Source organism: Rhopalosiphum maidis, chromosome 1 (genome assembly GCF_003676215.2).
Source record: "Rhopalosiphum maidis isolate BTI-1 chromosome 1, ASM367621v3, whole genome shotgun sequence".
NCBI classification, from domain to species: domain Eukaryota; kingdom Metazoa; phylum Arthropoda; class Insecta; order Hemiptera; family Aphididae; genus Rhopalosiphum; species Rhopalosiphum maidis.
The window spans coordinates 38,914,413-39,175,622 of record NC_040877.1 but is presented as its reverse complement, the minus strand read 5'-3'; the positions used below and the strand labels follow the sequence as shown (position 1 = coordinate 39,175,622).

The window sequence follows — 261,210 nt, the reverse complement described above, 5'->3', positions numbered from 1 at the left end:
AATTAATAATAAGTAAGTTATTACTATTTAATTTGTAATGTGTAAAGTACATTTTACATGTCTTAATTATACAAATTAGTCACATACATTATTACTTATAATTATAAAAATATTCAATGATACAGTATAACAATACTAAATATCATAAAAATTTAAATATTATAAAAATTGAAAATAATGAATTCACTGAACAATTTGTGATCTTATTTTAACAATTAAATCTAATCCAAAAATTTGGAAACCTTTGGATATACAGAAAAAATTCTAATTAAGACTTTTAATTTATTACAATATGATTAATACAAATCTAAATTACTTTCATTATTTTTACTTATTGTAGAATAATATTGATGATTCAGAGCAGCAATTCTCAATCTTTTTAAATCTGCGATCCCCTTAAATGTCACCAAAATGTCTAACGACCCTTTTGTAATATAAACATTAAAAAGTTGTTACAAACTATTATTATTGTATTAATTTGTTATGCATTTTACAAAAAAAAGGTTAGATTATATACCTTTGAATATTTTTAAATTTAATGATTTGCTGTTGTTGATGAGAAATTTTGAAGTAAAAAAATTTTGTTTTATTATTACATGAATTATGGCAACACTAAAAAAATTGATGGTGACCCTCGCCCATTGGTAGAAAATCGCTGGTTTAAAGTTTATAAACGTTTAGAGACTTGGGTTATAATACAAACAAAATTGTTTCATAAATAATTTATCATAGGCTTAATTTATTAATTACATACTACATTAACAGCTGTGTTCTATACTGTAAATATTAAAAAAAAATAAATACAATTCTTATAAAAATTAATATTTACATTATGTAATAATATTTAGGTTTTTGTCAATATTTAATTAATTTCACTATTCAATAACAATAATAACTAATTCATTAATTGTTAAATATTTAAATGTTTTTCAAAACATCATAGATAAGTTAGTATTACCTAGTAAGTACAGTGGTATATTTTAAACTAATTTATTTTTTTCTGTAGGGGGGCTGGACCTTTCCGTAAATCGACCACTGAGTAGGTATCATAGGTATTGTTATATTATTTGATATTATTTTATGCTAAATAAAAATCTGATTAATAATGTTGTATTGTTGTTAATACCTACCTAGTATGAGTGTATGACACATTTCATTAGGTTAAAATTACAGAAACTAAATATACAGATGAAATTGGTAAATTAAAAAAGAACACCACAAGTACACAATTGCCTAGGTACCTACTGTTTTGAAATAATTTTTACTGAGTCTTTAGTATACTAAAAATAAATTGTTAAACATAGGCATGACCTTCATGATAGAGGAATTCAATGAAAAATGTTTAAGCACATTAGGGAAACTTATAGATGTATGATCTCAAAATTAGTTTTTTACAAATTAATAAAAATACTAAATAGTAAATAGTATTAGTTTCTATAATAAGTACTTATAGAGATGTGAAGGTGTTATACATAGTTAAGTATAAATTAATAATTTAGGTACAAGTCAAGTTAGTGTCAATAAAGGTAAGTAATGACTTTTACAATTTACATTTATTAGGTAGGTAGTATGTAGGTACCTATCTCATAACTGTAGCTATTAGATTTATAATTGTGGTTCACGGATATGGATATATTTTTTTTCTAGTTGATCTATTTCTAGTTAGTAAGAAATACAATTTAGTATTTTCAACATTGTTGATGAAATAAACAAAATTTGAAATTCCTATTTTGAAATTTTGAGTTTTTTATGGAATATTTTTGATTTTAAAGACATACCAAACTTAGCCTATTACGACTTTGTAGTTAATATTTTTGTAATGTATTTAGTTGGAAGATGCCATAAGCATTATTTGTGGGAGGGAGCGCGGAGGGACTTAGTCTTTTCTAAGACGAATTTACAATTTGAAATTGTCCGTTATAATTATAATGGGTAGGTACCTAATATCTATATACTTACTAGTAGGTACCCTAAATGTTGTTATTTGTTTTAATAGAAATAGTTTTAATTTTTTAGCAGATCTACTATGTACGAATTAAATGTAGGAAAAGGGCTTAGATGAAAAATTAAAATAATATGTTGACGTGTCGTAGACATTTTGTACACAAAGACATAAATTAATATATTTAGGTAGATACCATAGACATATTAAGAAATATAATATGTCTATGGTAAATACCCTACCGAACAGGGGTTGTAGGAGGAGGTCTTGGTTTGTTTGATTTAAATATTTATAGCTTATCCCTAACTAAAAACTTAAAATACAGTTACAGAAATTTTGAACTTGATAAATATTTTTTATAAGTTTTGAACCAATTATGAGTTTGTCATAAGGTGAGATCTGCAAGAACCAAAATGTCTTTACGATCAATTATTCAATAAGTAGTCCGTTCTTTAGATTACGATAATATATGATGTAGTGCAACACAGATTTGCTACATGTAGCAGTGTTGATACTATTTAACACTGCAGTGTTGTCTTCGATGAGAAAAGGCATACCTAAATACATTATATAGCTTTCTAAACATTTTGTTAGTTTCTATTTTACTCATTTTTATGTAACTTTTGCGTAATAATATATTTTTTGTTAATATGCAATTAAAAATTATTTGTAAAGATTGATTTCAAACTTTAAGTTTTTTGTCCCTTCTACCTAATAATTGGTCTAACTGGTCTAAGGACAGTCACGATTTCTCCCGGGGTCACGCCTATGTGTAAAAATGTATTATGTTAACGTAATTTCAAAAAGCTTTGCCGAACTAACACATAACATATATTGTGCCTGTTATTTACTTATAAATTATAATACTACTTATAGCGTCCGCTTATAGACTTACAGTATATATTATGATATCGTTCGTACGACCACCCTGTATACAATCCGTGCCGATGCGAACTGAATCATATTACAATAATATGTTATTACTATATTATAATGTTATTTACATGTGACACCCGTGCACGTATGACACGTTCCGCACGATGGCCGCAGCCGTAGTCAGAAAGTTCCATCGTGCGCCGTTGGCCACCCCGGGGTACGGCGCGCCGATGAACGCAGCCGCGGCCGCTGCTGCCGTCGACGTCAGCGGTGCGGTGGCCGACGCTTCCGCGGCCGCCTGGATGTCTGAGTCCGCGGTCGCTGACACCGCTGACGATGGTACGTACACTCTGTGCTCTTGTCGATTATGGTGCAGTTCCGCCGAGTGCAGCCTGTGCTGTTGTTTGTGGTGCTGACCGTACTCGGCGGCGGCAGCGGCCGACGTGTCCGACTGCGGTTCAACTGACTGTTGGCGCAGTTGATCAAGGCGCAACTGGTTCTGACGCTTCCACTTCGTTCTATACCAAACACACATACGTCGTGTCATCAATTAATTTTATATCTTATTTTTGTTGATTTTTATGTGTGCAAACTTCAAGATTTTACATAATATAATAACATATAACTGGCAATTTTTTGGGGGTTATGCTATTAAGGCCTACACATTAGGCATAAAGTTAATTTAAAAGAACGCGGGAAGTAACTAACACCAACTATGGTTATAAACATATAATTTATATAAATAATTATTTATATCATAACTTAAATTTAATATCTATCCCTTTATTTTATCTGTTCAAACCAGTAAATTTACTTATTTTTTTAGATTCTGAACGGAGTGATTAATGTATTGATTTTACAATGATGTGTTTTTTTTTAAATTTATTTTTTATTTTTGTGTCTGTCATCACGTTTTGGAGTAGTAATAACGCTTCGAATTTCTAGTAGTTTTCAAAAGCGTCGGGAAAAACCTTGAAAAAATAACGGAAAAACGGGAATTTTTACGCATAACCACTTTTTGACAAAATCGATTTTTTTATTTTACTGTAACTCAAAAACGTATCATTTTAAACATTTAACATTTTCACCAAATGTTTATATTAGCGTTATCTATTTACGATTAAATTTTCGACTTTTCTAAGTTTTTTCTTGAAATGCCGATAAAAAATTTTTTTTAATAAGAATCTTTAAAATTCAATACATGTTTTATTATAAGTTGTACTTATTGTAGTAAAAAAAAATCATAAATCGTAAGTCATAATTTTTGTTTACAAGCATTTGAAGTTCAAATATTTACAAAATATATCAAAACCACGAAAATCTGCAAGGAATTTTGAAGTTGAAAATTAAAAAATATTTGTGATTTATACCTAAGGTTTTTAAACCCAATACAAGATTATCCATAAGTTTCCCTTCAAGTAACTGTAAAAAAAAAAAATTCAGCGTCAATATAGAAAAAATTTTATGAGCGTATGAAATTTAATTTTTTACGAAATCGCGTAAAATAATGATATATTTCAATTTAAATATAGGTAATAATATAATATATCCTATTAATTATCATTGACTGACAAATCATCTCCGTTCAGAATCGTTTTTCGTATACAATGATAGCAGTCGTTCCTTTCAAATTTAATACATCCATTATAGTGACCTACTCTCCATCTCTACTATACAACAGAGCGATACCCACTTGCCCACTTTTTAGTTTTCCAGTTATGAACGGTAAGAGTGCGGTTATGATGACCGCCGATTATTACATGGTTGAGTAGGTACTCGGGTTATGCATTTCGGCAGTCGCCATAACCGTACAATTTCAAAAAAAGGTCGTCGTTTAAATCTGCATATTTTTTTTAAAAATCAAACCGTTCAATACTGCACACATTTACATGTATCAATAACGCACACTAAGAATATATTTTCAAGATTATACTCCCCTGAACTATGGGTAATAATATTGCGATATTAGCGTATTATTCGTTTTTCCTTTCGATCCATGATCAATATAGCAAATTTATATTCAGCTGAACAATTTTGAGTTGTTAGCTTTAGTATTAGAGTGAATTGGCCTATTACCATTTATCAAACTTATTGTTATGCAAAATGATATCTATAAAAAATTACAAATTTACAATTTTGTAATAATTTGTATCAAAATTATATATAGATTAAATCTTCTTATATTATTTTAAGAGTCATTCAATTCAATTTCAATGTTATATATTGGTTGGGAAATAGTGTACAGCAAAATATATCAGACAGGGAAGTGTTCTTATACCAAAATGTACATACACAAGTATACAATCCATTTTTGAATCTTATTCGTAACACCGATACAGATTATCAAATACCCAGTGAAATATATACATATTTAACATACATATTTCTATATAGTAAATACAATACCACTATAGATATGTACGCGATGAGGTATATAGGGGAAAACCTAAAAATTATTTTACCCATATTATAATTGACGTTATTATATATTATAATAATTTATAAGTTACTATAATAGTACAATACCCATTATCATTTAATTTTAACTACAAATATATATTTTTAAATTTTGAGTATAAGATGATGTACTCATTTTTGGGGAAAACATGTATATTTACATTATATAGACACCAGTTACCTTTGTTAACTGTTTGATTAAGCACGTGTGTGTAAAAATAATATGCAAATTGTGTCAATATAAAATAGACATTGTGTACAAACAAAAAATAATATTTTAATGGTTATTTATACAGACCTTCGATTTTGGTACCACGTTTTGACCTGAGTTTCTGACAAATTCAACGCTTCAGCCACGTCGCTGCGATCGGCTACGGACAAATACTTCTGGGAACGGAACTTGCGTTCGAGATAAGCTAGTTGAGCGTGAGTGAACGCTGTTCTCCTGCGTCTGACCTTCCGGCCGCACGATTTCCCGGCCAACATGTCTTGGTGTTGTTGGTAGTGGTGGTGGTGGTGGTGGTGTTTTTGCACCAACAATGGTAATGCGGAAAAATTATTAACTGTCAGCGTACGGTCATCCATGTCGGCTGTGCCTTCGTCGCTGGACATATCTTATAATAGGTAACAAAATACTTTTTTATACTTGGGTGTTTTTGACAATGTATGTATATTATAGGTGAAGGTACATTTTGATACCCGATAGCCTAATAAAAAAAACGGTAAAAGATTGTAGGCTACTATATAAATAAATATTATAAATGGCATCTTATTACATCTATTCTAAGAGATTCAATATTTTTGATTTTTAATGAATTTACACAACTTTTATCATTATGTTATACTTTTAAAAGTTAGTTATTATGCGTGTAGATTAAGTAGACTTTAGAATCAATGTTATTTTAGATATTATTTACATATTTTTATCAATGTTTAACAGCATCTAGGTAAATGGCACCTTCGCTATGCAAGAGAGTATTATGTTGACCAAATTTTAATGGAATGCAAAATAATTCAATCATACAGTTTTCCTGAAAATGTATTTTCCACGTTTAACACAATCAGGTCAAAAAAAGAAAAATTAAAGCTTTGCGTTTTGTTAAATCATTAAAAATTACATAACATATACCTGCTATTTAAAAATTATTCAATGACAAACAATAACAATAATTATTTAATAAATATAATGCAATAATAAGTGTAGTGCACCAAAGATGAAAATTTAAAAAGAGATAATTAAAAATGTACATACAAATTTTTAAATATTGTCATATATTTATATATTTTTTAAACAAATCTTATTTTCCCAATACTCTGACTATAGCCTGAAAAAAACGATTGTATTCATTGGCTCAGGAAATTTTATTTTTGAAAATAAACACTGCACTTTGGCTCCAGGCTCAAAAAAGGTTTGCAACCCATGTTGTATAATATACCTTACAAAAATTTCATATGTAAATTAAATTAATCAATGGTCGATTGATTTTAAAATTGATTACTTTGGTATGTGATACATACTTGCAGGTATTAAAATTGTGTTTAAATAAATTGAAACGACAAAACAATTCAAAAATAAAAAAATTGATACATTTTATTACATTCAATATTGTATTAATATATTTTTTATTTTAATTGGTTTTAGGTTAAAATATAATGTTAAATAATCTTTATTTTAATAATATTAATTATAATGCAAAATAAATTATATATATCATATTAAATTATATATGCAATATATATTATTTAAAGTTTACTCATATATGTAGCAATTTAATTTATACCATATTATTTGCATATATGTTTATAATATGCATTATAAATTATAATGATTATAGATAATAGTCTATATAATAATTAATAAAGTAGACAACAACGTAGTATCATAATATATGTTATTTAACTGTACATTTTACAAATATAATAATAATAGTAACTGTTAAATTATGTAAAATTACTTATATAAATATATAAAATAATTCAATTTGTACAAAACTATACATCGTATATTATATAATAAAGCTCAACGAGCTATAGTCTACATATTAGTAACTATGTGTATACTTTTATAGGATTAGAAAAACATTGGCAATTACATATTTATCAACAATATACCTACCCTATCCCTATATCTACGTGGTACTAGTAGTTTAAGTCTATTATCGCATTTGTCATGATTTTTGGGGTAAACTTTTATTTTTGTATAATTGCGAATATTTATGCGTAGTACCCTTGTCCTATTTAATGAAACGTATTTCAAACCATTATCAATCAGAAAAAAAAACACGGCCAAATCAAACGTGGAGGGGAGTTGTTTTAAGTCTTTTCATACTGCCCAGCATGAGGTATTCGTAGATAAAAGGACGCAATTACTGTCGTGATAATTCAATGGTCCGTCGCATGTGGCGACCCCTCTTGAGCACGTCCGATTCTCCAAAACCACTCGTATACTTACATGGGGGTGTACGGGTGTATATCAGACTTTCTCTAACACGACCGCCAGACAATTTTAATCTGACAACCGTATAGTATGCTGTATAGTACCCTAAGCGTTTTATTTAGAGCCCAATTAAAAAAAAGTGTATAAAGTTATAAACTCGGTTCGTAACTTATATTATTTTTATAATTGAAAATTGTCGACCTTTTGTTTACATTCTAAGTTAACGTATTTTATAAAACGATGAACTTTTTATTAATATAACATCTTCATACTGTAAACTTCTATATACTGCAGCAGATTATTTATACTTATTTGAATAAAGCATTAAGTCAATTACGAAAGTAATACAAATATAATTATATTTGTCTGTGAAAATTAATTAATTAATTAAATTGCTTAAACCAAAATTGAATAAATAAAATATTTATAATTGATTTAAATGATATAAATTAATGTAGATACTATACATTTAAGTAAAAAATCTACTATAAATATATTCAATTATAAATCAATTAATTTTGAAAGAAATTCCTAAAAAACTTTTAAAATTATGTTTGACGAATTTTTGTAATTTATACAATTATATTAGACATACAACGTTGTTTTAATTATTATTAAAATGTATTCAAGTTCAATAGTTCAAATGAAGTAGTATGCATGTAAATTGTAAGTATTTTTAGTATATTAGTATTTAATAACAATGGATGAACCATTATTAATGGTCCATTATATATTTTAATGGTTGAGAATGGTAAAATATTAGTATTTTAGATCATAAGAATACTAGAAAAAGTAGAAATTTATTATTAGTGACTTTTTAAAAATAAAATCTTATAATATTTATTTAAATTTCTTTTATCTTGAGTAAATGTATATATAGATTATAAGTATGAACTTCTACAGTTCTACTTTACTTTAATGTCAAGAAATCAATAAAATATTCAGATTATGGTTCTATCGTTAAGTCTCAAGTACACTTACCTTATATATTAAATTATTAAAAGCTTATTTTACCTTTTAAAAGTAAAGTATACAGTATTTTAAGTACCGAGAACACGATTTGATATATATATATATTGAAGTTGTTTATTGAAAACAAACTAATTTACACCATTAATACAAACTACATCACCATAAATAAATAATAATATACAAACTAACATCACAATTAGTATAAATTTAAAAATGGACCGTGAAATAAATTGAAAAACTATCCTTGTAATCTACTAAAATATACGATATGTCAAGAAATACAGTGAAATTAAAGATATCTATGTATAGTATATAGTAATATAAATATATAGATAGTTTAAGTTTTTATACGGATGACATGTGATTAGTATGAAATATTATGAAAGTAAAAAGAGAGAAAAGCAATTAAAATAAGACAACTTTTCAAATTGAAATAGAAAAATAAGATTTAAAAAATGAAAAGCTATTTTTTTAAATTAAAGATTAAGTATGAACACTATCAGAAAACTACTATACTGTCTATACTCGCATTAATATAATAATGAATGTTTAGTTTATATTAGTATTTAGTATTAACATAAGTTATTAAATCCTGTTAAGCAACACCATAGAAATATAAAATTCATGAATAGGTTTTAAATAAAATTCGAATATTATTTATTTAATATAAACTATACTTTTAATTTTAATGTATACAATATACATTAATTAATAAAATTATAGTGAAATATATAACAATTTATAAAATGATAAGTTATAAATATTTTATGTTAAAACATATTAATGACAAAATAACAATTTTTTAGTAAATAAAGTTTGATACCATAACTTCACTGTAATTACTCAGACATAAAAATTAACCCATATTAAAAGTCCTTATAAATAACCAACCATAGAAATAAAATCTACGATTTTATTACCTATAATGAAATAATATAAGTATAGTTTATTGATTTATATTTCTGAGTTTCTGTTAGGATTAAATTGAGTACTAAAATGGTGACTAGTCTATTTTTATTTTTTATACGTTATAGCATATTATTCTTCGAATACCAAATATTAGATATCTACATAATATATTTATTATTTGTTATAATCGGATAATCCATTAAATGATTTATATTAGTTATTTTATTTATATATGTATTGATATTTTCTATATTTTATTTTAAAATAGTTTTAATTTTTAAGGGTACTTTTTTGACCATATTTTAACTATGGTTTCCTGAAAATATATTATACATACGAAATATAATATATTTATAAGTGAAAAATAATATTTTTTTCCCCATTAAGGTAGTAAAAAATATTACATATCAAGATAAACATGTTTGATGAATGGAGCGATCCATGGATGACACATCATATTTATTTTAACTTAATTTTGTTATTTAAATTGTATAGAAGATCAATATCAAATAGGTTGGGTATTAGCTCACTGAATCTTAGAAATTTTACTAGTCCAAAACATATTAAAATTTCTTAGAACAATCAAGCTTAATACTTAATCTTTCGAAATAAAGTCTTACCCACCTAGTTAAATTCGGTAACTTGGTGATTCTATCCGAGCCTATAGATAATTAACACATCACTCGGTAATGGTGCTTCAAGTACCATAAGGGATGATCAGGTATATTATAATGCCAGAGCTTAGATTCTAGATTAGAGAATTTGTATTAGAACATAAGTGTTAGTTATGAATTTTTTTACATAAGATCTTGGCTTCATAGTTTATTGATTTTGTTTTTAAATTTGTATGTAGTGCATAGTTGAACACGTGTCATGAGGGGAAGAGCATTTATTAATTTTCTGAAGGCAATATTTTGGAAGGTTTGAATCTTATGAGTTATTAATATTTGATTTTTTACATTACTCCACAACTAAAGTCCGTATGTCATAGTGTTTTTAGTAGTTTTATATTTAAGAAGTTTGATTCCCATGGAGGTGTATTACAGTAGTAAAAATATGTAAAAGTGTGCCTACGTCAAGGCGCAAAATTTTGCTTTGAAAGTAATATTTTTATTTTACCTTCAAAACCACATTTTTTCATTATACATTTTGAAATGTGTATGATTTTATTTATTTATATACACACTACGTGTGAATTTAATGACAAAATTATGAAATTAGCATAAGGAAAATTCCATCAGTGTTCCATTAATTGTTGTTACATTTATCATTTTTTAATTGACAAAAAGGCGCTTTTTCTAAGACTGCCAGGGGCGCCAATTATCTCAAATAATAGTTTTAAGAATGTGTATCAGATCATTTAAAGCTATTTTAGTACTGATATATATATAGAGGGCCCAAGTTAATCTCTGATTAAGTGTTAGACCACGATATTTAACCGTGAAAGATCCCACTCTTGGGAATACTATATAATAAAGAAATATTAGGATTAAGAAAAGGTTATTGTGAGGGTAAAAGGATAGTATATGAATAGATTTATTTTGTTAAACTTTAAAACGCCTAAACCAATTTTTCATACGGACAGAAAAATAATGTAAATATTAAAATATATACAATATATATCAAATGGAATATTAATATATTTTAATATAGTAAATATATTTTTAAAGATTAAATGTTAATATGGAAAATTTTGGTCTATGAATATGGATCCAGATTTGTCATGACCTATGTAGAAAGTTAAAATGTATTTCAATTGGCTGAAAAACTATTTGAAACTTTGCAATCGTATTTTAAGCATGTAGATATACGTATGTAATTATTTGCATGTAAATATTTTTTACGCAATTATGCTCTTGTTACATACGAATTATATGTATTAGGCATTAGCGTATTGCGTATATTTAATTAAATAATGCAGTATGTAAAATTCTATACTTAATATATTGATTCAATGGGAATTATTCCACCTCTTATATTAAGCAATATACTAACATCTTAACAATATTCAAACTATAATTTTACTATAGTAACCTTACAGTTATTATTATGAAGTATCCATTTTATTTAACTGATATTCTGAAATGGTCAACATGGGATATAATATCCAATCAAATAAATATCTACTGCATTAATTTTATTAATTCGTTAGTCCACTAAATATAGAGCATCTTTATCTTGGGCGTAATTTTAAACTAATAAAGAGGGGCTAAGGCCAAAATTTCTAATTCGAAAAATAATTATAATTATATATAATTGTAGCAGCTACAATGTAGCTATATAGGTATATTTTCTGCTATGTAAAACAGATACATTTTCCCGTTATTTTTTTATGCTCAGTTTTAAAAGTAAAAAAATTAAGATTTTATGACGTAATTTAGGCGCTATATGAAAATAAAATATTAATAAATAATACTTCTTTTTAAATGTGTTATATTCAAAAATAATTATATTGTATCCTATACTGATGATAGGTACGCAATTCTAATGATTAAACTATAGATACATATTATGATTACATTTTTCTATGAATACTCGTAGATGGCAGTTTCTGAGTTATTAAATAAGGCGTTTTTTCAATAAGACTTAAATTAATGTTAAAAATAAAAAAATCGCATCGAGTAGGTATATGAATATATATGAATAAGAATTTAATTGATTTCATACTTTATTATATATACACAATTATGTTATATGCATCACGCGTGAGAATAATAATAAAAATTATAGCTTACCAGATGATTTTGAAGTTTGTAAGACGTCTCCGATCAAATCTCTGATGAGAAACGAAGGTTTTGGGCACTCCATAATGACGTGTTTTTATTTCTTTCGCTACAGCTGCAGTATATATATAAAGCCAAGGTGTACTTTTGATATTATAGTTTCGTATATCATAAATATATCTATATATTATACCATAGTATCTATTTTAAGCACACACGCGCGTATAATTGATACCGCGTAGCAAATACGCAGCAAAGTTCAAGAGTAATATATACTTCCGGGACGTATTATACGATGCGATATTGCCGACTGTACCGCGACGGAAGATAGTTTTCTGCACTAGATATACAATATATGTATAGGACGTGGGTGCGTGGTTTATACCGCGATGTTTTGTAAGATTTTATGTGATGTTTAAGGGCTTAGGTAGTGCCCATAAGGTTGTACTTCTGAGTGTAATAATACAATTTATACCGGTAAGTACTGCGCGTCGTCGTCGACTGCATCAGCGTCCTTGGAAACGTTCGACGAAAAGCTGTTTTGCGGTGTGGCGGAGAGCGCCCGCGCGCGGTTGATTAAACGCGTTCGCGGCGAGGAGTCGTCAGGAGGAGCCTATCGGGGTGACACATCACGCGGTTAACACAAGCAGCACACCCCGCACCGACGACGTGATAAATGTATATACTTATATATGCATAGTATAACCGACGTTTTTCGCCGTCGCCGGACGAGTATTTTCCCGCTCGTGTTTATAATACAACATAATATTATGTTAGACACTTGTACGTATATATATATACCTATTAGACGCTCACGTCAATATGTTGTGCGCGTGTGCGTGCGTATATTATTACGCCATGAAGCATAATTTGTGCAACGGCCGGCGGTCCACCCTCTCGTCTCGCCGTCAAGTGGTATACGGTGCACAGTCGTGGGGCGGGAGGGTAGCCGTTTACGCGCGCCTGCGGTTGGCCGGTCCGCGTTTTCCGGAGCCCGGCCCTCCGTTGGACCGCCGTCCCCGTTAAAAACGAAAATATGCGCACCGCGCGCCGTGCACCTATATATTATAATAATATCGTCGCTTACGAGTAACGATATAATAAGTATCACGGTCAACCTCAGTTTTACTAAAAAGCCATGTTGTCGCTACGAATATTGAAATTTGTGTATAGCATCCCCGTGGACAATTAACAATTGTTAACTGGATATAACACATAAACCTACCTACTGCATTCTCTGAAAAGTTTTTTTTTATCATACATTAACGATATTGGCTTCAATAACTGTAATATTTTAATTTAATAAGTAGGTCATGATGACATTTTTATTTCCAAAACGAATATGTGATTATAACCTAGAAATTAAATTTTAACAATTGGTATAGTACGATTGCAAAAAAATAAATAGATCATAATTTAACGAGTACAGTAGGTAGCTCATGTCAACTTAACATACTTATTATACAGTAATAGTTTTTTTGCAAGTATACAGATTAATTAACAAAGCATGTTCTCTTAAGGACTATATTTTCAATTATTTAAATAAGTGTTTATATAATTTAACAAACGTATTAGGACTTTTTTCAAATGAGGATCTTAAATTTCTTTACTGTAAATTGTTAGGCCAATGATTTGTTTGAAAATGTTGATGCATTTAAATCGAAAATTGGAAATTCAGTAATTGAACAATTATTAATGAAATATAAATAAGAAGAAGAAGATATAAAAAACAATTATTAATTAAAAAAACATTTTGTTGCGTTTAAGTATATTTATAATATAATTTATATTTTATAATAATCACATTCACTATTCACAAATGAACGAGACATCGGCAATAGGGGACAGGGGGTCTCGACATTTATGAATGAAAATATAAATAAAATAGACAAATAGTATAAACATTTTCAAAAAAAAAAATATATATAAATATATGACGACTGATGAATAATTCGTTAATCAAAAGTATTTGTATAAAATTATATTTGATTTTCAAATACAAATACGTCCAAGACAATATTTAAATACATGTCCTTAAATACTTTACAAGACTGAATAACGAAATTTTATCAGAGAAACCATCGAAAATCCCAGCGAATAGCGATAATGAAGTCGAACCATAAAATTAGGAGGAGTCACTGTATGTAACCATTAAATAAGTAATATTGTTGAGACTACTACGGGTATGGAAGATGGCGCTTTTTCTGCATTATCCAATTTGGAAGACATCGTTTCTACTTCGTAGAAGTCGGAAATAATAATAAACAATCGTTCATTGTGTGATTTATACAAAACTCCCCTTATAATAGCATACATAATTATCCACTACCCCAAATACTCAACTTCACTTCTTCTGCCCCCAATCAAAACAACACCGTCAATATTGTTAGTTTATTCAAACATTTGATATTATATTTTATAAATCATTTAAAATGTTAAAAATATTATAAAATATGTAATAAAAACCAACAACTCTTGTCTCTTTATAAAATATGCATTTATAGAAAAAAAAACTAAAATATATATAATGATTATTTGTAAATATCAAATCCAGATATCAACACCAAACTATAATTTGAATTGAACGAAATAATACGATTTCTCTTTTTTAATTTCTGAACAAATATTCGAATGCCTGATTCATGAGTATAAATAATTACAATATAAATTATAAAATATTTAACTCGGTTAATATCTTTATATATTAGGTACATCAAAACATTTAGTTATGTATTTTGTATCTATATAATATATTTATTAAATAAATCGTATATATTGTCCAGGTATTTAAATTCGAAATATTTAAAATCATCCCATATGACTGCGAGAGCTTAGAATTTAAAATAATTTAGACTAAATAACTACTGTAATTATGTAATTAATAGTTTTAATTTAAATTGTTATTATATATTCGAAAAATTGAAAGATTTATTCCAAAGAATAAAATATTTTTAACTTAGTTTTTTTAAATTATAAACTATGGTATGTATGATTTGATTCATTTTTATTTATTAATAATATTTAAAAAATAAATTAATGATTAAAAATATGATATTTTTATTATGATTAAATATAATGTACTATAGAAATTTTCTGAATTTTCTAAATGTAATTATCCACACACGCATTAACACAATAATTACTACTAATAAATAAAAAAAAAAAGGACAATACATTATTGTTAATGTATTATACTATTTATGATTATACTTAGTCTATTATAATCTACAGATGCTAAATGATTGTTATTTCGAATTCCAATACAAATTATATGTATTTATAATACAATTTTAATACACTGTAGGTATCAAAGGTATAATTATTTTCTCATTATTAATATTTTTTATTTACAGTTATATAGTTTAAATATATTGATTAGGTTAATATATTGATCAGTAATCGACAATCGCTACCAACAATTAACAGAATAAGTTTCGGTATAATAAATATAATCTTTAATTTTATAATATTATTCATATGTTACTGCTAACAATTATAATTATATTTTAACTTTGTAAAATTAACAGTCTGTAGTTTTAAGGTGGAAGAGTAATAAATTACAATTTTTATAATTTCCGAGTTTTTAAAGTCACAAAAAATAATCGTTTCAATATTTTAGTATTTGCTTATATACAATTGATTTTTAATTTAAAATAAACTTATTTATTCATGTAAGAACATACAAATATTTTCAGCAAAAAACATATTTAAATATTTTAGCTATAATAATAAATAATTAATCCAATAATATAACTACAATTATTGAATAATAGATAGTTACATGGATACATAGTTACATTAATGGGAGCATAGGATTGAACTTCAGCAACAAATATTATATTTTCAACAATTTCGTTTTAGTTAGTATTCAGATATAAATTTACTTGCTCTTACAGTTTTAAATTAGATTCAACATGATTTTAATTTTAAAAATATATGTTTAGATGCACTTATTTTTTTTTCACATATCCTTATGTATATTATACAAATATACAACCTATTTGATTCATGTATGAACGTATTTAATTTTCAATTTACATTTAAAATACATTTTTATAATTGTTGATAATAAATCACAGAGAAAAGCTGACATTAATTGAAATTTAATTAACGAAATTGAACACAAAAGTAGACAGCTCGTTATATTTGATCATCTGGCAAAATGCTATAACTTGTATGGAAAAATAAATTATAGGTCAGAGTACACAAAAAAAAAATGAAAAGAAAAAGAGGTACAAATAAATGAGAAGGGGATGCAAATAATATAAAGTATCCGAAGAGTCAAGATTCACCACAGAGTTTTTATTTTACATTTTTTCGTATTTTCATGAAATCGGTGCTATTATATAATGCGATTCATCCGGTGAAATATTATTTTGATGCTCGTTATTTTTTACGGCGTCATTCACTCAATCCAAAGATCATTCAACAAACGCGCAATTCTTTTGCCAAGTACTTTATACGCATGGGAAATCTCGGTGCTTTTATCATTCACTATAAAATATCAGTTTATTAAATTTTAAATAATTTTTGTTAATGTTAAGGTATATAAATGAAACAGTATTCATACTTTCTCTATATTTATGGTTGTAAGAAAAATATATATTTAAAAGAAAAATTAATTGGAAGTTAGAATTAAAGTACTTAGTATTTTAAAAATTTGTCAATACAATCTGGCATCTACTAACGTAATGTTGGAAATTATATAATATTTTTATCGATAACGGTATAATATATTCCATATATATTTTCTAAAGAAATGCTAAGAAGTAACAATATTTATTTTATTTCAACCATTTTACAATAAAAAAAAAAACAGATTGGTGAAATGTAAAGCATACATTTTTCAATTATAAGACCAATGGAAAGGATAAAAATGATAAAATGTTTAACTCGGTTGATATTGTCAATGAGAATAGCATAGTGTAAAAGAAGTTATAACCAATTTTATTAATTCGATCTAGCAGTATAATCGATTAACAAATTGAAAAAAAAATAATATAACAATATTAAAAAAAAAAAAAATTTTAAGATTCTAAGATTCTAAGAGAAGCAATGAATGTACACACAATGTGTTTTTATAATTTTTTTTATGTCTAGAAACACTTTTTCAGTAGAAAAAAATCCTCTGATCATTCATCAGTTTGATGGAGGTTTCTGGTAGAAGATTGGCTCTAGTTGGTACTTTTAGGAGGTCAAAATTGATAATGCTCAATATTTTTTAAAATAATTAAGAAAAACAAAAAAAAACTCGTTAATATTTTAATATAATTATTGAATTAGTTTATAATAATTTATATATAATTATAATATCTTTTATTTTTTAATATTTTCGATAAAAAAATTTTCACTCAGTCAAAAAGTTTAAATATAATATAAGATTCCTAAAAAAATTTTAATAATGAAATTAAAAAAAGAAATGGAGCATAAATTTAAAATGTTTTATGAGCGTTTGAAGATTGTATTTTGAAAAATTATTTTAAAATAATGAAAATTTGCAAATTATTTTGTTGTAAAAAATTCTCAATATTAATATTCATACCTAAAATATGAAAATGTACCTAATATAAGATTTTTCATAGGTTATTAAAACTGGAATTATAAAAATAAAAGTTAACCGTACTTGAGTTGTTATACTATTATACTATTAATTCTAACTATAATGACTACAGTATACTATGTAGTAGAAACCTAACTTATTTTATGTAATTAAATTATTCAAATTTCCTCATTGACTATTTTATATTAATAAAACTCTCTATTAATAAAAAAAAAGTTATTTATATTTTTTATCTTGCCGGTTATATAATATATATAATTTCCATGGCAATCAAAAGGTGAATACAAATTAATTATAATTAAAAATTAAATAAAATTAAACCTCTTTGTTATTTAAAATACTTATACATATTCTATCTATAGATTGCACATATTAAATTTTTTAATATTTTAGATTATAAATATTAAATTTCAAGATTCAAATGGAGGTGATCCTTGAATGGGGAATAGTAAACTCCTACAAAAAAATTAATACAGTTCGTATTGCTGTAAAAAATATCAGTCTTGCAATATATTACACATAAAATAAAAATTATTTGAAAAATATAATAAAAAAATAGTCAAAATTATTTAAGCTTAAAATAAATATTTTTTTGAAAAAAAATTCAATAAAACAATACTTAGTCATAATCATTTACGTATATTTTTATGGCATACTTTGTAGATAAACTCTTAACGTGAAATTTCTCCTCGTATATAATTGTTTTTTTGATTAAGTATGAATTGATACTTGGAAATTGTTTTTGTCTGTCTTTGTTGTGTTGTATGGCTGCTTCTAATTTTAATGTATGTTTCGGTCTGTACATCTTTTAAAACTTTCACGAATAAATGGAGATTTGGATGATGATGATAAAAACTACTATTAAATCTTGAATGAAATGATTCACATGCATTAGTAGTATCATTAGAAGACCACAATTTTGGAAGCAATAATGAAAACAAAAAAATATAACTTTCAGATAAATAGTCGCAATATTGTTGAACTTTATCGTCAGATGGCATATTTTCTAACAAATCAAATACAAAGCATTCTTCAATATAGTTAGCATCTTGCAATAATGGTAAACCGAATGTGAGAACTAAAAATTTTCCAATTTTAGATTCATCATAATTGTAATCATTCGTTAGGCCTAATTGCTGGATTTTTCTGTACCAATTTTGGTACAAATGAAAATTACAACCATGAATTTGCACTGTTGGCCAAATATTTTTAATATATGAATAGCAATTTTTAAGTCCACCACAACTGTAACTGGTTGAAACCGTAAATTATTTTGTAAGCAAATTTCGATAGTTTTTAAAATTAATATGCTGTATGTATGACTATTTTTGTCAAGAAGCAAAGCAAAGACTCATAGTATATAATTTTAATTCTTAAAACCATGAATAGTGAATAACTGCAAAAAATATTTTGTACAATAATTGAAAGTACCGTTTAAAAATATTTTTTCGTTAGAACAAAGAAATTTTAAATTTTCTATACAAGAAAATATAATAATTTAATAAAACAAATTGTTCAGAACAGTTTGTTTTTATATCCATTAAACTTAAAGTATCGTGAACTTTTTCAATACTTTTAGGCAAAGGTGGCAAAATAGATTTACGTGCATTACGCACATTTCGTCTAATATAATTGAGATCAGTTGTATTTGAATTATTTTCGTCATTAAAATGTTTGATTTCAGTTAAAATAAACTTGGAAGGTTTTTCTACAATATTGTCTTCACTTACTTTTCTTTTCAATGAATTATTGACTTCTTGGCGATTTAATGTAGTACCTTCATCATGACTGTGAATTAGAACTACATTTTTTTCAATAATTTCATCCTCTGTATTATTTGTGTAAATTTTACTTTAACACTTATTATTAATATAACGCCAAATTTTTGGCCACTTTTTGCAGTATAGTGTAAAAATAAATTTATATTTATCAACTATTAATAACTTTTTATCATTCTGACTGTACATGAATTCCATTGCAATTAGTAATAATGTACGACTATATAAGAGTGACTAACTTTACTGCACAAAACAGTGAAAGATGCAAAAGATTCACTAGACTAAACTCAAACAATACACAGTTATACAGTTAAGAAAAGACTACGGTATCGGTAATAAACGCCAATTTGTTCAAAAATTTCCGATACAGACGAAATTATCATGTTTTATCGTTATTCGACAATATTTGATACCATATCGCTGATCTATTTAAAACATTTTGTACTGCAAGTGCCGATATGAACGTATAAGTATAGTATAGTATATAATATGGATATAACCTAACCTTCGAGAATCATCATACAGATCTATTCAAGCGTTTGTTTGTTAAATATATATTTATTATTTTCAAGTTATGATAATTTTGAGCTTTTTGAGCTTTTCAACTTCAAAATCGTGAATTTAAGTAATATTACTCTATTTTTTAAAAGGGAAAAATGTCTATGTAGAAGATTACAATATCTTTGATTTTTAGCTAAAAATTTTAAAAGGTTATTCGTGTAGGAGTTTACATTTGGCTGCTTGAATCGTTAAGGCAAGGACCGAAAAGCGTGAAGAAGGCTTAGTCCACAGTTTTTTGTAATTTAAAAATAAAGGATTTCTTCTATTGATTTTAGATTATAAGCAGAGCGATAAATGCATTAATTTTACAATTATTTACTGTTTTGTAGATGAGTACATGGTTAGTGGTCGATAATACTTGATTATAAAAAATGGGGTTGGTTTTGAATATTAAATTGTATTTTAGTTTGTACTTTAAAATAATAACAATAAATACTTGAAATTTTCACAAAATGTTCATATTATCGTTTTCATTATCAATAACATTTACAAAATTTTCAACTGTTTTTGAATTATTTATAGGTATGAGAAATTTTCATTTTTTTTTTTATAAATATCGATAAAAAATTATTTGCTGGGTAGTGAGTTATGACTCAGAAAAATTAATATAAGATTCAGTTACATACCTGTATAGAAATATTAAAAATACATAAACACAATTTTTTTTACAAACATTTTAAGTTCTGATTTAAACGGAATTACTTATATAAACGATAAATAACGTTATATTCATTAATTTGATATTATTTAAAAACATTATTCGTGGTATGGTAACTTAAACTTTCATATGTTTGTTGTTATTATTAATTGTACTATGAACAATAACATTTTTAATTTATTTTAATATATTATTTATTTATTGATACTTTAAATATATTTTTACAGTTTAACAGTATTTAATAAACGCTATAAATAGAAAGATGTTATTACTCGTACAGTATAGTTACTCGTACATCAAATTAACATTATCATTTGAATTACTAATTGATGGTAGACCGTTTCAGCTCAAAATTGTTTTTCGCATACGATAATATATAATATTGAATTTAAATTTAACAGATACAGTCGATAAAAATCTATAAATAGTGACCCAATCAGTACCTAATGTACAGCAGAGCCATTTCCACTTACATACCCTTCTTTTTAATTTAAAAAGATTACTGTAGGAATTAAACACATAATATAAAGACAAATATATAATAATAAAAAATTATTGATCTGTTTTGTCTTACCTAGTTTAAAGTATACTTTTACTTTTTTCTCCAAATACCTGAAATATCAATACAGCTATTTCCAATTCCTTATCAGTAAATATATATAAGTAATTCAAAACTTATAAGTATTTATTCTAAACAGGTATACTATGTCTTGTCTTCTCCCTTATATTCAGGGTTTTGCACCCAAATTATTTATTAGGGTTTGAGGTTTCGGGTGTTCAAATACAGGAATAATAAATTTAAACAAACGTTTGGGTGTTATTAACCGCTATTATTTGGGTTAATATTGGTTAATTTTAGTAATTTTATTGAACGATGACCACTCCCCCTTTTCCCCGTAAAAATTCTAGTTCAAAATTAAAAAAATTAAAATTGTTTATGTTATTTATAATAAAATATAACACAAATGCATAAAGTTTGTTATAGACCAAATTTGACTTATTTTTTGAATTTTAGTTTCAAGAAAAAATGTATTAAATTTTTCTATAACTGATTATAAAATGTTTTCTGTAAATAGTACTATTAATGTTAAACCGTCTTCAAAATAGAACTAACCACAAGAAATACATATGAATTGATATAAAGATTGTAAAAAACAAACAAAATTATTCGGGTTTTTGAAAGAAAAAATTATTCAGGTTATATTGGTTTAGAGTGTTTGATTTTTTAAGGGTTTTAGGGGTGTTACAGGTTCAGGTTGATTTGGATGCAAAACCCTACTTACAGCAGTGTATAAATAACTCTTTATGTGAACAATTATTTCCAATTATAATTAAATTGATAAGATACATTGTGGAATTAATAATTCGTATTAGTTATTAGTGTTATTACGATTTACCAACCTATTCTACAAATCTTGAATAAAATATTTTAAAAATAAATTGTAAAATATTGTACTTGAAAAATAATAATTTTAATCGTAAATACAATATTAAAATCGAATAACTATGTAAACATTTGAAAATAATTTGATTGGATTTTCGGGGATGCTAATTTTGAATTTAGCACCTCCTAGCACCCTATAGTTAAACCTATGAACCTAATTCTTAACAAATATAATTTTCAGAATTAAAGATTATTTTAAAATATAGAGCTTTAATAATTTATTTATAGAGAATGTAAAATTAAAATAATAATTTTATTATTTAGTGTCTTAGTGATTATTTATGTATTATGGTAATAATAGTACATATTATACTATTATTTATTTATAAAAATTAATACCATACTGTTAAAAGTTTTCTATTAAAATTAGTTAAAAAATGGTTACTATGAAATTATGAATACATTTTAAATTATTACAATAAAGATTATTATTGGCTTAGCTATCATCATTATAAAAGGAACATTTACTTTATATTTTTTTTTTTATTCTTATTAGTTATTGTGAGTTATGACTATTATTTTTAATATAAATATTTATTTATATCTTATTATTATATAAACATAAATTATAATTGAAAAAACATTACTATTTATTCACCATTTTTTTTTTTATAAAATACTTTATTCGTTAATTTGAAATTGTACACACTACAAGCTATTTTATTGCTAGTCTACGCACGTAGATACCTATATTTACATTCATTATTATTAAATATTATATTTTGTGTACTTTTTAACGGTGACACTGTAAGAATATATTACCGGACGTCATATTATATACGAGTGCAATGTGTACATTTATAATGTATACGAGTCACTTGACTTTTTTATTTCCGAAACCGGCATCAGTGAAAAGTTAAGCAACACAACGGGGGTAGTAAAAAGGGAAAAATAAAAAAAGCACGCGGGTACATGTATATATATTATATCATTGAGGGTGAGTTTTCATCGACAAGTGGATGCTGACCACGGTGGGGAGGATAGGGACGAGAATGACGTCTCCGCTGGGGGTTTGTCTTTATATTATTGTTGTATCACGTAATTATTAAAATACATGTATTCATAAAAATAATGTGTGTATTATGTACAAAACGCGCGATGCCGAGGGGCAACGGTACGCCACTCGCCGCCACAGGGATCCCGTTTTGGAATCGGCAAATAAAATAATGACCACTCCAGGCCGCTTTGTGCAGCGGTGTGTTGTGCGAATCGCTGCCGCTTATATTATTATATTCTTAGTTTTCAACGTGGAGCGTGAGTGTGAGTGTGCGTGTATTATATGGTTATTATCACCACCACTGCAATCGCCGTTTGCAACAAAACCACTTTATGTTTATATACATAATTTACTTATTCGAATTTATATATTATGATGTAGTATATCACGTTGCAGGCCTTTATATTGTTAGCTGTGTGGGTCTGTGAAACGCGCATTTGTAAACATTAACAATAATGATTATAAAAAACACTGAAGAGTTATGTTGGCCAACACATTCGCCAAATATGCTCACTCTCATTGTTTCATTTAATTATTAATTTATTCAAATTCTGATTTTTGAAGTTTTTAAATATATTTAAAGATTATATTTTTATATTTTCGAGACTTTACGGTAACACAAACTTCTGATTTTTAAACGAAAAATCAATATTTTTCTGTTAACCATTTAATGAATAATTTTTTTTTTATATTAATTTATTTAATTTAAAATTTGAAAAAGTAATTTTTTCAGTTATTAAAATACAAATACATAGTATTATAAATAATTATAGTTCTCTAAAATGGGTTTACAAAAATATAAAATAAATGTATGGTAATTTATTACCTATATTTGGACCATTTTTATTAATCAATAATGATGATGGATTACAGTGCCGTAACCAGGGGGGCTTCCGGGGTCAAGCCCTCCCCCCACCAATGTCAGACGACAATAATTTTATTAATTGAATTAGTAATTACCGCTTGTGGCGATAAAGCACCGCCGCTCTTATCACACTTACTTAATAGAAATATTTTCAAAGTATAACAACCCCATATATTGCAAGCTTATTATCATAAATCTATATTATCCTAAATAAAATCCTAAATACACAACGTTAAATAACAGAAAAACAGAAAAATCACAATTTTTTATTCTGATAGGTAGGTATATACAATGTTCAGAAAAATTATTTACTAAACAATTTGCAACAGTTCTCATCTGAAAAACAGACTTTGTATCACAACCATATACTCCTGAGTAGTACAAAAAACTCAAAACTATCAAAATATAATTTTTAAGTGTATTTAAAAATTTAAAAAATTAGATTTTGAATAACTACATTATTGAAGAAGCAAAAGAGTTTAGGCGAATTACTCATATATTCACTACACAAATTGCTGAAAAAGTCTCATTATTTTAATGTAAATTAATTCTTATGCGTGACTTTTCTTTTTCAGATATTAGATTGAAGGATAATATTACTATGACATTATCCCGTTAATTTTTTACAATAATCAAGAGCATATAGGTAATAGCATAAAGTTTAGTTAAGCGAATAATTTCTACAAAACTGAAATTACTACAAAGTCAAAGGAATATTAAATTATAAAAATCTATTTATAATACCAATATATGTACCTACTATTTAAATATATTTGTTTAATTTCTCTGTTTTCATAAATATTATTCTAATGAAACTATACTTACATTTTAATATCATATTCTAACTTTAAGTTTTAACTAATAATTATTATTTGTATCATTTTTAATTATGTATTTAGTTTTTTTTTGTTACTATTTATTTCTTTAAGCATTTATTGAAGAATAAAAATGTTAATACATTTTTATATAATAAAGATAATATATTATTATAATAAATAAGTATAATATGGTTTATGATTGAAATATTAACTATTAAGTATATTATAATTTGTAAAAACATAAAAGGCACTAAACGTAAAAAGAATATTGTTTCAATTCAGAAAATATTAAAGAAATCACTCTGCTGTATAGTTATATGTGAATTTCTCGACACTTTAATAAATGTGTCAAATTTAAATTAATTGATTAATTATTGTATCTACATGATGAAAAACAATTCTTAGCGGATACGGTGTGTCAGCGTCTATATATTTATACAGATCATTTATAATAATTATGTATGTAGTCGTAGGTTGAACTAAATTGATTAAAAACAAAATGTTTATTTTATGTAGTAATTATTATATTATTATTTCATATAGGTAATATTACTAGCTATTATTAATTTAAGTTTCAATGTACTGTATAATGGCAATATTGTTAATATGATTAACAAGTGTTAATATAGTTTAGCTGTAATATGACTTGGATAAGCTAACACATAGCCATAAATATAAAAACGATATTGTAAACTAATAAGTTATTAGTTATAACTAATATTCCACTCTATTGTTCTTACTTTAAAGTTTCAAGTTCTCTACTTTAGATCCAATAATTGATTAATAATAAAAAATTAAAATGGTTTATTTTAATATAGTAGATAACTAGGTACATAATTCTAGTAAGATTATAAGAATTATAATAAGTTAATTTTTAATGAGTTGAATAATTAGTAGATACAGAATAAAACAACATCTTAGTCTTTAGGGGTAGGTATTTCAATAAATTTTTTAGATATTATTTTTCTTTTGATATAAATAATAATTTAAATTAAACTTATTAAAAATGTTTTAAAAAGAAATCGGCTACTATAAGTTATATAAATATCATGATATTTAAACGAACTAATAACACACAATTATTTTGCCGTTGGCTATTACTCGTATAATAAAAATAATAATTGTACAAAACTTTAAAAATATTAATATAGCATATTATATATATATATATTAGTATTTAAAATTTAATCATCTCAATACTGGAAAATTAACTGTTAATAATGTTTTTTTTTATACTCAATTCTTAATAATTTACCTTGAATATTCTAAAGTTTATTTATGTGTTTATTCTTATTTCTACTCAGTCATCAATTATATTATGTTAATTAGTTATACGGAACTGTCATTAAGTGAGATATAGTGATTTTGAAAAACTGTATTACTATCAAGTTACATTATTTACACAACAAATACGCCATGTATAACATTTAATACTAATTTAAATTATATTATATTTGAATTGTGAATTGTGAATATTAGCAGCAAAAATAAATTATGATGGTCGTAGAAGTAGTCTATGTGTTCTCGTGTTGAATATTGATAGAGATTCAGTTAATGATACTGGGAGTTTTGGACTTATTTGGCTTGTGCAGTTGTGCGTATAGGTGTGTTTAACATTTTGTTTAACAGCTAATGAGCACATGCTTAATTTCCTGTCACTATAAATTTTTACTTGTATCTTAATTAATATGTTGTTTATACGGATTCCAATTACAAATTAATTAAATGCAAAGTCATATTATAATATAAATTAATGATGTTGTTCACTTTAATATAGTCTATAAATAATAAATACATATCGCAAATCTAAATTTTACTTTAACTAAATTAATAAGCCGTTAAAAATTAAAATATCCTTATTTTGAAAGTAGAAATGTCCTCACATTCTAACTACTGTAGATTCACTGCATCTTAATTATACTATGTATTATAAAGTAATAACTATTGTATACTTATAGCCTTTACCTATAGGTTTAAATGGTTTAATAATTGTCGTGATTATAATTTAACGTCTGTCGTCTGTGGATGTGACGTACAATTTTACGGGATTCACATTACTGCACATTTGATTTAATAATTATTCTTCGTAGTTCGTATATGTTACATATTAAATTCGATAACATTACGTTTTTCCTTTGTATTCTTAAAAATAAAATAAAAGGATTTATATTTTATAAAGTAATAATAGGCACTTAAAGTAGTGTCGGACAATATTTACGTATATTTAATGTCAAGTATATTATATTACATATATTTAGGTACTTGGGTTGGTTATAATTCTCAACGAAATTAATGACAAGGAAATATCATATATTTGTTATACATTTATAGATATATATATATAACACTATATGCATGTGCACATTTTTTTCATACACAAACACATTAATGACACGCACATATATTATAATGTTCATATAATCCTGATGCCAGGATCAGTTTGTTCATACCGGGGGCGGAACTACCAAGTACCTATATTGGTTCTATACAGTATACATAATAACATTATATATATATACCTACGCGGTCAGTGGGCGAGCGGCTATTAAGAGTGTTATTGTGCAAAGCACACAAATAAGCCCCTTCAACGGAGACATCAACTATATACACACACATAAACACACACACACACGCAGAGGATATTACAGCGTGTTCTTCCACCCGGGACACTTTATGCACATGATTAATTTCGGTGTATATACAATAATAAACACACGCGCGCGTATACGTTGCAGGAAAATCAACCGAGCCACGCGCACCCCGCCAAATATAATAGTAGCCAAATTGTACGTATTTGTGTATAAAACTGTTGCCAATGAATGAACACGCAGGCCGCCGTCCGTCGCCACTTGTAAGCCTATTATGACCAAATCACTTAACTTTATGTGTATATTATATATTATATACGTGTGTATATCATACAATAGCTATTTATTATTACGAATGACGTGGTTTTATTTCACTCACAGTACATATTTTATATAATGGTACACCCGTCGATGTTGTCTCTCTACAACATGGTATAATATATTAACAAAGGTGCCTATATCAGTGTCGTGTCAATCACTCCTCTTCGACCTCCGCAATCCCACGGGAGTTTGGCATTTTGTGTGTAATATATATTATAAATAATAAAATTATCATAATAGCTTTAAATAAAATAAAATGTAAATATTGCTATTTAAAAAAATATTCAAGAAGTTGATTGATGTAGTACAGGGGCGGGGATGACTATCAAGAGTAGTATTCAAAAAAATTAGTGTTCTCCAATAGTTGAGTTTCAGGTATAATAGTGTGGAACTCTATACTTAATAAGTATTTGATAGGGATATTGGGGTAGATATTCCTTGTTCGACATCGACAGTAATATCATCATGTAGAGATCACTGAGAATTGTTGTACCAATTGTAATTATGAGTATAATAAACTTATTTAATGTTGCTATTAATTAATCACTATAAATTATAGTCTATAGAAAAGTTGTATGCCCTATTAACTTGTATAAAAAAGCTATACCTTATATAAAATCGTGTATATATAGAGATTAATCAACACTAATTTTAAATCAGTATATAAAAAGTCTCGTTAAGCATATTTATACGTCATTTTGATCAATCCACTAAAACCTTTAATATCTATATTTAATATAATAATATAGAAATATAAATCAATATGGGAATTTAATTACACTTTTGAACTTTCTCATTCACTGTGGTAATATTTCTCGGTCCAATGTGTTTTTATTATTTAATAATTTTCGATTCCATCCTGGGCACACCATTTTCCACCCTTTCGTCCAGTTTTCTGATTTGACATTGTAAACCTAATTAAAATTCATATACTATTGTTAATACATTTTTTCAATTTATATTTTATAAACAATGTTATCTAATGGCTGATTTAAGCTTATCTAGATAATACATAATAAGAATTAAAAAAAATATTAAATTGCATATACCTAAGCTAAACTATTATGGGTAAAAGTAGTAATGTAGTACCTACAACATTTTATAATTTTTAATTTTAATTGACACAAATATGAAATGAACCAAATTTATTCGAGTGTATATTATATACAGTTCAAATTTAAATCACTATTGATGCATTGTTTATAGGAAATAAAGTAAATTAATTATGAAAAATGAATTACCTACCTACAATTAGCCTTTATCTACAAACGTTTCAATAATATTATGCTAATACACTTATAAATATCAAACCCAATTAATTAAAGCAAATGGATGTCTGATGATATATTATATATATGAGTGTAAAAAATACAAATATAATTATTATTAATCATCACTTAATAAAAACTAAAAAGTAAGTAGGTATCTCATACTGATATACATATACTAATTAATTACAATATTTAATGATTTTATTATTTATATGGCTATATACAAATTATTATAGAATTTCTTACTTTTTATAAACAACAACTATAACTATTATTATATAATATATACTTGATATATTATTCAATACAATTATTAATTAAAATTAATTAAACAATAGTTAAATGGTATAATATACCAATCCAACGGCTAGGTAATAATAATATTTAACATTAATTATTATACCATAAATATACATATAATATAGCATTAATATCAACTATACATAACGATATTCAACAAAAACACAAAGTTGGCACCTATACCTATAAATAATGTACACATTACACACTACACAAATAATAAAAACATTATCATAACTTTAGAAGGATTTATTTACATGATTGTTTGACTATTAAGTTTTCTTTTGCAGTATAATTAATTCTCAAACACCTTATAATATTCGGTCTGGCTGTAGTGGTTTATAAAAATGTAAATTGTTCATTAAATTGAACAGCGGGCATTTCGCATACACTTAGATACATAGTGTTGAAATCTGAATAATTTATACAGCCTTTATTGTTGATGCCAAAATGCTTCATTTTCATAAGTCGTGGCAATCACAAATATCATGCAGAGTATTCAATTTACATAGTAATTGAGCGCATAAACTATAAAGTCCTTTATTTACTCGAACTTAAAAATCAGTCTATTGAAGGGTTTATTTAAATTTATGCTGAAAATGAATCCAACAAAATTAAATTATTGATACAATATTCATTTTAAAATTAAATCGACCGCTTGAAAGTATACTCGCGGTATATTTGTATTTTGTATTTTAGGTAATACACGAGTGTACAAATTAAGATTGACCAAAAATAAAACCATATTATCAATAATTTACATTAAAATAAAATGGTGTTGACTTTTTTCAATTATCTTATACAAAATAATTAACAGATTTCTTTATTAACGTTAAGAACGAATACCTTTCATTTAATTGAGTTTATAATTTATATAATCTAAATATTTACAATAATTCTAGTTATATATAGGTATATATTACAGGTAGAAAAAAAATGAGATATTGACTATTGAGTTTAATTCGTCTGTCGCCATTGTATGTTCCATCGACAATTTAAAAGTATAAGTATGATTTATTTATACAGAAATCTCGCCTAAAAAACTATTATCTATATAAATAGAACTATATCTAGTAAAATGTTTGTATCATTTAATATTTTACATAAATTATTTTAACTTTGTAAAACAAGAATCCAGTATACTAGTAATAATTTAAATACTTTATTATTTACATCCATATATTATAATTGGAAAACCAATCTATTTATCAAATTAACTATGACTTAATAACTATTACATATATAATACCTAATAAATACATTTTAGTATTTTACTAAAATAATTTACATAATATCTTTAATTATTTATTCTGGTATATAGCAAAGAGATAATTTGCAATTTTCTGTTAAAATTAAAACTTCAGAAAGCCGAAAACTCTTGGTAATCACGCTAAAACTGTAATCCATTATAAAATATAATTATTGCAAACATATTATTATATTATAATAGTATTTTATTTTTACTTTTATATACTAATATAGATAATTATACAGAAAAATATTGTCATTGATGGAGTTCGATTATGTTCATTTAATGCGTATACGGTATACCAATAAATTATTATGTAAAAACTTTTACAGCAGCAAAGGCAGCTATAAAGTAAAATTAAAAAATTAATTTCTGTAGTTTATCGGTGTATAGATGGGCAACAGAGAATAGATGATGATAGAGGATCATAACAGCAGCAACCGAGCGGCAAAGAGAGACGGGCGTCGGGAAATACATATATTATTAAATAACAAACAAACGAGGCTTCCCATCATGTATTATCCATATTATCCAGTTGAGAGTATTGTATACGTATATCAGAGAGGAAAAGAGAACGAAATTGGTGGGACAGCTCATTGCAATCCGCCACCGCAAGCACGTTTTATTTATACATAAATAATATATTATACAGGATGATTCATCAAACATCAAACTCCTTCATCAACTCCCGTTTATTTGATTTACTTAAATAAATTTATTAAAATTCAGATTTTTAGAATTATAAGTATTATATATTATGGACTAAATTTTTAATTATTTAGATTTTTATATCATATAAGGAATGTTATATCACGATATGAATTAAATTTTTTTTCAAATGAATATTGACAGTTTTTATTTTAAATTGTTAAACAGATGAATTTTTTGAAAATATTCATGTATTTACCTAATCAAAATTCGAATTATTTTAGTATTAAAATGTACATTGTACATACTTATGAGTACTAATAATAACAGTTTATAAAAATAGTTTTACAAAAATATAAATTAGATGTACCTATTTAATATTTAATCTACTATTTTTTTTTTTTTTTTTGTTAAACTTTGACAATTTTAAAAAATTATTAAATGTCGATAGATTAATATTAATAACTAAAATTTTAAATTTCTATTCTCTTCATATCTTCTAAGACTACTATTCTTAAAATACAAAGTTAAAGTTTTAAGTCTTAAACTGCCTATTTAAATTTCAAATTAGAAACATAAACATAAAAAAAATCATATGTTAACAATTTATAGAAAAAGGTAATTTTAATTTGAAAAATAAAATTGATATTACAGTAGAAACTCCTTAAATATTGTATGGCATAAAAAATTAAACAAATTATAATTTCAATAAATTGATTATTATTAAAATGGAGACGAGCAAGTGAATCAGCCTGTATATATTTTATAATATAGTTGACGGTGGTCGGTTGAGAGGGCTTGTTTGAAACTCAATTCGTGCAGATACATATATACTATGTATATACATTATACATAAATACATAATCTGTATATACATAGTATAATAATACGTATACTGTAGAATCCTAGGAGTACCGTCCCACCAATCAAAGATCGTTTGTCTGGCTAATTTCGCTTTTCATTTACACCCTGCCGCCGGCATTCAACCGCAAATTGTAGCATATATATACAAACATATTTCCTGTACGCGCCTTCCCTGCTGCAAATATTATATACGTATAGTGCCCGATTATAATATATCCATCTCTTTTACCACCGCCTCTTTTTCTGTTTCAATTTAGCGTTAACGAGCCGCGACTTTAACGTATATAATATACCACATTGTATTACATCGCATATATTGCTGCCATGCTCCCTAGCCCCATAGTTCACATTTGAGTGTTGAAAAAACAAAAATTAAAAACTCATATACAATATTGACAATATCATATACTAAATAATACGGTCGCATAAATCATATTATTAAGTCCTTGCATTTCTTAACCATAATACTTCCAATTTTTCTTTCAGTTCAGTTCTCCAACAGTTTTCGTATCTTTTTCTTAACTTTGATTGGTCATATTTTCGAATATTATAGTGTTGTAAGCTTGTAACCTGTGTCCAAAATCGGTGTTTGTACTAAACGCAGTCTTCATTTCAAAAATAGTTCATTCTCTGCATTACTATTATTTTATTCACTCAACTCTTCAAATTTATATCTAAGCCTTCTATCGAACCAAAGCCGACCTTTTTTTTTATTATTATGAGAGAGCTATTTGTTGGTGCCTAGTAATCATTTTAATTAAAATGGAACTTCGATAAGTCGAAATTTAAGGGAAATACAGTTTTTTTGTACTTTTCGAGGTTTTTTAGTTACCAAGGTTTTAGGAAAAAAATTATTATATAGTTATAGTATATATATATAATTACAGTGTGTACTGTGTATTGCTACTGTTATTATTTTAAAATTATTGCTAAAATATTATGATAAAAGATATGATTAAATAATTAATAATTTTTACATTCGATGCCACCGTACACGTGTAACCGATCGATCGCATTTAACAATTCTGAATGAAAATTACATTAATAAACATAATAAACACGAGGTCGTGTTAAATTATTGGAATGCACAAGCAGATGAGAAAAATTATTATAACAATTATTCGTCATTAGGTGTCTATATTCAGAACTCAGAATGTTCGAGTTATCTATAGTTTTTTTTTCGATTAATCGAGATTTTCGTAAAGGAATGGCATTTATTTTAACTTATCAAAGGTCCACTGTATAAACTGATTCCAGATTGTTTTTATTTTATGAATCATTTTAACTAAAATATTATTTTGCAGATGACATCGGAGATGTTGAGATGATTACCGCCACCTTATGAGCTAGTCACATCATACACGACACGGTCCATGGGTTTAGCTGGTCAAACGATGCATAGATGAAAATAATTGTGTTTTTCGTTTTAAATCAATTTATTTATATGTAAATTAAGATTAACCTAATATTGAAGTACCGATCGTGCCATATTAACAAAAAACAAAAAGTCTTGACGTCTTATGAACGAAAAAATTAAGTACAAATGTACAATTACGAATGTTTTTAATTATTGTTATATATACTTTATAGATGGATGCTTTCTGAGTAATTCAAAAGCTTGTGGTTAATATTTTTTAATTTTAATGCGTTAATTTATACTTGGCAGATTTTATATTGTTAAAGTGTGATTTCCTGTAATTATCGCAAATTATATTAACTTATATAGTATCGTATTTAATAATGTATACTTATAATTTTACTATGGGCAATTTGAACATTTATTACCTTCTATTGGCAGGCAGAGTTTGTATTTGCATATTCCAATATTTATTAAATTCTTACAAGATTTTTTAATTGTAAAAAGAATATATTACAAATCAATATAAGTGTTCTTTGACTTTCTCTATTTTCATCGTACATCATGGGAATTACCTATGCCTATAAGAATAACAAACAAGTTAACTAGTCTACTAACCAATGATATAATATTAATATATACTTGTTAATATTATGTATAATTTTTATAAAATAAATACATCATATTATTATTTAATAATACGATTTTAAATTGTTCTATTTTTTTTTACAAAATTATAACTATAGATATTCATCGTAGAATTACCATATTTTAATAATTTTTATCTTAAAACGTAAAGACGATAATATGCAGTTTAGCTAAAATTAAGTAAGGATATAGTTATAGTACCTCAAAACAGTAAATGCAAGTTGCATTGGACCTTTTATGTTGTTGTTAATGTATACCACCATCTTAGTTCAATTAAGGAAAGATAATATAAGCATTGTTAAAAATATAATATATTTTATACTTTATTAGAATCATTGTCATCATTATATGTTTTATTATCATTGTTTTGATGATCTATTTATTTTTCAAAATATATCACATGGCAGTATAATAACATGTTTCTTTAATTATTTTTAATTTACTTTATTTTTATTTAATACATTCAATTTATTTTTATTACCGTCCACTGTTAAATGTTAAGATGTAAAACTGCTGTGAGATATTGTTTGTGATAGTGATTCTCAAAATACCTAAAATAATAGATTCTTAGTGATGGTTGGTAACGTAAATTGTCTATAAAATCACAATCGTGACTACATTGTTTGAAGACAGTATGGGCATAAGCGCAATTTGGGGGAGGACTAAGTATTTATAGCCCCCCTTATAGTTTTTATTTTCGGTATTAGGTATAAATCATAATTTTTATGGTGATAAGTAATAAGGTAAAACATGTATTTTGTTATCAATTTTTGTATTCCTTAGTCAATTTGTTTTGTTGTGACTGTATGGTATTTTAGTAAAAAAAAAAAAAAAAATGTAATTGAATTATGAAGTAATATTACAATTTAAGATTATATGAATGGTGAGGAGTATGGGGGGCAATTCTGCTTGCCTTGAATATATTAAGCCCCCTCAAGTCAAAAGTTGAAATTGCGCCTATGAACATGGATACAATAAATTATTATAATACATATTACTATCCACGGTATGTATGATTTCAAAGTCACGCAGCGTAATAAATAGGCAATATAGGTACATTACAAAATGTTTAGTATTCAGCTCGGTGGGACCGGTCTGTTAAAGGCAGATTGACACACCGACTCCTCCCTAACGTTGGGCGCTGGTTAACAAAGCCACCGCTAACCCTGACTTTCCGACTGACGCAGGTGCTTACGGGACATGGATGCTTCCGGAGTTACCTGAAGAGGTTCAACCGAGCAGACAACAGCTATTGCGTATACTGCACCGACCCCAACGATATTGTTGAGCATACGGTTTTTATCTGTCCGAGATGGCTTGACAACCGCGCCCGAATGACCGAGATTATGAAGCGATCTCTAAACGCGGGTGACGTGGAAAAAATCCTGTGCGGTCCCCTGCCACGCGACTTGCCAGAAGACGCCCAAGCCCGCAGCAGAATTATCAAACAGTTCGAAAATAATCGCTCTGAGTTCATACGTATGGTCGAGACGATTCTGTCGACCAAAGAAAAGGATGAACGCGAAGATGAGGCCTTGCAAAGGGCACAAGGGAACGTGTGCGTTGCACGGCTGTGACTGCCCTGATGGAGAATGACAACCAGAGCGGCGGGCTCCGATCGGCTGGTCAACCGGAGGACAGCCACGCGAACTCAAGGTCAGCCCGAGATCAGGAATAGGTCCAGGAAGTACTGTTAATATAAAATGTATAATTTTGAAAAGGCGCGAACGGGGGGGGGGTAAGTCGGGGAGCTGTCCCGTCTACCCCTCACATATGTATAAATATTTGATATTGTAAATAAATCAATAAACGATGGCGGCGCCGCGGAAGCAATGCGAAAGCAGATCCCGCGGGGTCGTCAGTTATAATGGAAAAAAAAAAAAAAAGTACATTACAAAATGTTTAGTATTTATCTTAATCTCAATTTACTTCATACCCAGTCACAGTTACTACAGGGTGAATGCTAGCAAGCCCGCCTACATAAATAAAAATACTCGATATACAGATGATTGTGTTAATTATTATTATATTATCATACTCTATGTATGCAGATACAATAACCAGAACTCACAACTCCAGCATAATATTAAATTATCTACTCATATTATATTATATAACATTTATATGAAAACTAATTGAATGAAAATAACCGCAGCAGAAGTACGTCGAAGGATACTAAAAATTAAAATCAGTAATAATAATTTTCAATCTGTATAGAATTTAATTTATCTTGAATCTTTAAATAATAATAATAGAAATACAATTTCGGAAGTAAAAGAAGAATGATAAGTATAGAAACGGTGCATATTTTGTCAATATTTTACTCTTGAAATCAAAGCTGTTGTAGAAAACCACTAAGATGAAGGGTATACAAAACCCTTATTAGCCCGATAGTGTGCTATACATGCAATATGCCTGAAACGCCTGAAGCATATTTAGTGGTAGACCGGAAGGAGGGGTGCTATAATTATATTAAAAAAGTATGGAACTTCAGAGAAGAAACTCTCAGGTTTTGTAAAATTGTGGATTTTAATATCTTATTGTTTTTTATCTGAAGCAGAAGACTTTCTACAGCCCACAATGAACTTCAATTTTTTATTTTGCTTTAAATAATGATAAAAATATTTTTTTAACACATATTATTAAGTTTGAGGTTAAAATTTTGAAAAACAGGCTTCAATTCAATATTTTCTTTTACTAATTTAAAAAAAAAAATCAAATTTTGTTAATTCAACTAAATAAAATCATTATTCCATTAAAAAATATTTTTTTTTCAGAATGACAATAATTCTGGGCGTTGTAGCACAAAGTTTGGACTATATGTCAATGAATTTAATATTCAAAATTTTATTTTGCGTTATTTAAAATATATAGGTTATTTTATTAATTTTTTGGTGTTTTTAGATCGTTTTTTCCTTTTTATTACATTTTTCTTTGTTTATTGAATAATTTATTTTATTATAATACTTACGGGATGCGCCAATTTCGATATAATATTGTAAATTTGTAAACACATATAATAGGATAGTTGGTTACTAATTTTAATTTCTGTCAATTAAAACTATTGATACACATTTTACACATTTATTTTCTAGCTTTCGTTTTATAAATTATTGTTAATTAATTAAAATAATTAAAAATACCTTTAGTATTTTCTTTTCAATACAATCGATAAATTTGTGTTCTTTTTAAATTTTGATTTAATTTTGTAGCATTAAATTTACAAGGGAAATTATAACTATTCAGCTATATGCACTAAATATAATATTTGTATAGATGTTGTCATAATCCATAACCCAATAATAGTTATAACACCTAACGTACTACTAATTAGTGATTGCTATATTTAAATCAGTGGCGTACCTGTGGGGAAAATAATGGGGGCATTCGCTCCTCTTCCCCGTGGGCTGTATAATATGGTGCATTGTATTATAAACATGTATTTTACTATATTTAAATAATGAAAATGACTTATTTTATGTATTACAATAATATACGAATATATATTTCACAAATATAAAATAGCCTAATTCCTAAGTCTATTAATAAAATTATTGTAGTTATGACGTTACTTTTTTAAGTAATTTTCTATTTTAAGAGTAGGTGAAATGGTGAAAATATATTTCGCTCCTCTTCTCCTAGTTAGAAAGACTTAGGTACGCTACTGATATAAATAAAAAATTGTATTAATTGGGTAAGTATTTAGTATATTTACCGATTATCTGCATCGTTTAACAAAATATATCATTTATTTATTTTTTGTATGATTCTTATAACAATTATAATTATAAACTTAATATAATTATAGGGTAAATGTTACTCGTGGAGCCTATATTAAACGACTTATGTAAATGAAAGGAACAAGTATAATAAGTAAGAACCGAAACGTTACTTTTGGACTTAAAGTTTTGATAACTAACAATGAAGTTAAATTAATTTTTTATACCCTACAAGGCTACAACTTTCACTGTAAGTTTAGTTTGTTCAATCATTGTAAATTATTACAAAACTCATCATCACTGCTCTTCAATTATAATAATTTCTTATTATGCTATAAGTATCTACGCGTGAGTCGTAGTTTATTATTATATTTACTATACTTATGCTTTTAAAGGCACCTACTTGAATGAATAAATAAACATGTTTTGTTAATCTTAATTGTATATTTAGTAGTACATAAGCTTTCTATTTACTATTATAGTCACATATATAGGTGTAAATTGACGCTCCTAGTCCTAGATACAATAACAATAGAACATCTATTTTTTAAACCTTAATTCGTACTTCTATTTCTTTTATATTCCTCTGCAAACTAGCCAAATTTGTAGTAATATCTTAAATGGTAAAGAAGTAGTTTTCTTTTTATAAACGAATGTTTATATATTGTATAATTAATCTTATTTATTTAAACTTTTTCTTCTAGAATTATTTACGTGACCACAATAGGTGAAAGTTTGCGAAAAAACAAGTTGTTAAACGATTGAAATTTAAAAATTAAAATAAGACTTTTGGCGTAAAGCATTTCAGTCGATATTTAATAATAGTGTGGGCACAGCTAAATGTGATTACTGATCACTATACTACAATAACATTGTAACAATATAATTATATAATTATATCATAAAATATATTTTATAGGTAATATAGGTTGACTATCTCTCATTAGAATCCTTTTCTTAAACAATGATTTATCATTAAATTCAAATGTAAATATGTAATACATATATAATATATAGTAATCACAATGACTTACTCAATGTACATTTTACTGTAAAGCAGAGTGGTTACCTACTTTCCACCCTTTTTCTTTGTAATTCAGAAAGGATTAATCAATTCCCATCAAATATTTTTATTTTAATTTTCTTCAGAATACTTTGACTATTTTTAATTTTTCGATTTTTTAGTTTATTTTCAAATTATATACTCATACAGTTTGTATTTTTGTTAATTAAAAAAAAAAAACCAAAATGTAATACCATTTAATAACTGAAATATTTAAATAGGTACTTGTAATGTGTAAATACAAATTACAATGTATTATAATTTATCTTTAGAAATATATGTTTATTCCCCTTTTTCCTTTTATTAGAATAGGTTATTTTCATATTCATAAAATTATTTTAATACAAAATTAACACATTAGTTTAGTAGTCGAAACTCAATAATATAGGAATATACAAATATAGCCATATAAGATATACACTCAAAACCTACTATACAGCAAACTGTAGCAAGTAGGTATATCGTTTTTTTTTTTTTTTTTTCGTTACAACTTTGTGTTTAATTCAGGGGTCCTTAAACATTTTTGTTCAAGGGTTATAAAAAAATAAAAATATTAAATATCTTTGTCTCTTAAGGTTTAAAACAAAATTATAGGTATAGTGTACACAAAATCTGTAACAGTAAAATTAAAATTAAATTATGATACAGATGATAATATCTAACATATGCAACACACGGGACACGGCACATGCTGACGATTTCATACATTAACACCAAATATCTAACATTTGTACTGTATACATATTTTTTGATTTTTAATCATCCTTCGGAGAAACTTCATATTTAATTATTGTCCACACTACAGTACAATTGTATAAAATGTGCGAAGTTTAAACATTTAGAATGCTTAGATTAATTAAAAGGATTTTCTGCAGTAGGATCCTCAGATTCAATTTATTTAAATAATACTTATAATTTACATAGACAGCAATAATGAGAATAAGAAGTAAAGACATTTAAAATGAATCATTATTATTCAATTACATTTAACAACTTATTTTTAAGTTTTAAATGGACTTTTGTGCCTAAAAATGTTTTGAAGTGAATAATCATAGCCCATAGGTAATAGGTTTGTTAATATAATTAGAAAATTAATAAAAATAACATCTCTTATTAAGTCTCTGGTTTAATGGTACCTCAAGACTTAAGGCTATTATTCTTTTTTACTTATAAAGTATATTTGAATTAATTCAAAATTATGCTTATTATGCTTAATACTTGAAATGAATATAATAAAAGTATTTGACATTAGATAAATCTTTTTATGTCAATTAATAATATAATTATTATAAATTATAATACTAAAATACAGAAAACTTAAAATATATAACACTATTTTTAAACAATTAAGGTGAGAATGATTTTCTTCAAATTCTTAACATATACTTACTTAGATACTTTGGCTAAATCCATGTTATGCACAACATAACTTGCATAAGTATAAATACATTTAAGGATGTTACTTTACAACAAAAAGAGTCAAGAGGCAAAAATCTATGCACTTGAGTTTGTTTATTAAGACTCAATAAGAAGTTCTAGTTGTTCTAAAGACAGACTGAATTCAATGAGGTTCTGATAATTATCATTGTAATGACCAGTGTTGGCCAGTGTTGAGAACCTAGGTAAGTAGTAACCACCAAAAGGGTTATCTCAGCATATTCTATATTATTCGGTGCCACTAGGCAGTTAATTCTTATATAACTAAATATAATAGAGGTTAATTTATTATTATGCTTAAATATATGTAGTACTAACTAATATAAAAGTGGTCCATAACACATATTTTGTATTACAAACTTGAGTCTACTAAGATAATTATAGTTAATGTATAAGTAAGATATGTAAGGAAGTTACTCAAAAGTCGTTACCATATAGGGTAGGATCTTTATAATTTCATTTACTTTAAGACATTATATTCTTCAGTTTCATCTTCACACATTGGAAATGGATTGTATATTACTCATAACTACTTAAAGTGCTAAATTAATCATTATGATAAAATAACTTCAATATCAATAAAAATAACTACTTATATTAAATTCAAAATGTACAAAATATTATCAGTATAATAGTATATAATACTATAATATTACAATATCTATGCTAACAGCATTGTGTTAAAACATTTGAAAAATAATTTTAACTAAACTTGATTAATAACATCCAGGAAATGGCTCTGGTCGGTTTTTGCGTAGTACAAAATTAATCTTCCGCTTCATGTCTTCATCGTAAATTGCTTTACATTTCTCATAGTTAATTCTTCTTCTCATTTGTGTTGGTTTTTCATAAAACATTGTTCTTCTGTACTGATCCAAGAAACCTTCAGAGCCCATTATTCGGTTCAATACACGGCAGGCTTCATCCACATTTTCATTCCGTACCAACACAGTCCTCGAAATGAATTTTAAATGTTTCATAGCTAATGTTAATATCTAAAACTTGATACTATGATACTATTATTTATGACAATTTATAATTTATTTAACGATTCGCATTCACTCAAAACTCAATGGTAATCACTAATCCAGTACTTGACCAGATCAGCCATATCTTTAAAAATCAAAATATTATCAGTTTTAGGCAGTGTAACCGCAGAGCAAGATACCTACTCGTATATAGTTTACATATACCACAGAACATACAAACACTGATTTCTTCCCGGGTATTTTCAAATTTTAAGCAAAGCAATCAATCGTGAATATTAAATTGATTTTACAATTTTTTTTTTGTGAATGTACGCATGCTATGATTTATAGTAGTAAAATACTTAATCTTAAATTTTGAAGGTAGTTTCTAAAAGATAATTGGTACTTTGAGTGATCAAAATTTAAAAATCACTAGGTAGTGCTTTTCAAAAATTAACCAAGAAAAACATAAAAAAGATAAAATAATTTTCACGAAAAACCAATTTTTCAATTGGGTAATTTAAAAACAACTATCTGTTAATTTACTTTAAATTTGGAACAATTACATTTTAGCTACCGAGTGACTTTACTAATTTTTTGAAACATGTATTTTAAGAAGTTAAGAACAATAATGCAAAACGAATTTGCGCTTATCATTATTTTGGAAGTTTTATCTTTCAAAAGTTTTTGATTTTATGTTAGTATGCATGCACAAAATACTGTACTTTACTGTCAGGCCTAAACAATTTTTTTTTTAAATGGAGACATATTTCACAAAGTAGTATTTCCACGTCATACTGCACAGTGCACACTATTGCGTATACTCTAAATAGTACAATATCCAGGATAAATCTGATACATAACATATTAATATTGAATTATAAAACTCATAAAATGGTACAATAATTAAAATATGTAATTGACATTTTTTGTTAGTGCTTTACAATTTTTAATTTTTTTTTTATTGAGAATAATCAAAAAAAATATTTAAATAACTAAATACTCAACTGAAAAATAAAAATAAAAAGTAAACAGTATAATGAATAAAAAGTTATCAATTAATTTTCATCATCTTCATCATTGTCGTCATCATCATCTTCTTCAACTTCCTCATCATCGTTGTCGTCATCATCATCAACATCATCTTCACTCTTTTCATCCTCTGAAGACCTAGATCCAGACATTAACAGTATTTTTTTTCAATATAAAATTTTTAACTTACCATAATAAAATAACTAAAAATAAGGTTGGTATATCTTATAAAAAATTACTTAGTTACTATATTACTATATTATTTTTAATAATAAATATATAAAATTAAGCCCCATACCCAAAATTTTAAGCTTTAAATGTGCCTAGTATTAAGATTAAAACAGCATTTATCTGCTAAAAATATCTTACCCAAAATTAGGCTCATATTCTTCATCATCAGAAGGAAATAGTTCAGCTGGCCCTCCACCATTTTCTTTTGGTTTATGTTTCTTTAAGGTAGGAATATTGAATTCTCCAAGCTAATAAATTAAAAATTATCATAAATCACACACTAATACATTTTTATCGTTAGCCAATTAACTTACTGCAATGTTATTTGTTAATTTTCTAGCAACTTGTTGCTGATTTATTTTGAACCAACTATCATAATATTGAGACATAGGGGTACCAGCTAACTTAACATCAGATTCCCATGCTTCAATACCTTTTAAATCATGAAGTAAAAGTCCACTTTTTCCTCGTTTTTCACTTAAAATAGTTGATGTTTCTTTCACTTTGTCCAACAAAGTACGTAACTTTCGAGTATAATTAATATTTTTACAATTTTTAAGAAACTCTTTCATCTAAATAAATAATAGTGTTAATATTAAAATAATTTTAGTTTTAAGTAAATTATACACTTAATAAATGTAAATAAACATACTTTGATAATAAATGGTACAACTATATCAGGAAAACTAATTGTATGTGCTTCAATTACAATATATTCCATAAAAGCACTATGTACATTTTCTATAACTGCATCTTTAAATACGTTTTCTTGTAATTGTGATTTCGATAGACGTAATATGCAAGTAAAATCCATTGGTCTCATTGATGTTTTTGAATGTTTCTTTTGAAAATCTACTATAGTAAGCACCTTAAAAAAAATAATTTTTAGTATATTGTATTAACCCCCACCTCATAGATTATTCCTAATCTAAATACCTCTAAAATATGCGGTAGAATTGGTATAAATTTACCAGTTTCTTTACTAAGCTTAGTTAACATTGAAATACAATGAAACCTTAATGGCAAATATTGTACTGTTGGTATAAGTTTAGCACACCCAACAATAATCTGAAAAACATAAATTTTGTGTAATACTTTATTTAAAAAAAATACATTATTAAAATGTTTTTAATTTATGTATGAGTGTACTTGAATAAGAGGATACACCAAAGTTTGCAATTGTTTCTTATTTAATGTAGCACACAAAACATCTGTCCACAATTTAAGTGAATATATATACTGCCAATTATACACTGATTGTATATTTTCCTAAAAAATATAAATAAAATTAATTTTAAAGCAATAAAATTTTTATAAATAAAAAAATTAATTTAGTTAATATACCTTTTTTTTTAAAGTAACAGCTGATCGAAGATGAATTGCTAATTGTCTAATATATAAAAATGCATGATTATAAGATATTGATTCACTTATAGTAAACATTTCTGACAATGATTGTCTCATGAAGTTAATCCCAGGTAAGGCATTTGGAGTAACAAATTTGCTATTTGAAATATACCCTACATACATAGCCTAAAAATATCATTTTCAATAAGGTTCATAAATATTTTAAGTTAAGAAGTTTAATCTAATTACCTTCAAAATCATTTCTAGATAAGATGATAGGTCACTATTAGCCAACTTCAAAATACACAAGAAGGATACTACTTTAACTGTTTCACTTGCATTAGCACTCCACAGTGCAACAAATCTTTTCAAAACAGGTTTTACAATTGTTGGAAGACATGATAAAAATGGTATCATTTGGTGGTAATGCTTTAATAATACGCAGGTAATGTCTTCACTAGAAACTGTTGTCAATAGCTGAAATCATTTTAAATTATTTCTAAGTAATTTTAGAGGTTTTAGGAATTAATTAACCTTTTTTATTGTAAAATTAAGTTCAGTAATATATTAAGTACATGTATATATATATATATATATATCAATGAAGATACTATACCAAATTTACCAATTAATTACTTAAATATTTAAAAGCAAAATTGTTATTACTCTAGTTAGATCTGTTAAATATGAACGTAGAGTCATTTTCACTTTCTTCCAATGCTTTGACTTAGAAATCATGATTTTTGATGATGTACCAGGAGGAAGTTTCAAAAACTTCAAAAGAGCCGGTTGCAAATCAAACATACACATTTGAAGTACTGCATTAAATACTAAAAAAATACATAAAATTAAAAAAACATCCAATTTCAACGAAAAAAAAAATATATATATATATACCAGAGCTTCCTTCAACTTTATAACATGTTGGTTTATTAATTTCATTTGCTGTTATGCGTTGAAGTGCTGCTGTCATTGCCTTAGATGCAGTAGTAATGTACTTGAGTTTTTGTTTTCTAAAATTATAATTTATTTTCAGTTTTTTTATATACCTACCTATAACTATATTACTAAATCTATTTTTTATTTTAACAATAATTGATCTTACGAATTTTGAAGTTTTTGTCTCCAAGTCTCTATCATTGACAATGTAATAACAGTTAAATCTCCTCCATTATTACTTGGTCCTTCATCAAAATCACTTTCATCACTTCCAATCTAAAATATTCAATATAATTGAAATTAACAACATGATTAAAATTAGGTATTAGATCAATAATGATTTTTCTTTACATATTCATTACTCACTTCTAAATTAGTTGGCGGTTTATGTATTTTTTCTGATTTTATTCCTTCTACATCATATTCATCATAATCATCATCATCATCATTAAAACTTTCATCGTTATCTTGTTCGGGCATATTTGTCAGTTTTTTATCACATTCCTTCAAATATTTATAGAATTCTGGATCAGAAGTTTTCAATTTTTCTAAATCTTCGTCCAAATCATCACTGTCATATGCATTACCATCATCATCCTCACTTAAACTTGCATCGTGATCAGATTCACCTGAAACAAGTAGGGTTGAAATAACTATAGAATACAATGGTATCTACTAAATAATTTACTCACTGTTAAATTCAATTGCATCTAACGATTCATCATCGGAATCATTGTTACTATCGCTCATTGCTTCAATTTTTTTAGAAACCACTTTTGAAGTTTTTGCTGTAGATTTCTTGCTTTTTATTTGTTTTTTCTTCATGACACTTTTTGGAGCCATATTAAAATATAATTCAATGCCTACGGGGCTCTCTTGAATGAAAAGCTTACCCAATTTCGTCGATGAATTCAAATCTATTAAATTGAAATACTATGAAAACCAAAAACACACGTGTTATACTGTTTCATACTACATGAATGAGTATTCAATTTAATAACGTGCGGCTTGTTTTCATTATTATTATCATTTATTGATAACCGTGGCACAGTCAAATCATAGAACAATGGTATACAAGATAACGTTTAGTAGGTATATAACAGTAATTTTATATCCCTTGGTAGAATTACATAATAATAAATTTATGTATTTAAATATAATAAATGAATATTAAATCAATATACAAATTGGTGAACAAATTAGAAATTATTCAATTTACATTGGTTAATAAATATTATCTAAAAACTAAATATACATAATGTGATTTTCATGGACTATATGACACATATATTTTTTTTTTAAGTATTTTATTATTTTATAATATTCTTATATTATAAATTATATATTAATAATATGCTCTAGTTCTTCATTACCACAATAATCGGTTGTATTTGTATTCTTACTTCATGGTTATACATTTAAATTACAGGCTAAGATTTATAACAATAATAATGTAGTTTACTACGTGATGGGTACAGTTTGGCCCCCAACATAAGAGTTCGGCCCCTTGATTGATGATGGTAGCACTGCTACAGAATGGTGACTATTGGCGGACAAGGACGGGAAACGTTAGTACGGTAGTTATTGACTTACTCATGTTACGACTGTTACGAGTTAATAGTAATAATTATGCCGTTGGTCCGTTGCTGTTTATTGTGATTACTTTTTCTCTTTTATTGTCTAGCTTCCATTTTCGCGGTTTAAACGTGTAGTGAAGAAGTACTTTGCGTATTGTTTTGCTTTAACGATTATTACCAATAGAGTTGTTGTTATTTGTTAACAAGTTAATCTATTGTCAATAATAATTATTAATATTTTTTAATAAACATTAATTGCATTTGCATATATTTAACCGAAAAGGGTAAGTATTGATTACCGTACATGAATTTTTTGAGATATTTTCACGCGATATTTGTACAATTAATGATCGTAATTCTAATGGTAAAATTGTGTGAAGTGTGATCGTAGCATTGTTCTGGTAACCGTGTAACAATTGAAATGGATAGTCCTGACATGGAAATTGAAGATGACGATTACGAGCCGGCTAAAAATACAAAATCACTTGGAAAAAAAGACAATTTGAACAACTCGAAAATGGAAACTAGTGTTAGTATTAAAACATATTTTAATTTAAATGTATAGACCCTATAATTGATCTTATAATGTACAATAATTTTCATAATGAATTGTTATACCACAGGAGACTACTTTGTGTTTTTTTTAGAGCTTTTAAGTACCTAATTATGTTTTTGTCCCTTTTTTAAGTGTTTTAATAATTTATTTTCCTGATTACTTAGTTGATAACAATCTAATTATAAACTATAAAAAGTATTGCTTGCACTAATATTTCAAAATATTTTGCTTTTATAACCTAACCTTAAGTTGCAAGTTAATAAAATATATCTTATCTAAACGATAAACCAAACGTCCTATATGCCTTTATTATTTTATTATTATTGGTGGAAAATGACTTATCATTAAACTTCAATACAATAATATGAACTATTCATAGTTAAATAATTTTTATATTTAAATTTTAAATCAAGTTGTAGCTATATTCCAAGAGCCAATAAATTTTTTTTGTCTACAAGGCCATAACTAAAATAATTTAGAGGGATACTGAAATTTTATAGTTAAACTATATGTCTATATTCACAATTAAAATGTTTCTACTTTTAAAAACTTCGGGGGGGAGGATCTGGTCTCCTAGACCATCCTTAGTTATTCTTTTAGTTATGGCCTTGTATACAGTTTGATTCAATGCTTGTATTGAATGAAAAATGAAGAAATATCACCAAAACAAAACCTTTTTCCGTCTGATGCTAAACTAGATAATTAGCAGTGCAACATGATTGGGGAGGTTTTTATCCTATATCAACATAACTTTATAAACTTTAAATTTCCATAACTCGTAGAAACATGCTTTTAAAAAGGTACCTCGTATACTGTACATGTACAGTGTATATATATGTATAAACCTCTATATATACCTAGTACATTCATATTTACATAATAAAAGATGATAATATAATAAAGTTGTAGACTTGTGTATGTTAAACGTAACATAGCTGATATTTCATTTTAACCATTTTCATTGTAATTATGTAATTAATGTGCCGTCATATAGACATAAACCAGGATGTTTTATATGTTTTAAGCAGTATTACATTTTAACAGATGCTTATTTTAATGATTTTTATCATATACATTTGAAATATTATACTTTTGTAAATTAGTGGAAATTAATTTTTTTGATTTTATTCTTATGGAAATAGATAATAAAAATAATAATAGCCATAACAATTACATCATTGTAAACTTAACTTTATTCATTTTTTAGAACAATTCTGGATCCGAAGATGAAATATCCCCATCCAAAGAAAAAGATGGAAAAGTTTTTGGAGTTAAAGTGGTAATAACAATTAATTAGTAACAATTTTTATAATCAATATTTTTTTTACTTTGTAGGAAACTGACCGTGGAAAAAGGTTTGACTATCTTCTTAAACAAACAGAAATCTTTGCTCATTTTATGACAGCTAATCAAAAAAAAGATGGATCAAGCACTGCTAGTGCTACTGGAAACACACCAAAAAAAGCTAAGGGTAGACCCCGTAAACCTAAAGCTGAAACTGGAGATTCTGCTGAGTAAGTACTATTTTTCTTGCATGTATAATGGTTGATTTTACTTAAGTAAGTTAAAAAAAAAACAACAGTATTTTTCAATCATTTCAACTGCTGTTAAAGAAAAAACTACCTAGTTGTTAAGAATGTAGCAACTCACCTGATAGATATAAACTATAAAATAGAAATAATAGATTAGCTGTAACCAGTCGTATATTCAAAATGTTTTCCATCGGGTCTCATCTACATTTGCTACTATGTTAATACTATAAATCATTTTGTAGTTCATAATTCATAATCATATTAATTTAATAAAATAATAAACTAAGCATATTATTTTATTTCAATTTAGTTCTGGTATTTCTTTTCTTATTGTTTTAAACTATTGAAATAATCAAATATATTATGTTAAATATTTAATTATGTTTTTAAATTTAATCTCATTAATATTATATATTAAATGGTCCTATATAGCCTTCGTCATCGCCAAACAGAACAAGAAGAAGATGAAGAGCTATTAAAAGAGTCATTGGCAGCAGACAAGTACATCACTCAGTTTGATGAATCTCCGTATTATATACAAAATGGGGAATTACGTGATTATCAAGTACGTGGTTTGAATTGGATGATATCGTTGTATGAAAATGGAATTAATGGTATTCTGGCTGATGAAATGGGCCTCGGTAAAACTTTACAAACAATATCACTTTTAGGGTAAGTGATAGTTTTTGATTTTGTATTTGGCTACTAATTTTTAACAACTTTTATTATTATTATCTGTTTACAGATACATGAAGCATTATAGAAATATACCTGGACCTCACATGGTTATTGTTCCTAAATCAACATTACAAAATTGGGTAAATGAATTTAAGAAATGGTGTCCCACAATTCGAACTGTTTGTATGATTGGAGATAGAGACGCGCGGGCAAGTTTATATTAATTAACTATAATGAATATTATTAAATAGTATTTGATTGGTAGCATAAACTAAGATGACATCATACCTACATGCATTGTCTTCATCTTACTAATGCATACCACACCGAAATAAACTTTCAGCAATTTAAATTGCGTGTATTTACCTTAAATATTAGAGTAAATTTATCTATTATCAAACTTAAAGGTAAGAACAAGCAAGTTATAAGTATGTAAAATATTACAATTTAAAAATGATGTAACTTTCTTAAAAATTAAAATACTGTAAAAACCGACCAAAGAACACTGAGCATGTACTTACATTTAACTTTGTTATAAGGTAATTTCTAGTTGCGGTTTTGGGGGCAGGCAAGGGAGGCACTGCCTCCCTTGAAAATTGAGGGAAAAAACGTTGACTTATTGTTCCTAATTATTTTTAAATTGATGATAGGAATCATTTATTAGACTCAATCTAGATTGAGATTAATTTTAAAAAAAAAATGCGTGTATTACAACATGTCGCCTCCTCCAAAATTTAATACCAGAACTGCCACTGGTAATTTCACTAATAAATGTTTAATCTAAACACACAAAATTGAAATTGCTGAATGTATATTTTGGTACTATATCCGCCAGTAAGATGGAGACAACACTTGCAGGTATGACATCTTTTTTAATATTATTGTATTTGCTAAATAGTATAAAAAAATGCAATTATTATTGTAATAAACCTTATATTTTCCATCTGAAAAGTAGAATATTTAAAATGTTGAAAACTGTATTGAATAGTTGACTATGTCAGTTTCCTAAATAATTTGTTAATACTATTAATATGTTTTATTCTATGATACAATTATAAGTAGTATTAAAAACTTAGTACCTAAATTTATATCTGTAATATACTTATATACATTTTTAAATATACTTTAGGTTAAATTTATTCGTGAGACATTTATACCTGGAGACTGGGATGTTTGTATTACATCTTATGAAATGATTATTCGTGAGAGAGCTGTATTACGTAAAATTCAATGGAGATATTTAGTAATTGATGAAGCTCATAGAATAAAAAATGAAAAAAGTAAACTTTCCGAAATAATTAGGGAGTTTGAAACTACAAATCGATTATTGTTAACTGGTACACCATTGCAAAATAATTTGCATGAATTGTGGGCACTGTTGAACTTTTTACTGCCAGATGTGTTTAATTCATCAGATGTAAGTTATAATTAGATAAAAATATTTTTTTATCACTATTAATTTCATTTTTTTTAACAGGATTTTGATTCTTGGTTTAATACAAACAATTGCCTTGGAGATAATGCCTTAATTGAACGACTGCATGCTGTAAGTTTATTTTTAATAATTTAAAAACTATTCAAAATAAAATGTATTTTAATATTTGCTTAGGTATTAAGACCATTTCTTTTAAGAAGATTAAAATCTGAAGTGGAAAAACGTCTAAAACCTAAAAAAGAAGTCAAAGTTTATGTTGGCTTAAGTAAATTACAAAGAGAATGGTAGATATATAAAATATATATAAATATAATACAATTGTGTTAGTTGAGCAATTTAAGTTAATGGTTTGTCTATTAAAGGTATACAAAAGTCTTAATGAAAGATATAGATGTAGTTAATGGTGCTGGCAAAGTAGAGAAAATGAGACTACAAAATATTCTTATGCAACTACGAAAGTGCAGTAATCACCCTTATCTTTTTGATGGTGCTGAACCAGGTCCTCCTTATACTACTGATGAACATATTGTACGGCTTATCTTATAATTTATAAAATAAAATAAACTTGATGATTTAATAATATGGTGTTTTAGGTTTTTAACTGTGGAAAAATGGTTGTATTTGATAAGTTATTGAAAGCTTTAAAAGAACAAGATTCCCGTGTACTTGTCTTTAGTCAGATGACTCGTATGATGGATATTTTGGAAGATTATATGCACTGGAAAGGGTATAATGTATGTATTAATTTTAATTGATTCTATTAAGTAAATTATTTGATATTAACCTTCATTTAAAAATTGTTATTGGATATATCACAAAATGTTAAATATTTATCATATTAGAATTTATATTTTGTTTTTTAATGATACATTTGTTCATATTTCTGGAAATTTTTCATGAATTAACTAGTTTGTTTAATAATTAATAGATTAATCATTATATTTAAGAATTAAATTTTTTAGTTTTTATTTTATTAAATTAGTTGTGTACATGTATTTCTAGTATTGTCGTTTGGATGGTCAAACCCCTCATGAAGATCGCCAACGTCAAATTAATGAGTACAATGAACCGAACAGCAAAAAGTTTGTTTTCATACTTTCTACTCGAGCTGGTGGTTTAGGTATTAATTTAGCTACCGCAGATGTTGTTATTATATATGATTCTGATTGGAATCCTCAAATGGACTTACAAGCAATGGTTGGTATATTTTATTCTTTTAAAATTAATCAAACAATTAATAAAACATTTTAACAGGATCGAGCTCATAGAATTGGACAAAAAAAACAAGTTAGAGTATTCCGTCTTATCACTGAAAATACTGTTGAAGAAAAAATTGTTGAAAGAGCTGAAGTTAAACTTAGGTTGGATAAATTAGTTATTCAACAAGGTCGATTGATAGATAATCAGAAAAATACTCTGAACAAGGATGAAATGTTGAATATGATCAGACATGGTGCAAATCATGTTTTCCAGTCTAAAGATTCTGAAATTACTGATGAAGATATTGATACTATTTTACGGAAAGGCGAAGAAAAGGTATAAATTTAATTTACAATTTAATTAAATTAAATTAAAATTACAAAATTGTTAGGCATGTGAAAAAAATTTTATTTTATAAAAAACTGACCTTGTTATACTGTTGTTAATCTGAATTAAACTTAATACCAAACAATGAAGTATTGAAAATCAAAATTTATAAAATTCTATCATTAAGTTAAAATAAAATTATTGTTTGGATACATTTTTTAGAATCTTAAAGTATTGTTTGGGATTTATTTTAACATTTGTAAGACATGGATTTAGTAATTACTGTGTAAAATATGAATTTATGTTTTATTTAGACAGAAGAAATGAAACAAAAATTGGAATCTTTAGGAGAATCGTCTTTGAGAAATTTTACATTAGATGCTCAAACAGAATCATCCTTGTATACATTTGAAGGAGAAGACTATAGGTATGCCATAATGTTACAATAGTAAAATATAAATATATATTTATGAATTAATTAATTCAAATATTTATAGAGAAAAACAAAAATTAACTGGTATTGGAAATTGGATAGAACCACCTAAACGAGAACGCAAAGCTAATTATGCTGTTGATGCCTATTTTCGTGAAGCACTTAGAACATCTGAACCTAAACAACCTAAAGTAAAAAATAATATACATTATACATTATATAATCTATGTTCATACATGTATATAAATGAATTGTTGGCTATAAGATATTTTTTAAATTTTCTTAGGCACCTCGACCACCTAAACAACCATTGGTTCAAGATTTCCAATTCTTTCCTACTCGTTTATTTGATTTACTCGATCAAGAAATTTATTACTACAGACAAACGGTTGGATATAAAGTAAGTTAAGATTTTAATTTATAAATTATAAAAAGAAGTAGGTTGAACCAAATTACTTTAAGGTTATATATTATATATTATTAACATATAATATAATAGTCATTGTGTCTACATTAATTTCATTACCAATTACGACTTATCAACCATGTTATAAACTCAAATTAAATAAAGGATTTGGATTAATTTTTTATTTTAAATTAAATTTGAATTTTTTATTAAAAAAATGTTTGATTAATAGGTACCAAAAAATTCAGAATTAGGTGCTGATGCAGCTAAAATACAGAAAGAAGAACAAAAAAAAATAGATGAATCTCAACCACTTACTGAAGAAGAACAAGCAGAAAAAGAAGTTTTATTAACAAAAGTAAATTACGTTCTCTTTTTAATATTTATATTATTTTAATGTTAATTATTTGACTTTAGGGGTTTACAAATTGGAATAAACGTGATTTTAACCAATTTATTAAAGCTAATGAAAAATATGGCAGAGATGACATTGATAATATATCTAAAGAAGTAGAAGGTATTTTTAATTTAACTGTTGTATTAAATTATTGATACTAATTTCTTGATCTTGTATTTCTATGCCACAATATATTTTTATTTTAGGTAAAACAGCTGAAGAAGTAAGAGAATACAGTGCTGTGTTTTGGGAAAGATGTAACGAGTTCCAAGATATTGATAGAATTATGGGACAAATAGAACGAGGAGAATCTAAAATACAACGCCGAGCTAGCATTAAAAGAGCTTTGGATGCAAAGGTAATGTAGCTTTATTTATTCATTCAAAAGATTTATACCTTTTTTTAATGTTATGATGTTCCAATAGATGACGAGGTATAGGGCTCCATTTCATCAATTGCGCATTTCATATGGAGCAAACAAAGGCAAAAATTATACTGAAGAAGAAGATAGATTTTTAGTTTGTATGCTTCATAAACTTGGATTTGATAAAGAAAATGTGTATGAAGAATTAAGAGCAGCTATAAGGTAAGATTGGTGAAGTTGTTGGTTTATTAATAACAGGAAATTCTAATTCTACTAGTATTCGAATATTATAAGTGTCATACCATAAATTTATATTTAAAAAAAATATTATTATTCTTGATAATTCTTAAAATTTAATATTTAATAATATTAGATTAAAATTTCTTAAAAAAAATTAGTTTTTATTTTTCAACAATTTAAAGTAGAGGTTGTGGTTATATACGATTATTAAATTATACATGTACACATTACTTGGGTATATGTACTAAAAATATATTTGGATCCATATTTTTTTTTTACTCATACACATGTATTTATTATCTTTGAAGTAAATTTTTATTTATTTGTTTATTTATTGTTAGTTATTTAAATTATTATTTTTTATATTTTATAAAATTGTCTAGATTCATTTTTTCATTCGTAATTAAATGACCCGTCATAAAAATAAAATATTATGCAAATAACGCAACATAAAATGAATTAATGTAATGGTACATTGGTAGTATTTTAATAACACTTGCCTTAATCCCGTTTCAGATAGGAACACTTGTACCCATGTAATGGCGATCACTTATTTAAAATAGTAAAAATTGTTTTTTAGTATTTTTTAAATTTCTAGTGGCAGAGTAATTAAATATTCAAAATTATTATTATAATTATCTGTAATAAATTATTTTTAAATCTTCTCAGCAAAGAAACATTTTTTTTATATTAAAAAAATAATTACAATCTAGTAATTGTATACATTTTATTTTATTTAAAGAAAATAATGGTGATTATAACTAAAGTGGAAGGATACCCAGTAGTACCACCCAACAAAGAAACATTAAATTAACTATATTTTGGGTTATTAATATTTAATATATGTTTTAGGTGTGCTCCTCAATTTAGATTTGATTGGTTTATTAAAAGTCGTACTGCAAATGAACTACAAAGGCGATGTAATACTTTAATTACACTAATAGAGCGAGAAAATCAAGAATTAGAAGAAAAAGAAAGAGAACAAAAAAAATTGATAAAAAAAAATTTGAAGCCAGCTCCATCTCCTGCCCCAGTTAAAAAGAAAACAGATAAAGTTGATAAGGCTGATGCAGGTGATCCTAAGTCACCAGTTCCAAAAAAAAAGAAAAAGTAACTTAAAAGGCATGAATTTTTTTTTAATTAAGACTTTATACTTGTATTTTTTATTTTAATCATAAGTTTGTGAATACGTTTCTTCTGCATTAAAATTTAATATAATTTTGTGTATATTTATTAAAGGAACATTGAAATTTATTTTTGTTGTAACATTTGTATTCTTATTCCATATTTATTTTTATTTCTCTTACAGAAATATTTAATGTAACTTTTTATATATTGTGCTGGTTTTCCTTTAAACAAGTAATCTTTATAAAAATAATTTTATTTTTATTTTTCTTTAATGATTAATAACACATTTTTTATTCTATTATTTAATTCAAATTATAAAATAAAAATTTCTAATAAGTTCTATTAGTTTTTTGAAATGAACTATTATTGTATTTTAGAATTAGAAATAATATTTAAGTGTATTTCTATTGCAGTTATTTTTTTTTTCTTTTTTTGTGCCAATCATCAGCATTTTGTTATCCTTACATATTAAAAAAAAACCCTGATGATTAATACTTTGAATAATTAGAATTATATTAAAATAGACCAAGTAAAAACTTACTAAAATTAGCATTTGCTGATAGGAAAATTTTAATTTGAAACGCGTCACATACAATATAGAAGTAAAATAGAAAGATCTAAGTAGATTGGATAGAATAAAAAAAAAGAATATTTTACTTGTAATATCAGTTTATTTTTGAATTTTAATTATATAACATAAATAATAAATTGAATGAAGAATAAAAGGATGTTGAGAACTTTAATTAAATATTTAGATCAATTGAACAGTACCATTTTTTACAAATTCTGCTACAGAGCTATAAGGCATCAAATGCTGAGAACCATCTTCTAATACAATTTCTTCTTCTTGGCCTTCCAATGTATTTTTAATGATAACACTGTCTATATGCTTGTTACATTTTAAGAAAACAAAACTATTTAGATTGGGCTCGATAATTTTTTTATTTCTATCCAATTTGTTGTATAGTTGAGGCATATGCCGGAGTATAGCATCAAAATGATTATCAGCATTCAAAGCAAATTCTTTTGCAAATTGCAATTCTGCTGGTGATAAATACTTATCTTCTTCAGAACGAGTGGCTTCTTCTTCAAGCACACTCACGCAAAAACTTTCTATCTTCTTCAACCTAGTTCGCAAATAGCTAGTTATTACAAATTTAATACGTTCTAATTCAAGTTTGTGCAAGTCCACTTTTGGATCAGTTTTTGATAATTTGGCAAGGTTTCCTTCCATTCCCTTGATTTGTTCTAGCAAACATTCAACATAGTCGGTCTGATGTGGCAGTATTTCTGGACTAAATTTTTCATTTAACCATGCTCGTTCAACATTTTGTAAAACCTTCTGAGCAGTCATTTCTTCTTGATTTTCATCATCTTCATCATCTATCAACTCACGGATATCAATGTCCATTATAGTTCTAAAATAAAAACGATAAATAGATAATTGAGAGAAAAACAGTTAAGTGTATATAAACAAATTATAACTAATAATAATATGCTGTTTAATATTTTGTATATTTATTATAGTTTATTGAAACAAAGAAAACATCTTTTTATTATTAAGTACATTGATAAATGATAATAATATTGAATATAAAATATAAATATAAAATGTGTTTTATAGTAATTAATGATTATGAAGCTTTAATTAATACTATCAATAAGTGGACCATGTTAAAATTTTTTTCATTTTGTGTGCACCACTTGGATCTAATTTAAATATACTATCAACGACATACATTTTTGTTGATGTAGTATATGAACTACAAATAGCACTCCAATCATTCAAGACCATTCTAACTCTTACAAGGTGTGAACCATAATTTACTGTTTCAACTATGAGAGGAACTTGAATCAAACCGTACTCTTCCACACATTGTAGCTTGAAATTATCAGACAATAAAATACATATGTATTGCAATTCAGCATCAGTAGTAGAATTAGGTAATATAATAATATCCCATTTTGGTTGCCAACCATCATATGACCAATAATGCGATATCCAGCATCAGATGCATGAATAATAGGTACCTATATCAAATTACTCAAATTCAAATACATTATAAAATGTATCCAAGGCATCAATTTCAACCAAACAATAGGAATTTGTCAACTTGCTGAATACCCCTATTTCGTTGTTGTTTTCAAACTGTGGTTGGACTGCCATTATTGTATTATAATATATTCCCAATTAATCCTGTATACAAAAATTGGCATATATCACAAATAGGATAAAACATTATAATATTTTTCTAAACAAGTAAATGTAGATATTGACCATGAAAAATAAAATGAAACATTTTTAGCTCTATTACAAAGTTAGCAGGATTTTTTAATGTCAATTAGACAAAATTGCAAGTGTATCTAGAATAGTGGTTAATAATTTATGTAAGTATCGCGTCCAATTCTTAATTATATTAACAATTTAAATTTAATCTAAAATCACATATTCATGTTCATAGTTAGTCACACTTTTTTTCAAATAGAACATAAACCATTTTTAGGACACTCAATTTATTTACCATTTAATAAATGTATGTATAATATATATTTATTATTTTATTTTATACAATAATATTTACCTAAATTGGTATACCTAATTGGCTAATCATAATAAAAATAAATATAAGTGTAAACGTATGGGCTATAATTGGATTATACTTTATAAAATGCATATGCTGTAAAATCAAAATTGTATTTTTATTTTTGGGTTAATTCGTATTTCGTATATGTTGTATGGGTTTTTTTGTTGAATGCAGATAAACGATTCATAAAAAATATTAAATGAACGTCTAAAGAGGACGCATTCATTTTTTCAAAGAACGTGAACATGTTCCTTTTTTAAAGACTAACGTGAACGAATTCATTTTCTTAATGAACGTTCCTAACACTGGTCATTGACTGGTCTGACTCTCTGACTGTAACAAGTAATTGTAATCACACTAATCACAAACAACTATTAATCAATTTATCGCAACTCTGGTGTAAACAATACAAAGGCATACGCAATAAGCATTTGGGCGTACCATATCAATTACTACAAAATATATACTTAAATAAACTTACGTTTTTACTTATATTTTTTCCAAAAACGAATGGATAGAGCTGTTAGCCTGGCTGAACTTTAACTAAGTGACGTTTAAGTTTTAACTGTTTGAAGTTAATAAGTATATTTATATATACCTATCGTTTTTAGTACAATATACTTTTTGTATAACATAGTTTGTTCGCTATCGGCGCTATCGCTCGTCGTAACAATGATAACTAAAAAACACGGTTATAGAGATAAATAATTATATACCGTCATAGAACATATTTTTTATCGGTAATCGGTCTATCAGAGATAACCGTTTTCGAAATTAATAATCTTAACACTCCACTTGATACTAGTGCACAACCATACCAATTTCGTACCAGTTTACGTTTCTATATTCTAGTTTGTTTACTAAACGATATCGTATCGTTAGGAATGATAAGACTCAATAGGATGAGCTAAAACATTTTTTTGAAAAAGGTATCGTTTATTCGTGACGTGTCTCATATTCGATGAAAAAACCTCTTGAATACATTTTACACATATACTTTACCAACTATTTACAATGTAGTGTTAATAGTTTTAGTTAATTTTATTTTTGTTCTAGTATTTATCAAATATAAAACTTTCATTTATGACTCAGTTGCCTAAATCTGTTAGCGTTACTGAGAAACGAATGGAAGATGGTTTACACTCATTCAGGGCCATCGCATTCTTGGTCTTATGGTATTTTTTCAGTGGGTGTACATTATTTTTGAACAAGTACATCCTTTCTTATTTAAATGGAGATCCTACAATACTTGGTAAATTTTACTGTTATACACAATATTAAGTATGATAAATGTTTAGCTTTTGATTATTTATGTATTTTAAGGAGCATTTCAAATGATCATGACAACTATTTGTGGTTTTGTCCAACTGTATTTACCATGTGGAATGTACAAACAACCAATACATCGATCAAAAAGACCTCCAAACTTTTATATACATATGTGCTTAGTTGGTTGTACGCGGTAATTTATTATATTTTCATATTTAAATTTATATCCAGAAACCGTAACATTTATTTTTTTTTCTTACAGATTTATTACAGTACTTTTAGGACTCATTTCACTAAATTATGTAGCAGTAAGTTTTACAGAAACAATTAAAAGTTCAGCTCCAATATTTACTGTATTTATTTCAAAATTGTTATTGGGTATGATAAATATGATATTAATATACATATTATTTTTAAGAAAGACATGTAAGACAGGATCAATTAACTTTATCTTACATAGATATATAGTATTTATTTATTATTTAAAAATATAATGTAACAAGTGCTTTATCAGGCAATCAAAAATAAGTTGCATAAAAAAAATTGAAATAAAATAATGTTTACAGTTAATAAAATATATTTATATATACATTCATTATTAATATATGGCTTATAAAATAATATTTTTATTTTAGGAGAACAAACAAGCATTTTGGTAAGCCTATCTTTAGTTCCTATAATGGTTGGCCTGGCATTATGTTCTTCAAATGAAATTTCATTTAACCTACCAGGATTTATTGCTGCCCTTGCAACGAATTTTACTGAGTGGTAATAATATTTTTTAGTTTATTTTTTTCTTGATTTTATACTTATTAAATTTTTGTTTAGTTTACAAAATGTTTACTCAAAAATGCTAATTAGTGGCGATAAATTCAAATATACGTAAGTATAAAATAATTTAAATTTCTAATACATTTTAATTGAATGTTTTTATTTTAAAGACCTGCTGAATTACAATATTATACAAGTTTAGCATCAATTATTATTCAAATTCCTGTGTCACTAGTATTAGTTGACATCAAATATGCGGTTTCTAATACTAGTTTATATCTTTTACTGATGTTTATATTAAATGGAGTGTTTTTCCATTTTCAAAGTATTACAGCCTACGTTCTTATGGATTATATAAGTCCAGTTACCTATAGGTAATAATCAATTTAATTTTTAGTCTTATATTTTAGATTCAAAATTTAAATTTCATATTTCATACAATTTAGCGTGGCCAATACTGTTAAACGTGCATTTCTCATATGGATGTCAATTATTTTATTTGGAAATTCTATTACTCTTTTGAGTGGGCTTGGTACTGTTATAGTTATTGCAGGAGTTGTAATATATAATAAAGTAAAACAGTATGATAATAATCGTCAGTCAAATAATGTAAGTAATGGTTATTAGTTATTAATATTATAGTAAATTGGATAATTGTTATTATTTTTAACACGTTATAAGAAAACAACTATATATTAATAATATGCATCACTATTCTCATGTTATTTACATTCTGTTAGATAAAATTAATTTAAATAAATATATTGACTAAAATTTTTAATTTCATAAATTTTTGTATGTAATAAATATTATTTTGGATATTATACTTGAATTTATTTTAATACCATTTTCTTTTTCAGGAATTCGATAAAATACTATTAACCTCTCCATTCAAAATCCGAACAATTTAGTATAAAAAAATATTATATTTTAACAAGTATATATTTTATAATGTTATTAAATTAAATATAGCAACATTTTTTATATTATCAAGTATATTTATTCATTTGTTAAAGTATACTTAAAATTATTTTATGTAAAGGTCTATCCTAATCATGTCAAAAATAGAAAACAGCCAATGAGGAATATATGGAATATTACAACTACCAAGGAAAATGGAAATCATACCTTAATTATTATATTTTGAAATAAATAATTATTATTTGTTGTATTTTTAATATTTAGAATTTACTTAATAAACAATCTCATTTTAAATGTAAAAATAAATTGTTTTTTTTTTGACAATTATAAATATGAACTTTAAAACGTTGACTTTTTAGTTAACTAATAGACCTTGGCTTGTTGCTTCAAGTTAATTAATGATAACAGAAAAAAATAATGCATTTAAATGAATATAAATAATTATTTACTAATGTTTTTAAGTATATATTATAGGTTTAAAAAATACTTGTAATCAAATTATTCATCTATTTTTACAATATATACTCACTCCACACTCCACAAAATAGGGTTAATCAAAAATAATATACATAGCATGAAATAAAAAGGTGAGCAAATGGGTACTTGTCATTGAGTATTGAGTAATAGATTTGAGCTTTGAATACAAAGATACAATTCTAAGCGGAAATTATCTGTGGTCCTATATCAGTAATTGTATTATTACCTATGGTAAGTTTTTAAAATTGTTATTAAAATAACATAGCATTTATTGTATTAATATTGAATTGTTATAATTAATATTGCCCGGATTTAAATTCCATAAAAACCATCATAAAATGCTCCAAAAAATAATCTATTTCAACTTAATAATTCCTTTCAAAAATGACTATAATTGTTTTTGTGGACACTGGACACGCAACTACGCTAGTCGTGGAAAAACAATTAATTTTCGACATTAATTATCAATTATTTATCTTAACTAACAATAACACAAAAAAAAATTATGAAAATTATGCGATCTCTATTCTCCAAGTGGCCAATTAGTTGTAATTTGTTTATTTTTTGAATTCCTGTAAAATACCACCACCGATTAGAAATTTATTAAGGTAATAACTGCATACTCAATCTAGGCCTATCATTTTGTAAAATATAAGTTGATAGGTACCTACTCGTAGATCAACATAAAATTAAACCTATCACAGAAAAAAACATTTTAATTATAAATGTTTTAATTCTCACTTCTCATAAGTTACCTTTAACTAAGATTGCCAGATTTTGAAATTACCAAACCAGGACATCATATTGAATGACCTATTTTTTTTTTTTAGATATTAATAAAAATGGTCCAAATCATTAATCATTTTGTTGTTGAAAATTTATAAGTACCATTTTAAGTATTAATACAATATATTACGTAGTACTTAAAAATTGAATAGGTACATAATTTATAGCGTAAAGCCACATTTTTAGATTCTGATCGGAGTGATGAATTGTATTGATTCTACAATGATGTGTTTTTTTTTTAAATTTTTTTATATTTTTAAATTTTTTTTTTTGTGTCTGTCATCACGTTTTGGAGTAGTAATAATGGTTTGATTTTTGACTTCAGTCCCTTCTCATTATTATTCCATCTCTACTTCTACTATACACCGAGCGTTACCCACTTGCCCGCCTTTTTGTTATTTATAGTTTTATACTTATTATTTTAGATTCTGAGTGTATTGATTTTACAATAATGTATTTTTATATTTTTTTTATTAACAATATTAGTATTTAAAAGTTTAGAATTTTTCTTTTGGGTTATGATAAAAAAAAAATTGTTTCTCGCCACCCCCTCCTCCTAAATACGCCACTGCTTATAATAAAACTATTTTCAATATTTAATTCTCTATTTCCAAAATTATTTGCTTTTGTTTCTTTTATAAAGAATTCATGTTTATACTTCATTTTTTATTGTTTGATGCCATCGTGAAAATTTAATTTTAATTTCAAATATTTGTTTTATTAAATTTTACATAATTATTTTACCATATAAATTATATGGTAACATGGTTATTATCAAACAGGATATAATCATATATCCACGTATTTATTTTGTTTTGTTGCATTTCAGAATTTTAGCGTTTTGGGTATACGTCGTCAGGGATAGATTGGCAGAATTTTTCGGCCCAGGAAAATTATTTAGACCGGCCCTCTATATTATATAATATCTAATATTACACATAAAAACAAATATTAAGTACTAATGTTTTTTTTTTAGACAATAGGAGGCAACTCCCCCCCACATGGCACATATACAATTTTGAATTTTGTTTACTGACTTTTATATTTATTAAAATAAAATGCGCACATAAATAATATAACAAAACAATTTAATATGAGTCCTTTATTAAGTAACACACTTTTTTTTAATTCAAAAGAGCTATCCAAAACAAGGGCGTCAGGTTTTTTTAAAGATTGTTAAATAAAATTCCTTTTCATTTAATTTTCCCTATAATTCTAACATAAATATTTTTATTTCAATAAATAAAATGTTGAGATCAAATAATATAAGCAATTTTAATATACAATGTGTCATAACATATTTAGGCATATTAAACACGTGTCATAACCGTAGCCTTGATAAGAAGTAAAAATCACTAACTAAGATATACTATAAAAAAAGGGAGCTAGATGGAGATTTTTTTGCTAGAACTTTTCAGGCCGGACTTAAAATATTTAAACCAAGGTTGGATCGGGCTTTTAAAGAATTTTTTACATATCGCCTAGGAATGTTTTGGTTCTTTTTTGTATGACAAAAACTCATTATTTAAAATTTAAATGATAAGTTTACAGTTCGATGTTGGAATAATCAAGAATAATGAATATTTTAATATTTTAAATAAAAATATTTTTGACTGGACCTAGGATCGGGCTTTTTTTATCAAAAAATGTTTTGAACCGGATCGAACCGGGCTTAAAAAAATATCCTTGGACTGGAATTGGCTTTTTAAGAGCTTAGGGCGATTTTCGGGCCAGGCTTTGGCTTTATTTCACTAAATTTCTTGAACCGGCTAGGCCGGCCTTTAGAAAAATCTGTAAGACCGGGCTGCGCCGTAAATTCATGGCCCTTGCAGGTCTATACTAGATATAGTATATCCTAGTCCGTGTCAGAAATTAAAATAATTATAATGTGATAAATTGGTAAATAATAAATATTAAGATATCTAAAAAAAAATTCATGACAATTTATGGCAAAATTAAAAATCGTTTGCGACCATACCAGCCCTCAAACATACCCACCGGCCCTGTACGTCGTATACTTCCATAGATTAGGTATAACTTCCATTATAAGTATGTCTATACCTCCTTCTGTCGTACGAATAGTAAAACAATTTCCGAATAATCATAAAACCGAACACCAAACACTTTATTTAACAGATAGTTAAAAAAAATAAATAGAATATGCTCGATTTAGTGATTTTTAAATAAATACATATCCTTTTCACCCATAAACCTAATATGAAATCCTAAATATACAAAGTACTACACTAAACTATTTCGTAAAGATGAATTAGTTGACATCAACTATACAACAGAGCAAGTTTACCGTTTTTTAAACATAATTTGAAGTAATTAAAAACTATACAATTTAGAAAAAAATTTGTATTTTTACAATTTATAAATTATTTTTTTTTTAAATTTGAATTTTTTTTTTTTAATGAGAATAGTATTCAATTTTAATTTCCTATTCCGATAAAGAATATTCGAGGAATCAAATTTTAATGAATAACAATTGAATTTGGAACATTTGGGTAGAGTTAAATTATAAGTAGGTTGTAACTTGTAGTTGTAAATACCGAAATATTTGTTTTGATAAATGGAGTTGTGGTATGTTTATGTGGTATTATAACTAGATATTTTTCCTATTCCACTCAGATTATGAAACTTTAAATATTCTAATTTTAGTAACTACATATTCGAAGTTGTACTTATAATTTTTGTCTATAAAATTAAAAAATGATAATGATAAAAATATTAATTTTGTTTTTGTTTATGACTTACAAATTATGTAAAATATTTTTTTCAAAAATCTTAATAGTTATAAAAAAAATGAGTTACATTATATCGACTATTTGTGTAATTGTATTATATTATTTATGAAAAATATTTGTAAATTACAATTTTAATCATTACCAACCTATTGGCTAGTATAGCAAGAACTTGGATTTAGAAAACATATGTTTTATTTGTTAAAAATTTAAAATAAACAATATTCTCGTTGATAGAACAACACAACATTTATATTATTATACGTTACATTATATTGTTACATTGAATCATTTATGTACCTATGTTATTTTTGTACTTTGCAAATATTTCAATACTCGTGAGTCATACCTTTTTTGTATTTCTGACAAATTAAACTAGTATCTGTGCAGCACTCGTCAATAATCGATTTAAGATAAAGTAAATTAGAGATGTTATAAATTTCTTAAATCTTAATACAGTTTATTTTAAGATTCATCGATCAAGCATTCAGGCAGTCAGTGACGGCTACGGCCGATCTGGCCGATTAAGGTCCACAGACCATAAATCGAACACTAACTCCACTGTGTTCAGTGACGGTATCACTTATCAAGTTATCAGTCGTTTTTAAAGTTCCACAAATATAGCAGTTTTCAGTGGTTCTCAGCTACATTATTACTTGTTCGGTGTGGGCATCGGGAAATAATCGGGTAAGGAATAAATGCACTTAATAAGTTTTTATTCATTTTTCATCAATCGTCATCAATACATTTGAGACACAATATTTTTAATTTTCTATTCGACGAAAATTGCGGTAAAAACGAACATTATTATACTATTTTCGAATTCGAAAACATCAAATTTAATCGAGTTTGTCGATAGTTACCATTTACCCCCGCGATCCACCATAGTCCACATAGGTTGGCCGGTCTGGTGGCAGCGATTTTCCCCCCGTTCACATGACAAACAAGCTTGCAGTGGCCAGTGACTGCATCGTGCGTATTGTTAAAAATTTTGTATGCAATATGGCTGTGTAAAACGTCAAATCTTATAACCCATTTTATATCAATTTTTTTTATTAAAAACAGTAATTGTTTCTTTTTTAATATTACCAACATTTTGTGTTATCGTCTGTATAGTGTTAGTGTTAGTTGTCGTATTTTTCAAAGTTGTTAATTTTTACCGCAATTTTGTATATTTTATATACATAATTTGTGCCCAACCCAATTTGGCACTAGCTGCCAACCGTATATATACATTTTTTGATTTTTTATCCATCCTGATCGCGTCCCGTGCGCTTCGTGTATATTTGTGATGACTATTTTCCGATCGGTTCGTCCATCGACGAATCACGATTAATACGATATGTTGGCCAGATTAATATCGTCATCTACCGGAATACCGAGGTTCGGCGTTAACGTAGCACCGCACAAACGATCACAGTGAGCATGAACGGTCGAGGCCAAAACCAGAGCCATCAAAGAAAATTCGAAGGGATGTATCCAAGTTAGTAATGTTAAACTTCAGCAATTAATTTCCAATGTCCTCGACCTATAATATAACGCATAGTTATTTATTGAGTTCGAATTAAATTCTTGATATTATGTATGAAGAGAAGGTATTAAAGTAGTATTTTAATGTTATCACGGTACTAATTTTCCCCATTAACAAATATGTTCATCTGGATTCACTTCTGAAATCTTTCAAGTGTTTATTTGATTGTGAAAACATTGATTTATTGATGAATAGATAAAACTTACTTACCACGTAATATTAGTAGCTACAGACTAAAGTACGGAGTAGTACAGATTAAATTCCAGTAAATTGATTACATTTAATTTAAATCATTTGCAACGGTTGAATGCCAGATCAAGTTGTTGGCATTTTTTTACATTGTTATGTAGATGCCAAAGGTTATCTCAGAACTCCACGGATAGTGTTAATGATAGTGAATACCTATCAAAAATTTAAATGTACCTATTTATTAATTTTTTTTTTTTTTACCTCATTTCTCATTAAATAGTTAACTTAATTTTGCCTTATTATAGACATATGTATTTACTTAGCTTTTATTCATGATCAATTATTCGATCTTTATATGAAATACATCAATGATAATTAATATTTTCTAGAATAGTTTTTAATGCAATTGATTCACCAAATTATTTTTCTGTACATTTTCCATAGAATTTACATAATTTCTTGGAAATTAAAATTGAGTTATTATCAGATTATGCGTTTGTTAGTATTATATTCTAAGTCTATAATGCTATGTTTATGTAGGTAATTAATTTGAAAGCAATGTATTTGTTGTAATTAAACATTGCATTTCTAATAGTACAGATGTAAAATGTTAAGGATAGATAATTACCAATAGCTTGATCTTTATATTTAAGTAGGTAGTTCTATTAGGATATTAAACACTGTCTATACAATATTTAACTTTTATATTATAGTACCTTAATTGGTATGTTAACCTAATAATGTTATAAACGATTATGATAAATAATATTTAATACATTTCATTCATTTACAATTATTTAAATAAGTGTTATAAGTAGAAAGTATTGAGTCTAGAATTAAATTATTTGCACAATTAATAATTCCAAATTTAATTAATTAATAGATTCATTTTGTCTTCATGATTTTATTTTGTGTGTAGAATAGTTTTTAATAAAAAAGTTAATTTATGGTAGGTATAAGTTCATAAGTATTATGTAATTTTTATTGTAATCTAGTTAAATTTAGTTAGTTTACACCTTATAAAAAAGAAATTTATACATACTACCAATGTATTAAAAATTAAAATAAATAAATAGGTTCTTTTCTATATTTTAGAAAAGTGATTAATCTAAGTGTTGTACATAATTTATTTACCATTATTTTTAATTCTTATAATGTCGTAGCTCTAATAATCAGTAATCACTTATAATATTTGGTAACATTGTTTGTGTTGAAGCAGTTTTATTGCATAGGAATGGATACTAAATTGGTATATTTTTTTTTTTATTATTTCCAATAAATCAGAAAAATTATTAGGTGTAGTATTATATAATAATATATTGTAATGTATTCATATACAAATATAATGTAAGTACATTTTTTATTTTTGATATAGTTTTTTTTCTAATTCATTTTTGTATTGTTAGTTAAAATACGAATGTGGTATCATTTCATGATCTTTAATTTTTGTAGTATTTACTCTTTCCTTACAAGCAGTATTTTTGTTTAATATAGAATAAAATATTTATTATCCCTGAATGTTACAGTAGGGGGATTTCTAACTAGCGCTGTTAGTACATTTTTCCATTGTTTCAAGTTAAGTGATGAGTCTTGTCTAAATCTGAATAAATAACTGTGGTTTTTTGAGGGGGTAAACCACTTTATAGTCAATTTTTTAAACACCAGACTTCCAATTATGTGTACTTCTATGGACTTACGTGTATTTCCATCTACTTCCAAAGTATTTCCTAATATTTGTATACCTACTTCCACTAGTGGTTACCCCCCCCCCCCCCCCCCTGTTTATTGTAATGCATTGACTATTGAATATCACTATTAATGAATACAACTATCTAGGTACTAAATATTTCTATACTATTTTGGTAGTAATTATATTTTTTTTTCATATGTTTAATATTGGTTAATAGAAAGATTAATAGTGTTTAGTATTTAAGAAATAATTATTTATCTAGGGTAATATAACTAAATAAATTAACTACATTATGGTAATTGGTTATAAAGTTTCAAAACTCACTAATAATATGTAGTCAATCTATTCCTCCATTAAACTTTGTTTCCTGACATTTATCATAAATGTGTCTTGACAGTTAGGACTTGATCAGAGCTACAGGGAAAAGAGCCCAACATTCCTAAATTATTTTCTACATATCAAATGATTACACTTTTAATGTTTGATTCTTATTTGGTTGAAAGCAGATATATCATAAGATGTTATTTTCTACTATTCCATTCCTCTTATTTGTATTTCATAATTCCTCTTTTAAGCTTATACTACTTTGTATCAACTGTTTAGGATATCTGGATTTTGTTCGGTACATTATAATATACATCATCATAGTTAGATACATGAACTGGGTGAATTATTGATTATCTGAATCATTTTGAACGTTAATGCATACTTATTTTTAGTGGGACTATGTATGAAAATAGAGGAAACCACTGAAGTGATAATACAATAATTTCGATTAAGATTGAATTATTATTTGTATATTTAACAGATAAAATTTTCATACCAAATGCATATCTGTAATACTGTACATCCCATGATAAAAGATAAATAATTGCATATTTTTATCATAAAATTATAATATCTTGGGCCAATTTAGACTGCTTAATACCAGTCAAGGAACACTGAACTTATGACCTACAAGCCATGCCTAATGATGCATAAGGACAAATTAAAGTACCTTATAGTCTTGTTAACATAATAATAATAGTAAATAAAATATGTAAATAAGTTATGTTACAATATTATTAAAATGTAATTAATATCCATTTAATACAAGTTAAGTAAGCTACAGATGCCTCAACTACACTGTTGCCTATAAAATTGAGTCATGTGTGTATCTACATAGGCGCCCTTGTTCCTGGATGTTTTCTTACAGATTTTGCATAAGAGAATTCTTGTTCTAATCCCCACTTTGTAATTTAACAATAACTAAAATAAAAATTTGAAAACCTTAAAGATTAACAACATTTACATTACCACAGATAAGGTGGAAGTTTTAATACTATAATAAGTATGTATTTTTGGAGGGACTGAGCTCTTACAAGTCTTTTATCTTTCAAATTAAGCTTGAGTTCATTATAAATTATAATTATTAATTTATAAATCTTAATATTTATTTTTGAATTAGAAATATAAAATGCCCTAGAAATATTTTTATAATTACCTATATTTTTTTTTCTATGTATTTAATTTAATATTATAAAGATAAGAAACATAACATTTAAGTGGTAAAAATATTGATTATTTAGATTAATAACAAAAAAAAAATAATCACGCCATATAGTATTTTTTTTATCTGTAGCCTATCATTTTATAATACATACTGGTGTCATATTATTTTGTAAACTGTTCATTAATGCTAAGTCATTATAGTTTCTTGATTCCTACATATTGTGAATAATTTCCAACACTGGCCTAGAATTAAGTGAGTAAAATAAAATTGTCTTTTAATTATCTAGAATCTATTAAAAAATATTTAATTAACTAGTAACAATCTTAGATATATTAAAAAAATTGACAAAATATAATGTAACATACATAAAATCTAAACAAATCAATTACCTACTATCTGAGAGTATATTTTATTTTTACCCCATCAACAACAAATTTTTGTAACTATTATAATTTTTTATGTAAGTTCTTAGTCTGTAATTAAAAATATTACAAAAATATTTTATTATTATAAAATTGGTTATTTTCCATTTTTGTGCACATGTTAGTTGTTAATAGTCATTATGGTCATTACTTATTGGCAAAATGATAATGAGTAATTCATAATTTTGTGATTTTTATTTTTGTTTCAAATCATTATTAGTTTTATAGGTATACTTGAATAAATAGTAGAAAAGTTATGGCAATCGCGGATTTTATGTTTATAGTGATTTAAGATTTGTTGGTTTTTTTTTTCTTGAAACATGCTTTAATATGCTTTAATTTATAATAGGTTATGAATATTTAGTCATTGGTACACTCGTTTGTAGGTCACTGTCATGAATATGTTAAATGTGAATTCTAAGATAAATCACTACATATCAATGACAAACGATTCAGAACTCAGTATGTCATCCTCTATATCTCTAAGGATGTATAATTATGTATATAATTTATATCATTATTATTTTAGTAATACCAAAAATATTTTAAATGTGATATATAATTGTTACTAATGCGTAAGTTAATACAGATATACTGTAAGATGTATGAATAGCTTAAAATTATTAAATATTTTTCATAGTGTAAACAAATTATGGTATATTGAAAATAATAATTTATGTAATTTGTGGTACCTAAGTTAAACTTTTTTTTTGAATTATGGAAAAAAAAATCAAATCTAAAATATTTAATATTTATTTCTTTAAAATTTAAGCTTAAAATGTTTATTAAGTTAGATCGAATACTCGAGCTTAAGTGATTTCCAATTAAAATTATTACTTAATTAAAAAAGATGTTTGTGTTTTCAATAATATTATACACTTTAATAATTGTGAAAAATGTTACATTGCATTTCAAGTTTTGACTGTGAAACAAAATAACTAAAAATAAATAAGTCAAATATTTCAATTATTTATGAAGATACTATAAGTGCTAAAACATTTTGTAAATTGTATTAAAAAATTTTTTATAAAAAAATTTAGTTATTTGTTTTTTTTATTAACTACGACAAAAAAATACTAAAGAGGAATTTGTCTTAAATAATTGTTATTTTGCGAATATTTTGAACAGTATTACAAAGGCATATACAGGTTGATTTTTTTTATCATAAATCACTCATTATTTCAAAAAGTATTCATATTAGCGCTGGGTAAGATGTATATAAAGGCTTTGAAAAACCAAATAAAAAACGTTATTCGACAATACTCAATTAAAATAAATAGTAGGACATAGGACGGGTATGATAGTAGAGAAAAGTATCATTAATGATCATGTGAAATACATGTGATTAATAAAATTCCATTGTATTGTATTGACAAATATGTTTTTCAATCCGTGAAAAAATAGATTAATTAACTGATAATTAATATAGAAAATTCTAATTTAACAAAATTTGATACAGTACATGTAAATTTTAATTAAATTAACCTCATAGTTGATAACAATTTAAAACGAATTTCTGTAACTAACTTTATCCACATATATATATATATATATATAAGAGTGATTCTTTTATCAAACAACACTCATTATTTCAAAAAGTATTAATGTTTTTGAAAATATTTTTTTGCTTAGTTTCAAATTGTTAAAAAACAACATTTTTACTAAAAAATTATATTTTTAAATATTTTTATCCTTATAATTGTTTAAGTTTTTTTTCTTTTCTGAATGACAACATCGATTTTTAATTTCATATTCCAAAGCAGAATAATTTTTTGAGTATTTTGATACATAAAAATCGAATTTATGGCGAGTAGTTTATGAGTTATAAGTATTTAAAGTTTTGGTTTGCGGAGTGGTGTGATACCGAATAACCCCGCAAAATGTTTGTCCACTACTCCGCTTGTTTAAACTTTTAATACGTATAATTCATAAACTACTCTACCTAATTTTTATGTATCAAAATACTCAAAAAATTATTCTGCTTTGGAACATGAAATTAAAGCTATGTTGTCATTCGAAAAAGTAAAAACTTAAAAAAATGTTTTCCAAAACATGAATACTTTTTGAAATAATTAGTGTTTTATGATAAAAGAAGCACCCTGTATATAGATTATACATAATAAATACATATTATGTGAGATCCAATTTACAAATTATAGAAACCTCCCTCAATATTTCATATTCAAGTATTTTTACTAATCATCACTAAAGGTGGCGTCAGATTCCAAAACATTCATCGCTCTGCTTAGATTTTAAAATGCAACCTTGACCCTCGGAAAAATACTTAAAACATTTTATCATCAACTATAATAAAACTATGATTTATATATAAAATGTTTTTGAATTATTTAATATAAAGCATAATAATAATATTATAATTATAAATAATTATTTACCTACGATCTAAAAATACTAATTATTTCCCCCTAAATTACTTGATACATATGGTATATCATATGTATTTTTTTTTTTTTTTTTGATAAAATTTAATAAATTTATAATATAATTATATTGATGAGGGTTCTTATACTTTATTTCAAGTACATTGTATTTTTATTCGTTAGTTTTCATTCTGTTCTTCTGGAAAAACCTAATCTGAAAATAGAAAATTTATATTTTAGGTATTTTATATTTTTGTGTAGTGATATAGTAAAAAAAATTCTAAAAATAATAATTATTAGTCATTGAGTATTTTATTTTTAATTGTACATATCCTGGATTCTCAACTTACACATTTAACAACTACCTATCTAAAATATTTTATCTATTAAAAAAATTTACCAGTTATAAACTTGTGAATAAAAATTAATATTACCTAATATCGACAATTGCAAAACTATTTATTACGAAATCGTAAAAAGCATAATTTATAAGAATCAAGTGATCTAGATATTGATATTTAATTTTTATAACAAAAAGGTGGTTACACTGCTATATTAGTATAATATTAAGCAAATCAATTAAAAAAGTTGTATCATGTTTACAGATTAATAGATAAAATTATTTACTAATATTTCAGTACGTGGTTTTTCTTATATTTTAATACCATTATGATTCTTCTATTTGTCTAAATATATAATAATGTTCTTTTAAGTATAATAATATTAAAAAATTATAATTTGACGTTTAATATCATGGCTTAAGAAACCCTGTTAGTTATCAGTTGGAGGGGGAGAAACAGCTGTTGATTCATGTGCTGTGGTAGTGTATATCTGAAGGTAGTAGTGGTTTTGCCAGCCTGGCATCCACGTTTGTTTAGCTATTTTAAACATAAAATAGTTGTTTAATATACCATAATATTATTAGTTAAAGTAAATTTATTAAACTATTTGTATATCCAATCCCGATTTTTTTAGTGTGTACCATAATATATGTATAAGTTTTTATTAGTTTTATTTTATATATATTATGAATGGTAGGATTACCTATATTTATTTGAGAAATGTGTTTTAATGAAATTTTCAATATTCTATACAATTATCTTTTTAATTAGATAAATCATTAATTCTGTATATTTTATAATTATAAAATATAAACATATTATTTATAAATTCTTGGTTAATTGTATTAATATTTTTATTGTTTATTAGTTATATTTAAATTTACATTTAGTTTAATTTAAATAACCTGTTAAATATTTTTCTAAGTTAATTTAAGGAATACATATTTTTCAAATTTCATATTTCTATGAACAAATTTTAAATATAAAATATTAATTGCTCATATCATCAATAAATCTTTAATTTTTAATTTATATATATTTTTTTCAGACCCTAATCATCAGTTTCCCCAAGCTGTCCAAGTCCAAAATCCGGGGTATATAATTAGTGGTCCACGTAATAGACATTATGTAAATCCAAGTACACATAACGTTAGTGATATGAAAAATAATCATATGACCAATATGACCCATGGTAAGTAAAATATAAAAAAGAATAAGTAATAATATTATTGCATGTAAAATTAATATATTTCTAGGTCAAATCCAAATGGTACCTACACATATTTCTCAAAGACAGCCAACTGTAAGTATATTATTATGATTAAAAGTATAGTACTTACCTATATAACATTTATATGCGTTATTATAAATGAATAGTTTCTATAGATTAACATTTTTAATTTTAATCGTGAACAAAGTCTATTTATTTATTTATAGAATTTAAGTTTTGTATAGGTAGTTAATGAAATATGTTAAATTGCAGAAAGTAAAAATCATATAAAGTAATAAAATAAAAAAGTTATACATGTATATTTTTATATCAAATATGTTACTTAAGTGTAAGTTACACTCGCATGTGTTGTCTTATAAATATACAATATAGACAATTTATCTTCAGCAGAACCATTATGTGTTATTTGCTTAAATGTTATAATGAACTTTATTATCAAACTGAAAGGTAAGAACATAATCTGGGTTTATATCATGTTTTAGATTCTGAGCGAAATAATAGAGAATTTATTGATTTTGGAATGATGACGTTTTCTTTTTTGTAAATATTAAAAACAAATATTTTTATTATCAGTACCTAGTGAGATTTCTGGTAACAAATTGGCTTTAAGTTGTGTTAATAGGAGGGGGATTTATAAATAATCAGAAATTTCCTTTAGATATGTGATTTATTTTTAATGGCAATTGAGTTGTGTATAATAAAATCACTTATTGTTAACTTATTAGAAAATACTGATTTTTTAATATTCATAAATTTAGTGATATGCACAAGATACACATTGTAAAATCATTCATTGATTCGTTCAGAATCTAAAACTGTTTTTTTCTGAATTAAATATAATTATGTTGTTAGATTTGTATACAAAGACAAAACATGGATGTGCCTCTTAATTATAAATAAAAATAGTTTTAAATCTTGATGTATAACTTTTTGTTAAGTAAATGCATGTCATAATAATACAAATTTTCAAATTAAAATATATTTACATTTTGTTGAGTGTAAGTAGCAGAAGAGTATTATTTCCATATTGTTCAATTAACATGATTGGGAATATAATATATTTGAATATGGAATATCCCCTATTTAACATTGGTGTTATGCGAAATAGCTTTTTTGTGGTTTTTTTTATGGTGTTAGCAAATTCACTGACCTAATAGCCTGTTTCCCTTAAAAAATTCACCATTCAAACAATAATTAAGCCCTTTGCATTGTTTTTTAATATTTGAATTTTTTGTTTTTATAAAAAAAATTTATCCACCAAAAACTAAGTTATATGTGTAAGAAGAATATATATTATACATATCTATCAATTATAATTTTAAATATATTGGGCTAGTAATTGTCTGAATATGGTAATTAAGTAGTATTGAGAATTTACAAATGTTTTTTCCATTTTAGTATTAACAATTTATTACTTAAATAATTCCTTTAAGAAAATGTATTTAATCTCAATACCATTTAATACAAACAATTATTTTTGTGTTAGTGATATGATGTCTAACTTTTTCCAAACTAATTTTTGTTATGTATATTAATGCTTGCTTTTTGTGCTCAGCTATCCCACCATATAAGACCAAATGCACCACGTAATTTACCAAGAGGACCCTTCCAGTATCAGGTAATTTTCGATGCAAATTACTGATTTGGTAAAAAAAAATGTATATATAATTTTAATATTTTCCTTCTATTTTTAATAAGTTATTATTTCACTTAATTTTTATTATCCCTTGAAAAACCCATTTATTAATTCCCCATCATTGGTATCCCTATGCAACGTTCTGCTACTGGTATCAAGTGAGCGCTCACCTCGTTGTTTTTTCATTATTATTTATTATATAATAATAAATATAGAATATTGAAACTAACATAAAATTATTTATATTTTAATTGTTTATAAAAAAATGTTCTTAAATGTTTCCGATTTATAAATATATGACCTTAAAACATTTAAAAACTACAATATTTTAACTTTTTTCATAAACATATGTACTTAAAAAAATATTTTATTTGATCATTTTTTATACATAATAATATTATCATTATTATTTAAAAAATATTATGTCAATACTACTGAGTGAGTGCAACGCGCATATTATGGATAATACTAACTTGCATGCCGATATCTATTCAAGAAATATTAAAAATAATTATTATATTCACAAAAGTATATTTAGACACATGTCGATAAAGGTCTTAAATAGTATCAGATGAATCAAGTAAACAATAAACAAGTAGTTCTCAAAATACTAACGAGGTGAACACCACCATGATACCAATGACAGGTTAATGATGTGTTAAAAAATGTATAATAATGTCTAGTACAATTACTAAATATTTTATTTTTTATTTAACAAAATAATAAATCCTCTTTTATTAAATTATCAACTTTTGTGTTTAATTTAATTTAAAGCCACATCTCAATTTAATGTGGATTTATGGACATAAGTATTTGCTGCTATCAAAAGTAAACTTTTTATGTTTGAACACAAATTAAATTAATTATTTCTTAAATAAATATGGTTATAAATTAATGATATTATCAAGATTTTGTATTTATTTATTTTATTGTAATCAATGTTATTCCCTAGCTTTAAAGCTATTAACATTTAAAATGATTTTACTTATTATGTGCTTTATTAATTACATAGATATATTATGTTTAATAATGATTATTGTTGTTTATACTAACATAATTATTTTAATTATTGAAAATGGTATAATTTCTATTGTTGTGTTTTGAACTGAATTTGTATTTATCTGGGTGTTGGACTTGAATAATATACATTTATTAACCCCTATTAGATATTGATTAACATAAATTATAATTTTAATTACTTAGTTGAACCTATACAATTTGTATTTATTATTGAGCAGATTTATGTTCAATCAAAACATATTTTGAAATTGTTAACTTGATTAGAAAGTTTCATTAATGTTATTCATATTGAAAATTATTTTTATAGGTATATTTACCTGGCAATGTGGCTTACCAAGGATCCGGTAACCACCCAGCATATTATCCATTTACTCCACAACAGGTACTTATTTGCTAGTATAAATATTATATAATATAATTTCTTTGATACATATTATTTTTTCCATATAATTCATTCAAGTTTGCCAATATTATAAATGCAAACTGCTGATCATTTTTATTAAAAATATATGGATGTAAAAAGCACATGATTTCATATTTTTTTTTAAATTATTGATTTAACTGTGTTCTATCTAATATATATTACATTATTTTTTTTAGACTTCACAAACAGCTGTACTAATGCCATATGTAAACTATAATACCAATCAACAAGGTAGTTACAATTTTATTTTATTTTTAACTACAAAATTACTACTTTGATATTAATATTTTTTTTATACTAAAATGTATTTTTAATTTATTAAATATTATTTTAGGTTTAGCTAAAATTAATTACTTTTATATTATGCAGAGCTGTGGGAAATTTTATTATATTATTCATATAGCATAAAAACTGTATTGTTTTATCTAATTATGAATATATTAATTTTTTTTAATTGCAAGTACCTAATATAAATTATACTGTTGTTACCTTTATAGACAGTTTTTAATGTACCCTAACATTAAGGCAGTAACTGTAAAGTATGTCAAGATTATAGGGTTTTTAAGAAAGATATGATTGCTTTTAGTGGATATTAAAATTATTTAGTGTTCAGGGTTAGAAAAATATTTAATTAACACATTTTATCTCAGTAAATTGATAAAATTTGTAAATTAAAATGGATGTTCTCAATTTATTGTAAATTTAAGGAAACTATCATTTGACAAAAGTGATGTATTAAAAATAGAAAACAAATAAAAAAAACTTAGTAACACATTTTTAGTAAACAATAGATTTAGGTCTTAAAATAAAATAATTTAAAGTTTGAGTTCCACTAAGTGTCTTTTGTCTTGTGCCTAATTATGGATTTTAGAATTTAAAATTATAATTTATCATTTTAATAAGTCCCTATCAACACCTAATGTACTATAGACTGACTTACCTTTTTTAAATGTTATAATTTTGTATACAAATTGTTATTCTATTTAAGCTTAAACTATCAAAAGTGTAATAATGTTGAATTTTCAGTTCTGTGATTTTAATTTATGTTTCAGGTATGTTTTTTACCCCGCCTTCTAGACCAATACAGATGACTAATCTACCACAAGGACCACAGAATCCTCCTGTAGCTAATATGAGTAATGCTCAAAATTCCCATGGACAATCTTTGATCGTACAGTCTCAACCAATGGATATGGCTCCTAGTACACAACCTATGCAACAAGTACCACAGCAACCTTCAACTACTCCAATGCAAATCCCTGAAGCTTCTAGACCTGTTCGAAAAAAAACTATTATTAAAATAGTTGATCCTAATACAGGCCGTGAGATTGACTTAAATAATTCATTACAAGGGCCACCAGTAAGATAATATTTATAATCTTATTAAACTTTTAAATTTATAAATTATTTATATTTTATTAAATTATGCATAAAACAATTAAATTTTTTGTTATTAGACTGCTGACGAATTGGAAAAAATGAAAGTTCAAAGCCAATTCCAAAGTCAAGTACAAAGTGCTGTTAAAAAAGATGATATTAAATCACCTGATAATAATCTGGTAATATATTTTTTATAAATATTATTAATAAATATAAGTTGCTCAAAACTCAATTATTATTTTTTATCTTAAAATTTATATATTTATGTTATAAAATTTGATTTTTATAAATTTTAAACTAGCCTTGTCACTTGATATAATTTTTCTGTTTTATTTTTTTAATCTATCTTCAAAATGAAAGTAAGTACTAACAAAAGTTTTAAATATGTGTTTCAGAATAATGAAGGAGAAGATAAAGTTCGAAATGAATTCCAGTCACAAGTCAAAAAATTAGCAAGTGAAAGCACTTTAGGATCCTCAAATGCCATAGAAATTGATGCTCAGATTTCTGAAGAAGTTACTAGTGAAGTTGAAGAAATAAGTGTTGTTTCCACTAATATAGAGGAAGTGCCTGTTGTAATAAGTGATTCAACTTCTATTGATGTTGGTTTGGCTATTAACACTGAAGACACTGCTTTAGAAACTTTAGATGTTAAAGAGAATAAATTAGAAACACCAATAAATACTGTACCAATTTCTACTACATCTCCTGATGTACAGATACAAAATACTGATGTAATCAATACTTCAGAGGATCCTATTATTTCCAAAAAGAATATAGATGAAGAATCTATTAAATCAGGTAATAAATTATTATTAATGTATTAAATAATCTAATAGCTCCTTCAAAATTAAATTTTAAGAAATAGTACTTATAAATGAAAGGAAATTAATGATAGTAATAAACATAATAGTTAATTCATCAAGTTTATTTGTTATTTTAAATTATGTTATTTTCTATAATTAATGTCCAATAGAAACCCTATTAACCATCTACACAGGGTCAGGACCCATGCGGTTTTATAATAATGTACAGATATTTCATTCATACTTTGAAGCTTTGTATGCAAAAATAACTATGGCATATAACATATGACAGAGTTATGGTGAATTGAGTTTCTATTGTACTTAACCAGTAGCTGACAATCTGCTCTCTTTGAGTAGCCTTGAGGCTTTGTGGACATATCCTTAATGTTAATTTCATTTCGTTGTAATATTTTTTTTTATATATATATATTTGAATCTTTCTGTCTAGATGATTTATAATCTTAGATATTTTAAATTTATAGAGTATTACTATTATTAAGTTTGACTGTTTTTGTCTTATATTTGATAACTACATAAAATACTAGTTAGTTTTTTGGGGCTTCATAATTTTATATTTATTGATCGAAACACTGATAATTCTAAAAAAACCTTAACCACAATTCAATTATATTAGATTAGTATAATTTCTATAAATGTTTATAACTATAATATAGTGTCCAATCTAAATTAATATATCCAAGTTCAGAGTTTAAAGCATAAATGTTTGCAATATTATTAATTGCTGCACTCCTAACTTAAAATTTGTTTGACAGCTTTAGAGCACGTAATTTCTCTAGAAAGAACATTATGGGCGATACAAATTTTGGCCTATATTAATACTTGAATATTTTACTTGTAGAATTATGTATAGAATCTATTTTTTATAATGAATTTTTTTTTAAAAATAACTTTATTTCAACTTTCAAGGAATTAAAATTGAACATAAATCGTCAAATTTTTAAACTTAGAGCAAAATTGCATGAGACACTAAAAGCTATTCTTTTTTTACGCTTGTTACAATTTAAATAATAATTATAAAAAAACATACATAATATTATTAAATAAGTATAACTATGGAAAAGGTCAGATGTTTTTGTACATTTAATTTTCAAGGTTATTTGTACTTCATATCAAAAATGTATTATTATGTTTATGGCAACTCCATAACCTGTCCTAAATGACTCTTTATAAATCATAATATTGAATATTAATAGAAATAATAATTGATAAGAGATTTAGAATTCAGGGTTCGTTTTTGTTAATATTACTGTATATTAGCTACACTGATTTTTATCATATTCTTAGTATTTTTTACGAATGATACAAATTAAATCAGTTGGCAATACTGAATGATATCAACTGTTTGCTAATGCAGAGGTCGTTTGTTGCCTTTCAAATTGCTTTATTATTTTTCATACCATTGAATGCGCACGTGTTTTTATTTTCTTAAAACTTTATATTTTATAATAAGGCCTAATATACTTCAAAATATAAATATCAGAAGAATGTCATTTTAAGTACTTGGAATTAATATGAAGGGACCTATTAGTGAGTACTTATCGATTTTTATTTCGAGAAGCTAAATTATTGTTTCCCACAATTCAAGTCAATTATAATGTTCTTGAATTAATTGAATTGTGTGATTTTATTTTAAATTCGTATTTCATACTGCATTATTGACGTTAATATAAGTGCCAATCATTTAATTATTATTCAATAAGATTTCAATTCAATTTTAATATTAGAGTATAATGTACTATATTGCATTGTTTTTGATTCTTATTAAATTTTAGTCATTTTTTTTAAATTATCTTATTTTCAAAACAAAACATAAACTCATCATTTATTACAAAAACATTTTTGAGCCTGTAGATAAAAACATTCATAATGATTAAAACACTTGTGTGAATGAAGTATATGACTATTAAATCAAATTAGTTAAGTTTCCACTACTAATTTAGTTTTTAGTATTATGATATTTTATAGTATATTATATTTTCCTTTAAAATGTTATGATTATAACATAGATTGGTATCCGTTATTCAATCTATTCTTTTAAACGTCAAAAAAAAATTCTATTTGTTTCAAGTACTATTTATGTATTGAGTAAAAAACAATTGTTTGCATAGTTGAATTAATTGTAATTTTTGTCTTAAATTAATGAAATTTATACTCAAATAAAAAAAATAATTTTTATTGATAAATGTATTAATAATAAAAATATGTTAAATTATTGCTATTTAAAAATCAGTTCTAAATTATCTTTTGAAATAACATATTTATTTTTAAACTAGTCTATATTAGTTTTTTATTCATTTAAATTATTAAATAACTAGGAAAGTTAAATTTGGCTTATATTTTTAATCTTTAACTATATTTAATTTCTTATTTTTGATAGTAAAATAGTTATAGAGGCTGACACATGATCTAGTAATATATAAATGGTGTACCTCTTACCTATTTTTAGTATTTTCATCATTGGGCTATTTCAGAATATTCTGGCAGCCTGCATAGCTTGTTAGCAGAACATCTGCTATGATGTTATTTAAAATGTTATCATCATATTGCCTTGACAAAATCTATCAACTTTAATTATTATCATTATATATTTAATTTTTATAGTTAAACCTAAAAAATCTAAAATCAAGAAGAAGAATAATCAGCAAAAGAATTTGGTTAAATCAGATGTCAATGATGGAATAAATGTAGACAATTCGATTGAACCTTCAACTATTGAGCCTGTTATTGAATCAAAAACTGTAAGTGAAATATAAATTTTACATAAATTCTTGTAGTATTATCTATTATCAGCCCCACTCTGGGCTATTTAAAATGTATCGTTTAACAATGTGAAAACTGTATAGTTTATGGTAAAAATAGTTAATTTCAATTTAGTAATTATTATACATTTTTATTTATTAATTGGAATTCTATGCTCTGATAATATCTATTAGACTCAATTATATGATATATACAATATATTTTTTTATATGCAAAACATTTTAACAGATTTAACAAACAATAGGCTTTCAGTTCTAATTCATTGTATTATTAAATATGATAAGAACTTGTTAATTGTTTTATTTATCACACCTCTTATTCATGTGCTTTTTGCTTAATGCGCAATAAATATTTCATATTTTTCAGAATCTATAAATTTAATGTAACAAACTTTCAGGTTCATAATTTAACTCTATTATAAAATACTAAATTATTTTAAAGGATATTGTTAAACAACAAGAAAACAAGGAAAATGAAAATAATAATCATAACTCTAAAAATGAAGAAGAAGAAGAGAGTATTAATTCAAAACCAGAAGAGTTATTACAGCAGCCAGAAGAAATTCAAAATAATGGACTTAAACATGAACCTGTTGAAAATGCAGCTCCAAAGTTACCTAGTTATTTAGAAAAATTACCCTATGCTGAAGGTTGGACTACTTTTTAAAATTTTGTTGTTTTTACATAAGTATTAAGGTTTATACTCTATATTTATATAGGACAATGGAGTATTACAAACCCATCTGGAAAGAAAGTGTATTCAAAAGCATTTTTATTACAACTTGGTAGTGAATCTGTTTGTCAAAAAAAACCTGATGTATTAAACAACTGGAGTAATCTAATTAAACTATCCGGTGCACCACAATTTAATTCATTAGGTGTAAGTTAAAAAAAATTCAATATTTGATAATAGATTAAGATAATTTACAATACTATTTATTATTATATAGGAATGTGATTCTTTTATTAATGAGATTTTTAAATCTTTATAAGTAATGCAGCTATGAATATTGATTTTATAATGATATATGTTTTCTGTCTGTCTTCTCCTTTTAAAAATACTTACATATTCTATAATAACAGTATATATAAAAGTTGTGAAAATTGTATAAAACATTTCTTAATAATAGTTAAATTTAAAACCTTAAAATCTAGTAACTATATCAAAGCCATTTATTGTTGGAAGAACTTAGAACAAAATAATTTATTTAAACAATAAATAACATTGATAATTATTTTGTTATATTTCAAAAGTATTTTTCATGGGAAATTAAGATATACCTATATTATTAAACAATTTACTTTAAGCAGTGAGATTTTTGATTTATTTTAGTACACTCTAATAATAGTATAATACCAATACTTATTTTTACTGTTTTATGATATTTAAAGAAATATGATACTAAATTGTGATCTATATGTAAGTTTATGTAATATAGTTAGAATGTATATTATTTAATAATCAAAATGTAATGATTAGAAACAATATATTACTTTAATATTTATGTCATGAAATACACTCAGTGATTGCTCAGACTGTCTCGGACATAATCAAATTGTATGCACCCATTACAAATGAATCTATAGTTAACTAATGTTATTGCAGAATGGCACTCACTTTATTCAGTTTACTTTATTGATTAATAGACTAAAATTTTGTAGGATATATAACCATTCAATATTAAATTTTTAAATATATCAAAATCTATTAAGAAAATGTTTAGATGAGTGATGTGATGTGCACATTACATTACAAATTTTGATTTTACTTTCTCCATTGTAAAAGAATCGCTCTTTATACATGTAATCCTGTGTATATATTTGTAGGGATATTGCTTTATATTTTTTATATTTGTATGGTGACTGGATTATTTTTGTGTAATTCACTATGAATTAACTTTTATTAGGGGATGGTACCTAATTTACCAAGGTCTCAGAGTGCTAGTGCAACTGGATTCATGCCTTCCTATTTTAAACTTGGTAATAGTCAACGTGGTAGTGGTATGCCTATTATGGTAAGTAAATAATTCGATATAATTAATTATTTCTATATAATACGATTTATAATCTTTGTGTTTATTTTTATAGCAGCCAGGTGCCAAACGGAATAGTAGTCAAGGAAAAACAGCTAGTAAAACAGCAAAACCTAACACTATTCATATGTCTCTTTCTTTACGAGAAGAAGTTAAATTAAATCAGACTGAAAATGCTTGGGTTCCAACAGCTGCTAAAAAAGCCACCAAGTCTGAAGTATCTAAAAACAAGAATGAAGAGGAACTTAAAAATGAAGTAGGATTTAAAATAAAAATATATAAATATATATTCTGAATTCATGACAATATATTTATTCATTAATTAATATTTATATAAACTAAATTAAATACAATCTTAAATGTTATCATTCAGTAAACTAGTGGTGCGCAACCTGGGGGTTGCAAATGATTTTTAACTCCAAATAATAAAGTTTTTACTATGTTTAGTATTTTTTTAGTTAAATTGAAAAATATTAAAATTGCTTAAATTTAACAATTTAATTTATATGAATAAAATACATTAATTAGGTGGGAAGGGTTGCTTCATAGAAATAAATTACTTTAAGAGTTGTAGATTATAAAAGGCTTGGCACCACAGCAGTTACAACATTTATCCACATAATTTTAATGAAAATATTTGAGACTTTTTTAAATAATATAATGTATGTATAATATCAACTCTTTATATATTAAACATTTATTTTAGGAAGTAAACAAAAACGTTCGATCAATTTTGAATAAAATAACTCCTGATAATATGCCTTCATTAACTGAGCGTTTCAAGGCATTACCAATTGACACTATTCAACGACTGGAAAAAACTATTGATTTAGTTTTTGAAAAGGTAATATATTTAGTACAGAATTATAACAATAAAAAATTTATTTTATCTTATTTATGTGTAATATAATTATCTTGCAACTTAAATATCAAACTGGTAAATTATTTATTAAATTTGATAAAATTGTCTTATTTTTAACTACAAAAACTATTTGTATGTTTCCACAATTGAAATCATTTTTTCAAAATATTTTACTTTTATTGGCTTAAAATTTATTAAATTTGAGTAAAAGTTGTTTCATTAGTAATAACTTAAACCACCAATACAGGTTTTGAATTATAATTATATTCTTCTTAATAGGTACGCTACATACTGCAGATTTAATGATTTGTTTTTTTTATCTATTAATAAATATTTATTTTTCTATTTCAGGCAATAGAAGAACAAAGTTTTGCTCCTCTTTATGCATCTTTATGTTCAGCTATGCAATCTGTACAAGTTAATTCTAAGGATGGTAAGACCGCATCTTTTAAGAAGTTGATAATAAGTAAATGCCAAAGTCTATTCGAATTAGACAAGGCCCAAGAAATGGATTCTGCTAAGAAACTCACTGAAATCAATTCATGCAAAGATCCAGTAAATTCAATAACATACAAATATGCGAAAAACGGTCATTGTTAATTTGTTATTATTATAATTTTCAGGAAAAGAAAAAAGAACTTCAATTAGAATATGAAGAAAATGAAAGAAGACTACGCAAACGTTCTGTAGGAAATTGCCGGTAAAAATATATAAATAAATTATAAATAATTAATATCAGGATCCTATATGTCTTTATTCTATGTTATTAGATTTATTGGTGAATTATTTAAGCAAAAGATTCTTACTCCAAATATTATGTTGTATTGCATTGTGAATTTAGTCACTAAACACGTTGAAGAACCACTCGAATGTTTATGCAATTTATTAAAGACCGTTGGAAAAGAATTGGAAGAAGTAAATTTACTCTTTATTTTATTATGTAGATTACAAATTATATTTTTTATATTAAATATTTATATTTTAACAAATTTAATCTATCATTAGATAACAATAGATTAAGTAATCAAAATATAATTCATTTAATTCATTAATCAAGGTTAAATTATCCATTTAAGATCATGAGATATTGCTGAATTTGTTTTAGCCTTACAACCAAAACATTTTTTAATACTGTAAATTAGCACATATAGTAAGTTATTTTTCATTAATAACTTGTATGGAAAAGTTATAGATAGGATATATACCTCCTGATACATTCCTGCATGTCACTACTGTCTTTCAAACATACAAGCGAAACTTGTTCCGTTGTACAATTCTTTATAAGCTTTATTAATAGACTGAATTGACTTTATGCATATCTTACTTGATAGGTAAAATCATCAGTGTTTTCTTATATTATTATTTTTTTTTTTTACAATAATTTCATTTCAAAGTCATTTATTGTAAATTACCTTTTATAAATGGAAATTGTTTTTACCTATACTAGCTTATAACACATTTTTTTCTACAGTATACAAGATTGTTATGTTTGTAAGACTAAGATATTTGTTGGTTACTATGTATGTACGTACATTCTTACTAATTTACTGTTCCATTTTTTTGATTACATAAATAATTTCTTAAGTTAATATTTTATTTCCTGAATCTAGTGAATCTTAATCTCCTAGTGTTTCATATTAAAATTATACTTGCTTGTTTGTTACATTATATTATATAGGTAATAATTATTTTATTGTTTCAGTCGTACAATTTAAATGATACCTTTGATAAACTAAAAGCTTTAACATCCAAAGAAATGAAATCAAAGATTCCATCTAGAATAAAATTCATGATACAAGATGTCATTGATTTACGTAGGGATAAATGGATACCAAGGCGAACTGATAGTAAACCAAAATTGATAAATGAAATAGAGAATGATGTCAAAAATGAAGCAATAGAACAACAATCTATATCACTCGGTTATAATAGACCTGAAAAACGAGATCATCATCGTGGGGATGACAAATTCAGGGGTGGGGATAATAAAAGTCGACGTACGTATCTTCAATTTCTATACATATAAAGTTGATAATATGTTTAAAGAGTAATGTAATTTTTAGTTTTATGTATGACGTGTTTTTAAATGATTTATTTTGTCTAATCTTCTCACTGAAAATTTTATTAAATGTTGATAAATTATTTGCTATGATAAAAACATTATAGTCATATTAATTATATTATTATTTATTAATGTTAATTACATAATGCATGTTAATTGTATTAATTAATAATATAGTAGCTGACAGTAAAATATTATTTTTAGGTGGAAATGAGAATGAATGGAATGTTGTTCAAACTAATACTAAATATAAGCAACAAAATTATACTATTGACCAAACTAAATTATTAGGAATTAAGGTAATACAATATATTAGATTATTAGTGTACAACTTAACTTAAATATTAAATACAATTAATTTTTTAGGATAACACATCTATGCCAATCTTATGCCCACCTAAATGGTCATTTTCCTCTGGTAAAAATACGACATTTACAAGCAGTAACCCATACGCTGTTCTAAATGATGACAAGAAATCATCAAATTCTTCACAAATTATGTAAACATACTAGTTTTAATTGTATAAAATGTATTGTTAATGCTTTTTATGCTATTTTTTTTTAGATCTAATAAAAACACATCACGAAAGCCAGTTATATCTGAGTCTGAAGAAAGACAAAGAATGATGTCTGGTATGGCTTATCTTTAATAATACACATGCACATTTAATAATTAATAATTCAATTTATATTTTGTCAGGTGTAGCGAGTATGATGCCTCAATTTGCTCAACCCACTCCTTCAATAAATTCTTCTAGTTCACAACCCAAAGAGCCTGTTGAAAAAGCAATTCCAATTCCTGATCAAATTAATATGAGATGTAAAAATATCCTTCTTGAATATGAGCAACTGCAAAATTTTGATGTGTGTATTTTAAGACTAAAATATTTAGAGTATAAAACTTTTGATAATGTATTGTTTTAATTTTAATATGAATTTTCTTATATAGGATATAATTTATTCATTAACTGAAGATGAATTTTCGGTAATTCGTACAAGACATGAAGAATTTGTGAAATCAATGTTGCTTGTAACTTTAGATAATAGTCCAAACATTCGAACTGTGGCAGGAAAAATTTTTGCAGAACTTTTATCTAAAAAAATTATTTCTATGGAGGCCATAACTCAAGGGTAAATTAATTTTTTTACAAACTATGTGACATACTAATTTTTGTTGTGTTTTTTTTTTTAAAGTATTGATGCTGTTCTTAAAGATTGGAATGATTATTTGATGGATTACCCTCAATTCTTCTCCTATATTGCTGCCATTATTGGTAATTTTTTATTTATACACTTAATTATTTTAATTTCACAAGCATTTTATAAACAAAATATTTATTTTTTTTTATAGCTCCATTATTATTATCACAAAATGCTTCCTTTGATTTTAATAATTTAAAAGATTCGTGTACTTCAATACGACCAGATAATTCTAGTAAATTTTTCATAGAAGTATTAAATAAAATTCTTAGTTCCAAGGAAACACAAAACATAAAAGAAGTAAGTAATAGTATTAAGTTCTAATCAGAATTAAGAGGACGCTATACCTGCATGTGTTGTCTCTGTCTTATACACACGTAACATTGTTAAAAACTGTTTTGCGTGAGACAACTTTACTCCCTCGATATTTATATCAAAATTATAAATCCCATTGGCAAGAACTTTACCTGTGACGTAGCGTTTTAATTTTTTTGATAACATGAATGCAATTAAAGTTATCGATTTGAGATTTTTAGATTTGTTTCATTTAATTTTAATTTTAATTTTTTAATGGGATTTATAATTTTGGTTGTTTTGTATAAAATATTGAGGGAGTAAAGTTGTCCTGCGCAAAACAGGTTTTAGCTATGTTATGTGTGTATAAGACAGAGACAATACATATGGGCATAGCGTCCTCTTAATATTAGCTTACAGTTACATGTTTTTAACAGAATAAATGAATCTAATTTTATTTCTAGTTTCTAGTAACAAATTAGTCTCAATTTTTGAGCATAAATTTTGCACCAAACACTTCTTGTGTTTTTTTTATCTAAATTTAAAATTATTCTAAGTTATTTTTCAAGATTCTAAAACAAACAAAAATGTTTATATACTGCTTTATGTTTAGACCAGAGGTTTCCAAACTGGGTTGATTCATAGTTTCAAATAATACATTTTTTAATCATCTATTTTTTGTTGGTGTTCAAATTTGTTTATTCACTATAACAACAAAACAAATAATTAAAGGTCATTCATTGATATTGTAGGGTACCAAATTTAAAAAAAATTCTCAATAAATGTTATACAATAAAAAGTTGGGGGAAACTCTAGTTCAGACATTTAAAGTTGTACCTAATAGTTAAAATATTTAAATAACACATTATGCTTTTAGTTGGTCAAAGATATCAATTTTTAAGTACAAAAATTTTTTTGTTATTCTTTACCTAACTAAAATCAAGCTTTATTTAATTTAGAGAACATATTATTCATTCTGATGCGTAATGTTTCTAATGAGTATAAGCTTAGCATTTAGAAATTTTCTTAAAGTTATTTGTTATATTTTGTTATTAAATTACATCATTTATTTCACTATATTATCTAATACATTTTTGATCTGTATGAATGAATTTTATTTGTATTTTTAGCAACTAGGTGGTATATTGTGGATTTACAATAAGTGGAGGACGTCAGAATATGTTCCTCTTGATGTATTTATGCCTAATAACCAAATAAATAAATTTTTTAAAAATGATGTAAGTTTTTAAACCTTTTTATATTATTTTTGTTTTATTTATAAAATGTGTTTAATTTCAGCGTATTGGAGTATTCCTTTTATCTATTGCTATGTATGATAAAATGAAGCTAACTGATAGTAAACTACTATATGATATATTACATAGTTGGATAAGTGTGAGTAAATTAATTAATGATTAAATTTTGCACTTTATAATTTTATGCTTTTTATGTTTGATAATGTGTTATAACTTAATTTTTTCTATTTAATTAAGGTTAATATCAGTGCAGAAATAATAAAATGCCCTCAATTTGTGCGAGCATTAACTATAGCTATTGTCATAGTATGTTCAAGTAAGTCACTATTTTTGATACTATTGTATACTAGTTATTCTAATGTTAAATTTCAACTTCTAGAACCGAATCATTCTTATGAAGATTTCTTTGACCATGTTCATGTGAAATTATTGACTTGTTATATTCGGTCTGAACCACTTCCAGAACCTGAAATCCAGGCTCGAGAAGTTCAATGTCTCTATGGCATTCAAATAATGTCTGCAGCACTTGAACATCCTGGAGGTAAATTTCTATTGATGTCATTTTTAGATATATTATTAATTCAATTATTTTTCTACTAGGAATGGTATTAAGACTATTCCATAAACTCTATCAGGATAGTGTTATAAGTAAAGAATCTTTTGAACTGTGGAAAAAAGAAGATGAATTCAAAGCAGGATTCGATGAAGACTTGGAAACGAAAACCATGGCTGTTGTAGTTTTAAATTCATTCTTCCTTTCACTAGCAGCAAATGATTCTGATGAGGATGAAACAGTTGAGTAGTGTATCAACACTTTCTTATAGCTGCGTATATCCATCAATCGACACAAATTCTTCTATTTTTTTTATTTTATTGTAGATACCATGTTATAAAAAATTTATATAAATAAGAAAAAAATTCTAAATACTTAGCCATTTTTCATTTATTTCCTTTGGAATTCAATTATTTATAAATTTGCAAATATTTGTATACAGTGTTTTTTTGTTAAGGGTTTTATTTTAATTTATTTATCTTTTGTACATCTGGTTTTACTTTATATTAAAGCTAGTCTCCTTAACAATATAAATAATAAATGACCTAAATCGTTACCTCTCCACCCTTCTCTTTTTGACAATGGGATTATGACAAATTAATTTTGTTGGTATATTTATATGAATTATAATATATAATTGATAATTGTGTGTTTATTAACTATATTAGTTTTTAATACATGCTTCAGTAAATACGGAGACTATGCTATTTCAAAATTAAATTTCATTTAATGTAATGTGTCTTGATACAAATTCTTATAAAAGTTTCGAATTTACAAAATAATAATTGTTATGAAGATAATTCATTGGAGAAAATAACTATATTTTTCTATATACGTTGATACCATTGTCGGACTATTGTGTACAGTTATATATAAATTAATAATGTGTAAAGTTGCGGTTAATGTTATTTCTAAAATATAAAAAAAAAAATTGTAAAAAAATAATTGACTAAATATTTTAGTTTTAAACATGCTCTTCTCAATATCTGTATATATTTTGATCGTAAATGTATACTATTCCCTGCCTTATTATAAAAATTTAATAGTTACATTTTTTGTTATTACTAAGAGTGACCATTTTCATGTTAGTTATGGTTAATATGTGTAATCAGTTATGGTGTATTATGCTTAAACGATGAAGAAAATTATGTTCAGTGGGCAACAGTTGTGATAAAAATAAGTGCGACTTAATATTGAAATTTTAACTAAACTTATTTATAGTACTGAAATACTATATTAGTATATTATCCAAATTGATGCGTGGTTATAAACTATTAACTTATTCAATTTTTATTCGTTTCTATCCTGTTTAATTAACTTCACCATACAATAATAATATTTTTTCTCTAAGAATATTAAATTTTTATAAAAATTCTATAATACATCTCTGGCTTAGGTTATTTTATGCACACCCTCTAATTAATCTGTCGGTAATCAACATGCAAGTGATTTTCTTCACTATATTATAATAGAATATAGGTCAGAAATCAAATTGTATTACTTTTGACACCAACATAAGTATATCGTTGACTGTCTTGTGCTGCTTACACAGTAGTTTTTATCTGTAGTGGCTAGAAACCATGTCTGCCGTTTTGATTACACATATAGGTATAAGTATAACATACGGGTTTTAGTGAGCGGTAGCAGCTGGACCGCCCGAAACTGAACATGATCAATTTTTCTCATACAAATATGCAAAATGAATAACCCATGTTGAGTTGTAGGTGGATATAAACCGTACGTGTGTAACCAGCTTTACAATTACAACTACGTATCCTACTTGTATAGTTAATAGTTATATACTGGTATTATACATAGTAGTTAGTTTAATTAAGATACCTACTCGATGAGTGACTTTTGCGCAAACAGCAAGCACACTATACACGATGGGCTGACAAATAGTTGACTTGTTTCTGTGATGGAATTATTACTCTGTGGATTGAACTGACGAACGGGTGCTCTATGACCACCACCCGACAAACGCTTACAAAGCCGCCGATTACGTAAAATTTTAAGTATTTAAACAGAGACATGGATGTCTTGAAATTTATTTCGCTTGCAACTTGCACGGGCAGTCGGGCAATATAACCAATTGATAAAAACAGGTTCGGTTTCGGGCTTTGCCCAAAATGCACACAATGCAAAGTATTCACTCTGACAATACTGATGGTTTTATTAAGGACTCGCTGTTTTATACTCTAATTCTAATTAGATACTATAATATGTAGTTGTAATAGTAGTTAACAGTACACACTATACAACTGTATGGCTCTTGACCATATTGTATTGTTATTCGTGTCGATGTAATTGATGTAGTGAAATGTCTATGTATACCGTATCAAAATATAATGTACTCTGTCTCAACGAGAGAACATCTCGCGGCTTGCCGAACATTGGTTTTTTTGCAGTTAAGCGACACTCCGCAGTGGTGGAACTGTTTTCTACAGCAGAGTGTAATGTAATCGCGTAGGGATGCGCAGAATCGATGTGCTCTTTTTTTAGACGAGTATGAGCCATAACGGCTCTGCCTCTAGTGCCTCTAGAACCTTATTAAAGTGAGGGTATGTATGTAATATTAACCGTGTCATAGTTTATAGACTAGTAAAATAGAAAACAATACAATACATATTAACAATATTTTTAATTTGGTTTAATTTCATTATTTTTACGTGGTATATTCACTACAGATGCTCTAGATTCACAGCAAGGCAAATAACTACTGGAAACTGGAGACACTATTATGACACACATCGTCGCCAACAAGGCAATACATTTTATTTAAAATGTCTGTAAAAATTATCGATAAATATAATAATATTTAAAATATTTATCGGCAAATGGCATGTTCACAAATGTAAACAATAATATTATTATTTGATTTCTAATTACATGTGTTATTGATCTTATACAGACGTATCTGACTTGATTTTTCTAGTTAATACCTATATATTATCTATGATGCTTTAGAGGCAACTGCCAATCACCCCGAGTATTATACATTTTAACATTCTAAATAATTTTATTTTATTGACAATATAGCCCCCCCCCCACTCAACCAAAACAAAAAAAACAAGTGTAATCAGAATTGAAACAAAATAGGTACCTATAATATAAATTATAAACTATTAATAAATTTATATTAATAATATAAATTATTTATTCATACATTTGATATTTACAATACATTATAATATCAACCTGAATTTTTATTTTTTATAAATTAAAAAATCTAAGTTTCTTTTTTTTTGTCATTGCAAATTTATTAATTATTTGCTCAACAGGTATACAAATATGTCTATTTAAATAAGGTAAAGCCTAACCATTTAAACGTTCTTTTCCCATTTTCGATCTAAGCCATGTTCAGGGCCGGCGTTATGGGAAGGCAAAGCGCGGCATTTGTCCAGGGCCTCGCGTATACAACAACCTTGCGCTTTTAATTACACCTATATTCTATAGGCTATAGGTGACTATGGTTATTGGTTAAATAAGTTTTGCCAAGAGCTTCGCAAAATGTAGCGCCGGCCCTGGCCCTGGTCCGAGTACAAAACGAATTAAATTGAAACTTTAATAATAAAATAAAAATAAATTTTATAGTATATAATAATTATTATCATGCTTTCTCGACTCTAGTCTCTAGGGTATTAATTGAATAATTTGAATTGGATTTCTGTGAGTGGATATTATAATATATTGAACGAGGGGCAACCACGGGTATACAAAATAATATAAAATTTAATTTATACTTCTGTGTAGGCAACTTATCATCCACGGCCGATATGAGGATTATCTTATCAATGACCGGGCCCTTCCATTTTTTTATCAATGAAAAATTGTAATCATTGAATTTGTAGTTACAGACGGTGGTAAATGATAATCTCTATTTTTTTTTCACTATTCAGCATTTGCACATTATAAAAATCTGTAACTGTTCTGTCTACTTTTGCGTAGTTCGTAGGTTTACGTCAAACGTGTTAATAGCTACTTTAAATTATGGTAAGTCTTGTTCACCATTTTGTCGGTAGTTAATTTTAATTCAAAATAAGATTACTTATGGTTAAGTCTTCATAAAATTTAAATAAGAGTTTATTATTTTTAAATTATTTTTTAGTCTACGATTATTGCTGCTCGAAAATTTTCCACTTCAGCCGTTTGCAATCACATAATGAAATTGACCCGTCTGCGTGTTGTCGACAATAGCACAATTGGCAAGCAAGCGATGGCTGAAGGTAAACCCCCGCGGTGCATACACATTTATAATAAAAAAGGTATTGGCACAATTGGTGACAAAATACTGGTTGCCATCAAGGGTGAAAAAGTAAAAGCTATAATTGTTGGCTGCGTCAAAGAACAAAAACCCAATATTCCCAGGTTTGATAGCAACAATATAGTATTAATTGATGATAATGGCACACCACTTGGAACTCGAATTAATGTTCCCATTCCAATCGTTCTTAGAACTATATTAAAAGAAAAAACTTTCTCAAAAGGAGCTGATTACACCAAATTACTGGCTATTGCTTCAAATTATGTATAAATATTAGTGATAAGTATATATATATATATATATACATTTAGTTTTATATTTTTTCAATGTTATTTATGTACTGTGAGAATAAAAAAGTACTAGAAATTATATATTTTTTTCAAATATTTTTGGGTGGTTACAGTGTGCGGGTCATATAACATGTGTCTAAGAAATTAAAAGTTGAATACGCATATGCATTATGCATTATTTTAGAGAAAAATTCCTTTTCAATGAGTGTCTGAGGTATGGTGCATCAATATCCTTGATGCCTATGGATTATAGCTAAGATATGCAGTGACTGATGGCAGCCCACATACCATTTTTAACTGGCCGGAGCTACATTTCAAATTACTTTATAAAATCAATATAATCATAATCATTTATATTAATTAATAGGCATAGTTAACATAGTTAATTGTTAATCAGTTTAGTCACATCCGTCGTGTCGTGCTATTAATTTGCTGAATAAATATTAATTGTAAATTTTATTCAATTTTTTGGTTTCTGTTGTCTGGCCCGCTAAATTTTTACTTCAAATAATTGGTACTCTAGTAGCATTGAGTTGCTTATTCCTAGATTACAATATAACAATAAAAATTATAGATGTATTTATTTAATTAGATTTTGACAAGGATAGCCATTTAATCAGGCATCAGTATAGATGTCATATGCTATATCAATAGCTATCAATTATCATGTTTATCATTCAATGTTTTTCTGAATAATATAATAATAATTTAAATTTAAATGTAGAATTTACTATTGAATGCAAACTGTACAGTTATGTATAATATAGCCTAAATTTCTATCATTTTTAAAACATTGACTTGAGAATTGAATAAATGCTATCAGTTTTTATATTTTTATAATAAATAAAACAATGTTAAAGTTATATTATATTAATTATTATAAGACTTAAAAATATTTGATTTTTAGTATTTCTATTATTTCTTTTTTATAATAATAACCTTTAAAGTCACATTTTATAATTTACAAGTTTTATCAATTTTGTTTTATGAAGTTTTCATAGAAGTTAAATAAAGAAATATAATATATTTTATATTTATACGAAAATGAAAATTTTGACTAGTTATAGAAAATAAAAATAAAAGAAATAATATAACAAAACACAATTTATTAAAAAAAATATAAAAATGCTTTTTATATATTATATTATATACAATACATATTAAACATAAAATAATGATTTGGTTTATCTTATTATTTTTAATATATTTTTTATATCACATTGAATTCAATTTCATATTGTTGGTCCAAACCAAGGTAACAATCTGACATCATATAGAAAGTCCAATTTAAATAACCTATGAAAAACAGAAAGTAATACAAAATTCAAAATTATTATACAATGTTGAAGAATATTAGGTTAAAGGTTTTAAAAATAATTTTAATGACTTGCTCAGTGAAAATTCTTAATGATTATTATAACTATTTAACAAAAAAAATTATAAATTATTTACTTGGTTTTGCGGGTGTATTAAATGCTAATCTGCTAGAAGTTGTTCTGTAGCGGTTATTAGTATTACGTTTCAGTGCTATCAGCTCCCATTGCTCAATAGAACCAAGAATCATAAACCAACCAACATCTTTTGGTTTAGAAAATTTTGGTGCATATGCTTTTGATGGTATTACACGGTTGAGGATTTTTATCTCAGCAATTAATGTATATTCTGATCCGGCCAAAATGTCCATTCTTTTACCATTCTCTACCGGTTTCTATAAAAATTAAAAATGTTATTGTTTCAATCAATTTTATTCAATTTAAAAATGTTATGAATTATAAAAAAATTTTCTATTACCTTTTGAACTTCATCACTATCAGACCAATAGCCTTGAATAAACAGATGGACTTCTACTACTGGCATATCTATGATAGTTTTATATGCCTAAAAATTAAAGTTAAGCTTAAAAAGTATTACAAATGGAATATTTTTACTGAATTTTACTTTTTCAATTTCTTCGTGTTCAAGTTGAGTTTTTAGCATAATTTCTTCAAACATTTTATAACTTTTAAGTGCTTTATTGCATAAATGGGGTAAACAAAGCAACGGCAACACTTGTGATGGTATTAAATGTTTTTCTACATTAGGTAAAGTGAGTACAGGTGGGTCAGTGATCCATCGGGCTTGAATAATCATTTGCATCAATTGCACTAATCTTAAACACAACACTAAGTAACCAGCTTCTGCACTGATATCTATCATTGCTTGTAGGATACGTATTGATTGATCTAATACCGACTTGAGATCGGTAATATAATCTGAACACGGCATTTTTAAATGGGAGAAATGTGCTTGAAGCAAAATCAACGTTTTTGTATGAGAACTTTCATACAAACGGCCATCAATATCAAGAGGACATTGTTTGTCTAATTCGCTGAATACAAATTAAGTGTTATAAAAAAATAATTTTTATTTTTTAAATTACTTACGTGTTCATAAGGTCTTCGTTATGTCTAACAGGTAGTAAACTAAACTCCTCGGCATCAACTAAGACTTTTATTAAATCACTCATATCAAGTTCACCCTTAAGCCTCTCTTGAAAAGTTTTAACTGTTTTATGTTGTAAATAGTAATATGAAGCAATATGGCCCAGTGGAGTAGGTCTTACAGTACGTTGATCCTAAATTTAAATGTGATTAAATTTTAAGCTCTACAATAAAAAATAAAAATATATACTTCATCAATTTCCACACAATAACTAGAATATAAAGTTCCAATACATCGTTCTACTAAATCTGAAAGAAATTTGTTAATAGAACTTTCCTCCAAACTATGTAATCCATAATATTCTGGGTTTTTCATAAGTCTTTGTATAAGATATGTCCAAGTCAAATATTCAATGGCATCTTGTTTAGTCTTAATAGTTCCAGCTACAATTTCAGCATTGAAATGGTCAGGTAATACATCTACTAAAGATGATTCAACAGGAAAAGGTTCATACAGAAATTTTTTATAAAAAGTTTTTTTTATGTCATGAACCTGAAAAAAATAAATAGATTTATAATATATAAAACTAACAAGTTAGTTTAATTTTTCATTCTTTATTTCTACCATGATTAGAGCTATTCCCATATTATCATATTGGGGCCTTCCTGCTCTTCCCATCATTTGTAACACATCTGTAATTGGCATGTCAACATATCTTTTGAGTTTGCCATCATAAAATTCAGTACCTTTCACTATAACAAAGTGTGCAGGAAAATTAACGCCCCATGCTAAAGTTGAAGTAGCAATTAAAACCTTAAAATAAACAAAATAATTTTTTTGATATTTTTTTAAATACAGCATGTTGGTATCTTACTTGAATATGTTGGTTAACAAATAGTTCTTCAACAATTTTACGGTCTTTATCTTGTAATCCAGCATGATGTAAGCCTAAACCAAAAGCTAGACAAAGCTTCAAATTTGGATCTCTTATATTTTCAATTATTAGATCCATTTCCTATAAGATAATAATTTGAATTAAATTTTTAATCATAAAAAATTATTGAATGTGCAATATTTTTCTTACGTAATCACTTTTGCGAACCCACTGCTTAGGGTTATCTTCAACACCTAAATATGCAATCAGATCCAATGCAGTTAGTCGAGTTTGTCTCCTTGATGATACAAAAATCATAACTGGTTGTGTTGGAGAGTGTTGCCTTATAGCTTGATAAATTGGTTTGTTCATGGTGGCCATTCTTGGACAATAATTTCTTCCAGCATAGCCACTGATGTGTACTTCTAGAGGAACTGGCCTTACAGATGGACGGAAATTATAAAGACCCATTTCCCCAATATGTAACCAAGCTGCAAGATCAGCTGCCGTTGACAGAGCAGTTGTCAAAGCTACAAGGCGAGTATGTTGTCCAGTATGCTTTGATATAAAATTTATCCTAGAGATTATTATCTCTAACACTGGACCACGATCTTCACCCAAAAGATGGACTTCATCAAGTACTACCAAAGCCACTTGGCGGACATAGTTACGGGTTTGCCAACTACGAGAAACACCATCCCATTTTTCTGGAGTAGTGACAATTACTGATGAATTTGAAATAGCTTTTATGTCGGGTGTGACGTCACCTTAAAAAAATAATTAACTGAAATTAATTCAAAGAATGAAGTAAAATCTTAGAATTTTTCATTAAAAAAAAAAAAAAAACAATAACTGGGATAATGAGTGTTTAGTATTAAAATAATTGTTCTTATATTATATAACAAATAATACCTGTTAATTCTACAACTGATTTTTTTAATTTCTCTTCTAATCTTATTTTCCAATCATTCATACGTTCTCTCACAAGTGCCTTTAATGGAGCTATATATACTACCTAAAAACATATATGATATTATTCAACATAAGCAAATTATAATTTAAATTATTTAATAATTTATTACTTTAGCCTCTGGCTGTTCATTGAATACTCTGAACATAGCAATTTCAGCAGCTATTGTTTTACCAGATCCAGTAGGCGCACCCAAGAGTACATTATTATCAGTATGATATAAACAGTGAAATATTTGTGTTTGTATTGGATTAAAGTGTGTAAAATTATATAAAGATTGATAACTCTGATTTTTAAGCGCAGATAGTGGTAATGGCTGAAGCTCCAATAAATCTACAACACAATTTTTTTTTGGTAAAAAAAATTATTAAAACATTGTTAATTTATATACCTGTCACTGAGGCATGGCTATGTGGAATTATAAGATGCTGAAATGTTAATGGTGTAGTGAAAGTTGTACCTAACCATCGGTCTGAAGTACAATGTAGTATATATTGTGATGGTAATGGTTCAACTAAAGGTATGGTAAATATCAACTTTTGTGTTTCTTTTCTAACAACCTTAAAAATATTAACATTATCTTAAGAAAATTCACAAAAAATTAATGTAAATATGTTTTTCTATTACCTGATTTTTTGTAATAAGAAACTGTTCCCAATGGTATATCATATCTGTTTCCGGATCTTCAATCCATATCCAAAACGCAACTGATGTCTTACCATGAAACCTATCATTCCATCTAAATTACAAAATAATACAATTTATAAACAAAGGTAATAAAAATACAAATTGTATGAAGCTATGTCTTGTTACATACTCAAATTCAGGGAATAGTTCTAAATTTATTCTTAAAATAGTTCTAGTAATAGGTTGAATACTTTCAACAGCCTCAATATATGGAAGTTGCATGGCACACTTTTTAACAGCAGCACCTACATTTTGATTTCTAAGTAGAATCCCTAATTCTTTAGCATCCATTTCTCGAATACGACTAAATGATAATTTTCTTTGTTCAATTTTATCTATAATTTCCCAAGGAAGAACATCAGAAAATTGCCGTAATTCAGATTCAAAATCCCATTGTGTCATTTCAAACATTTGACAAATTTCCAATAATTTAGCGGACATCATAGCATTATTACGTCGTAAAACCATGTCAAATAATGCCCGTGCAATTCTTGTCGCATTCTATTAAAACAAATTATTTATATATCTTAATTAAAAAATATAGTGTTAATATACTCTTTAAATTTACCTGTGAGATATAAACCAGGTCAGATATTAAAGAAAAAGATTTAGCTCTACCACGTGCAAGATATGTTTGTAAAAGTATATTAACTTTACCATTCACGTTTACAGCTGAACTTTGGCACTCAACGTGACAAAATTTACGAGATAATGTTTCTAACTCAATAACTTCATCATCACGAACCTTCGAAATATAATTTAAAATAATATTAACATTAATTATATTTATTAAGATTTACTATACTCTGTCTAGCAAGAGAATGCACTAAATTCTGCATATCCCCTGCCTTAATAAAACTGGTCTTGAGCGGGGATGTGCAGAAAAATCAATTTGTATTAGAGCTGCGGTGTGTTCTCATGTTGGACAGAGTACATATATTTATTATAATAAACCTTTAACTGATCAAATTCTTTTGCACTAGAAATCATTGATAATATTTCTGACATATTCATAAAAGGCTTTATACTTTGATTAAATATTTCAACGCTGTCATAGCTAATATAAAAATGACTTGCTGTACGACCCATGTCTGTAAAATAAAATAATTATAATTTAGATATAAAAATAGTTATTAAATAATTGAAGTTAATAATGAACCTGTTGATGAAAGATCGCCTGTTCTTTCGTTGTAACGTAACATTTGAGCTCTATCTAAAGCCATTGCTGCATTTATAATAAATTCTTTTCTTTTATTGACTAACATTGGATCCATCTGTTAAAATAATAAAATACATAAGTAAAAATTACTTATAAAATATAAATAACAATTGGACTGTTAATTTACTTCAACTTCCTCAAGCGATATGCCATAGACGTGAGGATTTATACGCATTCTGACAAATAAATAAGTATAACTAAGCCACGTAACAGCTTCCTCAACATTTGATATTGTACCTAATACAACCTAAAAATTAAAAAAATACTATTAGGACCAGTACTATGACAAGATTTTAAATTATTTGAAAATAGCTTAAACTTGTTGTATAGTAATGCCTACCTCAGCATTCAAATTATTGACAAGATGTTGTACAAAACAACTTTCAATTGGTATTTGATTGGTAAGCAACGATAAATATTTGTAAAGTTTGGTATGTGGTGTAATAATCATTCCATGTCCAGAAGTATCAAATTGAGGTCTTCCAGCACGACCAAAAATTTGTAAAACATCAAGCATACCCAGATCAATAAATGTTCCATGTTTTGAATCATATATTTCTGTTCCCTATGAATAGTTTTATTTATTTATTTAAAACATAACAGTGTTTAGAAACAATTATAATATTTTATTTTTAACACTAAGATCAATTAAAATCCTACAAAGGCATATTGGTTTATCTAAAAAGTAAAGTAATAAAATATCTTATAGGTTTATTATATATTATATTATTTACCTTAATTATAACTGCATGAGCTGGAAGATTAACTCCCCATGCTAGTGTTGCTGTGCATACTAATACTTTAATAGCACCTTCAGCAAAGTACTTTTCTACTAGGTTTCTGTAATATATACATAAAATATAATTTTATTATGATTAGTCTAGATTTCTATGTCCTTAAAAACATTAAGATTTAATGCAATTATGCACCAAAATATTTCAAAATATTCCAAATACTTGCCACTAATTACTAGTATGTACCATCTAATAACTGTTTAATTAAATAATCTATTAGAATATTAAAACAATAATAATAGATGGTCCATTTTCAAAACATTTTATATCTTAAAAAAATTGAATTGTATAATAATAAATTATATAATGAAAAAATGTAATAATCTTATTAAAGCTAATAACCCTTGGAGTTAATGCTTAACCCAGTGTTTCTCAATTTTTGTATTATGGCGACAAACTATTAAAATTGTTCATACTTTGTGACATACAATAAAAAAAATAATAAGAATAATACCTATTAATTTTTGTAAATACAGGGTGATTCTTTTATCATAAAACACTTATTATTTCAAAAAGTATTCATGTATTTAAAAACATTTTTTACATAGTTTCATGTTGTTAAAAAAACAATGTTCTTATTAAAAAAATTATATTTTTAAATATTTTTTATTCTTGTATTTTTTTTAATTTTTTTTGCTTTTTTGAATGACAACAGTTTTAATTATATATTTCAAAGCAGAATAATTTTCTGAGTATTTTGATACAAAAAAATTGAAATACGAAATTAAAACTCTATGTTGTCATTTAAAAACTTAAAAAATATATAAGGATAAAAAATATAATTTTTTAATAAAAACATTTTTAACAACTTGAAACTATATGAAAAATATTTTCAAAAACATGAATACTTTTTGAAATAATGAGTGTTTTATGATAAAAGAATCACTCTGTATAATGTCAACAAGGTTCATACATTTAATATTAGTACTTCCGCGACGTTTGGACTTACCCGGCGACATACCGGTTGAGAAATACTGGCTTAACCAATAAAGAACAAATAATAATAATCGTAGAAAAATAAGTAAATGGTTTTTTTTACTAAAATAAAAAATTATTATCACAGTATTCATAATAGATAAAATAAGCTGTTTAATCTACCCTCAGAGTTGTAGATTTATAACCATTTTTCTAAATTTCAATAAAATTACAAACACTTAAAAGATATACATGTAAAATTATAAATTATTCACCTGTCAGATCTTAAAAGACCAGCATGATGGACAGAAAATCCACTGTTTAATAATTCACTTAATTCTTTTGAATGACAACGCTCAAAAGCCTTTTTTGCTATACCTATTCTATTAGAATCTTGGGGTAGGAATGCAGTCTGGTGATTTTTTTGGGTTGAAAGTTCTCTAAAAACATTAGCTGTTTTTATTGTAGCATTGCGAGCATGAACAAACACCATAACCTTAAAACACAATAAACAAAAATTAAACTACTATTTTATTAATTAATATTACCAAATTAGCTTACCTGATGGCCTTTTTGTACCATTTCATATACTTTATCATAACAAACTGTATCCATTTCCTGTACCATTTTTACAGTTTTGTTACCACGAACACCAATAAATGTTTGAACTAATGGCACTGGTCTAAATCGTCCATCAAAATAAAATAGTCCTTTATAAAGATTGACTCTTAAGAAACGAGCTATGTCTTTATAATTTGGTAATGTAGCCGATAAACCAACAATTCTAATCATGCTTTGAGAAGACTCTACTTGTCTTAAGGTACGTGCTACAAGAGCTTCAAGGACTGGACCACGATCACCATGCAATAAATGAACCTCATCTATAATTAATAGTTTAACTAAACTCGTTAACGCAATATCCCCTAAAATACAAACATGTTAGTATTTATGATAAAATATAAATATAAAATAAAAATGCCTAACCAGTTCCTTTACGAGTAGCTACATCCCACTTTTCGGGAGTTGTAACTAATATTTGAGTGTTTAGCATTTCTGTTTTAGTAAGTGACATGTCTCCGGTAAATTCACGAACAGAAATTCCTAGGCTAGAAAGGCGTTTAGAAAAATTTGCTGTCATTTCAGCAGCAAGAGCTTTCATTGGAGCTACATATACAATCTGAAACACAATTTGAAAAAGTGAGAAAAGAAGTTATGCTACAGGTAAAAGTGTATACCTTAAATTCATTTTTATTTATTTCATTATTTTTAATGTGTTGTTTAATTTGATGGATTATAGTCAACAAAGCAACATTGGTTTTTCCAGCTCCAGTTGGAGCACATACTAGTAAATTTTCATTTGTATTATATGCTGCATCAAAAACTACTGATTGTATTCTATTGAGATTAGTAATTCCATGAAATGCTTTCTGCCCAACCTTTAAACACAAAAATAAATATAAGTTATAATGTTATATGTTTAGCATACAATCAAATAACTTCATCAAGAGTTTTAATGGAAATTAATTCTTTTCCAACAGTCAATTCTTGTGTCATTTTTGTAACTGGAATATAAACTTCTTCATATGTTTTATGGTCTGTTCTTTTGGCTCCTGCAGGGACAACACATGATTCTCCAGATATGAAGCCTATTTGATAAATATCATATTATATAGAAACAAAAAATTAGAAATAAGTTTATAAAAAATACTTACAACTTGATACTTTTGATTCAAAATTCATATCATATACATGTGGGTACTTCTGAACTGAAGGTGCTTTTCTACTTTTCGGATCAATAAATGTAGGAACATTTGCTGCACTTGTTCTTAAATGCAATAATTAAAATTGTACGTGTTTATTTCATGGTTACAACAGGCTAAGTTGCTAAGTCAAGTTATTTTACTTACGTTTTAGAAACCAATTTTATAATTTCATCATCTGAATCTGAATCATGATGGCGATTAATTTTTTGACAAGCCTTTTCTTCTTTTCTTAATTCTTTTCTAAGTAACTTATCTTCTTCAGTTTCAATAGTAATCATTTCCATATGTCTAGGTCTTTTTTCCATTTCTACTTAAAATAATTAAAATAATTAATAATTGATAATATAAAAATAAGCTATAATTTTATTTTCATACTTAAATTTGTAGAAAGCAAATTTCTTTTTTCATTTGCCATGACACACTGTTTCAAAATATCTTTTCTGTATTTCAAAAGTGTTTCAATGAGAGTAAGTCTAGTAAAACCGAGCAGATTAAACAACTATAAAATATTGAAACAAAGTTAGTTTAAAATATATAATTAATAGATTTTTTAAAAAACTATTAGTATACTATATAAATTTAAATTTATAAAATCCTTATGTAATTAAGTAAATTATATAAGTAATAGAATATTAACAGTATGAATATTGATGTAATGAAATTTTCAATATGCAATCATAATTCATAAATAAACATAATAAATTAGGATATTGTAGCATTTATTTTTATTAAAACATTCAGAACTTTGAACAAAGTCTAGTTAAGTCTGATACTACATATTTTATTTTAATCATAATCTGCAAAATAAAATTTAGTTTTTGATGTACCAATTTTTTTTATTTCTATTTACATAAATGTTTTAGATTTTTTTTAGTAATATTTATATTATGTAAATCATTTATACCGAAGTATATTAAGTTCTTGAAGTTTAAAAATAGAATAAGTTAAGTAAAGTACATAAGTCTAAATGACCTATCATTTGAGATTATACTACTTAAATGTGACTTTCAAATCTTTTTCTATAACAATAGTATTATTTTAAGATTATAAACATTATAACACAAATATGAAATATTAATTTAAAAAAAATGTATAAGTTAATTAATTAATTAATTTTTTTTTTTAAATTTAAAACTTAATAAATTATGTCTATGGAATGAAACTACCTACATAGTCATTGCTTATTTGCTTATTTTAAAATTAAAACAATGAATGATGATATGATTGATCATAGATTATAATATATAATATTATAAATTTAATGTTTTGAACACAACATAAAATTTTCCCACCAAAATACCAATAAAATATGGAATCTAGGAAAAAAAGCCCCTAAAATTAACAAAAAAAAAAAAAAACCCCGAACCAACTAAATACATTATTCGTTATTTTATAATGATTTACATAATTAAATATAATCATTACATATATCTATTATCTATTACAATCTACATAATTTAAAAAATGTTTGAGGGTAAAAATATAAAATGATTGTAATTTGTCACTAATTAAAAAAATGTTAAATGAATTATTTAAGTTATATACAAATAACCATTAATTTATTTTTTTTTAAATTATTTTAAATTTTTACCCTTCAATAATTTTTAGAAAATAATATAGAAATATTTTATTCCAACAGTGAGTTGTCTACACTGATTTTTATCAATTTTAACACCATAAACTACAATTAGATATTAGTGCTTAATGATTATTTAATAATTTTTTGTTTTGATGATTTAAGATCGTGAATTGTAACTAATAAAGTTAATTATTTAGTAAATACTTTTGTATAGAGTGAAATTGCTAGAAAAATGAATATAAATATGAAGAAATTGACATTTAATATTACATCTGAGATGTCTTTGCCTAGTATAAAACAATTTGCTAGCATTGAAACAGGCATGTTACAAAAGGACTTTTTCTTGATGTTTAAAGGAAAAGTTTTAAATGAAAATACAGTTCAAAATGGTATTGTATATATTGTACCTCGGGTACTGGGAGGCAAGGGAGGATTTGGTTCAATGCTACGAGCAATTGGTGCACAAATTGAAAAAACAACAAACCGCGAAGCTTGTCGAGATCTAAGTGGACGTAGGTTACGTGATATCAATGAAGAAAAACGAGTGAAAGATTTTTTAGCCAAAGGAGGTCCTAGTACAGATGATCCCGAAGAGCGTAAAAAACGCAAATTACAACGCCTTTGTCAAGCACCCAAAACAGAATTTAAAGATGAACATTATGAAAAGCAAATGTCTGAAATGACAGAATCCGTATCAGATGCAATAGAGTGTGGTTTTAAAGCAGGCACATCAGAAATTCCAACTAAGAAAAAAGTTAAATCCAAGGTATATTTTGATTCCGATTTGGATACAGATAGCAGTTGTGATGAATTAGATGAAGAAAATGTATCTACTGAGTCGACCGAAAAAGAACAATCAGATAAGGAACTAAAAGAAACAGAAAATGTTAATAAACGTAAAAGTTTAGATTTAGAAAATACTGATACTATTACAAAAAAAAAAATGAAAGTTTAACAATTTTTAAATAAAAATATATTATTAAATTAATACATAATTTTTAATTTTAATTAACATTAAAAACTGTTAATTTTTGTTAAGGCATATAAACAATGATTTTCAAAAAATACCTAAATTTAACTTTTGAATTTATGATATTTTCAATGATTATCATATCAATGTAAATTTAAATAATATATAGGTTAGTTAATGGTTTAATCCTAATAATACTAGGAGCATGTAAGGTTAATAGTTTAAGATAAATTTAGTTAAATTATGTCTAATAATATTTATGTTTAAAATAAACTTTTTTTTCGATTTTTAACTAAGGGTTAATTTGTCATCATCCTATTTTTTGGTATATGCTTAATTCAATTTGAAAAACATACATTTTTAGTTATACAGCGGTTAAAATTACTAGCTGTGTAGTATACTCCTGCACACAAATTGGCCGCCAAGTATGTTTCTTAATATGAACAAAGTATAGGAGTGTTCAAAAAGTTTCAATAAGCATCTTAAATGATAAGAGATTATATATCAATTATGGGGATTACATTCAATTTTAAAATTTCAAGATAAATATAAAAAAAAAAATTAAATGGGATTTTAACCAAACATTGTGATATCATTCATATTTTCAAATTTTAAATTTGTCAATATAAGATCTAGGCTTGAATTAAGATTAACTATTAAGGTATAAGAAGTATTGACTACAGCTTATAAAACCATAACTGACCACTGATTTAGGGACACCATTTACTATATTTTAATATATATCATACATAAACTATGTAAAAGTTAAAAATAGTGTTCTTTATATCATATTCCTAAATTATTAAAAGGCTATTGGCACTAAAAGTCTTAATTCTGAACATGCTTAAAATAAAACAAAAATTAAGCCAACTATTATAATGTACAAGTTTAGTTAAATATTTTTATTTCACAATCATAGTTTTTATAGGTAGAATTATTAAAATTTGAAATTAAATGTTTTTAAATCATATTTAAAAGATTTATTTAATTTTATGTTTATAATAATACAAAAATCATAAAAATGCTTACTTCGTCTTGAAGTTCAGTATCTGATTTTTTAGTTGAAAGTAGATCTATGATACTAGTATAATAATCTTCATCTGAAACACCTAAATCTATTGATGAGGTTTTAGTAATCTGTTTCAATAGCCAAGTTTTACCAAACTAAAAAAAAATTAAAATAATGGGAAGTTGGAATTAATAGTTTATAATAGTTGTTGTAAGATAAAAAAAAAATCAATTTACATTTGGAAAACTATGATTTATTTTTTCTTCTTCATTATAAGCCATAGAAAATAACGTAGATGTCTTTGAATCATAGTTTGGAGTAGGTAACTTAGCAAAATTTGGAGGTACCCATTTGGAGTTTGGTTTATAATGTATTTTATTATCATTGACTAAAGAATTCTGATCTTTGTTTTGATTTTCTTCATTATTCCCTTTATGGTCATCAAGCTTCTCCCAAAGTGTTTTTAATTTCTTCAAACTGTTTTCATTCATTAACTGTTCTACTTCTTTAACCAACTGAAATTCAAATAAAATTATATTCTCATATAAGAGGCTAATTAATAAAGTAAGAATTACTTTGTATATTTGATCTGCATTATTATTTGATACTTTTCCAAACATACTTTTAAGCTCTAAAATATGTTTCATTAATAGTCCAGAAACACCAATAAATAATTTGAAAAAAAATAACACTGATGAACTCAGTATTTCTGGTTGTTCATCTTTGGCTAGAAAATTAATTACATTTAAGAAGTAAAAAAATGTGATATTGTTAAAAAAAAATTGTGAATATGTGACAAAAAGCATAATATTTAAAAAAAAATTTAATTTTTCAAATTAAGTATAATAGTTAAATACAGGCATAACATTAATAATAATTATATTACTTAATACTTACAAAGATCTTGTGCTATTCCATACAAAATATTCAAATTCTTCATAATAATATCATTTTTAGTTTCATTAATAACATTGCAAAGTTCATTAAAAGTAAGGAATCTAAAAATTAAATATAATGAATAGTCACAATCAAATAAAATTATGACCTTAATTAAAATTAAAACTATAGAAAGTCATAAAACTAATCTATTAAAAATGTTGACAGGATAAACAGACTAGGTATTGGGCGTTTTAATTTTTTCATCTTTAATTAAAGTTATAGTACACTAAAGTAATCACAATTAAAATGTAAAATAGTATTCTGAGCAGTTTCAAAAATTTATTATTTTTAGCATTTTTTCAAAACTGTATAGTTTAAAGTTATGTTTCCTTGTGTTTAAAGAAGAATAGACAAACTATGTTTTTATAAATCTATAAGATCCAATTTATAATTGTTAAATGGTGTCATTTATATGTTATAATATATTAATTTTTATCATAATTATATTAACATACATAATTTAAAAATAAAAATTACTACAATGTATTTAAAACTTAATTTTTATTAAATAGTAATTAAGTAAAAACCTAATATATTTTCCAAATGTAATATAAATAAAAATAATTACTTTTGAAATATTTTTTCTTCTTCCTCTTTTTGTTTTTTAATAACGTTAAAGTTATGATTCCAAATATTAATTGGTTCCATATATTCTGTAATATCGCTGTTTAAATATACACGAATAGATCTTGAATATCTAGGCAACTGACCAATGTTAACGTGCTTATGCACACCAGCTTTTACTTTTGCCATAATTAAGTAAGTAAATATCAGACAACCTATTAAAAAATCAAATTAATACTTCAATGTAAAAATAGTTAAAAATGTATATACTGAGAACTGTATTTTTAAAAAGGATCCATTAATTTGTCATACTTGATTAAGAAGGTTGAAAATTTCAACAACACAATATGTTATACTAATCAATGACTACATATATACACGCTTGAAAAATAAAACAATTAATAATTTCAAATGTTATAACACACTCTATTTTTTGAATGAAAGCGAACACTCAACAGACTACAATATTATTTTATAGTCGCCGACATTCTCATTTCTCATCAGTGCCGTGGCTCATGAGTACCATTGCCATAACAGATTTAAAATAATTCTTATCACTAGTTCAACCATTAAAAGATAAGGTGCTGTAAGGATCACCGATTATCTCCATAGACCATAGACTTTATACTATGAGGTATAAGGTATATATATAAAACAATCTGTGATTACGATTAAAGATAATATCTTAAATTAATTAATTAAATCTTAATTATCTTAAATCGTGTCACAAATTAATAGAATATATTATCGTAGTTTGTGGATTGTATAATATGTTTAAAATCTATATGAATAGATAATACATAATACATTGGCTTGATTTAAGATAATATACCTATAGAAATTTGAAGTTATAGTGGTAATAATAATAACAGATAACGTGGTTTATACCAGCATCAGCATGACGACAATATTATCAATGATCAAATGCGCAGTTTTGATTATTTTTAACTAATTTTTCTTACTGATGTTACAATTACTTCATAAATATTTAATTCATTTTTTATTATGTAGTCGTCCTATTTGATCTCGTTCTAAAAGCAATGGGACATTAAATCCACTATTGAATGTAAATAGAAAACGTTGATCTCACATAAGCCAAGAGTACCTGTACGTTGAAGATTCTGGAGAACAAAGGTTTTTGAATTAATACTTGTCTATTACACTTTGACCTCCTCCTACCATTGTGTCCTTTGTTTTTTTCTTTTGCAACATTCTAGAATTATTGTTATTTGTTTTTATTTTCTTAATACTTTTCCTCTGTGATTTGGAATAGGTTTTATTGTATTCATGTTGTTATAATATGTTCTATAGTGTATTAGTGTTACAATTCCTTATACCTAAGAATTATTATTTTTAGACATTAAAATGCCAGAAACTGGATATCAAGTTCTTAGTTCTGAAAGAGAAGAAGAAGTTCATTTTCAATTCACCCCTAATGTAGCTAGAAGTAAGTATTCTATGATGGTTTACATTTGTTTTGAAAGATATGCATAGTAATAATAATTATATAACTATTTATTAAATAGGAACTTAAATATCTACATGTTATGACAAATTGTTATTAATATGTCATTATAAATTATTTTAGACAGATGGAATCATATAGAAGACTTGGATACATTTTTTACAAGAATCTATCTTTACCACCAAAGACACGGATTTATTTGTCTAATTCTTCAATCGGCATTAGATCTTTTACAAGTGATATTTTTGTTGGTGTTCTCTCTATTTCTGTTTTACTGCATTGACTATCCAGTACTTTTCAGGTATAATTTTATTTAAATGAGTTACTACATTGACAATTGTTTAAATAATATTTCAAACAAATTTTGTTAAATTTCTTTTTTATTCAAAATATTAATAATCTACTCTATTATATCAATAAGATATCATAAGTTATAACATTTTAAATTTGATTTTAATACTGCTAACATAAGCCATTAGTTTAAATTTTATTATTGTATGGTAATTGTTACAATTTTGAACAATGATTTATAAAACATCACATAATTTAATAATGACAAGTCAATAGTTGTATCACCTTTATTTGACTACAATACTTATTGCACTATAATAATGATATAAAATTAAATTAAATTTTCCTGTACAAAATTAATTATGATTTAAATCTACAAAGCTTGTCTTTTAAAATTTAATTAATTTTGGTATCTGTTATTAACTTATTAAATTAAAATGACTATTTTCTAAATGTTATACTTACTTTTTAAAAGGTTGAACAATAAAGTACTGATTTAGTACACCTATTTATTTTATTACTAATTTTAAAATTAAATTCAATATTTAGAGACAAACCAGCAGATTCAAACAGAGTAATAAATGGTACTGATAAAGTACGTTTATCTGATGTTTTTCTGCCTGCATCAAAATGTACTAGCAAGTTTACAATTTTCACATATCTATATATGATACCGCTATTAATGTTTGCTCTTTTCCGGCTTATGAAAGTGTTCAATGTTGCTTATCATTATGCTGATATCAAAGCATTTTATAACGTTGCTCTCCGTATACCTGATGTGAGATATTTGAAATAGTATCTTTTGGAATGTTTAAACATTTTTAAATTATTATATTCTAGAAAGAGTTACAAAACTACACTTGGCGAGAAATTATCCATAAAGTTATAGAAGCACAAAAAGAACAAAATATGTGTATACATAAACTTGATCTTACAGAACTTGACATTTATCAACGTATTTTAAGGTGAATTAACCATATTTTTAGTGTTTTTTCAAATAATTTAATATTACATCTAACTATTCTAACTACATTTTTTAAAATTATTTTTTAGAACAAAAAACTACTTAATAGCTCTTGTGAATAAATCTGTGCTTCCTACAAATTTCAACATACCATTTCTTGGTGATGTAATCTATTTTTCTCATGGAATGAAATACAATTTAAATTTGTTGCTTTTCTGTAAGTATTAAAATAAAATAATTATATTAAACAATCAAAAGTATGTTCAATTTTGTTTTACAAAATTAATATCTATGTTGTATAGATCCCTTATTAGCAATTAATAAAACAGGAAAACTCGATGAATAAATAGTTTACATGTGTATTCAATTATTAAATGTTAATTTTGTTTTTTATGCTTTGAAAATATTTATTTTTATGCATTTTCAACTACTTACTTGATAATATTTTTATTGTAGTAATTTTTAGGTTTTTACTTTTTTAAACAAAATATACTATAAAATCATTGTATAAGTCATAAGATTATCCAAATTCTATAAAAGATTATCTTTGAAAATATATTAATATTTGAGAAACGATATTAATTTCAGGGGGTCCATGGTCACCATTTGAAAATAATTGGCATCTTAAACCTGAATATAAACAACCTGGAAAGCGTTTGGAGTTGGCACAGTCAATGCGTAAAACTATTAGTTGGGTTGCTTTAATTAATGTATTGCTATCTCCAGTAATTTTTACTTGGCAATTAATTTACAAGTTGTGTGACAATGCTCAAGTAAGATATACAGTTTTAAAATATTGGTCTTGATAGTTTAAATTTGTTGTATTAATTAGATGGTAAAAAATGAACCAAGTGTACTTAGTATTCGCATGTGGTCTTTGTATTCAAAAATATATTTGCGTCATTTCAATGAACTTGACCACGAGCTCAGTGCCCGACTTAGTCGTGCGTATGTGCCTGCAGCTAAATATTTACAAAGTTTTGCTGCACCTGTTAGCGTTATAATTGCAAAGTATGGTTAAATTCTAAAATAAACTATTAACATATTAAAAATGAGTATTAACTTGTTTAAATTTTCAGGAATACAATGTTTTTCACAAGTGCTATCATGGTACCAATACTTGCATTAACTGTTTATGATGACAGCATTTTATCAATTGAACACATGATAACTATATTGAGTGGATTGTCACTATTATTTTTAATTTGTCGGTTAGTTTAGACTCATAAATCATATTGTACCATATTAATATCATAATTTTTAACAAATAATGGATTTTATAATTTTAGAAGTCTTGTCGATGATGATAAGGAAATTGTTTGCCAAGAATCATTAATGACTGCTATATTGACTGAAGTTCATTACCTTCCAGATTCGTGGGTTGGGAAAGCACATACGCAACAAGTCAGTAACCAATTTTCCCAAATTTTCCCATTCAAAGCTGTAAGTGCTATAAAATAAAAAAATAAAAATTACAAATTACGTATTGAAAGACTTATTTTATTTTCAGAATTATTTGTTTAATGAATTAATATCACCAATAGTCACTCCATTTATACTGTTTTTCTGGCTTCGTCCCAGGTCCTTGGAAATTGTAGATTTTTATCGTAACTATACTGCAGAAGTAGCAGGAGTTGGTGATGTTTGTGCTTTTTCTATGATGAATTTACGTAAAAATGGTAACCCTGCTTGGCGTTCTCCTGGCCCTTCATCGCCTGAAACCCCTACAGCTAAATTGCCTCAAGTAGATCAGGCTGAAGATGGAAAAGTGGAAATGTCTCTTCTCAGTTTCTCTGTACGCAATCCTACATGGGATCCAGTTGATATTGAAGCTAAAGAGTTTGTAGATGAAATAATTGCTAAGACTCGTCAAAAATATTCATCTACCAGCAATTCTATAATAAACCCAGTAATTTTTCTATTGAATAAACATAATTATTGATTACACAATACTTTTAACAAATTAATTTTTTTAGTTTCAACATCATGATATGATTGGTAGTACATTACATATAGCAGAAATACCTTCCTGTTTAATTGGGCTCGACCAAAGCACACGACTACTACATAAAGAAGGGTGTGTTATTTTTTTTTTAATTTAACAGTTATTTTATTTTAATAATAATGTTTTTAATTTTTAGTTTAACTGGTCGTCCAAACCGAATCAATAGTAGTTCAATAATGCGCTCATCAATATTTTCTACGTCTGATTATTTAACTTCAATAGAAGTTAATCAAAGCGCGTTGCTTTTACATAGCATTCATAGAAAGTAATCTTACATTTATTATATTATTGTATAAATAATTATACTCACATCTTCATATCTGTTGTGCTCTTTTAGACAACTCGAAGAACGAGGCAATCATGCAAGCACTTCAGTTTCTCAAACGGTTCTTAAAACCAACACCAATTTACAAGAACGAACTCCATTGCTGAAACCAGGTGCAAGAATTATCTGATTTTTATGACTTAATAAGAGCCTCAAAACTACTGTGATATTAATTAAGGTGTAGTAATATTCTTTTCCAATATTTTTGAGATTATGTTTAATATTTTCAAAGAACTGCTTTTATTGGTATAACTATTTTTAAGAAATTTTGAGATTTTGTTGTGTGACACTACTTTTTTTTTACAATAAGCTATTGTAATTATGTGTTGTTTTTTTTTTTTTTTATCATAATTATTTCGAATGTTTGATTCTAATTTTGCCCAATTGTTATAATTGAAATATAAACAATATTCTGATATTGTTTTTATGTTAAGTGACAGCTTAATCTGTAATAAAAGTAAGTCAAAACTTAAATTATTTAGTGATGATAATAAAGTTACTGTTAATCTCAATATGTTCTTAAGCAATAATTTATTTTTTTTCTATTCCTCACTGGAATGAGTCGCTCCTAAGTCCCAACTATACTGAGTGAAGCTAACCTATCTTACACCTTCCACTAGTCTCTATCTAAGACATCTTTACTCAATAAAACTGTTTTCATTTTTCATGTCATTCTGTATTCTGTCTACCCATTTCTTTCTCCAATTTTTTCCCTCTATCTCTTTCTAAATTTATTTCCATAGCCACTTACACTGCCTCTAAGTCACCTTTCTCTATAATAAAACCAAATCATTTCAATCTATTCTCTCTGATTTTATTTATGCTACCTCTATAAAATTATTTTCTCATTTTATCTATTTAGTCTACGGTTACCTATCTAGTAGATAACCATGATTTAGTTATTCCATAATTCCACATATGTCTTAAAAATTTTTTAGCCATTTTTCAGTTCAAATAGATCAATTGATCAAAAATATACATCTATAATCTTTTATATTTATCAAAATAAGAATGAAAATGTCAACATGTGTTTGGGAAAATGTGCGTATCAAAAATATATTGGACGGAAAATGTCCTACTACACCAGGGGGGGGAGGAATGTCCATATACCCCAATTTACATATATTTTTCATTTAACGTAATTTTAAATGAAAAGGATTTTCATGTGAGTTTTAAGACTAAGCTTGCGTGTAACTTATAAGTTATAAACACGATTAAAGATATCTTCAATCATGATTATAAGCAATATCCTATCGAGCTATAATTTAATTTTTTTTAAGTTATAATGCTATAATTTATTAATAATAGCAAACATAAATTTAGGCTTTAGCCGACACAGAAAAAGAACAAAATTAATTTTATAAAATAGTCTGATATTTCTAAACTGTGATAATAGACGAATACCACTAAAGCCAGTTCTATGATCTAAGACCGTGGATTAAAATGTGCAAATCTAGTGCTACAAACTATGAAGGTGGCGGTGGTGTACTATAGTACAATATGATCTAAGCATAATGGCTAATAGTGCTAATACTATAGTTCTGTGCTAGTACCAAAGATACCTATATAAACACATATGTATAATAAGTTTATCTTATAATCATATTATCATATGACAGGACAGGTAGTGATAGATTATAAAATGGTATCAGTATTACACTATCACCATTCACCACAGAATACAATGATTTGTGTTGATTTAAACCACGAACTAAGATATAGATATAAGTATATCTTAGTTCGTAATTTAAACATAATATTAAATAGGTATGAAACGTTAAACATTAATTAACATTTAAAATTATTCATTCATACCTGATTTTAATATTTTATTATTTTATTGTGCTATTGATTTCTTACCGTCCATTTACCAAAATCAAAAAATTAAAAATAATAAATGTAAGCAAACCTAATACAAGACAATTAATATTGTAAGTATGATGCTTATATAATGCCTACTAATTTAAACCTTAAGTACCATGATACGTTTTTATTGAATAAGAAAATAATATACTTATATTAAATAGATATATAATATATTGGCTGTTTTAGCTTCGGTGCATACAAATCATAAAAGGTGTAATGTAGAATATATCATAATTATTTTTTCAAAATTATTGAAAATTATGACTGACTCACAAATTGCCAGGGGCGAATTTAACATCAGCCACCTTTATCCTAAAAAAGTAACTTTTATATTACTAAATATCAGTAGTGTATTCAGAAATTTTTAAGGGGGGGCATTCTGTCTAAAACTTTATAAAACATATTGTAGTATCCGTTCATATATACAAATAAATATAAATCTTTAAAACAAAAAATTATAAATACAGCCAACAAAGGGGGGGGGGCATGGCCCCTGTAGCCTCTCCCTGGATATGCCACTGCTAAATATCATTAAATAAATTTATTTTCTCAATATATGCAATTATTTTTTCATTTAAGTATTAAAAAAGAAAACGTTCTGATTCAAGTATAATTATATTTTTTATTATTTATTATTATAAATTAAAAATGTACACAAAAAAACAAACACATCATTTAATAAATAATATATAATAATGATTAATGTTATAAATAAATAATCCTAAATGTAGGTAATTTTAAGGTTAACTATTCATGGATTTTGTTTTTTCTAGATTTCATTCTTGAAAAATAATTATCAATGATATCTTCATACTCTAATGATGAAATTAAGTCATTTTTTATCAGTGGTGTAGTCGTAAATATTTTTTTGGGTATATACTTAAATTGAGAAATATGTAATACGTCGGGGGGCTTCCAACATATTTGGTTGGGTTCCCTATATTAAGAGGTGGCCCATTTATATTGATAAACATAAGATTTGTTATATTTTTTATTGTCAATTTAGATTCTAGATCTGAACATATTATGTTCATTAAACATTAAATTAAATCCCCGTTCACATTAGTATATTTAATTCCTGTATTTCTTCATTAATTGTATTATTATGAATAAAGTTTCTCATTCCTTGTACTAGTACAAATGTATTTAATACAATTCTACGGCCCAATTGTTTTAAAACAGTATTAATGTTTTTGAAAATATTTTTTTACATAGTTTCAAATTGTTAAAAAAAAACAACGTTTTAATTAAAAAATTATATTTTTAAATAATTTTTATCCTTATAATTTTTTAAGTTTTTTACTTTTTTAAATGACAATATAGATTTTTAATTTCATATTCTAAAGCAGAATAATTTTTTGAGTATTTTGATACATAAAAATCAAATTTAGGGCGAGTAGTTTATGAGATAAGTATTTAAAGTTTAGATGTGCGATATTTTGTATTATAAAATATATATTAGGTGCTTTTGCCCTACACTGAATCAGAGTCGTAATCGTGGAAATACGGAGTATCTTATTGTTCCTATATTATTTGGGAGATAGAGAAAACAAATGTGTACCTTAAGTTTATTACATATAAAAACAAAATAAATATTCAATACAATTTCACCGCTCTGTGCGACCGCATAGTTTGCAATACTAAAAATCAGCGCCCCTGTAGGTTGTCATCTAATGTCTAAACAGTCTACGTTTGTCATGATAATAATATGGTATATAATTATTGTTATATATCTACTTATATCATACAAATATGAATTCTGGATTGTATCTTTAAAAATAATAATTAATAGATAAATGTAAAGTAAGGTAATAATTTAATTCATATGGGAGTTGACAATAACGTTTGTATTAGAGAAAAACATAAAATAAATAATAATGTACCCTATAAGGGTATAACATTATGTCCAAATATGTTAAAATTATAGATAGGCTAACGAACACATTAATGTACCTTTGAATAAAATAATAACACTTAAAAAGACACCCACTTCAGTGGGGATATATCCCGCATATCCCACTCGTAAATACGCCACTGCACAGTGGCACAATCACATACATATTATATGATATAAGTGGTCTCCGTTTTACTCGCCACGAGTCATTTTCAAAGATAGCGCCTTGCTATGTTCCACCTGTCTTATAAAAATGTAACATTGCCAACGATTGCTTTATAATGTAATACAGGCAGCACAGCGATCGACAGGACGCGTAAATATTTATATTTTATATAATAAGATATATATATATATATGACGTACGTAAATAGTCCCTATAGTTAGAAGCGGTTCATGTTATATGGTAGTGTGTTGGTAAATATAAAAGTTTTATACTTTTCCTGTACTTAAGCTCGGTTTTGACATAAACACACATGTTATCAACTAAAATGAAAAAAATCAACGATTACTCAATGAACTAAGCACACAGCAAAAAACGTGAAGTTCGATTTACTTAGAACTTAATATAAATATAAATTCATATTTTTGTAGGCTTATATAGTTTTAGAAGTATTTAGTTGGTATATTATATTAAAAGATCAATTTAATAAAATAATATAAGTAATACATATATGTATTATTATAATATATCGCAGGCATGATGAAGGATCAATTTGAAAGAGAAGGATGAAAAAAGAAATCGCAAGCTCAGAGTAGAGCGCATTATAACAATAATCAATAAGTAGGTATATCATATTATATAATGTCGGACGAAGATCCATTATCCATAAACGCACTGCCCGACGAGATTTTGCTGTACGTATTCCGAACGCTGTCCGCCACGGAGTTCGTCGCGACCTTGCCGCTCGTTTGCGAACGATGGTCACGGATAATCGCGTCGGACTCGTGTACGCTAAAGCGGATCGGCATGCACCACGCGAACGCGATCGCAGCTGTTGAGTTCTTCTACTTCCGGGACGAAAGCGAACGGTCGCAGATGTTCCACTGGCCGTCCGACGATTACGGGCGGCTGTTGCGGATGACGACCGCGCAATGTACCGGTCATGACTATCGCGGCGGTGCTGCAAGGCGGGTGGGTTACGCAAACGCGTTCTACTTGTGCGCCCGGTACGAAGACATCTGCGGACACGTTGCCGCGCTAGTGATCTCGTCCAATCTATCCGTGTACGCTACCGACGGGTTCACGTTTGTCGATCGACTGACCACGTTGGTCCTGCACGGCGTCCGGATCCGGGAGGCGGACCAGTACACGCTCGCCGAACTGGGTACAGTGTACGTAAACGTGCTAGACGTGGTGTACGTGAAATGTTCGTTGGCCCTGCGCTTCGATCTAAAGTTTCTGCACGCCGGGTTTGAGCAGCTGCGGCGATTCCGGGTCGACCACAACGCCGTTGGCGTTCGTTTCCTGGACGACCTGTTGCACACACACCGCCACACGCTGGAAACGGTCGTGCTGAGCGATTGCACGGTGACCGGTGACCGATGGATAGATGTTCTGTCGGATAGGCTTCGCGGACGGACTGTCAACCGCTTGAGCATGCACAGTGCGTACTTCACGGACAGATGCGTGAATCAGTTTCTGAACTCTGCCGACTTGGTCCTGCCTGATGATAGATCCAACGTGATCATTGATAGTGATCTAAGTAGGATCTCGTTTTCCATTAACATCGATCCATTATAATGATTTTGTTTATCAAAAATGTGCTAAACAAATGATAAAGTAAAGAATAAAATAAAAATCCCGTTTTTGTTCTCGAGCAATGAGTATGCGTAAAACGATGTGGATGTGTATTATTCATCGAATTTCCGTGCAGTTTCCGGTTATTTGTTATTATAACAATACTATAACATAAATATACTAAAATATTATTATATCATATATTTATTAAGTACAGTTACCTAAATATAAACAAATTTGTGATATTTTCATATTTTATTTTAGTTCATGAGCTTGTGTTAATTATTTAGGACAAATGTAAAATTATAATTTAATTTAATTATATTATATATTTATTACATTTTATTGTTAAAAATATAAACTTAATTGTTGTATTAGGTATTATATACTGAAAGGTTGTTATACCGAGTACCTACTGCATATCACTACAGTTGTATTTCAAAATCATATATTTAATACATTAATGTTGTTATTAAATATTAAGTAATTCTATCATTTATAAATAGTTACATACGGTTATGTATATTTATTAATTTGTATCTTAATACTCATGGCTAATAGCCTATGATGTTGAAGTTTTTATTTAATAATAATAATAAAAAAAATACTATTACATCCACTTTCCTCGGTATATTTTATACGAATAGTATAAAAATAGTTTACACAGGAAAAGTATATATAATGAATATTAATATAATGTATTAATAACTATTATATTATACTATAGGTAAATATATTTTATTTAAGTGTACCAAATTTGCCACTCCAATCATCTGATTACTTTGTCTGTAGGGTAACCCGACACTGATATTATATATTTATTAAGTACAACAGTAATAAAAATTAATTAATATAAATAATAAGACTATTATATTTAAAAATAAATTGACTTAGGTATTCAATTAAATTTTAAATAATAATCATAAATGTAATGTACACAGATTATATTGCAATAAAAATGTGTATAGGTTGTCACTTGTTGTGGTTAGGTACTTATTAGTTTGCAATCACCTTCAATTTAGGCTAAAATTATGGCAGTAAACAACTTTCAGTTTTAGGTAATCCTAAACCCTTCTAGTTCTATTGTTGCAAATGCATGTATTATATACACAGGGCTGCACCCCATAGCGCAATAAAAAAATAAATCTTTTTAACAAACCATAAGTGCAAATAAACTTTACAAAAACAGAATATTTTATCAAAATAATATTATAGTTATTAAACTTTTATCAATTTCAATTGATCTCGATCACTGTTGTTTTTGAAATATAAAAATAGTATAAATATAATGAACATCAAATTTTAAACTGAAACTTGATAAATGGGTACAATATTGTATTAGATAATACAATTTATTTTTGCGCTTTTATATCAATAAAAAGCCAATTTGCGCTTTTGGGTTTTACTGTGTTAATGAGAAATGTGAGAAGTTCTCACTGAAAACAGCACATAACCCAAAAAATGAACGATGAGCAATTGAAAACATTAAAATTGTTTTATAAAAGATAAATAATAATAATGCGCAAATGATGTACAACTGACACGACACTTGGGATTTAAGTAGTATACTCGTAATTCCAGTAACAGTGTAATGATCCTGAATTCTCTTCCATATCTGGGCCCCAAATTGGATGCATCAATTAAGTTTTATAATGCAATTTTAGTATGAAAACATTCTAGCATTCTGCCAACTACTTTATGTTTTTATAATACATATAGCCCATATAGGGTAATTCTTCAAGTATGTTAACATCTATTTTTCTTTTAATAATTAATTAAGGTAATCTAATACTGATTTTTTAAATTTTTAAATACACTTACTTAAGCATCATATTTTCAATTAAAAATTTGTATAGTACAAGTTAAGGGTCTTGTATGGCGATAAAAGCTTCTTTTTTCAAATAAAAAATGCCTTTTACTCTTGAAAATTGTTATAGAGTTAACTTCTAGGTTCCATCATGCTACAATCTCAAGAAATATAAAGTTAAAGAGAATACGACCAAATTTAATTAGAAAAAGAAGTTTTTCTTAAAGAAAATAATAAACACTTGTTTTTAAATAATATATTTAAAACGTACACAATATATTATATATGAATATACTGATTCAATGTGTAATTTTTTATTTGTACATATAATCATCGGTAATTTCTTTAAGTATAAAATTTAACTGTGGGAGCTAAGGCGATTTGCTAATATACATATATGTTTTTTTCCGTACAGTATTTGCATAAACATGAGATGTCATAAGTACTTAATAAATATAATTGTACATATTTTATAATTATACTAATAGAAAACGCTTCATGCACATTTTAATCAAAATAAAAACAACAAAAAATATAAAAATTTAAATAAAGTTTTATAGCAATCAGCGTTCATTTTATTATACACTCGTGTATACATTTTAAAATCTACAAAAAAAAATATTGGAAAACAAAAAAAAAAATGTTTTACATAGGTATATTTTCTATTGAAAAATATTTTGGTGTGTTAATAATTTGTAATAAATGTATACATGTACATTGTACATAAGATAAATAGTCAAAAAATATTATTATTAATATATTAAATAACAAATATAATATTTCAACAGCTCTTCATTTGACAATATCACACGGTCATTTGAAAAATCACGTAACGCTTTTTTTTTTAATGTAGAACTTTTAGACATTAAAATAATATTTATATTAAAAATTCAGACTAGTTCTTTCTAAAAAAAAAAGATATAATAATAATAATAATAATAATAATAATAATAAAAAAAAAGGCATTGAACATACATTTTTCATCTAATACTTAGAGAATGAACATTTTGTTGTCTCTAAAGCGCTGTCGTATAATACTACATAGGTAAATAATACTTTTACAAATAAAATTAAACCAGATCATCCGGTGTTATGACTGCAGACTATTAATTCTGTTCCCGTAACTTAGCGTCACAGGATTAAATAAAATATGTTAGCTTACATTATGATTGTAATAGTATTGGCTCCATGATTGAGTTTAAAGCTTTAGGGCTTTCCACATTATTTTCATATAGGTCTTTGGCTTTCAATAACCGCTCAGCTCCTTTAAGTAGTAATTTAAAAATATTATAAAAATATGTAAAACATCAGAATAGTATCTTATTTAAACATACCAGAAGGTCGAAGTACTAAATAGTGTAGGATATCGGACAATGAAAGTATTCCAATGACTTTGTCCTCTGTATCTACAACAACTAACCTATGCACCTAAAAAACAATTGAAAAATAAAAAATAAAATTGTATAAAAATTAATCTTAAGCTTTCTTACTTCAGCACGAACAATTTTTTCAATTACACTAAATAATGTATCAGTCAGATGGCATTTTTGTACACCTTCAAACCAATCACTTCGATACTCATTGGCTTGTTTTAGAGTAACATCTAAATTATTATACGTACGTTCTGCAGCTAAATTCTAATAACATAAGACATTAATCAAATAAATATTTTTAATTATTAATATTATTAATAACTTACAATGACGTCAAATTTAGCAAATATATCAACAAGTCGACCTTCTTGATCAACCATAGGTAAAGCAGATACTCTGCGTTCAACAAATTTCTTTAATGCTAATATAATAGATGTTTCTTCGGACACTGTCTCTATATTTTCATAAGTGCCAATTTTTAGTTCCTCTAGACTCTGAGACAAATATGCAGGTTTTGGTAAATCATTTATCTAAAATGTAAATATAAGATTAATTAATATAATACACAATATACAATCTATTGGATTAATAAAAAAAAAAAAATATGAAAAAAAAAATAATAAAATTCAATACCCTTACGTAAAGAAGAAGAAAACGTAGTATGCGTTTATGCGTCACAATATAAAGAACATTTCCAGTTGCAGGATCAATTACTGGAAGCCTATGTATTTTATTATTTATTAAAGTTTGAATGGCAAAATATAATGACATATCAGGGCCAATTGATATTAATTCTTGTGGACGTTCTTGATGTAATTCGTCTAAAATATAAATTATTATTTTTAAAAACTTCTCTTTTAGAATATACCAATATTATATATTATTATTTTTTACTTCTCCAGGTATCCAGCTTATGTTCTTCTAATTCCTCCATACTCGAAGATGAAGAAGAGTAATACTTCTGTAGTATCCTGATAAAATCTGTAATAGTTAGCATGCCCACAAATTGTTGACGCTTGTTGTCCCATAATGGAGCAGCTCGCACACCATTGTAGACCAAAGCGAAAAATGCCTTTTTTACAATTAATTGTGTATCGAATACAACCAATTTTGCACTGGTTGGTATGAGATCATAAGTTTTATGGAAGCGAAAAAATTTCACAAATATCTGACTTTCGTCTTCGACTGAAAATTAAAAAGATAATGTTTAATATTTAACTCAAGCATATTATAGGTAACTTTTTATAATTTTAGTTCATAACTTACCCAGGTCTTTTATTTTTACTTTTTCTAAGAATGGATCAGCAACAGGAAGCTAAAAACATAAATACAAATATTGAGTATATAAATACATTATATTCAAGCATTTGAAAAAGGTATTTGAATACTTACTCCTCGGGAATCTCTAAACAATATTGCTGCATGTGTAGGATCTAAAAGGCCATCAGAGTTTTTCCTTGAATTAGATATAGTGCCCAGAGACAGTCGACGGGTTTCAGGGTCTAGAGAACTTCTACGTAATAGGGCTCCTGAAAAATAAAAATATTCAATACGTTATTCATTAAATTTTATAAGAGCAAAAATAATGGAAAACATGAATTATTCATATAAGTATCATTTTATTTTACGATAAACATCGCAATATTATTTGTGTATTATATTTATTCTTGTTGTTGTGGCCTTTCAATGTCAATGGGTCATGATGATCATAATGCACATATTACAGATGACAATATAGAAATCAAAATGACAAATTTAATGACCAATTGTATATTATACATGTGTAACATAATGTTTTAATCAGTATTTAAAGAGCAATATCTTGAAATGTTAAAAAAAATTGTAATTATAAAATTCTTATAAGTAGATTATAGGAATAATAAGATATTAATACTATCAAAGCAAAAATGTATCATCTATATTACATGATATAAAATAAAATAATATGATAAACTATTTTACAGGACAACAAAAACAAATAATATATTTATACAAAATATTTGATTAATTTCATAGAAATCAGAAAACAATTTTAATGATAATTATTATCTCATGTCATAAAAGGGCAAGGAATAATAAACTAAGTGTCAATCGAAAAAAAATTAGCAATATTATTTTACAGTACCATAAATGCATAACATCTATTAACATTAATCAGTATCAAATATAGTTTCAACGTAGGCACGTCAAAGGTGTAATTTCTCAGTATTTGCAATGCATATAAATTAAATCATAATTTGTAAATTGTGTCTAAAATGATTTAACTAACACTAATCAAATTGTAAAACTTATATTTAGTGAAGTAAAATCATGTTTTATAATTATTGGAAGAGTGACACAATATAATTATATAGTAGCATGAGAAACAATATACAATAAACTATGTATGTAAAATATAATAACTTATAATTGATAAGTTACAATGTACACTAAACGATTAATGCAAGTTGAAAATCTTCTTATAATGATATACAGAGTGTATCACAATAATTTGCCACATTTAAATGTAAAATTGTCATATCTTAATGATACACCTCATACTGATAACTGATGATAAACTAGCATTTTCCCACATTTAGTTTTAATTTTAAAATACAACATTACAACCATTGATTTAAAGATAATGGCAGAGGAAAAACCGTTCACATATAAATTTAAGTACCTGCAATCTGTGTACTAGCGTGTAAATACATATTTTTTTCAAATTTACAATAAAAAACGACGATAAAAAATAATAAATGAGTTGAAGGTGTAAATAATACATAAAAGTTCATTACATATTGAATCTAAATTTTCAAAAGAAAATTAGAATTTTTATTGTATTAATAACCAAAAATGTATTGGTACAGAATTAAAAAATAAAGTAACAATAATTAAATAAAAAATAATGTCTCACATAAATTTTATTAAATAAATAAGTTTATTTTGCTTTCCATTTATTGAATTAGCAATACAATATACCACACATGTATTTCAATTAATGTAAATGATTGTCCTCCACCAAAAACGATTATAACAACACTCACAAAAGGTATTATTTTTAAACTAAATAAACAAAATAAATCATTTTTTTTTATGAAACTTGAACTGTGCTAATAACAATGATATAATTGCCATATAAGTAATTAAAGCACAATTATTGGAGATCTCTTAAAATAAAAACGATGTGGCAGTCATATTTAATTTTGATTAAATGTTATAAACGTTTTATAATATTATATAACCAAGCACATTATATATTATATTGCCAGTACTGTAGTATATACAAAGCGCTTCTATTATTTCAAGTATTCGGTATTCATTTATATTAAATAAATTCGCGGCCGGCTCATAATATATTAAGATGTAATTTCTAAATTTTTTTGTAGTTACTGTTAACGGGTTTACAGTAATTTTAATATAATAATTACATATTATATATTCTATATATCCAAAACTTTATTCTTATTTTTATCATATTCCTATTTTTAATGGTTTTAATAGAACACACTGAGCATAGCAAGTTGAAGAGAAAAAAAAAACACGAGTTCCATATAAAACGAATTAACAACATCATAATCTCTGTGTAATGTACAACGTATAATATATGTATATATATATTGTTATGCGTTGTCGTTTTATCAACAGTAATTATATCGAATAATGACCAAGTTTTTTCATGATCTTCTTTTTTTCTCATAAATAACACGTCAAGTCGTAACGTTGTACACTTTACACAATTCCAACATAAACGTCAACGCAATCAAACTAAATAACAAACAGCCATTTAAAATGCGAGGACGAAAAGAACAAAATTTTATGACGTAGGTACATGTAGGAACGTAAAAAAATTCACAAAATCATAGTATGCTCAAAAAAAAAAAAAATAACGAATATAAATTAAATGTACACAGACAGAAGCAGAAAGGCGTGCACATTTATCGTCACTATATATTTATAACAAACATGTTTAACTTTAACGACATGCTACACGTATACCTTTGATAACTGTTCTATAGTGTAGAAAAACACAATGCGAATCTTATCTGTAATATAGTGACGTAGTATTTGACATCTCGGCTATTATTGTTACTTTTTACTTATTTACCCTTCGCGAGAAAACGACTCTGAAGCTGTCGACGAGTACGTATCGGTTGTTCGTTACCGCATGGATTGAAACCGGTTGCGCTAAACCAGTTATAAAGTTTCAAGTGTACGGACTACCACACATACAATTAATATTATATCAGTTAAAATCGCATTAGATCTATATGTTCCGCGAATTCCTTCTTTTTCTCGTTCACTTGATGTGGTGTAAAAAAAAACCCAACCGTGCTGAACCTCAAGGACTTTCGTTAATAATAATCGTAACATATTACTTGTTGTTAATACTATACATAATTTATAATATAATAAATAAAATAAAAACAGCCTTTGACGTATATTTTCCTTCATGGTTCCCAGTGAGAATTCCATAATCACTAAACAACAGTGATTCACTGTAAGTTCATATAATATAGTTACGTGATATCTATAAAGCCAGGTTTCACTATATTTTAAGTGTGAAATCTGGCTTGATTATCAATAATTATGTTAACCCAAGCGACCGCAGCACACGTAGAAATTATTGAAGGGAAGGTTGGTGAACCCTGCGCTCGCACATTTTAGCAAATGTTTGATGGGAAAATTATTATGGTTATTGCTAATCAAATTTATATAATACTTTTAGAGGACTAGAGCCGTTGTAGACGTGGAATCTAGGAGAAAAAAGCCACGTGATAAAAAAAATTTATAGAACAAAAAAAAAACAGATTTACAAGACAATGTATTATTATTTATTTAAAAATTTATGATCATTTAATACGACTTGCAATAATAATAATAATTAATAAAAACAAACAATTAAAAATAATTAAAATAATCGTATTACGTAAGTCATAGCTGTCAACTATTCATAAATTATTGTCCGTTGGCGACGTAGTGTATTTTTTACGCATGTTTTCTTCATTTTGGGGGGGGGGGATTTTTCTACTGGAAATTCAGCTATTTTTGTTTTGCCAAACAACTTAAATCATATTTTTTTTATTAGTGTCTAAACAAATGTGATTGTGATCTATACTAATTTTTAAAAACGATAGTTTCACTTTTCTGTTTGATTTTTGGTTTGTTGTTCATTATTAATAGTTTTCATATACGACATTCCATGTTTATGACGGATATTACAAATAGTTAAAAGTAGAACGCATGTGACGAGATTTTTTTGTTAAGCTTATTTGGTGTATTTTTTATTCAGTGGCTTTTTTGTCGGAGGCCTTTTTATCTTAATACGATGGTTGTGATATCAAGTATTCTCTTTAGACACTACATACAATAACATAATTCAACTGAATCAATGTTAATGAATTATGATTTTATATTAAACTATACAGATATGAGACGAAAAATACATAATACAATTTTAATACAAGCATTTTGAGCCATGAGTATGATGGTTACAGATATATTATTTATTATATTGTGAACAGGTTTTCGGATATATTTTGATAACAATATAATATAATAATTTATAAGTATATTATTATACTATACTATAGTTCTATAGTAGTATACTAAAGTATAGGTAGTGTTATAGTACAGTCATCAATCGCGGAATTCAGTGCAAATAGCCATTGGTCGGAAATGATCTGCGTCGATGACCGGTTGAAAAAAAATCGAAAACAAAATTCAAGGTTGCTGTGACTACCGAAATACACGTTTCTACGATGTTCCGTGTCACTGTATTATAATTTATAATACTATGCGTATATATTATATTATACGTATAATATTATGCAAAAGGTGACCACCACAATTGGAAAACTATACATAGGACATTATTAATTAATTAGACCGATAAACTGCACAATAGACATTATTATTATTTATCGGTGTGAACTAATTTTTTTTTAAGATATATAGACTTCGTACACGACAGAAAATAATCATATAACATATAACTTTATATGACGCCAATGAATAGAGTAAAATCATATTATACATGGTAGTATTACTTTCTTTGTAAGCTTATAAATTATAAAGCCGATAAAGGTACCTACAGCAGAGATGTACCTATTATAGTATACTATTAACTATAGGTATACTGTATAAAAAAGTGCGTTTTGGTAAGAGTAGGTGAATGCAACGACGAAAAAATCTTGGAAATCGTACTTTTTTGTACCATAAGGCTATATTATTATACAAACAAATACGTCAGCGGTCACTGATCGGTACACGTGATTCTTTTTCATGTTTTTCAATTTTATTTACAATTATTTCATTTCTGTTTTTTTTTATTATTATTTATTATTATAGGAACTTCGTCTTCCGAAACGACATCATTAATGTTTGTACGGTTTATTGCGCCTCGAACAAATAATTATTCTTAATATACACTTTTTTTGCGAAGATAATATATTATTTTTTCTAACTAACAAAAAAGAAAAACGGAATATCTCGGATTTGATGACAAAGTGTGTAACAAATACGCGCAGAGAAGAAAGCAAGTGCCAATTACTGGTTAGTATAGATAATAATATAATGATATTATATAATACCAAGTGTGGTGCGATAATAACATAAAAAAAAAAACATTTAGGTTTTACACGCAGAATACAAGATCATTAATTAAAGCTATAAATTACGATAGGGGTATGTAGATAAAAAAAATTAATTTGGTAATATATCGTTTTCCAACTGATCGGTAAAATAATCGATAGCCCACAATTGTACGTCGTAGGTACCAAGTAAAAATAATAATATTCGTATATCTACAAAGTGTCACAAAGGTTATAAGTCAAGTATCATCCTCAGAGATGAACCACAATATTTCAATGAAGTTATTTCTTTAAATTGTTGAAATTTAGTCTCTAAAATCAGAATTTTCTCATAGATTTCTATTAAAAAAGCAGCATTTAAATATAAATTATTAAATTTACCACTGGAGATACTTTGAGACTATTAGAACATATTGTATAGTTTTTCATATAACATACATCTCTATATCAATCATTAGCTCATACTTCATAGTACCTTCTTTCAAAATGCTCTCGAATATCTTATACGCGTCGCCGCTGTCAAGCCGTCGTCGAGCTGAGCTAGCCTGTTGCTGTTGCAATAGCGTTTTCCTAGCGCCGTCGTCCAGAGACTTCGACCGGTTTCGGAATTGTCCGTCTTTAGGCACATCCAACAGACACGACGCGTGTTGGTGGCTAGTTGCTCGTTCCACCGACAACACTGCAGACGGCAATTGCTGCTGTGGCGTCGGCACCACAAGTGCGGAACTGTTGGTGACTGGCAACGATGCGGCGCTATTTTTCGCGGTGCCGGTGAGTGCGCGGTAAGCGTCATGCAAGAACGACGTGCGCGGCGATGATCGCCTGCTCGGGCTCGGCGACCGGGACGACGGCGACAGCGAGTAAACGTTCTTCGGCACAGATTTTGGCGCGATCGGCTCATCGTCCGGCGGCGTGATATGACACACCACGTGTGGCTTGGGCATAACTAGACGCAATGGCTTGGCCGCCTCCACTTCCATCGTTACGCGTCCGTTACCGTACGTCACAGAACAATAATATATATATATATCGACGGGGGTCGTTCCAGAAAAATAATAAAATAATATTTCTATCTGCAGAATGACGGACTTGTATGTAGAGTATATTAATATAGTCGTTTTCCTTCGCGTATTATTCGTTCGCTGTACGGCATATAATATAATATAATATTATTATATGTGTGTGTGTATGCACACCGTTCGGTCGGTTTTGCGTGTACACAATATATAATAATAATTATAATATTAAATCTTGCCGTGTACGCAGAAAATTACAAACGGAATCGACGCACGACGCAGCAGTTCTACCCGACGACTGCAGTGGAACATGCAGCAGTTGTGCGCGATAGTACAATAGCACGTTGCAGTGCTGGCCTGACGCGCGCGCACGCGAGAAAAACGAGCGTGGCGAAAAACGTGCGCGTACGACTGGTTCGAAAAAACGAAGCGCGGCAACCCGGGCCGCCACTGTGCACTACTACCACCACGATCGAGCACCGGCGGCTGTAGCGACTGCGGCGGCGGTGGTGTTTCCTTCTCCCAAACGGCACGAAAATAAGTGCAGGGAAGGGGCCGGTCGACGAAGCAGGGGACGAAAGCGACGCGCGACCGGTCCCACGTATACACAAACAATATAATATTTCAATATGATATACAATAATATGTTTGGTCTCGATGATCGACTTTGACCGGGTATGTGGTTTACAGGCACGCGTGTATGTAATAATAATAATAATAATACTAATAATAATAATAATATTATATTATAATATACTAGGTAACCGCCTACGAAATCAGAGCTGCAACGCGCGCGGCTTAGCGTCAAAGGTCAATGACGAATACATTTTCATTTATTTATTATAGTGTGGTAACTTGGATACACACACTATAATATAATAAATATAAACGACGAACTTTAGAACCGAATACAATTGGTAAGTATAAAGGTCAGGAAATTTTTTCTCAATATATTATTATATTTGAACGCACGAAATATAATAAAATAATATCGGGTTTCATAACAACCGTAAATCACGAGTAAATGCAAAAGTTTGCTACTGCATAATAGGAATGTATTTGATACACTCTATACTGCTGTCTGTTTGAACTGTTGAGTGGGCCTATTATATATGTACGATTCCATATAAAATGTCAATAGAATAAACATTATAATACAAAATCTGTATAAAAACATACGCAGTAATTGAGACTAACAAATGTCAAATATAATAGTTTTTATTAGTTTAAATGAAAAAAAATCAAATTAAATACGTAAGATCATATAACTTAGTGTAAACATTAGTTGTATGTGAATTCGGTGTGATATTCGGTTTCAAACATCTGGACCGTTATTATTTACCACCAGGCATCAATATTATTACACGGACGCGGTTGAAAAATATAATACACCGAAATAATTTGTTTTTAGAGCGGGACTTTGGTACATTATTAAAATATTAGTAATAATACGACTAGAAGAAAATTTCGTACATTCTCGGTAGGTCAGTTAACTACTGTTTTTCTCGTTCTATTTTCTTGATTATAATAAATTATTAATCAATAGCACGGTAATTTAACACCGATCATATAACTTTTTATTTTAATAGATTTATATATTTATATAACATGTACCTATATTAAAATTATAAGTACAACTACTTCGTCTAACAATACATATTTATTCTGTGCAAAACAACAAAGTTTTTAATTTTATAATGTGTATCTATGTATTTTTAAACCATCCTTAAACGTATTTTATAGTTTCCATTTTTATTTAATAAGCTTTTAAAAAAAATGGGAGAACAGTTATCAAGAACAGTTAATCAAAATAATTTTAATAGTGCAATGGTAATTTTTTTGGTTTCTAAAATTTTGATTTCAATAATCAAATAAATCTTGATAGTACCTATTAAATAAAAAATATTATAGGTATTTAAAATATAATTGCAGGTAGTTTAAATAAAAGCTGCATAATTTGTAAGTTTTCTCGAATATATAGAAATATAACTTTCATACCACAAAATAACTTTTAACAATTCAATTTAAATAATACGTCAATATAGAAAACAACTAAATATCCTAATAAGATTATAATGAAATGTAATTATTTTTAATATATCTTACCATAGCTGATATAGAAATATCAATCTTCCGTTTGACATACAAGTTATTAGTTCATACAATACACAGTATTGGAATTGTATTATATAAGAATAAAATAGAATGTATTTATAATAAACGCTTTAACACTATAAGTTTTATTTCTCAATATTTATAGAATTAATTAAACTATTTTACATTTATATTGCCATAATATATATAGATTGTTAATATTTTCCCTAAAAAAAAATATGTATTTTTAAACACGTAATATCGAAGATTCAAATTTGAATAAAAACATTGCTTTATTAATTATTGAAATTATAAAAGCTTAATATAAAAACAAGGATAATATGATTGATCAACTTATTTTTGGGCCATAAACTACAATTTTTTTTTTAGTTTAGCTATAATATTAGTAATACATACAATTTTAATAATGAATAAAGAAAATATTTCTGTAAACAAAATTAACAAACATTAAAACTTTTATCAAATATAATGTTGATTTAATTATTGAATTTTAAAGCACAACGATTAGACGAACAAAAAACAACAACACTAAATCAGCCTGATAAAGTAATATAAAATATATTTGATGTAAATTTTAGTATTTATTATTTATGGAAATGTCCATATATTGCTATATACACCTACGGCTTTAAAATCATTGAGAATATTGATCACCACATTAAAAACTTATCTTATACATCACACTCATACATCATAATCCCAGCAAAAAAAACCCGAATGCGGTAATACTGAGATTTGAATTTGTTATCTCAGGCTATCACATTACTCATTTTATGACCAATACAGTGAAGAGTTCTAGGTCGCCAATATTTGAATTATTTGACCTATTATTAAATTTACAATAAAATTATTAGGATTTGGGCCACTCGTGTATATACAATACACATTACAATATATTATACAGTAGTATATATTTCGTTACATTAATTTATTACAATTTTTCAATTTCAAGTCAGTTATCATGTTTAACTTTTTCAAAATTAAAAAATATTTAATCGGTTGTATAGCCATCGATTTTTACATTGCCTTATACACAACGTACAATGTATATCAATAAAAAAATGGGATTATTAATTTATTATATAATTTAAACGAGATTTTAGAAGGGTTAGGTTTGGTTCGAAAAAAAGGTATAAGTTTATTATTGAACATTTAAACAGAAGGAGGGGAAGATCAGAGGATTTGAGAGATAAACCTAATTAAGATTTAATTATTGTTAATTTTTACATACTAATATTAAGGCAAATTAGAAATTTAGGGAAAATTTGACCTACATATAAACGTAGCATGTTTAAAAGTCTAAAATCAAGTATTAATCAACAGATTGTATGCGAAAGTTTGTTGTCCGTGTTTTTCGGTATCGTGGACCAATATACGATAAAACAAATCGTTGCAGTGTCGTTGAATCTCATATACTCGCGCATTTATATACTCATGTATTAATTTAGAGAACTTTTTAATCATAACTCAAATGAATATTACGATGAGTGAAATCTTAAAAGATTAGTGAGTAACATACGAGAGCATGTGTACAATCGCGTACATAATAGACGAATATATTTTATAATAATAAGCACAATGATACTAAAAAAAGTTTTGATTTCATTTACAATAGACTTTTTATGCTAACATTTTAAATGTATCATTCAAATTGTAAGTAGTTATGACTTACAAGTACTAAAATCAAATGCTGAAAAAATATTTAAATACATACATATATTATATGATTTATTGATAACAACAAAAATATAAATATATATAGGTGTCTTTTATTTACTTCAAGTAAATATTATAATTTAAAACTAAACGTTTACAAATAAATTTAAAAATAAAATATCAATTATATTGTACACGCCATACAATCTTTGTAATACTACGAACAAAATGCTGTTTAAGTAAAAAAAAAAATGCTGTTTTTACATTTAATTAGGAATACTACGCATTGAATAATTTATGTGAAATAAACAATATTTTATAGATATATTATAATCATATGGAATCGCGTATGAATTTTTTTTTTATTTAAATAATATATTACAAGATTATCGCGATACGATTATAGAATTTAATTATTTTAAGTGGAAATTTTGTTATATTTTTGACGAGTTACCTAAATAAAATGAATAACATTTTCCACGCACTGATAAATTAATGGAGGCAGTTATATGGAGTCAAAATCTAATGATTTAAACCAATGATAAGTTTACTATAGTTGCAATTTGAAGATGCAAAACAACAAAAATGTAATCTCTATTAATATAAAAACGGTATAATTATTAATTGCAAGAAGTTAAATAATTTAATGTATTTGAATGCATATTGTATAATATGTAACCTTTAAATAAATGATTAAAACTAATGAATTAATTTTATGGTCTATATTATAGACAGAACGCTAAAATTCACAGTAAATGTACGTTTGTAAACATAGGTATTATATTTAGGAAGGTGAGGTTAGGTTAATCACCTCGTTAGAGTGAATGAGGAATATTTTGACTTTTGTAAATTATGTAAAGTATAAATGTACTTAATCAAATTTGAGAAAAACAATTTTTGCATACAATTAGAAAAATGTATAAAACCTTTCCATGATTAGTTTTCATCAAGTCACGTAAGTAGGGTTAATTAATTTTTGAGCCGAGCAAATTTTAATCGTATATTTAAAGCATTTAGATTCAGATAGTTTTGTGGACGAGACACTACTTAAATATTTAAATAAAGTTAAGAGAAAAATTATTTTTGTACACTGGATTAGGCATAAAATAAATTTAAGTAAAAGAGATATTATTTTCTAAATTACATCAACATTAAATGATTAAAACACTGTTATGTATGTATTAAATTTTAACTTGGAACATAATTTATATTAATAATAATTTTAAGCAAAGACTGTATCAGATTATTATACTACAAAAAAATATTTTATGAAATGTTTTTTGATACTGATACCAAAAAATTTATTTTACTATTAGCATTACAGTAGATTGATTTAATTTTTGGCGAGAACATTGCATTTGTTCTATTTTTGTGTCAATACCCTATTACGGTAGAATGACGTGAAGTTTATGGTATAAATGAGTAATAGCTTAAAATTTCAAGTCTCACCGAATAATGTTTTTGAATGACAACAAAATAATTAAAATTGTTATTCTTCGTCTAATTTTGACCAAATTTAAATTTCAAAATATCTATACAAAATTGTATATATATATATGTATTTTTTTTTAGATTTTTAAGTTTCATCATAAATAACTTATAATAATGAGAAACCTTGTATTAAACCGTCAAAAATTTTGACTAACTTTTTGTATTGACATCTATAGAATTTTTTACAAATTTCAAATGTCTATATATATATATATATATATATATATAACTTAGTAAAAAAATATTGAAAATTATACTATCTAAAGAAAATATTAGTATAAATATATAGTAAACATTTTAAGTAAAGCTATAAGGTCTTTTGTTTATCAATTACAATAAAATATAATTGCGTAATATTCTATAATTATTTTTCTCTTTTTATTTTAGTTATCTCAATTATTTAGAAAATTAATAAAAAAATTTTCACTTTTGACCCCCTAAAGACCAAATAGACTCAATTTCTTATCAGAAAAAATATTGAAGTTTAAAAAAAAGCATTTTTTTCTAATATACCTTCTCTACTTCGGGTACAAAAAATTAATTATTTAATCATCGTAAAATCAATAAATTCATAAGTCTATGGACAATTAAAAACGATTAATTGATCTTATATAAATTAAATTAAATATAATTGTTTAATATAGGTATATTTTATACAAAAAAAAAAGTAATAATACAACATATTTAGTAAAATATTAAGTTTTTAAAATACATCACTAGGTGTAAAAAATATGAATTTGTTTTCGTCATCTTGAATTTATAGCAATATTGGTTTGCTGTGATAATACATAATACCTATAGTTTCTTTATAAAATATTGAATACATGCCATCAAACATTGCTGGATCGTTCTCATTTTTACATAATATAAGAATTATGGGATATTCTCGTATTATACATTATAATAATATAATTAGTAATTATGAGGACGCTACATTCGCGAGATAGAACCGCTCAGGCTGTAGTGTTGCCGCTCAGTGGTAGTTAAAACTCCAAATTGATATTTAATATAGTTTAGAACGTTATCTATGAAATATTATTTTTATTTTTTTGATATCAATTATACGAAAAAAGTTCTCATTATTTCAAGATCCATTAATTTTGAACCTGAATTACTTTTTTTGTAGTTCCAATATCTACTATACTATACTAAGATTCGAACATGTATAGGCTAAGTGATTTTCAGTCGATTCAAGAACATTAAAAACTTAACATTTACCATTGGAAAATACTAATATAACATACTCTGTGAAAATATTTTTAACACTGTATTTCAGTTATTAATTTATTTTGCTTTGACTGCAACATACAAAATGAAGAATGTTAAATTCTTATAAAACTCTTCTTATACAATGCGAATAAACAGTGATCTCAATAGTTTCATAATGCTTGCGAAAATGTATCAGAACTAATAATTAGCAAAATGGTATAAATAAATTACAGGTTTTTTAAGACTTTAAATAATATAATATTGTCAAAGTTTTATTTATGAAATGCGAATTATAGCATTTTCAAATTCATATTCTAATGATTTTGGAAAATTACTAAAGAACTAAAATTTCTTATTTACTTTACATTAAAACACCAAAAAATGTTTGATAAACATATTAACTATAGTAGTTTATATGACGGACAATATAAGATTTATAATTTCTAAATCATAATTCATAACTATGTATTAAATAATATTTATAGTAAGAAATTTAAAAGTTTATTAGTTTTTTTCTTTTCATGAAAATGTTATAAAATTTAATCCACAAATATGGTAAAAAAATGTAAGTATTTTATAAAATAGCACTTTGCTTATGAATTATGGTTCGTCTAAATGTATTTTAAGTTGATCAATTAAAAACATTACACTTTATACTAACACCAGATTTGATTCTAAAGTAACATAATTGACGTCAGAGATTAAAACTTTAATAATCTTGACCTAATGAAATGACCTATAATTTTCGTCATCTTATAATAATTAAAAACAACAAGAATAAAATTCTTACTAACATACAAACTTAAAAATTAAGTTGTTTGATATTTGCTATATTAGGTTAGTTTAATATGTATTAGGTTAATAAATTGTAGGTAGGTACTCACCTTGTGCAAAATTTGTGTGTGGAATATTGGCTGCTCTCTGTAAAAGAAAACAAAAAAATAAAATCAATTTTAGACCCAATAAGAATATATGTTGTGAAGCAAAACAAGGTCGAGTATTCAATGTCAGTTCATTAACAGGTCCTCGTATTATATCAAGTATTTCTTGTTTTAATAGTAACACAATAAAATAAATAACATGAATATTTTCAAAAGTATAATGATATGAGACAGTTTTATTCAGTTTAATAATTAAATTATTTGTATTTTTACAAAATATTTTATTGAATCTATTAAATGATAATTTTAATTATTTTATGATAAAAAAAGTAGATAAATTCCTTTAATCGTTATATTTATCATTATTGTTATTTGTTTATATTTATCATTTGTATGTAAGTATATTGTATAATATATTATATACATAGTACGAACTATCATTAATTATCTTTTTTATAAAATATCCAACATAATTTGGATCTACTTATGTGGAATAATTACACTATAACATACTCGATATAGTAGACGTGTCTAACATTGTTCAACATAACAAAAAGAGTACATACTTGTCAACTATTAAAAAACAATTTTCTGTTTATGTCATTACACAACTTTAAATCTACAACTCCTATGTAGTTTAATAACTCTGATAATCTGTATTACGTATTAAAATTTAATGTATACAAAAACAAATAAAATATATTATAAAAAATAATAATAAATATATGATATTATATACACAAATCTATATATTATTTCTTATGATAAAAATATAAGTATAAGTATATACCATTATACTATCATATTTTGTTTGATGATAAATTATACATGATAATTGGAAATAAATAAATAATAATATCTTTCCAACACAAAAAGTCAAGATAAATAGAAAAGTCTAATATAAATTATTTATTGGTGTCGTTCTAGTACAGGAATCCGGAACCTTTTTGCGTAAATAAGCATAACAAATAAGCCATTTTTTTCAGATAATTTCCAAATCATTATTTTCAAATAACCACACTGATTAAAATAATAAAAAAACATATTATAATACAAAAAATTACTAATATATTTCACTACCGAGAATTGGTAGGCATTAAAAACAAAGTTTAAAATTTAGAAAAATTTAGATTCATTATAATATTATCAAATTTTAATTTATATTTTATGGGTCTTAATAATTGATGCATACACTATACACTAATTAGTCGCTGATTCCCGACCGCTGTTCTAATATGTATGTTTTTTTTATTACCTATATCATAAATACAAAGTGAATCATCAAGTAAGCTACAACCATGTTTTTATTAATTAATGTATTTAATCAAATTCTGATCTTAAGACCATAATATTAAAATTCTTTAGATATTTTAATGATGCTATATAAACATATATGTTTTTCAAGTGAAAAACAGCCTTTATTATTGTAAATTATTTAGTAAATATTTATTTTTGAAACTTTAAGTATCTAATTCAAAATTTTAAATAGAAGTTTTGAGTTATTTAATTTTGTGTACGAAAGATAATAGATCCATAATAGTAGATTAGGAAGATATGGGGACTATAGTAACTTTAAAATTTTAGTAATTTATATTAATTTTTCAATAAATTCAAAATAAGAATTTGAATAAATTCATTATTAAATAAGGAATAATTCATTTTAACCAATTTAATTTTGAGGGTTGACAATTCATCTTCCGGTGTATGTCTTGCAGTATAGGTATCCGGGAGAGTGTATTATAATTTTTATTTCACCAATCAAAACAAGAAAATTTGATTAATTATCATACAAGTACAAGAGCTAATAATGTATGTGACATAATAGCAATTATTTAAGAAGCGTATTAAATATCGTAATATAATCAATAAATAAATACATTTTTATAACTGAATTATTCTTACATTATTCGTAAACACACACGTGATTACTCAATATTATGGATATTAATAAGGAATGAGCATAATATTACTACCTATATAAGACACGTTTATACTGGAAATCGTTATATATTTTAAAAATAATACGAAACTATAAAATATTATAAGTAATTCATATTAATTATAAATACCTATTAAAAATAATATAACAATGAAAAAAAATATAGATGGGTATATAATGATATTCAATAATAAGTTGATTAATTAATACAGAAATAGTTTTGATATAATTAGTTGATACCACTATACTTACTGCAGAATCATTATTTATTTAGACGTTTGGTACATCGTGAAAAAAAAAATTAAAAAAAATTGTAGGTATCTAATTATTTTTTTTTTACGAGGAAAAAAATATTATTAATAATTATTACTGTTTAACCTTCAATATTAAATTTTTTATAAGATATGTATTTGTGTGATACAGAACGTGAGTTTCAAATTTAAAATACATATCTTATCAAAATTGTTGTTTCTGGAGAGATTATATGTTAAATTAAAATCAAACGAGCTAACTAAATGTAACTAAACTTGAAAATCACTATGTAGTATAAAATATTTTTTACTATAATATTTATAAGGCCCTAATTGTAATAAAACCTTTTTTGTTACACATTTTAATTTTTAAAGAAACAAAGTTAAATTAATTTATATATTTTTATGTTTTATTTATCAATAAATAATTTACACAAATAGGAAGCAAAAGTTAATATAGTATTAACATATTTATATAAAAAATATGAAGTGCACATAATTAATTTATACTATAGGACATTTATGACACAATACTTTAATTTTGTCTTATTCACAAAAAATATCAACATTTTTCAAATCATTATAGAAGTTTGACATATAATGTATAAGGCAGCTTTAGTGTGGAACAATGTTTTTATTTATGAGTGATAATTTATGGAAATAATTAAATAATTTGCAATATATTTGGACTGTCAAATTATGTCAAAAATTTGTACATACATATTAATTACATAATATATATATTGATAAATTATGTCTGTATATCAATGAAATGATATTGAATTGACGCTCCATTTCCAGGCTAGATTTAATTTATGTCCTATAAGAAGAAAATTTGTTTTACTTTTAAATTCTAACTATATTAGTTCTAGTCTTTAGATGTCTACTGAAGAGTAGAATTCCAAATTGTTGATCTAATTTCGTGCCCAGAACGAATAAATGCGTACGTAGAACAACTTTTTAAACAATTAATCTTAAAAATTATTTCCTTTATTGTTCCGTTTAATAAAACCAAATGGGCCTTTGCAACAAATGGTATTTATATTTGTACTAAAAGTAAGATCTAACGATAATAAAATCCTAAGTCCTTAATAACTCTAAAGAAATTAAATTTAACATTATTAATTACGTATTCACGTAACAGGGGGTTAAATTGTGATAAAAAAATTGTTTACATTTATCGCAATGTTCATGTATATAAACCATTTAGAATATCCCATTTAATAAATCGATTTAGATCACTCACATTGAAGGCATTCTTGATCCTCACGATTCTTTAAAAAAATATAACAATAAATAGTTGTATATCATCAACAAATAAGATATTTACAATAACGGAAAATATAACTTCGAACCTAACACCTAACCTTTCTTTTCGTCTCTGAACTTCAGAATTAACAGCAATTGGACACGAAACATTATTATTTAAGTTAACTAGTTGTATTCTACCACTCAGGTTTATGATAATAATTATTCTAATAATTTAGGTACCATTTAATTCAAAATGTTTCAACTTATGTAACAAGTTGGTTATCTTAAGTTACGTTATCAACTAAAAAGTAAAAATTGATAATTTTAGAGCGATTCGGGTAAAGCATTACGATTAAAGACAAATCGATGATTTTTAATAGCTGATTGTTCACCACTTTTTCTTATAGGTATTTAATAGTAGGAATCAAATCCGGGCTTGGAACTAATAATAGTTATTCCCGATCTATAATATCCCATCGAAAATTTCTGTAACGAAATTATATGAATAACTGTTTAAAAATTATTATTTATCAATAAACAAAATAAATAACACTTACACTTTGTAGTTTTATGATCTATAAGGAATAATAAAAAACAATGTTTAATATAATAAAATCAGTAAGCCTCTTAATAAATATTAATTCAATTTATATTTCTTTATCTGCCTCAAATATTATTTATGTTAGGTATTCAATTCAGTGGCGTGGCGAACTAAAAATTGTCTAGAGGTAAGTTACAAGTACCCCATGTATCAACCAGCATTATTATTACAATAAAGAAAGTAGGAGGGAAGGCTTCGAAAAAATCCTGTAAAGCATCTTTTAAATGTTTAAGTAATTAATGTATAAATGCATTATAATATAATACAACTTATTATATTATTTCAGATCATTATTGACTACCTATTTAGTAAATCATATCACATTTTCAACTAAGGACCAACGACCACTACCCACTCCCTGTTCAAAAAAAATCTCAGAGGCAATTCCCTCTGAAATTATCGTTTACCACGCCACTTCATCTTATCACATATTGTGAAAAGAAGAACACTCTTCCGGTTCTATTTTAAGTATTTAAAGATGTTTGATGCATCGAAATTTATAGAACACAACAGTTTCAAGTTGTTTTTAATTCTTTATTAAAAACTAGATTAAAAATTTACAAAAAAAAAAAAAAAATCAATTTTGCATATATCATATTACATGATATCTGTATATTATAACACCTTACCCCTTACCTACTTGACAAAATATATATTGCTCGTTTTTTGAGTTATTTCATTTTTCGAATGTATTTTATCGAAAAATTTCAGTGTTTAGTAGTTAGCAACGGTCTAGGTAATAGTAAATATAACGGTTTCAACTAATAACAATAAATACATATTAAAAAAAAAAAAAAAAAAAAATGTTTTTTTATACTAATATTTAGAACTGTAAAAAAAAAGTAGATATTAAATTGTATCTATTATAAGTAGTGAAATGAAGTTCACTATATGAGTTTCTTAATTGTTTAGTAAAAAAAAAAAAATCAAAACAGTTTGAACTGTAGATTTTATATGTATTGTATACCATGAAAATTAATTTAAAATTAAAAATATTTAATAAAAGCCTATTTTTATTTTTGCCACTATTTCATTAAGTAAATCTGTGTAGGAAAACTTAATTTGTAAGTATAAAAAAACCATATTATACTTTAAACATTATTTCATAAATTATGCATATAATCGTAAATTATTAACCTTAACTATTAAGTGATTACAATATTATTCTAAATATCAAGGTATAATACGATGATATATTATTGATTGTATTTTGTATTTAACTTAAATAATAATATAATAAGAAACTGATAGCGTAATTTTTAATGAAATTATACTATAAGTCTTGTTCAATTATAAAAGTTGATGAATTATTTTGAAGGCTGAGATTTTGAGGTTAACTCTGGTTGATATAAAATTACATTTAAGTCAAGGGAGTCTAGTAGTATAAATGTAATCAAAAATATGAAGTTTATGTAGACAATATAGGTATACTAGTACTTATTTTTATTTCATTCATATATACAGGGCGATTCTTTAATTAAACAACAAAAACTCCGAATGTATTAATATTTTAAAAAATACGTTTTTTACATAATTTTCAGTTGAAATAAAACAACATTCATTTTTAATTTCATATACTAACGCAGAATATTTTTGGAGTATTTCGATACATAAAAATCGAAATTCAGACGAGTAGTTTATGAGTTAAAAGTATTTAAAGTTCAGGTAAGTGATGGAGTAGTAGGCCAACATTTTGAGGTGTAACTGCATACTAATCCATTCCACTCACCATAACTTTAAATACTTATAAATTACATGATCAAATTTTGATTTGTATGTATCGAAATATTCTGAAAAATATTCTGCTTTAGAATATGAAATTAAAAATATATATTGTCATTCATAAAAAGTATAAGAACTTAAAAAATATATTTTTAAAAATAAAAATAGGTATCAAAATAATTAGTGTTTTTTTAATAAAAGAATCACTCAGTATACCAAACCATTTTAATAAAATATAGCTTAATATGTTCAAATAAAACTTCATTAGTCTTGTATATATCAAATATTCAAATGTACAATGTTAATATACATATAACACGAAAAAAATTGAAAAACTAAATCAATATTTAATGCAAAATTTTTTAGTATTAAATAGTACTTAAGTATATATTATACCATATGTCCATGTAATACATATTCATATAATTTTATGTACATTAAATATTTGTACTCAATACTTCAACTAAAATTCTTGAACAACTATAGACTTCAAAATGTAATAATAATAAAGTGCATTTTTAGGATGTATAATCATTAATATATTTCACATTGCAAAGTAATGTCTTATTATTAGGCGTGCACAGAACATTTTTGCTGGAGGTGCACAATACTAAAAAACAGATAAAATTTTTTTAATTCATGAAATATTATTTAACTCGGGACCTAAAACACTAAACTAAACTGAACTCACTATGGATGCAGTTGCATATTCTGCACCCTCTCTCCCCATGCGCACAACTATAAATTAAGAAATTTAAAATTGATATCACAAAATAAAATCTCATCTATACAATATAAAAACTAATTAATCAGTGCTTTTCAAGTAAATTTTTTCTGTTAATGTATTTAATTTTTTTTTATTAGCTTTTAACAAATAGTTATTCTACCTATTAATACTAAGTAAAATATTACTTTAGAGCAAAATCAAATTGTTTTCACGTTAAATATTCAGTCAATATATTATAGTCTATCATAAGTAACTTTTTTAAAATTCTCTTTATCGCTTTAAATATAAAAAACGTATCGCACTTGTCGAGCGATTTCGTAACTTCGCAGCTCAGTATCTTAAACATTTATCAAATTATTATTCCATGGCTGCATCTTAGTAAATACTTGGAGTGAAATTTCTTCTTAACACGTTTACCGTATAAAAAATTATCAAATTATTCATCATTATAATAATATTCAATTGTTGTGACATTGTTTATTATTATATTCGCGACACGCACTTTATTATTCACTTGTTTTTTGTTTTTTTTTTTTAAAAAAGTTTTATTATTAACAATTTAATATTACGATAAACGTGTATTTATAAATTTACTTAATAATCAAAATAAAAATAAGTTCACTACTAATATCCATAGTAGTAAACCGTAAATAAATTTTTTAAAAGTATAATTTAAGATAATAAATTATTAATTTATAAGTTAAATGATACCATTTAATTAATTGTTGAAGTTTATTTCGACTTTCAAATAGATCAACATTTTTAATTTGTATCAATTCAACAAAAATTAAAAATCGAATTTTAATTTTATAATAAAATACGTTAGTAAATTATAGTTCAGTGCCCACCGCCTATCATTAAGAGTCTTTATTGTAAGGTGCAGCAGGAAGTAAAAAAAGTGCTGTTGACTAAACGAAAACGTGCACTTCAAAAATATATAAAATATTAAGTAATTTTCTTGTATTAGACCTATTTGCTATAGTAAAAAAAACAAAGTCATCATCTCTAAAATAAAAATAAGCTTTAAATTATTAACATTTTTATTCAATATTATATCAATTAGAGACTATTATAGTAATAGTAGGTATAACTCATCAATCAGTTTAATTAAACTATATGGTAACAAATCATAACTTGGAAATGAAAATAGAGTATAGTTTACTATTTAAAATAGTACACACTTTAGATAATTAATTTAAAGATATATTTTCGTATAGGTACTTTTTTGGGGAGGGGAGGTTGTGGTGAAAAGCCCCTTAAAGTTACTATAACATTAATTTATAATTTTTTGTGCAGTTGAAAAAATCCTTATAATATAAAGCTTAATTGAAAGAAAAGTAAGTAAGAATAAAACATAGCGAGTGGTAAAACAGAAATGCTCTAAAGCCACAGTTTCCTTGTTTCGTTTAGAATATATAATATTTAAAGAAATACATACTTCTGAAGTACATTTTTTTGATTTTATTAAGAGGAATCCACAGGATAATATTCTATAGGGAAGGGGGGTTCGTTTAGTATTTTAGGATTTTAGCGATATGTTCTATAATCTTCTATTCTCAAACATTTAAAATTGACCAAATATTACATTAGTAATTCCATAAATAATCGATAAATTCCTCCAACAGACAAAATGTATATAAGTAGATATCTTAATAGATCATTGAATACAATTGTACCAAATTTAGCATCATCAAATCAATGTATCACCAAATTAGCACAAAAAAAAAATATTAAAAATAAATAATAATATAAATTTATATACCAACAATGCATCATCAATTTTAACGATTTTGATAAGTACCTAATTATTTTATCCTATTAATTAGTATTTTAGTGAATTTTACTAGTGCATTATTTTACATTTTTAAAGTATAATGCATTTTCAATTGCATCAATGTCTAGACCAACTATAATAAGTATATAATTTTGATAATAATAATTAGCGAGTCTTTTATCATAAAATATAAAACACCAACAAAAAAACTATGGGGAAATAAAATGGTATCTAACGGTAATTTTAATCTTAAATTGAAAATTATACAGTAAAAATATGTTTAAATACAATGTGGTTTTATCAACAAAAAAATACAATTTAATATTATCACAATATGTACATGGTACACTAGGGCAGTTTTAATGACATGAACCAGGATTCCGGCCGATCATTTAGTTTGTCCCGGTTGATAGAAACTAAGGTTTTTATTTAACTTATAATGCATTTAACGAAATAATTAAGAATAATACAACTCTATTAAAAAAAAAAAAATCATTCAAGTGATAATATAATATTGTATTCAATGAAATAAATATAAACATTATACTATTTAATATTATTTAATATTGCCAAATAATAAATAATAATGTATTAATATATCTTTATATTAGCCAACAAATAAATAAAAAAAGGTCATACGATGTCCCAGGGTTTGAGGATTTTAAAATCTGGTAACCCTAGACTTCGTTATTTTAATGGATTTCAGAATACTGAATATATGATTCTTTTTAGCTTAGTATTAATAATATAGCAGAGATCCTTCTGAATGCTCTTGTTCTTATTATTATATCACAGAAGTTAAATAATACATATTATATATGTATTTAAAATGATTTAAGGTGAATGTAATATTTTTAACATGTTTTCTTATCAATATTTTTTTTTTTAAATTGACTAACATTAATGATTTGAGTTTTGCGATACGTATAATTATATAAAGCTATACACATATACACGTATTAGGTAATTTACTCTTTTAACGAATCTCACCACCAACGCATCAAAGAGAACAACAACAAATACTTCATCGATGAGCATTCTAAATGCATGAAAATAATATAATATTATATAAAATACGGGAGATACCGGAGGTTTATGAACGGGAATTAAGATCGAACATCCAATAAAAACACTACAAGCTGGTAGTGATAGTACGTGCTGCTGTAGTTTTTACACAAACAAAAACTGACATAATATTATAATATACATTTATAATAATTAATAAATAATATTTCTATTAGAGCATAAGACACCGTGATCACACAGGTCGAATCCATCAACATTGTATAACCCGTATATAATATTTATAGTGATAGTATAACTCATTCTTTATAATTAAGTAAGTCTGGTTAGTGTTTATTGAACAAATAGAGACCGTCTAATAGGAGAACGTAAGGGGAGCAATCAATAGCGGAGAGAAAAATACGATTCATAAACTGTGAATTAACTATATAATATAATACATCAATATCACCACTATACGTAAATACACCTATACGATATAATAAATAATAATATACATATTTATGCGATGATCGTAGTCATAGTGGTAATGTTGTAAAAATTATTAGACGCCTAAGCATTTGTCGTTATATTCTGAAATACGATATATATACACAGATTGTAATTTATAAAGAATCTATATTAGAACTTGATCGTTGCGAACGATACAGCACACATAAATAATAAAAAGAAAGACATGCCCTCACCCTTACTAAATGTGAACGTGTAGTTCTCCAATGGGTACCAACACTACCAACTGAGTAAAATTATGGTTATTGATATTACTTATTACTTTACCATGGCGTGATAACTCGCTTCAGCTTCTTGTAATTCAATCACAAAATATTATATAGCAAATGTCTAAATCATAATTTATTCCTTTATTGCGTATGACGACGATACCAACTATTAATATAATAATCAAAAAATTCTCAATTATAAGCAACAGTTTACAGGGGTTATGTTATACTTGAGTATAATTTAATTTGTTACCATTGTGTAAATTTAATTAGATACAAACAATAAACAATATGATTATTAAATCATAACAGTATTGAAGGAAGGTCACAAATTGCGTTAATTGTATTTCTTAACTAGAGAGGTAGTTCCTAAACAGGTAAATTGCAATCTTAATATAAATAGGAAAATGCAGTGGCACTTGTTTGGCTCTCGACTTATTTCATAATTTTATACCAATTTATTGGTACCACTATATTGCAATATAACTAATTTACATTTAAAACAAAAGCAAGTCTAATAAACTTACATACAAATAGTTAATACTAAGAAATTGTATTATAATAAATTGTTAATCAACAAAATGAATAACCCAGCACATAATTTAAATAATTTCTCTAGACAGTTTTAGATAAATCTGTTAAATATGTTAGTTTTGTTTTCAATCTTTCTTTTATTAAATACTTAGAAGGTTCGTAGTAATAATCTAATAAAAACATTACATAATGATACTGTGGGAGGAGGACTCAACCGGGAAATCATATTATATGAACCAAAATAAATTTTTATAAAAACATTATAATTGATTTTGTTAGTACCTATACAATTTATTTGAATTACACGTATTATTATCCAGGTACACAAATATATAATTTAATACGCATAAAATAGTTTATACTATGTACACAATTACACTTTATGTTGATACTTGTGATCTTGATTTGTTATGAAAATTAATATATATATATTATGAGTTATGAATTCTTCAATTTGGCTGTTAAAAACAACTATTTGTTATTTTTTAACATTGTTTGTTTTTCATAGTAGGTATAATAAGTATATGTATTCGATTACATCTACTAATTAGCGAAGTGGGTTAGATTAATTCTAAAATCTTTGATATTGTACTCGAACAATTTGATGAATGTAAAATTTAAAAATGATTTTTTATTTTAGTCACAACACGAGTGCAAATGGTGCCCGCGTACGAGCGACGGGGACTGTTGAACTACAGTTCTTTATGTTCTTATGCAACAGGTATACGACATACGTGTAAAATAATAATAATAATAATAATAGAAGCGGGTATTGTGTAAGCACTATAAATATACTGCGGGCAGAGATAAATTGAAACATCCAGAGAAGGAGTGAGAAAGAGAGGGGGTGCGGAGAGTAACGAAGAGGTTCCGTCGGAGGGAGTGAGTGAGAGGGCGTATAACCGAGAGATACATACGAAGGGTAACGCCGAAAGCATTGTCACGGGTAGCCGGATTGGTGACTGCGCGGCGGCGGCCGGCTGTAGCGTGGCCAGGTGAAAAGTGGCCGGGGCCGCGGCGGCGGTGGGCGGCTGCAGATTGTGGTGGTGCTTGACGAAATCAACGGGATTTCCGCCGTCCAGGGACCGGCTGCGCGGCTTGTTGGCGGCCGGCACCACCGCGGACGGATCCTGTTGCTGGCTGAACATCCATCGGAAGTACCACGACATCGCCCGGGCATATTGCGCCGGTCCGCGCACACCACACTCGGTGACGGACACCACACTGCGCACCGAAAACTGATGATAATTAAGATAACGCAGACAATGGGTACCAAACTACCAACAACAAGACAGGACCGCGACGGTAGAGCGACAGACGGCGGACTGACGCAGTGACGGCGTCGGTGTGCGGACAACATACATCGTGTCATACCTAGGCAACGCGGACGGCCGCGGCGAGGACCACTACCACCGGCCATCGCATAGCCGTGGAGGATGGATGGAACCCACCACGGACGCGATACTGATTTTCGAGGAAGGGAACCGGTTTTCGGTGTTTGCGCGAATGAGCGAGCGGTGCGTGCTCTCGTATGGAAATAGACGCGAGAAAAACAAAAATAATATCGTAGAATATTACAATAATGATAATAATAATGATGATGAGGATAATAAAAACAGAAACAGAACGGCAGAGAGTATCTCTATAATATACCAGTACGAAAATATGTTTGCAGTGCACTGGAACACGTACGCCTGCCATAGCCGACTACAAAATCCTTGGAGGAGGGGACACGATATAATATAATATTATAATAATAATAACATTTACGAGCAATTAGTAGTGTTGTTTACAAGGTCTTTCGTGACACTTTCACTAAACACCAGCTACAACTCCCACCCACTCAGAATGCCACTTCTATAGTGTGATGTTGCCTGCCGAGGGTCATTCGGAAAGACAGCCGTAGAGCCTGGAGTCGTTTTCGAGATTAGTTATTTTAAATGTTTTCCAAATACTAATCACTAAGTACGAGATAATTTATTTAGTTATTATTAGTATCTACTATTTACTTGAACTTATAGACCCCACGCTAATTCACTGGAACTTAAATTGTGATAAATATATACGAATATATGGTATGGTGAATCGACTTCTATTGTTACGGTAGACGATTTCGTAAATTGGGTCAGTGGGTTCATACAAAAAACTGGTTATTATATCATCTGTACACCTTCCCCACCAGATCTACCTGCCTCGCTCGTTAATTTTCAATGGTGTAAAATTGTACAAAAACGCTGTTGTTCTACATTTACGTGATCTACAGTAAAATGTATAACAATTAACAACGATTTACATTTTTATAACAAAACGTATAAATACACGAGTACAACGATTTAAGACAAACTCATGTAATCAAAAGTTACAAAAAGTCACGTACCTATCTCGTCATTTAGACTCATTATACTATTACTATTATTATAATTTTGGACAATTAGATTACCTACTGATCACTATTATTTTTTATAACATTGACCAAAGTTCTTTGTAAAATTAGAAAACAATTTTAAAATTTTTAAGTCGATCATTTTTGTTTGAAAAAATATTTATAGAAGATCTCTTCTCCCTCCTACTTACACAGTATACAAGTAAGAAATGTCTATAATATATAAATAAACGTTGCTTGTTTATGCCCATGTGTTTTTGTTCTTCATTACCTAAATAGCAAAAATGAAACGTCTACAAATAAAAACGTTATACACTAGTTTATATATACATAAAGTAATTCCTGTGTAATGTGTATACATTTTTATTTAGTTTCTAAAATTTAACCAATAATACTTACACACAATATAATTGCCTATTAAATATTAGTAGCTGACTAGGTAAATAAGATGAATTTAAATTTGAAAGAATTCATCTTTTATAAATTCTAATGCTTCATGTTATAGGTAGATTACCTAGCCAAGTCTGATAAACATCAATGATGATTGATAACTAGACACACAAACTTAGCCAACTTTTCTACATAAAAAAAAAAAGACAGTTCTAAATAATCATTGATAATTGATATTAATATTACAAAACCAATTTGTTTATACAACTATATGGGTAGAAGACTTAAAGAACTAAAAAATATTAAATTAAACACCTTAGTTATTTGATACTGTAATCGTAACCAAACAAGGTCACAAATAACCAAGGATTGGTGTCTACATTTTGGTTAATACTATATCATTTTTGGAGAATATTCATCTCATAGGAATTATATTATACATAATAAAATATATTAGTATTTTTTTTTTATTGTTGTATTGTGACATAACTTTTTTTACTCCTTATTATTTTTTCTCATTTTTAGTTCTTTCTTAAGCATTTTTGAGAGCTTTTAAAATATTTTTATTAAATGCTTAAAATTTCTCCTCCCCCAATATCAACAAACTGTTAATAATAATATAAATATAATTTTATACTACATTTTTAGGATTAGAATAATTGGAGATCTAAGAATTTGTTATTTCAAGTATACATTAGGTAATCAATTATTGAACTTACAGCTTTTCGTTTGTCTTCCGCAGAAACAGCACTTTGAGATCTATGTCTAAATAAATCCATCATTTTAGAAACAGCCCCTTTTGTACTAGCACTATCTGATCCAGCGCGTGGTCTTGCTGCTACAGCAGTTTGCTTATAACGATTTCGAGTTGGAGGGGGTACCAAATTATTGAATTCAACAGTATCACTAGATAAACTTGATCCACTTATACTATTTCGAGCACTTGAACCAGGTGATTTAAGAGTTTGCTGTAAACATTAATAAAAAAAAAATGTTATAAATTAGATGTATCTACTCCTTTGTAAATAATAAATTGGTTTTTAATAACAAATTATTAAACTATAGATATTATTTAGAAATATAATCTAAATTTTTAACTGGCTATTAAAATAACAAATTAAAGGTAAAAAAATAACAAAGTAATCAACTAGAATTTTAAATACACATTATTAGTTTATCTTCTTACAAGATAAGATACTAATGTGTATTTAATAATTAATATCAATTGATTAACAATACAACTGAATTGTAAAATATAACAATAATGTATGTATATTATACAATTTACACAAAATATACATAAAAATATTTAATGGTTTAATTTACAAATAAACAAAAATTTTTAGTGCCCAAACAATGTTGGAGTAAAATGAAGAATATATTTTTTAGTATACTAAATTAAATGATATATATTTTTTTTCATTATTATTATTATTATAGGTTTTTGGTAAACACCATTATGGGTAAATGGAGTGCTCCGAAAATTGTATGTAACACCATCATGGGCATATACAGAGGGCTGCAAGCAATTATAAAATTGTTCATAAATAATTTGCCTAACAAATGCCAATGCTGGGCTACGTGTATGTATGAGCTCACTAAATCTATTGTTGCAATTGTAAAATAAAAAAATCTATGACGAGTTTCTTGATATTTGAGTACATTTATATGAGAATAAAACAAAATAAAGTTGTTTTAATGTTGTAAAACAAACAAATTAAAAATTATATCATAATATATTCAATATTTTTTATTTTGTGTTTTTCCATGATTAGTATATTACAATGCTTATTTCACATATAGAGTGGTTGTGCATACATTTTTTAAACATATATGTAATTTAAAATATGTTTGCTATACTCAAATATTCGGGATAAGTCTGTTAAGACCATTAAAGATTGGAGATAGAAAAGGTTAGGTTAAATTTATCATTTTTTTAATAACATAAAACAATCATTAAATAATTTTGAAGAAGTATCTACAAGTGAAGTGGACTAAGTGGACTAAACTCCGTTCAAAATTTTTTTGATAAAACATGATGGGTTTTAATACATCCATTGCTGAAAATAAAGCAAAATTAAATGTCTAATACTGAGGTGTATCATCTCTGTATTCTGTTTTTGTTTTATTTATTTATTTATTTATATACTTTATACTATTATCAAATTTTAATGAAAAAGTCAGTAGTTAACTAGTTAAATAACAAGCTTAATGAATAAAACAAATTAATATAATACTAACTTGAATAGAGTTTTTCATTTGTAATATTATTGTGTTATTCTTTTTAGATGCTGCATCAGATTTTGATCGAGGTCTAAAAGCATCTAAAAGTGTATTTGTCTTGCGAGTATGAGAAGGAGATTGTCCAGAACGAGGTTTTGGTGACATCTTCTTTTGGATATTTTGAGATTGTTGAATTTGTTGTGATTGCAATTGTTGAGTTTTATTTTTTGATGGTTGTATTTTTGGAGTACCTTTAGCTAAAATATCATCTCCAGATTGCCGTCTTTCCACACCAACTGATCCTTTTTTAGTTTTAGCTAGAGCAGCTACCACTGCAGGTAGCAGTACAGGAGCTGAACCTCCTTTGCTCCAGGTACCTAATAAAATAATAAAAATAATTCAAATATGCTTTTAACTTTCCAAATGTTCTTATTATAAAAATAAACCAATATTTAATTAATTATATAGTAAAAACACCATTATTGTTTATATCAACAAAATCCTTAAGATAATTGTTATACAGAACTATAAAATATTAAAACAAATCTTAAAAATGCAATTATTGCGCATTACCTGAAAATTCATAATCTGATATTCCAAACATTATCATTAATAAATTTAATTTTAAATCAATACTAAGACTACCATGTTTTTTTTCAGTTCACTAAGAAAAAATATTGAATGTACTCTGATAGACTGTGTTCTATGTAGGTAAAAACTATAAGTAGACATAATTTTCTAGTTAACCCTGACTTCATATTGAAATAACCGTTTATTTTTTCCATACTTGGAAATAACAAATAAAATGAGATAATGATAAATTAAAACAAATTAATAATAATACATGAACTAATAATAATGATTAATATTTAAAATGATTTTGATTAAATCTGAACAATACTTAAATATTAATTTTTAAATTAATTAGTAGTTCAATACAACTGTTATTTTTGCTCCTCATTCAACTTAATTTTTAAATTCAACAATGTACATAAGTAAAATAAAAAAATTAATTTTATAACATTCAACTTAATTTAAAATTTTAATGTTTTACTTAATTTTTATACTCAACAATGTACATAAGTAAAATAAAAAAATTAATTTTACCAGATCTTGGGCGATTGATTGATACACACTGACCATCTGATTCATCTGCTGTAGTTGGTAAAGGTTGTGATCCAAGTTCCTAAAACAAAAAATAATTAATAATTCCATTTAATATTACTGTATATTTATTAGTATTCATTTGTATAGAAAAATAATGATTAATACGTGGAGGTATGTACTTAGTCTCTATTATATCACTAAATGGATAAATATATTATATCATAATTTGTTTGTAATAAACCTTTTGAAGTAATTTTAAATTATATTACAAAAGAAAATAATATAGTTAATAGTCAAAGAAACATACTTTATTTAAACTTAAAAATTATTATAATCTAGAAAAGTTTATTGTATGCATAAAAATATAAAATATAACAGATACCTAAGTCACTTAATATAACAGGTTTTAAAGCCAATTAAGTAATCTTTATAAATGTCATTAATTTAACTTTTTTTTTTGATATGTAGATTAAACATAAATCTATTTATAAGTTTATAACCAGGTAATTATCATTAATTTATTTAATATTTCTTTATTGACGAAAACAACTCAATTTACAAAACAATCCCTATGCATCTATATAAAATGTGTAGTGTATAAAAATTATAATAAAATCTATAGGTAGATAAAAAAATTATATTCAATTTCACTGTCCATAAATAAAACAAAATAAATAATTTATTTTAACTAATATTTTAGTTTGCTATTAAATAAAATTAACTTCTATAGTATTCATATTGCTAATAGTATAATTACAGGTGATGATTTTAAATAAGTCTTAGAAACATAACTAATTTAAAAATTGTCTTGATTTCTAGTATACTAAATATCAATTCAAAAATGTAATTGTTTTAGTAAATATAGGTAATCAATATTAACTTAATAATTTTTGTAAAAATACATAGTGAAGATAATTTTCCTTTTATTTAATAAGTTTAAATTGAATTATTACATAGAATATAGATAATATAATTATAATTAGAATGCAATGGTTGTGGATGTTCAACTGTAAAATTTTGTAGAGAAAAAACTAAAAATACAATCTTAAACTCTGAAAAGATTTTAAGTCAACTATACAAGAGTTATTTAAGCACTAAACATAAGAAACAATCTTTAATAATTGAGATCTGATAAATGCAAAATATACATTTCTCAAAGAATTCAAAATTATTAAAATTTAAGAAAACTTAGATTTGAAAAAACTTAATTTGTCATTTTTTTAATATGATTGTTACAACATGATTTGGAATCAAAAAGAATTCATAAACTGATAAATGATCTCATTGACAATAAAAACATAGATTTTTTGATATTAAATAATTTGTTAATAATAACACACAGACCATTTAAGTAACACCAACTATTAAAATTATTTAAATCTTTCAATGAAATAATACAGTCATAAATTTAAATTAATTTGTTTAAATAATTTTTTGTTGGTAAACAACACAATTTTAGAGTGCTTTGTGACTGATTGAATATCATGTACATAGGTACCCACAGCAAATTTTCTAAGGGGGGGTTGAGGATTTGAGGAAAAATATTATTATTTTATTAGGTATTTTAAAACAACAATTATCAATCGACTGTAAATAATCTAATCTAATGTTTTTATAATGGTAACCTATTATTCATAAAACCACTCAATTTGTTATATCTTATATAGTAAATAGTAATTTATTTTAGTACATTCAATTTAAAAAATATTTTGAAAAACCAAGGTGAGGATAATGTCACAGCTGGCCCCCCTCCAGGTGCTTATGATCATTTATGAATAATAAAAACAATATAAATAAAAGCTGGTTATTATAATAAACTAAATAAACGTCTAAAAAAACATAAATAGGCTCCAAAAAAAAAAATATTTTGATTTCATAATCTGAATTTTTTTGTTAAAATAGGAGTATAATAATTATAGAACTCAAAACTATAACTTTTTTAATTTATTAGTAACAAATTATTAATACTATTAAATGTTTTTTTTAAATCAGTAAAAGATTAGTAACTATTTGAGATCCAATTAAAAAGGATTCAATAAATTGTTCTTGAAAATAGCCAAATTATTTAGGTTAGGTTATAGTTAACTATCCTTCAGAAAACCATGGATTACAATTGTAATCCGTTTTTTTTTTTTGGTTTTTTTGATAGGTTCTAAGTTTTTATTGAAAATTTAAATTATAGTTATATACTAAGTACATACTGACAATTATAGTGAGATGAAGAAAAAATTTATATTTTTATTTTTTACTTTAGAATATGAATTTTAACTCAATGAGAATAAATAATAATTTATTAGAATTTGTTTTCTTAAATTGTAATGCTATCCAATGTAATTAAATTCTTATAATATTCCTATATAAACATAGTAATATTTAAGTATTTTACATATACCTTAGCTCTATATAAAAAAAATTACAAAAAAACAAGAGGACTTTATTACTTTTTACATTTTAAATCTTTTAATCATAAAAAAAATACATTTTTATTGAATTGAATTGAATTATTTTAAGTTGCTTCCTCACTCTGTTCTTGATCACAACACCCAATGCAAATGTATTTCAAATGATCTGGACACACCCATATAAAACAATATACTCAAGAATTCCTTATACTTTTGTTTTTTTAATAATTATGATTAAAAAATAACCTAAAAAATAAACGTGCGTGAAAGATCGCACAGCATTCAATGGTAATCCAACAAACTTTGAACTCCGATAACAACGACAACTTCTGCGACCCTTATTTGAAAACGAACTAATTATATTAGGCAATATGTCATTCGAAGGTACTGAAAAGATGAAATAATTCCATTGGCTTTCAAAAAACAAAAAAAATTTTATTTTTACATAGATTACAATAGTAATCCGTGCGACCTATGCAGGGTTAAAGAAGAACATTTAACTTTTAGAAATTAGTAGTTTACCAGATTGAAGTACTAAACAGTTAAATACCATTTTTATCACTAGCTTTCTACCCTCTTAACAGGGTTATTTTTTGAAATTTAATTTAGATTTTTCAAAAATATGTAATAATAGTAAATTTAAGGAGATTATTTAATTAAATTTTAAGTAATACTTACAATTATAAATCTGATTAAAAATTAAAATAAATACCTTTATTGCCATAAACAAAAAAATCTTCTTAACCCATACAAATATTTTAAATTCAATAATAACAAGTAAATATAAAATACTTTATACATACTGCTCGACGTTTTGATGTTTCTGCATCATAACGCTTAATCCATACGTCATCCATTGAATCATAATCTAAAGTGGATGTTGAAGATGCTTGAGACTTCATTTCTACCAAATTAACATCAAAAAAGTGTTTATCCCTATGATGTGATGGTGGTGATATTGGAGGTGTAGACTTAGCACTTATATTAGTACTATTCAGTTGGTCATCTGTTACTGGTGACTTTAAATTATTTTCAATATGTTCATCTTCTTCTTTACATTCTGAAAGACGTCTACCAACAAACTGATGACTTCTTGATGGTAAACGATTAACGTGACGTAAAAAATAATGTTGAAACCAATCAGCGTCTTCTGGACTATCTTGAGCTCCTTTAACAAAAATTTTAGTTGATTGTAGATCATTAATGAAACCAAAAATAACAGAGCATAAATTGTATAAGTTTGAAGTACCTAATAAAGTAACATATCACACACTTCAATTTAATTTTCATTTTAAAGAGCTCCTCAAAAATATAACTTATACAATTATTAATAAAATTTAAATATGTGCATTTTTAGAAACTATGAATAAAGCAAACAAAATTTTCAAGAAAAAAGATTATATACATATTCTATTACATATAAATTCATATCAAAATCTGATACGGGTCGATAGGTTTCATTGATATACCATATATATAACTTGTTTAACACTCAAAATAGAAACAAAACATATTGATATACTCCAATTTCTTCCTTGAAATTTTTATATTCTATAAATAACAGTCCATTAAATTTATATTAACTTTTCTCAGTTTTAATAGTGCAAGCATCTTAATAAAAATGTTATATAATGGAATAACAAAAAAGTAAAACTTTTAAATAATTAATTTTGTCTATTTTTTTTTCTTTTTTACTAACAAATACTATTATACACATTTATAACTATGTATTTAAAGTTTTCAACATGTGGTACTTAGTCATATCTAATTTTATCATAATAAAATAAAATAGTTATTTCAAATTTTCATATTTCACATAATTTAAATATAATTATACATATATACTCTATAATAAGTCCAGTGAGAGAATATCACGTTAAATAACAAAATTCAGTTTTTCTCCAAATCCCTGTGCAACACCCTACTATAGTTAAGTTGGAATTAATAGTAGTACGTCACGTTAGGATGCAGAGAATTAGTATATTTTTTTTTACTGAACAGTATTATAAGGTGTAACAAGACTATTTGACAAATTTCCATTACAAATGTTACTATATTTGTTAAATAGTCTTGTTACACCCTATATAGCTTAATTGATTTTAATATCGTCAAAATATAATTTACATTCAAAATTCAAATTTATCCGTATCAAAATTCTTCTAATGGAAGATTTCTTTACTCTAAGAATATTTAACTTTTCTGTGCCACATTAATTTATTGTTTCACTTGATAATTTTATATATAATAAAAATGTTCATAATTAAAACAGATTATGTAATAAAAAAAAAAAATCATCTGTTAAAGAATTTAAGACAATTTATTGAAAACTTAGTAACTAGAGATATAGGATGATTTTTTTTATCAAATAACTCATTGTTTTGATAACTATTAATGTTCTAACATAATTTACAGTAAAAATAAAAAAAATTATGGTATTTAAATTTTACTTTTTTCATTTCATATTTTGAAGCAGAATATTGTTAGGAGTATTTAGTTACATAAAAATCAAAATTCAGACAATTAATTTATAAGTTATAAGCATTTGAGATGTAGGTGAGTAGAATGGAGAGATATGGGTATGACTTGGTAAATATTGTTCCACAACTACTTATTTAAACTTTAAATACTTATCCCATAAACTACTCGTCTGAATTTTAATTTTTAAATATGAAAATACTACAAAAAATATTTTGCTCCAAAATATGAAATTAAAAATATATGTTGCCATTCAAGAAAGTATTAAAAATATAATTTACAATAAAAAATATTGTTTTATTTTGAATAGAAATTATGTAAAAAATTGATTTTTTCAAAAATATTAATACATTTTAAATAATGAGTGTTGTTTGATAAAAGAATAACTGACTATATAATATATAAAATTGAGATAAGTTCTTAATTACAGTTTTTGTGGTCTTATTTTTTGAAAAAATTTAATAAATTAATTACATAAAATTGACTACAATAAAATAAAATATGATAGTAACACAAATACATTTATTGCACCTTTCAGAATCTAAAAAAAGCCAAATATAAAATTTAAAAATTGTACTTTTAGAGCCATGTAAAATTAAACATTAAAAATCTATAGCTGCACTCAAATAATGCATAACACTATTTATAAATTACGAAATTCTAACATTTACTATTAAATTGCATAAATTAAATAATAATAATAAACTATTAATATTTAGTTATTATCTAATAAGTATTTAATTCATTCATTGAAATAAAAATTGGTACATTCAACATTTTTGTTTGGTCACACATCATCAGGCATCATGCATTTAACTAAAACAAAACTCTGTTAGTCAATAATGAGAAATAACAACATATAACTAAGAAGAAATCTTTTCATGTTTTCGTTAATTAATTATATTAGTACTAGAATTAATTAATTAAGTCTTCAGTTTTGATAATATAGTAGCAAAATATGACGGATACATATATTATAAGTTAGAAATACCAGGGGGTCTCCAACCCTTTTTTTTCCACGAGCCAACATTTTTTAATAATAAATTAATAAATTAAAAACAACGAAAACAAATATATTATTTTTAAAATATTAATTAACTTAGGCCATAAGATAAAGACCCTGATATAAACTAATAAAATATTAAATTTAACAATAAATAGTATTGAATAAGGTTACTAAATTTTATTCATCAATATTACTGATCATTAATTTAAAATCTTCTGGTTTTAAATTTTAATCTTTTGTTCTAATACATTAAATTTAAAACTTATTATTGTTTTCATTGTGTTACTTAATAGTTTGAAAAAAAAATAACAATGGTTCAAACATATAAAATAGATTTAAAATTATAAGTTAACTTATTGACAAGTCTCTAAATCATGCTATAAATATAATATAGGTAGCTAGTATAAGTGTAATCAACCGTTGTATGAAAATATTATTACCTTATATATTTTAAGAAAAACTGTTAAAAGTAATGATAAAAATCTGAGTATTTTTACTATAATCTCAGCAACTCCAATATTATGAAAATTTTCAATTCAATTGGTATAAAGCTTCCAATAAAATGTTTAATATTAAAATATTTAAAAATAACTAACATTTCAAATAGTAACCTATTCATAAATATATAATTAATTAATATATCTTGTAATGTTAAATTGAAATGGAACGTAATAATTTATGATGGTAAAAATTCAAATGATTTTATTAAGGTGTTATAAATTTAGATTTGTTTAGTGTATTATGGTATATGATCTTTTCTTTTGTAATTCTAAATGTATAAATGTATTGTAAATATTAAGGTTTATCTTATAATAATTTATCAAATAATTAAGAATACATTGAGAAAAAGTAATAGTTTTATATTTAAACATAAAAGTTAATTTAATAATAAAATCACTGATTAGTCTACTAGCTATATATATATACCAAATTAAATGAATACAATTTAATTTAAGACCAATAAACCAAAACCAAAACACATGTTTCATATAGACCACCATAAAAGTAGGTAATATGATCAGCTGTTGATATCTATGTGCAAATTATATTTATTATTTTTACCAAGTATTTCTTTGAGCACTGCCATAGATGATATAGTGTTATAATTAATGGTGTTGTAATTGATGGCAGACACCAAGTCCCCAACTTCATCGTCCTCTTCTTCACCCTCATCATCCTGTCCAGTGTTGTTACTTTGCTTTCCAGCTGTTGATGACATTTTCACCTTAATTTCCAATACAAAGCATCGAAACACCAGTGAACATTTTGAAGGAACGAATACCAATCAATAAAAGAATTGCCCCCACAAAACATTCGGTATGGGGATCCCTTTAGAAATGAAACAACACAAGATATTTATATGTATAAGAACAAACAAATATGTATACAATGTATATATTATATATAACACAATATACGGTATAATCGCGTTTATTTGTTTGTTGTATTTTATTATAAAATATGATATGTACCTGAGTTTCTTAAAAAATGTGCCGGCCAACCATTATGATCCGAGGCTCTGAAACAAAGCGAGTGAGTAATGGAACACAATCGGACTCTCGGGCTCTCGGGCTGGACGATGGTCGGTGTAGACCGATCATGAACAGATTGCCAATAAATAAAAAACCTTGCAACGACAGTTTGCTTTGCGAAAACCGAATTATTATTTTATTTTCCCCTGTGTTTTTGTTTTGCCATATCGATGTGCGTGATGAGGGCGGTAAGAAGCTGCGAACCCGGCCGAAAAGATGGCGCCACCGACTATGTTGTTATTGTTCTCATAAGCGATATAACTTGTTAAAGTATTTCTCGGCATTTTAAAAATAGTAAATAAAGAATATTTTGTGCAATATACAATAGTCTTCGATCGACACGCACACACGCAATATTTAAACACCCACCACAATCCACAATCATACGTAATGTTTTAAGTTTTTTTTGGCAAATTTTCGTTTTTTTTTTTAATCATTTACGAAACACCAGAGTAGTAATTTCACACAAGACGCGCAAGCGCAGCTGATGATTATAATTATTATAGCCTGTTGGTAGTGTATACTACTTACCGTGGTTGTGGATCTTATCCGATCGGTCAATTTTACCAACCACTAATCATCGATTATGAATAATATTTTTTTCCTACCGTCGTCGTCCGACTTTTTCGCGTTTGTATTTATTTTTATTGGCAATTTTTGCTAACTGATATATTATTATAATTCTATTTTTCGTCATCCGATCATTTCTATCCGGTTTCTTGTCGACTAATCTAATTTATACATGTATATTACGTGCGTATATATGTATACGGTACGCGAGCGTTGTCGTTTGTTTACGCCAAGTTTTGACCGACACCGAGTGAAGTGCTGCCGCCGCTGTTGACCAGCGACGACAACGACGATGCGTTATAGATGAAGCTCGTTACGCTCGCAGACCATTGCCACCGAAAAAACCTTTTACTTTTTGACCCTTGCAAACGCGGTCAAACGACAGCAAAATCAGATCCATCAAAAGTATGCACTGCTGCTCCTGCTCCTGCTCCTGTTGCACAATACCATAAAACCAACCGACTGATCAACCACAGTGATGACTGAATGGAAATCCAGATCGTTACCTAGCAATTTCGAAATACTTTCCCTGTCAAATGTGCCAGTCGGTCCGTCGTGTTTACGTTCAAACTCTAAGAAAACATACATCAGTCGCAATGTATCTTTTCCGGACGACGAAAGTCAAATTGTCACTGGCGTTCTCGAAACCATGCATCCTTGGGAATCCAGTAAATAATTAATAATATTATGCCTCTGACATAATGTAGCTTTAGGAACACAGTGTATAATTAAACTTACGTTTTATTGTTCTCAGTGGAAAACGTAACTATTGAGTTACTTACAGCCAAATATAAAGAATCATGTGAAAGACACAACACTAATCCATTATACTCTGTCCTCAATCAAATAAAATCTATAAATACAAATTTGGAGAGAAACGAATGTCTTGATCTTAAAGGTGTTTTATTAACCAATGTCGACTGGGAGAGCCTTGAAGAAATTTTTAAAAGAGTTCAGTTTAGAACTATAAATGTTGAAGCAACTGGATTAAATGATGATGTAAGACAACAATTAATATTATGTTTTTCATTAAATTGGTTTTAAAAATTAATTTCTAGAAAAGTCCTTAAAAAATAAATTTACTAATTTATTATTCCTGCAAGAACTTGATTAGATTGAGTTATTTAGTAAATCATAACTAGTGCATACCTAAATATTTTTTTTTTTTTTTTATAATTTCTTGAGTATTAAATTTTTATAAACTCCCAAAGCAATTCAAACATAAGTTCTAGTATAAATATTAATAGAAAAAAAATTACTGTCTGCTCGGCAAAGAATAAAAAACAAATATATACGTAAAATTAAAGTAATTCAAGCTTATTATGAATACGACTTAAAAAATTTAAATTAAACCACTGTTCATTGTTTGTTAATCCATTTTTAATTTATTTAATTATTAATATGAACTTTTTTATCCCGAATTCTATCACTAAGTAAAATAATTTTAAAACCTTACATAACTTACATAAATAATAAATTTAATTGTGCAATATATCTTACTGATTTTAAGTCAATATAGTTTTAATAATATAAATTGTTCTGTTTACAATATTCTATTATTATATTGAATTAGAATAATGCAATTCTCATTAATTAAAATGTTGTCTTTGATAAACAAGTGATTTAAACCTGTTCAATAAGTACTCCACAGTAGTAATCTAAACATTGTCTATTCTGTTGAAAAAAAAATTCCTAAAACTATGTCTTATTGAGTACCTATGAATGATTGAACTTTGGAATGTTTTGATAACAGAGATATCTCCTATTTTTCTTCTCATATTTATTTTAAAAAACACAATAATTTATTATTGGATATTAATAATATTAAATTTATAAGATAAATGTATTTTTAATTTTTAGACAGCAATTGCATTATTTGATATGTTAGACTTTTATGAATCTGCCATTTGTTTAAACATATCTTCTAACAATGATATTGGCACTAGAGGATGGCAAGCATGTGCTCGTACATTAAAAAAGGTGAATAGTAATTTTAATTTAAAAATAAATGCATTTTAAATTTAAATTTAAATTTGAATTTATTTTCAGTCAAAATGTTTAGAAGAATTAGAAGCGAGGAATACAATACTTAATGAGTCAAATATGACTTCTTTAGGTCGTTCGTTAAAATTTGGTTCACAATTATGTGTCTTAAAACTTGAAAATTGTAATCTTGCAGACCGGCCATTAACATCATTAGGTGATTATTTTTAAATACAATGTTATGTATTATATATTTTTATTTAATTATTTTAATTAACTTAAAAATAGTTGAACTTAATCAAACAATTTTTAATTGTATAAACCTTGAAGCAATATACCATCTATAAATGATGATTTTTTTATTTTTTTTTTTTATGAATTAAGTAAAAAAAAAAAATAATTTTATTAAATATATTCTAACAAATTGTTTCAGTTTCTCTAATAAAATTAAATAACACATTAAAAGAACTTTATTTGGGTGAAAATTATTTAAATGAAAACGATGCTAAACAACTTTCAATTTTACTAAAATGTAATACCACTTTGCAGTTGTTGGATTTAAGGTAAACATGTAGATTTTTATAAGTGACACTATATGTACTAAACTATACACATTTGGACATATCAATACCTAACTAATTATTATTTTGGATTTTAGCAATAATAATATTCAAAATAAAGGTTTTAAATTACTTTGTGAAAGCATTGTGAATCAAAATTCTCCTTTGACAATTTTAATTGTCTGGAATAATAATTTAAATTCAGAGTGTTCAGAATGTTTGTCAAACTTATTGGTAAATATAATTAATTTTTTTTTTTTATTAAAATATTAGATATAATTATTTATATATATATATTTAAAAAGAAATCTTTTATAAATGTATTTAAATGGATTTTTCGAATCATAATAGTATACTAATATATTATATTTTTTATTGGTAGGGGGCTGAAACTAAATTAGAAATGCTCAATGTTGGGTTTAACTGTTTACTTGATACCACAGCTAGTGCTATTGAAACACCATTGAAAAACAACAAAAATTTGGTACGCTTAGGATTGCAAAGTACCCAAATTACTTGTAAAGGAGCTAAATATTTAGCAGAAGCATTGGAAGCCAATACTTCTTTACAAGTAAGTACCCCTTTGTGACTATACACATACTACAACTAATTCATTTAAAGTAAATATAGTTTTAATAGGTATTTATATAGATTTAAAATTATTATAAATAATTATTTAGTATTTAATTTAAGCTAATCATAGAATATATAAATTATAATTCATTATTTGTGTGATAGATATTAGTGGTATTACACAAAAACATCATCAAATAAAAATTAATTTATCAAATATATATACTTTAATATTTTTAATTTTGTAACTGTTGAACTATTATAGATGTATACTAGTAGCTTTTTAATATATATGGGTATGTACTTATCAATGTTAACTGATCCATCATTTTCATAAATTTGTCACAAAAAATTTAACTTCCTGTTGAAACAAAAATAATAATTAATTATTACTTAAAAGATATAAACATTTTCGATATTTATTTATCATTAACCAAAGATAAATATCTCTATTCTAAAAATAACTTAAACAATAATATTATAATAATTATATCTATAAATATTTTTATTTACATGCCACAAATTCTTAAATATTTTAATTTAACATTTATTACACACTAAATAAAAATTCTATTATATTATAGTCTTATAATAGTTTATCTATGTATCAATTACATGAATACTATTATAAACCTGCTAGCTATGTAAAGTATATCACTCCTGTATGTAAGGATAATCAAATTAGTTATCATTATAAACAATAACTTTAAAAAAAGTAATCTTTAGTTTTGTGTTTAGAAATGTCATTAGATATGTTTTTACATTTTAAACCTCCTTATCTATTGTAATATTGTTCGCTTTTGCAGAGATTAGATTTACGTGATAATAATATTGAAGTTGAAGGGCTGAGAAATTTGAAAGAGTCCATTTCAAAAAATTTTAGAATTACACGCCTAGATTTAGATCCTCTGCCACGTAACAAATATGCAGCTGTAAGATATTGTTTTTATGTTTTATAATAATATTTATTTTAATGTAGTATTAATTGTATCTACAAACATATTAACTATTTCAAATTATTTATTTATTTAATTAATTTAGGACACAACTAAAGAGTATACAAATTTAACAGAGCAGATCAAACAAATGTGTGAAGAAAATGAAAAAAAACATTGTAGTAATCAAATTGACGACAATCTACTTGACCAGATAACAGATGAATCTAACATCACCAAAGCTATCAAAATACCAAATGTAGATTCTAGAAAAATATCTCTCACGTGCGAATCACTAATGATGCAGTATACTTCACTTAAAAATCCCAATTATCTTGGTTCTGATGATTACTCCCCTATGTTGCGAGGAAGTAGTGGTAGATTAAGGAGTCCTGCTCCCAGTCCTATACACAGCCCAATTGCTAGTAGTCCAATGTGTAGTCCTTCATTAACGTCTACACGAAATCGTTTTCACGTGTCTAAAGTTTCTGAACAAAAACAAAAAGAATGTCGATTTAAGGTCACCAAATTAAATAATTTAAATGATAAAGCACCGACAGCTAGTAACGAATCATTATCTGATGACTCTTTTGGTCCTACTAATTTAGAACTCACAGTTGATAGTTTGGATTTGTGCAAACATAAAAATGACACCAAAAAAGAAGATCAAAGAACTAGGAAAGTATCTTGGGTTATGGGTTCTCGACCTTTGTTAACTTCATTGCAAAACATTACCTCAAGTTTGGATCATGCCACCTCATCTGGAGTTGACAAGCTTCTCAGTTTATTCAGTCCTTTTTCTAGTGCAGATAAATCCTCGGCATCTATCGACACAGTTGAATCTAATGATTCTGTTTTTGAATCAGATCATGAATCAAAAAAACCAGTCACACTGGATCAAGCAACTTGGCCACCAGTATTTGGAAGCTTGAAAAAAACCACTTCTATCTGCAGGCCATTGTCAGACAAAGGTAGACGTAGTCTAAGCGATTTACGTACTTTTTAAATTTGAAGTTAGAGAGGTAGTGATGATACAAGTAGATCAAATGCATTTAGGTTGTTTATTTATATTGTAAGGTCTCCCCTCAGAGCAAATCTCGTTTACAGTAGTATCTTTTACAAACTACATTGTGATTCACAAGCACATGAGTACAAATTTTGTTTTTATCATTGTTGAACAATTTATAAATATTTATGGGATCGTTTTTAGTTGTTAGTGCTATATGTATAATTTAAAAACACCCTTTAAACAAACATAAAACTACTGTAACGAGAATTCACATAAAAATTGATTTACATTATCTGTTGTACAAACAACTGTGGACTTGAAATCATTTATAATATATTTGAAGAAAAAAATAATTACTAAAGATTATATCAGAAGAATTTGTACATTTTAATATTAAATCAAATTTGAATGTTTTCACATTCAAAATAATATATTTAACTCAAATATTAGTTTACTGATTAATACAATTTCTCTGTGACTAATATATTATTACTGTGCTTACGTTTTATTAATTGGTTTCTTGTCCAGTGGTGTTTTAAATTAATGAACTGGTCTCAGTGTGATTACAATTTAATTTTAGGTACTTATAATGCATATAATAACATTAATATAATATTAAAAGTTACCAACCAGTGTTTTAAACAAATGGAACAAAAAGATAATCATATTATTGTTATATTATATACATGGCTAGTTGGTATCTCTTCTGTACTATTTAAGCACAAATTTTTTGAATATTATAGTTTCTTGAGTTCACTTGTCAATTCTTTACGTTTCAAATTAAATCAAAGTATTTTGTTTTTTTTTTCTCAACTTGTGTTGTTTTAATCATCTAATCGTTAAAAGTGCAATAATCTATGTCTGGATTCAACATATAAAGCACAAAATGTTTTTAGGCGTTTGGGAGTTAATAATTACCATGATTTTGTTTACAGCATACTATTATGAATACTTATTTTTTCTGAATTTGTTTATTTACAGAAAAACATTGTTACAGTTACATATATTATTTTCTATTTTTCTTCTTTTTCCGAATTCTTGGATATTTTTATTGACTGTGATTTTTATCTTGGGTTTTTCTTTGTGATAATTGTTTTTAATAATCATAAAAATGAATAATGAATATAAATATAATATAATATACTGTTTTCTTTTTTTTTTTTTGTTCAGTTACTTAAATTTTATTGAAACGAAAATATTCCAAAGACTGACATTTTCCAAACAGTATTTGGAAAGACTTAAAAGTCAATTTATCCATTAAAAAAAAACTTAACTCTCATAATATCATATATTTCTTTACAGGTGCCATTTTCTTTTACTTTATATAATGTTTAAGTCCAAACTAGTTGGAAAATATTGTTACCAAATTTACTATCAGATAATTATTAAATAGTAGTTAGTCTATATATTACATTAGAATTATGTATAGTTTAAAATATATTATGAATGTAGCTTTAGCGTACTTAAGAGGTTTATTAATTTTTCTATTATGTTTTATAATATTGAACGAACATATTGTGTTCTTATGATAAATAAAGTTGCTACATATGTTTATGACCTTTGCATTTAAAATTAACGCTCTTGTCGCGACATGTTTATATAATATTATGTTGTTATTTACATATTATTTTTTGTTATTTCGAAAGAAGAAAAATTATTACTATGTTAAACTACGTCCTTTTTAGTTTTTAAACTATTAAAAATTTATTACTTTACTTAAAGTTTATTGTATACATTACACATAATATATAAAAACATACTTATTGATTTCTGTTATTTTTATTTTTTTATGGGGTTGTCTAAAATAATGTTATGGACACAATTATGTTATTTAAACAGATTAAATCTTATCGTTATTATATATATATATATATATATAAATATATTCTGTAGAAAAAAATCCTAATAAATATATATATTTATGTACGGCACACAACTTGTATTGTGAAATCACGTGTGTCAAAATTAAAACAAAAAAAAATGTTTACAAGTCTGTATATTATTCAACACTATAATATAATATTGGGAAAAAATAAAGAATATAATGTAGATTGTTACTCATTGTAGTGGTTGTTTTATTCTTTGTATTTTTACGCCTATTGCTCTTAAATGGAGTTTGATTAAATGTTTTTACACTAGAACCCGAGTTTATTTTTTCATGAGCTTTATTTGAAAAAAATAAAATTTAACTTAATTAAAATAGGTTGCTTCTATGCTGTACAATTTGAGTTAAGTATGACTTGTCATTGATTAGGTTACTATGATAGGTGTGTAAAATTTGAATTAAATAATATATCATTGCATACAAATAGCAATTTTGAATGGAGATGGTCTATCTGTTATATTACTAATTATATTTTATCATACATTAATACTACTATTATAGTAGTTATTTTACTATTAATAGATAATAGCTTGAAATTATCTAAATATTTATTTTGAAAATGTCATTGAGTGAAATAAATAAATATACATACTTGAATACATCTCATATGGGATATTGTACTTAATTTCCAAACTTGATCTAACATAATTTTATATTGCCATTTTTTCGTTTATAAAAAAAAAATGATCGAAAATTTCAATATATTTACAAATAGCTCAAAAAATAAATAAATACCATGTATAGATAATATTAACATAAATAATTGATGAAAATGTCTAATTTTTTATTTTGAATTACAATTTAAAAAATAAATATCAAAATATTACTAAACTAAGTATAAAAAATCTAGTTTTTCAAAAATTATAAATGCAAGTATTGAGAATCTTTTACTTTTGACCCCCCAATGTCAACTAAATTCTAAACTTTCTGCCAGTAAGGTATTAAAAATAAAAATTTGATCTTTACTGTTCCAAAAAGTGATTTCAGACACAAAAATAAAAACACATTTATTAATGTTCAGAATCCAAAAATTAAAATTGATTGTCTAAATATTTTTCCATTTATATACAATGCGATCCATCAACATTCAAAACCCAATTTTCTAAGAAATTCGATTTATGAATTTATAACAATTTATAATTGTATTAAAATTTCCAATAACAAAAAAACGCTTGCCAAATCAAAAATCAACAAGTAAACTTTCTTGATTTTCAATTTTTAGAAATGTATTAATAATTGTAACCAATATGTGTATATAATGTATTTTATTTTTATTTTCATTTAATGAGTTAGATCTCTGAAACCGAAGACTGGATTTTGTTGTTTGGGGTCTTGTTAAATTCACATTGGCTAGGAGAAGTGCAGTAAAGATTTCAGAACTTTATCTTTTATAAAGCTTAAAAAAAAAATTAAAACACATTTTATTGGTGTTATTTATGTTTTTCAGCTTTATAGCTTTGTAGTGAGTTAACGATTGATGATAAAGTTCTGAAAATAATCACTGCACTTCTCCAAGTCAATGTGAATCTAATAAGGCCCCAAATAACAAAATCCATTCTCCAGTTTTGGTAATCTACCATGCTAATTGAAATTCTACCAAAAAAATTACTACTTTTTTAACTGTGAAAAATAAATAATTTTTTTTGAAAATTTTTAATCTTATATTTTGTATCTAATTGATAATCCGTTTTTAATGAGCTATCAACCAACTTTTAAGCTATAATAGCGTTAGAGAAAGTTAAAAAACAAAAATTTTAGGACTGTTCACGCCGACGTTTTTGTGGATTTAAATCATTATACCGCTTGGATGTGATATTGGATCACTCTCATTAATATTTTATGTTACAGCTAGCTTAATTATCCACCTACTCATTACAACTGAGTTACACTTTAATCATTTTCATATTATCAAAAATTCTCAGTTTTAAAAATTCCGACTTCTTTTATTTCAATTACCATACTTACTTGATTAAAAATCAAGAAAGTAAAATTTTCAGATCTAATAAATCCTTTTTGTTGGTTATTTATTTTTAGTGCATATTTTTAAGTTTTAATGCTATACGTTCCGAATCCTGGTAAAAATTAATAAGTATAACTGTTTTAAACATAACTTGGACTATCTTAATTTATCTCTACATGTACATTAATAACAGTTGATATATATTTGAAGTAATTGTATTCAATATATTTAACTGTAACAATGTAACATGAATATTCTTTAAAAATAGTAAGTTACTACAATAATAAAATCATTCAAGTTTAATTTATAGATTTTACTATATAGAAATTGTATTACATAAAAAAAATGTTTCAACATTAACAACTAAGAGTAATGTATATATATTATTTAAGCTATTTCAGACGTCATATGTGATGAAACACTTTCAGGAATATTTTCTAAAAGTACCTGCAAGAATTTTTAAAATATTTATCATTAAGGTTTATATAAATTAATTAATTAACTCACTTTGGTTACTTTAAGTGCAACTCCTTCAGGTAAATTTCTCTGAACATATTCCAAAAAGGTTTCCGCAGTGGAACCAGTAAGCTTATGGAAATGAATGAATCTAAACCACGTTCTCACTTCATACTGTACTCTACACCTTTTATGCACGTGAATAGAACGTAATAATGTGTACCGCTCATGATGGGCTTTACGTGGTGACCAGCTAAAATAAAATTGTACATCATCACAAATTCACAACATTTCAAAATAGTATTAATTCTAAATTAAAAACTAGAATATACATGATTAAGAAAATTATTCTAAGTCATTATCTTCTCATCAATAATTAAAATCTACAATATTTCATTTATGCATTAATACTGAATAATATATCAACTATAAATGTATCAATGCCCAATGTTTCTATTAATCTTGGGTATTTAACATTATTTTTTAAAATTAATTATTTAATAAATTTTTGCTGAAAAATATAAAATATAAAATTCTATAGTGAAGTCTGAAAGTGTTGATTTTAAATTTTCACCTTTTTAAGTCACAAAATCTATTTTTATCTCTTTTACATTTTAGATACCTAGTAGGACATGGTAGATAAAAGGGCACCAACACTTCCTCAATATTATAATACAAAAATATTTATCACTTATGATGTGATTATGTTTTAATACACCTTTACATTTTAATTATCAAGTTATACATACCATTTACCGACTTGAATTCCTAGTTCATTTGCAGCCATTGTTGCAAATTGAGTGTAACTACGCAATACTGCACGATCGTTGCTACGACATTCAAATTCTATGGTTTTGTATAATTTATCCAGTTCTTCATTCTAAAATTATAAATGTATGAAACTAAGTTCAGTACTTAAGTAAGTATAATATTATAAATATAATGAAGACAATGATCGAGAGTGATCACTGATCAGAATGACAACCATTATTTGCTGTTTAATCATTATAATATATATTACCTGAGTAGTAACAGCCGCCAAATCATTTTGGTCAATTTTACTCTCCTCGGATCTTTGAGGCTTGGCGCAGAACCATCTTGTAGATAAATTAAAATTAGAAGGCAAGAATGCTGAAGTTTTTCTACTGTTCATCAATAAGGTTTTTAAAAAAGTCGTCATGATTTTGTACTGTCTTCAACCGTTGAACATAAAAAATTACATTAAGATCATACAGCACGACTTACTCACAGTTATAAAGTAATGTATAATATTCTCAGTCTCAATCATCACACTTTAGTACTCACGAAGTCACGATTATTCTTATTTTTTTCTTAATCATTATCACACATTTGTTATCATAATTAGTTCTATCTTCTTTCTTTTTTTAAATGAGTTTTTGTGGAGCTAACAAGCCAACGAAAGCAAACAGCGGACTGTTAACTTTCAACTTAATGCTTATACCAACTATACGATTACAAATCACATTTTTTTTTTCATTTATTTCGAAAATATTGCAGCCTGTGGGCAGAATTACCTTATTTCATACCTCTCGGACAGTAAAAATGTCACTAAATTATAGTGATGATGATGAATAATGATAGTAACTTTACATCATCCGCCTTTGTAGGTATGGAGTTCACAATTATTATTTATTCGTGATGTTTTTTTAAAATAAGTGTAGTTGATAGGAAACTATAAAGGTTAAGGATAATATTTCCTCGCCGGACATAATATTACCCTTTTGTTATTTATTATTTTTGGTCGGTTGGAGTATTTGTATTTTTAGCTAATGCAAAGATTTAATTTTAAAGAACACTTCTAATAGGTATTTCAGTATTCACTATTCAGTGTTTATATTATATACCACATTAAAAATATTAATACATTTTCCACCGTGAACTGGTATAATAAAATAATAATTAATGAATACGCGTTTTTCTTTAAAATATTTATTTATTTTGATAATCCCAAATCGTAAACATTTTGTAATACTATAATATTATGCTACAATAACGAAAACTTTGTTTTACTATACCGTAATAATAATAATTATTATAATAGTAATAATAAGCGATTTACAAATAAAGCCCGTACCTAAAAGTGTTAATTTCTATTAGCAGGGAAGTCGGCGTACCATCCGTACGAGCCTAACGGGCCCGTGTGTGCACCAAAATCGACATAACCGCTTTCACTACGGCGTTGCGCCGCTACTTTGGGTTTTTTTGATTTCGCCGGATTTCCGACGGTGAAACACTCAAACAGCTGAAGCCAAACGAGAACCACAACGATCATGTACTGGAACGTATTTATCAGCATTCTGCAAACGAATTATTGAGTATGAAATATTACTGAAAATTGCAATAATGATTAATAATGTATTAACAAGATTTTTTCGAAATCATTTTCGTATAATATTAATACTTTGGTTACTACGGTTCACGTAATAAGGGCAAGAGGTAGTTGGTAAGTACTAAGTAGGTACAGGTACCTAATAGGTACTTACGTTTTTACCAGAAACAATATTTTAGGACAAAAAAAATGAAAACTTTTTTCAAACGTAGGTACTTACATATTCGAATCATTATTTCATGGATTATAGATTCAAGAATTAAAATCGTAATAACTATATTAACACATTTCGAAAACAACGTTGTATAAGACGACATATATAGTACGAAACTACGAAACTATAATCAGGGCCGTCGAGAGAGTGGGGCAGAAGAGTCCAAAGCCTCGGGGCCCGGACCTCTGGAGGAGGGGGCGGTTAGATTAGATATAAAATAAGTATTTATATACAGTAGACGCCGCTTATAAGACTCACGGATATAAGGTTCAGTCCCTTATTAGACTCAAAATCGTCTGGAACGGTCCGGACGTATCAAAATACATTAACAAAAAAAGTCGGTTATAAGACTCAAATTACATAAAGTAAATAGCAGAAAATAAACTTTTTTGGATATAATTTAGAAATAAATTGGTATTGAAAAATTAAATAATATTCGTGTTGATTATTTCTAGTTTCTGTTGGTACTTTATAACGTATAATAATTTTTTAATTTTTTTCAAAAATAATTTTTCAAAATAAATAATAAATACATACATACATACATACAATTATACATACATCCTTTATAATTTTTTTATTAATGTACAATTTTTATAATATTTTTATATGTAATATTTACCTATTATAGTTTTAGTTTTTTTTATCAGGATTATTAAAATTATTCAATAATAATTATGTAATATGTAATATATGTTAAAGTATTAAAATTAAAGCAAAATATTTAATAAAATAAAATTTATAAATACGTAATTAATTTTTTTTTCCACTTCGCCTGTAAGATTCATTCGGTTATAAGACTCACTTTGTGCTGGTCCCAAAGTGAGTCTTATAAGCGGCGTCTACTGTATAAGTAAAAGGGCCCGGAATTGATCAGCCTTGGGGCCCACCAAAGTTCTCGCCGGCCCTGACTATAATAAGTAATAACTGCTCGTAAATATACTCGTATAGTCGTATATACCTATCTATATGTTATATGTATATATACATGGAGCCATGGAGGTGCCCATAAGACTAAACAGATTTATAGATAAAAATATTTGATTTTTTTTGAAAAATAAATAGTTATCTACTTAGTACCTGAGACCTGACTATCTAATATATAATATATTTAGAAATAAAGTACCTACATTACAGTGTACAGACTTGGAACAGTCATAAATTATAAGAATGTAATACATATATATATATATATATTTCTTCATATTAGTGGCTATCGTGTAGCAAAATGAAGATTTTCCTAATTATTTTTATTTTATTAAAAACTTTGTGTGGAAATTATTTGATTTTAGATTGCGATAATGATTATAATCAATAACATGTACTATGTATGGTTAAGTATAAAAAAATAAAAATGTGTTCCTCGATAGTTATTATGTATATAACCCGAAAACAACAAATTAGCGCCTCAACTAAGCGTTATATTATCTTGACTCCTCCAAGTAGATCTGTTTGAAGATATTTAAGCTTAATTGAAACTATTACAGATTAGTCATATTAGTGATATATAATATATTAATATATATATATATATATATATATATATATATATATATATATATATATTATATTTCATAATATCATTAATATTATAGTACCATATTCTTATTTTATATGTACCATATGCAGAAAAATAACTCCTTTATGTATTAGGTTATAGGTAGGTTACCTACTGGTTACTCTATTCTATTATAGTAATATACTAATATACATGGTTACTTACGTCAACTTTTTTGATGAATGGTTGCGAGCTTAATATTATGATGTATGTATTAGGCAGCAATTATGTTATATGCGTGTTACATGTAGTACCTGCAAGTATTTTAGTAAAAGTGATAATGTCTGGTACACCATTGAAACAATTGCGTGTTTGTGTTCAATGTGATAAAAATTGGTTCAAAATACTTTCACTAATTTCACTGAACTGTGTTATTGTTTCCGTTTTTATAAATCGGGGAAAAGTATTGGTTTTTTATACACATTGCAGAGGTCTGTAGGAAAATTATTAGCGGAAACAATAGCGCATATTATTGTTATTGTAGCTTATTAGTTACTATAATATATAGATACTTTACTAAGTGAATATGATTTATATTAAAATATGCTATAAATTGTAAATTGTATATGGTACACGTATTCGTCATATATAAATATATTAGCCAATAGCCATACAGCTATAGATGTAAATATATTAGCCAATTAGCCATAGATTATGTATATTTGAAATGAAGTTTCTTAATATAAATATTATGAATACGCAATTACCACCTAGGTACTCTGCCACTCTGGTATACGTTGGGGCTGTTGAAGGAATACACTGTTAAAATTATATAGACATAGTGAGATATGGTGAATCTATAGTCATGTACTCGTATATATGAATCTTTACGATTTTCAAAAAATATCTAAAATAATATACTATTATAATTTTACGAATATTGGAATATAACCTTTTACTGAAACGGTCACGTGCGGTGGTCATGCGCCGCAGAAACGTGGGGCATTGGCGGAAATCGGTAACCTCTAAAATTAATAATATTTAAATCTTTGAATCAGCTTATAGTCTCTTTATTGTATATTCTAAATTTATTCTCATAAAGACATGGGTCTATACTCTGTATTAGGTATCTAACCCATTCAACTACACGGTTACACAAAGTTAAGTATCCAAAATACCTCAATAAAACTACTCCTTTTTGTTTTTTCTAATTTTGTTTTAGATACATCAATAATTTCAAAAATACAATTTATAGAGAATGGGGTGATTATCATATGATATCGCCACTGGGCAGTCCTTTAATAGTATATAAGTGTGTTCCTTAAGATATAATTAAAATTCCAAAAATTAGAATTTAAATTAATTTATTATTAAAGGAAAACACGTTGTACTGTCTACTGGTGGAAATCACGATCGATGAATGCGGCGGTGGCTTCCGAGTCCGGCCGCAGATAAACACGGTCTATTGCATACGTTACATACAAAATTCAAGCGTGCGACGACGTGCCGATTATTAATAATATGACGAGAACCGTCATCAAGATCGATAATGCTACTGCATGTCGCTGTTGATGCTGCTGCTGCGACATCGGTACTGTGTTCTTCCAGCGACACAGGGGTCTCGTCTTTAAAACATTAAAATATCCATCACGTATAGAACACAATTATACTATAACTATATAATACATTAATACTATATACTATGCGTCGTATATGTCGTGCAGTTTAGGAATATGTTATGCCTAACGTAAACCTAAGCTTAAAAAAAGGGTGGGCAAGTGGGTATCGCTCTGCTGTATAGTAGAGGTGGAGAGTAGATCACTATAATGGATGTGTTAAATTTGAACGCAATGACAGGTACCACTGTATATTTTTATATGAAAAACGATTCTGAACGGAGATTTTAGTCTAGGATATATTTTATTATTACCTATATTTAAACTGTAATATAAGGTTATTTTACGTTATTTCGTAAAAAATTAAAATTTCATACGGTCATAAATTTTTTTCTACATTGATGCTAGAATTTTTTTTTTACAGTTATTTGAAGAAAAAGTTATGGAGAACCTTATATTGGATTTTTTAACTTTAGGTATAAATCACAACAATTTTATGAATTTTCAACTTAAAAATTCCTTGCAAATTTTTGCGATTTTCACATATTTTGTAAACATTTGAACTTTAAATGCATATAAATAAAAATTGTGATTAACGATTCTTAGTTTTTTTTTTTTACTATGATAAGTACAACTTATAATAAACTTTGTATAAAATTTTAAAGATTTTTTAGAATGCCAAATTTTTTTTATCGGCATTTCAAAAAAAAAAATTTAGAAAAATTGAAAATTTCAATTGCCAATAAAAAAAGTAAAAATATGTTGAAAATTTAATCGTAAATATAGATAACGCTAGTATAAAAATTTAATTTCAAGTATTTATAATGATTCGTATTTGAGTTACAGCAAAATAAAATAATTGATTTTGTCAAACTGGTTATGCGTAAAAATTCCCGTTTTTTTTTATTTTTTTAGAGTTTTTCCTGACGCTTTTGAAAACTACTGAAATTTTTTTATTTTTGACTCCCCAAAGTACCAACTAGATTAATTTTTCTTTTCAATGAGGGGCTGATGTATTCGAAAATCAAAGCACTATTACTACTCCAAAACTTGATGACAGACACACACACAAAAAAAACATACATCATTGTAAAACCAATACATATTATTCATAATTTCGTTCAGAATCTAAGATAATGTAACTTAGAGAGGTGTTTTTTTTCTGCAGGAACCTATATGGGTTAAATAAACCCGATCTGATTAGCTTATTTATACATGATTATAATTTGATTTTGAGATTTAATTAAATTTAAATTTTAGATTTAAAAAGAAAACAAAAAATATATGCAGTCAGGAGTTGGATATTTTTCTTTTGATTTTTGAAGGTGAAATAAGTATCTAACAGATTGTGGGTTAACCATTTGTCTTCAAGGATGTTTTAAGCATGATGACATTATCCACATAGGGACTGTACAGAAGATACCACGATATTGAAACTATTCTAATTGCCTCCCACACAAACTAACAAATAATAAAATATTACATTTATTTACTTGAATTGTTAGCTCCACGTATATCTGCATCATTTCCGATGATTGCGTATTCCACTTTAGATTCAAGCATGTGATTTGATAATAAAAAATTTAAAACGGTTTTTATGATTGGCCGTTTTGCACTCATGTGATTATTCTAAATTAATTATAATAAATATTTTATTTTTTAGTAAAAGTTGAGTGGTTTTTTTTATTTGGAATAAACTTAGATATAATATAATAAATAATTAAATTATTATACACGTAAGCAGAAGCACGAATTAGTTATTATGGGGCGGGTGTAAAACAAAATTATTCATCACCCGCCTATATGAAATAAAAATACATTTTCATTATATCGTACCTACTTAATACTATAAGTTATGTAATATAAGTGTATTGATGTATGCTTATTGTTTTGTCTAAAAATTAAACATCGAAAATCTATCAATTGCTTCCCTTGGCTTGCATCTCTAGAATTGTCCCTCTAAACGTAAAGCTTATAATCTTATACATACCCCATCGTTATTTTACTTATTTATTTTCTTTAAGACTTGCTAAAGATCGAATTGTAATATTTTATGTTTAATTGTATATCATATAAAATGTGTAAAAATCAAAAAATAATATACTTATACCTTATAATATAGCCATATGGAACAACGATATTACATTGCGAGTTTAAATAATGAATAGTCAACATGAAAAATTAAAATGATGTTGCAAAATTATAACGACAATTGAGAATTAATTAATAAATAAATAATAAATCGTTATAAAAAAAAATAATTTAGAACAACTGTATTATTTTTCAATTTTTTCAACATTATATGTATTTAGGTATAAATAATATAGTTTACAATAAATAAAAGGTATTACTTTAATATGTCATATAAACGAATAATTAATTTGCCCTTTTATGCATTTGTACGAAGCAATTGTAACTTTATCACTAATGAAGTTATAATATTTAGGTATATAATATTATATAAATGCTTCATAGACGTAGATTTGTTATACCATGATATGATCGGTAATCGATTGCTCATCAGGATTGGATATTAAAACAATTGCTCTAAAAACTGATCGTACGTAGCATGCAAAACACGTTAAATTTGGACAAAAACATGGCATGTATGATGTCATATCTTAAAGTAAACGTAGTAAGATTTAATTAAAGTGAATATTGATTGGGTTGTTTAATAAAATGTTGGATTACAGAAATAACGAATACTTACAAAGTAAATTTGGCAATAATAAACGTTTTACAAACAGTTTTCGATTTTGTTTTGTGTGCATATATAATATATATCAGCCAGAAAATGTAAACTACAAAATATTTTTAATATTTTCTATTTTTCTTACAAGAAGTAAATGAATAATAAGTCAAGAAAAAAATTAAGGCCCTCAGAGTTGATTTTTTAGTGAGTTATAGCTATATACAATATTACAACTTTAAAATATTTATAACTTACTTTAAAATGATAATATCAATAAAAGCATATGACATTTTCTAGATAATATTTTTACCTTTAAATTTAATTATAGGTAAATTTACTCTAACATCACAAAATGTGTTCTGCTGAAAGCTAATTTTCTATGATCTATATTAGTAAGACAGAAACAACATATTATGCGGATATAACGCCATCTTAAGGAGCAAATCATTGGCAAATTAATTCACATATCGTTTCGGCATCGCACGATCTTTTAAGTGTGTAGTATAATGTGTAAATGATTATTAGTGTTTGAGAATCACCTCTACTGGCTCTATTTCTCCTGCACAACATTATACAGCCCACATCAAACTCTAATTTTTTATTTTACGAGTATAATAATTGTCTTAAATAATTTGTAAAAATAAGCTTTTTTTTATATTATCTTTTTTAGACATACTTATTATAAAGTTTAAGTTTGATACGGGCTGTAGAATATTTACCTAAAAAAAAAAAATTAAGAAATTTGGTTGATTCTACTGGGCTATTCCTGTAGTGTGTTTTTGAGGACTGCCAACAAAATGGTATTGGCCATTAGACGTATAGTTTATTTACTTACAACAATTCTATAGTAATTAGTAATTATTAATTAATAGCCAGTATAAGGTAGGTACCTAAGTGGTTAAGTTTCTTCTTTCTCTTAAGTAATTTATAGTAGGTTTGGCTTAGGTATTATACTAGTTCAAATTACTATAAAAATATTTATATTTATCATGAATGTAGGTATGTAAATATATCTAAGCAATATAAGCAGTAGTATATAACTTAGTATAACTATATAACTACAGCTACTATTATATTATTATTATTGCTTAAAAGTTTTAACTTTATTCATATTCTCACTCCCAGTCTCAAAGGTTAATCGTAAGTCCAGTGGCGTCGATCTATATTTCATGTTATGGGGAAAAAATTCTGGTGTTGGATCCACCTACTAAAAAAATGTTTAGTTAGTTACGTTCGAATAGTACTATATTTATTTCTAACTATATACATACAAGATACTGCATATCAAACTATTTTTGATTATCACCCATCCACCCATAAATATTTCTGGGGAATTTTCCACAGTTCATACCCGTGTTCGGTGCTACTGTTAGTACATACCAAATTTGAATATTGACAAAACTGGATATTTTAACAAAAAATAACGATTATAGGTATAGTTATCTATTTTGTTCTAAGTTATTACAAAAATATTATTTAAAGACACCAATTCGTGTATTATTATTTAACACTAAGAGAGTAAGAAAGAAGTATTCTAAATATTATGTAGATTAGTTTTAAGCTGTTTATGCCATAAACTTATTAACACCTGCAGTGGCGGATCGTCTGGGGTCTTTGAGACGGCGACTCACCATAAAAAAAAAGTAGTAAAGCAATAAAAAAGTTTGATGAAAATTGTAGTATAATTTAATATTTTTATCTATTTTGAAAATAATTATGATGGTTATCGATATTAATATTGATTATTGATAATATTATAATATTTTGTATTATATTTTTACATTAATAATGAGAAGACGGATGTCATTCATTAATAATACGGGTGAAAAATATCGATAACAACTACTAATTACTAATTTATGCGATACCAATGGCAGAAACTTTGAATGAGTCTAGTCTCAATGTATACTGAACAACATCTATATAATCTACCTCACCTCCGCCTTGTCGTGCTTATAAAATTTGTATAAGTACACAATTGAGTCTCTCGAACGCCAGACTCCCGAACAAATTTAAATGTCTGGCTAATAATAATATTACAATATAATAATACAGTATATGATCTATGGATATGGATTTATCATATTAATCTATCATCTATGGCAATCATCAATCTTCGCTATTCGTCGGAGACGATTGACGGTTGTAATAATTTTGACGGAGAAAAATAATAGACGTACAAATCGTTAAATCGTACTTTAATAAATATATAATATTTTATACGCATATGCCGTTCTGTTCAGCTTATTTTTATGAAATATCTCAATATCTTCAATTCGAAACGCGGTAAAGACGGACGAGGAAAGGTGTTCCTGGGTCGGCGATGTGGTTACTGAACGTATGGATATTAAACATGACACAACTAAGTTTCGTAAAAGAAAAAACGATGTTTACGTGAGTTTGATTTTCTATACTTTTAGAGCTTTAATTTAATTTTTTATACATAAAATAAATACATACTTATTGCATCGGACAATCTTATACCCGTCGGGTGACGTATACGTATGCATATTTTATTCCCGAACACGCAATTCATAAAATACGTGAGACCAAAAATACATAATCGTCATATTATCAGACCCATTTTATAGAATAATAATTTATATTTATATTAATTGTATAAATAGTATTTTTATTTTTAACCGGCCGAGTACCCGACTAATATAAGTTTTTTTTATCCCTAACAAAAATAAAAAGTTTTCCGAAAAGACACATTAATAATTTATAATTGTCTGAATTTTTAATTTTTATGACATTATTAGATATTCATTTCATATTTCTGCAATAACTATTTCTCTTCAACTGATTTTTGTTTTTTTTAGTAATTTAAAAACGAATTACTATAGTTATTTAATAATTTTAACAAATGTTAATGTTTGCATTTCTTATAAATATTATAATTTTCAAAATATTTTGATTATACACTTTTAGGATAAAATATACATAGCATAATATCATAAATAGATGTATTTATTATATATATAATATATTAATATCGCAAATTATCTGAGCATATTAATTAGAACTTATCGGTTAATTTTAAAATCAGTGAAAATAGTATGGGTATGTATTATTCTTTAACAGGACGGTACCGAAATAACGGAATGATATGTGACTATATGTGTATAACGAGTTGAATGTGAATAACTGCTTGTATTTAGAAATTAATTTTATTAATTTTGTAAGCCCTTTATTATATGTAATAGATCATAATCTATTAACTATTTAGTATGTAATATCAGTTTAATGATTACATTTTTAAAATTATTAATCATTTAGTTCAGCCAAACCGTTAAGTCTTATATAGATACTATAATAGGTGACTACATGTAAACTAGGTTAAGTATGTCTACTATAACGAATATGTACAATTTGAATTTAATGTATAAGCATTATGTACAATGTAAAATTATGTTGGTCGAAGATGGTCTTATTTTTCGGTGAGAAATTTAACCAAACAACTATTGAAATTATAAAATTATAATTTAAAAAAAAATTCAGGATAATATACAATTATTATGATATTACGTATTAAATTAATTAGATACCAAAAGTTTCGTATGCAAAACAGCTGAAATATAATAATAAACCCTATAAAATCACAAAGAGTTCTATAAAAAAAACATTATTATAATATTTATCATCCATGGCAAACGAAAATCGTCGTCATTTGTAGGATACGATTAACAATTCTAATAATTTGATTGAACAGTCGTCAAACAACAGCCTTCAGCACATGACAAGCACTGTCATTTTCATAAAATTTTTCAATAATTTCATTCCGAAGCGTAAAGAAGACGAATGAAAAAATAAGCTAGTTGTTTCTCCGGTGATGGTGCACGTTTGAACTTTAATATGGCACAGCTTAATTTATCCGAAAAGCGTCGAAGGATACTTACGTAGGTTAATTTTCCTATAATTTTAAGGTAGCAATAAATTTGCTTTTTATACATAAAATAAATACATACTTATTGCATCGGACAATCGTATACCCGTCGGGTGACGTATACGTATGCATATTTTATTCCCGAATGCGCAATTCATAAAATACGTGAGACCGAAAATACATAATCGTCATATTATCAGACCTATTTTATAGAATAATAATTTATATTTATATTAATTGTATAAATAGTATTTTTATTTTTAACCGGCCGAGTACCCGACTAATATAAGTTTTTTTTATCCCTAACAAAAATAAAAAGTTTTCCGAAAAGACATTAATAATTTATAATTGTCTGAATTTTGAATTTTTATGACATTATTAGATATTCATTTCATATTTCTGTGATAAATATTTCTCCTAAACCGATTTTTGTTTTTTGTAGTAATTTAAAAACGAATTACTATAGTTATTTAATAATTTTAACAAATAATAATGTTTGCATTTCTTATAAATATTATAATTTTCAAAATATTTTGACTATACAATTATAGAATAAAATATACATAGCATAATACCATAAATAGATGTATTTATTATATATATAATATATTAATATCGCAAATTATCTGAGCATATTAATTAGAACTTATCGGTTAATTTTAAAATCAGTGAAAATAGTATGGGTATGTATTATTCCTAAACAGGACGGTACCGAAACGGAATGATATGTGCACTATATGTGTATAACGAGTTGAATGTGAATAACTGCTTATATTTAGAAATTAATTTTATTAATTTTGTAAGTCTTTTATTATATGTAATAGATCATAATCTATTAACTATTTAGTATGTAATATCAGTTTAATAATTAAACTTTTCAATATTTTTAAAATTATAAATCATTTAGTTCAGCCAAACCGTATAAAATCATTAATAACCGTTATAAAATTATAATTTAAAAAAAAATTCAGGATAATATACAATTATTATGATTTTAGTGATTTTACGTATGAAATTAATTAGATAACAAAAGTTTCGTATGCAAGACAGCTGAAATATAATAATAAACCCTATAAAATCACAAAGAGTTCTATAAAAAAAACATTATTATAATATTTATCATCCATGGCAAACGACAATCGTTGTCATTTGTAGGAGACGATTAACAATTCTAATAATTTTATTGAACAGTCGTCAAACAACAGCCTTCAGTACATGACAAGTACTTTCATTTTCATAAAATATTTCAATAATTCCATTCCTAAGCGTAAAGAAGACAAATGAAAAATATAACTAGCTGTTTCTTCTGTGATGGTGCACGTTTGAACTTTAATATGGCACTGCAGCTTGATTTCGCCCAAAAGCGTCGATGGATACTTACGTAGGTTAATTATCCTATAATTTTGGGGTAGTAATAAATTTATTTTTTATACATAAAATAAATAGTTTATTGACTTCTACAAGCTGTTACCCTGATGACAGACCTATATTTTATTTCCGATCGTCCAGTCCAATGAAGTGGTCGGCAACCGGCGGGTTATTATATATACGACCTGTTTTAAATTCTAAAACATTGAAATTTTTTTTTTATTTATATTTTATTATTTTAAAGTTCTAGACAATATTTTTTTCCATAGTAAATAATTTAAGAATATAAAACTTTTATTTTTATCTGGTCTGCTAACTGTTTTTAATTTGTGAATGTGACCTGAGAGTTCAAAAAGGTTACCGACCATGAATTAATGATGAAATTGCCAAGAATAAAATAAATTCGTTAAGTACACCTTAGATCCTGGACGTAGCGAAAAATGTATATTGATTTTATAATTATGTAGTTTATTTTTTGTTTGTCATGAATTCTTGTAGCAAATATGATCTATTTGGTACTTTGGGTGGTAAATAGTAAAATAAAACAAAAAATTTCAGATCTTGCCATAATATCAGAATAACAACAAAACTGAAATAATTACGCTATATCCTTGTATAATTTCAACCCGGAGGACGATTGACAGCATCAATAAGAAGATCATCTGAATGTGTCGCAAGGCTGTGTTTGCTTAATACTATAATTTTTTGAACAGTAGTACAGTATATTATGAATATTTACTTAAATTATATTTAACTTTTATGGTTTTTTTTTCAGATAATATACTGTACTACGGTTTTAGGTGTTCTTTTTATTTTCATAATACGTTGATAAATTACCATTTTTTTTCTTATTACATAGCTAGTTCATATTTGTGTATGTTTAAATTTATATTTTTTATAGTTATTGTACTGTTTAACTTTCTTATAAATAAAAGAGTGAGGAATTTAAAAGGTGGCCACCGAACAGAAAGTTAAACTGCAATATACTATAATCTTCTTAGTTCTTGTTTATATTTTTAACTGATAAATTATGAATATAAAATTTAAAATTAATTTAAATTCAAAAATAAAAGAACACCAAAATAGATTTCTGAAATATTAAAATTTTTTTTTCTATGAGTTTAAATTGCATTTAATCTGCACATTAGTTTATAGTTTTATAGGAACCAAACATTTAGATGGATCATGGACTACTCACCGACGATGAATTTGTCATTGAGCCTATGGAGAATGTGTCGGCACTCGGCTTCGTTTCAACCCTGTCGAAAGGATTTGTTTGTATTATATTATAATTTTTAGAGTCGTATTAGGTACAATATACTATATATAATATTTATTAGTGAAGAAGAATTTGTCACAAAGTTGATGGAAAATGTGTCGGCTGTATTTCAACACGGAGGACGTCTGGCAGTAGCAAAAAGAAATTCAACTGATAATCAACTGTCGAAAGGATTTGTTTGTATTATATTATAATTTTTAGAGTCGTATTAGGTACAATATACTATATATAATATTTATTAGTGAAGAAGATTTTGTCACAAAGTTGATGGAAAATGTGTCGGCTGTATTTCAACACGGAGGACGTCTGGCAGTAGCAAAAAGAAATTCAACTGATAATCAACTGTCGAAAGGATTTGTTTGTATTATATTATAATTTTTAGAGTCGTATTAGGTACAATATACTATATATAATTGTATAATATTTATTAGTGAAGAAGAATTTGTCACAAAGCTGATGGGAAATGTGTCAGCACTCGGCTTCGTTTCAACCCGGAGGAAGATTGGCAGCATCAACGAGAAGCTCATCTTAATATCAACTGTCGAAAGGACTTAGTACATAGACTTATTAAATTATTTTTAGTATATATTGTAGTTGTAATGATGTAGTATATAATATTTAAGTAGTTTATTACTTTACATTAATTTAATAGCTCATCACTCATTCACTCATCCAACACACTGACTATCGCCGGCCGGCAACACACATATTATACACATTATCCGTTTTTGTAGCTTGTAGAATAGCGAAAATCGTAGTTTTATTCCTAGGTTTCCTTATTGAAACAAATTATATAGTACTATTGGTATCTACGTAGTTTTAGTAGTTGTATTTTTTTTTTTTATTATTAATTGAATGCATTCATATGATCAGTGGCGTATTTAGGAATTTTAGGATAAGGGCAACACATATTTTGCCGTCTCCCCCCCAATTAAAAAAAAAACTTTTACGCCGTGCAATGGTGAAACTGTTAATACCATAGAGCACCATGTTATATAAATATTATAGTATTCTATGTCTCTATGTCACACATTTGTTGTGAGTGGACCTAAAGCCCCTACCTAAATATGCCTCTGCATATTATGATGCGTTCTCGCTTACGATGTGGATTAGGCCTACTGGGGACACCACAATAAAAAAAACGCGCCTCGTGTAATACCTCATAAAGTTATTAAACAATACGGACAATGTTAATGTACGTCGTTTAATAATAAAGGTGGTGTGGAAAATTACCTAACACTGTTATTCTTATCTTATAGTTACCTTGCATACATATTTTTATTAAATAAAAATTAAATAATTATTTATATCAAGAAACGAGAAATATTAATGTCTTATAAAGTATTACAATAAAATAGTTTTGAAAATAAAATATTCTATGACTTATTATAAAAAGACTCCAAGTAGTTATTATATTAGTTCTTATTTTACAAAAACACTAACAAAAGCGGGTCAAGTTTAATATTGTCTGAAATATTGTATGTATCTATTACTTTACTTAAAACATTGAATTTACACATATTTTTATCTACTAATTATTATGTATTTTATTTTTATTTCATGTAAATTTGAAACTTCATATTTTATTAATTTACTGACGCATTGGTTACGTAGGTATTTGTGTCTTATAATAAAATACAAATGTTCGATGTGAATATGTGATTGTACACATTTGGATTTTATTAACTATATGCTACAATTCCTCTAAAATCATTATGATCTTTTACGCTAACCAGTTTTCAACAAAAGTGATTTTTTTATTTTCTTAAAATTCAAAAACGAATAGCCTTAAACTTTAAAATGTTTACTAAGTATTTATTCATTATCATTTTTTATATAAATGGTATAATTTTCAAATAATTGTAATTCATTTTGAGCTCTTTATAGACAATTATATTTGCGTGCTTTATTAGTGTTTTTTAATAGCAAAAATTGATAAATGGGTATAAATCCTTGAAAATTGAATTAATAATTTCTTAAGAAGTTGTTAATTTACTCATAAAAAATATAAAAAAATGTATATTCACAATATTTTTATAAACGTATACAGTGGCGTAGCTAGAAATGGGAGGTTAGAGTGGTATAGCCCTTTGCGACCCGCCCCCCTATAACTACACCACTGAACATATATAATATACCGTCTCCGCTTAGAATAGTTTTCTGTTTAAAATAAATTATATCTTTAAAATTAGATTTAAATTTAAATTCAACACACCTATAAAAGTGACTTACTCGTCACCAAATGTATTGGCGTATAGCAGAGCATTACCACTTTATACCTTTTTATTATAATTAGTTATTAGGACACCTGTTTTAAAGCTGAATAAAAAAAAAAATGTAATTAAATTAATATTATTTTAAATAAAATACTCATACAAATATACCTACTTATATTGCTAAATGTATAAAACTAGTTGTCAATGAAGCTGGCAGTTAATTTTCTTAACTCAGATGAGATTTAATTACTAATTAATCAATATATATATATATATATATATTATAAATAAATGTATCGTAGTTCATTTATGAGTTAGCTATTAAGCCGCATAAATAGTAAATACAATTAGATATTACTTGCCAGTTTGGCACATACCTATCGATAATAATACATAATACATTTCCATCGCGTTTTAAATAGAAATAGATACTCCTAATGTATTCGTCATCAAGTCATCTCATTTTAACATGCTAGCTTGGGTTACAATAATTACAATACGTGGTGAGCATTCCATTTATTGTATTCTAACTTCTAACCTAACCTATGTTCAATGCGACAATTCATCGATTATATACAATGTAGCGCACCTATACGTTACATTAAATTATTGAGATACAACCTACCTACATATGTATATACTATATAAATTATAATGTATACAATCAAAAGTATGTTTTAAAACAATAATATCGCCATTGTCGCATATGCAGTATACGGAGATGCTAGAGTGTGCTTAGGTGCTTAGGACCCCCAGCTTATTTTGAGCTAAAAATATTGTTAAAAGTGTAATTTTGCGTTTATAAAAATAAGTTTAATAAGTTTGTATTATTGTATTTGTAATGCACTAATACTATGGACGATGGACGTATACTTTATATATATTTATATAATTTACATATTATATAACATGCGCAATATTGGGTATTTTGGTTTGCGATGTTAGTATGTTTCCTATTTTTAATTATAACACATTTGGATTTTGGAAAGGAGACCTTAACATCATAAGCTATTGGCTTGTCAATATTTAATTTATAGGTAATTTTATTTTAGGATTTGGTTTTTACGAATTAAATGTTAAATACCTAAGTAAATCCATACAAATCTATCTTAATATAAAACTTTAATAGCATAGAAGTAATAAGCATTTCTTCTTCTAATTGTCATAGTTATTTGAAATTTCTATTCCCATTACTCCCACTACTTTTTTCTATCGGCTATACCTTTATCCTTTTTTATACGCTTCTGACATATTGCTACTTTTATGAATTACGAATATTCCGAGTAGAATTAGAGTATTATTTTTATATTTATATATTATAGACGTACTCTCGTAATCAATTTTGTTCAGCTCACGGACCTACTTTAAAAGTTTAAAATATTGAGCTTGTTATCAAGTTGTTTCTTTATTATCAATATTAACTGTCCTTATCATTGTGATTGCACGTGTTGTTTTAAGGTTACTGATAGGAATTCAAAGTTGAAATTTGTATTTTGTTAAATAATAATAGTTTTGGTTTGTTTAAAATATACTATTAAATGTAACGACTAACAAATCAGAAATTTGTATTAAATTTTTTAAATAGTTACATATTATTTGATTTTACATTACCTATTTAGTATGAATTGTGACGAGTTTGGGGATGGTCTAGAAAATGACTGTGTCATCAATCGCGAAAAGGATCCTGTAAACTCCAAAGTGTTTGGTGTTGATAGAAGATCAAATTTTTCAAGAAAAGTAAAAATATCTAATACATTTTATACGAAATCTTGTTATTGAATACTATTGATATATACTATTTTTTTTTGTTCACAGGAGAAAGGTAATGACGCCAGATTAAATGGAAAAAATTCAAATTATCAAAAGAGAAATAATGACAAAAAAAGTGGATATGTATCTTCAATGTTTAGAAATAATCCACAAGTACAATTACCTGTGGCAATACTTAATAAACAAGTTGACATTCAAGCTATTAATAAAAATAAGAATGCATTGTTTTCCACCTCAACATATAAGGATTTAACCGATCTGCATGCTCATATGGTTTGTTAAGAATGTATAAATACATTCTTATATATATATTTGATTATTGATATAATAATGCATAATAATGGAATATTTTCTCAAATTATTAATTATTTTTTAAATAATAAGTTTTAAATTAGGTATTCCTTATTGATATTAGAATCTTGAAACTCCGAATGAACTAAAATGGGTTGTATTACTTTCAGATTAATGTTTTATTTTTAATGAGTTGACTTGTTTTTATAAACAAGTCAATTAAACTAAAAATAAAAAAACAATAGTACCTATATATAATAAAAAAATATAAATTTTTCATTACTTTAGTCTATAGATACCTAATTATAGTGGATTTCTGTTATATTTTTGTTAGTTATACGAAAATATAATAATATAATACGTGTACAAAAATTTTTAAATTTTTAAATAAATATTAATTTTTGGACTTTTTGTCCTACCCTAAAAATGTGCTCAGACCTTTTGTCCGACTTTTTTTAAAACGGACTTTTTGTCCTCGGACTTTTCGTCCGCGATTCAATAATTTCAATGAGGAGTTATTTCTGTTAACTTACATTTTCAAGTATTAAGTGTTATTTACATAAATTATAGTTTATAATTATTGAAATGAGGTGTCATAACTCTTAAAGTATTAAACATAATTATCTACTTTACCTGTTATTTATGCTTTTTAGAGAATACTTAAGTTTTACGATATTAATTATACCATTTATATCTAATATTCATTTTTCCATTTTTTCTCTGACAATAGATTGCAAATTTGGAACAAACGTTAGGAGTGACAAAATTGACAACAGTTCAAAGTCAAACAATTCCAATCTTACTATCTGGTAAAGATGCGATGGTTCAATCTGAAACGGGTAGTGGTAAAACATTTGCGTATGCTGTTCCGCTCATTGAGTCATTACATAAGATTCGACCAAAACTATCTCGAACTGATGGCCTTAGGGCACTAATCATTTTACCAACCAGAGAATTAGCATTACAAACCTATGAAAATTTTATCAAGTTATTAAAGGTAAGATCATAAAAGTATACAAAATTATAAATATTAAATTAATAAAAATATATTATACATTTGTAGCCTTACACATGGCTTGTGCCAGGTATGTTTACTGGCGGTGAAAAAAGAAAATCTGAAAAGGCACGTATGAGAAAAGGTATCACAATACTTATAGGAACACCGGGACGATTATTAGACCACGCACAGAATACCAAGTCAATATCTTTTAAATCACTTCAATGGTTAATAATTGATGAAGCTGATAGGATGCTTGATCTTGGATACGAAAAAGACATCACTAGGTAAGAATATTTAAATATTTATTTAATGCTAAATGTAATACAGGTATTTACTATGTAATATAATAGTATATAATGTAATCTTGATTTAATTATTTATATTACAGTATTTTATCTATTATTAATGAACATCGCGATGAGTCTATACCTCGACAAACAGCCTTATTATCAGCAACTTTGTCTGAAGGAGTCCAACGGCTTGCAGGATTGTCATTGAAAGATCATGTTTACATTGATGCATCTTCTATAGGGGATACAGATTCAGAATGTTTAGCAATACCAGACAGTCTTTTACAATATTATGTTTTAGCTCCTCCTAAATTAAGACTAGTTACACTTTCTGGTGTTTTGTTACAAAAATTACAAGTAAAAAATTATATTGGTATAAATTTTAAAACTCTTTAATAACTACATTTATTTTTACAGAAAGGTCAAATTTCAAGCAAAACATTAGTTTTTATGGCCACTCAAGATATGGTTGACTTTTATACAGAATTATTAACCACTGTTCTAACTTGCTTAACTATGTTCAAACTGCATGGTAATATGACTCAAGTAGAACGTATGGAAGTTTTCAAATCATTTAAAGCTGCTAATCATGGAGTTTTATTTTGCACTGTATGTTCTTTATTTTCTATTTTATAATAATTTATTTTTTTTATTAATTTACTTACCAAAAGTTGGTTGAATTATTTATGAGAAAATTGAAAATAGTTATTGTTTTTTGATTAATTTCAATTAAAAATAGAATATTTTCATGAATTCAAACAATAAATCAAAATTATCAATTCCAAAGTAATAATATTTTCCTATAAGAATTCATTGTATGCTATAAACATATTTAAATATATAAGTAACAAGAAAGTAAGAATAATTGTATTGTAATGTTTGCACCGTTGCCTTGAGTTTTGATAATTAAAATTTAATTACATAAAAATATTTTATTAATTATATTGCTTGAAATATTTAGTATTTATCTATAATTTTTATCATCATTAAAAAAATAAAAACAGCCTAAATATGTAAATGTGCATGAATATGGTGGTTAGATTATTATATTTACTATTTACTATTTTCAGGATGTAGCATCAAGAGGTCTAGATTTACCTTTAGTAGATCGTATAATACAGTACAATGCTCCAATAACACCCACAGATTATGTTCACAGAGTTGGTCGAACTGCAAGAGTTGGTCAAAAGGGAGAAGCGACATTATTTTTAACACCACATGAAGCTATGTTTATAGCTAAACTTCAAGATCATTCCATTATGTAAGACCTACAGCCAAATACTAATAATAGATCATAAGAAACTTTAGATATTCAATTTTATATTAAAAGAATTATTGATAAATATTTGTTATTAGTAATTACAAATCATATTATTATTATTATAAAGTAGTAAATTATTGTACTTATATTTTAGAGCCTCTGAATTAAAAATGGATAAATGTTTGACATCAATTCTCACAATGGAATTCGAAGGTGTAAGTATATTATAATTATTAATCAAAACACACCTGAATTAATGTTTTTGTTTATTTTATGCAAAATATAACTTATTTGTTTTTTAATTGTTAAAGTTATAAATTATATAAACATAATTTATTTTGTATTAGGAACATGTTAAAACAGCTGAAATGGCGGCTAATATATTACAATCTCGCTTTGAAACAGCAGTACTTGAACAAGATCGTCTTCATGAACTGGGGTGCAATGGTATATACTATTATTTTCATAATCATATTATCAAGGGGATTGGAAACAGTGATTTTCTATCTTTGTCTAACACACGTAACATAGAATTGTAGATGTGATCTATTTCCAATTTATTGATTGGTAAAATAAAACTATAAGAATTCTAAAAACATGATTTGAATTTGGCATAAAATCTTCTTGAGATCAACTTTCCCACATTTTTGATTTTAACTTCTCCAAACATTGAAATATATAAATTTTTTAATATAATGTTTTTAGGAATTTTTTTTTGAGGGGAGGGGGATAAAATTATGAATGTGGGAAATTATATCTCAAGTAATTCTTATCACTTCATTATATCAATAAGTATATTGGAAATAGAACATGTCTATAATCATATGTTATGTGTGTTTAGACAGACAGAAAATCACCGCTTCCAATCCCTTTAAATACTTTTGGTATTTGTGAAAGCATTAATTTAATATACCACTTTTGCTTGTTTATTTTACCTGTGATTCAGCAGTACTTTGGTAATCTAATGTTTTTTTAATACTTTAAATCAATAGTCACAATAATATATCAATTTGTGTACCCAATTTTATCATGTCACAAAATACACATATTAGTGAGTTAAATATAAATAAATAATTTAAATTGTTGACAATTTTGAATATATTATATGAGTTATATGTAATACTGAAGGAATTTAACTGAATTTTATTATTTTAAATCCTTGAGAAATATACAATATTAAATAATAAATAATAAATCATTAACCTATATTAGATTTTTACTACACAAATATCAATTTTTATAATAATTAATGCTAGTGTGTAATACTGAATTATATACCATTTAATTGTGTATTACAGCTTTTAAGTCATGGGTTAGATCTTATGCAAGTTATCCAAAAAGTAGTCGAGAAGTTTTTAACTTTAAAGATTGCCATCTTGGCCATTACGCTAAGAGCTTTGCTATACGAGATGCACCAAGAATAATTGGAGGAATTGGTAAACCAAAGAAAGATCCTAGAATGAAGTTAGTAAATCTTATTACATTTTACTCTAATTTTACTTTTAAACTTTTATAATTATTCAATTTAACAAAGATAAAGTTGTATCAATATTTAAATAATTTTTATAGTGTAAAGACGTATTTTTCATTTTTATTCAAAAAGAATTCTTTAATGGTTATTTTATTATCATTGTTCAATGGTAGTTATATTATTAAATACTTGATTATGTGTTGATGTTTTAACAAATTTTAAAGAGAAATATTCAAATATGGATACATCTTTACTATTAATATTATATAAGAATTAAACATATTAAATTGTTAACTATTGGCAATTTCGTATTACCTCGTTGCTCATAACGTGCAATCGCCAATAAAACAATGATAAAAAGCATATAATTTTTAAATATATTGTAATATTATACCTAGAAGTATAAAAACTATAATTAGTTTTTTAAACAGATATAACTAAAAGTTAAAATATTAATTAGAAATAATAACAACCTTTGGTAAGTTAAACATCTCTAGGAATCTAGGATATTAAAGAAAAACATAATATGTTTAAATAACAATTTATAATTATTTATTAATATTATTATAATAATAGAATAACTTATATATTATACTTTTATTTTAAATATAATTAATTTATAAATATGTTGAATAAATTTAATAAAATTAAATTAAATACCTTGGTAGAGAATTTTTAGGATCCATTAATAAAATTCAAAGTTGAATAGTAGGTATATTGGATTATTATTTCATTTTTAAATAATTGAGACATTTGAGAGTAAAAATGTTTTTGTATTTTTGTATGATATTCTGAAGAGTATTTTAGTCCTTGAGTGCATTCAATTTCTAATTTCTAAACCTTAAAATTAAAAAATATATGTATATATCTCCTGAAACATGCAACATTAATCATTATGTTATTTATTCAGTCTCAGCCTAATAATTACAATAGTTTAACTGAATTTTATACAATTTTAAATGATTTTTCACAATCACTCATGATTTGCTCAGTTATAGTTGTGATATTGTTAAGGTCTGGTGGACTGGAAAATTGTTATTGAAAATACAACTCTTAAGTTTATTTTTTTAAACATATTTTCTTTGGTCTAGGTAATTGATTCATAAGATACGATTGTTAGTGTTTTGAACGTTAAGTGAAACCATTTTTGGCCTTAAAACGTTTCATTATAAATTACAGTTTGTTATGTCATATTATATTCAAGGTAATCAAATTGCAGTACTTTAATATTTGTAATAAATAAATATATTTTATGTGTTAATCAAAAATTTAAGAATAATAAGCGATTAGACCTTGGGAATATTTAAGTAAACTACTATTAGGTATAGGTTATTATGCTGCTATACTAGGGTACCAAATACCAATGTGGTACCAAACCAAGACAATATCAATAAATTAGAACTATAGATGCACATTGCTGCAACTATTTTGAGGAAATAAAATAATAGATGAGAAACAGGTGAGAGGAGGATGTTAGCAATCAAAATATTCACGGTACTGACTCAATGTGTATGGCTTTACTTGTTCAACTCAAAACCAAATGTTAACAAATATTCATTTTTCTGGCCTGGAGATTTGCACCGTTTTTCTATAAGTGCCCGATTGTTCCGAACTGTGTGATAATCGATTTCAAACACAAAGGACGACAGCAAAAGTGTGAAAATGGAACGGTTTTCTTTCTAACACTCCACTTTCCATTGTGTAAATGATTGTAGTATGATTACTGTGTTCAGCTTACTGAAAAATTACTCTTAATTTGTTTTCCTGGCTAAGATGATAGATTCTATACTACCTGTATATTGTATAATGTATATAGGTAGTACTGCTACACCTGTACTGTTCCAAATATTTTAAACAACTTAATGGAAAATTCAATGTAAACCAAAATTGTTTGCGATAGAAAATGAAATCGTCTATAAATTGGTAACGATCGCGATTTATCGACATATCGTGTACTTACAAGTTACTAAATAGTATATTAAATTGTTGGACATCCATCACTTAATTTCGTAGAATCGTATGTATTGTTAAAAAACACAAATATTCCTACCATATTATCGTAATACTACAGTAACAGTATTATATTATAAACATTATTACATTTATCTAGGATGTAGTGCAGACGTGCTATGTCTGATTAGGACTACGACACTACGAGTGATTACGCACTCAATAAAATACTCTGCAGTGTTAAGTCAAAATGATTAAAAAAATTGATGTTTATTATTTTTTTGGAAAAAGATTTCAATATTTTTCAAGTATTTTCTTTTTTATTTTGCAGATAGTTACTTCTTATACACAATTATAAAACAATATTTCTAAGAAATTAAGTGATTTGTATGGTTCTTAAATGCCACATTATTGAACAGAATTCTTACTAATATTGAAATATAATTCACATATTATAGCCGAATTTATTGTTGTGAAAGTGGTGATTTTTATTATTTTAAATTTTAATGTTTAATTATTGAAATTATTTGTTTACTCATAATATGATTAAGAATAATTGTTCATCTTTTATTTTTTAAATTATTTTTTTTTTTAAATGATTTACTTAAAAATTAATTGTATTTTTATTTATTCAGGTGTTTATGTACTTCAATCTTACACATGCATACGCATCAATCAATTGTTTATTTTTCGTATTTCAGCATCTAATAAAAGTCGAAATTTAGATGGCTGATTGCCATTTTCTCTATCTTTCACTTTCGTCTTTACTTAAAATATAATTCAGTATTTATTGATTCGCAATAATTCAAATAATTTAATAATTCGTTATTAATTATTTTTTAAACTTTGTCGTCGTTATTATTTATGATTAGTGTTTTTTTTTTTTTTTTTTTTTTAGTACGTAATATTTACACAATATAACACGATATAACCAATGAAAATTAAGTACCCATATTTTAGAAATTACTGTGTACTATATAATTTAAAATGAAAAAGAATTACATTGTGTTGTTGTCAAGCTTATTACTGATTTAACATGATGTAATAATAATACATTTCATACATAATATATTATACGTCTTAAGCTGCGTCATAGGATTATTTTTTTAATTTTCCGGCTGGAAGATGAAACGTTTCTGAAACGATCTATTATAGATATTGTATCTTCGTCGTCGCAAGTCATAATAATATATAATATAAGATCCGATTGTTATTTATTTTGTTATTAGTTCTACAGTTTGCAGCAACAATGCCTAGGCGATGCGTACTTGAAAAGATTTTGGTTACAGGTCAATTGTTATTGTCAGAGCGGTTCAGCTGGAAAATCGGGCTCTGAGTACTGAGGAGGGGGAGGGTAAATAACAATAAGATATCCAATTATTTGGCTCGGACCAATTACCGATTGGATGTGCGCCTTGGGTTTCCCGATTATGTAACCGCATATGCGCCACATAATCTTCAAGGACGATTGGAACATTTTTCTTGTTCTTTTTCCATCGACCGTATATACTTATAATACATTATAAATTATTATAAACTCTAAAAAAATATAAACGAAAGTATTCTAATAATTCTTTTACCATGAATGTATTTACAATAGAGTTGAACTGTTGTAAATCGGATAGGTATTTGTATATAAATTCAATAGCTATATATAGGTTACAACTTATAACTATCTGAATAAAAAACATAGATAATAGTATGTCATTTAACAAATCCAGACTTGCCCATCTTGTGTTAGTAGCATATATTATAGACTTGCACCTGCTGTTATCTGTCTTGTCAAAAATTATTTGAATGTAAAATTATTTACGAATCAATAGTATACCTACATACAGTTGTACAACTGTACTTAGGTAATATATTCGTTTTAATACACATACTTATGTAATAAATATGACTTATTTTACTTGTTATATTTAGTTAATAATTATCAAATTGTTATCTGGTTTTTTATTTTTTTATTATTTTACCCATCATCAATATATTTAAACTAACAAGACATCTGCAAAAAAAATTTTTATACGATTATGGCTGCATTAATCAACACCTACTAAAGTTCTAAAAAAATTTAAAAAGCTTAACATCCGCTATTTGTTTTGTGGACAAGTAACCGTAATTATAACAACTATTATACTGCTAATGAGTTCGTAAATACGTATAGTTTGCTGTATTTTTAAATCATCTTTATTTTGGCGTATAATATTTTTATATCGTTGTGTAAGACATTTTATAAAACAAATATTATTGTCGATTACTGCGTTATAGATAGATATGGATTTACATTTTATGTAAAGACTCCCTAGCAATTATTCAGACAGTGTATTATGTAATGATACTGTATAATACAATAGCTTTACTAGTCTGATCATATTATAATCATCGAAAGTTAATTAACTTACGTATTACTGTATAAATGCAATATAAAGTTAATATATAGTTAAATGTTAAAAATCTAGTACATTTAGAGTACCTATCTACCGCTAAATAATTACCAATATATTTATACGCCGTGTTTAATGCGCATTATATATCTATATAATAAAATTATATTATCATATTATAGTTCGGTATAAGCAGTGAGAGAAGAAAGACATAGGTAACACATTGCAGTATAATAGTCAAACGGGTTGCATTATATATATTCGTCTCGATTTGATATAGATATTATGTCTACAACAAAACTATATAATATTATATAACTGCACTCAAATAAATCTTTAAAAACGCGTTTCATTTATTTCTTGGCAATATCACAACAGCCCATTAAATTATTTCCCTTAATTTCTCTTGTTAATTTCTGCTGACAAATCACCAGTAATTTTGATCTCGGACACTGTATAATAATTTTTTCTTCACTAACAACATGTTATTTGCCATAGTATGTGTATAGTTAGGGAATTCTGTAGCAGTTTATTACTAACATGCGGTATGTAAACTCATTTGACCGAAAAACACATCGTTTATACCGGATGATCCATTTAACAGAAGACACTCATTATTTCAAAAACCATTGTCGTTTTTAAAAATATTTTGTATCATTAAAACAGTATTTTATAAAAAAATAACTTTTAATGATAACTTGCCTTTTTAATTATTTATTTTAATGTAGATATTTTTTTAAGTTCCTCGTTTGAATGTATACAATTCAAAATTTGGAAAAGTAGTTTATGAGTTATAAGTACTTTGAGAAATGTTATGTTACTTTTACTTTTAAACACAGCCACACAAAATTTTGGTTAACTACTATACGATTATCTAATCTTTAAAATATTTAAGTTATTACTAAATATAAAATACTTGTCCGGTTTTTGATTTTTATAGATCAAAAAACTGAATAATATTTTGATTGGAATATGAAATTAAAAATGTATGGTGTCGTCCAATAGAGTAAACAATTTTAAAATATGATGTAAAATACAATTTTAGGTTTAAATTTTTTTCATATTCCGAATAGAAATTTTATTTGACCCTGCTATTTATTGCAGAACTATAAAAAAAATAACAGCATTGAAAGTCCTAAGCACTAAGTTTTAAGCTTTAATCGTTACCTTGGATCCTTAAAAATGCTTTAAGCTTAAATTTTGTGGTGGTTTCTGGCAGTAATTGTGATATAGTTAGTATTTGTTGGGTTTTATGGGAAGGAGAGCGCGTAAAAGTTCCGCTTCTTAAAATTAAATTCCCAATATTTTCATGTGCTCGAAATTTTCTCTAAATATTTATATCAGCATATTTTATTGACATGATATAATTTTTGAAATATTTAATTTCTTTTTGTACTATTATAAATATTTAGAATTTTCTACTTTCTCAGATTTTTTTTAAAAATTTTTTTTTAGTTATCAATACTTTAAAATTTTAATGTACAATGCAATGTTCCTCGTAAGTTGTTCTTACAATAATTAAAAAATTCATTTTAACATTTGAAGGGTACAGCGGAAAACAGTAGTACCTAAATTAATATTTCGGGGTTGGACTTCAAATTGTTTTCTTAAAACTGTATATACTATATATAATCTTTCTTTAGCAGTATATCTAATCTTTTTATTTAATAGTAGCAGACTGAAAGATTTTTTCACTCAATCGATTTTAACAGTTAATATTACTCCTAATTTGTTATCATATCAAACCATAAAATCAAAATAGATAAAAAATGGACTGCTACCATTTTTCCCGTGTATCGTTCAATTTAATTTATATGTGTTTGCAATTCAAATTTTGAAAAATTTGGATGATTTAGATGGATTTTAGTTGTTTTATTATATTTTAAAAAACATGTTATTTATAAGTCGTTAATTTATCATTGAATTCAAATTTAACTTATCCTTTACAGGATACTATATTATAGTTTAGTATATTATAGTATTATATATACTATATTTATTTAAGTGCCTATTGTTATAAAAGGTTATGTACAGATTTAAAATGTGTTTGTAATTGAAGAATTAAGCACATAAAAAAAAAAAATCATTAAATAAAAATGTGTCAGGTTTATTTTGGATTATAATATGTAATTTTTTAATGATTTAAATATCTCGTGAGAATTTATTTAATGTTAGAATGTACAAATGTAAACACGACTCGATTTAATAATGTATGAAAGTTGCAGGAAACACGCGCTTAAAAAATACAAAAATAGCATAACATAAATTAAAGAATTCGTAAGAATAAACACGACTTTCAACTATTAAAAAATAAATTGTTCATTCAAATAAATATTTTCATGAATTATTTCATGAAATGAAAAAAAATACAACATATATGTAATATTTTCAGAAGGTATAATAAGATGACCGTTAGATAATTATTTTGCGATTTTTATTTTTTTATTTATTTATTAATATAATTGTTTCAATACATTGAGTATTTTTATAATAACAAAAACAATTTAGACCTATAATCTACACATATAAATTAGGTATACATTTAATAATTATTGGAGTTCAGTTTAAGTATACAATTTTTTTATATATCTGTAAAGATATATAATAATGATATTAATGCGCCATTAGTTTTAATATATTGTAGTGTGTGTGTGTGTGTGTGTTTGTGGTGTATAGATATGCAGACTAACTCCGGAGAAGCCGAGTGCTGATATAGGTTGGTAGGTATTTTGTTTTTTTTCGTGATAGTTTTGATTTTCTTGGAGTTGGATTTAAAATTCGTTTCGGCTGCCGGCCGCCGGGGTCGACACTGTTTAAAAACTTATTAATTTCTCGACGCACACTGATTATAATCGAACAACAATCTCATTGTTTATAAGGCGAGCGCGATGAAGAAAAAAAAATTTAAACACAAAAAGGATATGTGTATACTGTATAGGTACACGGAGAAGAAGGTTTTTAAATTCTGGTAGCTGCAGGGGTTCTCATAGTCTGCCCCCCATCGGTCCTGTGTTTATCGGTCGCAGCTCCCGTCTGACAAAATCCTTTCATCATTATCGCCGCATCACACCCTTTTGTTTGATACGCGCACATACTCACTCGATCACTATTGTATAGTGTAAAACTTGATACATATTATATACTGCACCAGCAGATATAGACACGTTATTAACTGCTGCCTCACTTATTATTATTATCATTACCATCATCATCAATTGTGTTATAATGATTAAAATGGTTCGGGGGCCTTTTACCGATCCTCTTTTGTTATCGACTAATAAACATTATGCCGAGACAATGGTTGATTTTTTTTCACTCGTCCTAGGCCTATTATAGTTTATCAATAAATTTTAGAAAAATTTAACAATTTTTTTTCAAGCATTATTGTACTGTATAAATATTGTAACGTTATAACAACATTAAACCATTGCAGCTCATTTATTAATATTCTTTTACATGATATGTTTTCGTATAAATACTGTTTGCTAAAAAATGGAATGATTATAATTACACCGTTGTTGCGTTAAGTGTAGGTATACATCAATGTAACTAATTTAATCAAATCAATTGTAATATCTAATTATAATATATATATATAGATATATAGTGTCAAAATCTCCAATTAATTAGTGTTATATTACACTAGTATTATTAATTTTTTCATGGGAGGTCAATGATATGTAAAGTATGATGCCAATTCGAGTATATGTTACATCATTAAAAAGCAGTGCACCAGCTTCAGAATGTTGAATTCAAATTGTTTAATCGAATGTTATTTATTGTCTGTGTATTATAATATTTCTGTATGTTAATGACTGTAAATAAAATATAATTGATAAAAATACAAATAAATAGTATATAAATAATCATTAATTTTTCTAATGAAATAATGAAAAAGATTTTTCGTTTAACATTAAATTATATTTTGTCAGTAATTGCAGATTACAATTTTAATACTGATATTATATTACATTGAATGTTATTTGTATCAAATATTGAATGAAAACAAAGTATCTAATTTCAGTGATAGCATACCGAAACTTTAATTGTTATAAAAACGTTTTGCAAAAAATTTCTTTGCTAAAAACGATCTACGTATTGAACAAAATAAATACTGTATTTGACACGATGTATCAGATGCAGGAGCGCAATTTTACTCCGTACGACGATGTATTATTATATTATTGCTGATGGTTTACAAAGATGAACCATATTAAGTTTAGGTATTAGGACGTACCTGTTTTGGTAACGTGTGAGACGCGCCAATTGTATTGATAAATTATCGTCTTCGCGCAAAACGAGTTTTCCATATAATAGGGATTTCTGCAAAGCGTGGCGTGCGAATAGAATAGGGACAACCCTCTCCCCCACGATAAAATTATGAGAAACGTTTGAAAAATAAACATCACCAGTAATACGCTGCGCCGCGTGTATGTGATATAAAATAGGGTGTTGTGTTGCGCTTAATCCCGTGGTTGTTAATAATGATAGTTAACATCGGGCTCGCACAAGCACACATGACGATAACAAAAGAGCCTTTCAAAACACTCATTTATTTATTGTTCAAGATGCTTCGTCGTCCATTAATTTCTCAACTGGATCTCGACCATATCACAACCATAGCAATAATATAATAATAATAATGATGATGATGATGATGATATAATATAATAATATATGTCTTATATGATATTAGACGTAGAACAAAAGGATCTGCACCCCATCCACCCTCCTTCCCTTATTACAATACAACCCATACTTTTATACATGATATTGATATATATATATACATAGAACTCAAAACTCTCGATTGATACGCTACCTTTACCGTTATAATATATTATGTTACTGAGAAAGGCCCGAAATTATTTGTCAATATTCTGAATGGTGCAAAAAACAACTTTTTTCAGCTAAAGCTGTAGGATGCAGATAATATTGTTTAGGCATAGGCAAGCTAGATTTCTGCAGTAGATGACGATCGAGAATATACGGATACCAAAAATATTTTAGCAGTACCTAGCACTATAAAATATAAATATTACATTTAATATTAAATAGACACAAAAACTAGAACATTTAATTAAGTTTTGAATTTAAAAAGTAATGATTCTGAACTAAATTAAACTACAAAAATGATTGTACTGTGTGTATAGTTCTATATAGGTACCAGACAGTATAACCGAAATAATATTTAAAACTTAACTAAAAAACTAAAATTTGATTCAAAATTACACACAATTTTTATTATGTGATAATTAAATAAATATATTGAATAGGGTGTAAAAGTCTCATAAAATTCGACGGCTTTGATTATATCATAATTTAAAATATATATATATAGGCAGTTACTTATTCATAGGAGCAAGTAGGGAGTGATGAGGATAGTTTGCGCTTTCACCCTCAAAACAAGAATTCAAGTCATGGTCATCATAATTTTTCGTAGCTATTAATTATTATATCAGACACAAAAATAAATAAATATACACACTATTTTTCTATGATAAAACCATTAAAATCAATAAATTCTTTGTTTCACTCAGAATCTAAAATATATTTAAAAGTGATAAATATACTAAATGGAAAATATCTATTTAAAAATTCATAATAGTTTTTAAATGTCTTATTCATTTTGAATAATTTTCAAAGAAAACTGAGATGGGAGTTATTTGATGGGTGTTTGAGCTGAAATAACCCATCCCTCACGGGTTTGTAGGTTCTTAGCAAATTTAACATCCCCTGGATTTAAGGTCTAGTTGCGCCGTTTTATGTGCGTACTCTCGGTTGTGTAACTGGAATCCACCGTTATCAGCGCAGATGACGCAATTGTGATTTTATATGTTTGACCGGCGCCGCTGCCACCACCAACCTACCGGTTAGTATTAGACAAATTGCTTGGTGATTATTTGAGGTATAGTGCGATCGTTGTAAGAGTGTAAAGAAAATTATAAATTAGGTCACGCCACCACCGGGGCGATTTTATATTTAGTAACCGCCACTAATCAGCTCTTTTGCACGGACAATTTAAATTTTCTACGGTCTGTCGTGAGCGCCGCTCTAGACGCGAACGTCGACATCACCGTCGTAGCTAAAACAACAACTACCTAGTTTACTTAGGTCGCGTGATACCACAAACAGTTTTTGCGAAGTTCAAAAAATATAAGTACAGATGAGTGACTATGCACACCACCATTTTCCTTTTAATTGCATTTTAATTTAAATCTTGATTTTTGGAACTTTTAAGTGCCCTTACATAAAAAAATTAGATTGTTTAAAAGATGGTTATGATGATTTGAAACTTAAGTAATTAATACTAATCCATCTGGCATCTATATAAATATTTTTTTATCTATTTCATGTTTTTGTAAGATAATTATAAGCACTTTTATCCTTGGTATATACATTACAATAATTCAAAAATTACTAGTTAAAATTTCGGTATGGGTACACCAATATTTTCAGTAAAAAAATCAACTATTTTACAATTATCATTAAAAAAGATTGTTTTTCACCAGAAATATAGAAGTTTATACCGTCATGGGACACTCCTTAATTGGTATATAGATAATCTAAATAATTGAAAATACGGTCCTCACGTATACTTAAAAATATTAAAAATCAGAATTTGAATAAATTGAATTAATGAGAGCGAGCATGTTTGATGAATCACTCTATTTAACAATATTATGTAGGTATATAATGGGTATTATTGCACGTTGAGCGTACCTATATGCCGTTGTAGCCTGTTGACGTTGTCGCCGATGTGCCGCGTCTCCGTGAAAACCGGTGGCGCGGGTCACTGCATTCGTAAACAAAAATTTTTTATTCAGGAATAATATACAATCTTTACATGTTGTATAAAAAAGAAATTAATTAATTGAGCATACATGCATCATATACGAGCGGAGAAATCCGCGCCGTTGACGGAATTCCGGAAGTCTATTTACGCAATTTTCATACTCTATAAGAGGCCCCATTTCCTATTTTTAGGCGGCGAGGAGTTGGATTGCTGGAAAGGTAATTGGGATTAGACGCTAATAATATAATAGTCTGTAATCTGAAGATTTGAATGGCTCTGAAAACGATTTCTAAATCGCTATTTTGCCTTTATTATCGTGTATTATCTTTGTTTGAGATATATTATACTAAAAGCTGTAGGTACCTTCGCAAAGAACACGGGATTGAATGATTTTAATTTTGTTTGTATTAAACGTTTTTATCAATCTACAGGATTAAATACCATATTCTATAGTTATAATATATGTTTAAATAGGTTTTTAAAAGTGAATTTAAAATTAAATTCCTCCCGCTGTACTATGTGGAAGCCACAGCATATATTTGTATTTTGTGTAGGTGAAAAAAAAAATATAAAATTCTAAAATCTAAAGGTTCATAAAGGACGAAACATGGCAGAAGAGATTAGTCTGGTCAACAACGATACCTTTACAACATCGTTATTGGTTATTTTTTTAAATGATTTAATATATTATGTAATTTTACTTTTTTTGAGTTTAGAATTTTTTGTGTTGAATATAATATTGATACAATACTTAAAATTTCTGTTTACTATTTTTGTTACAGAAATCAAAGAAAAATTCCGAAGACCGACAGTGGAGCTCTGTTTAAGAAACGAAAATCGGATAAGAGTATTTCGGCCTCGGAGTTCGACAGTGGAATGAAGGCGAAAAAAAGGAAGATGAATTGAAATCTGACGTGCCGTGCATTAATTTGAGTTTATGTAATCGACAACTATTGCAATACATAATAACGACAGATTTTTTTTTTCAAAAAATAAATTATAATTTATTTTCTTCACTTTTTAAGTTATTATTTTTTTTTATACATTTAACAATTTCGACTCTGGACTGACAAGACTTGCAATAGAATAAATTGTTATAATTGCATACGAAATACATATAACAGAAATTGCGAATAAATCGACAAGATCCTAACGTAAGTTTGGTACGGTCTAACTAAAAAAAAAAATTGTAAATACGTATTATAGTTTAGCGTAAGCCGTTGATATTGATGGTTTGAGATGTTCTTGTAGACGTTTTAGAGTTCAACATTTGTTATTATGGCGAATCGTATAACGAGAGGTAATAATAAAAATGAAAAAAAAAAACGTTTTATACATTATTATTTGTGCACATTTTCCCCACGGCCATATAATAAGGTTTGCAAACAAGTAACAACTGATAAACTACTTGTGTATTTGTTTATGTGTGTTCCTATTGTTGTACGTGTATACGTAGGCACACTTAACGGAATGAATTTCGAACATTTCACAATCTCATTTTAATTTTAATTTTTAATTAATTATGATCATGCAACGAGTGAATAATCAACGCTGTACATACGTGTACATTCACACGTAAGTATAATATAATATTATTACTATTATTATTATGCGCGCGTCCGCAACACGTTGGAATATACCGCGTGGTTAAAGTATCCATAATAACGGTTACAATACTGAACGGTCTGAACGACATAATACATTGTTTATTTGGTAATACTTTTGTATAGGTTTACTATTAGTTACTACATATATTTGATATACTATACTTGCGTTACACTTAACGCAATATAATATGATAACATTTAAAAATTATTCCTGTTCTCACGTTTATTTAAATTTTAATATGAATATTTTTTTTTTGCTTCATTCGATACAAAAAATTAGAAAAGTTGTTACTTTTGTATTAGTTTTGAGGCAGCCACAGCCAATTTGTACAAATGTTGTTTGTATCTGTGAACTGGTCGTCTGTATGATAAAATGTCAATAATCACGCAAAATCAAAACCATGGCGTCTGATAAATATTATTATTTGTTAGAGTTTAAACACGTTGAAAAAGAGAATATTTTCTTCGAAATAATTTCATATTGTATTTTGTATACCTTTTTTGCAAAATTTTTTCCAACAAAGGAGTTGCGTGTTAATAATTAATGTAAAACAATATAATTTTTTTGTTATTGCAGTCAGCATTTAAAAAAAAGGATAATATTAGCCATTAGGTGACATTATGAGTTATGACAATATCTCGAAAATGTTCTCCTCTCTTAAATTTTGGTAATAATCATTCAAACTCTAACATTGACCTTATGTAGTTTTACTATATATTTCCAGTTCGATGTGCATACTCCATACGAGTATTAAAGTTCTTTGAACTTTTAAGGGTAGAAACTCCGATCGAGATTCCGTTAAGAGGGGCGATTGTAAACTCGGCCCGTATTTTTTTCAGGTAAAAATTATTGACGTGTAAAGTCGGCCCGAATAAAAATAAACCTATAATTTTATTATAATATTTTTAAGAACCATTTAGCATTACCCAGAGGACACCGCGAGAAGGCGTTTCTCATTATCTTCCAAAAATTATTTTCATATTTTAATTTATGGTATAAAATTCGTAAAAATGTAGATAAAATGTTTCAATGTTGGATTCAATTTGAGTATTCAATACAAAAAATGTAAGTAAAATTTTAAGTATAAAAAAGTATAAGAATATAAGTAAAATGTATTTATGCAAAATTGTTAGTGTAAAAAAATGTAAAAATATAAGCAAAATTGTTAAGTTATTATATTTATTGGTCAAAATTGTTGGGACGAGGTAACCACGGGCCTAGTTTACATTTGCCCATTAAGAGAGTCTCATAATTTAGAGTTCAGGGGTTTCGGATACAAATTTAACATCTACCGTTTAAAGAGCATAATGTATGGTGATAAACATTTTTTATCGAGTACTTCCTTTTTTTATAGTCCTTTTTAATAAATAGTCAGGATAACAGTTCTTATTCTATATTCGAACAACTTAATAATACAATTGTAATAAATTGATATTAAATACTATAATTTTCAGATCATCATAGTTCCATCATGTTATCGTAAGTATTTATAATTTAATTATGTACTCGATAAGTAATTTATAAAATTTTAATTGATATATTAATATAATTTAAAAAAAAAACCATCTCACATAACAAATACCAATAAAAAAAAAAAAACATAATTCTCTTAAGAAAAAGAGTGTTTTCCCATAGCACACTTCTTAGATTATATGAAAAGTCTAAGGATTTAAAAGTATGGTTATACCCATTTACAAATTCAAAAAATTATAAAGTGTTCATTACTAAAGAAAAAAATTGAAGTGAACACACTTTTCGTAAATCACCCTAATGATCGATATCATAATATAATTATTCACTTAAATACTCATCACAGTCAATTATGTGGTCGAAAATAACACCACATAGGTATGTGGACGATATATTAGGTATTACGTATGTGTCCAGAGCGTAAACACTATTACAATTTATCATAACTCGTGCGTCGTGTGTTGTCCGTGCAGTATATAATATTACCAAATTAAAGGGACAAATTATATGTAATTGGCCAGGTGATGATCCACTGTCTTCGACGAAGACGACGCGCGACGTTACGGCACACCGTGCGCGTATACTCGTGTGTAGGTAAGGCACACACACACACACACACACATTTTCTTAGCTCAAGGCTCAAGGTTAAATCAATGACCTCACCCGTGTGTGTCTTTTCCTCGCCAAGGATATTAACGATAATAATAATCGAAATTTTAGATAGCTTAGAGGTAGTAGTCGTCAGATTGGTACTTTGTTAAGCGTTTTCCATTAATGACTATAGAGCGCGATATAGGCGGCGGCAGGCCATCAGGTGTCTATCGGTTTATTCGTATACGTATAGGCATATATATATATACACATACCTATGTAACGTGATGAATTTTAATTGTAATGTGCCACTACAATGAGAGAATACCGCCGCCGCCGGTAGCGTTGTTTTGTCCGATTCAATCACATGCGATAACACACACACACACACATACAAGCGCGCGCGCGTTAGATTTTAATAATAATATAATATTATAAAGGTAATATACGCGCTGCAGCAGAGCCGCAGACGAGTCTTTATTTTATTCGAATATAATCGTACTATTATTATATATTTATATATGACGCACGGCAGCTATTGCGACACAATAAAAGACCCTCCGCGAGATTTCGTGCCGTAAACAAGTGTATTGTAGCTTGATAGGTAGCAGTGGCGGCTCTAGAGTTTGATTCTGGGAGAGGGGGGCCATAAACATCACACAATTTTTCTAAAAAATATTTTATAATATGTTTATTCAAATTAGTGCCATATATTTCCCACGTTAGTCATTAGTGCAAAATATTATACAAAATAAATATACATATATATATATATAATAATTACATTTTATAAAACGAATTCTAATTTTCGATTTTTATTTTTAGCAAATCTATCAATAACTTTATCTATATATATATAGATATGTCTCGACGAATGTGCATGAGAGCGAGGTTAGGTTATAAATTAAATAAATATAAATATAAACAATAATATAAATTATGATTTTATTTTTTTTTTTAATGGTTAATGATTTTATGTTATTACTGCTGTTATTGATTTTTATATGACCATATTATGTTTGATATAATTTGACTAAAACTTCCAAAAATATAAAAATACCTATTGGGAATTGGTATGCTATTTTAAAATTGTTCATTAAAGTGAGATTAAGAACATTAACAGTTATTGGTGTTTTACTTAAATTTATATCTATATAACTATATTATGCCTAATGTTAAAAATAAAAATATATTTAATTGATTATATAACCATATAAAATTATTGTTTAACGCAGGTAAAATGGCCTACAGTAGTTTAAAAAACTTTAAAAATACATAATATGCACTATATCTTTTTAGCGTTTGAAGTTAGAATTATTATAAAATTTGTCAAAATTCCATACTAATAATAGAAACTTAATTCCGTCTCCGTTCATTCCGTTCATAATAGTTTTGTATTGTGTGTATAACCTATATTATTGTAATCATTGAAAACATTATTTATTAAAACATTTTTTTTTATTTTTAGTTAATAATCTAAATTCTAAAGTTATAATATAGTAAACACTTATTGAAATGAAATAAAGAGTTTAGAGTAAATAAATTAATCAAATAATTTTAAATTTAATATGTTGAAATAATACGTATTATTACAATACAAATCGCAAGCCAGACTGCCAGAGGTTAAATTTTTTACAATGATGGTAACTATTTTGGTCGTCTGTTCACGTAAAATGGCTGTGGTAAAATGAAGCTACAAAAATTAAAACATTTTAAACGATATTAATCTGAACGTCTGAATACAACAGTCGTTAAACGGTCAAACATATTAACAATAAGAAATCAACCAAATTAGAAATATGTATAGAAAATCCGAGAGTTTCTGTTGGAAAATCATTTTCATACTACAATACTACATAGGTACTAGTGTACTACGCGAAAATATAAGATAGCGACTAATGAGAATTTACAATTAAATGATAACTAGTAAACTCATATAATATAATATTATAAACCGCAATAATATAAGCGTATCATATTATACATATTATATTATTATTGAATTAGCCTGTTTTTTTTTTTGGATTTTGGGGGGGCAATGCCTCCTGGGCTCCTCCCCTAGAGCCGCCATTGATAGGTAGCGGTATATTGTAAGTATAATACGAAAACCATAATTTTAATTTTGACTTTTAAATGATCTCAATAATAATTAATATATTATGGAAATAATCATCGTCAATATGACACCGTGTCGAGCAACTAGATGGTGGTTTGTGGACATAAATCCCTCACACTAGGTCGCATCTGGAAATGAATTTCGGGAGGGGTTTTAGCTAAAAAATTGTGTTCTGATTATATTATAATATTGTATAATAGATTATTTTACTGTCACAAAGTATAACACAAACAAATTTTGGGAGGGGGAGGTTGAACCCCCAAAAACCCCCTAGGTACGGCCTTGCGCTACAAGTATGATGCTTTAGCATATTAACATATACCCGCAAAATATGACCACACCATACTCCTATAAATACCTAATTGTGCTCTAAGATAACTTTGAAAAACGATCAAGTCAGGATTGCAATCCGGGTTTTCATACGTTATTACTTAAAATATCTGAGTTGCACGTGGCTCTTGCTTTTTCGTGTTATGTCCAAGTTGTAGCCTGATTAATATAATTAAAAAATTAAGATGAGTCTATCGTGTTTATAATATTATTACTTTTATCTATTTAAAAATAACAACTACTTTGCGAATTATTGTTATATAAATATGAAACTTTTCATTATTCGAAGTTAAAAAACTATATGTTTTACAGACCGACTATATGATGCACATCTAAATATTTTCATGTACACTGATATTTTGAAAATATTCAATAAGGCTTTGCTCGCTAAAATAATCGTAGAATAAATATAATAGACATAGAAACATTTATAAGAATTACTATGGCAGTATAAATCGCAAAAAAAACGCTTGCCAAGTCAGAGATCGGCACGTAAACTTTCTAGCTTGATTTTCAATTTTTAGAAATTTATTAATTGTATGCAATATGTATGTATAATGTATTTTATTTTTATTTTGTGAGATAGATCTCTGAAACCGGAGATCGGAATTTGTCGTTTGGGATCTTGATAGATTCACATTGGCTAGGAGAAGCGCAGTGAAGATTTTCAGAATTTTATCTTTTATAGTTAATTCACTACAAAGCTTCAAAAAAAATTAAAATACATTTTATTGGGCGTTTTTTTTTTTTTATGTTTTTTCAGCTTTATAGCTTTGTAGTGAGTTAACGATTGATGATAAAGTTCTGAAAATAATCACTGCACTTCTCCAAGTCAATGTGAATCTAATAAGGCCCCAAATAACAAAATCCGTTCTCCAATTTCGGTAATCTACCACGCTAAATGAAAACCTAATAAAAAATAAATATTTTTTTAACTGTGAAAAACTAAATAATTTTTTTTTGAAAATTTTTAATGAGCTATCAACCAACTTTTTAGCTATAATAGTTTTGGAAAAAAGTTAAAAATATAAATTTTGGGACTAGTCATGCCGACGTTTTTGTGGATTCAACTCGTTATGACAATTATTTAAAACAAATTTAAATAAAAATAAAACATCTTAAACTTACCTGTAGTATAAAATGATGCTATACAGATAACGTTATATAGATAATTATAAAAAAAAGAAACGGAAATTAAATTTAGAATTACAAAGAATTATATATTCCATAATAGGTACATAATATATAATTTTATATCTGTTTTAAACTACCTAGTATATTTATATACTAGGTTATATATATATATATATATATATATGTAACCAAAAAAACTTGACCGCAATTAGTATGTAGAAACCCCTAATAAAATGTTGGCTGTAATTAGGAAGACATTAATAAGGGACACAACTGTATACTATATATAAATAGTATAGTTACCCCAAAATAAGTCACAACTTTTTTTTTTAATCTGGCCGAAAGATCGGCTAACAACGGGTAGGCTGCTGCAAAGCTTTATATAGCAAGATTATTTTTAAAACTTGGGTTTGGACTATTATAGTATTGTCAATATTTAAAGAGATGTACATTATTTTAAAGACTGACGATAATATATTGGAACTAATTTTAAAGTATATAATTTTAAAGATAGAACATTTATTATGTTAATTTAAATTTATATTATGTAGTCGAGCGAAAAATGCTCTAATCATCGAATTTGGCGGAAGTCGTTGGTAGCAAATTGGATTTAGTTATTAGTATTTTTAAGAGATCAAAATGGAAGAGTTCCTGTTTTATATAATCATCAGGTAAAAAAAAAAAAATGGAACATAGATAAATAAAATAAAACGAGATTTATAAATGTTTATTACTAAAGTCATAAATTTTAACTTTTAAGGCATAATTTTCGTGTAGAATACATATTATTTTACAGAGCAATTATTGAAAAATTTTACCCACCTAGCTAATTTGAATTTTGTCAATTGGAATATTTTCCTGATATTTAAAAAAATTAAATTTGTTTATACTTTTTTTTTTGCTTTAATTTCCTACAAAATAATTCCTAAGTATTTTAATGATTAGATTGGCATATATATATATTATAAATATTTTAATATTAAAGATCATCTAATTACAAAAATAATGTTATGATAATATGTTTAAAACAAATCAAGTAATAAATGATAATAAAATTAATAATTAATAAAAAAAATAGTTAGATATTCCTCCATAATAAAAATGCCAAATAAAAGGCTTTGATTTGTGATTCTTTATCTCTAAAACATATTTTTTTAGTTTATCGTAGATTTTTTTTCTTTATAATAGAGCAAATCTATATGGATTTGAGGTATTTCTAATACATGCATGAATTACTTGACCGATTTTCAAAATTCTTATTATCATTTATTTACGACTTTAAACTTTAAATCAATACTCAATTCAATATTGCTGTGAACTATTTAAATGTAAAAGTTTTAATAAGACCGTAGTAAATGTGTAAGGTTATATACAAAGCTGTCTTATAGTATATGACTATCTAGTTGGGATTTGTGGGTACAATTTAATAAGATTTCAATAGTTTATCTAAAATACGACTGCAATGAATTGTTATAAAATATCGTAATCTGTGTCTGTATAGTATTTTATCTAGTAGCATATTATGTACGAATGCTTTAAAAAATATATTGGGTGATTGATTTTTTTCTTAACTGAAATTGGCCGAGAAAGGGACCGTAATGTCTGGGGGAAATTGTCCTACATTGCCATTTTTCTATCAAAAGTTGAAAAAATATAATTTATTTTCTATTTTTAACAGGATATTTTAATACCGAAAAATTTATAAAATTACTAATATGTACTTGATACAAAAATATACATTTCTGTGATTTTTAATTTTGTTTTTTTATCATTGTCAAAAATTTAACTGGAAAAAAATAAAATTCATATTCACCTGATTTTTCCCATTTGGATTATTGGATGTGTTACTGAATATTATGTACGACCTATTAGACAGGATTAATGACGGACAATTTGTATGATATAAAATTTTTTTGCATTAATTATTAATACTTAAAAAGTATTCTTAGTAATTCAAGCCTTGAATTAATATAATAATTAATAATATGTAGGTTGTAGGTGTACTCGTCACTCTGAATTACCCGCTGCTGCAGCAATGTATTATCGCCTATAAATAATATTATACGCGCGCGCCGCATATGTCATATTATTGTATCATTATTATTATAATATATCCCGAGTTGCAAGTGGCGACGCCATTAATCCTGCCAAACGACCGGCCAAATGTTGTTTTAACCGTGACGATATTGTTGTATAACATATTATAATAATATGCTCGAAAAGTTTTTTTTTTTAAATTATTACTACGTGCGCTATTATACTTATACATATGCACTATATAGTATATAGTGTATAGTAATAATTATGCATGCGTGTATTATTAGGTTTTCTTAAACATTTATAAATTGCAGAGTTGTATACAGCGCTGGCGTATTTTGAGGGAGGTAGTTGGGGCTAGTTGAGAGGCGTGAGCTCCGAACAATGAAATTACGAAGAGCAGAAAATCGTTTTAAATGTATGGAGCACCACAATATCCTCGACAAATATCTTTATTGTCTTTGATTAAGTGTATATAATAATTATATTGTTATTATTAGCAGTACTCGTTTATAAATCCATGTACTAATAATTTAAAACCAAAATGCTTGCCTTAAATGCACGCCTTTGCTTACTTAAAACTCTAATGATCAACCACAAGCACACTAAATTAAATCCAAAACTCCTAATATATAAATTCTTGTTTTAAGCCAACGTGGACTTATATAGTTTCCAACTCAGAGGCAATGCTAAAAAATCAAACACTGACAAAATTCAAACCTTTTACTGTGCTTTCGTAAAATCACCAATTTATTACCTTCCATCTCAAACTTAACATTACATGTACCGATCTAAAAATTGAAACTGCCCATAAAGAAACAGTAACCTTTTATAAAAGATTTCACTCCAAATTCAAATCTAAAAACGGTTGTCAAGTGGGTACCATTCTGTTGTACCTTAAGGGTATTGAGTGGACCTCAATACAATTTGAGACAAAATCGATTTTGTCGAAAGTTGGATTTGCGTAAAAATTCCTGTTTTTAATTTTGGCTCCTGAAAGTATCAGCTAGATCAAAAACCAAAAACCAAATTTTTACTGTGGCAAAAAAATAAATAACACACGCCGATGTACAACTAATACAGTAATCGCTCCATTTTTAATCTATAAAAGATATTGATTTTATAAATTATGCTCAATTGCCAAATATGCCAAAAACCTTGATATAATTATGCACGCAATATAAAATGTAATATTAATATATCTATTGAAGTGAATTTTTATGTTACACATTTTATAAATTACATTTATAATACGATTTGGCAAGTGCCACGAGCTCTTGATATCTAAATTTATTATTAATGGATATGATAAACGATACAGTTATGATATGTCAATGTAATATTAGTCCATCATATTATAATTATATGTCTTATTGATATCCGTTTACATAATAACAAACACATCGTTTGTCCTTCGTCTTTTTAATATAGATAATTTATTTACTTTACTCAGATATTATTACAAATAATAATATATCTATCTTAAATATTTTTATAATTATATCCCGCTTCGTGTTTTGTCACCGTGGATATATTGACGTCCGGTTAGTCACTGTTTGTTGCTGTATAAAACAATATATTTATATAATATAATATATGGCTTCTCTTTATTGGCAACAGTCAGAAAGTCGCGTATATTATAATTACGTATGGACTCTTTAAAATTGAAGGTCCGAAAAAATAATACGTTATATACAATAATACATTTGACAAGTATTGCATTTTAATAAATATATAGTAACATAAATTATAATATAATATTTATTATACATATAGTCATAATTGTATACACTTATAAACATTATTCCTTATAATTTATAATTTACAAGTATTGGAATCTTAGTTATATCATATATATTTATATATAATACCTATAATGATCGATATCGATATGCCAATAAATTCATAATGAATAGTTCTTGACTGTGTAACCATAATATTTAAATAAGGTATATATCTAGGTGGTTAGGTTGATATACAAACAATATATAAATTATAATATTCATTCGGAGAAGAGGATAAAAGCTGACGGATATATTCATTTAGTGCACATACGATATCCACGTGACGATTTGTAAGTCTCTCAAACAAGCGTGAACGTAGGGGTGTTTGGGGGTTTAAATCCCCCTCGAAATATTAGGAACAAAAAATAAATTACCTAACTTACAAATGAATATGAATATGTATGATATTTTAATATAATATATGAACATTTTTTTCAGCCCCCCTCCCCCCAATAATTTTTTTCTGCGTTTACGCCTACTCTCAAACATAATATTATTTTATAATAGTCGATAAATCGATTGACATCATATGCAGTTTTCTAACAGTCATCAGCCAATTCAGCCATCACCATTGACAGATATAATATGAACTGTATTACGTTTATGACGTACCATTATTGTGATGGAATTAAATGACGACGTTAATAGCCAGTGCTGGATCTAGGGGGGGGGGGTGGGAATCCTTCCCACGGGCGCTGTTGATATAAGGGCGCTATTATAAGTATATGAAAAATACTGACCTCAGTAACTAACACTATGTAAAGGTGCTACATTTTTACTAGCGCCGGGCGTTAAATATCCTTGATCCGGAAATGATATAATAGCATATGCCATATAATATACGGCACTAAGTATAGGTACAAATGATACAATACAGGTTTATCAATGTACATACTTAGATTTTGAAGGCCATAATATCCGTTTAACCATAAACCAAGTACCAATTTTAATGATATTACAGTATAATGTTCATTGTGCATAGATGATTGGTTATATAGACTTATTATAGGGGAATATGAACTCTGCAAAATCCCCTTAAATCAAGACATCAGATAGTATAAGTAAATATGATATTTTTATACAATAATAAAATTGAATACAATAAAATGTTGTTGACAAAAAAATATACAAAATGTATTTAGTTTTTTGTGATATAGCATTCCCGATTGTCGATATAAACTTGGCCAATCACAATAATTATCGTGTACTACGTAGCATATTTGGCGAGGAACCTAACCTAAGGAATAATATAACCATAGGTACACGAAACAATAATATTTTATCTCAGATATGTGTTTGAAAGCTGTGTATATTTTATTCCAATTGTTTAATAGATATAGATATTGAATGTAAATTATGAAATTGATGCTGTAAATATTAATTTGTATTTAAATGTCGATGAGTATAGTTGTTGGAGGGGGTGGGGTGAGGGACTACGCACCGCGTTTTTCCAACATTTACTGTATGTGGGACTCGACTAGTTGAGTCCCCCACCGAAATTTGGCATTTGTAATGTGATGTGAGCTACATAAAACATAATATGATGATAATGCGTGATGTCGTGATTTATGTATAAATATTATTAACGACACTAAATGTGCGGTAGTTCGGCGGGTATAACCAACTGCGGACGACGCGATTTAAGAGACTGCAACCACGCAGTCAATATACGATCCTTAAACACTATAATAGTACGGTAGTCGTAGTTCATTATCTCGCGACGAGTTTCGTCGTCACGCGGGGTCTTCTACTATCGTCGTCTTGTCTCGCGTTATATTGCGCCACGGGGGCAGGGCGGGGTCATAATTTATTTTTCAACGCGGCGCACATGGGTCATAACTCACGGTAATAAGGGATCCAGGAATAAGCAAACGACGATGACGACGAAAAAAAGAGAGAAGAAAAAAACCGAATAAAATAGATGCCACTGCAGCGTGCGCGGGTTGTGACACCATACACACACACACACACACACACACACGACCGCGTGTATATACGAAAAGAGAAGAATGCGTTCGCGTATGTATATATTATTAGTAGTTGTCATTCACATGTATCAACGACGAGGGTTTTAACGATGTATCCGGTCGTACGTATTATTACTATTATTATTATCGTTATAATATCATGTAATATATTACGTAAAATAGACGCGTTTGCTTGAAATATTTGTATAGTTTCAATCTCTCGCTCTTCGTCGTATATTATAATATGCGTTTGTGTGTGCTGCGTGTATTATTAAAAAATATGTTATTTGGTTTATTGTGCTCTATGTAATAGTTAATTCGTGTGTTGTCTGCACACAGTCTGCCCGTCTGATGTGCTGTATTAGTGTTTATATGCTCGAGCAGCGAGTGATGGTAGTGTGTGTGGTTTTTTTTCACTCGTATAATTAGCGTATATTAGTTTGTTGGAAAAAGTGTTTTTTTTTTACGCGCGCGTTTAGTGCGTTCCAAAATAAAAAATCTCATTTCGTTTTCATACTATTATTTCCATTCCTAAATGCAGCTATAACGCGTAATAACGTTATAGTAAAATATTTATATAATACACTAAATTTAGCGTACCTAATGAGATATTACTCAAAAATACACTCACGGGAAATATCCTATTGGCGTGCCGTCTAAAATTCATAAATGAATTGTGTGTCGAATGATTAAAAACTATTTATTTCATCTGAATAATACAAAATTAAATAAAAATCAATTTCCAAACGTTGATGTTTCTTTTAATAACGTATAGTTTTTACTCTAAAGGTGGGATTTTTTATTTAAAAATTGAAATATGAAATCTTTCTAATTTCTAATTTCTTATTAATAAAACTTTTTAGGATTTAGGAAGATAATATAAAATATGTGAAAAAGTCGATAACGAATAGACCTGATGTCAAATTTAAATTGTTTTAAGAATTCTTATCGCTTCACTAAATAGTTTGTAAACTGTAAATCAATTGGTACGTTGAAAATTTCTCTGGGTCCTGTTGTACACAGGCATAATTGAAAACGATCTAGTAGAAAAATCAACCAACGAAGCAATAATATCACCTAGCTTGGCTAGTAACTAGTAAAATTACATTTCAATATATGCACACATTAAAAATTAATAAAAAAATATAGGTAAGACATGTATGATGCGACACCAATCACAAACAAAGATAAATAAAACATTATAATCACCTTTTGGAAATCCTTCCCGCCCGCAACCAGACACGAATAAGTAGTTATTACAAGGATCTGGATTTATCGCTCTTGTTATTAACACACTTATATATCTCATTACCAAAGAAGTACTCCAACCTACGAACTTTGCGACAAACAGCTTACCACTATGAAACAAACACTCGGAGAGGAAACTCGGCAAATATCTTCACAATTTCATATACATAGGTACAGGGGCGGACTGGGTTAATATTTCAGGCCGTGAATATTTTTTTTCCAGTCCAAAAATTAACAGAGGACCAACGATTTGGTCATAAGTATGTAAAAAAAAAAAAATAATAATAAAAACCTTTATTATTTAAAAAATATTTTCAACATTTTATGAAGATATAAAAAATAACACATAATATATAAGATATTTTTATATAGATACAGTGTACACATTTTAATATAATATCTATATATTAAAATGAACTCTTAAAGTAATTTCTTTTTTACATAATTAGGTTTTTTTTATAACTTCACTAGTTTCTCAGATTCTGTCGATTAAAATATTGTCATTTATAGAAACTAATTTTCGCTTTTCCACGGACATCAACATAAACGCTTCTAAATTCTCATAAGTTACAGTATTTCGTAATCGGTTTTTTATGAATTTTAGTGTTGATAATGACCTCTCACATGCTACTTGTGTTACTGGTAGTGTTAAAAGATAATTATAAGCCAAAGATAAATATGTATACGCATTACTATACAAATTTTATTTGACTAATAACTTTAAACAGCAATAAGCACAATTTTTGCATGTTTTACAGGTCATATTTAATCCGGCAGTTTCTTCAATTTCTTGATATTCATCTTCTGAATCTAAATTTTCAAAATCATATTCGTATATAATTTATTTTTAAGTTATTCCAATTATTACCAAAACTTACTAATTCTTCTCTTAGTTGTTGATGGAATTCTTCCAAAATTATCATTGACTGTAAATCGGATTAAATTTTTAGAGAGAGCTTTCAAGGCAGTTTTTGATAAACCATGTTTAAAACTATTGAAGTTGACTGGGCATAGAAGCAATAAATCCATGTATAATGGACTATTGTTCACAAATCTTGAGTTCATACTTTCAACTCTATCCATCATGTGATTATGAATTTCAACAGTATATAGATCACTTCATAATAGTTTTATAATATATCGATTAATATTATACTTAAAATCACACGAGCTGATAAGGAAATATCTATTTATGCATTATATTTATTATATTTTTAAGACAATTTAAATGATCTATTCCCCAGGTGTTCAACATGATCTATCGCCATAGAATTAAGAATTAAGATCAATAATTAAAAACTATACCGGGTAATGACCCCAGGTATTTAATTGTCTTATCAACTCAATAATAATAAAAAAAAAACTTTTAAAACACATTTAAATTTATATGTTGCATATGTGCATAAAATGATCACTTTCAATCCCAATTAACCGGACGTTAATTTCTTTCTCCGAGCAACATGCAAAATTTGCGTTTAGCAGAATCAACTTATGTTGTAATCTTTAATACTAAAGTGAACTAATATATTATCAAAAATCAAAATATTAAAGCTAAGAAAATTATCTTTGTTTGTACGTAGACTTTTTTCAGTGTTGAGTCATATTGAAAACAAATATTTCACTGATATCCTCTTAAATTAAAAAATTTTATTGATATATATTATATACATGTAATATTATATCATTTATTATTATCAAAGAGTTTCTTCTTTTTATATGTGTACTGGTTAATCAACACTTAAAAGTGTTAAAAGAACCGCTAATTATATAATTTAAAAGCTTCAAAACGTATTATTTATTTTAATATCATCATAGACATATAATATGCCTATACGGGCTGTACGCATGATATCATTTTAAAGTTATGTTAGCTATTTGACATTATTTTTCGGATAATTTCATCACCGATGCCAGTTTAAATATAATTTCTCATCGCACATAAACTCGCGATACCTATATAATGATTACATTGAATGTTAGTTTACTGTCTGTATACCTACTTACTATTACAGAGATTCGCACGGTAAAAATATGAAGGTAGAACTATTATCGTGAATGACATTATACATTTTATCGCCTATAATCCATATTTGCGAGCGTGACTAGACACATTCATAAGTCTTTAAAGAGGGTAGGTATATAAAGCATTAACACAGTTATTTAGTTCTAATGTTATATTAAATCGATTGAAATTTGTCATGTTCAATATGACCTATATATATATACATACATATTATAGATCATTATAAATATACATAAAAACATGATTGTATATCTACTAAATAATGTCCTATATGAAAACAATCAACACCATGGTAGGTGACAGGTTAGGTTAGCGATATGCACAGTATAAAGTGTGCGTACACTGCAGCGCAATGTATAATATACAATAAACGCTTCACTCGTGTTACCTAATTAAGTGAAAGCTTTAGCCGCCGTCATTAGTTATTTAATTATAATTAATACTATATTGTGTTTGTTAAATTATTTCCGGTTTAGCTCACGTGGCACGATAAATAATATAATAATAACATAATATACGTCTATATATGTTTGGTCGTTATCGTATTCAAGCAGACAAAAGAAGCGTTTGTATAATTGTTATTCTTTTTTTTAACACCATCAAATAATATGCATAATATTATATTAAGAAAAAAAAAATGTATATTATTGGCCCGTCTCACGACCGCCGTCTGTCTGAATCTTGAACGAGTAGCAGCGGCGTCGGCGGTGGGTGTAATTTGTCGTCAGAAGTGACGTGTCGCGCGCGGTCCGGAGCCAAATATTATATCGGACAGCCAGCGGCTAATTAACCCCGAACACTAAACAGATTTGAATAATAATTTGTTTGTCGTGTATACGTTATTTATAAAACGCGACGGTCGTTTCAGTCGATGTGCATATACTATTATACATGTAATGTGCTGCACATTATATTATACGCTCGACACAGAAGCACCACGAATGTATAACATACGTATTATTATTATTATTATTATTATTAAGCAAAAAAAGTGAAAAATAACAGTCGCACACAAACTATTGAATCGTCGATTAAACAACGTTGTTATCCGTAATAATATTATTACTATGATTATTATTATTATTATTATTATCACCATCGCCACCGCTTCCATCACAGTATTCGAATTAATTACGTCTCGACCGCGAGTATATATTTGTGTGTACATAATATATTTTATAATTTATATAGGAAACATCGAACAGATGTGCTCCGCGAACCGTAACATATTTTTAATTGTTCTACCGGTAACACTGCGTGACACGCACTTCCGGCCACTACCACCGCCGTCGGTCCCCACTGATTTTAGTTAATTAATTCCCCCGTAAACGTATGCATCTACGTATATATTATATGTATATTATTATTATTATTATTATAACGATGATTGTACAAAAAAATAATATTTTATTATATTGTTACCGGCAAAACGTTTTCGATCGATTTGAATATTATATTGTGTTACCGCCATCGCGCATCGCCGGCCGGACGGACACTGTATACGAATACAATACGATAGATTTAAAGCCGGATATAAGTACCTATAGCTGCTGCTGTATTGTCGATCCGTGTGTAAAACGGATTGTAAACAGAATTTGAGAGGAAAAATGACGATAATATTATTATTTATTTCACCGGCGGGGTGTTTGAGAGGTATCTATAACAATAAATAATTGTCAATTAACCATTAAATAAAATAAAAATGAATATGACCGTTAAAAAAATAATTTAAGTAGATAATTGATTAGCGTGGTTGTGTAGGGAGAGCCCTTCGTATCAAGAGTTGTATTAACACACATATTAATCATTCCCTCTACTAGTGGTCGAGCTGCCCCGAGTTTCTGATCACCGCTAATATGTATTTAAGTTGAGAATGAAAACATCGATCAAAAAACGGATGTTATAGATATCATCCTACTGCAATCGTACAGACCGTATAGCCGACAATCATGTATGGGTAGGTATCTACTTATAAAAAGACTGCAAAAGTGGAGGTTTTATTTTTAAATTGTGTTCGTATGGATACGATGAAACGTTGACGCGTGCGATTTTTTGGTTTAACGTAATCACCTAGATTAGGTTACCTGTTGTATAATGATTTTAAAGCATTAACGAAGTTGATTTACTAAAATAAGTTATAACACTAAAAGTATGATTTATTCTTAAAAACAAAAAAAAATAAGTGAAGAAATATTGTATTTAACCAGAGCTATCATCAGGACTCATTATTTATATCGATATAATATATAAGCGCAAACATTTGAGGCGGATTATCCTATACATAAGCAGCGTTTTTTGTCCATGAGAAAATCCAGTTTAAACAACTGAAAACTAGTGTTTTAGGGACGTTGGGGGTCATTAACTAATGGACCAACACAATATAAAACCAAAAATACATTTCAGTATAGTACAATATGTACAGATGATTAAGTGTTTAAGTACCAAAATTTAAAATTTCATTGCTGAAATTTTTGAGTTTTTTCATTACAATAATTTCATTGTATAGTGTTCTTTTATTATGTAGCCATCATATAGGTTATTATACGGCGATATGGAAATGGGCTGTTTAAATTTTCTAACTATACTATAGATTAACATTTGGTTTTGATTTTTGGATAGTTAGTTATGATAAATAATCTGAAACAAGAGCTTTTTATTATATTATAATGATTAATTGCTTAACTGATTTTTCTATTTTTCGAGTAGTGTGAACGTAGGACGATGATCGAATTATTATATTTTACTTTTAAATTTTGACTCGTGTTTTCGTCTCATACATATTATAAAAGACAGACATTATATTATTATTATTATTATTATTAGATGACTTCGACGACGGTCCTCGATAGTATATGTATTATATTGTGTGTGGATACGTCGTATTCACCATGAAATGCTTTGTATTCAATACGTTTTAAACTAGAGAACATGCGTGCAACCGAGGAGAAGACGTATACCTATATATCGGTTCCCTTTTGTTGTCACAGAAAACCCATGGTAATCGTTAATAAACCGTCACGAATTAACAGCTTGTCCGTTTAGCCTCAGGGCAAAAATAATATGTTCCAGTATTTTATTTTGAATTTTTCCGGGCAATAGTAATACAATAAAAATAGTAAAATACCTATGGTACGCGTGGATCGCTTAATTTTGCGTCGTTTTCGGAGTAGAAAAAAATCATACAAAATTATATCGATGATGGTTAAGCGCATACGTAAGTGTGAAGTGTACATTTATGCATTATTTTCAGGCTTTCAGCAACTATACATTTTATATTTATTTTGAATATATTATGTTATAGTAATTTTACGTTTTTACCATAATATATGTATTGAACCAATTTCATTTTAAAATATATTAAAAAATATTTCAAGTTCTGTTGGCACGTGTAATCTAGCTTTAATTACTTAATACTTTACAGTTAACATAAAGGCGTGTGCGTTTTATATCAGTATACAAATTTGAAAATTTTCCATAATTCTTCCCATTTTGGTTTTATTAATAAATTATTAGATTCGCCATATCACTGGTTTAAAATTTAAAATTTTTCCTACACTATAGCTAAATAGCAACTATATCAGTTACTATTTTTTCAATTTTATAACAGCGTAGTTATTGCATAGATTCCTGTAGTGAAACGATAAATTATATATAAATATACCCACCTACGACATAGTCAATTGCAGCTGCTCGTGCTTCGTATTCAGCCGTTTATAATAAAAAATATGATCTATTACACGCAATACACAAACGCTTTCATAAATTATGTTAATAATTTTGTTGTATAAAAAAAATAATGATAATGTTTTCGCTAAAACAACATTACCCGTAAAGCATATTTTTTGTCACAGTCGACTACCTGCATTACCGTCCGCCAACACCGATTAGGATTTCCATATTTTTAAATTTTTCTTCTCCCACATCATATATACGTGTATATTTTCACAAACAGTCTCTAACGTTGTACATCGATAACGATATAACAATATAATAATAGTTAATATTGCACTTTATTGATTTGCTTTTCTGAACGGATACGACTATATCGAATAACGTATAATACATAATGCGATTATCGACATTCAATCATTAACTACCTATCTGTAGTGTAGGATATTCATAAAAGTCTAATGACTTAAGATTTAATGCTTATTTTTACTCAATATAAAGCAAAGCCTTGAGATTCCTAATAATCTCTTTTTAAACAGAACCCGTTTTGAATTTTAATGCAAATATTGTCTTATTCGACATCGACAGTGAGATCACTTTTGGAATTGGAGTGGAACCAATCTAAGTCCGATCAAGTTGAACAATTATAAAAGCGTTTATTCACATGTTTTTGTAAAAATGGGTTAAATTATTTAGAAATAAATATCGTTGTAAACTTGAAAATTTAAATTCAATCCAAAACGATATCAGTATCAACTATCTATATAATTATTAATTATATTATAATACTATATTATGCTCGAAACATCAATAGTTATCTAAGTGGACGTAGATGACAAGACATGTATATTAATTCACATATTATATACACATATTATGTGTTGTTGATAGACGTAAAAAAACGTATACGTCCCTCGTAAATTTAAGTGGCTGTCAACGACGGGAATTTATCATATGTTCGAATTTCAATGTGTATAAACATGAAATTATCATGTATTTTTTACTCTGCAGTGTCATAAAATATCGCCACACGTTATAGAGAGGGCAATGAATAACAATAATGTCTGCAGAAAAAAATATTGTTATTTGATACATATATATTATAGTAGTTGCATCTATTTATACCAAATAGTAAAACAAATTAAAACGCACCGTATGGTTCTTTAATTATAAAATTAATCTCGGTGTACGTTGACATAATATAGGCACGGTGGTGTACAAAATTCGTAGTGTTGTCTTGCTGCAAGTTGTATTTAAACGACAGTTTGTAACAGACTATGCTGCGGATTTACTCCCGGTATGACATCTATAGGACTAATTTTTTGAAACTAAAACGTCAGCTTGCTGTATAAAAATGTTGCAAGTGTTATGTATTTATAGTGTTATAAAAAATTTTTTTTCCAAAGTCAAATACATTTTTTTTTATAAATAATTAGTATATAAGTATCTTTTTTTTTTTGAAACCGACGGTGCCGTGGGAACTGCTTTTACATTACTTCCACGAAGTATCTATATTCAACAAATGTGAAATTGCTCGTCAATGTATAAGTATTATTAAATCGTTATTGTATTATTGATATTATCAATCATTTACCATTCGTGTATTGATAAATAGGCATTTTGAAATTATGTGAAGTAAAAATCAAAATTTAAAGTAAAATGTGTTTTTTTAAAAAAATGTAAGGTCAATATAGTTATATTTCTTTTGAAATAAAACACTAATAGTAAATATATCTATAGTTAAACTATAGTAACAACTATAATATCTACTATATACAAAGTACACAAAGATAAAAATAAACTGTATGATGCATATTCGCTAGGTGTGACATTGCAGTGGCATAACTACATCAGATACCAGTTTTCTGATTGGTGTTTACGGTGCAGGAGATGACCGCTGTTTTAAGAAATGTTTATGGAAACAACGGATCGGAGAATTTGTTTATAATAACCATAATGCCGAATTGCCTATAGGTAATAAGGGTTTGTCTATAACTGTCCAAGCTTACATCATTAACAAAATAAACTCAAATTCAACATTATCAATCGGACCTTATAGAGAGAAAAGTACTTTAATTCAGAGACTATGAAATTAAAAATATAAATAGTTGTTGATGAATTAAGAGATGACAGATATTATTGAATAGCTATAAAAATTGAAAAAATTGGATGATGTAATACTTACATTAAAAAAAAAATTATTTAGATGTAGGTAAGTATTATTAAATATTTATTGAAGCTGAAAGTATATAAAAACGAATTATTCAAGATAATAATATATCCATATTATGATATACCTAATTATATTGTATTATTATAGCTCTAGAATTCAGGGTGTATATACAGCTATACATTACCCCTGTAGTGATTTCTACCTATATATATATATATGGCACTCCGGAAAAATATAATGTTGTATATATAGCATCTATTATATTTCAAATATTATGTAAGTTGTACCTAACCTTCGACGTGGAAATCTCGTGTTTACCCGAAGTTAACGGAGGTGAAAAATGTGTCCATATATATGACATTAGTCTCGGTTGTTTTACGAGATGTGTCTATTGTTAACTAGATTAGTTTGGGGGGATGGGAGGGGGTTGCCCTAATAGCGCAGCACTATACACGTATAACAATATTATATATACACATATATAGCGCCTAAGTCCACGCACATCATACATAACATAATATTTATTATTATATATATAAACGTACATAATAATATAATATGATATATAATACGTTCGCGGTGCGTTCAAGTCTATTCCGTCGATTTCACGGTGATGTCCATTGTGTATTACCCCCGCGCTACGACGACGACGACGTTGCACATGTTTTCTTCGAGGAGTAAACCTATATATATATATATACACATGTCTATATGTATTATTATAATGATAAAATAGTATCGTAATAATAATAGTTTTAAATTACTCCACGTTGCTGTATAGTATCAAGGACGTTGTTATTAGTTAATTTCAAAGAAAAATGAAAATGAAAATGATTTACCGGGTGCCGTCGTCGTGTGTATTATATATGTATGTATGTATATGTAATATGCTGCTGCTGTAGCTGTTGCTGCGGTGGCGGTGTCTGTGGACACGTGTTAAACGTTGTACCGTGGGCATTGGACAGCCGATATGGTCGTCGTCGTCGTCGTCGTCGTCGTCGAGTCGACGTTGTATTATGTATTATATTTGGTCGTTCGTCGTGTGGTGCGTAACGCCTAATTAGACGACGTTCGTTTAGAGAAAATATAATCGTGTATCCGTCATCGTCGTGCCCTTTTCCCGCGCGCGCATGAAACATAATATTACATATATACACGTGAATAATAATGATATATTGTATATTATACATATAGGTACCCACGCGGGACCTGCCGTTTTGCCGCGTCTTTACCACCCGATCGTCATTTTAACGAACCCAAAACCGTGATTATAAATCATATTTTTTGTTCAAAATTTTCTCGTATGTCGGGTTCCTACATTGCTTATAATTATCGAAAATATTATCGCATCATGTCAAATATCTTGTGTATCAAATACGGTGGTCCCTTTAGGACGACGACGATGGTCTCTGATAATATAAGTGCTTACGACCACGCAGCCTAATACCTACCGCTGCTTTCTCACGCCGTCTATAATAATACATGCGTATACAATTTAAAATGATTAAACGGCACTGAATTCAGTAGCGAGCTTGTATATAAGATGCTCAATGATTACATTTTTTAAGCAAAACATTAACGGATCGTTTACCATGATGGAAAAACGTTCATAGAAAATAATAAACATGCATATTGTATTTTATTGTCCAGTATCGAAAGCAGTACGGATAATAGCGGTTTCATTCACGATTATGACGTGACTTTTCGTGGCTGAATCAAAGTCCACGATAGCGGAAGATGGTTGTAGAATATACGTAATTAAATTCGGGTCGTTATACGAGAGGAATCGCAAGAGTAAACTGATTGGCTCTCATCACTAGTTTACATGTTTTCGATGAACTTTGACCGGATGTATATTGTATAGTATAATAATATAGTATTTTAAACACGTTAAAAGTCGTGAAAAAGAACAATACTAATATATAATATATAATGTCCGCTATATTATAGAGGTACATTATTATTAAGTCGACCCGTTTTTTTGTTTAATTTTCGGTCACTTTGAGCTTGTACATTACGTCACCATCAATACAATAGCCTGTGTTTAGTTTGAAATTCTGTATAACTATATACAGAATACCACAGGGACCGTATCGGACGTGAAAAGCAGCAAAACACGTTGTATAAAGCTATGTATAGTAACTACCCCGTGCACAAATATACTTAGCTGGTAAATAATATATACGTGTGTGTGTGTGTGTAGTTTAGGTCCAAGTGCCATCAGTTCAGTTATATTAAGCTCCAACAAAATGGCGGCGGCGGCCGGCTAATTCAATTCCCTTGCCCTTTCACCGTTAATTGCCATTACATACTCTAAACAATAATAATAAACTCGTAAATATATATATACTCGTAATAGATTCTCTTATACCCTACACACAAACCCACAATTACTACCATTTCGTTAACACACACACACACACATATATATTTGGTTCTTTATTTTCGTTCGGTTCACAAATAATATACTGTATATACATACATATCATATATATATATTACATTATTACAAGCGAAGTGCGAACACATATTTAAGTAGGTACGTTCGTTCCGCATATTATAAAGCAACCATTATAAATATGTATATAGGTGTTATCACTATAAGTCTATAACGATAAAATTGGTATACATTTACGAGAAAGGTCTGCAGGGCGATTCTATAATAAACGTGTTCAATTTTATTGGTATAAAGGCAAGAGAATATAGTTGGTATATCTATACAAAAGCTTATTATGGCTTACTCGATGTGTTTTGCGTTGGAATTATTTTTCTGCATGTGTAATGTGATTTTTATTGTGAGTGCAGAGTGCAAAAGTATTGTAATTCTAAACCAAAATATAAAATACACACTGTAGTATACTTTTAAAGATAAATTCAAATAATATATTATTATTGTTGGGATGAAATACGACATAGGTGTAGTTGCAGTGTAGGATACAATAAAAAAAAATAATACTATGTACTGTATAATACAATATTGTGCCTGCTGCGTTTTGAAATAATATATAGCAGTATGCTAATATTATTTTTTTTAATTAATTTATTTATCCATTGTATTTAAACGAGGTTTAACCCTTTTTAAATTGTCAATATACACAAATTAATTATTTTCAATATAAAACAATAAGATGATACAATAATTATATGCAATACATAATATATTATTTTATTAAGATAATAAGACATTTCAAGCTTGCGCTATCTGTATCCAAGAATGATATTATAGGCTATGTATACAATTTTTTTATTCTAACTACGACAAAGAAGATTAATATTAAATTAAGATACGAGTGGTATCTATAACTAAATAATTAGTTAGTAGTTTAATATTATAGGTTGTAAGTTACAACTTGTAACTGTGTTATTAATTAATTGTCTAAGTTCTGAAGACTTTTTCGTATTAGGTAGCGTTGAAGCGGTTCACCACCATGATCCTATATTGATATGATAGTTTGTTGAACCTTTTGGTTAGCTAATGAATGGACTTAAAGAAGCTATCAGTCAAATTTTCAATGTTCTCTTAAAGTTTTGGAGTTTTGAGGTCTTGATGTATGTTTATAGGTTACTTACAAACCACGAATTATTGTTAAGACTATATTTTGAAATATTATTGCAATTTATTTAAGCGAGTTTGTGTTCAAATAGTTGGTGGGATTTCGATCGGCTTGAATTGTGTGTCTATACATAAATTATTTACCAACCGGATGCCTGAGAATATTCGATTATGCGTTTAGATTATAGATCTCGGCTCCAGTTTTGTCGGTTGAAAATGTGAGCGGCAGTAATTCGACCTATAAATATATATATATAATATATATTATATACTCGCATTAGGCGGAATGACCGTAAGATTTATAATCTCGCACCGTCGACGGGAGATGGCAATGGCGACTTCAGAGAGCTCGGGAAAATAAAAGAATTGTATATTGCAACGGTATATGGTTGCGTTCGTTGGTGTCGGAAAATTATGAATTAAAATAGAAAACCAGTATACGCACAGAAGGATCAATTAAAATGTCGTTAAGCATAAATATACGCGTATAAAAAAAACTACGATTGTTGCTGGGCGGAGGTGAAGGAGTTTAATAATTTTGATGCGGTGGTCCGTCGTGTATAGACACAGTCGCGCGGTAATAATTAATCATTGCGCGTTTTGTTTTTACGTTAGACAATTACGTACACTGCAATGATCATTTTGGCTACCGATCGTGTGCGTCAGTCAGTGCAGCGTCGGCGGTCATCATCATCCGCCACACACAATTGACCTTTTACGAATATCGGTACATATAGTTAAGACAGGTAGGACAGGTATATGATGATGTCGGGTGCGCTTTTTCATACCTCATATAACGCGTTTCCGGTGGTATCTCACAGATGGGCTATACCGCCCGTAATCAGTCTTGTATATATGTATGGGTGCTCGGCTGTGGAATTTCAAGTCGGTACAAAGTAAAATTGATAGTTGAAAAATAATAAAATCAAAGTCACCGCCCATATACATGTACTTATACGTTGCAATACTATACGTACAGCTGTACTGTGGCAATAGCAGTACGCCAGTACCTATACTATATGTGAAGGTGTTTAGGCTACTGTATTTCGTATTTGTCGTTCATTTGTACAAATATCAATGTACAATTAACTATATATAATCACTAAAATTAAACTATTGTATCGAGTACCTATTGATGGTTATATTTTTTTTATAATTCGTAACTGGCACAATTTGAGTTACCGCCTAATAAACCTACTTAGGTATTGATGGAAATAAAAATAAAACATGATTTTATTTAATTAAAAACGTGAACTAATTTTGTTTAGAATGATATTGCGAAGCAAACAATATACAATGTTATATAGTTTCGGAAATAATTTTATTTCATGTATCAGAAACAAAAAACAAATAAATAAATAACAATCACTATCTATAAGTTTAAACTGCTAACGAAATATAATACCTAAAATATTGTACTTTGCTTGAAAATTGTCGAAATGAAAATTAAATATCATAATCTGATAATATTCCTTTCTCTTGAAAACGTAATTAGATTATTAGAAAAGGATAATATATTTTAACGAGCTCTGTTAAATTTAGTTTGTGTAGTTAAAATAGGTATCTGCCCCGCTAATTATTTCACAATCGTAATATTCTATTGGTATACATGTAATGAAACATTTTGTAAAGAAAAAAACAATTTCATCAACATGACATTATTAATTAGCTACAAAGAAAGAGGTCATAATGAAATTGAATTAAGAACTAACGAAACCCTGCGGTTGGAGTATCGGATATCGTGCAATCGTATACAATAATATTACAATATGATAAAATATATTAGTAACTGACAAAAGAAATAATATTATGCCATGTCCAAAGGCAACGAGCTCTATTTTTATAATTAATAAATCGTCTAATCAATTCGATGGATAATAATAATTAATAATATAATATACAGCACCTAATAAGCATAATAATTGTATTATTATTGTTTTATTTTAAAAATAACATACCTATATTATTTTCTACGTGAACATTTTCTAAAATCATTTAACGTTCGTTTTTTAAGTTTTTCAAAATAAGATAAATTTGTCCATTGTCTTTTAAATAATGATAATACTTCTATATGCTTCGCACTATCAGTAGATAGCTTTTTTATTGTTTTTAATTATGAGTTTAAAATTTATATATATTTTTATTAAAATGTACTATCTTTATGGGTATTGTATGCGTTTTAAATTAATTAAAACTATTTATATTATGCTATTATAGTTGAAAAAACAACGATTAAACAACAAAAGTGTATTGTTTAAATATAAATAAATACAATTTTTAAAAATTTAAGCATTATATTGTTCCATGTATGCAACGTACAATTTTTATATTATCTTATCATAGTATAATATTAAGGTCGATAGTCGTCTACCTATAGTTAAGAGAATATTTAAAAAATAATAATACATAGCACACATTGTTTATTAAAAATAATTACATATTGTCTAAATGCGAATTTGCATGTTTTAAATAAAGGTTTATAGTAATTAACTAATATTATTATTTGATTTATTATATACAAGTAGGCACTTTAAAGTTATAAAAATTTAAAAAAAATATAGGTACATATTATTTATTTATTGAGTTCAGAAGCTATTTAATATTGATTTAAGTAATATAATTATTTGATTTGTCATTGTTATTAAAATATAATAAAATAAAGTTAAAATTAGTTTAATATCAAGTGTACCATATTATGGATCACGTGAAATGAAAATGTACGAGTATAAAAAAAAAGATACAAAGACCTCCAAATTAAAATTAAAAATCAAGACTACACAATTGAGTACCCTGGCCGAGTTCACTATCAACAGGTTAACTTTTCTATTCGATTAAGATAGGTACATACTTACACCATTCCAACTAAATGTAGACATGTAGTCGTTCCACACGATATTATTAGTTAATTTTCTTACATAATTATCTGTCCTAATTATTATTATAGTAATAAATACTAAGTTGCCTTGTATCTTATATGAGTACTATTTATCGTTTTATTACTATTATTATTATTATGTTTACCATGTTATTAATATTTAAACTGACTTTTCATAATAATGTCCGTATACTATAGAGATGAAGTCGTATATGGATAGGGAAATAAACAAAATAAACAAATAACAATAATAATAAATTTAATATATAATATTATAATACAATTACAAAATGATGGATTGATATCGGTTTAATATTGTACTTAATTTTAATTCAGTTTTATTAATAATATTACGGTAAAATTCGCAATTTAGTGGCCTAACAAGCTAGTTAATATTTATTTAGTTTTTTGATCTTTTCTTTATTATTTACTCTCGAATAACACTACGACATACATTACATTTTGATGGTACTTGAAAATATTCCGAATCCTTATAAAGTGGCCCTCAAAAAATATTAATCGGTGATCCCTTAGATCCCTGCACATGATGCGTATTACGATGTATAATGTGCGACATATCATTATATCGGTATCTAATACAGTAAAGAACGTATAAAATCGTTAAATTCAACGTCAGGTCATGATCATCATATTTATTGTGTTTTATATTATATATTATTATAAGTACACGAGCGGCCGCGTAAAAATAAAACGCGAATCATAATAAAGTGATGTGTAAAGGTTTCTGATTCCATTATAATATTTTTATCATTCGTCTATTACAATGGGGTCTGTTATTATATTTATTATACAAAAAATATACGCATAATATATAGTAATACCGCGCCGACAACAACTCGCGGCGGTTTTAACACGTCATTCGAATATATCAGCACATAAACGTTTATATAATTATTATAATGGATTATAATACGCGACGAGGAATATACTTTTTTCCCACTCTTTATACGCGTGGAATAAATTATATAATATTTAAAGAGTCAAACAGTTTAAATTTTTTTTTTTCCATTTTAATTACACTATTTCTATTTTATAAAGCAGCACGTATAAGCGAAGAACATCGCCGGTGAGTGTGCATTATACACATATACAATACAACTATTGGAAGTGTTCCGGTCGGAAATTATTATAAAAAGCGTCTTCAATAATGCGCCGACATACCCACACCATACCGGACCGTTCACGAAGACGACGCCACGGCTTCTATCCGATCAAAAGAGCCGCACGGTAAACAGTCAATTTGGCGGCGGCGATTTTTTTCGTTAAGGGCGCCACGAGGGCACCGCCCCCAAAAATGAAAAAAATAGACTCGTTAATTGCGCGCGAGGGGCTATGACGGTTGTGCTCGCGCGTGTGGATGCGATGATGATGACTTGCACGATCGACACATATATTATACATATTCGAGAAAGGAGATATTATATTATACGCGTTATATATACATACATATGTGTGTGTCGTGTGTGTACGGGAAAGAGAATGAGTGTATATAAAATATTGGTGGACAAGGGGGTGGAGGTGGTGGTGACTTGGCGAAAAACGTGGGAATCAAGAAAAAGGGCCGCTCGTGTGTATGTTTTTTATTTTATATAACCAACTTATTACGTTTAATTGAATGTAAAATTTTTCAAAAACGTTTTCTAGATAATATTATTCAGTGATAATAATAATAATAATAGTATAATATATTAACCCTCGCGCACCGCCAATCGACCAAACGTGTGCACACGGTTGAAGCGAGGCCACGGTATTTATCGTATAAATAATAAAATATATAATATCGTTATGTCGCACGACTGTTGTCCGAATTACCCTGAAATCATTTTCGTTTTTTATTTACAAGTCGATGCATATAATAATGTACAAATAGCGTTGTTTCCATAAATTATTTTGAAGTAGATATTTAGATATATATACTAATATATTATAATACGTATATATAATTAAGTATCGTCTGTAGACCAAATTATAAAGTTGTCTTGATAACTGTTTTATATTTAATGATGTGTAATATAAGAACATTGTCATAAATATAGGGGAGGAAACGAATTAGCTTGATTACACAAACATTTTTCAAGTCCCTTCAATCAAGTCCTTATAAAGTAAGTACTCAGTAAACGTATTTTATAAAAATGATATTTAGATAGTGAGATTAAAACTGGAATATGTCATGAGTTCAACACAACCGCAAGACGACATAATGCTCAAAAAGGGACTCTCCCGTTTTAAACAGTAGGGCATACGTTCATGCTATAATTATCTTCTGCAGCGAAAACATAATATTCGATTTCAATTTAAAAAACTTCAATCTCTCATATGTCCCCCTCGTGAAAACAATAATGATATAAATGCTATTGGGGATACGTGATGACCTACTCGCGAATTATTAACATGCGCCCGACTTAAATGTACGGGGTGTCCCACGAAGATCTGACAAATGAAATAACTTTTGTTCTAATCAATATTTTTAAAAAAATTCTTTTAAATATAACTCATAGACACTTGCGCTACATTTTTAGTATACATTTTTTATTTTTTAATACTGAAAATAAAAAACTAAAAAATTAATAAAAAAATTTCCAAAATATTCGAAAATAGTCAATTTATGAATTAAATTTAAAAAAAAAATAGACGGTAAAAACATTTATTTAAGTCCAGTGGCTGATTTTTTACAATGTTTTTAAATATAAATATTCTCGTTAATTAAACTATGATCTAGTCTATGTAAAACAATAAAACAATAGTTAGATTTTAACATGACTTAAATAAATGTTTTTATCATCTAAATTTTTTTTAAATCAGATCTACAAATTGACTATTTTGAATATTTTTGAAATTTTTTAATCAATTTTTGTTTTTTTATTTTTGGTATTAAAAAATAAAAGATAAAAAATGTATACTAAAAATGTAGCGCAAGTGCCTATGAGTTATTAGTAAAGAAGTCTTATAAAAATATTGATTAGAACAAAAGTTATTTCATTATTTAATTTGTCAGATCTCCGTGGGACACTCTGCATAGGCGTTTGTGTTACAAATTATATGCGATTTGTTTTCGTTTTACATTTAATGGCAATTTTTATTGCAGTGTTATGCTGTAACGACGTTGCTGGCAAAACGATTCAAAACGAAATCGGAATCCTAACATTATTATTATACACTATGGGTGTAACAATAATATTACGATGTTTTGGTAATTTAATTTAACTCGAGGAAGTAATTGACTGGTTTTTACGAAAGAATAATACAACCGTAGTAGTAGGCATCGGGTATATACCTACATCATACATGCATATTATATTATTATCCCCGGGCTAGGTCATTTTCGCAACTGCCTTCACAATTTGTAGGCTAATTGTTTATTGTATAATAATATATATACAATATTATCGGCGTTGAATTACTCAACAAAAGATATTATTATTTATTATCATTGTCGTTATATACATGTGATACGCACACTTGCTGCAGTGCGAATCATTGTAAATTGACAACCTTAAATATTTCAAGGTTTACTTGACAGTTTTCGGCGTATATATTTATTATATTATGTACAGTTTTTGTTGTATACCTAACGTCAACGCGTACAGGTATAATATTTTCCCCGCAGCATACGGACCCATTATATGTTATAATAGTATATGGCGTGCTTATTATCCACGCGCGCCAAATCGAGGGAACAATTTTCCGCGTCGATTGTTTGTGAACGAAGAAGGCGCGTACATATAAAACATAAGTTATATACTATTATAGGCATATTATGTATAGAGATTGGAATTCGATCGGTGTGGTTTTCGAATGTTAATACAAATAAACCTTGTCGATTGCTCATCCTTATTTTTTAGCCTTTAGTTCTGCGTTTATATCAATTTTGATTTTTAGAGTTTTCATATAGACTTTTTTTTTCAAATACTTTTAGTTTACACTGTCTACAGAATTCCTTTTTTTCTGTAAATTATCATTAAACCGATGAAATATTTTTTTAAATGTCGATGCTTTTAATAATTATACTTTGAATTTCAATGGACTATTTTCTTTAGTTCGTAAAGTACAATAACTCAAAAATTACTCGTTCGAATTTACAGCGGACCCGAAGTTTTTTCATATTTTAATTTCTATCACCCTGGTTCAAATGATCTAAATCAATAAGGTGGACATTATTCTTCAGTACATCTCCAGCAAATGGTAACATAAAAAAAGGGTTTGCTAAAAATTATATTGATTACTGGTTTACAATGTTTACATCATAAAGACGTATACAACTATATTACTTACTATGGTTTCAATCCACTATGCGCTAAGATCGCGGATCGACTTTTCTGTGTTATCTATACAAACCAACAAAGTGTAGCGTACGTATTACGTATACTTTCATACGTATTATCAAGTATACTTATATTAATTTTACGGAAGTTAACTTATTTTCAAGGTCATTTATTATTGGATTTAACTCTTCATAACAGTTCTTGATCGTATCAATATCACATCAAAATATCAAATGGTATTGACTTATTTACCATCAATAATCTCTGTAAATTACTTCTGGTTTTTTAACAATTTGTCCATCTTGTCATTTGTTTCTTTCACAGAGACCACGTGGACGATTCGGCTATCTGCATGCGTGATCCAGTGATTATATACGGTTTTTATTACAACATTTTCACACTCATGCAACTGAAATCGAAATAAAAATAATTTATCAATTTAATTATATTCCTATTCCTTATAATATAAAAACATTTTATTTTGCTTAGTATATGATTAAGGTACTAGTATAACTCGCTAGACGTTTGATTCTCATCATCGCTGCGTCTGCTCATTTCTATATAATAGGTATGAATTATATAAGGTATTTGCATAATATACGTTAGTGTTAATACTATATGGCATATGCATCACATAAAACGATTACTTTCTAATTCCACCGCCCTTTTTTTCAATACTAAATTTTTCTCCTTCATATTTTCAAATTTTTCCACGATTGAATGTGAATTGGTTTATGCTCCTACGTTGTTAGATTTTTACGCACACTTGCCGGTTTCCTGTATTTTAGTGTGTTTAAGTGTTATTCCAAAACTATGATCATTGAAGTATTATACTTAGAATATACATTTAAAACCAAGGTAACTCAAAAGATATTTGTTAACATTTTGATTAGGATATAGGCTTTACAAAATAGTCTTAAGAAAAAATGGCGATCATTAAAATTATAAGGTGGTATTGAAATGACATTTCTTAAATTAAATGGTAAAAAAAAATGTTTATTTGAAAATATGCTTTTTAATATTATTGTATTATTGTAATTTTAAGGAAAACACGGAATAATGAATGTGAGAATAGTCTTGCTGTTGGTGAATTAATGAAGAAAAGGGAACTTTGAATATATTGTTGTTGCAGAAGCATGCAGTTTCCTACATAGAGTTGTTGCTGGTAGGGACCAAATGATGAGATGCTGAATTTTTGCAGTTTTTGAATGCTAATTTTCTACGATTCGTTATAATATGTATGACGCGCTTTATGTTTACAAACACGGTAGGTGATATCATGGGTTTCTAGCCAGTTTATGCTGCTGGACGCGCGTCTATTTCGGCGTGAAATCGTAGAAACAGCGCAACAATGTGTAAACACTCACTCTATCTTACACACACACGATATTATATACATTATATTATAATAACGCGTAATCGAATAAATTAAATTAAATTTCAATTTAATACGGGATCTATTGTGCAGCAACCGACGTTCTACTCACGCTCTGCCACAGTCTTCGTCCCTCCCCCTCCCCCCTCTCTATCTCTCTCTCTCTATCATACTCCATCTCTCAAGCCTCGTACATACACATATAGTAATATATAACCTATAATAGTTTTTTATTATATTATATATTATACACATACGCGCGCAATCATAAAACATCATCATTAGCACCTGTGTGTGCGCGTGATACGGCGGCCTATTGTGCGTAATGACACTTCATACGCCGCAATGACCTTTTGGATATTTTTTCAATACACATATACGAATACACGTATATAAGTACAACAATAATACGTGTGTGCACCCTGTATACGAAAAAAAACCCCGTTCGATGGTTGTTGCCGCCGCCGCCGACACGTTCGCGCGATACACACACTTACGGATAATGCAGATTGATTACCGTCGCCGCCGCACGTTTGTGTAAGCACACTGCATTGAAGAAGTCTTTATAAGTCACCTGTGTACATAGATATACATATAAATGTACGTATAATATACACACAAACAATTATATGCAATCGGCGGCGGCTATATGAGAGATGGTTTCATGCGCAACAGCAGGGTCATTATTGCTGTTGTTATTATTATTATTATTATTATTGTACATCGACCGAGAGATTAACGTGACTAAAAAAATTAAAAAAAAAAAATGTTTTTAATGGAAGCAATCACCCGCGATTAATAACGAGTATAGGTACCTATAATATCACTATATACTTTTACTGTTCCCATGGCACTTGGAACGGCGGCGCGGTAACCACACAAACGTCGGTTTTATACGTATAATATGTACACTGCATAATATACATATAGATATCCTCTATACGTATCTTGAACTGTAATAATATAATATAATATTATATTTTATTCTACGAGCGTGTACCAGGGGTGGTCAAATGATCTATCGAGAATGATTAATTCATGTAGACTCGATCTTTAGCAATTCCTTAGAATGTCTATAGTTATACATTATATTCACAAAATCTACAGTATAAATAGTTTTACAACTATATTCATATAGTATATTTTTATTTAACTTATTTTTAGTGTGAAACGGAATTTTCAAAAATGACAATTAATAAATCTAAATACTGATTTTTACATCATTTGTATAAATGAACATTTAACAGTGAAATCTTTGATTAGTAGGAACTAGGAAGCAACTGTTCTACAGATTTAAATCTACGTTTACCAATGCTATATGTCTACATAGTACCTATGTTATACTTCAACCTTAACTTTTAATTTATGTTAAACTATTTAAAAAGTATTTATACATGTAGTTTATATGGATAATTATTACTAACCAGTAAACACACTAACACTTATTCTTAACTTCTTAAGTAGGCAGATAGTTATATTTTTTAATTGTATTGCTCCACCTATACAGTTTTAACATGTTTGTTATAAAAAATGTTTTCTGTATAATACACACACTTATATTTATATTATATAATATATTCATCTAATATATTTATATATGCATACATAATAATATAATATTATCATTATCAAATTATCATGTTATTAATCACCTTCCTGAATTCGCAAAATAATTTTGATATAATATATCAGTAGTCAGCTACTACTATTAGTCATTTGTCAATATTCATAGGTGAGTTGTTACGTGTAATGCACACATTATAATTTCTGGCCGCTCTTTGACTTTTGCACCATTAATTAACATCAATGGGAAACGACCGGTGGCCAACATTTGATCATCTCAACCTATCACATGGTACTAAAATTGACCAATAGTATACCAATTGTTTGCGACAGGATTAATAGAATACTCATTTGTACATATTTTTTGTATTCTTATGAAAATAGTGTAAGGAAATTTAATATGAACAATGAAATTTTTTTTGGTAACATTTTCTTTATTATTTTCAGTCTAGTCTTAGGTCTGTTTTGAACAACGCTTCTTTTTTTTTTTTTTTAAACAGTTACGGAACACCTGATTGACACAACAATAAACTGACTATATTATTATAGATTTAAAATTTGAGATTCGCAAAATTTAATAAAATTATCTTTATATACGAGCACCTTTAGGTACTAATGTTTTCGTATTTAGGTATTTAGTATCTAAATAACTTCGATATTGAAGTTATCTCATTAAATTTATTTGTAAACAACCGCAGATCGTTGACAAACATATAATATAAATTATTTTATTTTATATATTATAAGATAATTTTCGATACTTTGTACGGTAAATAACAATATACTTATCCGTGTATAATTCATAATTTTTATGAATAATAATATGATGATATAATATTTTCGTTTGTAAAAACAATTCGAGTAATTTTCTCAGACGAGTAGTTACCTCTCCCTGCACTGCAGATCTACACGCGCACGGGCAAATCTCACGCCGCACAAGGGCGAGGGTGCAAGTTACGTGTACAGAAAACCGTCTTGTAATATTATATTATTATATGTGTACGTATATACGCGCTGCACATATATTAAATTATTACACATAGTGCGCGCGTATATTGTAATTGGAACCGATGCGAAATACGAGTGGACCGCGTTTTCGTGATGTTGGGTCGCGGGAACGGTGATAGTCCATTAAAGTATGTTATATTAAACTTTTATTTCAATTATGTATTTTTTTTTTTGTATGTGTTTTTATTTCGTCGCGTATAAATTAATTTATTACTCATATACGAAACCGGACGGTATATAATTACCGCGGCATGTGTAATAAATAATTTTTGCGTGGTATTTTCATTTTATTGAGATATTGCTTTATATAGGCGTACCACAATATTTATATGAATTTATATAAGAGGTCTACATATAAAACATACTTAAGCACGTTTGTCGGCTGTACCGGAAACGATACCCTCCCTTATACTCGAGCACTATAAATGTCAACACGAAATATTTATATATTAAAAATATAAGGGGTAAACCACCTCATCCCTTTGCGCCGCTACTGCAGCACCACTGTTTTTTACGTGTATACAATACTATTTATTGTGAATATATAATAATATGTATGTTGTATGTATATTGTATACCTATATATAGAGTGGACCACCGTGTTTTTTCATAAATCTAAAACAGAAAAACGGAAAAACATATTGGCTCACTCTGTACGGGTACTCTTAATTAAGTTCTGTGTATATTGTACACACGGCGTGTATGCATAATGGTATATCGGGTACCAATAATTAGACTGCCACAGCATAAAGTATGAGTATATAATATATTGCAGTGTTGTTCTTTTAGTCAGGGTGTTTTTTTTTTATGAGCATTAGAAAAAAGCTTACAGCTTACCTATTTATTTTTGGGGTGTGAAACGAGGGAGTTTATATATACCACGGTGGTTTAAAAAACAGCGCGCCCTATATATATTTATAATAGGAGGGGCGTGTTTTGTGTAACTGACTGTTGCTTTCTTTTATTTTTATCTTTCTTTACGACCCTTTTAAAAAATTAGCTCAACGGGGGAATGAACATATTATTATAATATACAATATACATTATGCTATCGTGCTGTAGCACTCGATGCTTTCGATGGGACGGCGTTGCGTATGGGCATGCATAATATTGTGTAAGTAATGTATATAATATTTTATTATGTATAAAAATCACAGTAAAGAACACAATTAAAAGTGCGTATATTGTTTGAACAAGCGTGTATACATATTACATTTTGGTTTTTATGAAATTTTCGTAGTAGGTACGCCGTAAATGTAGACTGTATGTACACTGTATTTAGTGATATACCAAAGCTGTATAATGTACAGTGTATATGCGCGCTCTAATTTTATTCATTAATCATTTTAACTATGCATTTATTCAAATTCTGGTTTCTAGAATTTTTAATTTTACTTAAAACCCGTATTTTAAATACATAGAATTTTTCTTTGACAATATAAACCTAACCAAATTTTTCTGTTAATTATCAAGCAGATTATTTTTTTTGAGTTTCTGAATTGTCATACATTTTACGAGTATGAACTAAAGATAATAGGTTTATCATCTTGAAATATAAGGCAACGATATAAAAATAAAATCATCTATTTATAGTAAAAAGGGTCGTTTTTATCAGTAAAAAAAATGGATTGAATCGCTACAGGACACTCTGTGCATACAAATCTAAGCGTATGAAAATAATATGGTCTTTGAGTGCACTTAAAAAGTTAAAAATTCCATAAACAACTGACTTTGAATAAATGCCTATTATATTACAGTATAGCTAAAGGATAAGATATAGTATGAGCGTACATTGTTAGTCACTCATCTGCTAACTTAATATAATATAATATACTTAAATTGAGTATGTGTTATAAACGTATAAGTTATATTATTATGATTAAAGATGTGTTAACTATATGTATGTATATTTAATATTATAGGTAGGTAACCTATACATCACATGTGTGAAAATAGTCTTAAATTATTTTGTCTTATATATATATATATATTTTCCATGAACTTTTTTTCAAAGATTATAATATAATATATAACTTATAACCTATATTATTTTGCCTATGAAGTTCAATTTGCATTTAACAATCAATCTCTATAAGAAGTAAAAATTTATGTGTTACCTATCTGTAAAAAATTTAATTGATACTTTTTAAAATCTGTAACAATTAATATCAATTGATTCAATTTTTTTTTAAATATAATACTTAACTGATCAAAATTACGAAAATACGAAATTTGTCGTTTTTGATCATTAAATACAGCATATACGAGATAGATAGGTAATATAATATAGCATTACACGAATAATCACAGCAGTTTCACATGTTACACAGAAAACCTTTGCATTATATACCCCGTATTATATAAAGTTGGTCAAATATTACAGCTTACTAGTTAATTGAAACTTATAATATACAACTTGTGAATCACCACAAATCATTGTACTCTGTATGTGTTGCAATAAAAAATTGTCAAATGAAAAAAAAATGGGCAAATGTATATATTATACATTTTTAGAGTAAACAATAATATTTATCTCATTTTTTAGACTGAGTACTGCCTTTATAACTTTACTCATTTAATGAAACGTGGACTCTGTAATAACGATTTAGGTTACGTTGACTTATTAACTATAAGCCTAACCTATAACCTACGCTACGTTAACCATACTCATCACTTGACTGTGGTTAAAAAAATATCAAAATCAAAAATTACACTTAACACAACATAAAATATATATTTAATTATATGATAGTTAGGTATAATAAACTACATAATATTATAAGATTATAAACTTATTTCATCTTTTCTAATTCACCTATCTCAATTTCCTTGGAAAATTAATTACATAATGTATACTAAGCTGTTGCCCACGTAATGTAACAAAAATATAAATTTGGCCCAATTAAAAAAAAAAAGGTTGAGAGTACAGCAATATTATATTACTAAGAAGAAGCTTATGTTTATATAGCAGACATGCAGTGGAGACACTGATATAATAACTTCATTTTCCTGCATGGTCTTGAAAATAATGAGAAATGTAGCATGTTAACGAATCAAAGTTTTTTTTTACTTTAAGAATAAAGTTGTTTTTTTTTTTTTTTTTTGATCGAACTTAATTAAAAATAATTAAAATTGTTTTTACGCTGTATGGGTTTTTATTTATAATTTGTTATTGTAATTACGAACGAAAAGTATGATTCAAATAAATTATCATAAATTCATAAACGTATTCGTTTAAATTACAAACGAAATTAAAGTTTCATTTACTAACTAGATGTGTAATATATTTTATAATAATATACAAGCTACTAGCAGTCAAAATATTTAAATTTTTTACATTAATTGTTAATAAAATAATTAATGAAATTCAGTTCTAATTTGTTTGGCTCAGAATAAACACACTCTGTTTAAGCATTTTCTAGCAATTAAAATACAATTAAATTATACTACAATTTCTAACTATAGGCTTTAATTTATTCGGTAAAATTTAAATACATATTTTTAATAGATTTTAATGAAGTCATGAATAAATTATTATTAACATATGGTCTTCGTGGAGTGAAGTGATTGCATAATAAGGGAGTAAGGAATGGAACAATAATTTGTCTTTTTCTATTTTTAAATTTATAGTAGCCTAATATTTACTTTTTATTTACAGTTGTAGATTTGAACTTCAAATAATTAAAATTAATTGACCATTTTTTATGAGTTTGATTTACAGATATGAAATTATGCGTACATATGCATGTAAACATTTAAGGTAACAGAGATTTAATTGTAATGCGAAACATAGATAAATATACTATTATATAGTAATTATTAAAAAACGTATATCTATACAATAATAACGAACGATGGTATGTTTTATTAAATCTGCTTCACCCATGTTTTTGTTTGCAATATACTTTTCATAAATGTATAATTATACAGAAGAATATATTATTAGACAAATATGTTTGAGAAAGTTCTGGTAGACATTATATATACCATTAAAGCATTTAGTAAAACGTGACCCCCTACCTTATCGAGAAAGTATAGTAATGCGAAAACCTACTTATGTCTTGAGAATAATATTATAGGTACGCACATTATATACGGAAACCACAATCGCTTAGAAATACAACAATCATAGTTTCGTGTAGGCATACGAATACACAATAATGGTACACTATATGTGCAAATCGTCAATTAGAGTTTATTGTTAGAAAATCATCGCAGTACACGCACAGACGCAAACATTAATTGTGATACGATATAGTACTAGCATAATATGCGCTTCGTCTGATTTATAATTGTAAACATATTATAGTATACACTGTTGAATATTATAATACTGTTGATGAGTGTTGTTCATCGATTAAAATGTAATATTTACTATGAAATCCTACATAACTACGTGATCAAAAATATGAAGTAGAGAAGAAAAAAGAAAGAGAAATTTTCATATCGGTTAATCACTTTTTACGATTTTATGAATATTTTTTCAATTTTGAAAATGTTATCATACAATTATCAAACTTTTAATCGAATACATACCTAAATTAATTTTTCAAAACAAAACAATCTTAATCACATCTGTGTTTTAAAAAGTTATTTCAACTAACGGAGAATAAGAATAAATGAAAATAAATCATCACCATTTAATTTTTACATTACGCCCAGTAAAGTTAGTCTTCCGGTAATATTCAATAACAAAATAATCCCTATATCGATAACTCAGTTAAATATTTAGGCCTTAAAGATAATCAATTTATATCGATAAATTGTTAAATTGGCCAATACATTTATTTGTGATCCTTTTATAGTTCTCAAATAATTTATCGATTCTAAATCTATATAAAATATGTAAGCTTTATAATTTATAGCATAGCAGTAGTCCTTGAAGTAGAATGTGTGAAAATACAAGTATATCAACTCTCAAGTTAATCGGTAATACCCCTCCCCAAAAAAAAAAATTATTAATTTAGCATTTTGACGTTATGGTACCAGGTAACGCGCTTATATTTTAACGAGTAAATCAAAAATTATAATTTAAAATAAAAAATATATTGTTATACTTGTAATAGTCAATGAATGAGTGCTTAAAACAAGGGGGAGGGGACGAAACGATATCTTTGCCACCGCTATAAAAAGTCATTGAGCGACTGCTCCCTTAACAAACTCCCTCACCCAGATTACGCCTATTATGTATGTTTGATTGAGTAATACTTCCGTAACGATGACACTCATCGTATATATATATATCGCATATATATATATATAGGGAATTTATAAATTGTCTTTTACAGAATCAAAATAATAACACTACGTCCAGAGTATAAACGTGATCGAAAATACACACAGACTATTACACGACTATATTATAATTATGCCGACGTCTGGTTGCCGCGCTGTAACACAATTCGCGCAGTCGGATGTCGCGCGGGAAGATAAGGAATGATGACGGTAACCCAAGCTTTTAAAATATACAAATAATACACGCACACACGCACACACACACACACACACATATATATATATATAACTGGTATTGCTATCGATAAACATTCAGTGCACCTATATACTTACACAATATACAACTTGTGTGTATAATATTTATATATATATATATATATATGAATATCTTACACGATCATCACACTTATATTGCATTGACGGCGATGTCAGACCGCACTACACCTCGTAATAATATTGTGGTCGAGACGTCATAGTCCTGCAGCATCCCCACCGTACAGGTCTGGGCTGGGATCAATGGGGATCAGCCCGTGTTGTTTAGCAGCTTAGTGGATGTCACACACACGGTTCTCGTCGCACAGACCACCCAAGGCGATTATGCATGTGTGTGTGCGCGCGTGTGTGTAGGTGTGACGAGTGTGTGTGCAATTTGATCTTCGGTTCTGTCCAAACCGATTAGTCGGACAACGAGCTCCCGAACGGGCCTCCTCCTCCCATTCCTCTACCTGAACGTTGTCCTCCGTGTGTTTGTATGTTAATATACTATATTATATGTATATGTTATAATAATCACTTTTCGTATGTATATATAATATATATATATATATAGGTTGGTGACGGGTATAACATTATATCGACAGACTACGACGACGGTATAACATTTCGACCGCTTTGCATGCATTGCTGCGCAGCTTGTTAACGACGCAGTGTAACAACTCATTATAATAAATTTATAATATAATATTATGTAGAAACAACGCAGACATCCTCGTCGGCCGATCATGTCGATATAGTCAGTTTGCGACGAAACTTCAAAACAAACGCATCGAGTCTTGCTCATTGGTGGTGATGGGGGAAGGTGGAAGGCATATAGTATATTACGAGGACCTATAATAGCTCCAAAAAACTTTTGAATTTCCCGCACGTTAGTATGTATATTGGATTATTGGAAGTTGGAAGGACTTTTGTAGTAATCTAGCAGTTGAATATAATGTTTTTATCTTTACAGCATCAGCACGCAATGAAACAGAAAATAATTTTTTAATTGTATTTTACAACGGTTATGCATAAGTCTTAACATGATTTTAATTTATAAATAACGATTATTTTTCAAATTAACTAAAAGAACAAAATTATTATAACTTGGATAATGTAACTATACCAATAAGTTGAGTTATTAAACTAATTAGAAAATTAATAAACAAGTCAAACTAAAAAATTAAAGCAAATCAGGTTTTTAACTTGTTTATTCCCGTGATCTTTAACAGTGTGTCAGTGTTTTACTTTTATAGATCATAAATTCTATAATAAGTAGGTATACCCACTATTATTTGATTCGTGTATATACAAAAATAAACGCATTTTCATACTTTAAGGTCGTACATTCTGTAATTGAAATAAATATAGTAAACATGTTTGTGTATATAGGTACGTAGTATATTATTTATAGCTACGGCGACGATGTACAATCACTCCCCCGCGACAACGTTTAGCGTTTTCCTGACGCGCGCCAATCGACGCGCCGCAGCCACTGCCGTAATCGACGACGCCCACTTTATAGTTTATACCACGCCAATGTATATCCATATGTATATTATAATAATATAATCGGTTCTCGAATTGGAAAAATGTCAAGTAAAAGAATGCTCGATTGAAGATTTTTTTTTAAATTGCTATTCTAGTTATGGTTCAGGTGTATAATTATATTGAAAAAAATACTTGCATCGAAGTGTCCTTATATTTTTAAGGCAATCGAGAATATTATATTAATATTACTTATTTTTTTTTTATAAGCGATACTCAGATTTATTACAAGTTTAAGTTTATACTTCTATCTTTTGAGCGATTGTAAATTTTAACTTTGAGATTTACTTGGGAAGTAAATATTAGGTAGATATTTTATTATATATACTAATTATACTAATTATATTATTATTTACTATTATTTTACCTACATGTAAAGTCCACCCTAAAAAAAGGTAATACAAATATCATACATAAATAATGTTAAAAAGTTTAATTACACAAAGTAAGTATTAAAATTATAATCAAATTGTACTTAAGTATACCTATACCTACTCTAATTATTGATAATAATCAGTGCGTTGATATTTTTGATGCATTATACTCATACAATATTTAGTTCTCAAATTTGTATACGGGTGAAGATTAAACTCTATTTTCTAAATTTAATTCATAGTTAGAGCAGAATTTAAAAACACTTAAACTTTATTTTTCTAATTTTTATTTCAGAGCGGAATTTATAATGGACTTATTTGTAATCTATTCATTTTAAACAGAATTTACAATAATAAGCACCCTAATTTATTCTGAAATCGACTTTTTTAATATCAAAAAAACTCATTTTTTGAATTACTTATACAGTCGTATACCTATGCTCTTTTCGTGAAACACCGTTGAGTTATAATTCTATCTATATATTATTGTACAGTACCGAGCGTGCGTATATAAAATGTTTAATTTGGTCATGGAAATGTGGACTGATGTTGTTATAATATGATAATGGCAATATGACATTTAAACGTATCGTTTTCCAATTAAAAACACGCGAATTACGAACGTCTGTGTGCACACACAAACAAAATACAATATCGTGAAACGAAACGGCGCGTAAACCATACAATAATAATAATAATAATAGTATGTAATAATTTCCATACGTGTGATTTTCACGACAGCGACATTCGATAGCGCTGCAGCTAACCCGCGCACTCCTCAGTCGCACCACAACGAGATATTTGTTCTCGTTTATTTATTGTTATGAATTAGGTATGTATATAAAATATTATAGTGATTGAGGAGAATAGTAATTGCAGCACAATAACAGCTTATTGCACAAAAGTTATAAGTCGTTTTACCGTTAATTATTTAGAATAATATATCAAAATAGCTCAGCCATCTATAAACATTTTTTTAAGATCGTTTGAAATATCGTTTGACAATAGAATTACTTTCACATACCTTATTATACGATTGAGTATTTTAGAATTTAATATATACTAAATGTGTAAATATGATTTATCCCGATCGTACCATCGGAATATTAATAAGCAATAATGCAATATTGAAACTTTATTGTTGCTGGTTACTAAATTTTTACTTTCATAAATTTACAAAAGTTCAAAACAATTCAGTGAAAAAAATTTAAATTTGGGAACTTTTGTTCATCCAAAACTCATTTTTACCATTATCTCTGAGTTATTATGAACGAAATTTGAGACGAGAAAGTGATGAACTTGGGAAGCTAAGCACTTAAAACATATTATAATTATTTATAGTTATCAATACATATATATTTTTGATATAGTTAGTAATTTAAGGATATGGAAGTTTTAAAGATTTCAACATTGATTTTAATTAGAAATTTTAAACCATTAAATTGACTAATTTATTTAGGTACTAGTTTATACAATGTAAAGTTAACATTTCTAAAACGAAAATCGAATATTTCATACAAATGAATAGTTGTTTTTGTTCTATGATAACTCTTTGTTAAAAGTCGAATGGTGCTTGGCGTCAATTTTATTAAAAAAAAAAAAAATAAAAATTATAATATTATGTTAGCGTTGATTCATTTGACGCGCAGCACTTGAAACCCTCGGTGCAACAGGTACATGAATCTTATATTGGGTATAATACTGGTATACATATTATGCTGATCGTAATAGCATAATGATGCGAACCGGTCTATATTATAGACTTTACGTGCTAAAACGCCGTATAATTCCATAGGTGAACTGTTGCCTCCGTACGTTGTCTTCTTCTCCATCCACTACATATATTATGTACACAGAAAAACTCCTCGTAAGCCGGTTAACATATATATATATATATATATATAATACGACCTAACCTTGTTGAGCGACTGGCCAATCGCCGGGCTGCGAGACATTCCATTGCGTGCGTTTGTTATTATTTTTTTTTTACGTCGCTATATACACCTCTAATGTGTAATTATATTATCGTCGTCGTCGGATTAATTTCACTGTGTAATGAATTAGAAAACTATGGATGTTGCGGTCGTCAGTGTCGATTTCGGGACATTGGCGTATACCGCACATAGGTATACATAGTCGTCGTGAATCGTTTCGATTGTGCCTGGTGCATGAGTCTCGTGACGCATACATTTTACACACACGCACGTTATAATATGCGCGTGATGGTAGGACGAAAAAAAAAATAATAATAATAAAGTCACAGTTCTGGCTATCGAGTTCCGCGGTCTTGCTTATATATTATATTATACGAGTATGATGTGTTTTTTTTTATTTAATATTTTTTTTCACTATGCAGTTTTTACACACACATTATAATATGTGTAAGATAATAATATACGATGAGACACAGTATACGGCTGCGAACTAAAATGTTGTTTACCGATTCGAACGGACGGGGGCGATAAACGGTGTTGAGTGTGGACGACCGGCAATCTATACGCGCGCGTAAATTATTATTATTACTATTATTATACAGTTGGATGGACACGTTCGTTTTTACGGGGCGCGCGCGCGCACCACTGGTATAAACGATAGTTGGGTTTTTATTTAGATGATTTCGAAAACGCTTAATAGCTGGTAATCTATACAGGATTATAGGAAAACTGAGAAATGGCAGGAATATCATATCTCGTACTATGTCCTTAAGATTCCTAGGGAAGCCTTTTTTGAAACTACTAAGAGACGTGTTATGGAAATAACAGAAATATTGAGAATTGAAAAATATACAAAAAATGTTTGAAATAAAAGTGTTCCAAGTTATCTGAAATAAACTACCGTGTGGTAATTTAGAGGTGAGAGGGTTTTACACAATTTGTAGGTACAAACTTTAACTAATTTAATATAATTTAATTTAATAATAGGTAGAAATTTGAAATTTTTAAAATTGAAATAACATGCTTTATTAATTTAGAAGAAAATTTGTTTTTTTTTTACAATAAAAATAGATGTACACATATTATTAACACATTATACACATTTTTATATGCGCGTGTGAAGTGAAAAATAAATATTTTTACATTGCAACCCCTTTTTTAATTTTGGAATTGAAAGGCAATATTTTTTAAATCAAATCATTGACTTATAAAGATTTTTTTTTCTTTATTACAAATTCAATGATTGAGAGGGTGTTAAAATTTTAATAAATCATATGAAAATATACTTTGTAAATTATTTAAAAAAAAATTGTTAAATATAATATGTAAAATCGAAACTTTAAATCGCTTTCAATCAATTAATTTTTGAGACGGAACTTAATGTTAAATTTTTTTTTTTTAAATACTTTTATTTTTAACTCGAACTTAAAAAAAGAGTATAGATATTCAAAATATTTTCGTTTTGTTCCCCATGGACAAACAAATGGTTAAAAATGTAAAAAAAATTAATTTTTCAAAAATAAGTGTAATATATTTAGTTCTATATATTTTGAGAAAAACCTGAATCAAAATCAAGGACATCTGGCTGAAGTTACCTTAAATCTTGATCACATTTCATATTATAGTCAACTATTTATTTATTTTTGCGTGTGTTCCTGTAATGTAAATAATAATATAAGGAATACGAAAATCAAACGTGTTTGTATATGAATGAAGTACATGTTTAATGTATAAAAAATATACCATTATAAGTTTTAACGTACACGCGTTGCGTAAAACAATCATATAATATTATGGGCAGGTGGTTATTATAGTAAGTTTCTCACCGATATCGCTGAAAACCAGAGTAAACTGGCAGCGGAGTATTTTAACATCGTTGTGGTTAAATATTTTCCACGGTATGTTCGACGTTTGCTGTAGTAATCCAACACCTATATATAATACAAAATATTACGTTATAAGTTTTCCTAATTAATTTAATACTTATATTTATTATCGTAAAAAAATATGCGTATTATTATTTACTGCGTGCTAATAATACGATACAGGCACCACATCATGATTTAATGAGATAAGTATTTTCTTTTACATAACATGTTATAATATAAACCGCATGGGCTTATTGGACTTTAAATAGGAAATTAATACACATGTGTGTGAGTTCTGCTGTGAATTTTAGAGCAGAATGATGCATATATACATATACAGATGAGAGAGTAAATATAAACCAGTTACAGAATGTTCTATTCGTTTATTTTTTAATTCGTTTACATCAGAGGTCAAATTATTATGCTGTAGAAATAAGATAAAGTTATATGTTATGTACCTATAAATCCGATTGTTACAATAAAATAATCGTCTATAGTTATTTTTTCAAAGAAATATATTTTTTAAAATTAAAAATTATATAATATGTGTAACGCATTAATTTTTTGTTCTGTGCGACGGTGCGAGTTTATTATAATTGTCATTTACACATTCTTATAATCAAATTTAAACAACATAATATACGCAGGTATACAATTACCATTTTATTACCTACTTCATTACGAGTCAACAAATTCTAATGCAATTAATCAAAAACTAAATTCAAGAACAATTAAGTTTTTAATAAGCACGATGATCAATTATATAATTTACTACTTAATTATACAAATAATAATATATATCCAAATACGAATTCACCACACACGATTTACTTAACTAGTAATATAAATAAATTGAAATTAAAAAAAATAGTTTTATTGTTACTTATATAATATATATTAAATAATATACGCATGCCATCATACTAATCATACATCATATTTAGTGTTATAGATTTAAATCTAATTTTAAATAAATAACTGTAGTAGGTTGCAATGTATGGTGTTGGGGAAAAATTAAATTAAAATATTTAGACTTAGTTTTATACAAGACATAATCCATAACCCTTTTGAAGTAAAGTGATCGACATTTTTAATCAAGAATTTCAATCAATGTAATTTTTTTTTTACATAATACTTATTATTTTGTATAATAAAGTACTACAATTTAAGCGTCAACTTCACCGACATATTTAATACCAAGAACTCAAAATAAATTTTTGGAGAGAAGAGAGTATGAAAATCATAGTAGGTGACATAAAAAATTATGAACAGTTTTAGCGCTTTTAAAGTAAATAAATATGTATTTTTTAAGCACTTATATACATAAAATAATAAAATTTTTTAATAGGTAATATTTTCAATTGTATAGTAAAAAATCTAAATGTTTAAAATCTAAATCTTTTTTTATTCGATAAAATAGATTACGACTTCTGTGGGATCGATATGAATATTTTTATATACACTAAGTAATGCTAAACCGGTTAGTATATCTTCTGTAGTAGCATTTCGCAAATAGTTTTTAATTCTTTTTAAGAATGAAATTGTCATCCTTTCGGGAGTTGCAGTTAAAACCAATAAAATCATCTAAACTTGTTATAAAAATTAAATATTTTGAAAAAATTTAAGCAACAGTTAGTTCTATATTTCAAGTAGGTGCCTACTTCACTAAGCCGTTCTGATATGGATTTATTCTGACTAAATTTTTTTACAGAGATTTAACTCTTTTGAAAGTGAATCCAAATCCGAAAAAACGAGTACAAATAAAAATCATTATTGCTTTTAATGACAAATGCGTGCATTTATTCGAGAATATCTACATATTATGATGATATAGTTTATTTATAATTAGTAAAAAATCTTTTAATGATTAATAAAATTATTCAAAAATGGAATTACCATATACGAGTAGTACGAAAATATTTTTCGAGACTGTCAGTATTAATAATTACACAATTTTGTTGACAAGCAATAATGCTGAGGATTATTAATAATCCTAAATAAAATAAAATAATAATATTATAAAAAATAATTATTTTTTCTTAACATTAACCAATTTTAAAAGATGATCAGGTTTTCATAAATTAATTTAAATGTGTGGTTTATATTTTCACGTAAAAAAAGCTTGTTTATTACAATAATAAACGGTAGAAACGATTTCTATGTGTTTTATCTTTAACTAAATCACAGTTAATTTATTGTAGAGTTTTACATAAAGTAATGAGGTAATTATGTCATTAAACACAGAGTATTAGAGTTCACTGGTTTGCATAGTTTTATACATTTGAATTTCGAAGATATAGCAATATCTTTAACTTAAGTTTAAACAATTAATTAAAAAATTAAAAAAATTCTTAATATTCAATTAACTTCTCTTATCAACGAGTTTCGCGCATCGATATAAGTTTATTTCACTATTTTCACTTATAATACTTGGAATAATTTTTTGGATGGAGATTTCCAATAGATTTAATAAATATTGATTTGGAAATTTAATATAAGTTGTATTTTGTAAATAAATACGATAACTTTGATTGTATTATAATATTATTGTATTAATATGGTATTGTAATTGGTAAGCAGTAATTAAGAAATATTAATATTATATAAATAATAACAGAAAAAATTGATATTAATTTTTTAAGTTTATGCGACACGAGAACATTTTGTGCAGGAGATGATGAACCCTTAAAATAAACAATATTCAAAAATGTAATAAACATGACGTATGTCAAATTTTAAACTAAAATTTAGTTATAGTAATTAAATTGCAATGGGTTTTAATAATACAGATATGCAGTTATCACAGATAATACAATACAATTTTGTATTTCTGTAGGATACCAACGAAAATTTCACATAGATCAGCGTTCTCATAAAACTATATAAACTTTAATATAACTATATAAGTTAAAGGTACAGTATAGTTTATTTATAAAATGTTTACTTATTACCTATATAGTATATTATAATTTCCTTGCAGTAAATTATACGGGAGGCAATCAATTAGTTGTCTCGTAGTGCAATTAATGTATAATAGTAATAGTAATTACTAAGATGGATAATTTAATCACGGATCAACTGACAGCAACAAGGTTCCTCCGATCATACCAGGCACCAGTGAATCGGCATTTTAGAGTAATTATTAGAAACCTTCACTATTCAACCCTTACGTTTGACATAACAGTATCTATAGTCATACAGGTAAATTGAGTCATTCTGTCCGAATATCAATAAAATTAGATATCCACTACCACCATTTTTTGTAAACCTTTAATCTGATACAATAAGAATAAGAATATTTTCAATCTAACATCGCTACTAACTGTAGTCACATACACTACAATCAAAGTGGAAATACAAAAATAACAGTGAGACATCATATAGTTTCACAACTACCCGGAATATAGACACACTGCAAACTATTGTTATAATCTTTCCCGTAGCATCTTATAGGTACAAAGGGAATCATACCTCCGATAAATGTATAAAAAATAAAAACCAAGTGCAAATTATGCGGTGGCGATTATATCATTAATTAAAAGGGATTTCTTTCGTACTAATCTCTTCTCGAACGATGCAATATCAATTCACCAACATTATTTCAATTTTCCTGTAAATTTTGATTGGCCTTTTATTTATACTATATTAGTATAAATTATTAATAAATAAATACTATTTCATTATTACTATGTTTAAGTATTATTATGTACATTCAAATTTATGTATGCTATTAGCCCATGATAACTACTTGTTAAAAAAAAGCTAATAAAAAAAAAAAAAAAACTAAAACGGATCACTCACAGGTTTCACACCTAACCAATAAACTAATATATAAAGTAGTTTATAATGTATAATGTAATATATTCGTTTAAGTACAAAGATCGTCCGTAAAAATTATCACCTGCGCAATCAGATGTTCATCATAAACAGGTGTAGTGTTGATGTTACCGCGTGTGTCATGTGTGGGTGATGAATGTTTGGTCGGGAGAGGGTAATGTACGGTACTCTCGATTTATACATCGAAAAATATCGAAACGTAATGATTGTCGTTATAGTAAAGTTTAAAAACTTACGAGGAATCCATTCCGGTGACAATCTCGGACCGCGCCGTAGCGGTATGGGAGGTCTGTAATAATACATGACGTGATAATGTGTATATAATATAATGCGGTAAACCGAACGCTCGTCGTACAACTTGTATACAGTATACACCATGTGTGTCGGCGTGCGTGCGTGTGTGTGTATAAAATATATTATTTAATATTTTTACCACAACGCGTCGAGAGATGGTTTCGGGGAATTAAGGAGCCAGGTCGTTAGGACCGGACACCATAATCGAAATTCGATCGCGGCGACAAATCCGATGACGACGATAATAATTATTAATATATGAATTATTATAATGGAACGGTTTTATGCGGCGGCAATCTATATGTGTATGAATATATTATATTATGTACACGTACTCGCATCGCACGGCCGCGTAATTTGGTCGGCTGTAGACATGATGTATAATATATAATATTATAAGCTCAAATAGCTGGCTATTCATTTATATTATTAGGTATGTGAAAATAATAGGACCCGGTGCAACGCGATATGTTACTGCGTCTGGTGTGATAACAACCCGTCATCGCTGATGCAGTCTGTTGCACACATACACACTATATATTATACCAGCATACTTATAGACAAACCGCGTGTACTGAAGCTTCCGTGATCCTATCTAGTATTTTTTCAAACAAAGTGCAATTATTTGTCTATGTTGTAGCTGCAATGTAATGCAATAATTATAATACAATCAAATCTTAGGCGAAGTCCAAAAACCGACATGGGTTAAGGCTTCAAAATAATTTCTTTACTAAAAAAGCTGATAAATGTGCGGTATTTAGATACCTAAAGTTTCAATTGTTCCAAACGTTTATAATAATTAAGACTTGGATTTAAATGCAAAATGCATCTTTTTTTGGTGCCTTTAGATCATACTCTCCATGTACACAATTTGTTTCGTGTAACAGAGATTTAAAAAGTGTATTTGACATGTTTAAAATGAATAATACAGTCCCTAGTCAATCAGTCAAATATAGTAGATTAAATCAATATCATCGATGCCAGTCACGTCAAAATGTCCAATGTTCAATTTTTTTAATAAAATAATAATTATAAATTACTCAATAATTTATTATATTTAAAAAAATAATGAATTTAAAAAATTATATTTGTAATTTTTAAGGGCATTTTTGGCTATTTTTTAGAGGATTCTTGATGATTTTTAGTGCGTTTAAAACTAGGTCTTAATAATAAATTATTTGAATTTATATTTTATGATTTTGCGGGGTTTTTCAATATATAAAGAACAACCTATAGGTAAATCAATATTGTACAGTAACAATCGTTACTCCATTGTTTAGTTTTTCCATGTCCTCTGTATAGCGTCGAAACTGTGTAGGATGACTCGTGACGAGGAGAAAACGGAAAACGTTAAGTCGTTCACTCCGTATATTATACATTTATATATAAGACTATGCGATTTTTCCAGCCGTAAATTAAAAGTCGCCATTATTTATATATAGTATATATACGTGAGACGGTACAGCGATGCAAACCAAAAGGGTTGAAGAATTCGTGTAAAGTGTGTTGCTGTGTGTGTGTGTGTGTGTAGTTCCCAGGATTGATTGGCAAAGTAACGGTCCGTAATGTCTTTTACGCGCTATTTTATGTACGCGTTATATATATAATAAAAATGTCGGCAGTGGAAAGACGAAATATAATTCTTCCGGGTGACGGAGCGGAAACCCATTTAGACGTTTATACTTATTTTATTTTTTTCATCATCCCCCGGGCACCGGATTTCCACTCCGAGAGGGAAACTGCGGTTAACAAACATATATACATACATATTACAGATATAAACTTACGCCTCACCAGCGACTTTAGCACGACCGTCGGGCCCGAGTGTTAACGAAAAAAAAAATTATGATAAAAATAATAATAAAAAAAATAAAAGATTTCGAAAACGCGCACTGCACAATATGCAGCAGTGGCTGCGGGTAGGTATTACAACGTGCGGCTAAGAAGTATTAATGTAGTTTTTATTCCACTTCCTCCGTCTCACTGGTCCTCCACCGGTCGTTTTTAATTTGAACGTTAACGGTTAACCGTGGACATCAATCATCGGTGGCGGCGACGACGGAGGCCCTGACGACTGGTAGCCGGCGTATAAAACAAAAAAAATAGTATTAAGTGTTAATAACTATTTTAATACCACGTCAAGACGTGTTATTATGTCGGTCGTAATGAGATTTCTTAAATCCATTATGTGCGATGTACCGCCGCGCCGCTTCACTGCAGTGACCAAATCGAAATGATTGTGCTTTCTTGATTTAGTATATTGTTGCGTTCGGAACGTCGTGAATATAATATAATATATGGGGCTAAGCTCTAATGCCCTAAAAAATCATTCAGAATATTATATCAACTAAAAATGTGTGAAATTGCTTTAGTATGTATTTGAAAAAAAAAATGAATATTGTGCTATTATAAAATA

General features: G+C 26.8%; 17 protein-coding genes across 28 annotated transcripts; 9 read left to right on the top strand and 8 right to left on the bottom strand.

Annotated features, from left to right (window-relative positions):
• Positions 1-1,471: 1,471 nt before the first annotated feature.
• Positions 1,472-12,658, bottom strand: LOC113548150 (homeobox protein koza-like). The gene is made up of 3 exons (XM_026948872.1): positions 12,329-12,658; positions 5,574-5,889; positions 1,472-3,336 (listed from the first exon to the last, which is right to left on the bottom strand). Exons 1-3 carry the CDS (start codon positions 12,399-12,401, stop codon positions 2,943-2,945), a joined length of 783 nt encoding a protein of 260 aa, XP_026804673.1. The 5' UTR covers positions 12,402-12,658; the 3' UTR covers positions 1,472-2,942.
• Positions 12,659-41,033: 28,375 nt separating this feature from the next.
• LOC113548939 (28S ribosomal protein S21, mitochondrial) lies at positions 41,034-41,457 on the bottom strand. Its single transcript, XM_026950048.1, has one exon. It carries the CDS (start codon positions 41,440-41,442, stop codon positions 41,179-41,181), a length of 264 nt encoding a protein of 87 aa, XP_026805849.1. The 5' UTR covers positions 41,443-41,457; the 3' UTR covers positions 41,034-41,178.
• A 917-nt stretch (positions 41,458-42,374) lies between these two features.
• On the bottom strand, positions 42,375-45,998 carry LOC113547969 (nucleolar complex protein 2 homolog). Its single transcript, XM_026948570.1, has 13 exons — positions 45,672-45,998; positions 45,346-45,608; positions 45,146-45,255; positions 44,938-45,053; positions 44,707-44,870; positions 44,290-44,517; positions 44,038-44,226; positions 43,843-43,962; positions 43,630-43,761; positions 43,346-43,561; positions 43,008-43,265; positions 42,832-42,941; positions 42,375-42,600 (listed from the first exon to the last, which is right to left on the bottom strand). Exons 1-13 carry the CDS (start codon positions 45,820-45,822, stop codon positions 42,489-42,491), a joined length of 2,169 nt encoding a protein of 722 aa, XP_026804371.1. The 5' UTR covers positions 45,823-45,998; the 3' UTR covers positions 42,375-42,488.
• A 612-nt stretch (positions 45,999-46,610) lies between these two features.
• LOC113561122 (chromatin-remodeling complex ATPase chain Iswi) lies at positions 46,611-55,390 on the top strand. 2 transcript variants are annotated; one of them, XM_026967351.1, is made up of 21 exons: positions 46,611-46,840; positions 46,937-47,085; positions 48,320-48,388; positions 48,448-48,626; positions 49,077-49,316; positions 49,390-49,531; positions 50,452-50,739; positions 50,800-50,868; positions 50,932-51,041; positions 51,120-51,285; positions 51,351-51,491; positions 51,760-51,954; positions 52,012-52,293; positions 52,599-52,711; positions 52,782-52,908; positions 53,004-53,117; positions 53,356-53,481; positions 53,541-53,640; positions 53,727-53,878; positions 53,946-54,106; positions 54,977-55,390. In XM_026967351.1, exons 2-21 carry the CDS (start codon positions 46,978-46,980, stop codon positions 55,236-55,238), a joined length of 3,144 nt encoding a protein of 1,047 aa, XP_026823152.1. In that variant the 5' UTR covers positions 46,611-46,840; positions 46,937-46,977; the 3' UTR covers positions 55,239-55,390. The 2 variants fall into 2 exon arrangements, with proteins under 2 accessions (XP_026823152.1, XP_026823151.1); XM_026967350.1 differs by having other exon boundaries at positions 46,613-46,840; positions 48,320-48,391.
• A 505-nt stretch (positions 55,391-55,895) lies between these two features.
• LOC113561312 (DNA replication complex GINS protein SLD5) lies at positions 55,896-58,526 on the bottom strand. Of its 2 annotated transcripts, XM_026967650.1 has the most exons (3): positions 58,319-58,526; positions 57,284-57,449; positions 55,896-56,670 (listed from the first exon to the last, which is right to left on the bottom strand). In XM_026967650.1, the coding sequence occupies exon 3, from the start codon at positions 56,661-56,663 to the stop codon at positions 56,004-56,006; it is 660 nt and encodes a 219-aa protein (XP_026823451.1). In that variant the 5' UTR covers positions 56,664-56,670; positions 57,284-57,449; positions 58,319-58,526; the 3' UTR covers positions 55,896-56,003. The 2 variants fall into 2 exon arrangements, with proteins under 2 accessions (XP_026823451.1, XP_026823450.1); XM_026967649.1 differs by lacking the exon at positions 57,284-57,449 and having other exon boundaries at positions 55,899-56,670; positions 58,319-58,524.
• Positions 58,527-58,648: 122 nt separating this feature from the next.
• On the top strand, positions 58,649-61,083 carry LOC113548461 (solute carrier family 35 member E2A-like). Of its 4 annotated transcripts, none has more exons than XM_026949350.1 (9): positions 58,649-58,766; positions 58,894-59,089; positions 59,161-59,299; positions 59,369-59,484; positions 59,742-59,874; positions 59,935-59,988; positions 60,048-60,251; positions 60,324-60,486; positions 60,738-60,788. In XM_026949350.1, the coding sequence occupies exons 2-9, from the start codon at positions 58,921-58,923 to the stop codon at positions 60,786-60,788; spliced, it is 1,029 nt and encodes a 342-aa protein (XP_026805151.1). In that variant the 5' UTR covers positions 58,649-58,766; positions 58,894-58,920. The 4 variants fall into 4 exon arrangements, with proteins under 4 accessions (XP_026805151.1, XP_026805150.1, XP_026805149.1 ...); XM_026949349.2 differs by lacking the exon at positions 58,649-58,766 and adding an exon at positions 60,894-61,083 and having other exon boundaries at positions 58,921-59,089; positions 60,738-60,814; XM_026949348.2 differs by lacking the exon at positions 58,649-58,766 and adding an exon at positions 60,920-61,081 and having other exon boundaries at positions 58,921-59,089; positions 60,738-60,814.
• A 4,664-nt stretch (positions 61,084-65,747) lies between these two features.
• Positions 65,748-90,765, top strand: LOC113550484 (eukaryotic translation initiation factor 4 gamma 3-like). 4 transcript variants are annotated; one of them, XM_026952356.1, is made up of 31 exons: positions 65,748-66,291; positions 73,903-74,046; positions 74,111-74,157; positions 75,641-75,703; positions 77,049-77,123; positions 77,342-77,396; positions 78,218-78,525; positions 78,623-78,724; positions 78,941-79,346; positions 81,974-82,110; positions 82,574-82,781; positions 82,851-83,011; positions 84,039-84,146; positions 84,223-84,420; positions 84,871-85,008; positions 85,378-85,581; positions 85,650-85,726; positions 85,797-85,941; positions 86,729-87,023; positions 87,293-87,387; positions 87,455-87,588; positions 87,654-87,721; positions 87,789-87,952; positions 88,038-88,219; positions 88,283-88,362; positions 88,440-88,588; positions 89,713-89,820; positions 89,882-89,977; positions 90,076-90,154; positions 90,218-90,379; positions 90,439-90,765. In XM_026952356.1, exons 1-31 carry the CDS (start codon positions 66,234-66,236, stop codon positions 90,639-90,641), a joined length of 4,449 nt encoding a protein of 1,482 aa, XP_026808157.1. In that variant the 5' UTR covers positions 65,748-66,233; the 3' UTR covers positions 90,642-90,765. The 4 variants fall into 4 exon arrangements, with proteins under 4 accessions (XP_026808157.1, XP_026808155.1, XP_026808158.1 ...); XM_026952354.1 differs by having other exon boundaries at positions 84,220-84,420; XM_026952358.1 differs by lacking the exon at positions 65,748-66,291 and adding an exon at positions 69,945-69,962 and having other exon boundaries at positions 84,220-84,420.
• Positions 90,766-94,246: 3,481 nt separating this feature from the next.
• On the top strand, positions 94,247-95,404 carry LOC113548846 (39S ribosomal protein L14, mitochondrial). Its single transcript, XM_026949933.1, has 2 exons — positions 94,247-94,384; positions 94,500-95,404. Exons 1-2 carry the CDS (start codon positions 94,382-94,384, stop codon positions 94,923-94,925), a joined length of 429 nt encoding a protein of 142 aa, XP_026805734.1. The 5' UTR covers positions 94,247-94,381; the 3' UTR covers positions 94,926-95,404.
• A 718-nt stretch (positions 95,405-96,122) lies between these two features.
• On the bottom strand, positions 96,123-110,165 carry LOC113549939 (activating signal cointegrator 1 complex subunit 3). Its single transcript, XM_026951473.1, has 34 exons — positions 109,962-110,165; positions 109,654-109,864; positions 109,044-109,144; positions 108,722-108,873; positions 108,383-108,661; positions 108,167-108,301; positions 104,964-105,087; positions 104,733-104,895; positions 104,538-104,650; positions 104,323-104,471; positions 104,061-104,261; positions 103,810-104,002; positions 103,387-103,748; positions 103,101-103,321; positions 101,851-101,956; positions 101,457-101,681; positions 101,244-101,363; positions 101,057-101,171; positions 100,852-100,988; positions 100,466-100,642; positions 100,028-100,398; positions 99,838-99,949; positions 99,602-99,770; positions 99,323-99,543; positions 99,153-99,255; positions 98,451-99,007; positions 98,241-98,381; positions 97,991-98,179; positions 97,616-97,918; positions 97,369-97,559; positions 96,884-97,313; positions 96,737-96,823; positions 96,398-96,653; positions 96,123-96,241 (listed from the first exon to the last, which is right to left on the bottom strand). The coding sequence occupies exons 2-34, from the start codon at positions 109,836-109,838 to the stop codon at positions 96,156-96,158; spliced, it is 6,474 nt and encodes a 2,157-aa protein (XP_026807274.1). The 5' UTR covers positions 109,839-109,864; positions 109,962-110,165; the 3' UTR covers positions 96,123-96,155.
• Positions 106,305-107,157, top strand: LOC113549941 (replication stress response regulator SDE2). Its single transcript, XM_026951476.1, has one exon. It carries the CDS (start codon positions 106,400-106,402, stop codon positions 107,120-107,122), a length of 723 nt encoding a protein of 240 aa, XP_026807277.1. The 5' UTR covers positions 106,305-106,399; the 3' UTR covers positions 107,123-107,157.
• Positions 110,166-110,570: 405 nt separating the features above from the next.
• On the top strand, positions 110,571-115,017 carry LOC113549940 (autophagy-related protein 9A). Of its 2 annotated transcripts, XM_026951475.1 has the most exons (14): positions 110,571-110,783; positions 111,007-111,096; positions 111,238-111,415; positions 111,955-112,183; positions 112,246-112,370; positions 112,459-112,586; positions 112,958-113,142; positions 113,202-113,380; positions 113,449-113,580; positions 113,659-113,812; positions 113,880-114,278; positions 114,346-114,446; positions 114,511-114,639; positions 114,712-114,829. In XM_026951475.1, the coding sequence occupies exons 2-14, from the start codon at positions 111,015-111,017 to the stop codon at positions 114,827-114,829; spliced, it is 2,139 nt and encodes a 712-aa protein (XP_026807276.1). In that variant the 5' UTR covers positions 110,571-110,783; positions 111,007-111,014. The 2 variants fall into 2 exon arrangements, with proteins under 2 accessions (XP_026807276.1, XP_026807275.1); XM_026951474.1 differs by lacking the exon at positions 110,571-110,783 and having other exon boundaries at positions 111,015-111,096; positions 114,712-115,017.
• Positions 115,018-116,398: 1,381 nt separating this feature from the next.
• Positions 116,399-120,459, top strand: LOC113547814. Its single transcript, XM_026948332.1, has 2 exons — positions 116,399-116,630; positions 119,158-120,459. The coding sequence occupies exon 2, from the start codon at positions 119,265-119,267 to the stop codon at positions 120,201-120,203; it is 939 nt and encodes a 312-aa protein (XP_026804133.1). The 5' UTR covers positions 116,399-116,630; positions 119,158-119,264; the 3' UTR covers positions 120,204-120,459.
• Positions 120,460-122,717: 2,258 nt separating this feature from the next.
• Positions 122,718-162,624, bottom strand: LOC113549878 (5'-AMP-activated protein kinase subunit gamma). 3 transcript variants are annotated; one of them, XM_026951373.1, is made up of 15 exons: positions 162,320-162,624; positions 161,910-162,072; positions 158,170-158,534; positions 154,965-155,043; positions 153,876-154,234; positions 152,354-152,602; positions 138,324-138,360; positions 124,773-124,909; positions 124,647-124,695; positions 124,275-124,565; positions 124,014-124,201; positions 123,707-123,910; positions 123,498-123,644; positions 123,342-123,435; positions 122,718-123,271 (listed from the first exon to the last, which is right to left on the bottom strand). In XM_026951373.1, the coding sequence occupies exons 2-15, from the start codon at positions 162,064-162,066 to the stop codon at positions 123,171-123,173; spliced, it is 2,457 nt and encodes an 818-aa protein (XP_026807174.1). In that variant the 5' UTR covers positions 162,067-162,072; positions 162,320-162,624; the 3' UTR covers positions 122,718-123,170. The 3 variants fall into 3 exon arrangements, with proteins under 3 accessions (XP_026807174.1, XP_026807173.1, XP_026807175.1); XM_026951372.1 differs by having other exon boundaries at positions 161,910-162,176; positions 162,320-162,618; XM_026951374.1 differs by having other exon boundaries at positions 124,020-124,201; positions 161,910-162,176; positions 162,320-162,603.
• Positions 162,625-162,905: 281 nt separating this feature from the next.
• Positions 162,906-169,077, top strand: LOC113549879 (protein phosphatase 1 regulatory subunit 37). Its single transcript, XM_026951375.1, has 9 exons — positions 162,906-163,617; positions 163,704-163,948; positions 164,810-164,929; positions 164,999-165,149; positions 165,366-165,495; positions 165,591-165,726; positions 165,875-166,063; positions 166,872-166,997; positions 167,107-169,077. Exons 1-9 carry the CDS (start codon positions 163,428-163,430, stop codon positions 168,004-168,006), a joined length of 2,187 nt encoding a protein of 728 aa, XP_026807176.1. The 5' UTR covers positions 162,906-163,427; the 3' UTR covers positions 168,007-169,077.
• A 3,069-nt stretch (positions 169,078-172,146) lies between these two features.
• LOC113549046 (28S ribosomal protein S10, mitochondrial) lies at positions 172,147-173,659 on the bottom strand. The gene is made up of 4 exons (XM_026950194.1): positions 173,332-173,659; positions 173,060-173,190; positions 172,362-172,563; positions 172,147-172,301 (listed from the first exon to the last, which is right to left on the bottom strand). Exons 1-4 carry the CDS (start codon positions 173,488-173,490, stop codon positions 172,242-172,244), a joined length of 552 nt encoding a protein of 183 aa, XP_026805995.1. The 5' UTR covers positions 173,491-173,659; the 3' UTR covers positions 172,147-172,241.
• A 4,120-nt stretch (positions 173,660-177,779) lies between these two features.
• Positions 177,780-180,606, bottom strand: LOC113560887. The gene is made up of 3 exons (XM_026967011.1): positions 180,481-180,606; positions 179,482-179,617; positions 177,780-177,997 (listed from the first exon to the last, which is right to left on the bottom strand). The coding sequence occupies exons 1-3, from the start codon at positions 180,604-180,606 to the stop codon at positions 177,780-177,782; spliced, it is 480 nt and encodes a 159-aa protein (XP_026822812.1).
• Positions 180,607-190,921: 10,315 nt separating this feature from the next.
• LOC113561219 (probable ATP-dependent RNA helicase DDX31) lies at positions 190,922-207,666 on the top strand. The gene is made up of 11 exons (XM_026967517.1): positions 190,922-191,166; positions 191,245-191,472; positions 192,221-192,487; positions 192,554-192,774; positions 192,879-193,137; positions 193,198-193,389; positions 193,851-194,041; positions 194,196-194,256; positions 194,389-194,488; positions 195,340-195,505; positions 207,425-207,666. Exons 1-11 carry the CDS (start codon positions 191,050-191,052, stop codon positions 207,546-207,548), a joined length of 1,926 nt encoding a protein of 641 aa, XP_026823318.1. The 5' UTR covers positions 190,922-191,049; the 3' UTR covers positions 207,549-207,666.
• The last annotated feature ends 53,544 nt before the right edge of the window (positions 207,667-261,210 follow it).

Excerpts from the sequence above, each read along its gene's own strand:
- LOC113548150 (XM_026948872.1), bottom strand. The coding sequence starts at position 12,401 with ATGGAGTGCCCAAAACCTTCGTTTCTCATCAGAGATTTGATCGGAGAC. Across the intron at positions 5,890-12,328 it reads ACAAACTTCAAAATCATCTG|ATATGTCCAGCGACGAAGGC; the intron begins GTAAGCTATAAT and ends ACCTATTATAAG. Across the intron at positions 3,337-5,573 it reads ACGTGGTACCAAAATCGAAG|AACGAAGTGGAAGCGTCAGA; the intron begins GTCTGTATAAAT and ends TGTTTGGTATAG.
- LOC113548939 (XM_026950048.1), bottom strand. The coding sequence starts at position 41,442 with ATGAAACATTTAAAATTCATTTCGAGGACTGTGTTGGTACGGAATGAA.
- LOC113547969 (XM_026948570.1), bottom strand. The coding sequence starts at position 45,822 with ATGGCTCCAAAAAGTGTCATGAAGAAAAAACAAATAAAAAGCAAGAAA. Across the intron at positions 44,871-44,937 it reads TAAAGTTGAAGGAAGCTCTG|TATTTAATGCAGTACTTCAA; the intron begins GTATATATATAT and ends GTATTTTTTTAG. Across the intron at positions 42,601-42,831 it reads GAATATGAGCCTAATTTTGG|GTCTTCAGAGGATGAAAAGA; the intron begins GTAAGATATTTT and ends GTCTGGATCTAG.
- LOC113561122 (XM_026967350.1), top strand. The coding sequence starts at position 46,978 with ATGGATAGTCCTGACATGGAAATTGAAGATGACGATTACGAGCCGGCT. Across the intron at positions 48,627-49,076 it reads GAAACTGGAGATTCTGCTGA|CCTTCGTCATCGCCAAACAG; the intron begins GTAAGTACTATT and ends GGTCCTATATAG. Across the intron at positions 51,286-51,350 it reads ATACTACTGATGAACATATT|GTTTTTAACTGTGGAAAAAT; the intron begins GTACGGCTTATC and ends ATGGTGTTTTAG.
- LOC113561312 (XM_026967650.1), bottom strand. The coding sequence starts at position 56,663 with ATGGACATTGATATCCGTGAGTTGATAGATGATGAAGATGATGAAAAT.
- LOC113548461 (XM_026949349.2), top strand. The coding sequence starts at position 58,921 with ATGACTCAGTTGCCTAAATCTGTTAGCGTTACTGAGAAACGAATGGAA. Across the intron at positions 59,090-59,160 it reads TGGAGATCCTACAATACTTG|GAGCATTTCAAATGATCATG; the intron begins GTAAATTTTACT and ends ATGTATTTTAAG. Across the intron at positions 60,252-60,323 it reads ATAAGTCCAGTTACCTATAG|CGTGGCCAATACTGTTAAAC; the intron begins GTAATAATCAAT and ends CATACAATTTAG.
- LOC113550484 (XM_026952354.1), top strand. The coding sequence starts at position 66,234 with ATGAACGGTCGAGGCCAAAACCAGAGCCATCAAAGAAAATTCGAAGGG. Across the intron at positions 82,111-82,573 it reads CTGTTATTGAATCAAAAACT|GATATTGTTAAACAACAAGA; the intron begins GTAAGTGAAATA and ends ATTATTTTAAAG. Across the intron at positions 82,782-82,850 it reads AAAATTACCCTATGCTGAAG|GACAATGGAGTATTACAAAC; the intron begins GTTGGACTACTT and ends ATATTTATATAG.
- LOC113549941 (XM_026951476.1), top strand. The coding sequence starts at position 106,400 with ATGAATATAAATATGAAGAAATTGACATTTAATATTACATCTGAGATG.
- LOC113549939 (XM_026951473.1), bottom strand. The coding sequence starts at position 109,838 with ATGGCAAAAGTAAAAGCTGGTGTGCATAAGCACGTTAACATTGGTCAG. Across the intron at positions 108,302-108,382 it reads TAAATCATAGTTTTCCAAAT|TTTGGTAAAACTTGGCTATT; the intron begins GTAAATTGATTT and ends ATTTTTTTTTAG. Across the intron at positions 101,682-101,850 it reads CTCATGCAGTTATAATTAAG|GGAACAGAAATATATGATTC; the intron begins GTAAATAATATA and ends AACTATTCATAG.
- LOC113549940 (XM_026951474.1), top strand. The coding sequence starts at position 111,015 with ATGCCAGAAACTGGATATCAAGTTCTTAGTTCTGAAAGAGAAGAAGAA. Across the intron at positions 112,371-112,458 it reads ATTTATCAACGTATTTTAAG|AACAAAAAACTACTTAATAG; the intron begins GTGAATTAACCA and ends ATTATTTTTTAG. Across the intron at positions 114,447-114,510 it reads CGACTACTACATAAAGAAGG|TTTAACTGGTCGTCCAAACC; the intron begins GTGTGTTATTTT and ends TTTAATTTTTAG.
- LOC113547814 (XM_026948332.1), top strand. The coding sequence starts at position 119,265 with ATGTCGGACGAAGATCCATTATCCATAAACGCACTGCCCGACGAGATT.
- LOC113549878 (XM_026951373.1), bottom strand. The coding sequence starts at position 162,066 with ATGTCATCAACAGCTGGAAAGCAAAGTAACAACACTGGACAGGATGAT. Across the intron at positions 152,603-153,875 it reads AAATGAAAAACTCTATTCAA|CAAACTCTTAAATCACCTGG; the intron begins GTTAGTATTATA and ends TAATGTTTACAG. Across the intron at positions 138,361-152,353 it reads CGGAAGACAAACGAAAAGCT|AGAGCAGCCAATATTCCACA; the intron begins GTAAGTTCAATA and ends TTTCTTTTACAG.
- LOC113549879 (XM_026951375.1), top strand. The coding sequence starts at position 163,428 with ATGACTGAATGGAAATCCAGATCGTTACCTAGCAATTTCGAAATACTT. Across the intron at positions 164,930-164,998 it reads GTGCTCGTACATTAAAAAAG|TCAAAATGTTTAGAAGAATT; the intron begins GTGAATAGTAAT and ends ATTTATTTTCAG. Across the intron at positions 165,496-165,590 it reads TTGCAGTTGTTGGATTTAAG|CAATAATAATATTCAAAATA; the intron begins GTAAACATGTAG and ends TTTGGATTTTAG.
- LOC113549046 (XM_026950194.1), bottom strand. The coding sequence starts at position 173,490 with ATGACGACTTTTTTAAAAACCTTATTGATGAACAGTAGAAAAACTTCA. Across the intron at positions 173,191-173,331 it reads TGGCGGCTGTTACTACTCAG|AATGAAGAACTGGATAAATT; the intron begins GTAATATATATT and ends TTATAATTTTAG. Across the intron at positions 172,564-173,059 it reads GGAATTCAAGTCGGTAAATG|CTGGTCACCACGTAAAGCCC; the intron begins GTATGTATAACT and ends ATTTTATTTTAG.
- LOC113560887 (XM_026967011.1), bottom strand. The coding sequence starts at position 180,606 with ATGACATCATACATGCCATGTTTTTGTCCAAATTTAACGTGTTTTGCA. Across the intron at positions 179,618-180,480 it reads CGATTACCGATCATATCATG|AATAATCACATGAGTGCAAA; the intron begins GTATAACAAATC and ends TAATTAATTTAG. Across the intron at positions 177,998-179,481 it reads ACGTGGAGCTAACAATTCAA|ACGAGACCCCTGTGTCGCTG; the intron begins GTAAATAAATGT and ends AATGTTTTAAAG.
- LOC113561219 (XM_026967517.1), top strand. The coding sequence starts at position 191,050 with ATGAATTGTGACGAGTTTGGGGATGGTCTAGAAAATGACTGTGTCATC. Across the intron at positions 193,138-193,197 it reads TTTTGTTACAAAAATTACAA|AAAGGTCAAATTTCAAGCAA; the intron begins GTAAAAAATTAT and ends TTATTTTTACAG. Across the intron at positions 194,257-194,388 it reads TCACAATGGAATTCGAAGGT|GAACATGTTAAAACAGCTGA; the intron begins GTAAGTATATTA and ends ATTTTGTATTAG.